Consider the following 224,471-nt stretch of genomic DNA (forward strand, 5'->3'; position numbering starts at 1 on the left):
ACCTCACCCACAGATAATACAAACTTTCTGCGTTCTGTGCAGGGCGGCCACCAACACTCATTTTCATTATTGATTCATCTGCAGATTATTTCCACAATTAATCGATTAGTCCATAAGATGTCAAGACGTTTCCCAAAGCCCCAAGTGACGTCTTCAAACTGCTTCTTCTGTCCAACCGGCAGCACAAACCCCCAAGAAAAGCTGCAAATCCTGACATTTAAGAAGCTGAAACCAGAAAATGTTTGACATTTTTGTTATTTAAAAACCATCAAAGTATCACTGGCTGGCAGCTGATTTTCTTCAGTTGTGATCATTTGGACACATACAGCGAATGTGATATCACTCAGTGATTGGTGGAGATGATCGTTTTGTTTTGATCATCTTTGACAAAAAATTGCACTTATTTAGCTAATATTTCCGTTAACTGTTTCTATTGGTTTGAATTGATTTTTAAATCTGCACTGGACAGAAATCTTTTGCTTAAACATTCAGACTGTTTAAATAACGTGGGCCCCCTGACGTCGTTCGCCCTCGTCTCTGGAAGGAAGGCGGCGGTGGAGTTTAGCTCGGCCAGCCATCTGTTAGGTTGGATGGATTCATGCAGAGTAAACTAAACGCACCTTGTATGGACATGTTCGAGCACGACTGTCATGGCATCAGAGTTCACCGTGAAACGAACAAAAACATTTGTAATGGAAAAAGCATGCGAGGAGAGAACGAATCACCGGCTTTCAGTCCTTTAAATATTCATGGTTCCGACTGTGGAATCGGTCAGGCTTTTCACTTAGCCAGCCGAGATATTCGCCCTGTGATCGTACGCTGAAGCTGTTGACAGATCAAACCAGGGCACAGTGTTGGGGACTTCCTTCCTGGGCAGCTGAGGAGCACAAAGAGCAAAAGGGAATCACGGACGCCGAGGCAGAACAGATCCGTTCCACATCACGATACACGAGTTACGATTCAGTGGATCGCGATGTGAAGGATCTGAGAAAATAACCGTGGCAGACGGAGTACTCGGATCTTGAGTACTTGAGTGAAAGCAGCAACGGCACAGTGTACAAATACTCTGTCACAAGTGAGAGCATTTCAACGTCAAAATATGCTTAAAGTGCAAAAAGCAAAAGTACGTATTTGCTATTGCAAATTACTTGTATATAAATGTAATTTCTTGCATCTTTAAACTGCATGTAAATTACCAAGTAAAAATCAATGCAGAGTTTTTGAGAATTGAGAGTGTGACAAACACAATATGAGGATACTGTGCTGTGCTGATATTTTCTGACACCACGGCCAGTAATGGACTCCATCTCTGACAGAAGACTTGGACAGACGAGTTAGTCCTTTCCAGGGAGGACACATCAGGAATTCCCGTCTCTTCCCTTAAGGACAAAGACGGTCTTGGCTGTGATTTTCTTGTGGCTGAGCCATAAGCCAGAGGCGCATCGCTGCTGCTCAGCCAACTCAAATACGGCACTGCAGGAAGCGCTGGGCTGGATGGACCAGCACTGCTGCGTCTAAAGTTAAAAGCCCAGCCGGTGCTGAGTCTTTGGCCACTTCAGAGCACCACGGCATCCACCCAACCCTTTGTCCGTCGCAGGGCTGTCGGCTCACAGGCCGCTCACACGTTCACTTCCACATAAAGCAGACTTAGGCAGAGAATAGTTCCCGGGAAGATATGTGTGTGGGAGGGAGAATGTTTTCCAGGAAAAAAGGAGGAAAGAAGGTAAATGTGGGTTGCCATGGTACTATATTAGGCAGGAAGAAGAAGAAGAATGGCGGCATTTTCACTGGGAGGATGGAAAGGGGAGGGGTTCAGAAGAGTGCAAAACCCCCATAAATAAAGCTAATGAAATGGCAGTTGAGTCTGGAGAGAGGTGGAATGGCTGGTTGGGTCTTACCCACCGTCTGATTTATCCTCAGTGTCCCTGTGAGCACAGCGGGGAGATCCATTACCTCACCTCATCAATAACATCCCATGGACAGGGGAAAAGGCCTGCTTTCCACACCAACACCCACCCCAGGGACCAGCTCAGAAGGCTCTCTCAGTGGGGGAGAGGAAGCTGGCGTAATGTAGTCACACATAGACAGCGAAAATTGTCTGAGGTGGGGGATGGGCGGCTTTAGGGGAGCTGTGCGGGGGGTAGCTCAAAGCACAGCACAGAACATCGTCAGCACATTGCAGCGAGCCCCGATCGCATGCATATGCGTCTTACGGGCTGTGGAAATGGATGCACTTCGTGGAAAGATAAGCCCACTTCATCAGCCGCCAGCGAAGAGAACGCTCACATTGGGCCGGTGAGGCTCCCCTGACTCGTACGCGAGGCTGTTGACAAACCGGTGTACGCACGGCTAAGATTGTGACTTTCTCTAAGCAGAGTTAAGTAATCCCAGAGGGCAGACTGAAAATATGCAGGTGCGGGAAATAGTTCTTCACTGGAACAGACAGCAGTGCAACTGAAACAAGGCTTTTGATAGAGATAATAAGGCCTCAGAAGCCTTTCACACCAGAAATGAGGTGAAATGTCAGCAGAGCTTAAGGTCCCGAGGGACTCGATAACAGCACAGAGATAAGAACAGGGCGCAATAGATACTGTGAGTGAAGTTACGCACCTTGTGTGTGTGTGTGTGTGTGTTTGAGAGTGATCTTTCATGTGCTTTTTGCTGTGAGATCACAGGGTAGTGGCAGTGTGTGTGTGTGTGTGTGTGTGTGTGAGTAAGACGCCCTGAGGGAAGGGCTTTTCAGCAGCACAGCTGAAAGGAGGAAGCTGCACACAGACAGACGCTGAATGAAATGCTTGTCAATCACTTCCCATCTCTGAGCCTCCATCCCTCCCGACCCCCGCCGCCCCCCCCCCCTCTGCTCCAGGGTCAGCCAAGCCGAGCTGTGTCACCTTTACCCCGGGAGAAATGCTGGTGGAATCGCAGCAGTTTTAGCTTTGTGAGATGAATAATGCTAAGCTAAGCCTCTCCACTGCGCTACGTCACAGTGAGGGCATTCAGAGTTTAGTTCCCTGCCTTTCAACAACATCTCACCGGCAAGAAGGCAGAAGGAATCTCCAGGCATGCAGCTGGAGCTCTCCTGTGGGCTGCCGCAGTCCAAGACTCAGGCCCCAACAGGACGATGGAGGCTATTTTTAAGCTGCTCCGCTGCTACGCTCACTTGGTACTTAGACTCCCAGCTGTAGGTGCTTCTACAGTTTGCAATGTTTTTTTTATTGGTCCCATACCACACAAGAGACAAAGAACACAAAATACGATGCGTTCGCTTCCATCGGCTCCAGCGACATTCAGATGTTACATGGAGAACGAAGACAAAATATCTTCTGTTGTTTTCAAAGTGATCCAAAAGCACTCGAGGCATCAAAATTTCTCTGAGGCGGTGAAACAGAATCGCATTCATGGAAATCAAGGCCATAACCAAAGAGTCAACACTGAGGGGCACCAAAGCTGATCTGCCAGGAGGCCAGAAAAATATAACAACAAAAACTGACATTTTTCTCCAGCTTTCCACTGTTTAATATGTTTAAAAGTAACACGTGAGCCTAAGTATACAAATGAAACACTTTATAAGGCATAAAAACTCAGCATCCCTTTCCAAAAAGCACAAAGGAGCGTGCTGCCGTACACGTCCTTGAGGAAGTGGGGGAGAAATCCTATTCAGCAGCTTCTGTCTGGCTCTGCTGACACCAAGGTCAAAACGTACACAACCCTGCTCGCCGAGGAGGGAAAACAGTCCATCAAACGAGCAGCGAACCGAGCGCCTGCATCCAGGAAAGCGTTGATGCAGGAATACGGGGTCCTCTGAGAATAGCGGCCGCTCTGTAAGCAAGTACTGAGCGTTCACGCTGCGTGTTGTTCCCTTTTCCACCTGAGCTGGCCTTCTGTCCTCCAGCGCCGAGGCGGCAACACTCGAGGTGTGTTTGCACAAACGTCTTTTGTCACGCTCGTGTGAACGCTCGGAAAAATTCCTATTAATAGCCGATATGATGCACTACGGTTGTGAAAGAAGCCAAGTCTCTGATGGCGTTCATCTGAGTTTAATCAAAACCTCGTTTCGACAGTAAATTCATGTAAAACATGATGACACCAATCAGAGCGTCTGCGAGAGAAAAAAAACACAAAGGCAGCGGAAAGAGCTGAGTGGTCATCCTAAGAGAGTAACAGAAGAAGAATTTAGCCTTCGACTGCCAAAGCTGGTGAGTCACATCCGATCTGAGGGATTCTTGTCAGATGTGGGAGAGTGGGAGGCGTGTGTGGGCCGCAGAAATATGATATAGAAGTGCTGATCCAGCCTGCAAGCTTTTTCTCTTGAACAGCCAGAAATGAATCCGTCCACCTTGGAAAGTCCTCAAGGCTTTTCACACTGAGAATGCGATGTGTTTGTAACAGACTTGTATGAGGCCTTTGTGTGTTTATACCCGTAAGAGACAGAGAGGAGACTGTGAGGGGGCCAACAGGACGCTTGTGCAAGATGCACATTCGCTGTATTCTGTTTGAAATACCTCAGTGATCATGATATCCGCTGCTTACACTCCTGCCTGAGAGCAGCTCGACAAGAGCAGCTTTACACTCACTGACCTCTGCAATCATTCAAACAAGTATTAAAGGAGCAGCTCACCCCAAAATCAAAACTACACACACTATATGGACAAAAGTATCCAGACACCCCTCTTCATGGGCCTGTTCCTCAGGGTTTGGGCTCGGCCCCTGACTTCCAGTGAAGGGAAATCTTAATGCTTCAGCATACCAAGACATTTTGGACAATGCTATGCTTCCAACTTTGTGGCAACAGTTTGTTGAAGGCCCTTTTCTATTCCAGCATGACTGTGCCCCAGTGCACAAAGCAAAGCTCCATAAAGACATGGTTGGATGAGTTTGGTGTGGAAGAACTTGACTGGATCATATTTCTTATCATCTCTACGTCCCTCTTACAGTCTCACGTCTTTCCTGACGTTATTTTGCTAAAACCTTACATCCTCTCTGTCCTGTCCTCTCACTGTCATCGCTTCTATGCTGGTGGTGATTGGTGCCCAGCCAGGTGGCAGTAATGTGTCCATTCGACTGTGTTTCCTTCCAGGGGTCAGGGGTTCTGGGTGATTAACACACAGGATGTGACCTTTAATCCACTAGCAGCTCCTCGCAGCATTAATCTCCCCGAGCCAGCATTCAGCTCTGATAATGACATGTTAATTAATGACGCTCTTTTGAGGTGGCGTCAGCCGCCACTGGAAGCTCCAAGAGCTGGTTAACACTTTGCACATGTTCTCAACCTCTGGAGTATCAAACACAGACACGCACATACTCCAAACGCACAGTCAGATACACTTCAGATTTCTTCCCAGGACCCGTTTGACTTCCACTGTTAAATCAGAAGACCCGCCTCATCAGCTGTGAACATACTCTTTGTGTCGGTGCTGAGGAGCTGAGGGATTCATGCGTGATCCTTCACATACCAGCAGAGCCACGAATGCGTGTTATAGCAGGCAAAATGTCAGCCCGTCCTCCCCCCTTCCTGTCTCCTCGTATCTCCCTGATAAAGTCAAACACATTTGCAAACACACAAATGCATGAACCACACATTTTTAACCAAATATTTACATTCGCTTGTTCACGATTCCCTGTTGATGTTGGAAGAGGAGGCAAGCGGCGAGGTGCAGGCTTAGCTGAAGTTTTGTGTACACTGGAGGAGTCTGGGTGATATGAAAGAGACGCAAAGGGCAGGCTTGTCACTGTCTGGGAGCTGCGGCAGGATTTATGGATCTGTGTGTGTGTGTGTGTGTGTGTGTTGGACAGACTAGACGCTGCCCATCCTCCACCCTGCTGCTTCTTTATTCTTCAGTGACTGTACTGTAACAGTAGAGTTTTACATGAAACTGAAATTAATTCACAGAAAATCACCTGAAGTTTCCCAGGCTCAGTTTACACGTTCAAACCAAACTGCGCTGAGTGATGTTTTTCTTTTAAAACGTGTCCTACATGATGCTACATAATAAATATCATCCACCTGGTCTGCATGTTAACATGTCAAAGAGTTCACCCTGAAAGCAAAGCCACGTGTTCCTCGTCTTACCTGCAGTGCTGCCTGTCCATCTGGATGGCTTTATTCATGGACAAAAGTGTGGCCAACCAGGCTAACTGAGCTAACTGAGCTAACTGAGCTAACTGAGCTACCTGAGCTAACTGAGCTAACTGAGCTAACTGAGCTAACTAAGCTAACTGAGCTAACTGAGCTAACTAAACTAACTAAGATAACTGAGCTAACTAAGCTAACTAAGCTAACTGAGCTAACTGAGCGAGTTAATGTCACAGCCATTAAAGCTTACATCCTGTCTTGACACCAACTTGAGCAGATGTGTGTTTGCTTCTGCGCAATGATACAGAAAGAAAATAGTTCCTACATACAAGCTCTGTGGATTATCCTGTGTGGAGTCAGTAAGACGTTAAACCGACTAAACAACAAATCAACACCTGACGTGAAAAACTTCAGACCAAATGAGACCATTTTGAAATGAACTTCAGTCAGCGTAAACATTTCAGAGTTTGTAGGTTGTGGATGAACTCTTCACTGCACAGGGTTTGGACCGTGTGAGGTTGACCACTGCAGCTGAGGCATAACATGATTTCCTCCCTCAGAGCCTCCTCACGTCACCTCCTCCCACAGAGCCTCCACTCCTCCCTCCACCCAGCGGGTTTGGGAGGAGCCGGTCTGCTTTGATTTTTTTTAAATGTATTTTTCAGATTATCCGGTGAGGTTGAAGATATTTTCTCTTCCATCCAGACACCATCAGACCATCAACAGGCCTCTGAAGCAGGATGAGGGAAATAACCTGAAATGTGGTCAGGTGTGTGTTTCCTCAGAAATCACACACGTTTGCACTACAAATACAAACTGAGGAACCAAAAGAACATTCCTGGTTTTTGATAGAACATCCATCATTAAATTGACTTCATTTTCAGCAGTGATTCAAACTGCAGCCCTTGTCTGTGTGTTACAGCAGTGATTCTCAACCACTGGCCTGCGGCCCAGGACCAGGACCAGGACCAGGACCAGGACCAGTCCGCAAACTGTAGTTAGCAGAGGAAAAGTGGAATATCTGGCAGCCAAAGCTTTTTAGCTAAAAGGACTGAATGTGAATGATCCGCTTGATAACATGGGGGTCAAAGATCTATTAATAATCCATGATGATAATAACCTTCCAGCACAGACGTTAGAGGTCCACTTACACGTGAGTATTTATATACAAGTACTGACGTGTTTTAGGGCTGTAATCTCTTTTTTTTTCTGAATGAAATTATGACAAGTGTCCCACAGAATTTTCCAGAAGCCCTCAAGTCTTCAAGTAGCAGCAAGTCCAGAAAGAAGAAGTAAACCGGAGAAAAGCATCTAATCCTCGACATTTGAAGAGATTATTTGGAATATTTGCTTTGTGAAGGTATTTTTGTTGGCGATTCACCAACAGCTTAGATCAACAAGTCATCAGGGCACTAACACGCCTACAGGTGTAATGATAGAAGTATAGAATAAGAGTTTAAGAGTAATAATAAGTCACCCTTCCTCCTCCCTCCTCTTCCTCCCCCTTCTTCTGTCTCCCCACCCCCTCCTCCTTCACTTTCAGCCCCCTCCAACATTTAAGGCGAGAGAGAAGAGGCCCCTGGCCAGATACTGAACCCCGTCGCCTCATGACATAGCAGGACATGTGTGTGTGTGTGTGTGTGTGTGTGTGTGTGATTTATGTGTGTTGTCCAGACCCAGTGGGAGCAGGCAGTGCAGACCCCCACCCCTCCCTCACTCTCCAACAAAGCTCTCTAAAAATGTGTGTGAGAGGTTTGGGGGGAGGTTCCCCTGAGAGGCAAATAGAATTAAGGAGCCAAGTCGAGTCAGAGAAACTATGCTGGAGCTGCTCAGCTGACAGCAGGAGCACACACACACACCCAAGCCGGAGAGTATTCCCTCCCTCTGAAACCGGCGTGTTTTCCTCCCTCATACCTGCACCTTTCAACACGGCACCGCGAGCTGCAGCATCACTTTCACCTCCGCTCCAAAATAAAACTCCAGAGATGTAGTGCAGTGTGTATAATTTGTAGTAAAACACACTTGCTGAGTATTTTGCCTCCAATCACGCATGCTGATACAAGCAGTGAGGCAAACACACACAGAAACAGCATCAATACTTCCTCTGGCATCAATCCCACACTTTTATTCTGGTGAGTCTACTCGCAGGCAGGAATCCACGAGGACATCTCATGTTGCATATCAACGCTTCCATTTGTGCAGCGTGAGGCTTAAGTAGGTTAGAGGCAGGCATGCACACTCCACTTTCGTCTCCATGCCCTCCAGGCAGTAAACGATTCTGTCAGCGAGGCTGCTGCTCGTTATCGACATGCTCGCAGGCTGGAAGTTGTGGGCAGCACAGCAGCTCCCTCACATAGCAGTGCAGCCTCGGCCTGCGCCACGCAGCAGCCATGGCTGATCGAGTACATTATGGATCAGCTATAATACCAGGCACAGAAACACAGTTAGCCCCCAAAGGGCCTCTGCGGTGAAGCGAATGGCTATTGATTCGAATATGCAGTAAAGCACACAGTAATTTACAGCCTTCTGGTCCCGTTTACACCTGGCATCAACGTGCATCTTGGGTGATCTGATCACAAGAGGACGGCTCGAAGTGCAGGTGCGAACGCACTCAGGCCTCAAGTCGTCTGAGCCGCCCTCCGTTTGTGCTCCATTTCAGCTCAGCACACAGGATTTGATAATTAACACTAAAAGTTAAATTCGTTTGGGGGTTTATGAGAACGTAAGCCACTTAACAGTTAGATGAAAAGCTGAATGAATCAGCCGAGTTACTTCAGTTCATCCTAACGGGAGCAGGAATGTGTGTGTTTCATGGTAATCCATTTCAATTCTTTACAAGACAGTTAGAAAAAAATCCTGATGGTAGCACCGGCGGTAAAGTCAGGGGGCGTGTCTAAACAAAAAGCAAAAGTGTGCTGGGACTGAAGGCGAACGTTCTGACCGCACGTGCTTCCAGGTGCTTTGAAACAGGGATGTTAGTCGATAGTTTGTCTGTGCGAGTGCATCCTCAGGGTGGGAGCTGCTGAGGTAAGGAAGCGGTTAGACCAGAATAACAACACTCGGATTAATGACCCCTGTTCCTCTGCATCGCTCAGGCTCAGTGTCGTATTTCACGTTTATTTGAGGCTCAGATGTGTGTGTGTGTACCTGCAGCATGTGTGTACTATATACCGGAGTAGGTGTACTGCATACGTGAGGCCCCCCTCACAAACGCGGTGGCATTTACACTGAGGAGAGCGCTTTGCGACGGCGGTTCGGCTGCTTTATGAGGCAAAGGCAGCTGACTCGTATGACGCACGTGTTGATGAGACCGAGACGTCCGAGTGGGGCCTCCCGGGTGCACATACGACAGCGAATCCTGTTAACCCCCAACAACCGACTTCTGCATCTCACACACAGATTTCCTATGGTGGCCAGGACGGTCCAGGACGGTCCAGGACGGTCCAGGATGGTCCAGGATGGTCCAGGATGGTCCAGGACGGTCCAGGACGCTCCAGGATGGTCCAGGCTTTGCACAGCATTCAATAAAAAACATCAGATTTCTCTGCGTGTGCAGGACATACCAGCAGTTCGGTCATTTTAATGACACTAAGTGCCATGGGAGCCATTTTCATCCGACAGTAGAAACAGTAATACTGATCACCACTTAAATGGCTCATTAACTTCAATTACCATGAAATGTTGTGCTAAGATCGACTGTCCCCAAAGGATGAATCCTGCTGACTTTGGTGATCCTGCACTCTTTGGCAACTGTTAGCATGCTAACGTGCTAATGTAAGTCAGCGACCACGCTAATTATCACACTCGCTAAACACCGGTATGTTAGCATCGTCGCCATGAGCAGATTTAGTTTGAAGTTAGACTGACAGCACTTCTTGTTACCACGTTTGTGTCAACAGCGTTCAGAAGCTAACGTTACATCACGCTAACGTCACGTCAAGCTAACACGTCAGTGGTGGAGGAGGTTGTTACTGCAGTTGTTTTCTCCTGTTGCCTCCAAGATTACACAAACAAACACGAAAGCTTTAGGTTTCACAGTGTTTGTGAAGCGCTGACATATCCAGGATCAGCTCAGCTGTTACACAACGTCACCACAAAGGGGACAGTTGCTAAACCTCAACACCTGTAAAACAGGCCTCGTGCTCAGATTTAGTTTAACAAAAGTTTCATCACGGTTACATCATTTGCAGTTTTTTAATTTATAGTGGTGGCTCACAGGTCGGAGAAACCCGCATGTGACTTGAAGGGTACGTTTCGGTGGGGAAAGCAGCAACTGGCCCTCCTTGAGCGACGCCTTAAAGCGCCCGCTGAGCCCATATTTCCACGTATTTTTGTCACGATGTTGACACGGCATTGAGGACTTCTGAACCTACAGACGCACTTTATTGAACATGTGCACGACCGTGCACGTAGCTGCAGCTGATCCCGTGACAAAGCTGGAGGCCGTGCATGGTGCATGGTAAACAGAGACTCACCTTTAATAACCCTAAACATACACAGCACACAGCCTGCAGTCAAGGCAGCTACTGTGACACCGAAGCACTCTCTGACTTCCCTCTGGACATCTTGCAAGGAGCAGAAGGCTTTTTACACAACGTACATCATGAGATGAAGGGAGGAGGGGGAGGAGGAGGAGGAGGAGGAGGGGAGTCTGCAGAGCCATCCGTGGGGGCGGATCAGGACAAGATCAATGGGAGTGACGGGGAGTGCAGGAGGCAGCAGGAGATTCAAAGTGGGCCAATAAATAACATCCTAGTGAGACAGCAACTGCCCCCTCCTCAGCCCCCACCACCCACACCCCCGTCCCCGCCGACAGGGCCCCCTTGATTACTGGCCTCCGAGGGGGGTGGGGTGGGGTGGAGGCCCCGACTGCACAATACACCTCTCATACAGGGCCCTCACTCACCTCCTGCCTCCATTTGTTGGACATTCATCTTTCAGCATGTGTGTGAGTTTGTTTTGGGGGTGGGGGCTTAGTGGAAGGACGGAAGGGTGTGTGTGTGTGTGTGTGGTGTAGCGGGGCTCCTCCATGTTTTTTACATCTTCTCCCCTACATTCGCCCATCCCCCCCCCCGAATGCCTCTCTATAATCTGTCCTGCCCCCCACCCTCGAGCACGAGGCTCCGCGCTGTGGTTTCACTGGGTTGGCTGGTTTGAACATCAGCCACTCAGGTTTTCTGCTCGATGGAGCTCGTCTTCTCTGCAGCCTGGCTGCCTGACACCTTGAAGTCAGCTTCCTTTTGTGCCACACAGCCTGTACAAAAAGCCCTTTAATGTCTTCTTCTTCTTTATCTCTGCATACATAAATAAATAATCTGAATGATATCGCTGGGGTTATTCCAGGTGTGGGCTCAGATCTTACATTAGCAGTCACACTGGCTTTTGGACTAAAATGAAAGGATGGTTATGTTGAATTGTTGGGTGAGGGTCCACCACTAAAGTCTAGACCAGGGCTGCCCAAAGTGGGGCCGCAGACCAGAGTTGGCCCCCGTAAGATTAAATTTGGAGTAAAAATGCTCTTTAAATATGTAGGACTCACAATTATTGATTATTTTTGCCCATCTGAGAATGACAAACAGAAAGACGGTTTGCACAGGAAGTCAGCAAATGACTCGATGATCTCAACAATTCAACACAGCGGAAGTTTACTTTTGGTCCAGCACTAAGTTTCAGTTTTGACCCTTGAAGAGAAAAAAGTCTGGGCAGGTCTGATCAAGACTGAAACATCTCTAAACTTTGTGGAGACACTGATGATCCCACTGACTCCAGGTGACCCCCTTCCTGTAGGACCAGGTTAAATATGTCATTCTCAAGGTCCTTAAGCACCATCATCAGGTCAAAACTTGGGACAACTAATTTGTCTTATCAGAGTCGTGTCACCCTTAGGAGCTGTGCTTGATCTTGCTAATTAGTGGGTGTTAGCATGCTAATGTGGTAAACATCAGCTTGTTAGCAATTAGCTCAGAGCACCTCTGCGCAGCCTCACAGAGCTGCTAGCACTGAGCGGCAAAATGAGACACAAGCCTCTAAAGAAAGGTTGAATGACATATGCATTATGGGAAATGTAGTAACCAGAAGTTGTGACACCTGATCCATGACAGGGACTGAAATTCAGGCCACATCCGCCTGTGTTCCTGCTTTGTCTTCCATCGTCCTTGTTTTAACAGACAGATTTCACAAGTCCCCCGACGTTGTGGAAGTGAATACTAAACATCACAACACGCACCACATCATGAGTGCTTAACAGGATATTATGATCCAAGCTGCAACTCAGGAGGGAAGACTTAATTACAGTGGATGACAGAATTTGGCAGGTGGAGAGGAAAGACCATAACGGAGGAGTGCGGTGCAGGTTGGGAGACTTGGCAGAGACTTGGCAGGCGGTTCGGGACCACACCTCAGCGAGAAGTCAGAGATCCCCTCTGTGGTTCACAGCCACTCGCTCACACGACTGTCACGCCACAAGACGATGGCGTGGAGGATGTGAGCAGCCGAGCGCAGTGAGCTGACAGGGAGGGAAGGGAGGGAGATTCAGAGGAAATGGGTGGAGGTGGGAGCGGCGAGTGTCAGAGTTCTACTGTGGGAGATGTCGCTTTTCCAAATGACACTTCCTGTCACTACGTCGAGGGAAGTGGAGCGTGTCAGCTCCTGGGCTCATCTCGCATGCGGAGCAATTACCACGAGCACCCGCCCTCCCCCTCCGCCTCCCCCTCCACCACCTCCGTCCCCCTCCTCCTGCAGTTCAGTGACTCATCGTGCAGAGTAACAGGCCTGTCCTGTATTCGCCTCAGGAGCCTCACCGCTCACAGGAGGCGTGAGGAGGAGCACAGCGAGATGCCTGAACAGCAGGGAGGACATCAGAGGAAAGGCAGCATCTCCAGTAGCCATTTCCCACCCACTTTGCCCAAAGGCACACCGGCAGCCTTCAGACAGCTCGGCAGCTCGGTGTCAGGCAAAGAGAGGCTGGACTGAATGAAAAGCTGTATGGCAGCGTGTGCTACATAAACCATTGTTCCACCAGCCTTGTGATTTGCGCTGTAGGGGTCGCAGCGGGTTGCCATGGCAACCTTTCAGTATAGATGGCCTGTTTCTCCTCCGGCAGCGGTGATCATCAGCATCACCGGGGGAGCATCATTAGCAGGGAGCCCCCGGGCGGTGTGATCGGTGCCTGGCCGGGACAGAATCATCTTCATCTTCATCAGCAGCAGCAGCAGCCCTGACAAACACACCTAAACGCCAGCCCTCCGTACCTGGACACCCCCACCCCCGCCGCGTGCCGCCTCAGCTGCCTCCAGCGCTGCTCGTCTCTTAGGCAACAACAAAGCCCTCGCGGTGATGATCTCCTCACAACACACGTAATGACTGAATCATCCCTGTTTCCAAAGGCTGTCGTTCACATGTCTGCTCTGCTTTCACACACGCTCAGGGGTGGAGGGCGGCGGGTGGGGGCGGGGGTTTTATTCACAGCTCTGTGCAAATGGAGGAGAACAGCACCTCACACCGGGCGAGCTTTAAAGACCCTGTTGAGGTAAACACTGACATGGTGGAAGATGAAACCGACTCTGACAGCCTCCTAATGTTTCAATGGAAATAAAGACTTCAGAACGCGAGGCTGCACTCCGGCGTGCTGTCATCGGGGTCTCTACCAGGTGCAAACGTTCCCGGATCACGCAGCTCGTGCTGTTCCTCGGGTTTAAACACCGTGCGCTGGCATGCTTACGCCCGTGTGTGAAAGGTGCACCAACCCCCCACATCGCCCTGCTCCGCCTGCTGCACACTGACATGTGAATAAAAAGGTGGAGAGAAGGAGTTAGTCTTTCCTCTTCTTCCTGCCGCTCCCTCCATCAGAGAGGAGGCGTGAAGCGAGCGATTTGATTCTCCCACTCTCCTTAAACGCACCACGGCAGCTCCTGGGCTATGAACTCCCCCAGCTGTCCCCCCCCCCTCCCCCCTTCCCCCTCCTGCCCCCCCCCTCCCCCCTCCTGCTTTAATAAATGTAATGACCTCCATCCATGGCTCGTGTTTACAGCAGATAGTTTGTCTGACTGTAAGTGAGTGCGGCTGAGCACAGGCATGGAGTGATGTACAGGCCAAAGGAACCAGCTTGGCCCATCTGCTCGTCTCTCAGTCCCGCTCTTCCACCTCACCTCCCTTGTCTCTCTCGTTTAATGTGGCCCGGCCACGGACTGCCAGGGGAGGGGAGGGGAGGGAGGGGAGGGAGGGGACACAGGCGATGCACTGAGGAGCAGATGGGAAAGTTTTACGAGCTGGAAAGCCCTTCTTCAAAGTGATACTGGGGCAACAGCGCCCTTCTGTGGACAAATAAAAATCAGCACCTCCTTCTCTTAAATTCGCTAAATTGAGTGCATTTTCAGAGATGTTCACGTTTCCCTGATTTAGAGTTTGCAAAGTTCAAGAGCTAAAAGACCCAAAGCTGATGATGGCGTTGTGGTGACTGATCCTCGGCTCCCCAGCTCTTGTGCCGGACTCGCTGACAGACTGCGTTTGCTGGAGTCGGCAGCCAGCCAGGACGCACCGAGCAGAACCACACGTTCCTGCCCAGCTGAAATCTACCGGCCCACAGCCCGCCTGCCTCCAGGACTTTATTGAATGAACATCTCTGTTTCTCAGAGTGTGGAGGCTGCTGTGACGAAGCAGAGAACGTGTCAGAAGAATCGACAAGATTTCAAAGTACTTACAATGAATTTAATGAAAGAAAAGAAAGGAAAAAAAGATGAATTTGTGTATAAAAACAAAACACTTTATTACAATTAGGCTGAAAAAACCCAATGAAAACACAACTACTTTACAAGTACAAATGTTTTTCATTGATATTTACATTTTTTTTTCCTTGACATCAATAAAAAAAGACAATTTATGAGAAAACACAAAATACTAAAGTACATGTTTACAGTGTGTTTGCTGCAATAAAAAACAAATGACTAAAGGAACGTGCATTATTCTCCATTCAGTTTTTATAGACAAGGGAATCAGACATAAAAGGGACTATTTATGAATACACTTATTCTACCGGACAGCACATTTACCCACGAGCCTCAGCCGTCTCCAATCATCACTCTGAAGGCGAGTCTGTCGTTTGATGCGCCGGGCAGTCTTTTTTTCTTTTTTTTAAGTCGTGGTAATTTTAAGAAACATTCAAAACAACAAAGAACTGAAGAAGTGTTGACCACCACAGCAGCCGTGCTGAGATCGATGAAACGGTTTCCGTGTTGAGCCCAGTCAGCATCAGGTGAGGGTTTGGTGTCGTGTTGGTGGGAACCATGAGAGCCTCAGTGCTGCATTCAGCTGCTGCCCGCCCCGCTGGGCTTGGCAGGAGTTTTAGCCCTGATGCCGCCCTGGCGAGCTTGGCCCTTGGTGGGCTGCTGGGGCTGCTGCACAGGGGACTCGGCGGCAGAAGAAGCCGCCTGCTGCTGGGCGGGGCTGTGGGGAGGAGGCGTCTGGATCTGAGGCGACGTGGCTGCGGTCACCACCTGCTGCTGGATGATCTTCTGCTGGACTACCTGGGCTGTCGCCGTCCCAGCGGGAATCATCTGCACCTGAGCAGGAGCGGACGTGGCTGCCTGGGTCACGGTCTGAGCCTGGATCTGAAGGGGAGAGATTCATCGGTCCTGTTTCCACTGCACTTAAATGCTTCATGGTGCTTTCACGAAGAAATAAAAACTAAGTTTCTGTCACAACTTTAGCCTTCTGTAAGACTTTAGGACAAACTATGAAGGGATACACTTTAAGGCTGTATGGAGTTAAAAGGATGAAGTACAATTATTCAAAGCTCACTTTCCTCAGCCCACAGTGACCGCAGCAGGAGGGTCCAGCCTGAGGCTGTGAGGTGTCAGCACAGCAGTGTGTTACAGTCTTTAGGTTAAATATAAATAAATAATGAGATTCTAAGTTTTTTTTTCTTGGAGTATCACCTCTCTCTTCAGCTCGTTTTTTTCTATTTTTTTGATTTATCTGTTTTTGTGGCGCTCAGAATACGAGTGCAGGGAGGTTTGGAGAGAGTCTGTAAGCATAATGAGGAGCCAGAAGACAACCAGATGAACCGATTGCGTGTCACAGCCGCGCCGGATCACATGTGCACTGCTAACACGAGATCAGGTCCTACCTGCTGAGGAGACGACACGATGTGTTGGATGTTGGCCTGCTGCTGCACCATCTGTGGGAGCTTCGCCACCTGATAAGACAAGCAAACAAGAGAATCTGACATCAACACACAACTCGCAGTGTTCATCTGCAAACCCACTTCTGCTGCCGCGGTCAGGCTGTACCTGCATTTGCTGGGCTCCAGCGGGTTTCTGAGCGTGGGTGATGGGTGTGGGAAAGAACTGGGTCTTGATTCCCGGTTGGAGTTGGGTGGTGGCAGCGTAGGTCACCTTCTGCTGCTGTTGCTGCTGTTGCTGTTGCTGCTGGGTGGGCTGGGCTGCCTGCACCGTCACCTGCTGGGTGCCGATCTGAGGGAAAAATCACAAGTGCAGTTAACACAGCAGCCCCAACAGATTCACATCCCTACTGAACGACAGGAAGAAAAAGTCTAAAAATCTGAAGTCTAAAATGTCGCTCCTGCTGTGGATGGAGATGATTGGCTGTTCACCTTCTGCTGGACGGTGGCCTGTCCCTGCTGCGGCTGCCCGGCCTTCTGCTGGGCTGCGGCAGCCGCCTGTACAGCCGCCGCCTGCTGCTGCTTCTTCATCTGAAGCAGTTGCTGGACCTGCATCTGGGGGAAGGACGGCGTCAGCACAGGCCCACCTGGCAGACACGAGGACGGGGAATGAGACAGAAGTGACACAGCAGCATCACATCGGCTGGCGGTAACAGCATGTCGTAAATGTGACGTCAAACATCAGTGATGCAATGCTAACACACACCGGTTTTCTGGGCCTGACCAATAGCCACACTGATGCCTGCTACAGTGACTGGCAGTGTGGTGACGCCGGCTGAGGAGACCACAGCTGGCACGGAGACCACCGGAGGCTTGGTGAGGGTCACCTGAGCCGTCTGTCCTGCCTGAGCCTGAATCTGACCCTGAGTGGGCACTCGAGTCTGAGAAAGGAAACAAAACCAGCGTTAGTGCTGTCACAACACAAACAGGGAGGAACACACGGCGGCTGCCATCAGCACGCCACTCGCTCACTTCCTGGATGTTGTCACACAACAACTTAAGATTTGCTTCTGGAGGCTGTTCATTCGTAACAGAGTCTGTTTTGTCTTTTGTCTCATTTGGTGAGGATTTCTCAGTTTCCTCCCAAACTTCCTCTAATGCAGAAACCGAGGCAAACTTTTGCTTTGCTTCATTTCTGATGTGAACACAACTTAAGAATTGTGAATTCTGTATTTGTACAATAAAAGGATCCTTTTCACAGTCTTACCAGTCTGGCCACCTGCAGGTTGGTCACGGTGGGGCCGGTGAGCACGGCTCCAGGTCTGGGTGCTGCCACCGCTGCTACCTGCTGGGTGGCCTGGGCAGCCTGCGTGGGCTGCACCTGGATGGCCTGCTGGGCCCCGGCGGCCTGCTGGCCCTGAGCTGCTGCTGCTGCCACGGCCGCAGCTACCTGCTGCTGCTGCTGTTGCTGCTGCAGCTGCAGCTTATGTTTGTGCATCTTTAACAACTCCTAAAAACACACAAATGACCAGTTAAAGACAAGTGAACTGAAAAACTGCCATCACTTCAGTCAAACTAACAAAGAATGCGAGTCACGGCTGCTAACGCGTTTCTCTGCGTGTTGTGTGGAGATGCTGGTGGTGTACCTGCGGTTTGCCTTTGATCTGGGGGGAAGCAGCCTGCTGTTGTTGCTGCTGTTGCTGCTGCTGCTGCTGCAGCTGCTGCTGTCGGAGCATCTGCAGGTGAGCTGGGGTGAGAGTCTTTGTCTGAGGCAACTGCATACCTGGGGCTGGATGGAGGACAGCAGGTTAGTCACACGTGAACCACAGCGACTGGAGGACGAGATCACTCTATGAGATCAGCTCAGTACCTGGGGTCACCTGAGTGACCAGGGGGCGGGTCTGTGACTGCACCGGGCTCAGGGTGGTGGAAACGACTGCAGACGCAGTCACCGGGGTAACGGCTCGAACGCCCTGACCCGTAGCTATGGCGACCACTTCGGCAGAGGCAGCAGTGACGGCCCTCTGTTGTGCGTGGACCACCTGGGCTCCGGCTGCATTAGCAGGCTGGATGAGAAAACAACAACACGTGAGCGAAGGCTCCGACACTCCACACAGTGAAGTGGCCGTCTGCTTCGTGCCAATCGACTACATTTGCATCATGAGTTCCTGTTAGTCAGCGAGGGGCTCGGATGAGCCACAGCAGCAGTGATAAATGACTCACAGACAGGGTGCCTGGTATGACTGGAGATGCCAGGCGCTTGTTGGCCTGGAAGGGACTTGGAGCAACTCCAGCTACTGTGTTCACAATCACATTCCCCCCTACGGTGGCTGGAAGACACAGAGAGAAATGAATTATTTACCGGAACACCAACAGCTCTGTAATGTGAGCCGTGTGTGTGTGTGTGTGTCAACGCACCAGCCTGGATGGTCGTCCCCACGGTGGCGTTTTTTATGGCTCCGGCCTGAAAAACATGACAAGTGTTTCTGTTTGAGTCTTCACTGCAGTGAGTGCAGGAACACGATGGAAGGGGATGTTTGATTTCTCACCAGCACAGCTGCATTGGGCACAGCAGCAGCTCCGGCCACTGTGGCAGCCTGGGGGACCTGAGCCTGAGCCTGGCCTGCAGCGGGAGGCTGAGCCTGGCCGGCCGCAGCCTGGACCTGCGGAGCTCCGGTCTGCTGCTGCTGGGCCAACTGCTGAGCCTTCTGCTGCTCTGCAAGGGCCTGCAAACACACACATACAAACGTCAGTACAGATGAAAAACAACAACTACTTGGATCAGATTCATACGAAGACCAGAGTCACGTCCATATGTGTTAGCCTGATGTGTAACGTTTCTACTTAAAAAGTTTGTATGGCGTGTATTTTGTTTAGGAAAGATCCATTCCTGTTCTAGTCTCATGTCAGAAGACATATTGGGACATTAAGTGCACTATGTCTGAAGTCTACACCAGCAGGTTTCTCTGTCACCAGGCAAACCAAACGCTTTTCTTGCTAAAGTAAGATTCCTTGATGGTTTTTTTCTCCTGTGCTCTCCCAACTTGCCACGGCACATGTGAAATGCACAGCTTGCAGACAATCACCTTTTTCTCCTTGGCAATCCTTTCAGCGCGCTGGGACGCCACCTGAATGGGAGGGAGCGGCTTGTCGTAGCTGATCCCGCTGAAGACATAAAAACACAACAGGAAGATGCGGTTTATTCCTGGATGTTAGGGTTCATGTCAGCAGTACGACAAGGTCAACACTGAACACACCTTTCTGCCAAGACCGAAGCATGTTTAGGATTCTTCTGGAACGGATTCATGCCAAGTCTGTAAGCAGTAGAGATTAAAACAGTTAAAAGGACGTATACGGCTTCTTAATTTCCAGCACGCAGGCTTGGGCTCATGTTAGTGCCAAGTTACACGTCACGAAAACTTATTTCAGCTGTTAGCTCCCAGACATTCACTGTTAACAGACAACCATCGGCACTCACAGTGGTTTGATTGGTGGACTCCTCTTGCTGGCGATGATCTTCATGAGTTCGAAGCGGCTGTTGTAGAGCTGAATGTGTGTGGCGTTGTCGTCCTGCGTGTAGATCTGACAGGTCCTCAGAGGACGGCTGTTCTTAGACTGAGCGTGGACACAAACACAGAAGGAAAGTGAGGCCAGGAACTCAGGAGCAGAGGAACATTTGTCAGAAGACCAGGGTAGGATACCTTGTAGATGCTCTTGGTTTTCTTCTTGGGGTTTGCCTCGTACACCAACTGAAAAGAGCCAGAGACACGTTTTAGACAAACAAAGCGAGCGAGCCAGTTCCTCGGCCGAGCACAGAGACCCTGCGTCCGTTACCTTGCCCTCTTCCCTGGGGATGATGACGTTTTCGTAGCGGTTGCGACACTGTTTGGGCGAGCGGTAGATGCGGCTGCAGGAGTTCACCACATCGCTCACCAGATCCCAGTTAGGGGTGTGTGCAGGAGACACGATTGTCAGGTTCAGAGGCAACTCCAGCAGCTGCTTCACAGCCTGTCAGACACACAGTGATCATATCTGGACGTTAAACGCATCATCAGTGAAGTGCGACTCCAGATTCATTTGCTTCAGTCGCATGCACCCTGAAAAAGAAAAGCTCATCATAGAGGCGGTCAGTACCTGAAGCAGAGCCCAGTCCTCACTGATGAGCCACTCTGGGTTGTCCTGTCCCGCCTCCATGGCAGGTTTGACCAGCGAGGGCAGGGGCTTGGCAAAGGGCGCCTGTTGCTTGAGGGAGAAGTTCTTTTTCTGGTCTTTGCCCTCGCGGCGAACTTTCAGCATGCTGGCCTTTTCAAAAAGGGAGCGTGGAGGAATGACAGTCTCTCCATGGCCCTTCTTCTTCTTTCTGGCTGCTGCTGGACAAACGCACTCAGGTAAGGACAGAGAAACCAAACAAAGACACTTTGGCACGTATCTTATTTTCAAAAATCCTTAAAAACTCTTAAGCTTTTCATTTACACAAGGACTTAAAACTTAAAAGTAAATATACAAAAGGACTGGTGTAAAGGAGGAGAATGAAGACCATTAGTGACAAACTCCTCACCTGACGGGTCCATCTTGAGTCTCTTGTGCTCCTTGCGGATGTAGACTGGAGGCAGCTTGGACTCTGGCATGGGGGTGGTGTCGTACATCAGCATCATCACGGAGTCGATGTAAATGTCGTTGTCATCCTGTGGTGGTGTGGGTGGAGTCCAAAGCTGCGTTGGATAATCACAAGAGAGGCCAGAAGACTTCACGATGTGCCGCAATACAAATAAATGCAATTAGGACACTGAAAAGTTTTATTTGGCGTCTCACCGGCATGATTTCTGTGTGGCCGTCCTCTGCATCGAACACATACTCCTGTTGAAACGCAGAGAAAAGTTTAAGGTCGCAGTAAGCGTGCAGCACAGTCCACACAGCACCATCTGTCTGATCAGCAGAGAGGCCACCCACCATGTTGTAGGCATCCTCTCTGGTGTAGGTGAAGAGATCTTCATCTCCTTCTGCGATCTGCCGCTCCTCCTCCTCCACCTTCAGCCTCTGCAGCTGCTGCAGCTCCCAGCCTCGCTTGGAGGACTCCAGTTGCTCCTGACAAACAAACACACAGATGATTACTTGTGTTGACTCTCACATCTGAATTGAAATCTGAACTGAATCTGGAAATCTGAAACTCAAGTCGATAACAAGAGCAAAAATCCTTATAAAATCCTTTGGTTATTTTCCAGTTGAAGTTACCTTGAGAGCAGTTTCATCATCACTGATGTGGAGGTACTCCAGGTAATGCAGGGCATACCTTTCAATCGGTGTGAGCTGTAAAGGCAGATGTTCAGTCAGCGAGGAAACATGTAATCTTATCTTTTCATTCTTTTTTCATTTCTTGTATTTGTCTCCTCAGCTTCCACTACTCTCCAAACGGTATATTAACAAAGTAAAGCTACCTGTTCCATGACTGCATTCAGCTCCTCTTTATGTGGAGGTTCTTCTCTAGCTTGGTTCTCTGACTCCTCCTCATCCTTTGTTGACTCCTTTCCTGCTAACTCCTCCTCCTCCTCCTGCTGCTGCTGCTCTTTCTGTGGGGCATCCAGGTTTATGCTGTGGAGAGCCTGGATGTAAGGTCTAGCCACTCTGGGGGAGATGGCTTCAGAGGCTGAAGGCTCCTGATGAAGAACCACAAACTCCTCCACCTTCTCCCCTGAGCCTGCCTCCACCTCAAACAGATCCTGGATTGTCCGCTACAAACACACAAAATCAGGCCTGTTAGTTTGCATGGTGATGAGCTCCACAGACAGAGACTGAGTGGGCTTTAGTGATTAATGCAGTTAAGATTTTCATAGTTTGAACAGTTGTAGCTTTAAGTGATTACAAACAATGAAGACCATGGTGAGGTCCTCTTACTTGCGTGAGGAAGGCCAAGGTGTAGTCAGTGCCCTGAGCTGCCACCTCTCTGATCAGGTCCTTGGTGCCGTTCTTCAGCAGTTTCTCTTCAATCGAGTTCCCGCTCTCCAACCTGGTCAACAAAACATAAAATAACCCAAACCTAGCGCCACCAAAGTACTTGATAATTTACAAGGTAAAAGTTGCTTCTAGTTTTAGATGTGATGCGTTAACACAAACAGATTTTACCTGTATATGTGTATGTCTTTGGAACGTCCTATTTTGTCGCACCACTCCTGCGTGCGGGCGTCCATGCTGGGATTGAGGTCCGTGTCGTAGAAGATGATGGTGTCTGCATCAAACACAGTCCCGACTGCAGAGCAGCAGCGGTTGGTCAGGATGCTGCAGAACACCTTCCTGTTCCTGTTAAAGTTCTTCATACTCTCCTGCAGGGACACAACACACAGCGCATGAACAAACTAGGACACTCTGAACACTCGGCTTATCTCAGGATCATTACAGTTTTATCTTATCTTTATTATGCGTTTTATTGTGACTGCTGTGGCCAAGTATTGCCTGCGTCATTTTTTTCCTGTCAGCAGATCTATTCAACTGACCCAGAAACGAGAGGGATTACATAAGAGACTAGAGGTTAGGCACAACCAGGACAGGAGCGTTAAGATTTCAGTTCAGACAAACTAGGAACATTTTACACTCGGCAAATAAAAAAGACCTCATGTCACGAGCCCTGACTGTGACCTCCACTTTGTAGGCTCTGGAAGGAGCAGAATCCACCTCTCAGGTCTGACAGAGACCAGAGCTCCTGGGTCAGACAGGGCAGAACACAAACGTATGGACATCTGTCAAACTACAATGTAAAGGCAGGACATACGCCTAATGTACGCTATAATTGGAATTCGGCGGTTTAAAGACTTCAACAGAATTTTTCTCTCCTGCCGAGGAGCACTGAGGCCCAGACAGAACAATGCAGCTTTGATGGCTAATCCAGCGTCAGCCGTGTATGTGAAACACAACAGCTGTGGACGAGAGGGGAGCTGGTCATGGGAAGTCAAAGACATCTTATTTAAGTTTATGTTCTGCTTGTTCAACAGTTTGATACATTTCTGTTATCTGTTCAGAGAGGATTTGGATGGCTGTCCTTATTCTCACTTCATTTCAGCTGTGGTGATTTTCCTTTGGCCAAAAATTCTCTATGCAGTAAAAAATGCTGTAAACACTTGATCTGCATAAGCAAGATGAAAAATGAACAGCAAGATGAAAAACGAACAGGATTACGAAGGTTCTGGCTTGAGAGCAGCAAAGAGAAAACCTCCTGCTCTTCCTGGTGCCTGCTCGCCCCCTACTGGTCAACAAGGACAATAGTCATCCCTCTAGTTAAACTTTTAATTTCCAGTGTCATAACACTGACTTCAGTTTGTCAGAAAGGTGGAGACCTTACCTGTCGTTCATCGGGAGTGAAGCTCTCATCAACCCGCACATACGTGAGCTGCCTGTGATCCAGGAAGGCCTCCAGGATGTCCAGCATCTTAGCCATCTGAGTGAAGATGAGGACACGACGGCCGTCAGACCGAAGCTTCTGCAGCAGAATGGCGAGAGCTTCCAGTTTACCTTTGGAAAAGAAAAAAAGGATCCAAAGTTATAATGGTGATATGGTCCAGTTTGTGGTGTTTCAGGAAGGGTTAACTCGCAGCAGAGAGGATTTATTTTGGTTGTATATAACAGCAATTGTTTCCCAGACAAAACAAGATGAAATGATGAAAATGATCGTGTGTAAATTAACAGGAGTATTTTCCTCTGCGAGCGATTGAGGATACTATAGCTTTTGCCATTTTTCCATTATATATTCTATCCTTTAAACTGTCTAGAAGTGCAGATACATGATTATTGCACTGATTATTCTAAATTATATTTAACTATGGTGTACACAGGTCAAGCTACAGGGGAATCCACTCTTCAGTCTGCACAAAGGTAGACTGTGTAGGCATGTAATACATGTCAGTTAAGTTGGAGTCAGTCACACACGTTTATAATTTGTTGGTTTTGCTGTCCCTGCATGCAGCATGTAAAAAATTATCAACAAAGTTGCTCAGCTAACCAGAGTCCATCTGCATTAGCTGCAGGTCAGGAAAACAGAAGAGTCCCCTGGATGCCAAGTGGTGGATGTCTGGACTGTAGGGAGCAGCGGCTTCCTGTAGCCGACGGCGAAAGGCCTTCTGCTCAAGGCTGTAGGGGACCGGGGGATTGGCTGCGTACAGGTGAGGAGGTGGAGCCACAGCTGGAGGCAGCACACATACCAGCCTGAAAGATGGCAACACAAAGCGGTAAAAATATGTACATCAGATCAGGAAAAAGTGCTTGTTTTACCCAACTGCTTCAGCCACAGTGAATTTATTTAGTTATTTCTAATGTGTTTCCTGATGGTTTCAAACAACAAGAGCCACACAGAATAAAGAAGGCCGTCACACTGAGCTGAAGTACCTGTTGATGAGGCTGTTGGCAGCCTGCAGGCGGTCCTCCACAGAGAGCAGAGTGGACTGCAGTGTAGAGGTGGTAGCCACGCAGGTCCTCTGGGCCCTGAGGCAGCTCTCCCTGCCCACCCACCTCCAGCCTCCAGCTGTGAGCGCAGAGTGAGCAGGCTCCGAGCTCAAAGTGCACACCTGCAGCAGGTCGGACCCGTACAACACTCTGCGGCTACAGCGTCGCTCATTCGCTTCAAACAGGCGGCTCAAACGCTCCTTCAGCTGCTGAGTCTTTTCTTCTGAAGACTCCTGAACATCACAGTGACACACGGTGCAACAATCATTCATTTTGCCTGCATGCTGTAAAATACTTAATAAAAAAAATACTTTATTAATACTTCAGATTAATAAAAAAAAAAAGTGAATGCCCAAACATTTTTCAGCCTGGATGTAATGCACTGACCTGAGAACCAGCCGGAGCTGCAGTGGTGAGCTTTGAGGGGGCTGATGTGGCATTTGTGGTCACTCCCAAGGCTTCAAAAGAAATTCAAAAAGTCAACAGCAGAATCGATTCAATCATCTCACTGTTCAGGCAAAGATTTAACTTCAGTGTGATCTTCAGTGTGGACGAGTCACCTTGCTGGGCTGTTGACAGGGCAGGATGAGCTGTGCCAGGTGTAGCTGAGGCGCCGGAGGCAGGAACAGCTTGTGGCATTGCCATGGATCCCTGGGGCCTGATGATCGGCTGTGCGGGAGCCGACACAATCTGCAGGATGTTACCTAAATCCATGACGCATATTAACAGACATAAGAGGAGCCTTCCAGAACTGTAAGGCACACATTAAATTAAATGTGAAGACTTCAGCAGAAAAGTTTGTGTCTCTTGTGTTGTGCAGCAGCATGCAATCTGACTCAGTGTGACTGTCTGCAATCCTGCTCTAAGCAAGATGTGAGAACAGAAAGGCTGGAATGGTGAGGAGAGAGGATGGTCACATGCAAAAAAGTCTCCCTCCAGAATCAAACCACAAAAGTTGCCATTATTTGTTTCACATCTCAAGTGTTAGGCCACCTGGACATCTCTGATGCCTTGCAGACAAGCAGAATAATGTGATATGAAGGTCTAATCATCGATCACACCTGTGTGATAACTGATGATCAAAAAGCAGATGTACAACATGGAAGGAAAGGAAAGGGCACACAAAGGAGGTAATGAAGAGAGTCATGTTCAGAGAAGGTATGGCAAACGGGTGTACATGACCGAGTGTACCTTGGAGCTGCAATGGCTGTCCCGTGGTGAGCTGGCGGAGCTGGCTGGGGGACAACGTGAACTTGTTACCCTGAAACTGCAGAGTGACGGGAGTCTCTGGCTGGGAGATACGATTCTGACTGCCTGCTATGTTGGCCAGCTGGGCGATCTTCACCACATCTCCACCTTCATCGGAAAGGAAGAACAGACACTTCATCAAAGACAGAGTTAAAAAGTCAGCTGAAATGTCTCACTTACAAAACATCACACTCTGCGTCTGTTAGTTAAAGGGTGAAAAAGAGAAAAACACATGCAGAACCAGGGTGGATTAATCAGAGGAACGAGCACAGCCGCCCTCCACAACAGAACCATAGCAGCTCCTACTTCTACAAACCCTGAAGGGGAAAGAAAACGGCTACAAGGGTAATCCTCAGGTGAGACAGAGAGCCTGAGACATACACAAAGCATAAAGCACTGCCTTTTCAAGGCAACACACTGGTCACCAGGAAGTATACTTAATGCTGGTGTCAAACTCAAAGTGCTTCTCATGTACTTTGGATTTTTGTTGTTGGACCGCAGTTATCTTTGACATCCCTTTATAGAAAATTTCTGTTAATTCCTTTACATGTTATTAACTGAATTAAGGATGTACGAGGCACTAATGAGTAGGCACAAGATACTCATGTGCACGAATGATTAAATCGAGTTTAAATACCACTGATACACATGAACAAGTGATCAGAAATTTCACCCGATACCCGCTGGGCTAAAATCATATTTAAAATGTGTTTACTCCAGTGTTAGTTCCAACATACATTTTTGGAATTTTTAAGACAAACCTCAGTAAGATCATATTCAAAAAACTTCCACCTTTTTATAAATTCAAACAGTGTGTGTTGTTACTGAAAAGGTTTCTCTGTTCACTTCAGAGGGAGAAAGGATTGGCAATGTGTGGGACCACTTCCACATGCTGTGCAGTGACGCTCAACATCAGAGTGAAATCAAAACACTGGCAAAGAAAAAAAAATTAAACAACCAAAGCTTTGGGATTTCTTCTGCAGCTGGGCTGATGCAAGAGACAAAAGAAGATTAGTAAACTGGGAGAAAAAAAATGATTAAATAGAAGGGGAAGGACATAATAATTAAGTTTAACAGTGTAGTGATGTGTGGTGTAACATAAGGGGGTCGTTCATAGTGTACATGCAGGTTTGGAGAAAGAAACTGGAGAAGTCTGAGGCTGTGGAGATGCTGCTGATATGGCTACAGATATAATTTGTGATACGTGGCAGCTCTTCCATTACCAAAACTGCTGCACCACCATTGCATGTATGCACTAAGCCATTTCTCTGGAAGAGTAAACACTGAACACATATCAGCAGTGCCCCAAGTGAAGGCCTCAGTACAGAGCAGTCCATTCTGTTGTGCCACAGGTGGAGGGGAAATGCTCAGAGGGAGGGGAAGGGAGGGGAGGGGAGGGGAAGGGAGGGGAGGCCACTTACTAGGCAACCGTGCCTGGGCCTGGGATGTAAGAACCAGCCTCTGGGACAGCAGGCTGGGCTGGACAGCATGGCTGGGGGCTAGAGCTGGCCTCGGGACCTGTGCTAATCCAGGCTGACCAATGGGAGCTATAGATCCCATAACTGTGCCTAAGGCCACAGAGGCAGCCCCCAGCACATGCTGTCCAATGCCACTGTTCCCAGAGGAGGCGACAGTGGAGGCGGCAGTGTTGCTGCTGTTGTTGACAGGAAGGGTAGTCTGGGCTCTCTGAGTAGCTGTTCCAACCGCTGTGAAGTACAAGGCAATGGGGGTATGGGACTACATGTTAGGGGTATCCTAGTATTTAGTCAAATCATCAGTACTTTCAAACACTTTCCTCCATGTATTCACTCAGCAGTGGTGGGCCAACAAAGCAGGCAGGATAAGGTCTGTTGGTGATTTTACTAATTAACAGTTCATTGTATGAAATGTGAAAAATTCTCGTTACGGTTTCCCAAAGCCGAAAGTGACAACTTGGCAAGTGGTTCAAACCAGCAAAAGTTTGACCGAGTGTTTGAAACAATTCACCGATAATAGCTGGCAGATAATTTTATTTAGACCGACTAATCAATTAATTGACTAATTCTCACAGCGCTACTGTAACAACAAGTGCCAGATTGTCAGCTTCTTCTTCTGTTATATCCTCTGTTACCATTTTCACAACTGTCCCATCATCATGTTAGTCAATGAGCAGCTAGAAGAGACAGAAGTCACTAAAGGGCATGGCAAGCAATGAAAGCCTTAAATTAAGCCTTACACCAATGGCTGTGCTGCATTTAAGAGAAAACAAGCTGGCCAGCCCACCACTGCTGCATCAAATGCAAACGTAACCAAACGAATCCTATGTGACCAGTGAAAGTGAAGGTGTCCCGAACCTTCCATTAACTCTGTAAAAACAGGACCAGAACTTTAAAATCTGCTCTGCTTTTGAAGTGTGCTGCAAACACTAGTGACAACTATTGACACTCTGTGCACAGCATGAATCAATCATTTTAAGTATGACACACTAAATCATTTAAATTCAAGCAGCATCACACTGCATAATGTACACATTACACGGATAAAACTAGCACGGGCACATTAGGCAAAGGCACTACTCAAACAGCTGTGGGTGATGAGGTTTGTCTTTTAAGATGACACCGTCTGGAGTTCTGTAGCCACTCTAACACTCTAACTGTGCTTTACTCAGCTGCAGGTCTTACCGTGAGACGTGGCTGTAGTGGTGGCAGTGGTGACAGGGGACTTGCCCCTGGTCTGGGCTGACTGGGTGGTGGTGGAAGCAGGGCTGATGGTAGCCGGAGAGCTCGTTGGAGGACGCTGGCCTGCTGCACTTGTGACGGCAGCCAGCCGACCTTCTGGCTTTGTCCCATACTGCACTGGCTGGAACAATCTAAAGAGGAAAAAAACAAATCAAATGATTGACTCTGTTTCAACGTCAGAATATGTCAGAGGATGTCCAAGGATCTCCACAACAGTCATGTTGGATATTTGGAGATTTCTTTAACTGACCTCATGGGTTTAATGGGGCACGGCTTTGGTCGTGGCGGTGGATCTGGTCCAGAGTAGATCTCCTCTATGAGCTGCTGGGTGAGCTTCAGTTTGGGTACTGCCTCTTCAGTCTGATATCGAGTCAGTCTGTTCTCATTATTGATCAGATCAAATATGGACATGCTTGTAATCTAGGAGGATAATGAGATAAAACACAACAGGGGGAGCAGATCAGTACAGATTGATTCAACATAAACAGGGCTGAACATCAAGACAATGAATTATATTAAAAACACTGCAAACAAGAAGCAGAGAAGCAGACAAAGAAGAAGAGATGACAGTGTATTGAACGAGAGAGAACTGTAATTACAAAATTATGTCTGTACAGTGATACCAATAAGGAACAAGAAGCATCAGTCACATTACAGACATACCTTGCTCGTGTCATCCTGCAGAGCTCCCAGCACCAGTGATGGAGCGCCGTACTGAAGGGCGGAGCAGAAGTACGAGGTGCTGTTCTCTCTGGGTGCCACCAGCTCAGGGTGGTTACACACCCGCTGTAACTGCATCAACACCTGAAGTACGCTGACAAAGTGACCCGTCTTCAGCGCCTCCTGGGCTCTGGGGGAGCACACAGATGACATGATTCTGACAGACAGTCGTAAAACATGTATACTTTGACACAAGAGAAAAGATAATAAAGGTCAGACCCATGAAAACTAATTTGTAAAAGCTAATCTTGAATAATTTTTTTGGTAATAATGGAAAGACCTGCACCATTCAAAGCTTTCGAAGAAAAAAATGATTAAAGAATAACACCTTAACGACATTTGATAGAAACACATGTGGTGACATTATGAGGATATATAAAACTTAAACTGCTGATTATTTTGTAATTTAATTTCCTAAGATTCACTGATGTTCAGGAGAATGTGTCAGCATTTCTTCACCTGTACTGAATAACCTTACTCTGATATCACAATCAAACATCTCACCCCGGTCGGGTCAGGATGTCCTCGTAAAGGCTCTTCTGCCTGCTGGAGAGACGGCACTTCAGGATGTGCTCGTACTTCTTGGGCAGCTGTTTCTCCACCTCTCTTTTGGAGCGCCTCAGGATGAACGGCTGGATCACCTACAGTTAAAGAGCAAGAGCATTTCACAGGTGATGTGCATTTAAGAAATGTTAATATGGCCCAGCACTGTGGGCAGAGGAATCCGCAGGCACGATACTAACCCTGTGCAGGCGGATGACCAGTTTGTGGCAGTAGTCCTGGTTCTGGTCTGTGCCTGCCTTAACAGGGAAGTCAGAGTAGGCTCTGGTGATTCCTGGCAAAAGAAAGTGGATCATGGTCCACAGCTCCTTCAGAGTGTTCTGTAGAGGAGTGCTGATGAGGAGCAGCCTCTGCTCACTGGAAGACAGGAACAGAGATATCTCACTTACTCTGTCAACTGAGCCATCAGGCAGAATGTTAAAAGTGATTTCATGGAGAAACACAAAAAGCCTGACATGGAAAGGAGCTCATCAGTGAAATCATTTGCCCTAAACTACTCACGCTTATGAACATGCATATGTATCACTCCGTCAAAGCTCTTAGTTCACGATCCACATTAAAGATCACAAACGAATTAACAAGCCTGAACAATAAAGATTCAGTTTCTTGAGAAAGTGGACTTGAATAATTATCACCCAGCTCACCTTTTGAGAGCAAAGATTGTCTCCCAGTGTTTCTCAGTCATGTTTTTGATGAGCTGCACCTCGTCCAGGACCAAGTGCCTCCACCTTCTCTTCAGGAAATGGCTCTGGTCTTTCATCAGCAACTTGTAGGATGTCACACATACGTGGAAGCTGTTGGCTTCCCCCCACCACTGTGGACCAGTGATCAGATAACTTGTCATCACATTCACAGCGATTTGACTAAAAAAACAAAAAACAGAGTAACGTGATCAACATTGCGATGTTTCAACAAATCAAAAACTACCATTCTCATCGATCTGCGCTGCCTTCTGTTGCCAAGGTACAGGAGGATCTTCAGGCCAGGACACCAGCGCTTGAACTCCACCTCCCAGTTCAGCAGTTTGCATGTCCTGACTACAACGAGGTGGGGTCCCCAGACACCTGTGGACAAAAACAGGCGATGTGTTCATGACACCAAATTTAAAAAAATGAAAAAACAAATATATTCACTGTTAAAAAGTTATGTATATCAGAAGAACAGAAGAATACCCTCTTGTCCAGCTAAGTGGGCCATGTAAGCCACCATCTGGACAGTCTTGCCGAGGCCAGTCTCATCTGCTAGGATGCCATTGAGGTGTTTCTTGTAAAGGTTTATCAGCCAGTCCACACCAATTTGCTGATATTCTCGCAGAGACCCGTGCAGTAGAAAAGGAGCCGGGCTGCGGGTCTGTTTAACAAAAAAAAAAAGAAAATCAGTTAATAAATGACAAAAGTCATGTTTTCCGTTTGTCTGAGTGTGTGTTGTGTGTCTGTCTTACTGAGGAAGTGGTCCTGAAGCTGCCCTTGGGCAGGATGAGCTCTGTGGCAGCAGCCACTTCAGCGATGTCCCTAGCAGGCTTCCCATCAGACTCAGAGGACGTGGCTTTGTCAGCACCGCGGTACTGGTCCACATTGAGCAGGGAGTCAATCATCACTGCCTCAGGGGGACTGCCTACAGGACCCCCCATCTCTGAAAAGTAAGAACATCAACAATTTTATGGTCAGCTCATTCACAGTCGCATACAACTGCCGTGAAGGTGAACATGACAGTTTAATTCTTCAACCACAAAGGCACCTTCAGTTTCATCCATGTCATCCTCATCACTATGAGGACTAGGCTGAGGCCACTCAAAGCCGTCAACGTAGGCGCCAGCATACTGCTTCATCAAAGCATCCAGAGGCATCTCAGCTGAAAAACAAATACAAAAGCATTTGAATAAAAAAAATACAGACACGAAGACAAGCAGAATGAACAGCGAGAGCAGTTTTCTGTTCCGATATGGATCCTCGAGGGAAAGCTCGTTTTGCTGTTCACAATAAGTCAATTATATGGTGTGTACCCCACTACAATGTCAGGTTAGTACCAGTACTGGTTACAGATGACATCACTTCTCCACAGAAAGAAAGTAAATAAGTACCATCTTTGGCAAGGTCAACCAACTCTGCTTTGTGGTCTGCCTCCCGCTCCATGACCTCCTGTTCCTCGATGGTGCTCTCTTCATCTGCAACTACAAGAAAACATGAACAGTTTCAAGTAATAGAAGCAAATGTAAAACAGCGACTGTACAGACTCTTCAAAAGAAACACAAGGCACAAACCATCTTCATCAACCAAGGACAAACTCGATTTTCTCTTTCTTGCTGAAGTTGCCACCTCCTATAAAAAGAAAAAACATTTAACAAAAATATAAAGAAGATGCATTCAGTGCCTTGTATTATTCATTAGGGTGTTGGTGCTTGTACCTCTTTCTCAGCTTTCACTCCTACTGACTGTCCGGGTACTGCAACACAAGCAATTTAAGTTCAGTACCAAAAACCTGGTTATTACAGAAGTAGTGAGAGGTGAGGCACATCGGCAGAGTTTAGCTTTGAACTGGAAACAATGGATGGGGAAGTCAAGGCTCATGAAAGAGCACAAATACACTGCGATTTAATTCTGGTAGTTGCTCAGAGGGACGTACCTTTGCCTGACGCCTTTTGTAAGCGAAGTGCTTTGAGCCTCTTCTCATAAATTTCAAACTGGAGTTTAATTTCCACAACCTGACAGAAAAATAACCCCACCTCGTTCAGACTGGTAAAAACACCTGCTGCTATTCATAAATAGTGACCTGATTAAGAAAATATAATTAGAGAAATAAATGAGCACACCTGCTCAAGGTTTGACCAGAAGAATTCCACCTCTCGGGCAATTGTGCTGGCAATGTGGCGAAGATGAATTTCCTTCTCTTTCTTTGACCTCTCTTCACTTTTCTTCTGCTCTTGGTGGTAACGGGCACACGTGCGGACGAGCTGCAGACACACATGAGACGGTGTGGCTTTCAGTGAGTTTCTGCAGTGACTCCTCCTTTTCATGTTTCTCTCTGTGAACTATTCCATCTCTGCCATACCTTCTTAGCAGCAGCCTCTTTCCATCTCCTTTCCTGGGCAAAGTCAGCTGCCATCCACTGCATCTCCTCCAGGAGGTAGTCCCAGTGGGACTTTGGACGTGAGGCTTCCACCAGCTTGGGGAGCCGACTGGCTGACCACTGGCCCTCCTTCCTCAGCTCAGAGATGCGTTGATGGACTTGACTCTCCTGGGAAATAGAAACAGCATGAGAGTTCAGAACAGAAATCAAGAATACTGTAGCGTCTTGGCAGCCAAGTGCATACAGCATATTTATCAAATCTCATTATGAGTGATTATGAGGAAGTCAAGATCATGCATCTTTGCTTTCTGAATCTCTTCAGTCCAAGATCATTTGCACACATCTAAACGTGCTTTGGCAACTCACCAGTTTGGCCTGCTCAACTTGTTTATCTTGAGATCCCTCCTGTGAGGACTGCAAAGTTGCACTTTGACCAAAGCCACCAGCTTTGACAGTGGATATGCCATTAGTTCCAGTCAGTTTGGACTGAGTGCTTGGGTTGATGTTGGAGCCCAGAGGGCGCAGAGGACTTGCAGTATGGTGGGTTGAAACAGAATTAGGAGCAGAGAGGGGAGCAGGCGACATGGATGTCATGGATATCGAGTTAGTCATGACTCTCTGAACTGGCGGGTTTGACTCTGTACCAGGCCGAGCAAGTGCCACTGTCTGTGAAGAAGCAAGAAAAAATATTCTCAACAGGACAGTCTCACTATTTAGCCTCAAACGTACATGAAAACTGTATTTATATGGTTTAAGGTAGACTGACCGCTTGTCCTGACTGTAATAGGGCCTGGGACTGCTGGGGCTGCAACTGGAGATGAAGACCCGGCTGCATCTGCTGCTGCAACTGAGCTTGGAGCTGAGTGTGGGGGTTCACTGTGGCCAGGACAGGTCCGCCCGCCTGCACCTTCACCTGGGCCTGGAGCTGACCACCAGGCTGAGCCGTGTTCTCCACTAACTGGGCTTGCTGAGAGAGTGCCATGGGAAGGCCTGCCATGGGTAGGGAACCTTGGGGTAACCTGCCTGGCAGCTGAGGAGGAGGGGTGTGCAGGCTGGCCGCATTCTGCACTGGAGGCCCTTTGGATGGGTCGTATTGTTGCTGGTTCTGCTTCTGTCCTGCAATCTGGACCGCTTGAGGAGTAGGCGGCATCCCGCCTGTACACATAGTAATCAAATTATAGGACAAACAAAAGGGTGGTGCAGAGAGCAACACAAAGAAAGACGGTCAAAACCAAGTTGTCAATCCTTCCAACTGTTTTATAAATGACTTTCTGTGCTCTTGTTAATAAAATGCCATTAAGTGTTTGGTAGCTTCCTCTTAATATATATTTGAGAGACCCCTTTCAACAGGTTACATCTTTTGAAGCTATTCAATAGATAATGAAAATAGTACCTTTAAATTTTAAATGACTGTTTGAGCTTCAGCTATTAGAGCTCCTCAGAACCTTGCCTTAATGAACTAGATGTACTGAATTTATCAACAGTAGTGTACTACTTCCTGATGATCAGAGCGGAAACTAATGAAAGTCATACAGCAAAATGGTTACAGAAGAAAAGAAATCAATGTGAGAATCTACATGTCTCTCAAATAAAATACTACTTTGATTAATGCAAAACCAAAACATTGCATTTCAAATGTTGAGAGAATGTGGTTAAAAACAGCAAAAATCATACGTGCAATAAGAGAGGTTTTTTTTAGAGGAAGAATAGAAATGTTACAAAGGAAAATGAAATAAAAAAGAACTTCTGAAAATAAAGAGACAGGGAGAGGAAAGGGGAAAGAAAAATACGGAGCAGACATCCACAAAAACACCATATGTTTGGCATGCATGAAGCGATGTCATTCTAGCGGTAACCAAGGCATCTGGATGCCTCACACAGCGACAAAGCACAGAGGTGAGCAAAAGGACACACATGGGGTCTTGCAGACAGCAGGCCTCAGCGGAGCTGTGCACACTAAAGCAGCGCCTGCCTTACCTCCCTGCACGGCACACCACCTTGCCTAGACGCCATCAACACCTGGCCCTGACACACCCACACCACCACAATCGCAAAAACCTGTGTCGTGAACGCAACTCCTCCACATGATTCCTCTCCTACTTAGACTGAGGGAAAGAAGCCAAGTCAGAACAAAATGCCATGAAAAAACATGGAAGGAACAAAATGTGAACATGAGGTAAATAAAGACACTCTTGAAGATGTAACGAATGAATTTAAGACTGGTGATTTTGAATCCCTTTCGATGATGCAAGGACGAACAACCGACGAAGGAACGTTTTGAGAAGAAATGACGATGGCAAACCAAAAGGAGGCGTGACACATGGATTCACAAAATGGGAAAACAAGCCAAACCCGTTGGAAAGTCAATTTATTCCCACAGGGTTCCCACTTTCCGTGATCCACCTCCAAATCAGATGAAAATCCATCATGACGGGAAGGTCTGTCCAAATAAAGATGACTAACAGGAACAAACGTCAGAAAAGAAGAGATGGATAACGACGGGTGATCAACAGTTAAAACAAAAAAGGAAAATCATAAGACATGGCATCTTCCCATTGAGTGGCTACTCTTCTTCAGACTTGGATTGTCTTCTTGCCCATTTATCCTGACAGAGAGAGCTGGTGCTGGTACAGCTAAGCCTGAACTTCCTGTGGACTGCTGAGAAATCCAGCAGATGGATGAAGATCTGTTTGTTGATGCTGCTTGAAGTTTGTTTGTAGAAGATGAATGTTGTGATTCACTTGTTTTTAAAAAATCTCCTTAGTTTGAGGAAGGGGATACGTCCAGCAGCATCGAACAGAACACAGAACGGCCTGGTAGTAGCACTCCTACCTTGCGCAGTTGGCATAAGCTGCTGGAGTGGAACGCCAGGTGATCCTAAAGGAGCTACACCAGGATGCTGGAAAATCAGCCCATGGCGACCAACGTCAATCCGGGGCCTCTTAGCCTGATCTGGGATTTAAAACACACAATACCCTCATAACGCAAAACAAAAGGACTCGGCACAGAGCAATGACCTTCTGAAGACCTTACAGCAGGTCACCTCTCCTTCCTCGGGTTAAGACTTCAACACAGAGCGCTAGTAGAGGATGCCAAATATCTAAAAGCAGAAGCAATTAGAGGGAGAAAAGAAAACAAACAGAAACCAAAGCAAACGGGGAGGAAACAAAGCAACATAAGAGAGACAGGAGTCTACGATCCTTGCCCTACCTGCTTGCACCATAGCCTGTTGCCTCTTAAAGGCATCCATGTCTCCAGGGTTTGCAATTGTGCCAGCAGCAGCCCCTTGGTGTCCCTGAAAAAAAACAAACAAACAAACAAAAAAAAACATCTCAAGGAATTAGTGAGGGATTTCCTCTTACCAACAATTCTCAACTGAATTAAAGAAACTGCAGAGATAATTGCATTGTAATAAGTGCTCAAAACAAGTGTTGCGTCTATCACCTGAAACTGTTGCTGGACAGAGAAAGCTGCAGAAACATTGGCAGGAAGCTGTGTTGCTATGGCAACTGGTGTCACTGCTTGGCCATCCTTTCCAGTAACAACCTTTACCTGAAAACAGCACAGAATTGGAAGAGGGATAATATTCATGTGATGAAATCAATGTTCAAATTTTCCAACTGTTCAAGTCCTACTTGATCAGTCCTACTAAGAGCCAGCCTTAGTGTAGTACCTCATCATTAATGACCTCAGACTGTTCTTCTTCTTCCTCTTCCTCTTCCAGATCCAAGTCATTCTGTCTCAAGTAAGTATACAAGGGGACACAGGGCTTTTTCTTAAAAGCCAAGTAGTCCATCATGTTCCCTTGGAGGTGCTGCAGAAAGAAAAGCTCAATCAGGTATTCTTTGAACACTTCTTTCAGGCTCTCCATCTTCTTGGTGTGGTGCTCCAAGCACTGTTTTCTCAGCTGAGCAATCTCTGGTGTAGAAGGGGCAATTTCCTCTAACTTCTTGGGAGCCTGCTTCTTCACAGTGCCTACAGCCACACTAGTGGGTGCAAGTGGATTGCTGGGGATCCCCTGGGTTGGACTGGTGAGGGATGGGCTTGAGGGTGGAATGGAGGAGGGTATACTGAAAGACGCTGTGGCTGTAGTTCCTACGCCAGCCACCACACCCTGTGACGTCTTCTCAAATATCATAGGGCGTGCCAGTTGTCCTTGAATGATACTGCTGATCTGTGGAGGTAGGTTGGAGGTGGTGATGTGACCAGGGCTACTCAGTGTGGGGAGAGCAGTACCAGTGGCCACAGGACTTTGGGGTCCAAGGTGGTGGATGGTACCTCCAGTCTGTGAGTGAGGCTGAGAGAGTCTACGTTCCCTCACAGAGCCTGGTGCTCCTGGAGAGGCCAGCTGCACCTGGCCAGGTGTGGCTGGGGCAATCTGGGCCAATCCTGTCCCCTCCTGATAAACAAAGTGGCCGCTTCCCGATGGACTGCCTAAACTGATTTGCCGCACTAACATACCAGCTTCAACAAATCGTGTTGGGCTCTGTCCACACACACTCAATGCTGTTGCAGGTGCTCCTGGCCTTGTCACACCCTGCAGAGGGACTGGGCTATGCTGGGTGGGACTTTGTGGTTGTATGGGCTGGGGCACAGGTGAAGTGACCTGGATGTAGGAGGATGGAGCATGATCGAACCTCCACTGAGGGGCTGTATGCTGAAAGCCAGGGGAAGCAGGGTTCTGGATAGGAAGTGTGGTCAGGGTGATCGGCTGGTTACCAGTCACCATCTGCCCCATATTTTGTAATGTGATGTTCATGTTCTGGGCAGCAACTGGGCTTCGACTCATGATTATCTGGTAATTGGGCGACTGGGGGGCTGAAGGGCTGGCAGCAGAGGAAAATGTGGTCACAGGAGATTGAGGGTGGTTAACTGTAGCTTGCTGCTGTGTGACTGCCATGGTGGGCTGCTGCTGCTGCTGCTCCTCTGCCTCAGACCCACTGACAGACTTGGATCTCTGAAGCTGTCGTTGCATATTCTGTGATCCACTTCCATGGTGCATTGCGTGTCACTGTAACTATGTCTAAACACAATAATCTGTAGAAAGAGCACAGGAAAGCACAACAATGAGTGATTTTTTTTTTTACTACTCAATGGGGCCCCAAAATACTCCAGGGCCTTTTTCTGGTCAGTATCAAACAATATTCCACTATTCTGGACAACATGTTGTGTCTGTCTGGGAATCTCTGACACACATAATGCTTCATTTACAATGGTACACTGTTGTACATTTATCACAAAAAATGCTCCTCCTGCAATTTGGACATTGCACATGGCAATAACAATTGTGATTTTGTAATTGTTTAATAAAAGTACACCCAATCTAATCACATATTTCCAACATTTCATGAATTACAGTTCCTCAATACAACTGTATAAACAGACAATATAAATCTGGCTGCTGTAAAATATTTACACCTTTATATATCGATACCTTGACATTAACTGACATGCACTGTGACAGGATTTTCTCCATATCGCCAACTTCTTGTACTAAACTCATATAAATAACATTTAAAAAAGCATACTGACTCACATATGTCCAAACTCATTTACACTAATTAATATAAAAATATTTATGAGCAGCTGCTGGATAGTACATTTTACAGCTGGCAGACGTTGCAGTGATTATTTGACAGAGATGGTGTATTAATTGTAATAATAACAATAATAATAATGATAATGAGGTAACATGCACGGGTTGCTGTCTTTAAGGCCAAAACATAACGCTAGCTATTTTAACATTGTGCATTTTTAACATCTTCACGGTAACAACCCATCATTACATCTGATCGCACCTTTAAACAAACGCCATGAAAAATGTCTGCATAGTCTCATGGAATATAGACTGTCCTGTATGGAAATGATGGCTTTGATCTACTCTACCCTGCCACTGTGGATCAGCCCAAGCCAATCTGCTGTTTAAACAAAGGCGATGTAACGTAACTGATACTGCTGGTGATCTGAACTGTTATCATCGGCCTATTACAATAAATTAAAGCGTTGAAATATTAACGAGCTCCTGGTATTGTACACGATTTCTCTCCGCAAAAACGATATTATATTTACAGCAAAATTGACCTATATGTAAGCTTTTTCCATGGACACTGGCTTATATTTTCATTGTTTAGACGTTAACGTTAGCGCCCACTTCCAGTTTCGCGTAACGTTAGCTAACCCTAGCGAGTTAGTTGCAATTGTCAGAAAAATAAAAAGGTATGGGTACAGTGTTTGATAATATATACACTTGTAGTAGATTAAAATATTTAACTGTACCGTCCGCAATTAAGATGTCTATGCCATTTCGTTAATTATAAGGATTCTCGTTACGGGACGCGTGCTAACCCATGCAAATTATGTTAGCTTGTTATTGCTAGCAGGCCAGCTGCCAATGAATAAATACATTTTGCCACCTCAACAGTGTTACTTACAGGGAATGGGGCTTCTGTAGTAGTTTCATAAATCCTAAGTCATGTTTACAATAAGTCAACTACTGTAACAAATGCGATTCCGCGAAAAAATAAAATACAGATATTGCTAGCGGCTACTCAATGTTTTGGAGCTAATTTCATTCAGCAACATGGCGTCCGCGGAAACCTTTTGTGTAACCCGGATGTCGTTCAGTGTCCAGGAAGCGTAATACACCAAACGATGACGCGACCTACTGTACACAACATTAATTTCTTCCTAAGCTGTTTCATTGTAGACTTTTCTTTATGTTTTAAAGAGAAAGAAAATATTTTAGAATGGAAAATGAATGTAAATATTTTATTTTACTTGCAAAATACCGTATCTCAAAATTCAAACCATTCTTTGTCCTTAAGAGTGAACTAAACTTACATGTGGATGACATCTACATTCAGAGGGTTCTAAAACCATGAGGACTGTGCTGTTATATTCAGCCTTTGTGACCTCGCAGGACTGAAGCTGAAGCAACTCTGACCTTCTATTATGCTCCCTCTTTGTAATAATTTGTATATAATCTTTGTATATGCATTTATGCATTTTTGTGTGTCCTATATGTAACGTATATGCTACCGTCTTTAATAAAATGTACGAAAAAGAAATGAGTTTCAGTCAAAACGTCAGATTTTTTGTATTTAGTTTTAAGAAACTTATTGCACAAATTACATAAATTATTTGGAGCTTGGACTATAAGAAAAGGTATAATTGTAGAGAAAAATGTATGAATTGTATTTTAAGTCAGATGCAAGCACACTCACCAAAAAAAAGAATGAAGTAAATTCAAACTTTTAATAATTAATTTATTTCATCACACAGTGTTCAGCGACTTATTTTGGCAAATTTGTCTGGCAGTCATAAAAGTAGAAAAGGCAATTTGAAATACTCTAACAAACATCTTTTTTAACACTAAAATGTATCAAACTTGTGTGCTATCGGGCAACAATCATGTACAAATTCATTCACAAATTAGCACAATCGTTTTACATTAATCCAACCATCAGAAAAATAAAAAAAGCCTAACGTGCTCACAATCAGCAGACAAACATGAGCAAAGCGACATGCCGTTCCTGTCTACACCAACACCTGACGGAGGCGAGTGTTGGATCACCATGAAACTCTAATTCAAATTGAGTCTACACTGAAAGTCTGTACGCCTGTAAGACAACTACTCAGTATGAGGTGAAAACATACTTACATTCACTTTACTCTGCTGTGATGAAGAATGTACAGGACCGCAGGCACAGTTTTACTATTACTGCTACACATTTGCAGTATTTGGTCATCTCATCCAAAACATTCTGACTGTACGGACAACACAAACGCTTCAAATACGGAAAACCAATAAATAATCTTTGCTTCAAGTTCAACACATTTAAAATCAGTTACTACTAATCCCCATTACAACACACTGACATACTGTCTGTAACAAAACACATCAAATGCTGAGAATAATTTACCTGATCAAACAATCTTATCACAACCTGTGCTCAACAGCTCGTCCAGAACAGGACTTCCACTCTTTTTTGTGCTTGCACTTCTGTAGAGATTACGGACTGGTGGTCGGGATGCGAGCAGATGCTCCAGTGGTCGTTTCCCTTAAGACAGATCGGGGTCTGAGATGGTGCGGACGCAGTCGAGTTCCTACACATTTTCAAATGTCCAGACTTCTCTGTAGATCTTCCAGACCTTATTTGACACGTGAGATGTTCCATGCTGTGTTGAAGCCCTGCATCAAGCCTGCAGGGCAGAAAGGCGTCGCTCAATACACTGCTTACCTGTGAACAACAGAAAGATGGAAAAGGTCTGGTTGGAGTAAAATGAAGCATGTGTGTGTGTGTGTGTGTGTGTGTGTGTGTGTGTGTGTGTGTGTGTGTCATTTACGTCCCACTCACATTTATCTATGCTGTCGATGTCCTTTTGCTCCGTGATGATTCGGGACAGGCCCTCCATCAGCAAAAGGGCTTTGCGGTACCGCTGGACTGAAGCTGTGCCATAGTGAAACATCTCATCTAAAGCAGCAGATTGCACCTGAAAGCATCCACATCACGCACATGTTAAGGCTTGTTTGAGATGCGCGCTGCCTCGCGCCCGATTTGCCCTGCTGTGATGTGAGCTCACCATGTGCACGGTGTGGCTGTACAGGAGCTTCTCCGCCGTCAGTCCATTGAAGCGGTCCATGAGCTTCTGTTTGTCGAGCAGGAAGGTCTGCAGCCGATGGTTGAGGGAGCGACAGTACGTCACACAGTTCTTGTATAATTCATTCAGCTTCCTGATCACTGCGCACAGGAAATACGCCTAACTGTTAGAGGAAATACAAGCTGACGCCTGTCATCACGCTGCTGCTCTCATCCTCTCCCAAACCAAACCTGCTGGGCTCACCTTGTTTGACTGTAGCAGAGGGAAGGAGCTGGCCCTGTTTGATGTCCTCTTTAGCAGTGTGCAGTGCTGAAGACAGAAACTCCTCAGCCTTCATGTACAGAACTAACTGCTCTGCATAGCTGCAACGTGCACATGAAGTAACAGAAATCACTCCTGAGAAGATCTGTGAAGGAAGGTGGCTGCTGTACATGTTGAGGAAAACGTAAGAAGCTTCTCACCTCCACTCTTTACTCAGAAGGCTGATCTGATCTGTCACCAGGCTCTGCTCGAGGAAGGAAATGTCAGGACTGCTGACGGCACCCCAGCAGCCCGGGTCCTTAGAAGAAGCCAGCTCCACGACACAGTGGACGAAAGCCAGGGTGAAACGCAGTTCACTCAGAGCGTCTGTATGAGCCTGCTGCAAGAAGATAAGAGAAGATGTCTTCATGTTCAAGTCTTCTTATGTCTTCCAAATGACCTGCAGGATTCACCTCACAGTATGATCACAGCGTCTGTCCGTACCTCCATCAGGGTATCTTCGGGAAGTTCTGGAGGGTGAAACAGCACACTGCTGTGTGGTGTAGCGTCCATGGCTTCAGTCTCGCTGTTTCTCCGGCTTCCTCCTTGGGGGAGGCGGCTGTTCAGTAGCCAGGCTGAGTTAATGTAGCCAGGGGAGCCTGCATGTAAGACAAATACAGCTTAACTCTGAAGAGTGGCCGCTATTATTTCATTATTAGTTTGATTAAAAAACATAATCAGAGTCAAAAGTCAAAATTCCTTTATTTATGCCCGAGGGGAAATTCTTTAAAACAAAGGCACCATGTGATGTGCCAAGCAAACGCCAGACTGGAACTTCAACGTCAAGAAGCAGTTGACCCAGTGTGTGTTGCAATGATGTTTTCGGGACTCGCTGTGTGTCTACCTGCGAGGGCTCTGTGGACGGTGGTAAGGATATTTTTAAGTCCCAGTGTGGACAGGTGTGCCCGTATCTAATTTGCATGAGTGGTCTGAATGAACTGGAGATTGTAATAAAAGCGCAGCCTCTCAGATGTTCTTAATTCTCAACACAAGCTAAGAGGATAATTAGAACACCTACCTGAGAACACCTGAGGAGTGTCTCCTTTGGATGGAGAACCCAACATGAAGACTACAGGAGGTGGGCTGTCCGAGAACTGAAAGCCTCTATGACAGCCAGTAGGGGGAGCTGTAGGAGCAAATAAGAGCTAAAGTCAACTGCAGCCCAGGTAAGTGCTGTGGTCACACCTCGAAACAGGCGTTCGTACTGCTTCGCGCCGGTACCTGTTGTGTCCATGCTCTTCTCACAGCTGAGGCTCTCGTCACCTCCCTCGTCAAAGAGATGAGCTCCCACGGCGGCCTTCAGCAGCGGGTCGGACAGCCTGCCTGCGCTCAGCGATCTGGACGTTCAGTGCACACACAGACACCACGGAGAGCATTTAATTACTGATCCCATCTCTGATGCTGTGACAGGTTTTCATGAACGCCACACCCTCAGTTACATGGGGACGACCGGCACAAACAGGCTCACATTTCAGTCCTCTGCCCTGTGATTTTTGCGTCATGTTGTACAGGCCTGACCTTTTAAAAGGGCCTTTTTTATTGGCTGATGTCCTGCTCAGGTTGGTCTGGGAGGCAGGGGGTGTCTCGAGGGACTGCAGGTCCAGAACTGTCCTGGCTCGGCTTGGCATTCTTGATTGAACCTGTTATTGAAATGAAAGATCAGAAACTTAACCACTAACTTGTTAACGGTACAGCGAGATAATGTTTGATTCTACTGTGTGAGCTCTGCTGCAGGTGGGAGGAAATGTGCCGTGTGCATTGAAAAATGGCATCGGTGGTGTGTGAAGAGCAAAACATTTATGTTTAGATGTCGTGTTTCTGCCGACCTTGGGGCTGGAGGCGTCCCGCAGTCCAGTTCTCGTACTGAACGGGAGAGTCGGCTCTGAGGTCTTTGGGGTCATCCCCACTAGAGAACAGAGGTTTAGAAGCATTAAACTGTGAGCAGAAAACAGTTAAGGCCTGTTTTGCAGAGCTGCTATCATGAGACAGACATAAAATGAAATTAGTTTATTCATTTTTCAAGCAACAATGTCGAACATTTGCTGCTTCCAGCTTCTGAAATGTCAGGATTTGCTGCTTTTCTCTGTCGCTTACGACCGTAAATGAAGGTCTTTGGGTTTTGGACTGCTGGCTGGAAAAAAGGAAGCAACTTGAAGATGTCACTTTCGGAGAAACTGAGAATTTTTCATAATTTTCCGATATTTTATAGAATAAAAGATCAATTCTTGTTCAGTGAATCATCAGGGCTCACTGAAAATCTTTTGCTCTTTATCACTAAGACTGACTGAAACAAGCTCAGGCTTGTTCCCTGGGTGTCGCCAATCAGCCCAAATAAAAGCAGACAAGTCAGGCAGAGCAAAAGTGAGAACAGAGGAAATCAAAAGCAACACTTCACCACAAAACAACTCTGAACATGACACATTTCACGCAGTGGAGTGTGTGTTAACGCCCAGACGGCCCTGGTGGCCAACAACAAGCGAGCACTGGCAAAGTTAAGCTGAGTGGCTGTGAAAGAGCTCTGCTTAACCATCAGTCCTGAGACAGACGAGCCCATCGAGATGCCCACCCAGCGGAGGGGACTCCTGCGGTCGGGCTCCTCCGCTCGCCAGCCTTGGGGATTTGAGGGGAAATCCTGGAGCTCCACAGCCTCGACATCGTGGGGAGCTTTTGCTGCTGCTGCCAGCACAGCAGAGCGTGACCCTGCATGACGTGAGAGAGCGGTTAACAAGAAGACATCGCAGAGTGTGTGTGTGTGTGTGTGTGTGTGTGTGCACAGAGCCGAGCTGCTGGACCTGCCTGGTGGAGCCATGTAAGCCGGCAGGCTGCAGGTTCTGTTCCATACGTTGGTAGTTGTGGATCTGAGTGGGGACGGGAATGGGCACCGTTTGGCTGCAGTCACGGCCAACAAATTCAACAGGCTTACTGCGTCGACACAGAAGTGAGACACACAGGAAGGCACAGTCAGGAGTGATTTGGATGATTTTCTAATAGAAAAAAAAATACAATTGGCTCACCAGAATCTAAACCTGCTGACTTTCTCTTACCTCACAGGCTGGGACGGAGGGTGTAGCAGCGGAGAGGGCGGAGGCGTCTTCCTCTCAGCCAGCAGCGAACACCTAAAGACAGACATCTGTCAGCTCAGGCTGCATACATTAATAAGGTTTAGTGACATGAAAACGATGTAAACACATCTGTTCTGGCCTCAGAAGCTTCCCCGTCTGAAAACGTGTGTAACTAAAGAGCGTAAACTGCTGTGATCATTGGGCTGCAGACACATGGATCGATCAGTCAAAGTGATGTTTCCAGCTTTGGATAAACATGAATCATCCACATAGTAAGTCAGAGTGACACATCAGGCAGAAGGTCAAACGTGCATACTGAAATCCTTTTCTGGACCGCCACTGACTGAATAACTGACAGGACGCTGTGCACCCTGGGTGTGACTACTCACCCACTGTATATGAGGCAGCTCTCAATGGGCGACCCGACTTCCACCTCACAGGTGCACTCACCTACAGAGCAGTGAGACAGAAGCAGTCAGACCTCGTGCTGACCTGCAGAGTAAAGAAACCCAGAAATCCACAGAGTGATGCTTGGATGTCTTACTGGGAAACTGGGCAGGCAGCATGACGTACTCCTCCGTGGAGACCGACGTGCTCTGACTGTCTTTCAGCAGGAAGACGGGAGCGTCCCGCGTGGGGGAATAATGCGCTTTGGCCTGAAGTCGATGCACGTCTCCGTCGGAATGCTAAGAGAGTGTAAAATGATCAAAACAGGGAAGCGACCACAGTCCTTTAAAGGGACAATTCACTGCTTTGTAAATACACAGAAGAAATGTGTACACACTTGAGGGGAGGCCAGATGGGAGGTGGAGGAGCCGCTGGACGAGCTGGCCGAGCCTGAGCTGGGGTAGGAGAGCACCGGAGCAGGAGAGCCTGTTAAACAAAACATTAATGTGTTTGTGTTAGGACGTCCAGCCACAGCACCCGTACTGACCGTCAGCTGCGCCGAGATAAGAGTCCTCACATTTCTTTGTGGATGAGCTCGTCTCCAGGAAAGGATGGTGGAAAAACTCATCTGTGGACATAAAGGTTCAGAGGTGAGCGACTGGACTGAACGTAATCGTGCACTGTGAAGGCCGGCAGGCGGAGGCTCACCGAAGCTGATCCGCTGTTTGTGGTTCCTCTGAAGCAGACCCATCAGCAGGTGTCTCAGGTTGCTTGAGGTCTCCTTTGGGATGCTGGGAAACCACACAAGTTTCTGATTTAAATCAGCCAAAACCAGAGCTGGACGTTAAAGATGACACGTTTAAACACAAAATGCAGAATCCAGAATCCAGCACGGGAGGAGAACCACCGGGTGGGTTCCTCTCTGCATGCAGCTTTATGCAGCGTGTGTGTTGACACGACATGCTGACATTTTGAACACGCGTGTTTGCATTTCGTTGCTGATGTATGTGGTGTTAAAAGAAATAATACACAGGCCACTTGTGTTTCATCAGCCCAGAGAGAGCTGTTAAAGAAATTTATCTGTCATGTAATTTATGGCTTCAGTGGAAACTTCAGGGCATCGTGACACCCAATCAGTGCAGACTGTGTGTGTGTGTGTGTGTGTCTGTAAGGAGCTACTTGGGCCATGTGGAAAATGATAGCGTGCAGGCAACTAGATGGCAGTTCAGAGAAGGTTATATATAGAAGGACAAGAAAACAACAAACCCTGACTCCTTTAACACACACACACACACACACACACACACACACACACACACACACACTGCTTGTCATCTTATCACTCGACTTTATCACTGTGAAAGATAAGCATGGCCACGAGCCAAACGCAGGCTGACAAAGTACAGCATGAAAACAGAAGAAAACAGTCGGCAAAACCCTTTGAACGCTTTCCAAGTTCTGAACGTAGCCAACATAACATAAAGACGAAAGATGATGACAAATCATATGTCATGATGGAGAGATTGGACACCAGATCGAGCATCGCACACCCGCCTGATTTTGACAGATTTTTCCACCTGCGAGCGAGCGGCCGATGAAGAAACTTCCAGCTCCATCAGGCGTCTCTCGTTTCCTCCACATTAAGACTATTTTTAGAGGCGCTTTGGGGCTTGTGGCTTTATTGACTGGTAATCTTATATCTGTGTGTGTGTGTGTGTGTGTGTGCTGTGGCATGTGTTCTGCATTGTGTGTGAACATCACTCGAGTGTGAGCAGTCATTCATCAGCAGACTGAGTGCACAGAGGACAGATGTGTGTGCGTGTACAGTACACACAGTGTGTGTGTCGCCCAGCGGTGCACTAACCTGGGTAAGAGGCTCCGGTTGCTTTCATAAAACAGACGGAGCTCCTGCGGTGTGCTGGCCTACACACACACACACACACACACACACACACACACACACAGGAGTTACACAAACAAACAAGCATCTGAAGGTATGACAGTAGAAAGTTTCACTATCTGCCTTCAGCATCATCAAACATTAGATGTGATGGTGCGTATAATCCAAACACAAATAAGGTGTGTGTGTTTGCTGATCCACTGCGGGCTACGTGGAACGCTTGGAGACGGCAGCTAAGTAAACATCATCATCATTAGCACCAGCAGCTGCTAACCTCACACTAACCGTTGGACTTAAACTCCCTGACCTGCCTGGCAGAAAACAGAACTTGATCTTCCCGCTCTTTCTCGGGGAAAACACTTTCAAGGAAACCTCGAAACACAGCAGCATAAATAACCTCAGCGGCAGGTCCGAAAGGTCCAACCGGATGTTTGTTCTTCTTCAACCGTTAACACACAGGATAAAAAGGGAATCCAGACCTGAGGCAATCCGCAAAACAGTTCACTTATCATCTGTGCTGCCACGTGAACAGCAGAAAGTAATACTCAGGGATGTGAAGCAATATTTGCTATGCGTTCAGAGAAATGGCTGGCAGCCATTTCCGCACGCCGCCATCCATAAACAAGACCCTTTCCTAAGCAGCAGTTAGTTCGCTCCTGTTCCAGCATTTGCCAAGCAGTAACTCTGGATATCAGGGAGCCTCAGCCAGCAGGCAGGTGGCTCTGAAAGGCTGCGTTCAGTTCGGTGTTGACAACAACGAGCCTGTCCTTTCCGTGAACTAAAACCATTTCGCCATCATTTGTTGTTAAGCAAGCTGAGCACTGTTTGGAGAACTGCTAAATCAGTTTACCTAAACGCCTACTAAGAGTGACCTCACCGTTCAGAGCTTTATTTACTCGAGACGGGCCGCAGCCGACCTGCCCAGGCTTGCTGACCCCTGGCAACGGGTCAAAAACTCTGCAGTTCATAGCTCAGCTCCAGCTCCATCCTCTCCACTCTTGGGAGCCACCACGAAACCACCCGGACCCCCGTCTGACCGGTCCCCGAGCTGACAGCAGCTCAGCGGTCGGCGGAGAATCACTCAGAGTGTCTGTTAGAGGCGCTTGACTCTAAAACTCACTCGTCACACCCTGACTGACGTTTCTGAAAACTGTGACTTTTGTCTGAGCACGCGTGTGCGAGTCAAAGTGTCGCTCACGTGAAATGGCGCCTTTCCGGTCAGACACTGGTACACGATGGTGCCGATGCTCCACAGGTCAGCCTTGGCATCGTAGTGCTGGGACATGATGACCTCAGGAGCCTGCGGGCACACAAACACAGCTCACAGCTTAGGGACACGCCGGGACAGGAAACCAGAGCAGGACACGCCAACACTCACCATGTACATGGGAGAGCCGCACAGCGTGGCTGCCATCGTGTTGGTCTGGAGATGACGTGCGAACCCGAAGTCAGCTGGACGGGGAGACAAGCAGGTGAGGTGAAAAGTCTTTTAACCAACACACACACACCCACACACACACACTCGACAGTCGCTCCTTCTGCTGCTCTGCTGAGCGAAGTCGTTACCTATCTTGACGCAGGTGTTGACAGGACTGGACCGGCGGCCCTCGGGGTGGCAGAGCAGGATGTTCTGGGGTTTCAGGTCTCTGTGGAGGATGCCTTTGCTCTGCAGGACCCTCATGGCCTGAGCGATCTGCTGCAGGAACAAGCGGATGGTGTCCTCACTCAAAGTGCCTTTAGCTGAGGGTCAGAGGAGCAGTTATCGTTAACGAAGAGTCTCCGGGTTTTCTGAAACGAGAACATCTACAGCTTTTTCTCATCTTTTATGATATTAAAATCTTTATTTTTGGACTGTTGGTCAGGCAAAACTCTTTGTGTGCAACTTTTGGGAGACTGTAACAGGAAATCAACCTGGGAGAATCATCAACAAATTCATGAATACGACTCACCAGAAACGCTAATATGATATGAGTTTGGTTACATCAGGATGTGTCATGGCTGTCATGCTTTGTGGGAAAGAATTTTGTTTACAAATCACGTGGAAATTAAAGTCACCCCCACCCCCCACCTCACACTACATGCAGTATTTATAGCTGCAGTGTTTTTCCACCGGAGGACAGGGGATAAGTGAGTGACAGATGGGTGAGGTCATGTGGGAGCTCCGCCAACGCTGCCAAATGTGACCGAGTGTCGTGCTGCGAGAGGCTGGATGTGCCTCCTTGGCAGGAACGCAGAACGAGCGGGACTACAAAACAAGAGACGCCTGCACGGTGGCCGAATTAAGACCGACGCTCCACATCAGCATTTAGACGCTTGGACCCGGCAGCTGCAGGACCTTCAGCGGGGGTTTGAAGACAAGTGAGAAATTAAATGTGGTGACGTCACAAGGAAAGCGGAAAACGTAGAAAATAAAAACCGGGAGTTAATGTTTCCCCCCCCTTGAATTCTGTGGGAAACCTCACAAGCCAATTCTAGAGGTTTAGTTTTATCTGGGTTAAGTACTTGGGAGTATTAGTGATAATTTACCCTCTGACCTGCTGGAACTTGAATTCTATGTTTGTTCTGCAGTCTCCTCAAAATCCTATTATTCCTCCAAAACACTGAAAAAGCCTGGCCAAGCCGTTCAAAAGCCAACCAGGTCAGCCAGTGCAACAGTAAGCTGCTGCAAACGTATTGGAACACACAGCAGTGAGGAGCCACGTGGATGTTTTTGGTCCGAGCACAGCCCAAACGTTACTGAGACGTGGACTATTTACAGCAGACTTACAGTGAAGGTACTCAGCCAGGTCGCCTCCATTGCAGTACTGAAAGGAGAAGAACGACTGGTCTTAATGGCAGCTTTGATCATCTCGACCAGTTCATTAGCATTTCTGACACAACTCACCTCCATGACGAGGTACACACATCCCCCCACTTCCTGTGGATGAAAGCAGATGAAATGCAAATTATCATTAGCTGACGATCCACCTTCAAAGTGATGTGATGGATGGTTATAAATACATCACATTTATTTTAATGGGCGGGGCTTATGCCTGTGGTTACACTGACCCCAGCTCGCTTCTCACACTGACTTGATCCCTTGTTTTTAGCTCGTCATCGGCAGCACCTCTAGAGACTCTCCAGACATCAGCTAACTGGTGGCCCCCGTCCAGCTCTGCGTCGCCACCCCCCCCCCACCTCTCTCCCCACCCTCCCCCACCCCCCACGGCCCCAGTTTGTCACCCTGCGTCCTTGCCAATGAAACTGAGCACCGAGGTGACACAAGGTGGAGCAAAAGGGTGAGAAATTTAGGGTGTCAGTCCCATCTGACTTGTATGGGTGTTAAAGTTAAAGCTAGCAGGGTCTGCATATTGGGGTGAAACTTAACAAGTGTTTACCACTTGCACGTACAAACACCTGGTGGTTGCTGTGTCAGGTAAGATGACACATTCCTCTCCACTCAAGGCCTGAGGCGTATCACCTAAAGTCATTATCCTCGCACGCTCCCAGACTCCCAGACGCTGATCAGACTGTGTTTTATAAGCCATTGTTGAACCGGCTGCACCCTGCCATCTGTCCAAACCAGTGAGGGATCAGCTCACACCTGTCTGGCAGGTGTCGGTAAGGTGAGCAGAGGTAAGCACACGCATCCAAGCACACACACGCCTTTCACTTCTTCGAAGCACGTCCAAAGTAAACTCCTGTTGGTTTAAGATGAACTACAGCTCGACTTCATGAAAAACTACAACATCTGCAGCACATGAGCAATGACACGTGACGTCCGACTCTGCAGCACGTGTCAGAGAAGTGTGAAGAGCTGCATGTGAGAGGAGAGAGGACCAAAAAGCAAAACAAGCTCACCTGATAGTCCAGCAGTCTGACAATGTTGTCATGTTTGAGCTCCTGGAGGAGGTGGGAAAAAATGAACGTGTTTAAACGGCACACAGGCAGAGACAGACAGAATACAACAGCAATAAAAGACAGCTGATTACCTTCAGTATTTTAATCTCTTTGCCAAGCAGAGACTGTGATTTGGCCAAGTTTTTCTTGTTGATACACTTCACAGCAACCTCCCAGTCGCGCCTCTTTAAAAGTTCAGAAAGGCAGGATAAACACACCACGAGCAACGACAAGACAGGCTGATGTTAGATAGATGTAGAAGTTACCTCTTTGTGCCTGCCTTTGAACACAACCGCGAAGGCACCGTGACCAATCAGGTCCTTCCTGCTGAACTCAAACTTCCCGACGGACTCCATGGACAACAAGAGAAATAAACGCGTTAAAGTATCCGAGCGGGCTCAAGAGGACGAGTTTCCAACTGAAACACGCGTACAGTCGCGCCGGGACATCCCATTTCACCGCTGAAAAACACGCTCTTCACACGTGACAAGCTTTAAACCCGACCAAAACATCGATGACAACATCAGGACAAAGTTAAAACGGACAATGTGTGTAAACAACTTATCAGCGGGCTGCCGTGCTTGTTTATTTAACGGTCCGAAGCGGTCCCGTTACTTCTCCAGAACCGGCTGAAGTTAAAAGCTCACGGTGTAAACAGACGCGCAGTTCGCGTATTGTTGTCCTCTTCACCCATACGCTGGAGATATTCATATCTCACGACGAGCATGCGCACAAAGACTGGCATATGTTTCGTGATGGCGCCTTCAGTGACACCTCGTAATTCAGCCACTTAATTTGGCCCTGACTTATTTTTATTTATTCTTATGTTACAGTATTAGTACTGCGACCGTTAAGGCAAGAAATGGTTCACGTTTCATTAAAGAGTAAAATGCTCAGTTGAAGTTCCTTTTGAAAAGCTACAGAAATATCTCACACGTTTGAAGTAAATAATTCAGAAACACAACACTTGGTTCATGCATCCTGCCCACCGGTCTGAACCGTTAAACCTTTTATTCATCCTGATATCTTTGATTGCAGTTAGCCCACGTTGATTAGATTTTTAATATGATAAAGTCAACCTATCAACGGAGTAAAAGTTGTGTTTTGTTTGTTTGTTTGTTTTAAAAAACGTAAGCAGACTCTGTCGGTCTGTTCAAATGAACTTATTCCCAGGAAGAGCCGTATTTTGAGGCACCTGAATGGCTAGTTAGCCAGCTAGCTTAGCTCAACTGAACTTCATTTATGTAGCACCTCTCGTTCAAAACACGAAGCCCAAAGCGAATAGCTAATACACATGGTGATATTATTAATGCGCCCCGCAGTCATACTTTAATGCAATGCAGTTCACAGGCACACACGTCCGAGTGTCCACGACTTGTACTGGCCCACAAGCAACATACATGTGAGCATAATGGTGACAATTATGTGATAAAGATGACACTGGTTTCTTGTCATAAACCTTTTATAATAAAGATAATTGGAAGCACAAACTGTAGTACCATAAGACAACAATCATTTAAGGCCATACATGCATGGAAATAATGAAATATTCAACTTTAAATTGGACATGGAAAATGAGCGCAGAGTGACTTACAGTAAATCCTGCTTTCTAATCTTCACTTAATGTTGGTACAGTGTAGGATCAATGACATCAATATCTCTCTCCATTCTCACAGTATTTTAAGTAAAAAAAGCAACAAACCTATCAAGTCCCTCTGTTGTACAACATATTTCATATTTTAGTGTACAAAAAAACAAACATATGAAAATGCAAAGGAAATTAGAAACAGAAATAGCTAAAGACACCATAAAACTTCACAGAGTCGTGTCCAAAACAGGACCAGTATTCACTGTTCTCAGAAAAGCATAACATGGTGCAGCTTACTCAGACGGGAGGTACAGCAGATACACCAGTCAGTTTATTTCAAGAGAGGAAACACCCAGACAGACACAGAATTTAACGCCAGGACGTACTGATGGCTGAGCTGTGACGCTCTGCAGAAGACACGAATCACAAAATAAATAAATACATTAGGTCAGAATCACTTAGGGTCTAATTCACTGCTACGCTGCTGGTTGTTGTGTTGTGCCATCCGTCACACTGGATTAAAGCCGTACGAATCGGGTGAAGTTCATTCAGCTAAAATATGCATTTCATTTTTCGCGAAGCTGATGTTAACAGCTGGCGAATCCATCGTTGAATCCATTGTGGATCCTTCCAAACATTGCTTTACTTTTCCTTTTTGTGTCCAGGTTTTTGTGTTTGTACCCAACCACAACCTGAAAAACGTATTGCCTTAATTTTAAAGGTACTTTTTCTGCCAGTCAAGCCGATGTAAATGTGCTTTACATTTTATTGTGTGAGACTAAATACATGTCAGAACACACCTCTGTGATTTAAAGGCATATTCTGGCATTTTGGGAAATACGCTTATTGACTTCACCAGAGAGGACTTAGGACTTTATTTTGGAAAAAAAAAACACGCAACAGACAAAGTGCAAGACCCTGAACTACACGCATGGATCCGTCACTTCACTGACCGCCTCAGAAATCCCTGCTCTCGTCTTTGGGAACACAATATGATTTTAAAGAGACAATAAGAAGGCACAGTCCTCAGAGTCTGTTTGTCTTTAACAGTGAAGCCATTACATGTCACCTCCTTTGGTATCACTTTCACTTGAGCGGATGAGTGTCCAATTCATTACGTAACAAAGTGGGATAATACTCTGGCCAGTGTTTGTCATACTACGCTCGTGAGCTTCAGATTGCTCTCCGGCCACCGTCAGAAGTGACCCGGCGTGGTTCTACACGGCGGAGAGGTCGATGCGATTGGCTGAGTTGGTGCTTTTGTCCCACGTGTTCATCTTGGTGGGAGTCACGCCCTCCTTGTTTCCATTCATCTAGAGGACGGGAAGGAGAAGGTTAGAACGACTCGGCATGCTCGTTTTGCTTTTCACAAATCCTCAGCAGCAGCACTCACGATGTCAGAGTTGAACGGCTTCACGTTGATGTTTCGGATGGAGCTGCTGGTGAGAGACCACACTTTGGTTTTGTGTTTGAAAGCAGCTCTGACCTGCAGAAAGACGTGAGAAGAGACAACGGTGACAAATCAAGGAAATCCCTTCTGTTTGTTTTGTGTGTGGCAACAACGTGGCAAATCAAACATTAAAACACACTGTTTATCTCCGCACCTCAGAGTTGAGAAGACAGTGAAACAGGAAGACAAAGAACCCCTGACGAAAAGGAAGAACACGTAAACTTTAGCAGATTTTTCACAAATAGCTGAAAACATTTTGCAAAGGAAAAGGGAGGAACTTACTTGTAACGAGTTGAATACAGCGAAGATATACAGGAAGGGCAAAGAGTGTGTGTTGACAGCAAGAACGCCAAAGATCCAGGAGATGCCGAGTATGGGCAGCAGCACAGCCACTGCCTTTGCAGTCAGCCTGGAAACAAAGCAAGAGACAATCACGCTCATATGAGCAGCCTTTAATAAGAGAGCAAGATTCAACAATTAAAAGGGCAAAAAACAAATAATCTCACTTGACTGCATTGGCATCTCCATGAACCTTGTAACTCTCTCCGCCGATGCGCGATATGATCCTGGTCACGGATATCAGAATGCCAATGTTCACCTGGAAAGCAGTGACGCAGAGCAGAAAACAAGTTTACAGTGAAGACAAATTAAATTGTAGCTCAAATTATGTGACAAACTGTTTAAAAAACAAAGAAAAGACAAATGTTAATTGTGGCAAACTCCTCACCACAATGACAAAGAGAGCTGGTGCCACAAACGCCCAGATGGCTCCGTTCTTCAGAGACAGCCAACAGCTGAGAAAACAAGGACAGAAAGTCTCAGTGTGCTCCCTTCCAGCTGCCATAAAGCTGTGGTGCCAATGTGGAGTTAAGCCAAAAGCTTCTGAATAACATTAACGGTTCCAGTTTCTTCCACAGGTGATGTGACGCTTATGCAAAGCCACCAAGCTTTAATATAGCGCAGGTTGTACTTACTTGTCAACTTCGCCATAACTGTCCAGAGCTGACGTCATGGTCACCACACAGATCACCAGAGGAGAGCCTGATAGTAAACAAAGAAGTTAAATGCTAAATGTTACACATGGGGCAGAAATGTCAGCCTGCTACAGGACCAACCAGGAATTACCAATGAAGTATCATGCCTACATACTCTATATAGACAAAAGTATTGGGACACAGCTCTTTGTTATTGGGTCCAGGTGTGGTTTGGGCCTGTTCCTCAGGGTTTGGGTTCGGCCCCTGACTTCCAGTGAAGGGAAATCTTAAAGCTTCAGCATACCAAGACATTTTGGACAATGCTATGCTTCCAACTTTGTGGCAACAGTTTGTTGACGGCCCTTTTCTATTCCAGTGTTTATGAGCTGTACTGCAGACAGCCACCAGGGGGCGATCAAGATGGTTTGGCTTCATTTTAAAGAATGTGCTCCACGTTTATATACGTCAAACATCAAAACCGGCGAGTGCTGTCTTTTTCTCATTGCACAAGTGGCCAACTGAAGCTCCACTGCTGTCGCCTGCTCGCTTGTATGTGCGTCATAGCGTGCGTGTCACAAACAAGACTGGCACCCGCTCTTAAAAACATTGCTCCGTAGCGCCACCTGTGGTCACAAACTAAACGGGACACCTTTAATGCTGGACCCGAGACTCGGATTAGATCAGCACAAATGGAATCGGCAGCGAATCATTTCATAACAACCCAGTGAACCTAAAGGCCACAGACATGCAGGCTAAGACAGGCCAAACCGTGACTAAAACAGAATTCATGTGCTATTTTAACCTCCACAGCCTGGTCCGAGCAGCCGCGTGCCCGTTAAGTGCTGTGACACCGTCCAACAGAGTAAACTCCACCCACGGCTGCACCTGTCTTTGGAAACACTTTTAAACCCAGTCGTGGTTTCATTCGTCTGCCCTTCTGCTAATTGCTCATTTCCCTGAAAATAACTGAAAACAACCCTGTAGTACAGGACCTCCTTAAAAGGAGGAAATGAAAGCTAAAGTAGTCAACAGCTTTTATCACAGGTAATAGCCGCAGCAGTTAATTACAAAATGAGCATTTATGTTTTATGCATAGCAGCTATACATGTAACTGTCAGAGTCTCCAGCACAAAAATTTCAAGTTGGCCTCACGAGATGAAAAATTACTCTGGCCAGAAGAAAGGAAGTAATAAAAAAGGGAACGTTTTTCCACTAATGGGTTCAGCATGTGAAGGAGAGACTGTGCATTCCTCAGCAGCCAAAGACGGCATACGTATGTCCCAGATTCTTTTCATCTGTCCGTCAAACGCCGGTTCACCGACATCAGGAGAGGCGACTGTTACACTGGAATGTGACTCAGAGCAGATTTATTCAGCAGGGTCAGAGCAATTTACCACATTCGGCTGCTAGAAAGTCCAAAATATCAGTCATAGTCACAGCACTGGGGTGGCGCTAGGTGGACGCAGGACGCTGGCTGAAATAAGAACGACGTAACGACATGGAAACAAACGGGTTAACCGCGGATCCTGACCCACCCCAGCCGATGCCGTAGTAGTAGAAGTGTTTGCTGCCCTCTGAGCCGAACACCTTCACCACCATGCTGTACAGGTGGAGGCCCTCCACCAGCATCCAGGCGAAGGCGCTCAGGAAGAAGAAGTGAAGCAGGACGGCCATCACCTTACAAGGCAGCTGGGGGACAAAATCAGACGTTTACCATCAAATCGTTCTCGTATTTTCGTATTATTTATGTCTGCGTTGATGTTATGTTGCTATGTTATTCACTAAATCATACTCATCACCATCACAGTTTTTCTTTATAGTCTTCATTACTGCAATCATTGTTCCAAGCCTTAAATCATCATCAGCAACATACTGTGTACTCATTATACCAGAATTTCAAACTCTGATATTAAAAAAAACTATCCGTGATGATATTTATTCCAACACCTGCACACGGTGCTCATGCAGAGAAAGTCACTGAACACAACACATCTGTAATAATTTTAAAATCTACGCTGGTTCGGATTGTAAATCTGACTGTAGATCTGTTTTTCTGAACTACTTTTGACTTCCGCTGAATGAGGACCTTGCTGTGGACCCACCGTGCCCGGGTCGAAGCGAGCGCTGATGAGCAGTAAGATCTCAGCCACCAGGATGGCGAAGGACAGGTTGGCGTGGATGTGGTAGCGCTGGTTCCGGATGGTGCTCACTGATCTGCAGAGCAGCAGGAGGACCACAGCGTGTATCATCAGTGGGATAACAAGGACATGGAGCGTGCACACGATAGGATTTATGAAACCAAACATACAGTATACAGATAATAAAGAGAGCATAAAGAGTTGGTGTTGAGTGATTAAGACTGTGGTGTGTTCCATTAAAACTTGTAAGCTGACTAAACTGGTCATACTCACGACAGAACAGCGAAAGTGACCAGAGTGATGGCAAGACAGAAGATGGATATTGAACAGCCAACATAACCGATGGTTGATAGTGCCACCTTGTGGCCAGTCGTGAGCTGTGCAGAGAGACACATCATCATGAGTGAACCACAAGACTACATTAATATTTTACCTGCATGTTGTTTTCATTCCAACTCAAAGGGGTTTACGATGTAGAGTTTATGATGGTGAACTGAACCCAATACTGACTCTTATTTGTGTTTTTACTCTGCAAGACTCCCATAAAGTGAACATGTCCAGCTATTCACATATGTGTGCATTTTGCTTTAAGTGTTTTTGAGGTTTTTCTCGTGTTTGGAGCCACCAAAAATACAGTCAAACATGTGTTTTTATACGATTTAGGGATAAACAAATTTGTACATTGTCCAAAGACTGACATAGATGACTGTGTTTTTGCATATGCACGTGTCTTATGGCTTACGACCCGGTGCATTGATGTTGTTTTGGAGCTTGGGCTATTTTTGATCCTCCATTAACAGTCTTCACATGCACCTTGTCATTATGAGCACAGAGGAGTCTCAGCCTTCCAGAAAAGGAATACGTGGGATGTTCCCTCGCAGCTGAGGGATGAGGCAGCCCACTAATTAGAGACTGGCTGAGGGAAAGTATAGCATCAAATAGACTTCTGCTCCTTAAATACAGCGCCGGTCCTCTTAGCTCCATTTTTCTATTAAAAGAAGCCATGGTGGATGCTGACCATACTCCAGTGGCACATATTCTTGGATAACAAAGAGTGTGGTGACAACGCGCACAGGTTTGGACAGTGTTCAGGGGGAATTCAATGGTCCCAGATGTTTTAAAGGGACGGTTTTTGGTCTCTTGAAAGACTGTGGACCACTGACCTGTGCAGAAACCCCAAAAGAACCATACTTAATCATGGTTGTCCAAAGTACTTCTGTACAAAAACCACCAGTGAAACCGGCATTGTGAGTGTGTAGGTCTGCTTACAACTGCCTGAGACGGTGGAACGATAAGCTGCCCAGAGGCTGAAGTGGGGGCTTCTGGTTGGTGGGTTACTGTGTGGTAAACCTCTGTTTCCTGTCCAATTATGTTCCTACAAGTCTACTTCTTTTGTGACAAAGACACTGAGGGAGGGGCACACTTTAAAGTACGACTGGCTCCAATGTCCCTACCAGAGAATAAATGGAAAGTTCTGAGGTCAAAATCATCACCAGGCAGCGTTTCACAGCAGACATGTTGACATGTCAGAGCAGGAAAAGTGCAGGTGCAAAACATCGCCACCCTGGAAGTTTTACAAGAACTCAAGACTCAAAGATGGCACCCATTCAGATGAGTAAAAATTAGCCAAAGCTTTCCATGTTTGTCCATGCTCTGTCCATACATTGGACTGACAACACACATGCTTTTCAAAGCTCTGCAGAAGTTCAAGAAGTATAAAAATATCTTAAATCAAAATTCCATAAGCGATATTATACAAGATGGCTGAATTTCATGCTTATGAAATTCAGCCATCTTGTATAAAATACTTTACTTTTCCTACTGTGACACGCCAAACTGTCTTCTGTGAGAAAGACTGATGTCAAACCTTTCAGATTTCACCTCCTGGTGTGAGGACTGCCGTTCTGAAGCCTCGAGTTTGGCTGCAGGCTAACGTGCTGGACAACAGGCGCAGATATGAAGTGCGATACTCATTTTGGAGCACATGTTTCCGGTGAATTTAAAATTTACTGTCCTTGTAACTCTTTTTTAGGCTCCACCAACCCCTGAGGAAATATCTGTGGCTTTAGCCAACAAATACTCAAATGACAAATATGCTACGTTTGCTGTGTGGTCCTGGGCAGGGAGCATACAGTCCATTTATCAGGGCTAGGATCCATCGCTAATAGAGCAACAACGAAGAAGAGACTTTTTAAAGCACAGCTAAAATGTCATACCTTTAAAGGCACCACTTGCATAAGGATGGCAAAGTTGGTGAGGTGGTTGCACAAACACACAGAGTACGTCATGTTTCCATCCGAGCGCACACATCCTTCGTTGGACCAGATTCCCTCATTTGAACTGAAAAGGATGACAGTTTGGTATTATTTACACCGAACTTATGCTCAAGAGATATATTAATATAAAGGCCCTAGCATGAAAAACAAGTATACAAGTAAAATAATTGACATGGGTTTTATAGGAGCTGGCACGAATCACTCAACATGATCCACTTGTGGGAGGCTTTGTTGAATGTACCAGGGCAATCTGACAGGACGAGCCAATAATTTCTCTTGAGCTTCAGGGCAAAGGGGAGTAAGGAGAGGAAACCTCTGAATCCAACTAAAACACACTCCCTTTTCAAATGATTCATGCAATCTAAAGAGTGTTTTGGCCCCATTTATCAGATCACCATATTTTGTTTTACTGTTGCTCACACTGGATGGTTTTGATCTGAAAGAGAAAAGGGAAATAAGCCTTTCCCAAATCATTTCTCACGATCTGAAACCTTAAAGACGCGAGGAAAGAATATCCAAAAAGAACACACACCCACCTGTAGTCCAAGAAGGCGCAGTAGAGGAAGACTTTATTGCTCTGATTTAGTACTTGCTCTTGCTGTTCTTTAGTCTGAAAAAGAAAAGCAAAATAAAACTGAGCTCTTTAACAGCGGAAGAAAAATATGTGATATAGGAAAACATTTGGTCTCGGATTGTACTGGCTCACTGAGCTTTGTTTTGTTGTCTCAAAACTCAGAGAAATGGGAAATGGTTTGGAAAATGTCCTTTGATCAAGAAGAGGTGGAAAATTTTAGACACAAATTAGCAGAATTCTTTCCTTAACGCTGTTTCCTTCCATCCATATGCTCAGCAGAAGCATCTCGGCGATATTATGGAGGACCATGAGTGTCACAGAAGTTATGACAAAACTTTTCGTTTTAATAACTAATCTAAGAAAAAATAAAACAGGCATTAACAAATTTGTCGATCTATAAATAAACAGACACGTAATTCATTATTCATTATTTTTATGGGAGAAAAAAAAAGACAACTACGAGAAGAATTTACAAATAAAGTATTTATCCATCAATGAGTAGTTCAGACTGTGGCTACAAATGATGTTACCGGAAACAAGATGGCTGTGCTCGCATCCGGGATAGTCTTCTCGGTGCCTAAACATTATTGAAAAAGATAGCTGGTGTATGAAGTAGGTGTGGCTCTCTAACCAATCAGAGAGCTTGTTGCATTGTTTTGCGAAATGAAAAACTAAATGGGAAAGGAAAATTGTCCTTTTAAATGCCTGATTAATCTGTTTTCTTTATTCAATTTGTTGTTGTTTTTGTATTTATCTTTTTCATCATTCAGCAAACAAATATGTTGATTCCAGTTATTAATTAATGAAAAGCTTTACTTTTGTTTCTCTGACACTTTTGTTACTCCGTATGATGTATTAGAAGTGTTAAGGCTAAAAAGTAGTTTTCTTTTGTATCTTGAGAGGAGTGAACCACTTTTTAAATTCTGCTTCAGATACAAAATAGAAACGCTTTACTGGTTTTTGTACATCAGAGGACTTTAAAGAGGCGTGAGATCAGGCTGAAGGACACACAAGACACAGATCGTCGCTAAGCAAAGGCGGTTATTACACTGAGCGAAAATCCCGACTGTCTTCAAGAATCTTATTGGATTATAGCTCACTTTTTCCGTGTCATTCCTTACTGTGAGATTTGGAGTCTGCAGAGACAGTGAGCTAATGGCTACAGTGCAAGAATGCAATAATTGGGTCTTGGCCCTGGTTTCAGGTCAAACCACTACCCTCCTCAGTCTGTCATCGGAAGAAAACAACACTTTCACCGGCTGGTTGGGTGTACACCGCGAGCCTGCACACCTCTCCTCATTCCCGAGTCTCCACTCTCAGACCGAGCGAGTGTATGATTAGATGGACTGCGTCTGCACTGTTTCCTCCTGGAAAAAGTGAGAGCGAGAGTGAAGCTGACAGTCAGGCTGTCTCTTTCCTGGCCCATAGGCTCAGCGAATCATATTACAAAGCACAGCACAATACGTTGACTTCATTGTGTAGCCAAATCGCTGCTCTCATTCTGTCTGTTTCGCACATGCAGCTCTTTAGTCATCATGTATCGTGACCCTGGAGGTGGATGCCATTGATAGACATGCGTGCGGCCCATTAGGAGCAGAGAGCACAACGGGTCCAAGAGCCATGAGAGCGCCGTGAACGCACCCCGTCACCACAAACCGGCCGCCAGATTCGAGGAGCTCCAAGCAAGTCCGTGGGTGAATTTACTGCTCCCCTGTGGGCTCTAAAAACTCACATCTCTTGTTGGGTGTAAATGAAAGCAGATGGAAGAGAAACAAACTGTAATTTGCACACTGTAAGCCTTGCTTTACAGTGCCATATTTGCTCTCTACGATCACTGAACCCTTCATGTGTCTGTGCAATGAAGGAAAACTAATTACCCCCATTAAGTATAAAATGCAAACCCTGCCTCATGGGGATCAGACCAGGCGAAGGCTAACTCACACACACTGACTAACTCACGTACGAGGAGCGCTGCTTGGCTATGCTTCCTCTCTAGCAACTGTCTGTTTGTGGTAAATCCGGCGCGTGTTTTCCAGTTGATATCTGAGGAGAGGTGCAGCAACCTGAAAGTCACTGGTGAGTGTTAAAACGCATTTGGAGATCTGGCCGAGCTTTGTGCGCAAGCCGTTGTTCCCTCGGTGCCCCGAGGCCTCAGCCACCAGCCAAGACTGGAGCTGGTGCTCCAAATCTTTATTAACAACAGAAGGACAGCAAACGGGCCAGCCTTGGAAATCACTTGGAGCCCCTTCAGGAGAACAGACGCAAAGAGGAGGAGAGGAAGAAGAGAGTGAAACATGACAGGAGAGTGATGCAGAGTGACAGGCTGATAAAGGAGAAGATAAATTAAGGTGTTTCTGGTGCTTCGGCTCCACCTCCACGGCACAGAAACTGTCAGAAAATCCTTAATCTCCACATTCAGCAGCAGCTGTCGGTGGTGGAAGAAGCATTTAGATCCCTAACATGCACTGAAGTATGAGTGCAAAAGTGTAAAAATACCTCATTACAAGAAAAGCTCCTGCGTTCATATCACAAAAGTGCACTTAGAGCATCAAAGTGTTCACTCTGTACAAAGATTTTACACACAAGACTTCCTGCAGAGACAAACGTGAGGGGCTGATGATTAGAAGAAAACAGAAACTTCTGTTCTGCTCTAATAAAAGATTATCTTATTTTAAATTCAAATTCATTTCTTCTCTAAGCTTTGCTTTTATTCATGAAATACTGCAACAGTTATTTCAAAGAGTGTCCGTCAGTCTTTGGTGGGACTCACAGACACGTGAATCAAGAGCCACGCAAACTAAACGCTGTCTTCTTTAAGAATACTCAAGTAAAGTACAAGTATTTTCAAACTACAAACTACAGTAAATTCCACCACAGGCAGCTGTGGAAGATTTCTGGGTTGTGCCGACTCGACTTTTAGTTGAAACAGCTGCAGAGGGATAAAAGCACTGTAAATCATGAGGCAACTCTTCTGGAGGGAACAAACTTCTTCGCTGCCATGTCATCATCATAACATACCTGCAACACGATCGACGTGATGATGTATTATGATGACAACACACCCCCTACCAGCCACAATCACAGCCATCTTTGAACAAAAGGCCTCCAACTCCAGCAACCACCCAAACCCAAACCAAACTCGTCTTTCTGATGTTTCAGGACCGCGTCTGTTGGGAAAAACGGCGAGGGATGAAAATAAACACCCTCATGCATCACGGCAGCACATAAGTCGGAGACGACACACAGAACCCGGCAATTTGTATAAATACAAGCTCGTCTCTCAGACCTCCCCAGGCTGGCAGGGTTGGCCTGGCCTGTGGTCGAGCTCGCTGACAGCACACGTCTCTGCAGGACGTCGGGCAACTCGACGCCAATTTAAATCTTAGCTTTTGACAGCAAGGCGCTAATAAAGAAAAGATGGAGAAAGCTCCTCGATTCAACAGTCAGTTCCAACCAGACGACAGAGCCAGCAGTGAAACAACACAAAGACTTTGAGTTATGTGAGTAAAGCAGCATGAAGCCTCTGATTTATCATTTACTCATTTTGTATTTCACACTACGTAAACTGTTGCTGATATCTGGAAGTTTCCCTATGATATGCTATAGCATGCTGTAAACAAATGTTAACAAAAAAAAATCATGTTTCAGTGGACAATAAAACTAATCAAAGAAGTTTTGATTGTGAAAATATGAAACGTTCGTGGAGGTTCGTTCCTTTAACAAAGAGAAGCTTTTGGTTCATTTACTTTTTTCTCTCCAGAGTTTGATATGAGTTTGACACGCTGCAGAAAGAGCCTGTGAGCGGACTTGAATAAACACACACACACACACACACACACACACATTCCACCATGCACTGGCACAACAATATGCAGCCACAGGAGCACAGCAGTCTAAATACAGGCTTTGCTTGTGCTAAATTTAAAAAGCAGCAAAAAATAAAAAGACACAACAATGTGAGTGAATAAGTAAGCGATCTTCTCCCTCAAACTTTCCAAATATTTGAGAGCACACAGGGCCAGGGTGTAATTTGGACTACACTTTATGCATTTGGTATAGATATCAGCTTTTACTGTGCAGCTGCCAGCGAAGCCCACAACAGCACAGAAACTCATCAGTCACAGTTTACACGAAGGCGAAACGTCATTTAAAAGGTTCTCCTGTTTCTGTGGAGGTGCACAGTACGTGAACGTGTTCAGGCACGAGTGAACGGAAAGGCTGGCTGACATGTTGCCAGCTTTGACAATGGCTAAATTGTTCTGCATAACAACAGAGGGGCCATACATGCATTTCTCAAGAGCTGCATTGACTGTTAAATTTAGGCAGGAAAGGAAACGCTTTATTACAGTATGTCTGGGAAAAGCGCACCAAGGTGTGGTGTAACTCAAAACCAACCACGGCTGGGAAAAAAAGGCCAAAAACCTGCCCTCTGAAGCACCTTAAGGTCGACCCATTAAAGCATCACGCCGACGCGCCCTGCGGCTCTGACGGAGCGCAGATCTCGGCGTCGTTGTGACGGCTCAAGCTTTACAAGCTGATCCACATTCAGCAAGCGAGCGCAGCAACAATCGGAATCCATGCAGCAAAACACAACTGGCCCTGAGTGAGATCATGCTGTCGGGGGAAATGTAATAAGACGTGCAGCTGTGGCCTCAACAGCCAGGCGTGCTGATAGGTATGCAGGGTGTGAGGAAAACTGGGGACAATTAAACAAGCCGGCAAGACAGAGTTGTTTTTGATAACGTTGACGGAGACACCGTACTGTACAGAATCAACAAACACCACACGTGTCCGTTTGGAGCTAAGCTCACGTGACAACGGGAGAGGTTCTCCACGCATGAATTCACGAGTTCAGCTCCCACAGGCCTTCATACGCAACGCTGCTCGGGCCTCACACTGCAGGAACAACATGTTAGTATGCATGAGGCGCTCAGAAGTTCCAATGTGAGAAACACATGGGATGAAACGCCGCGATTAGCCGATGCTGTGAGAGTAGGATGGAGAACCTGTGTGAATGATACGGCCTGTAATGAGCGGCCATCATTAGGGCTGAAAATAGCCGTGCCTTTCCTCTCTGGCCTTGTGTCTGTGGAGCAGAAAGCAGCCTGTTTTTGACCTTTTGCCTGCTTGTTGGATTTTGGATTCGATCCTGCTCCCTTTGGACCGGTTTGCTGCTGCTGGACTTCTGCCTTCTGGTTTTGACTCTCGCTATCCCGGAAGCTTTCTGCGTCTTGATTTTAGAATCAAATTATTGAACATGACCAGCTGCCTCAAAAGTTTGCATTTGGGTCCTTCCTTCCTTACTCTGCTCGCACCAGTCGTGGCATCCTTTTCTGTTGATTGACTAATCATTTCAGCACACTCGTTCTGTTCTGTGTTTCCCAGCAGCAGAACACACAACAATAACTCCTAATGATGTAATTAATTAAAGCAGTGCAACCTTAACCTGAATAATCAGCAGAAACTGCAGGGAAAATCCAGCCCCAGTTGTTTTTAAAAGCTTCTCACGCCAAAGAAACCAGACTTTTTGAGGTTTTGAAATTCTTTCTGAAAATTATTTCACAAACTCTAAATCCTTTTGTTTCTCCCTTGTGCTGCCATGGAGACACTCGTGTGGACTGAATCAGCAGCAGGACCTGAGGCCCCACTCTGATCGCTGAGAGGTGGTGGTCACGGCGAGGGAGGGGTGCGAAATGGGAGGAGCCCCGAGGAGAGAGAGAGAGACTCTAAATCTTTTGGCAAGAGAGGACCAGCAATAGCCAGACCTCCATCTGTGATTGATCAGTATGTTGGCTCACACAGCTTGTGTTTGTGTGTGTTGGTGTAAGGATGGGTGTGGGCGTTTGAGTCGGAGGAGAGATTTTGCCCACAAGGTTTAAGCTGGGCGTGTACTGGGAGTTATAAAAAGACTGGCAATAAAGAGTGATTATTATTGTGGCAGAAAGGGCCGATAGCAGCATACACAACTAAACAGTTAAGAGTGTGAGTGTCACACAGTGTTTGCCTGTCGAAGCTGCTGGACGACTAATCCCTCATTTTCCACACGTAAGGGAAGCTCCAACAAGCCTACAAGTCTGTGGGAACACAAAGCGCCCATCCCCTGTGACCCGACTTCTTCACTCTGAACCCGCAAAACCCCCTTTCAAGTTCTGTAATATTTTGGGTGGGAACTGACGGATGCAGCTCAATGGAAACCTTAGTCACTAACAGGTTTTTTTTTGTTTTTTTTTTTGGAGAATATTTGAACTTTGTTGATATCAGTCGATGATCCTGTTGCCTTCAGTCTTTCGCCAAATAAGTCGTGCTTTTATTCAGTGTGTGCAGGAAAGAAAATGTTTCATGGAACAGATCGCCAAAAGCTGAACACTGACGCAAAATCAGGTGAACTTTCTTTCTCTACAGAACATTTCCAGAGCTTCGCAGCAAAACAGTGTTTCTGTGGTCTTGTTTTAGAATGTGAAAATAAACAACCAACAAATAAATAAATGGATAAATCCAATAAAATAAACATAAAGCGTCTCCATGCGGCTCATCTGGCATGAACCTCATCAAGCCCTGAGATCCCAAAATGTTTTGAAGAGACATTACAGACGTTTAAGCAGGGCAGGTATAAGGTGAAACTCAAAAAGGTAAATAAATATGTACGTGTACATACAGCACAAATGGACGACCAGTCATCTTCATCCACGCACATATCAGAGGCCTTAACTTCTGTACAAAGTGAAGCACCACCTCTGAGCTCCACTCTTCTCCAGCTGATGGATCACATAAGGTGTCACCTGTGTTAGACCATCTCTTTGCCTCTGCCAGTCTGGAACAGCCCTGAAGTCACATGACCACATGCACAACCCCCCGCCCCCATCCTTTTAGTTCAGTGCGAGTCGTGGGACGTTGACGATTTGTGCTTCTCCGTGAACTGAGGGACAGACGGAGACCATCAGCACTCCTCCGGCGCCGCCGCCCGGTTTCATCCTGCGCCTTGGCTCTTATTAAGGAGCCGCCAAACTAACACGCTGCTTTATAAGCCAGTAAAGTCAGGCCCTCTTGTCAAAATCTGTTTTTTAAATCCTCTCAGTTTTGACCCCACAAACCGACTTTGCTCATGAAATCAATCTTTCCATTCTTCACTTCATGCCATCAGTGCGATGCTTTGGCAGAAGAAGAGGACGAGAAGGGGGCGTCGGCCGTTTTATGTACGTACTAATGTTTAACTGCAGACCCCAGTTCCTCCCGGCCTCCCTTCCCCTCCCTTCTTCTCCCCTCTCAAACCGAAGCCGAGTCAGACAGCTGTAATAAATCACCGATGGAGCCAGGGTCCAATCAACACTGCGGCCAAATGGTGTGAGAAAGCATGTGGGCCTCCAGCAGCCTTGATAACACCTTGTCTGGGTATCAAACCCGCTCCGCTGCGCCACATGACGTACGATGGCGGCTCCTCAGCTCTGACTGAGTCAGCTGGGAATGGCATGACCTCACCGGGCCGTTTCACAGGGCATCAGTCACGACCGCAAGGTCGCTGAGACGCCAAGCACATTTGACCTCCAGTGAGCGGTAGCTGCCTTTGCACAAGGTTATTTACGAGTCCATCAATCCACAGTGCATGACGTTTTATCGTGGCAGGTGTCCGATAGTGAAAATGGATGAGATTTGGGTCTGAGCCACGACAACAGGTGGAAGTTTGTGGCGTAGCAGAGATGGTGAACAGGCCTCATAGTAACCACGACAGCATGAAGAGACAGATGAGGGGAGCTGACACAATCAATCGCCCCGCTAGCTTTTAATGAAGTCACTGGGTGCTTGTCCACTCTCCGAGAGGCCAGCTGCAAATCTCGCCCACTGAACCGGTGCCATGAAAGGACATCTTTGAGGTCTAACTTGTGCAGACAGTAAAGAGCAACATAAACAACGACGGGAAAGGTCTGCCACATACTGCGAGAGGCGCCCGCCCTGCCTCCAAGCTGGGGACGTGATAAGTATCCAGCAGCTGCCAAACACATTAAAACTCCAAAAATAGTCACTTTTTGAGTAAATCCAACTGCAGTTATAGCAAAACAACCCTTTCTCTGCACACGACCTCAGCCAAAAGTGCCGAGCGCCAAATTACGATTCAGCTCCTAAATATAAATCATCGACCGAGCTATGAGGCATAAGTGAAGCTGTAAAGTGTTGGCATGGCGCGTTCCAATCAGTATGCATTAGTAATAAGTATAACAGCTTACTTGTAATGGGGTCAAGGGGAAGGAATGCAACAAACCTGATTTATTCTTACATCAGAGGTAAAGGCAATCAAACCTAAAATAGAAACACCTTGACTCAACAGACAGCAGAGCTGCTGAGCATCTCCAGCACTCCCATAACAAAGGAGATCATAAGCCCTCTCCCATGGTGTCCGCTAAAACAAACACAGTAATCACCGTCACAGGAACCAGGCCAGATAATTGCAGCATAAACATTTATTTCACCAGGGAAAATGAAGGCAAACAAAGCAATATTGCCATGGTTTCATCAATTGCACGGGTTTCACATGTGCTCTTCAAAAGAGGGAAGAGAAAAAAAGGTACTGGTGAATCAGTTCAGTACAAAGTCAAAGTCAGTTCCTGTAGGATTAAACAGAAATACATTGTTGGAGGCTTAGACAAACCGCTTTTGTCAACTGTCTTGTTAATGCTATTGTATGATGATGATGAGCCTAATATTCCACTTCATTTATTATTTTATCCAAAGATGCCACACGTGTTCAGGCATACAAAACAGTTTCTAATGGCTGACATGATTGATGCAGAAAAAAAAGCTCTAATTACCACATTAAAATCCACCTCCTCCTTCCTTCTCCTGAACACATGAATTTACAAATATTTTTCATTTCATTTAACTGCTGCACATCTGCAACATGTCTCTTGTCTCACTGTGAAGTCCATTCTCAGTGTCGGTGCACCCGATTGGCTGACAGACTATTTGTGATGTCACAGGTCATGCTCATAGGCCTCTTAAAATCAGATTTTCAACATAAAGAGAATTTATACTTTGAGAAATGCGTGTGAAAAGAGTCTCATAGTGAAAGACATCATCCTGCAGGGTGAAGCTCACATTCAACGGGAAGGAAAACACCTTTCAGACTGGAGGAGGACTTGAAAACAGCGACTGTGTACAGTTGCACCCGATAATTTCCACCTGTAGTCCCTGGGCATGTGTACACTTCATTGACATAATATGTTTAGATGAAAATATTAGCTTCAAATTGTGTCAATGTGCAAAACATTAAAAACTACCTGCGGTTGTGAAGGGCACCGTCACATCTCTGCCTTTACAGGCAAACAAACTAATGCAATACACATTTTTGAGTTAATTTTCATGATGAGTTTCAACTGCATTTCCCATGGAAAGCTGGCACAGCCCCTGCCATAAAGCAGCAAAGAAATGTTCTTCATAAAAGAAAGTTATTGTTCCTCTCAAAGCGCCCTGAGCCTGCAGTTCAAAAAAGTCCATAATCAGTTCGCTTTCTGGAAGCCACATGCTCCACGAGGAAAAATTTAGGCAGCCTAATGAAAACCAAAATAGGCTTTGCTCTCTGCACTGCACCGGCCTCAGTCAGTGATAGACACTCATCTTCTTACATAAGAGAATGCCAGAAATAGAGCTGATAGATTTCATATGGGGCGGGGGGTCTGTCTACCGAGCCACAGGCAAACCGTGGCCCCTACTTCCTCTGATAAGGTGGGTGTCCCACACCCAACAACTGTGCCTGCCAACGGGAAAAACACTCCAATTTCCCAGCCTGACTCACACAGCAAGGAACAGACTGACAAAAACATGAGTCAAATGAGAAGAAAGTGGGACATTGTAAGGTCGACTCCTACCAAGACGTGGGTCAGGACAATCTTGATGAGTGGAGCTCCAGAGAGGTTGACCGCCAGGGCCGGTAGAGGCTCCACCTTCAGAGAGATGAGACAGCTCGCTACCTGGATCTTGTGATCCTTGAAATCAGAAGCTTCATTAATCCTGAGGGACAGAAAAGACAGAGACGCAGAACATGTAAGAAAAGCAGCGTGACAAGAAGACGCAGACGCAGAATTAAGAGATACAGATTAAAGTACAAAATAATGAGACAGAAAAAACAGACAGACCAGACAAAAACACTCACATCAACACACGAGTGCTACACAAGGGCCTCAGAGCGACGGCGTTTCAGTGGGGCTTTAATCATCCCTCTTTACAATCAATCACACTGACAACCAGCAGGACTGCATCAACAGATTTTAAAGGCGACTCGACATGTGACATCGTCTCTCCTAATACAGAGGGGACACTCTGACCCACAGAGAAGTCAGGCGGCGGGTGGGACATATCGGAAACAATCACCAAATGTACCGTTGCCTCTTTTACATTGTGTACTTCAACTTCTGTGAAGTACAAAGACGGAAAAACAAGTTGCTCAATCACTATTATGTCAGGTTTGGTAAACATTTCAGCATGAGTGGAACAAGCTGGTCCAGAGATGAGACATTTACTGGTGGTGGTAGTGGGGGGGTGGGGGTGGATGTAGCGCTAATAGCAGGGTGTATCAGTCAGTGGAGGTTGAGTGGTGAGATAAGAGATAGGCAGGAGGACAGATAAGGCTCTGGCCCCAGGCATCAGCCGTTCTGTGGCTCAGGAAGCAGGGGCGCCTCAGCTCGAGTCGACCTGATTCCCCACACAGGGAGTACAAAGAGACAAGTCTGATTCTTGCTGTTGTCGAACTCATATTTGATTAAAGCTTGAGCTGATAACATGAAAATGACAGAAAATAGTGAGATTTTGAAAGCATGCGAATTAAAAAAAAAAAGAAAAATTCATCCCCTCTCTTCAGCCGTCCCTCCAAAGTCACCATGTGGGACGTTTGGGACACTCCACCAGCTCCTTTAGCTTTTCTTTAGTTTATAAAATATATAAATAAACAAGTCTGTTACATGAAACAATCGGGTAGAACATCTCAGTCACTGAAAAGGCCACCCAGCAGTCACTGCTCAGTGGTATGAGTGTTAGCTAACCTTATCCAAAGACCTCATGTCTCATTCACATGTAAGAAAACACTAGCAAACGTAGCATGCCAAGCTACGTAGGCAGGTGTGAATGCAGGCATGCAGGTAGGCCATTCAATCACTTCATTGGGCCGAATAAAACGAAATGAAACAAGATTTTCGACAAGTACAACAGAAAAAAACAAACATCATCAGCTTTAATTAACAATTTTACAATATATTTTACTGGATATGCCAAAAGCTAATCGGTATGTTTAGACTGGCCTGGATTTCAAAGGCGTGATCAGTTTGTCTGACTTTTCACACTGGTCGTTATCGCCCCATCTTACCTGGTCTTGACAGGGCTGATCTCTTTGTAGTAGCTGTGCATGTTGTGGTAGAAGAGGCCAACGATGGTGGTTTGAGCTGAGGACGGAAAAGAAAACATACAGTAGCTGATCAGTGGGCTGGGAATGTAAAGCAGTGCTGCTAAAATGCTCACAACGAAGGGAAGTTAATTAACGCTGCCTTGCTGCCGCTCGCTGGCACAGGCAGGCTAATAGGACAGCTGTATACTCGCACAAGTGTGAAAGGGAGAGGGCCATGTGTATGCTGGGAAATCTTATGAAACCTCTACATGACTTCACCGGGAGAGCGGGAGGTCTGGTCCCCCTCCCCTAATCTGACCTATCATGCAGTTCGGTCCCACCTCAATACTGTAAGATAAACAATGAAATAGGAGGAAGCCCATAATGGTGCTGTTCCTCCTTTCAAAGGCCCTCGACCTGGGCCCCGCTGACTGCGACACAAACAAAAGCCTGCTGATGTCAAACAAATGTGCAGAGTACAGTATATGTTACAGGAGGGTTTTTAACTTTCCAAGAAGTAATGACGACATAATACCCCCCCAGCAAGTCCCACAGGAGAAGTCAGGGTGGCCAGTTTGCTTGTACAACTACAGAAGAGAGCGAGTAAGGAAAAATAAAATAAAGCATCCAAACACAGCAATGTGTAGCGTGCTCTGTACTTAATTAGGATATAAAACCTCCCCCCGTCGGGGCGGCCAGGTATTCAGAGTTATGAGTTCATTTGGTTGCGGCTCTAATGTGTCGAGCGATATTCTGTTTCTGATAACAGTCCTTTAACGAATTATTAAAACACTGATTTTATGGCAACACAGAGCACATAGCGGCCAGGTGGAGCCAAGGGAATCTGACCTGAACACAAAGTCAAACAAACAAGAGTTTTAATGCCCACCGTAATTACTGCCCTCCCTCACTCCGCTATGTGAGTCCATTAGTTTTAATGACACAGCAAAGTGGAGAAAAAGTGCTCTTTCTCACTCCTTCTCTCTCTCTCATTCTTTCTGCTTCGAATAAAAGGGTAACTGCCAACATTAAAGTCATAGCTGGATTTCTACGGTGCACCATAAAGTCACACAAAAGCTCTCATGGCACTCCTGTCCCACACTGTATGTTAGTTAGAGGTCTTAAATCTCAGCATAATAAATTACGGGCCAATAACAAGAACCTCCCAGCTGGACAATTTTCTCTTGGCAGAACTGGAGCAGGACTAATGTGCAGTGTTCACACTGGGCTTAGCTACTATAGTTTCCATACGCAGAATCACTTACACTGCATGGCGAAAGCTTCGCCCGGCACCGAGATGTAGTTCTTGCCTTGTGTGGGGAAGCGGTAATGCGGCAGGTTGTAGTTCTGAGGGAATTTCATCAGAGAGTAATCTGTGGAGGGGGTCAGAGGTCAGAAGAAGCGAGAAGCATTCATAAAAACAGAAAATGAGGTTCGAGCGACAGGGTCTGTTTTATCAGGGGCGGATGAAAGAAAGACACAAGTCAGCAGCAAAATATAAGGAAGACCCCAAGAGACGGGGTTGACCTCAGCTTATCTGACCCGGTTTGTCCTCTGAATCAGAGAGCTGATGATGTCAGCGTGACGCTTGGTGTCCGTCTGCCCCAACACACAAACTACAAACAGTGAGTCACCTTATGGAGAGCTGACAGCGGACTGACCTGCAACAAAAGATGTTCCACCCAGGGAGATGAGGGAGTTCGGGCTGGGCTCCAGGTTAGTCACCATATGTTCCATCACTCTGTCCACGGTCTCGATCAGACCGCTGACCACAGGCGTGGACTGCTGTTCAACGATGACGACAGAAAAAACGTTTGCAGTCAGCTCACAGTCGTCGCTTTCAACGTCCACCATCGCGCCATGCTAACTTAAAACGGTGTAATGCATCTTTTTAAATTAGACGTGTCTTCCCAGGTTCATCTTATGAATATAAAATAAGTTAAAGGGGCGCACCACGGAGGTGTATAAGACATATGGACATTAAAGGATGCTGTTGCTACGATTTTGACTGTCCTTCTAAAACTCTCTTGTGAACTTTATTGGGGTGCATATGATGCTGGAGTATCCCTTTACTCCAAAACAATGAGCCAACAAGAAGAAGCTTCAATAAATCACATACACAGCATGTAGGCTGAGCACAGTAAAGAGAGACACGTGACTTTTGCAAAGCAGCAGCTACGCCATGTAACAATAGCATGTGGTGAAAAGTCATGAAGTTCACCCAATGTTCCTTATACAGAAATATTTAATATTCAGCTAATTTTCATTGTTGATTAATCTGCCAATTTTCACAACTAATTGGTAAAAAAAGCCAAAAATACGAAAAAATCCTCACAACAGTTTCTCAGAGCCTAAAGTAACGTCTTCAGACTGCTTTGTTTGTCCAGCCAACAGGCCAAACCCCAAAGACTCTTCATTTACTGTCTTAATTAACAAAGGAAAGCAGCAAATCCTGACATTTAAGACGCTGAAACCAACAAATGTTTAACATTTTCATTTGAACAATAGTTGCCAACTAACCAACTAAACTGTATAAGCTGCTGTTCATACCAGACCAAGTGAGGCTGCAGCAGAACGTTTTGTTCGTTCTCTCCGTCTTTACATATTCTCACTTTAATGCTACTTTCAAACGTGCAGCTCATGTTATATTACACAGCAAATTTGCACCCACATGTTGTAATACAATGGTAATAACCACAATCACACAAACAGAACAAAACTGATTCAGATCAAAAGATGCACACGTGAAAACGACAAACTAGCAGGACGAAAATCGCCGAATCACAACAAGAGTTAACTTTTCTGATCGGAGGAGGGGCTTTACCAAACACTGTATGAACTGTCCAAGTTCTCATACGTGAACATCTGTTTCAGCTCGACCCTACAACAACAAGCGTGCTCGCTCTGAGCGCTCAGAGTACTGAAACCACACACTCGTTCAGAATGTCTTTCTTCTGGCACCAACGTGTTTGTATACGAGAGCCTGGAGATTTGGCTGGACAAGAAGCTGCACATTTACATTCACAGCACTGTGGAGTGGAGCACCTCACATCAGCAACGCTCTCTGATACCGTCTGAACCGCTCGATTTGAACGCACATTGTGACCCTGTGCGGGTACACGGCGAGGTGCCTGGCGGTGTTAAAATCTCATACTTATGATTCGTTAAGTGTCTTGAATTGTCGTATTCACCAAATTGCATACGTTACGCGATGTCATGTGTGAGCGTTGCACAACAACAGCGTGAACTCATTTACCTCTTTCAGGCCTGGAGAGGACAGCACTTCTTCCACACTTTTGAGAAAAGCCTGTGTGGAAGAAAACGGACATCACGGAGCTGTTGCATCATGTGCACATGGGTGGGCATCGTGTCTGTGTGTGAACTGCTTTTGCAAGTGTAACGTGTGTTTGTGTGTGTGCGTCTGTTGGACTGTGCTCCAAGACCTGTGTGAGGTTGTTGGCAGTGTTGTGAGGAATGGTCCTATTGGGCAGCGCCTTCAGGAAGCTCAACACCGGCATGGACTGTGGGTTCTGGGAGCTCAGGACCTTCTCCGGCTGACTGATGACGACAGGAGGACTCTCTTCGATGGCTCTCTGGGGAGACACCACATCAGGCATCAAATAAAGTCGGCTATCGGGAGGCAGCGAGGTCCAACAGACACAGGATGTTTACTGACTGATAGCTGGAGTTCGGGAAATACGCTTTTTCAGCCTAGTGCTCTAAAGGGAGCCATTTTGCGCTCAGTCTTGAGCAGCTGTCTTCTATTTCTTCATCCTTTTTCTACCTCCAAAGCCCTTTAATAAACAGTCTATTCACATGTGCTCTCAATATCCGTTTTTCAGCTCCTCCAAAAGGAAATGATAGCTCAATAAGAACTCTTTGTATTTCTGTTTATTCCAGCAAATTGCCCCCATCTCTTTGATGTTTCTGCCATTTCTGTGTGAATGCTGCATTCATAAAGAAACTGTAGAAGAGCCACACATGTAGTTATGTTCAGGTATCACATGTGTTTTTGTTGACTCACGGCTGTCGGTAAAGTTGAAGTGACTTCTTTGGAGACTCTGGGCGTTGTGGCCGGAACAATGGCCTGACCTTGAGAAGAAAACACAAAGGGCTCTTTTACAAGTCTCTTTTACAAAATTGTGTTAATCTTTCCATTCCTTGCTTGCCCTTTGAAAAGCATATTCTTAATTTTATTATTAGGCCTTTTGTTGGACCCGACCAGGCTACGCTGCTGTAATGTAGCTGGATTTTATCACCGTACACCTTACACTTTATGAGGCTGCATCATGCCAAGTCATGACAGGAGATCATCTACAACCTCCACAGAACTGAGATAATCAACCTCATAATACTCTGCCACTAGCTTCTGTACAAGGCTAAGATACATTTTTATGTCTTTGTTGTCATTTAATAAAAGCAGCACTAACTAGCTACCTTCAAATGGCCATAAATGGATGTACATTAGGGGTATCAGTCTTAACCATTCCTGCTCTTCTTTGGTTCAATGCAACATTTTATGTGTGTGCTCTGGAGAAGTAAAAATATTTTTCTGTAACCATAACAGTCAGGCTCTTTGCGTCTGGTAATGGTCTGTGGAATATATTGCTTTTTGTGCCGGCTGTAGAGATGAAGTCAAGGCAGTGTGCACTTTCTGCCTTTGTGGCCAGCTGAAGCAGTACACAGTATTAGTTTTCAGGTACTATTAGTATACACACTATGGAAGACACAGCAGCCACCCTCGCCAACAAAATTCAACCTTCTGTCGAAAAAGGCAGATTTCACAAGGATCAAACTACCTTTAAGTACGACACTATGGATCTCATCACACAACAGAATTATTATTCATTATTTCATAAATGTCAACACATTTCTGTCTATTTATGGCACTCTAATGACCAAACAAGCTCGAGCATTAAAACAGTCAAGAGTCAAGAGTGGGGATTTTGTCCTAGCGTGTTACAATCTGTCATATTAAATCAGAATGATCTGCCCCCTGCAACCCAACATGCCTCTGCACTCTTATAAATACTTATAAGGCAGAACTATGCAAGCCATGACACTCATATGGTGGTGAAGGTCGTGAAAATGTTTTGTGCAAGAAAAGCAGAGAGCTGGAATATATTTGTATAGTTTTGGTGTTGTTCATGAGTGCTGTGGATGGAATGCAGTGAGCACGTAATTGCTTTTTAACCCCTGCTTAATCTCAGAGCCGAGTCAAGAGGGAGAAACCATTACAACAGACGTGCCGTGTTCGAAAGTGACAGGAAACACTTTCCAGTAGAGTGTGATGTTCCTACCTGTGGCTGCACCGTAGTAAAGCAAGATCTCGTTAGGTGAAAGAGCCCTTTCCCAGATGACAAACTCATCGAAGGCACCCGTTACATAGTGACCGTACGCCCTGTCGTTGCCCGTTCCAATGACAAGGTCAGGGTAGGGGTCACCATAGTACTCTGAGACACTGCCCCCAGCAGCATCACCAACCACGAAGGTAGCATTGATGTAGACATTCAGACCATCCTTTTTTGTCCACGTGAAGAGAATGTGGGTCCAGTAAGGCCCTGAAAGAGCAACCATATTATATATACATGATTTACAGTCCCATTTACACCGCAGCCCAACATGACCTGACTCGACATGACTCGACACGACTCGCTTTTTCTGTTTTCTCAATTACTGGTTGTACCTGGTACCACCTAAGGCTAACGTACAAACCAGGCTGGGCAGGTGCTAAGAAAGCTATGAAAGTAAACCGAAAAAGAGAAGTAAAATGAGTCAAGCCAAGTCAAGTCGAGTCGAGTCAAGCCAAGTCCTGTCGAGTCGAGCTGCACTGATTCAAGCTGAGTCGAGTTCGTGTGTTGTTACAAACAGCAGCTTCACGAAATGAGCACAGCAAAACGTTCAGGCAGTGAAAGAGCAGGTGATTTGAGCAAAGGCTTGAGAATTGGGAGATAATTAAAAACTTAACAGGATACACAACTTTTTGTTTTAAGTCTTAAACTCACGTACATTCAGTTTGCTGTCACATATGACAAAGGAAACAAATATTTTACAACACGGAAATGATTGAATTTTGGTGGAACAGGACTGTCTGTCTTTGAGGCTCGACATTTCAACATGCTAACGTGCTACAATCACACTGCTAGCATGTAGCAGGGATAATGGTAACCATGTTCACCACCTTAGTTCAGCGTGCTAGCTACTATTGGCTAATTAGCATTAAATATTAAATATGACCGAACTCAAAGGAATGTAATCAGCTTTCATTACTATTATACTATATTACAAGGTACTGACCAGTTAAAAGGAATGGGTTCATTCTATTTCAGGCCTACATTTCCTTTTTCTTCGTTATGTTGTGATGTAGCCTACATAAATCCTGTGGCCCACAAGAGCTCGTCCTGTAAGCTCTTTGCAGTCATTTTGCTTCAACTTGTTTCTCTTAAGAAATCCGACAATAAAATAAGGGGAAATCCCCAAAGACAAAACAACAGCTGTCCGAAACGCATCTCATTTATGGTTAGAGCAGCTATAAACCGAAACATTTCAGCTCTAATATTCTGAGCCTTCACTGACGATTTCATTTCTCACAGGTCACCTGCAGGTTTAGCCGTAGTGAAACGCCAGAGAAAGACCTGAAACATGTCACACTGTATGGGAACCAGATGATGTTTGGTCGTCCGTAACACCCGAATCAGACTGAGTTACGGCGGCCCCTGAACACAACCTTCCGTAGCTGCAGCGAAAACACGGATGACACAAGTCATTTGAGAACAAAACCCTGAACTGTAAAAATTTCACGTCTACGTAATGTTTTTCCTCCAATTTTGTCAAAACAGATCACATTTAAATGCTCTTTATTATTTTCAGAACTGAAAATATTGGTCACACTCCGACCTTTTGTTATTTTTCAAATTTCATCTGACTGAGCCTTCACTAATTCACTAAACATTATCGTATTTAGGAGGGAAATGACCGCATCCCATTACACATCCGGGATAATTGTATGTTTACTGTGAAACATTTATTAAATTTATCCTCGACTGGTCAAATCAACTCCCCGCACCTGGCTTCAGTTAAACACGAATGCAATTACATAACTAACAATTGATGGCTGAAAACAAATACATTTCTATATATGTTTCCAAGACAAAATAAATTCCTCAGCTAAAGGAACGAGGTGCGACGCAGATCCGGGGACGGTACCTGGAAGTTTGATGTTGGCCTTCCACCTGTGGTTGTTGCCTCGGGTGTAAAACTCCACGTATCCTCCGAAGTTATTGATGTAGACGGAGAAGCCGTTGGAGATGACTTTCCCTCCGGAGGCGACAGCAAAACGGGACTCTGATTCGTGGTTTTTCCAAAAGAAGGAGAAGGTTATCCCTGGGAAATGAGAGGAGAGGGGGGGTCACTTACAGCCGGACCGAAATGCAGTAAAAATGCTAATTGTTCGACCAGATTACTGACCCTCGGGGCCGCACAGCGTCGGGTCGCTGATGCAGGAGTTCTGGTAGTTTCCAAAGTGGAGAAACGTGCCGCCGTGGTCTCCGTTCAGGAAGATGCCCTTGTTGACCATCCCTTCCACAATATCTGCAGAGAAGCGCCAGCCGAGGGCATCATTTCGTCTGCTTAAGAGTCATTTCTCAGTTCAAAATGTTCAAAATGTTCCATCAAATCAAATTATCCCCCAGTAATCAACAAATCACGAACTGCTCTCGCAGCTGATCGGAGTCTGGTTTCATGAGGTCTCATAAAAGAATTTTTACGTTGTGACATGTTGTGATTGTGGTTTGACTAAAGCCAAGGCGGGACAGGAGTCCTCGTCCCGTGAAATGCTCGGCTGTGTGGACAAGAGGACAGAAGAGTGCACAGACGGGTTGGTCCTCACCTACTGTCGCAGAAATGTTAGTGTAGGCAGAGTCATTGGTATACACATAGGAAGAGTTATGGGAGGAGGGGAGCACAGTGTGGTTGTGGATTCTGAGAGCTGGACAAAGACAGCGGAGAAAAACAGTGACTCACACCTACAGGACAGGAGACACAAGAGAACAGTGAAAGGGAGACAACAGGAGGGACGTGGTGCGCAGGTATGAGACAGAGTGATGCTGAGCCGAGCGCGCAGGATGGAGGACTTTCCTTAACCCAGAGAGACTCCACACATGGCACTCACGTCTATACCTGATCCCTCTTCAACTTCATCATTTGGCATTTTTGTAAACTCGCACTGGAGTGACAACATGGCTGCCTCTCAGTCCTTTTCAGAGCAGGACGCAGAACCTGTTCGCAGTTACAGTTTCTGGCAGGCTTTTACCACCGTATTACTATAGCAGATATTTTGTTCCATCATTTCAGAAATACATTTGAAAATCAAAGCTCTGAACACAGCAGCACATTTCAAAATAAAAGCACGATGACTGGATGGTGGGAAACAGCTTAAGACCATGCAGAGAGCGATCGGACAGAGACATTCAGGAGGTGTGTGTGTGTGTGTGTGCGTGTGTGTGCATGCACATACTTATGTTGCTGCCGTTAACATAACCTGGTCTGTTTCCAATCTGGTCCCACAGCTCGTGGATTCCGTCCACAGCGTCCAGGGGCCAGTAATGTGAGGCCGTGGCCAACACCTGCAGGCCTGCACGGAGAAGTTCACGGGTAAACAAGCATCCCAGTCCAGCTCTGTCCCACCACTCAAAATGTGCTCTGCTCCCACTCCATTTTGGATTTTTAAGGAGAGCCAGAAGCCTGATAATAACGAACCCAACACTGAGATAAATCTGAACACTTCGCTGTATTTCTGATCCAGTGGCATAGCTGTGTGATGGCGTTATATTCAAGTGTGACATGTTAAAATCATCACTACCTGGATGCTTCGCGGGTTGCACCACTTGAGTGTAAACCTGTGAAGAAATCAAACGTATTGGTGAGGGCAGCTGATGGGCAGACTGTGATGTGACAGGATGGCGAGACATCACAGTGCGTCTTCATGAGCTTACCTTAATGCACGAGACAAAAGCTGTGAAAAGGTGAATTCGCAAAGAAAATCCCATCGCTTCTGGAAGACAAACCGCGTGAAGACTTTTCTCAAACTGTTAAATGCCCAAACAAATCCAGGAGGAGTCACTCATTCTTCCAAGATGTGAAAACTGCTCATCAGTCCATGTGTCCACAATTAGAAATACAAATGAAGTACTTACAGTACTGGAGTGTTAAAAAAGGGAAATTAATTTAGTGTTCTGGCATGAGACAGAAAAACTTCCCAAGCTGCCCTTTCATTCTTTGTTCTGACTGCTGACCTTGTTTCTTTGAGTTTCTGCGCCTGCATCTGGAAAACTGCGGAGACGACAGAGGAGCTCCGTGGAGGCGGACTGGCTTGTTTGGGCTGAACGTGGGAATTGCAAAACGTGATGTCATTTTTGGATGTCCCGAGGAGGGGCGTTCGAGCCGTGCGTAAACGGCATCAGCTGTGCGTAACCCGAGCGCGCGCGGATGAATGAGCCCAGGACACGCACCGAAATGCTGCTTAGATGGAAGGTAACGTGTTAAACATGTGGACCGGTTTGGGTTAAAGGAGAGGAGAAGAGGCCCGGGTCTGCTGCTGAGGGCGGGTGGCGACAGGCAGCTGCAGAGTCTGGATCATCCATTAGAACTTTCCAGTGACCCGATGGCGGACTCGGGCTGTCTGAGGGGCAGGGGCGACGGGGTCAGGCTGCATTCATGGTGAAACAGCTCCAGCTCTAGTTAAGACTGTCACTCAGATTTAAAACTACACCTCTGTAATAAAAACACAAATGTAACCATTTCGAGGCACACGCGGGTCAGCTCGTGTTGTGGCATTTTTTTATTGGACTCACTTCCTAATGTTTTCGTCACTGGAGGGGTCCGTCACGTGTTCTCTGACAGACATGCATCCAAACGGGACGTTTTGCTGCCCTGAGTCCACCTGTGAGTCAGAAATGTACAAAATAAAATCACCGCCTGCCCTCACAGTGGAACAAACATCACCTTGTACGTGTCAGGTGAGTCGCGGGTCGCAGGTGGGCGAGTCACCAGAAGCCAGTGGTGGAAAGTAACTAATTTATTCAGGTACTGCACTCAAGTACATTAATGAGGCACTCCTACTTAAGTATTTCCATTTTTCCCTACTTTATACTTCCACTCCGCTGCAGCTTCAAGGCAAATTTTGCTCTGTTTACTCCTCTAAATTCAGGTCTGTTGGACAGCTTTAGTTACTTCGCAGGTTTAGTTTATTGATACAACGTAAAGTCAAATAAATACATAAATAAATAATGATGCAGTATCACACATTATTGATCCCTGAGGGGTAGTTCACAAGTTAAAGTCGTTAAACCACTTTTGCAGCAGCTACACGTGAATACATCAATCATCATAATCCAATAATGTAATATCCAAGAACATCATTCAGAAATATGCCATTCTGTATAATGAGTCCTCATGTTTTAATCTTACCATATGTGTTTCTACATCTGAAATGCCGTTTTACCGTATGTTTTAATCTTATTTGATTTGTCACGTATGGTCTTTGCTACTATGATACTTTTCATGCTTTTATTTTGAAGCACACTGAGTTACAAAAAAGCATGAATTTTACTTTGGATACTTTGAGAACGTTTTGGTGCTAATTCTTTTCCAGTTTTACGTTTGTTAAACATTTCAGCGTAAGACCTTTCGTTCTAACAGAGTATTTCTACACTGTGGTATTGTTACGTTTACAGTACACATCTGAGTACTTTTCCCAACCACGTCAGAGGCTCATCACAGGCTGTTCAGGTCAGCTTGAACGCATCCCCGGTCAAACAGCGCCACCGTGTGGCCAGGTGCTGTAGTGGCAGCCTCACGAGTTAATGTATCATTTATTAAACCTTCTCATATAACTGCATGGTGGTGCGTTTACTGTTCCATCTGATACAAAAACTCATGATTTCCTGTCATCCTGGTACTTAGTGGTTTTCAACGTTGGTAATGTACTACTTATAATACCTACTCCTTTTCTCCTTCCAAAACACAGTGGAATTACATTAGTTTGTTTGTTGTGAAATGTAACTGAGGGTGGACTAGTTTCTCCCCCCCCCCGAGGCGGAGGGAGAGAGGGTGAGGGAGGTGGGAGAAAAGGCGTGTCCCAGGGAACCAGATACTCCTGAAGAGCTCTTACGGATCCTTTACGCTCGTGCGGTGGGAAATATCGACCAGGCATTTTGTAGTTCTTTTACGATTTAACTGGTCAATTTTAGCCCAAGTTCGGATAGAAGTCAGACTTGTAGACTCCCTGTCCGTTGATGTAGACCGGCCTCAGCCCACATTGAGTTCCTCTGCACATGGAGACTTTCAGGATGACCCAGCGGACGTCTTACTAGAATTATCTGTGCCGGGAGACGCAGCCCGTTCGGTGTGATGAAGGATCGACTGGCTGAACTGGCCGCTGTAAGTGTCTTTACCGGCTTTGACTCGCCACAGGTGAATACAAATAAAGTACTGGCTGCACAAAAAGTCACTTGAACGCCTTTTGTCATGCCGTGCAGAGTAGGACGCAAGCAGAGGAGGATGTTGCAGTCGCAGTGGACAGAGATGGCTTCATGGAGAGCTTCTTCAGGAGGGTGGGTTTACAGTCAGCAGGCTCCCAGGCTGTGTGCACAGGTTCGACACCACTGATGTGTTGCTGCTCGCTTTAGGTGGAGGAAGTCCGAGGGCTCATTGACAAGATCTCCCACCAGGTGGAGGAGGTGAGGAAGATGCACAGCATGATCCTGTCTGCGCCCAACCCAGATGACAGTAAGTGTGTGTGTGTGAATGAAATCAGGATGGAGACTGAGAGCACGTTAACTGCTTGGCTTGAGTTTGACTTTGCAGGCACTCACTTCCTTTCTGACCTTTTCCTCCTCATTGTAAATGAATGGCTGCCCGGCCGGAAACCTGCGAAGGAAACAGTCCTGTTTTCCCCCAGAACCCACCAGTCGTTTGTGATTTGGGATTCAAACATGCTGTCAGTTTCAAAGCATTTCTAATGATTTAAAACCATCCTCAGTTCCGAGCTTTGTTCAGCGTGTCAGCTGAGGACCCGGCCGGCCCACCATGCCATCAGCGGTGGTTGTGTTTCATGTAAAGCGGTGTTTTAAGATCCATGACGTGGACACGCTCGCCCGGGAAGGAAACAAAGGGCTTTGTGTCGTGTGACCTCTGAAGTATTGCCTCATGGCTGTTGCCAGGTTACAAGATGAAATCAGAGTAAATCTAATATTGACAGGAGAGAGAGAGCCACAGTGATTAGCAGGGCGACATTATTGTTCCTCATCAGCAAACTGAGACTGACGTGTTTCCTGTCGGTGTGAAGGAACAAAGGATCAACTGGGCGCGCTGACCAATGACATCAAGGGGAACGCCAACGTGGTGCGGACCAAGCTGAAATGTGAGTTGGCTATTTATTGACGACACCATGCAAAAAAAAGCTGATGTCGGCTGCTGTGGTGTAACGTTGCGGCGTGACTCTGTCCCTCTGAAGCCATGGAGCAGAGCATGCCCAAAGATGACGTGGTGAGCAGATCCTCTGTCGACTTCAGGATCCAGAAAACACAGGTCAGGACGCACACACCCCTCAATACCACCATCAGCCGTCTGTCAGCTGGACCCAGCACCGGCAGGGGAACAGGGGTCGTGTTTGTTAATGGATTTTATATACGGGTTATAAAGAAATACAAATTAACTGTCAAAACCCCCACTTGTGTCTGAACCTCATAAAGAAACAACCATTAAAATTTACTGCTAATCTGAAGTTCTGTCCTTGTGCTCCCACTTGTCCTCAGCACACGGTGTTGTCCAGGAAGTTTGTGGAGGTCATGACCCACTACAACGAGACTCAAGTGTCCTTTCGGGAAAGAAGCAAAGGAAGGATCCAGAGACAGCTGGAGATAAGTAAGTGACAAACAGTGACCCCTCCTGAGATACATTTATTGTCTGTTTGTGAGCTTAGGTTGCTACCAGAAACACAGAGTACGTCTTGGATTTGCATGCCGTTTCAAGGTTTGTGAGTGAGGAATAAAAGCCTGATTCTGTGTTAGGACAGGATCCAGGAAACAGGCTGCACCCGTTTCCTCTCTGCCTGTACGGACACTAGCACGACCGCGGATTGACTCCACCACAAGCAGGATAGCACTTTTTCAGGATGTCAGGGTTTTGCACACACCAAAGCCTTGGCTGATCGCGTCCGAAGAGCAGACATTGTGAGCTTTGATGGAACTTAAATGAGCAGTAGTTGTGATCAAACAACAAGATGTTCAGTAGAGAACCAACCAGCAGCATCAACATATGTGTGAGATTTGGCTTTCAAACAAGCGTCTTAGCTGAGTTGAATGTGTTTGGACCATGTCTGGGATCTCTGTTCCCAAGTGCCGTGACAAACAACCGGAGAGACGGTGTGTTTCAGGTGCACTGCATTATGCACATAGGAGTAACACGAGACTGTAGCGAAAGGCAGAAAATAGGACTGTCTCCCACAGTCCCTGCGGCCAGCATTAATGAGAGGCGGAAGAGCCTGATACTGGAGACGGCTCGCTGTGTTTGTGTCGCCCAGGCGACGGGCAGAGGGCTGGGCCGCCTGTGAAACGGCACTTCGCCTGTCTGTGACATGAGCGTCGGCTCGCTCCATCAGTTTACATCATTCAGAAGTGAAACCGCTCGGTGTGTGCTGATGAGTTGTAACAGGGGTGTGTGTGTGTTGCTGTGTTTGGCTCTCCGAGGAGTCAGAGAAGGGGTGTGGCTTACAGTAAGCACCTGCACAGAGCTCCGCCTCCCCGGGGAACGTGCTGTGCGACGGCTTCAGGAAAGGAAAGCTTTGTGTTCATGGAGTTTCGGCAGCTCTTTCTTTCCACCAGGGCTGCCGGGTTCCTTTGTTCCTCCAGTCTCGGTCATGAGTGCAAACTGGAAAGCACAGCAGGAACTGACTGCAAATAAACATAAAATTATCTAAATAAACAGTCCACTCATAAATGCTTTGTTAACAACTGTTGCACTGAGATTTGAAGGTTAATAGCAACGTGTTTTTCTAGCAGTGTTCAGCCCCAGGAATCCCTCGGTATTACAAAACAACAAATTCATGTGGTTCTTAAAAACATGTTAACACAAGTCTTGTGGCGAGTCCTGACTTCTGTAGTAATCCTCAGTTCCTGAGTATCTGGAGAAGGTCTCTCCTGATAAAGACTTCATAAGGGCCTGATTGTATTCTCCTCACCACCAGCTCTGCGCTTCCATAGTTTTTGTTGTTGTACTAAACAATACGTCTCTGAGTTCTTGGGGAAAAGTCAGCATTGTGTTTGTAGCAGCATTATTTTTCTGTCAATCGACAGAACAAACAATGAGGCTTCTTCTCGCACACACAGCAGGCTTTATACACAGCAGACTCACAACACCGCCAGACGACTGTATTATCCCGGGATTAAAACACACAACAGGATATACAGTAGCGGGGATAAGCACGGATATTTGTTGTCTTCATTCTTGACATCTTCAACAAGAATAAAGAAGGCAAGTAGCTAATTACAGCAGGGTGCGTTAGATGATCTCGACAGCTGTTTAAACCATAATCAAACTGTGCATGTGCTCACTCAACATGACTTAGTTTGCCCCATTAACATTATATTTATGTAAAATGTAATACTTTCAGTGGCGGGAGCTGACTGAGAGTGTACACGAAGTCAGTTTGCTGTCTGGATAACCACTGCATGCTGTTTATTATTTTAGCTGGAAGAGTGACCACCAGTGAAGAGCTGGAAGACATGTTGGAAAGTGGAAATCCATCCATCTTCACGTCTGACGTAAGTTTTCTCACGCCTTACTGTGCAGTGTGTTGTTACTGCAGGATTAAAGGCTGCTACTGCCATCTAGTGGTAGAGGATGAGTACATCACATGGAGTGAAATATGACAACATTTGTTTGGTGTTTTTGGATTTCTTGATTTACCTTGTCTCTGTGTCCTTGTCCCTCAGATCATTTCAGACTCCCAGATCACACGTCAGGCCCTAAATGAAATAGAGTCTCGACACCAGGACATCATGCGTCTGGAGTCGAGCATCAGAGAGCTCCATGCGATGTTCATGGACATGGCAATGCTGGTAGAAACTCAGGTAATCCAGTCTAATCTGAACCTAACTGGAAAGTTTCAGGAATCAATTAGAAACCTTTTTAGAAGCCTTTTTAGTAAATACCTATGGGATCCTTAACCCTATTTCCACTGGATTTCTTTGCCAAGACAAACATGACTATTAGATGCAATAAATGAAAGCAGCCTGATGCTCTCATTTACAGGGAGATATGGTTAACAACATTGAGAAGAACGTCTCCAACGCAGCTGAATACATTTTTAGTGCAAAGGAAGAGACCAAAAAAGCAGTGAGATACCAGAAAAAATCCCGGAGGGTATGTGTTCCTTTCTTAACATTCGCAAATGTCAATTATGAGAGATATCACAGTTCAGTCGAATGTGACCACTTTAAAACTGTCATAACAACGTCTCCTTTACTTGGCAGAAATACATTATCCTTGCCTTTGCACTGTTGATCCTGCTTGCTGTCATTGCACTAATTGTGGGCCTGTCTGTTGGACTAACCAAACGGCCTGTATGAGAACTGCTGAGTTTGCTGCGTGAGGTAACGCTTCACCCAACTCCAACTCCCATTCCTGAAACACAACAATCCTCCATCCAGTCATCTACATATCCATGAATTAATTGGTTCGTTCATTCATTCATTCAACTCGGTTTCATCATGCATTTTGACTGACCTCACATACTGTAAATGTGAGACGATATACATTCAGGGTTGGGCTATAAATTCTCAAACCGGTTTGGTAACAAGTGAAACACCAGCCTGCTGTACCAAACTTTACCACAAGGTTTACCACTCGACTCAGCTGCTTTTAAATGGGAGTGTAGCTGCACCAAAATCCAGCAGGACAGCTGTGACACATCCTGCTTTTATTTCTGACAACAAGCACTCAACTGAACTTTTCTTGCTCCAAACATCAGAACGGCAAATGAAATCAGACGTCAGCCTGGTGTGACCTGAGAAAAGATGGCAGCAGCTACATTTCAAGTGCGTATGTTCTCTAACGTAATGTTAGACGGCATAACCCGCACCAACTCGTTACCGGTGACCGTTCGGTCAGAGTTGGACAGCAGCACTGTATGCAAAACTCTCAATTCTACTACATAAGAGCAAAAGGGAAGTCTGCTGTCTATCCCAGGGCCCCTGCTAACTAGTCGCACGCTGCAAACCGGTTTAAGCTTGTACCCAGCCCTAATCTGCTTGTTATCATAGTACATAATTGCCTCTGCATTCTAATAGTTAGATGTCTTCAGCGTGCAGATAACAAAATCAGGATACATTCTGGGACATGTAGTTTAAAGACAATGTACTTCTGTAACACAGCATAGCATTGCATATTCTATATTCTGTATAGAATATAGGAGAATAAAGAATATATTCTTTGCAACCCATCACAGGCCATATGAAATGAGGCACTGGGTCAGATCTGGCTCACGGGCCTTGACTTTGACACTTGTGAGCTAAAGGATTTGTAAAGCAGTTCTTCACTAGTTAACAGTCTGACTCCTCTGTTTTTTCTCTTTGTGACAGAAACTTCTCTGCCTTGCGATGTGTGGAGTCGCGGGTTTCCTCCTTCTACTCATCATATTAGTTGGACTGTTTGGGTGACGGGTGTCGCGGTTCACAGCCTCACAGCATTCAGCTTCTTAATAAGTCATTCACTCTCCTGAACAGCATTACAGAGAGGATCTCTTGGACACAGTAAATCAACGTGGGGGATCCACTTTGCACCGCTAACACCAGACCTCATGACACACTGTCCTGGAGCAACTACACATAAACATAATGAACACTGACAGCACATCACATTCATTTAGAGGTGCACCGATGGCAGTTTTCTTTGCCGGTTCTGATTTCCGATTTTTTTTTTTTTGTAAGCGTGACCTGCCAATACTGATTATAAGAGCTAAGAAACATGTCAGTTACTTATATCATTTTACAGTATGCTAATAACTTCACCAGAGCTGCGGCAATTTATCAGATTTCTGAAGCCTCTGTTCTCAACTATGGACAACAGCTGATCATCCAGGGTCATGGATTCCATAATTTTCCTTCTAATTGCTTTGGTCTTTTCACTGCTCACACCAGGGAGGGATTGGAGAGGCCATCTGGCTTTTGTCTGGCACTTAGCTCAGGCTGCTTTTAGCTTTAGCCGCTTTTTCATTTGCTAGCTTCTTCAAACTGAGCATGCTCAGCTGGGTGAAGGTGTTTCAAGTGTCTGATTGGGCTTGTTGTTCCGAATGTTTTCGTGGCTGTCCCCCACGGTTTATTTTGGCCTTATGCGTATTATGAATTGTGAGCTTTGTGTTTCTTCTTCACTCACGGTGAAAAACTTCCATGCTAAAGACATGTTGAACATACACAAAATGGACCAGCTTGGAGTCAGAGATGTGGGAGACTGGCTGGTCTCCGGTCCGAGCCGAACATGCTGGAAACCGGCACACTAGAGTACCTGACCAGTCGATCGGTGCATCTCTTCATTTATATGCGGGTGTATGTTCTGGACTGTCGCTGTTTTTTTTGTTTTTTTTTTTTCATTTTGGGTTTCACTTTGTTGGTCTAATGCCTTTAAAGGGACAGTCTGACATTTTGAGATAAACTAATGAGCCTTTCTCTTGAGGGTTAGAAGAGAAGACTCACTCTGACTCTCAAGTGTGTGTGGTAAATATGAAAGTATCATCAGCGGCCAGGCAGCTTAGCTTAGCATGAAGACTGAAAACAGGAAAATATCCAAAATGACCTTAAGAATTAACGGTGGGTCATGTGACTATTTCTTGGCCAGGCGCACAGGCGAGAGGTGAGAAAGTCCACACTCTTGTCATTGTGAGGTCTCCAGGTAGCTAGTGGAGGATCCATGAAGTCTAGTTTGTCATTTATACACTCCAGGTTGTGTACAGATTAAACAAAGAAGATGTAATGTGGAAGGCCGACTTTGTAAGCCTTGGGCAGAACCAGGCTAGCTCCTTCTCCCTGTTTCCCGTCTTTACGCTAAGCTAGGCTAACCATCTGCTATTCGTAGCTTCCTTTTAGCTTCCAGATGTGAGAGTGGTATCAGTCCTCTCGTCTGACTGTTGTTCAAATAGGTGTTTTTTTGCCCAAAATGTCAAACCGTTGATTTAATATTCAAAATATGTTGTGATGATTGTAATTCTCTTCATAAACTGATTGTATAATTTGTGTTTACAAGTTCAAGTGCCCTCATGTCCTTTTCACTGTAAGAACCGAATGTAAAACTGCTACAGCTCAGGAGTATCTAAATATAAAAATTATATTCACTGTAAAAACTCCATTTGTGTCTCAGTCAGAAGAAATATTTTTAGATCACTTACAAAAGTGCCTTCTTGACAACACCGAATATAAAACTGTAACTTATTGAACTGTGTTTGTCGCGATGATGGTGTGTGATGATATATTGAAATATTAGTTGTGAAAAAAGTCGTGCTGCAACGTAGGACTCTTGGATGATGTTATTTCAAGAGCACACTTTTTCATTTTGATACATTTGACTCTTTCATTTTGTAATCTATATATCATATTTTATATTGAACCATAATAACTAAGTAATGTAATTAAAAAATAAAACACAAAAGGTCTTTGCAGAATGCGTTGTTTGTTTCCCTTTGCATAGAAGGTGATGAAGTTATAAGTCACAAGTCCAGAATCCTCTGAATATGCCGCGCTGAACTGAGGATATTTTCTTCTTTCTTGTAACACTCCAAACATTTGGAGGTTCGGTTTGTTTACAGGAAAACGGAAAGAATCTGAGGGTGCTGTTTACTTCAGGACTAATGAGCACTTTGCACAAAGCGCTTGGCTTCCGTGTAATCAACCAAAACAAGATTAGTGAAGAAAGTGGAAGTATGTCCCCCGAGGGCGAGTTCTTTTCTCCCTTTGAATTAGATCAAACGAAACTTCAGAGGTGCACTTGGAGTGGAAAGCCAGTGAATGTCCTTAAAATCTGTACATGGAGGAGGTTCTTTCAGGTCACTGAGCAAGACGTCCTGCATGTCAAGTCGACTGATATTATGGACTGTGATTAAACTTGGACACGGCGGTTTGTTTGGATGAGTAATTTCTGATGTTGGAGCTTTGCTGAATGAATGTGTACCAAGAGAGCTCGGGAGGGTTGATTATTCTAATTAGTGTATTTCTGTTTTGAATAATACTTTTATTATATCTTTCACTGGACCCCATGTTCCATTCTGCAGTCTGTCAGAGAGTGATGCTAACTGTCATAGCCAGTGGTCTTCTTCAATTGATCTGAACTGAATTTTTTAAATCCTGGATTTATTTGGCTCCTGTCAAGAAAGACAAACCCTTAGGCATTTCGTTTATCTTTAAAGATTAAAGATTAAATTAAAGTGACATATTTTGTCATTGGAGGGAACTCACTCCAACAAAATTTGTTCTCTGCATTTAACCCACCCAAGTGACGTGCACACACACACAGCAAACGGTGGGCGACCGCGTGCAGCGCCCGGGGAGCAGTGGGGGTTAGGTACCTTGCTCAAGGGTACCTCAGCCATGGACACCGGGACGGGGAATCGAACCAGCGATCCAGTTGTGGATCCAACTGCCCCTTTCTTGACACGAGCCAAATAAACAAGTGAAATGTGAATAATTTGTCCTTGGTTTGGAAATTTGATACATGCCTTTTCCAATTCAGTGTAATATTGTTCTGGCGCTGAAGCCAAAAGGTGAGCGTTCTCCACAATTCAGTCCTATTACTGTCCTATTACAGTCCTGATGTCCTCCAATCAAAAGTCAAAGTTATTTGATCGGTTAACTAACCACAAGTCACAACCTGCTGCAGCAACATACAACAATTTGAACCTTCCAAAAGATGACAACTTTCACCTTTTGGGCTTTTGTTATCCTCTGGCTGCATGTTTTGCTGCCTTTTTGAGACCTCATTTGGCGCATTACCTCCACTTGTGGATCAGTAGAATAATGTGAAGGCATTGGCTGGACTGTACATGACGTCACCCTGTGTGGACACGTGCAGGAGATAAACAAAACAGGCACTGATGAACATTCAACTGTTCCATACCGCCACAGAGGTGAGAAAAATCCACAGGATGTCTTTAAGCAACCGCTCAACTCCAGAAGTGACAGGATGGAGGGCCGTTTCTGCGCTGTGGTATGGCTGGCTTTTCTCTTCCGCTCACACATTTTCAGGGCTAGCTAGCTTATTTGCTAAGACCAACTTAGCTTCGTATTAGCGTGTCAGTAAGGGTCTGAGGTGGGTGGTTATATTTATTTCATTACATATACTTAGTTATACGTACTTAGTTTTTTTTTTATTAAAAGAAAAACTTTCAGCGAAAAATCATTACTTTGACTGTTACACTACAGCTTTGTTAATTGGATTCGGGGGCGGTTTTGCCCATTAAGCGCTAGCATTCTGCTAAAGTACGCTGATTGGTCGGTTAAAGATTTACGACTAGCAACTCTGTATTACGTAGGCCAACTTCAATTATCATTGCGTGAACGTAACGACATTAATACGGTTTCAGTTTTGTGTCTTGTAGTCCTGATGTATTTTCCTAACGACAGCTACAGCAGACGTGAGCAGCGAAGTTAAAACAAAACACAAACTTAGTGCTTGGTTGGTGTGTGAAACTAAAATGGCGGGTACTTCATAACAAAAAGCTGCGAGAATCTAATCAAATGGAGTTATGTTGTCTCTACCATTTATATGGAAAATACAAGGACAGTTGGCAGAAATTTACACCATAAAAAAGTTACATTTTGGACCTAAACATCCTTTGCCTAATTATTTTGCTTGTCCACTATCGGTGTCTTGCTTTTAGTAGGATACAAGATTATTTGGTTTATTTGTCACACACCAATCATACACGGTACAATGTGCAGTGAAAATCCTTTTGTTCCTGCTACCAAAAAACAGGTAAGTAAAATAGAAAGAGTAAAATTACATATTATGAAATAGAAACCTTATAATAACAATAATAAGAGCTACGAGTTAACATTAACGGAGCTCCGAGTGCTGCGAGCCTCTGATGTGAACGCTGGTCTGAGCTCAGGTTATCGGGGTCCGTTTTGACCCCTAAACTGACAGAGAAGTAAGTGAGTCTTTTGTGCTAATGTTAACGAGTTTCATACTACACACGCAGTTTACAAAATTTGAGATGTTATGTAATGCTGTGTGTCTGTGGGACTGTATTGTCTATTTAAATAGTCACGTAAATGTGACAAAGGGTTTTAGAGATGCATCTGATCTGTGGGTGTCTCTGATGGGAACTGGGACATCTTTACTGGAATCATCAAAGCTTAACCCACGTCCACAATGGAATTTCACAGTTTCCCTCACAGTATTTGAAGTAGTAGCTCAGCCAAGCACAAAATCCAGTGACACTGTTTCCTAACTATAAAGTGTCCCTTATTTTTTTCAAAACAGCTTTCTCTACCAACTGGCTTGATAAATGTATGAAATTAAAAATTGCCACATGTCTTCCACAGTAGCCTTGTTTTCATCTCTATCAGAATACTAAATATATCTGGTAAGCGGGATCTGTTACTGGATCCCAAATTAGAGCCTGTGTGTAGAGTTGCAGATGAAACCTTCTAGGCCCTCACACACTAAAAACTGCCCGAGACTCTTGTATAACAAAACACAGAGGACTGTTCCGAATGACGAAACAGGCACCGAACATTTACCCGACCAATGAGAAGAAAACCTCATATCAACAGTCCCCCAAACTGATGCAGGAGGCGTCACATGACTCGGCCCGTGTAGAAGAAGCGGCTCATCGCAGTAGAAGATATTTTCTGTTACCGTGTGCACTTAGAATGATCTGAGTGAATCGCATACTACGATGGAGTGCTTTGTCTAACAGGAACTGGAGTTGACTGGGAAGGAAAATCTAACAGCTAAGAGTCTCTTCTGCAGCACGCCGGCCTGCATGACCCCGTGGAAACTGAACTGGAACTGATGACTGGACCTCTGGGTGTTTTAATTGCGCCCTCGTTTCTGCTGGAGTCTCGCTCACCCTGCATCAGAGGTGGGTGGGTGGTGGTGAAATATCCAACAAACGTGGTGTATTTTGCAGAGTGTTATTTAGTCTGTAGCCACAATATATGAATTGTGAAAATGAGCTCTGGTCTTATTATGTAGACAATCTAAACATCTTATCTTTTAAATGCTATGGTTTTCAACTAGCCACGTATTTGAAACAACATGCAAATTTAACATGTAAAATTAAGCCTACATTTTTCACAATTTCCACAGTAAAAACTGTTCAGAATTGTACGTTTTTTCACCTTTATGTGTAACAATAATTTCATTTCATGATTTAATTTACTTGTAGCTCTTGCTAGTCCTTTTAAAATCACCAAAATGTATTTTTTTACATAGTTGCATATGTGTTTCCTGTGGCAGCTGGCTGTCTCTCTGTACTGACAATAATCCAACATCCATTATTATGTAACTCTGCTGAATACAGATATTTATAATCTGAACATGCTGGAGTTATGACATCACCCGGCACTGCTGAGCATGACAAGCATTTGGGGAAGCATGCAAACCGTTCTGTCATGGTAGGTTACTGCTTGTAACAAACAGGAAATGTACCACTTAGATGTGATGTGACTGATGCGTGGCTTAACTTGATGTCTGTTTTTACTGTACGTACGTGCCAGGGCACGATGGGTTGTCGCAAGACTTGCAAGGTGGAGAAACTCCTGAAACAGTGTCAGAGGGAGGTGGTGTGGAGCCAGAGACAAAGGTCAGCCACGGCGAAGAAGAGCAGCCGGATGAGAGGCGCCGATAAGGTGAGCGTGGTGCGTTCGTGAAGCTTTCGGTGAATTTCCTTTGCTTCAGCCGTGTGTGGACCCTCACAGGATCAGCACTTGTTGATGCCTGCAGTCGTGGTGTGACCTCGCCCTGCACTCTTTGCTGTCACCGAGGCTCATCATTAACAGATGCAACCAGATGTGGCACTCGCTGATTGTATTGTCATCTCTCGTGCAGATGATTCAGCTGCCAAACAAACAATATATCATAGTATTTGTTTATAAAGAGATAAGCCACAGTGCCATTATGTAAATATGCATTTAATTAAATGAAGTATAATATACAGAGTCAACAAAACAACTGAATTTGGGAAATTTTGCTGGATGTTTGTGTTTGTCTGTTGTAGTACATACCAGAGGTGTAGACTTGAGTTACTTAACTTGGACTCCGATTACAAATTTGACATGAGACTCAAACTCGAACTTTAACTCCAGTGATTCGTGACTTCACTTGGACTTGAGTGTTTTGGCTTGGAAGTACTCAATCAAAAAAGCCACGAATCACTTAATTTCCTGAGTTGTTTCCATGAGACAAGAAGAAGAAGTTGCTTTTTCTGTCGGTGTCTGCCTGGATACTGCCATGAGATGTGAAAACATGGCTGGCAGTAACAGCAGGTACACATGGACCAATGAGGAGGCCAAATTATTCCTCTCTCTCGTCCATAAAAACATCACAGCCGTTTTGGATGGAAAACAGCAGCAGAGCGGGTTTCGTTTCTGCTTTGCGACCTCTGCTTCTTCCGCTTTATTACAGCCATGTGTGTCGTAGCCTGTACCGCCATTTTTTGATGAAACCACACTTTGTGTAGCCTCGTTTGTTTGCTCCAAACAAGTTGATGGAAGCGCCTGATTCACGTTTTGTCGCCACATTTCAAAAGTTTCGCTTGACAAAATGGCTTGGTTAATGGCTGTGCATGTTAAGCTCATAATTAAGAGGCAGATTAAGAGATTAGAACTGATTTGAAATTACTGTTCAAGCATCACTAGTACAGAAATCAGATGATACAAAATGAAATGCAGTTATTTTTCAGATGTTCAAAGTGCAGCTGGTTTTGGTAAATAATCTGAGTAGCTTCTGTCAGTGTATGTGGGCGCAGAGTGGTGTGTGTGTGTGTGTGTGTGTGTGTGTGTGTGTGTGAGTGAGAGAGAGAGAACCTGCTTGGGATTTTGCATTGTAAATCATATTAAGCTGGTTCAGCTTGAAAAGTCCCCCGGCTGCATTAAAAATGTGAGTTAACTGCACTTGATAATCAGTTCAAAGTCGTCTTGTGAAAATATAAAACTAAAGTAAAGTTCACAGACTTTGAGAAAACAGTTTGAACAAACTTCATGCGACACGAAGCGCTCGCAGCGGCTCCCGTTGTTGTACAGGAATTAATACAAAGGCTGCGTTTTAGAGTTTTTTTGTGGAAAATATACATAATGGAAACCTACTGTGTGCCTTCATTACATCTTAAGATATGTCATAGCTGTTTGTTTTCACAATAGTGAAAATACTCAAAACATGATGAAAATTAGTATTGAATTCAGTCTCTACGACCTCCTTGCACTTAAAATTTAAAAAGATTCCCTTGAAGCCGTTTCATTCAATGTCTTTGCAGCAAAGCTGAAACAAATTAACTCCAACAGGAGAAGCTGCAGTTGCTGTTTGTGTGAAATGAAGAACAAACTGTGAAAATGTTGAAAATGTAAAAGAAAATCAAATTCGGCTGGTTTTTAGAGTGACTGAAGAGTTTTTGATTCAACTTAATGCTTCAGGGTTAGTGAACATGCTTTCTCAGGATCAGTTGACTTAGCAATCAGCTGCACAAAAAGAGGCAGCTGCATATTTAAGGCAGAGGTTTAACTTACTTTTTAAAATCTAAACAGCCCAAAATGACTTGCGTTTCTCTGGCTGTACTCTGGATGTCCCCTCAGCTCGAGGATGCAGGGCGGATTCTCACATGTAGCTGACACAAGAAGAGCGTCTTCTGCTTGGTGTTGATTAAATCCCACGAAGTTTCTCGTCGTCACGTGTGAAAGTCAGTACTTTCTCTACAGTCTGGAAAGATAAAGATTATCATCATCACACCATCCTGTCACAGCACTGAACAGCTTGATTAGATGGACACACGTGCACTCATTTACTTCTGCTGACGATTTCAGGTACCTGCAGGCGTTTGTTCTCTCATACATCCTCATTGATAAATCCTTTTGCTCTGCTCATGACGCTTGTTTAGACAGGACGTCTCAGTGGAAGTTTTTCAGAGTGGTTCACTCCGCGGGCAAACAGCAGGAGGCAGGACAGGAGCTGCGTTATGACCGCAGTGTGGCCCCGAGATGGATGTGATGAACTGTGTATTATACTGATATAAAATCATTTTATCACTGAGAATGGATTTGATGTGTGATATGAATTTACAGATTTTATTCCCAGTATCTTGTGTGAGTGACTGCATCTGCATTTCCGTTTAAAACACCTGTGTTGCTTTTGTTCAGTCATTTTTATTTGCTGCCTCTCGATATTAAATCTTAGCCTCAGCTCTGCAGCTCACGCAGTTTTTTGTTAATCTGCTGAAGCCCTCACAAAAGGGGATGTCAAAACAGTTGTTCACACCTCCAGACGTGTCTCTGCCAGCCGAGCTGAGGCAGGGCCCCGAGCTCCCGGTCTGCCTTCTGACATCCTTTGACAGCTGTCTGAACAGGTTTGGCTCCCTTTAACATTCTCAGGTGGGCAGGCGTCCTCTGAATCATTATTTAAAAAAATAAAAAAATAAATAAAAGTAATGTAAACCAACAGTCCAGCAGCAGCACCAGCTCTGTCCTGTCCTGCCTGGTGAGGAGTCAGAAAGTGCCTCCATTCCACTCGGCTCAGATATAATTTGCAGCTTGACGTTAGCAGTGAATGTTTTTTTTTTTTACATTAAAAGCTTTTAAAGCACATAGAGGCAGCACTTGACCTGTGAATCTTTGATGTGTGGAATGGAAATAAAGGAAATGAAGGACTGCATTATCCTCCTTTAGATCAGACATTTGTGATTCATTCATCACAAAGGTATAAATAAAATCCAGATTTCTGGACCCAGTTTCCTTTTCAGAATGATCACAGGAGTGTGATAGTTGGAGTTCTTCTTTTAATCCTGCTGCGTTGAGGTTTTCATTCACTAATTGCCTCAGAGGAGGTCTACACTACGGTACATAGCAGCTGATGTTCTGGTGAAAACATCAGGTGTGCTTCCTGCTCTTTGTCGGAGCTCATCACCCTCCTCTTCGGTGTTTACGCACCAGGCAGAGGACACGAGCGGCAGCATTTGGCATCAGTCGTGTGTGAGGTTGTGGTGCTTTGAGGGCTAAACAGCCGCTGAGCGATATAAGCTCTCAATTGGGATTGCAGTGAGGGTCCCTCTGGAGGGGGGAGGGAGGACCAAACAGAGGTAAGGAGCTGCTGTGGTTGCTAGGCATCCACGCTGAGAAAAGCATGTCTGTTTTGGACCCTCCTTTCCTCCCACAGCAGAGTGCAGCGCCGCAGTCCGCCACAGAGGGCAGCCATGCTGCATACACAATGCTGCTCCCTCCACTTCTCCCCACGGTCAGAGAAAAAAACCCCAGGATGGCCCAAATAATCCCCTTTAATACCCTTCTGCGCTCGATTTTTCTGATCTGTGATTGGATGGTAATGGCGTTTCTGCTGTTTGTGGTAGCTGATTGGTCTGGCCCACCGTTCACTGAGTGAGGGTTTGTGAGGCTGAGCCTCTGGGGAGCCTGTGTGGAATAATGACCCGTGACGAGGCGAGGCAGAGCTGATACAGTGCAGAGAAGCACTGCAACAAAAAAAAAACACTGGGAGCAAAGGCCGAGAACCTCACATGACCTTGCCAGCTTCAATCATGGCTGCTCATCAACGGTGGTTAGGTGGGCAGGCGGTGCGATGGAGCACGTGGCCGGGAGGCTTTATTGACAGGATTGTCTGTGACTGCTGAGAATAAGACAGAGAATGACCAATTCTGATTAAGGGAGACGAAAGACATCCTGGAGAGGGAGTGCTGCTGAGAGCTGCTGCACACTGCACTGCCTCTGCGCTCCTGCGTGTGTGTGTGTGTGTGTGTGTGTGTGTGTGAGAGAGAGAGAGAGAGAGAGAGAGAGAGGGGAAGGGGGCGTGTTGATGTGTGTGCTCTGCTGCACAGCCACAGTAGTGTGAGCTGAGTGATGCTCGCTGCCTCTCTCTCTCTCTCTCTCTCTCTCTCTCTCTGCCTCTCTCTCTCTCTCTCTCTCTCTCTCTCTCTCTCTCCCTCTCTCTCTCCCTGCGCTGCCTGGCTGTGCCTCTTTCTGCCGAGCATCGATGAACCATTTTATGCTACAGAGCTGCCGTAGCCATCGTACCGGTCCTGCTGCCGCCTGCTTTTCTGTCCTTCGGAGACACAGGAGGAAACACCTGCCACTGCATTGCTCCTTTATCCGCTGCTGCTGAGGTACTTTAGCGTCTGCTGTCTGCTGTCAAGCCGTGTGTTTTTCTGAGCCGAGGATTGTTGTGCTGCCTCTGCTGCAGGATCACTGTGGTGCTGCTGCTGCTGCTGCTGCTGCTGCTGCTGGAGGGATGATCACAACATGTCTTACTCAGTGTCTTAGACTCTGTGATCCTCTGCTTATATAGCCGACCCTCCACCACCCTTATATGCATTTCAGGCTGTTTGGATCAGCCTGTTTTGAGCTGTCCCTGCACAGGAGTGGAGAATATGTCCAGGTTACTGAGAAGAGCCAGAGGACATTGCACATCATTTGCATGCAGTGAGGATTCACTGTCATATTGTTTGAGTTTTCGTCCTGACTGAAAACATGCTGCAGTGTGTTTAGGAGAATGCTTGTGTGTTTACCGTCTTTCCAGGTTGGTTCCATGCCTGTCAGCTCTCTGCAGAGTCTGAGTCTCATGCAGCTGAGACAAATCATTATGAAGTTGTGTTAATGAATTGGAGACATGAATGCTAATTGGTTGCCAGCAGTCATCTGATGTTGATCAAATTGCTTCCATGGATTTTGTCAAGCATTTGTGCAGATTATCCATCAGTGGTGTGCTGGCTGCCATCAATGCACGGCTGTTAGGACAACAGCTGATATTGCACAGATCCTTGTTTTTTCTCTCCCACATACTAAAAAGGGTGTCCTTGACTGTGCGTGTACATTATAAACTGATGCTGTGGCTGGTGGAGGGCGTTAGTGGATGTGTGAAGGATTTAAGTGTTTCTGTTTGTTGTGTGTCATCAGCTACAGAGCTCAGTTTGCAGCCAGACATGATCCTATAGGTGGCAGTCGTGAGGGTCCACAGGGGAACAAACAGTGAAGGCTGATCTGTGAAGTGAAAATATGTTGTCCGTGTGTGCGCGAGAGAGCAGGTATGGATGCTTCTGCTGCCTCCCAAGGTCACTCATTTTGAAGAGCTGCCATGATTAGGGCTGTCAGTCTCGACCCACACCTCGGATATGAGAGAGTACTCTGACGACAAACTCCCATTCATGCTGTAGCTCCTCCTGCCCACCTTGACAAGCAGGCACGGCCATTCATCATTTCACTGGTTATCCCTGAGCTGCCAGCAAGGGACTTTTATCTTCACTATGCACAGGAGACGAGTATTCATATTTCTAACCTACATTTGTTTGCTCTGCGAAAGAGGAGGTGGGAGGGAGAGTTCAAGGAGGCAGGAGGAGGAGGAGGAGGAGGATGGAGAGGGAGGCTGTTGAGCATTGTTTAAAATCCAGCCCTGGGTCAAATAATATTTGCATAAAATTCTTAGTGTTTATTCCTACCTTCTGGTGGCACCAAACGGAAAGGGTTTACCGCATTGGGAGTTCAGACATTTTGTTTTCAGTCACAGAAAGCTATAGTGAATTTAAATGAAAGAGCGTCTGCTCACTTATTTTATACCATAATGACCATCTGGTATTTGGCCATATGTTAAATGAAGAAAGCTCAAACACTCTCGATTTTTGAAGTGTGATGTTTGAGTTTTAAAAAGTGTAAATGGATATATTGGCTGGAACAGTTTGCACTTGTTTGCAGACGGTTTCTTCTCTACACGCCTACCAAACGCGGAGTAACATTAACATTCATTTGTCTTACTTTGCATATGTAAATCAGATTTTCAGTCTGCTATTTCAGCTCTGTCTCCAGTAACTCCTGAGGTGGAATTACCCTTGACCTGAGTCAGATTTACTGCAGTACATGTGAGAGTTGTGCAGCAAAATTATTACTGCAGGACCTGCTTTAGAAAAGTACATTTTGTTTTAACTGTCGACACATTGTTGTATTGTCACTACACACAGAACCTCAGGACTCTGAAACAGCTGACTGAATGCTCTGAACTTGATAAAAAGTTTTTAGAACATCCTACTATAAACCTATAGAAATACAACACATAACAGACATCAGTCAGTATAATAATACATACCGTTATATACTGCCCCCATCAGGTCTGGAGGAATTACTTCCTTGGCACCCTCTGTTCTGTATGGGAGGAGTGAGTCTATAGTGATTAGTCCAGAAATAATGGTATGTTGATTGATTGGACCTATGAACCAATGCAGCACCATGAACCCGTGCAAATCGATTGGTTTGTCAACAGCAGTTCGTAATGGCATCCTTAAAAAGTGGACAGAAGCTGTTGTTGTTGTCGTGGATTGCTTGGTAGATGAGCTGAGTGTTGGTTGTCTCCAGTGGTGGTGTTGACGAGAGCAAAGTGAAAGCAGGAGGCGTGTGGAGGTGCTGAACGTGGCTGCTCGGCGGAGGACGTAGCAGTGCAAGGGGAGCATGGCTCAGCGTGGTCCTGAGTGGCTGAAGCTCAGCCGTAGTAACAGCTGGAACACTGCTGCTGCTGGCGCCTGGATGTGGCCTGGATAAAGCACGTGACCCCGCCCCCCCCCTCGCCACAGTGTGAGGCATTAGTGATATGAACAGCAGGGTCCACGGCCACTCTTACATAACACCATCTTCACTGGGAAATCTCTGTAAAGATGGCTCCGGGAGACTCAGTGACAGCAGAGTGAAAGTGCATTATCATTGTCCGCATGACTCGCTCCGATTGTTTGACTGTCCTGAGCATGACAAAGCAGGCGTGTGTCTCTGGTGCGTCCTGAGGGTGTTTCCATGTGATGGCAGATTTATGTAGATGTTTTGTGCTGTATAAGCCTCTGGACTTGATCCGCTCCACTTGCATGTGTCTTTGCAGCACTGTGTGCGTGTTGCAGTGTGTACACGAGCATGTTTACATACAGCGCAGGTTTATGTAACGTCGCATCTCCCGCAGCTCACATGTAGCGTGAGTAGATGTGTTGTTCCAGCCGTTTGACTGACTCCTGTGCGCAGGAGTGGCTGCTGACTCCAGTGGAGGTCAGAAGAGAGTAGCCAGTAATCACCTCGGGGATCTGACTGCATTCATAATTGATCGTTCCTGGAGTTGATCAGGGCTGTCCACTCAGTCCGATGGAAATCACTGATGTGGTGTAAAGAGCAGGAGATTAGATGAGCACCCAGAAGTTAGTTGTTAGCTATTTTCTTTAGTCCAGCTTGCAGACTGCTCGGTTGTCGCAGTGAAATTCTCACAGCATTGAATGCTTGCACTGAAAGCTGCTCTTGTCAGACAACACTTTAGCTTTATCAGTGTCACCTTGTAATGAACAGGTCTCTGATTGACTTTATAGGAGTTCAGTGCAGGAGAAGCAGTAGCGCTCATCTGGACATCAGTGGGGTTTTAGTTTGCAGTTGCCAGGCTGGACTTAAAATCCCACACACTACATATACATGAACTCTGTCTGAGTGAGGTGGACTGCCGTGTGGATCCGTTCTGAAAGGTGGACCTTCGCGTCTGAGGGCGGGGGATGAGGATGATTATGTGGATCTTCCCAAAATCCACAGTGATGATTATTTGTCAGGATTTGCTCTGTAATAAAAAAGCTTATCTCCGCAGGTTCAATCTCGGCCTCTGTCTTTGTGCTTACAGGTCTTGGTTACTGTGTCTGCGGTGTCCACACTGAACTCGTGTTTTCTGCAGAAAGCAAGTCACACGGTGCTCCAGTGAATTTAACCCAAACTTGCAGATTTTTCTCCAGAAGGTGATGTAGAGTGACGCGAGGCCTGGTTGATTGAGCCTGATCCTCTGATGTCTGAACACCCACGTTCATGTCCCCTTACTGTGTGCGTCGTCCACCATGTTGGAGGTTAATTGCGCCATCTTTGGTAACATATAATTGGCAGGCAGTGCTGTAGACACACTGGCAGTCAGTTCAAGGCACCCTTGCTGTTTCTCCTGCACGTTTAATGTTGAAGATGATAAATGGAATGCTAATGTGCTCCAGCGTTAATGCTTTGTGTTTATGTGGGGATGTAATTGATTCTAATGTCCCGATCAAGTGGAACTTCACAGCAGATTATGGGGGGGTCTTGGCTGTGTAGTGGGTGCTGCAGCAGAGTGTTTCCTGTTTTTTTTTTTTGCAGTGATTCGTCTTGTTAGATGTGCACACTACATTGTTCTGTGTTAAAGGTCTCTGTGGGGTTTAGCAAGCCTGCTGTCCAGCCTCCATGTTGTCCCTTGGAAGAACAGGGGCACAGGCTAATTGCATGAAGTAGTTGTAATAAGGTGGACTGAATTAGCTTTGCCCTGACTAAAATGAATTAAAGAGGCCGTCGAGACATAAAGAGTTCCGAACTGGCTCATTATACCCGCTTAGCCAAATATATCGTAACACAGTGTTATCTTTGAGATGCTGACAGTGTGAGACTACAGCACAACATGAGTTCGTTCAAATGCGCGTATGGTGGAAGAACAAACAGCATCTAATCCTGCTTAATTAGTCGTGCCTGCGTGGAGCACTGGTCCCAATACAGATGAAAACAGAAAGCTCACCGTCGACCCCGACAGTTATCACAAATAATGAGCTCAAACTGTTCTCAAATGTCGTTCAGTCTCCTCCAATGTGATGAAGTGTTCGTCAGTGTTTCTTCTTTGACACTCTAGTCATAAAGAACAACGACTGGTCAGATAATTGATTACACTATTTTGAAAATCAAATAAATGTGATTTTGCGAGACAAAATACTGAGCATTACCTCATGCTGCTTTATGTAAATGTCATTATATATTATATTTGGATTTTGGGCAGACAGAATCAATTTACGGACCTCAGGTTTGGGATGAGTGTTTCTCACAAATTAATGACCCTTTACAGAGCAAAGGATTAATTGTTTAATCAATTATTTTGGGAAATAATGAGCAGATTAACTCGTGATGAAAGCGATCGCTCCTTGTAGGATTCTGTAACGTTAACACTGTTAAGCCCCTGACAAACAAGCGGCTCTTTGGACTTATCAACGAGTCACTTTTGCTCGTACCTGAACACTAGCTCAGGACGAAATCGCTTTGAATTAAGGCATTTCCAGCGTGCATGGCAGCAGATGTGAGGGAGAGGAGCTGCTCAGCACCTGCGAAGGTTGTCGTGGGTGGAAGGAGTGGAAGGCTGCGGGAGTCGAGGGCAGGACGGAGACGGCCTTTGTCCAGATGTCTGTTTGTGTTAGGGAGGTTACGACGCTGCCTCCTGCCATTAGAAACAAACACTAATTGTCCATTGGCCCCGGGTTGGGCATGTGCAGCTGGGGACATGTGGCTAAAAATAACTTGTTCCCATGAGTGGCGGGCACACAGGACCATTAGTATTCAGCACTAAAGCATGGCATGGACAGAAAAAAGGTCATCTTCTAGCCATGGCTACAAATGTCAGGGTGGGGTACAAAGCGACACCAGCACTGGGTGGGTGAACTGCGAGCAGCACCCGAGGCTTCGCCCACATTTGGACCAACCTACTGAACCGTTGTCCTCTGTCTGAACACTAGCAGGAAAATGTCACACGGAAAGAGCCGAGCGCGTGTCACGACATCCCGCGTGGTGTTTGTAGCCCAGCAGCGTGTGCGTCCGACCCACCGAGTCTCTACCTCGGTGCGGCGATGGCCTTCCACGGCCGAGTCGAGTTACAGCTCTCCCTCTATGACACAAAAGCAGCATCTGGTTCCACCTGACTGGAGCCATGAATAATTTAATAGGGGGCATTATTATTTCCATCCAGCTCCACTAGCTTGGCAATAACAAGCAGTTTAGGTGGTGCTATCAGCGTAGCTGGCTAAGTGCTGGAACATGGAGAGAGGATGTTATTTTACCTCCCTGGCATCTTATACTTGTGTGGGTTTGTAAGTATCTGGTTGAACGAGTGCTTAAGTGTTATTTTTCATTGATGCACTTGGTCAACATGTTGCTTGGCTGTTTGCAGATTTTGGAACGTGAGTAAACAGATGTGTGAAGCATCTGGGCGACAGGGTTAATACAGAGAAGTCGCCATCGTACCAGTCAGTTGTCTTGTGAGCAGCGCTGGAAGAAGTACTCATGTCTTATACTCAAGTAAAAGTAGAAATACCACCAGGTAAAAGTCCTGAATTCAAAATGTTTCTGAAGTGAACGTACAAAAGTGTTACCACCAAGATGTCCGTGAAGTATCAGAGCCGAAGTAAAGCACGAGTCTGACAGACGAATTCAGTTCAGTTCAATTCAGTTGATTTATATAGCGCCAATTCACAACAAAAGTCACCTCATGACACTCCAATTAGAGCAGGTCTAGACCAAACTCTTTAATTAAATTAAATTGTAATATAGAGAATTTTCTCCGCTGGCTTCCTGTTTGGTTTGGAATTGATTTTAAGATTTTATTGATCACTTTTAAAGGTTGTCTGGGTTTGCCCCTAAGCCGCATCACAGGAATGCTGACCACGTAATGAGCCAGTGTGCAGAATCAGTGATTTCTTTAAAATCACCTGTGAAAACCGGTTTGTATAGACCTGCTTTTATGTGATGTCTTTTTACTGTTTTTATTTGTTTTATCTGCTGTCTCTTATGTAGTGTTTTTATTTCTCTTTTTCTTTACTATTGTATTTAGTGGCTTGTAAGTGATGTGGTAGTTTATTTTACTCTTTGTATTCATTATGTTGATATTTTGTGTTTTGCATTCTGCCAGTTTTGTCCTCTCGTTTCGATCGTGTCTTCACGGTTCGTTAATCTGCTCTTGTTTCTGTTTGGTCTCACTGTTAATGTTGAGCCAGTTTTAGACGCTGTGTTGTTGTTGTTTGTACGGGGTAGAATAGCACTATAGTACTGCACTGCTTATTGCATGTAAGTATATGATATGAAGTATTTTTTATTAATATTAAGTATTTTTTTTTACTTGTATCTGTAGGTGTAAAATAAATGCAATTGAGTAAAAAATACAACATTTGCCTCTGAAATGTAGTTGAGCAGAAGTGTGAAGTCTCATAAAATCGAAATACTCAAGTAAACCACAAGTACGCCAAAATTGTACTCGAGTAAATGTGCTTAGTTACTTTCCACCACTGGATTCACAAGCGCAGTGCATCAGGAACTTTTATTTAATCTCAGGGCTTCATGTTTTACGGTTTCAGCACTGACGTCCTAATGTGTTTATATACGCGTGACGTAACAAAAGGCAAATGAACTCATGTTCATTTCACTCACTGACATGTTGTGCTTTTTGTCACTTGCTACAAAAGAAAAATTTTTCATGACTAATCTGTGAGAGAAAACTCTGATACAAAAATGCTGTAGGCCAGAGGCGTTCAGGCGTCTCTTTTTTCGTTATCAGCAGCACTTCAATCTGCTGCTTGTTAGAAGTTAATAAGTTTGTGTGTGAAAAAACACTTAACATGCACAACACGGACACAAAACTGTCAGTGTCCACATCTGTCTGTGCTTATATCTGGCTGATAAACAGCTCTTGATGTATATGAATCTTTTTGTTGTTTGAGTATGCGCGTGAAATTTCCTGCAACAAAGGCATCACAGCGTCAGCTTTGCCCAGTGTCATGCGGCCCGATTTTACAGCTGATCCTTTATACAAACGTTTTGTTTTGTATCATGTGAGAGTTTTGGCACGGCAGCGACTTTATTTTCCGTGTAATCAAAGGTTTAGCGGAACGCTGTTCTTACTCGGAGCAGCAGGTAGTCCAGTGAATGCTTTATTCCCTCTGTCGTCAAACAGATCCTGTGAAGGCGACTGAAGGGAAGAACACACCGTCTGCACCGCGTGAGTGCAGTCGTGGCTGTGTTCTCACTCAGACCACCTGCTGGCTTTGACCCACACTTAGCACAACGAGTGGTGGAGGGTTGTTTGGAATAAGTTAATAAGCCAAATGATAAGTGACCACTGTGGGGAACTTTTTGCTCTTCAGAACACACACAGTATTGTTAATACTGTATTAGTGCTTGAAATGACTGCAGCTTTTGTCTTCTTCTCCCCACAGTTGAGAAATGACGTTTTGCCCGTCCAGCTCCCAGGGGTGCAGCATTTGGACAGCTTTTATCTTCTAGAGGACAACAGCCGAGCTCTGAGACTCGGCCCGGAGACCCTGAGTCACCAAAGGCTAAAGCAGAAGTTACTGGTGAGTTCTCAGAGTGAGGGTGAGGGTGCCGGACCGGGTGTGGACCAGTTGGGGTGGAACTCAAAACCGCTGTGGAGGCATTTGCTCTCAGCAGCTGTCTGGCTTTCAGTGCTGGATTGTGAACTTTGTGAACCATGATTCATTTCTCCTCCAGTTGTTGGTTTAAATTCGAAACGAGGGGTTTAGACTCGTCTTTGGGTTTAAGAAAAGTCAAAGTGGCAGCCGTGTTTCCTACAGGATTCTGTGAGACTGCAGTGCAGACTTGGGGGGGTTGTTTCAGCCAGGTCCAGACCAGGTCTTCAGGGAGATATTGGCACACTGGCTAAATTAGCATACAGGTGTACACACGTTGCATCATCCACGTCATCCAGAGGCCAGTTTAGTTTAATTCGTTTATTTTCAAGGTTGGCATTCTTAATAATACTGCTGAGATGCGTAATACTCAACACCATGTGTGTTGGTGCTGCCGCAGAGCACTGCTTAATTTTCTCACGGTTAAAGGACAATTCTGGAATGATAATGTTTGTATATCTGAACAGCGCAGCATGATTTGTTGAACAGCCTGGTTGAAGTGCGGTTGCACCTGTTCAGTGTGGTTCCCTTTGGACTGAAGGGACCCCGGCAACCATGTTCTTTAAAACTCCATGGACGGTAAACAGCAGGTTTCTGGAGCGAAGCTGGGTTTCTCTTCCTCAGGCTTCCTCAGGCTTCCTCCAGGCTGTGATCTCACAGCGGAGGCTGCTTGTAATTCCCCCGGCTTCCCCCTGACGTCTGTGGTTCAATATGAATGAGCTGCATCGATTAGGCCTCAGTGTGAAGCTTGTGCAAAGGGGATGAGTCGTGTGTGTGTGTGGAGGGAGGGGGGTCTCTTCAGCACTCACCAGACTGTTGTTTTCACAGAGGGCGACGTTATGGGTGACATCTTTGGGCTGAAGCTTTGTTATTAGCAGTTTCTTCTTGCGTGTTAATGTGCAGTTAGTGGAAGTGAGGAGTCTGAAGAGGGCTACATCCTATTGACAGTAATGGTAACATAAGAAACTGGAAAAGGTGTCGTCTGTATCATCTTCCTCCGTTTACGTTCCCGGGTTTTGGTACACGATATTCTCCCACACTGAGGGCTCGGCCCCTCGAGTTAAAGTCCACCAGCTGCAGTCTATAGGGGTGTGAGGTTAGCACTGCTAACAGCGATTGTTTGCATAATGAGGGTGGTGTGAACTTTATTTTTAAACTCTCCGCCTGCTTGTCACAGGGCTGCTTGATAATTAGCCTGTCAACATTTCTTAAGGGGTCGCCTGCCATTTCAATCAAGTGCAGCAGAATTCTCAAAGCAAATGTGACTAATACCAGATTTTTACAAAAGTGGAATGCAAATAAATTTGGCAAAATCGAGATCAAAGGAGGTTTGATTGCCTGCACTTAACACACAAGAGGTTTAAAGGAACAGTTTGTCCTTGCTGATGCAGTTGATGAAGTTTTTTAGTACACACAACATTTCTGGAGCTTCACAGCAAAACAATAATGCAGCGTTTTGCTAAACAACCCAAAGAAGCTGAAGATTTGTTTTAGACAGCCAAAAACCTAAAATGTCTCTTTATGGCTCATCCAGCATAATCCAAGTTTCCAGAAGCCCCGAGAGCCCGAATTGATTTGAAAAGATGTCGCTTACACTGCATGTGAGTGCGTTTGAGCTCGTGCACCCGCTTCATTCCACTAACTCTTTTAGCTCGAGATTTTGTCCGAAAAAAAGGCGTCTTTTTAAATCATTATGGGGTCTCAAGGCTTCTGGAGGCTTGGCTTAGGTTGGGCGAGCTGTATGGAGCCATTTTATGTTTTACTTTAGTTGTTTCTTTATGTTTTAAAACAAGTCCACAGCTGCTTCAGTTCCGCTTCAGTTGTTGCTTCAGTTGTTGCTTCAGTTGTTGCTTCAGTTGTTTTGTGGTTTAAGTAACTTCACCTGACTTTCCATCGACGAGTAGATGATGACTGAGTTCGTGAGAGTTTGTGTTCTGACTTTGTTGCCGTCATTCAGTCCTAATTCACTAATTCATCTTTCGGTAATTAGAAGATCCTTGAAAAGAGGTCGAGTCACACAAAGCTCTTCCCTCGTACCTGCGGTGGTTGCTGGGAAACGAGCGCTTTTAAAGTCAACGTGTGTGCCGTCGCGTCATTAAGCTGGTGTTTTGTGGTGCTCAGTCGACAGAGAAATGAACTGGGAGGAATGGGGGTATTGGTGGTGGGAAAACAGATGATTTTGGATCCTGAAATATTGGCGTTGGCATCAGTAATTACCAATACGGAATAGTCTGACATAACACTGAGCGAAGTGGTAATGACAAGCTGATAGGGCATGAGACTCTCCTCCAGCAGGCTCCATTAGCCTGCAGCTCTGTTATCTTATGATGGAGATGCAATCAACAAACGGCAGACGCACCCTGGTGAAGGTATCTTTCTCGTGTACACAGCTGTCTGCAGCCGTCACATCTTTTTCATCTCCTGCAGCCCGTGTGTTTCCCCTCTGGGAAATCTTGATAAAAGTGACGTTTTTTAACTTTGCCCCTAGAGGCTTTCTACTCTTTTCTTTTTTACCTTTTGTTGCTTGTCCTCTTTTAGGCGTTCAGATTTGTGCTGAAGAGGGAATCTCACAGGTACTCAGTTATAGTTGTTATTCTGCAAAGCTGACGTTTACATAACGTTTTCCTCTCCTGGCGTACGACTGCAGGAGTTTTCGAGATCAAGGAAAGCTGCAGAAGAAAGAAGCAGTTTTCTGTCTTGAGTAACTTTCCTGAATGAATTATGAATTATGCATCTGCAGTTGGAAAATGCAACCACTGGAATATAATTAGTCTAGTATTATTTTTTTGAACACATTTAGATGCGACATACAGTGGTCCATATTTCTTATGCTGTGCTGATATGGTGGCCTCTGTGGCCATCATTACCCAGTATTTAGACATTTTGTGAGAGTCTGTGAATACAGCAATATCTGGGTAAAGTTTGCCTGTAAAAGCCAGCATTAGCCACTATTCTGTGAATCACTTGTCAAAACAAACCAAACAAGGTTGCATCAGCAACACTTAAACAGCTGAGCAGAGGTTTGTTTTACTGATCATGGATTTTCATTTGCAAAAGGATCACACGTGCATAAGGTGTTTTGGACTAACTAAATACCTTCAAGGGCTTTTTTTCTGTTTGCGCTCTCACTGCCAATAGGAACGCTGAAGTACCGTAAGCCGGCGGGTGGTTGGTATGGCAACATCACTTCTGTGCAACATCAACAAGTTGACGGATGTTCGTCTGTGTTTTATGTCTGTTGGTTGTCTGTCCATACGTGCGTCCTATTGTCATGAACGTGATGTCTCAGGGACGCCTTGACAGGCGTTCACCTTTAAACTGTGCTGATTATAAAGATGTCTAAAGACATCTTGTTGTCGTGCACCAGGTGATAAAGCTCCCTGTCAGCCACTACCTGTAGTGGCTGACAGGGAACTGCAACCTGACTGGTGCACGAAGGCGTTCGACCACGAGGAGGTGATTGTAGTTCTTTTCGTTAAGGCTGCCGTTACCAGCTGTTGTTTACACGACAGATTTTTGCTTCATCGACTTGTGTTCGACTTTACTCGAGGTTTCTCTTGTCCTGGGAGAGTACCTGCTCTCACGTAGGAGTTAAAAAAGTCCTGAAAACGGTGTTGCGATGGTTCCCGGTTCTTGCAGCGTGGATGCAGTAAACGGAGAGCTTCTCAGAATGATGAAAAGGTCTAAAAAGGCCTGTTGTGTTGCCTTAAATGGTCCTGAGAAATGAACAGGAATCGCTGTAGAGCCGGGATGTTTTCTCTGCCGCAAAAGTCTGTCATCCATGTTTTCCTCCTGGTTTGCCGCAGGGGTGAACTTGAGAGGTAAATTGTCAGGCTTTCTGGGGTGTCAAGGAATAAAGCAGGCACATCTGTCAAAGAGTGGTTGAGGCGAGGTTTGAGCATTTCTCAGCATTTGGGGGATGTGAGTTGCATGAACAGATGCACGCCGTCGAAAGTGAGGATTCACTGATGTACTGCAGTAATGTGACTTGTGATGTCTGGGCAGAGAGGGACCTGGAGCAACTCTGTACTCCTGTCTCCACATCCATCTGCCTTCCTCCTATACTGAAAAGCTGAGGGTGCAACCCGTTACCCATCTGTCTCCGAGAGAGTCTCGTCGTCGCAGCTGAGACTGCAAAGTGCAAGACATATTAGGGGTGTGAGCAGTTTCTCCTTGGTTAACTCCTGCCCTCATAACTATTCATCAGTGGGAGCAGGCCTACAGTCGATCCTACGGGTTCACTCGGGGCTTCGCTCAGTCGGACGGTCGAGTGAATCATCAGGCCGAGGCACGTTGGGACGCAGATCTTAAATATGCATCATGCAGATTGGAAAAATCACACTCACTTCGCAGTATAAGATTGTGGGCACCCATCATGTTCTTCTAAACAACAGGACTAAAAATATTCCCCCGGTGTCGACTTAATGTCTCATGTGCTGTCTCCCACAGCGTCATCAATGCCAGATTTATGACTTACTCATGTTTATTCATATACAGAAAACATAAACACGACACAGAAAAGGCGAATTGATCTCTGATCTGTAATGACATTTGAATGCTTCACCAAACGCTGTTTTCCTGTTTGCTTTCCTTGTGTCACATGATGCAGAGCACAAGGCGCAGACAGACAGGCTTACATTCCTACTTTGGCAGTTTTTTTCTCTGAGTAAGGATCGTATTTGTTCTTGTGAGGGTGTGTTTGTGCATGTATTGATGTGGGAGGCCCCCGCGCTGAGGGCCAACCACATGTTTACATCACTTGTAATGAAATTAGAGCCGCGTGGCACCCACACTACAGGCCTCCACTGATCCTCTAATTCAATTACCCCCCTTATTAACGCTCAGATGCTGCTGGCTGACCCTGGACCGCACTCTGCTTCTGCTACACACCAATCGCTCTGCAGCCCTTTCTTCTTCTCCCATGTACTGGCTAGTTATCAGTCATCGCCTTACCGATGCACACAGGTCTCTCCTAAGTGTTTGTCTCGACCACAACGATGGCAGATCCAGGAGTTTGCATGCCTAATGTTGTGCAGCGTGTGTGAGAATGGACATGACATTTGAGCATATTTGTGTGTTTTTCTGCCACATCTATTCTTGCTAGATTTGCAGTGTTTTTTTATACTAACTATCATTTAGTGATTCATGGCAAAAGCAAAGGACTACCAAATGCTGACTCAAAACACTATTAATTTTTTTACTTTAATATTCAGGCATTCGGTCAAGTTTGTCCTCGGTAACGTTTTGCCAGTCACTGGATTTGTGCAGGATAAGTGATGTCGTAAAAATATCATCCTGCTTTTGGGCAGGAAATTGTCTCGATGTCATGTTAAACATGTCCAATTTTGTTGCCACAAACACAGCTGAAAATTGCCTTTTGACTGTCTTTTTGAAAATGTTTTACCTGTAGGTTGTCCTGATGTCCTGTTGAAAAGATCTGGTTCTGTGGCCCTAAACGTGGCTGGAATTGATCCCGACATCTCAATAAAAGCACCTAATGTGAAGTGGTCTCCAACAGCCGTCTGTTGTGGAAACGTGCTACGCCAACATTTTGTTCTGCCGACTGGGCTTAAGACTGCCCGAGGTAGTCGGAGATGTTGGGTTTATTTTCTTTTACTTACTCGGGACACATTTGAAAAACTGAACTTTGTAACAAACTGAATTTCTGGTGTTTGTCCCAGTGGGCCTGTGCTTTTATTGAACTCTAAATTCTTTATTTTTTTGCTGAATTTGAACTTGGCTGCAAAAAGCCTCCAGGAGAAAGTCACGCTGTCGTGAAATGTGTCAGTGCTGGAAAAAAAACGTGACCTTAAAATCGAAACTCAAATCGTGTGTTTTGAGAATCGTGACACCACTCCTGAATACACATCTGAATAAATGCATTTTCCTTTCCACCCCTGCATGAAGCGCCCAGTTTGCTTCGAATAACGCTGATGAGAGCACGCAGGAAATCATTCAGGAAGAGCCCTGAACATGTTTCTGTCTTATTTCCTGACTGAATGTAAACTGTAAGACTGTGTTGCTGTTGGAAGGAGGCCCACTGCCTCTCTGCTGTGGCAGGTCTGCAAGGAGCTGGCGGGATGTATGGCATGATTTAACAACACGGGGTGTCTGGTGCCAGCACACACACACACACACACACACACACACACACACACACACAGCACTGTATGCAGTCAATGGCTGGGCCTTTACCTTGCCAGATAGCGGCACACTCAGGATGCTGAGATCTGGTTTATCACAGCCTTATCTGCGATCGCAGAGAGAGTCCTTTCCAGTCTCCTCCAGGGTCGGGTGTGTCCGAGCCTGCTGACACCGGCCGCCTTCATCTCCAGTCTGGCCTGTCGGTCGTTATGGCCACGGGCTTCAGCATCACTCGCGGTGTCTCGCCATGTGGGAGGAAAAAAAAGTCCCTGCAGCTGTGAGATAACAACATGCAGTGGAACAGCAGCGTTAAATACATGTAAAAATATACCTGATGGTATCTTATTATGTTGGACTAAAAGGGACTACATTAAAAGCAGCAGTGGAAACATTGCTTCATGTGACAGCTTTTAAAAGTTAAGCCGGTTAATGGGTTTATCACAGGTTTGCAGAATCCCCTGTCTTTTGACCTGCTCGGGTGCATGATACAATGAGGCTAAATTGTCTCGTGCCCATATTCAGGATTTCAAAGCTAAATCTCTGCCAAGTTTCTCAATCTCTCGCCACCGCGTTGAGCTTATTAAAGTTTCAATCTGCCACAGGCTCTCTCTCTTGCCTCGCAGGATGAATGCGCCCTTTTAATAATGTAACCGGTTTTAACAAGATCGTAAAATGCTCATCTAACTTTCATAAGTCCTGTTACTAAAGTGACAAATTCACAGCAGGAACCACTTTGGTGGTCCCTTGGTTTTGGCTGCAGCTCCGCGGAGGTTGTGCCTGACTTTACAGCTTGTTGTTTTGTCGCCCGTGTGCCTCTGAAGTAGGTTGGTCATGATGGAGGAGATTTAGACGGGCCTTCTGGTAACTGATAGTGCTTCTCCTCCGCCTCATCTATAATGTACGTGAGGTGCACAGGGGCTAAAAACACAGACGAGCTTCTGCCACATGATGGCTCTTTATCCATTTAACGCTGATGAGCTCTCGCTGTTTCTACACTCCTCGATGCAGGAGTTCAGCGATGTTAGAGCCGTGTGGCATGAACGCAGAAGCTGCTGGCTGGTTTTGTTTTGTGTGTGTGTGTGTGTGTGTGTGTGTGTGTGTGTGTGTGCCCTCTCAGGCTCTGTTGCAGTAATGTGACCTTCATAGAGAGATTAAAATATGTAGCAGGCGTGCATTGATTTTTGGACTGGCCACTGGTATTTATGGACTCAGTCAGTGTATAAATATTGATAGTCACTCTCCTAAAGAAAGACTTTGTGTATCTGTGTGTGTGTGAGATAGCACCTGATAGAAAAAGAATAATTGGTAGCTCATGCGTTTTGCTAACCTAAATCTGTTTGTGAGCCAGCAGCTGCTTAATAAGGTCATTCCCATTATGTGTTGGTTAATTACAATGGCTGTCACTGAAGTCCCAGAGCTGTCAAATAATAAAGCAGTTTAAAGGGACAGTGCACAACTAAATATAAGGGCGAGGGCCACCAAATCAGACACTTTGTTTTGTGACTAAAACGACTCAGCCTCAGCTGTACTTCTTATATTCCAGGCTAACTGAGCGCAGTTGAAATCGCAGCTTCCCAGTTTGAATCGAGCACACAATAATTACAGCCTCACCTGTGATCAACACCGTTATTTAAATCCAGTATATAGACCGATCCCAGTGCTCTCTTCTTCACTGTACAAACTTGTTTCTGTCCATTCAACAGGAATCCTGAGCCCAAATCAAACTGTGGTCATTTGGCTTGTGCGTCCATTTAGCTTTAGATGGCTGTAGCTACAGAGTGCTCCTTGGTGTTGGTTCTGTGTGTTTTTTTCTCATGACTTACATGTCTTTTATTTCACAAAAATGTGCATTTCTAGAACACATCATCGGCTTTGCTTTGTGTAATTGTTCTCAGTCCAGTGGCCCTTAATTAGATTGGTGCCTTGGTGGAATTAAAGGCCAACAATGGCTGCCAGCGTTTCTCATGCAGACAGAGGAGCTGACTGATAAGCCGGCCACTCGCAGTGTCAGAAGAGTTGCGATGAGCTGCGTCTGGGGTGTTGTTATTGTGTCCTGCTATAACCCTGTCTCGCTTCCTCGAATTGCTCCTCCGTCTCAGTCGGGAATGCTTGTTCATCAGAGCGTTTTGTTCACCGGACTCCGAACTCGTTGCTGACTGTTAAGCTCAGACTCCTGCCTCTTGCGCCGTCCTCTGTGAGGTTTTGTTCGTAGTGAGGTACCCTTGGATGAGTGCGAGGGGCGAGTGGTCCTGACAGACCGACTTGGGATGACTCACACTGCTGATGTGGCTTTTTGTCCAACGACTTTCCCAGAAAAACGTTGTTTTCCGGGCCATTTGCTTAGATTGCATCTCTCTTTGTCTCCTTCTCTGTTTTTGTGTGTTTTTTTCTTCAGTCTCAGGTATCACACAGGTTTCCAGCTCAGAAAAGTCCTGTCAGTATGCCGACTACAGCGAAATGGTCCACCACATTCTGTATATTTTATCAGTATCCACAGACGATGGCGAGGAGCGAATCTCCCACTCTCGGTGCTGCTTCGAAATGTGCTCAGCAAAGTTAAAGTCTTGAAGAGGTGAAAATATGACACGTTCAGCTTCCCCCTGACAGTAAGAACGTTTTAAAAAATGCCAGTTTACATTGTCAAAATGTATTTTCATATTCCCACATGTTATACTGGCATTGAGTTCATTAATTTACTGTGTCACACTCAGGGCTTATCTGGTAGAGTCTCTGATGTTGTGTTTCTGGCAGCACGCAGTAACTTAATCAGCAGGCTTGGATAGCAGCACGGACTTAAGCTGAACTTCAGGATCAGGTTGCTGCGGTTTTCTGTGAACAGAGGTCGGCCTATCTCGCCATCTCCGCCACAGTCCTGAGCGGAGACGGAAACCTGCTGCTTCACCAGTTTGCCTGCTGCTCGTGTGGACATGAGGGAACTAGTCTTTAAGGCCTGCACCATCTCTGTGTGGGAGAAGGTAAGGCCAAGCTTCAGTGGAAAGTTCAGGCGAGTGGTTTGAATTGTGCCTTTGTTGTTTTTGATGTTTGTCACGATAGGACAAGTAGCCAGTCTCTGTCAGTGTCAGACAGTCTCCTGACCTGCTTTTTGAGCAGCTGCTCTGCCATTATTGTCGCACAAAAGCTGTAATCCTGCTGCTGCGTGGCTAAAGGAATCCAGTTTGTCTTAAAATAGTCGGAATTTACTATTTCATTGGTAACGATTGGCTTATTTGTCCAATTTCTAATTTCAAATTGTTTGGGTAATCAGGTCGTATTATGCAAATCATTTCTTATGAAAAATGTTGACTTAAACAAGTCATTTCGTCTCATTTTAAGTTTGCACATGAAGCCTTCGAGGCTGACGAAGCTCCACCTTCTCTGTCTCTGACTTTGTTAGAAAACGAGGCACAAAGCAGTGGATTCCTGCAGGAGACGCAGGATTTAGTTTGAACTTAACTCTGATGGAGGAAGAAGGTGTCAGTTTGCTCTGATGATATCTGCGAGATGTGCTTCTGTGTGCATATGAGCTGCCCTGCAACTAATGATTTTGTCACAACTGATTGATTTAATTAATCATTTTATATTTTACCAACACTGGTGAAAATATCAGTTACAAGCTTCAAGCAAGTCATCATGCTTGAGATGCTTGAACCAGAGAATATTTAGTTTCCTGTAAGCAACAACATTAAATATCAAAGTCACTGCTAATTTTAGTTGATCAGCTTATCACTTCAGCTCTAAGACTGACCTTTCAAGTTGTGACTTACTGAATCAGAATCAGAATCATGTTGCGTATTTACCCTTCAAACGATTATTTTCAGTACTGGTTAATCTGACAGTTATTTCTGTGATTTCAATTGTGAAAAACACAGTTAGCCTAAAGTGACGTCTTCAAATCGCTTCCACAGCTCAAACCCCACGGACTTTTCATTAAATGTCATAAATGTCAGAGCAAAGCAGGTCATCCTGGACATTTAAGAAACTAGAACCGGACAATGTTTGACTGAAACAATCGATTATCAAAATAATTGGCGAGTGATTTTCTTTCCATTGACTAAGCGATCACTCGACCAGCGGTTGCAGCTCTGCCCTTCGCTCTGTACCTTTTCAAACCTGGTGATCCAGTAACATTAAGCTTCGACAGCGTCTGATACTCTGATCACCCAATACGCCACACTGGAGCTGCTGTGCTGACCTGCAGTTGCGTAACACAGACAAAGCATATGCGTCCAGCAGCTGGGCATCATTTGGCTGCTGTTGTTTGATACCTGTGGTGGATCTGAAGCCTGTTAAAGAGGCAGAGCGTTTGGTGTTTCCTGGCTGCATCGCTGCCGTGAGCACTGGCTCCGACTTAAAGAATGCCTCTCCCCTCTTTCGCTCTCTGCACTGATGATGACTCACACTCCAACACACCCTGCAGAAATCTCCTCTCATGCACCCGAGAGAGGGAGAAGAGAGCCTCTAACGCACACACACAGTACCTGTTCATGTGTCCTGATCCACCTGCTCTGTTTACAGGAATACCTGGACTCATCAGTATTCCCTATGGGTCCCCACAGGGTGGAAATGCAGCTGGTGTTTTTGCACCGCTAGACCCTTGAGTGTATTATGCATTTATTCAGGCAACCAATTCTCTTATCTGCAACCGAGGGGCTTCAAGAGTGCATTTAAATTCATCAGATGCATTTAATACCTCTGAAAAAGAGAAAGAGGTCACTGTTTGTGAAGCGGGAGTTGAGTGTCAGATCAAAGCATTAACAAACATCACATCCGTAAAGAGTTGTGTGCAAAGGTGCCATTTATAGATTGTTCTCATGATCCTCTCACCGTAGGCTGCCCTGCAGTGAGCGTGCTAACACTGTGTGACATTTGCAGCGATGCTGAAGTCCAGCCTGCACGTGCTGCAGTGCCGTAGGTCCGCCGCCCTCGGGCCGCCGCTTCGCTGGAAATAGAAAAAGAGCAAAGAGACCGAGCGTGATTAATGGCCATATATGTGCTGCAGAAAACACAACAGGCCTGTCTGCCGCCATCTTCCTAACACACAGCCCCACAGGCTGGAGAATTACATAACAGAGCTGTGAAGTTGCTCATGCTGATTCTTAATTGCTTTAGTTTGTTAATCGTACACGGCTGCATGGCCTTGCATGACACACGCGTGTCAGGTGGGATCACGGTCTCCGTGAGATGCGAGCGGTTTCACATTCTGAGTGGTTTGCCCTGCAACCGATCGCTCTGCTCTTATTTACCATGCCCCCCCAGTTCAGTTCTCAGGACTGTCTTTGGAAGAAATGCTCCTCCCCGCCCGTGCCAGTCTGGATTTGACTGGCACTCTGTTTTGTTTTGGGGTTTTTTTTCTATTAAGAACGTGCTATTTTTAGCGCGCTGTGTCAAAACATGGCTGTCTCATCCTGTGTATGTATGTGCTCACTGAAATAACTTCCCTTCCCCACAAGGCCTGAGTGGTCTCTTCAGCTACATGTGCTGAAGCCCGGTTTGCTGCGCTTCACACTGCATGCAGACCCATTACGCAACCCTGTGCATCAGCCGGGGGGGGGCAGCGGGCCAGAATGACGGCCAGCAGCCAATCACTCTCCCTTCTCTCCCGTTTTCATTTCTGTCTCCCACTCTTAGCTCTCATTTCTCCAGGTAAAGCAGAATGCATGGTGCGCTGTACCGTATCCTAGCAGTGCACGTTGTGTAGGGGGGTAAAGCTGTGGGCTGCCGCTGGCATGCAGCCTGGTTCTCTTGGTGTGCTGGAGTGTGAAGGCAGGTCAGCGGAAGAAGAGAGGATGATCCGTCCTTTGTTGTCAGTGGGCTTCCTGTGTGCTCGGCCTCATCTCAATGCAAAGTAGAGGGTTGTGTTTTCAGAAGTATCTGACCTCTGAACAGCCAGTACTGCACTGACGGTTTGATCTGCCGTATTCAGCAGCACCTCTGGAATGTTAAATTCCTAATATGCCATCTGTGGTCGCAGATTATTTTCCTTAACCAATGGTTAACAATCAGTTATCAATTAATGATTTATAAGCTACAAAGAGCATGTGTCTTTCTCTCAGTTTAAGTTTCATTTTAACAAGTCTAGCAGCGATTAGTTACGTGATAACGAAATCCCTCACATTGATGTCGAGCTGCAGCATTTATTCTGAGCTTTGTCCTCTTGTACAGTTTAATGCTCCTCTCCTACACACACACACACACACTCAAACAGTCATATATTTTATTGCTGCTCTGTTGATAAAACAACCCACCACACTCACACTGCAGTCACAGTCATTCTACATTATATTCTGTGTGGACACAATCTCAGCCAAGCTTATCTGCTCGTATGTGGATGGAAAACCTTTTGACAAACAGCATCCCCTCACTTTCAAATACAAACCTTTGCTTTTGCCAGTTCCAATGTCATGGTAACCACTGAGGGCAGCGTGGACCTGTGGTACACAAAGCACCACAAAGAGTCAAAGGCTCATTCAGCAGAGTGTATTCACTTTAGGAGCTGCACATTGTGTTTTTTTGTTACTGTATGCTGCTCTGCACTGTCTGTGACAAGTTGGGCCTGCTGGATGTGTTGAGACTGTAGACAGTAGCTACAGTAGCTTCTGGGTCTGAGATGTGAAGGTTTGAACCTGCATTACATCTCATGTCCAGCAGGGAACGACTCCTCTGGTTTCAAAGAGAGGTCTGATTGCATGTGTGCTTATGAGAAGACAAGTCTACTTCTCAATTCACTTATGACCTCAATGAACAGTTTCCTGATGTGTTTACGGTCTCGGTCGGTAGTTTCAAGGCTTCTTCACTACAGTATGATGCTCATCTTGTAAATGATGCTCCCATTTAGAGTCAAACAGACCATAAAGCAGGGGACGCTTTAGGGTGGGGTTACCTTGTGACCGACAAGTCACAGGCCTCAGGTTCTCAGTCGTCCAAACGTGGTCATCTCTGGCTCCAAGATGGCGACAGCCATAATGCCAAACTCAAGACTTCAGAGCGCTAGTCACAACCCAGTGGGTGACATCACAGTGGCTCCGCCCCTAGCGTCTGTGGTTCAGACATCCTCCCAGTGTTGGTGTTTGAGGAGCTATTAGTAGTGATTCCAGTGAGCCTACGCTGCTGGGATCAGTACTAATGCAGGCACTGTTCCCTCCAAACCAGCATCATCCAGCCCCTGCTGAGTGGAGGCAGCAGAAATCGATAGAGCTCCAGCAGTGTCCTTTCTGAGAACCACTACACTGCTCTCAATCAGGAGACACCAAGTCAATTTTATTTATATAGCCCAGTCAGTGCTCCAAGTGACACCCTCCGTCCTTGTTTTCTGTAAAACGATAAACAATAAAGCCTCCCAAAAAAACCCTTTAGAGGAGCAGATGAAGCGATCCGTCTCCCAGGATGGACATATATGCAATGGACAGAGGACAGAAGACACACGTCCATCCTGTCTGTGTAGTTTCCGTGTGTATGTTGTTGCAGGAAACCTGAAATTATTTTGGCCTTTCGTCATAATGACTAACGCTGTCTCCCACACACTTAAATTTGTCCAAAGCAAACAACAAAAATGGACTTGCTTTTTGTCCTGAATGCTCGAATTAGAGTTCATAGGGATAGAAATGGAGAGTCCAGTGACTGACAGGTTGGAGTGCTGTTTTTCTGCTGTTTATCCTCTCCCCTGTGTGCAGGAATCAAAGTCCTGACAGCCCCTCTCTGATTTCTGGATGAGGACCAGCGAGCATATTGACAATCGAGCCTGTGCAGCAGCATCCATCCACTCCAGGCTGTTGTTTATATGCTAATGTTGGACTCCGTCCCGCGCTACCGACTTGCTTTCTGTCATGCCGTTGGCCGTGCACAGCAGCCTTCATATTAATCTTGACTGCTATTCATTTTGACAAAAATGTCACCTGTGATGGTCTTTTATCGAGAGCGCCTATGAGATCACGACACCTGCTAAATTTAGTTGAGCGGCAAAGGCCCGTTGATTGCGAGATTTACTTCACTTGGGCTTGTGTGGAGCCACAGGCCTGACACAGAATAAGTTTCAGATTTGCAGTCCTGGATGGCAGAATGACATAACTTCATGCACAAATGGAGCTCTCTCTCTCTGACACTGTTCCTTTGTGTGTCGGTTCTATTTGTTGTCTCTCGTTGTTTTATTTACCGTTTTGTCTGTTGTGTTTGTCTGTGCCTTCCCTACAGATTGTATAGCAAACACTGTGATAATAATAGAGCGGAATGGAGTTTGTCTGCATCCATTGCCACCATTATTTATCTTCTCCATCTGACCGCTTGTGTGATCTGGCACTCGGACGCTGCAGGCAGCGAGTGCTCGCTCAGGTAATGACCAGTAATTGAGTGTCGTGTAAATTGGCAGCGATGGTAAGCGAGTGTCCCCCAGATGGGAGGCAAAGGCGTCTGTTTTGGCTGCGATTGCGCCAGACTCCTGTGGGGTGAGAGCCTCACTCTTTATCTCCTCCTGGGCACCACCTGTCCTCCCATTACTGGACACAGAAGCTCTTCACCCACTCGTTACATCAGAGGCCGTCTGGTTTTGCTGAGGCCAAAAGCCAAGTGTGACACCTCATAATAATCAATTCACAGACAGACAGGCTTTTAGATTCGCAGGTGATCCTCGACACCGCAGGCCTGAACTGTGAAGGGTCTTGGCTAAATTGGTGTTAAATGGGAGGTTTTGGTTGACTGATGAGTTAATGCACGCTTGCATGAAATGGACGTGTTTGGCAACACACTCGGGGAAACTGAATTTCCGAGACTGAAGTGGTAAACTTACAAGAAAAGAATCACAAATATTACATGACCAGAACGAAGGAACCACATCTCTTTCCTTGGCCAGGCTGCGTCAGCCTCATCACACCACACACATCACTGTTTGCTGTGTGTTGTGCCTGCCATCAATGAACTAATCAAATTATCCTCCCAAATCAGATTCAGCTATAAGGAAATACCTCCATGACCATATTATCATAAGCACTCATACTTCAAGGTGACATTCCTGTGAATTGGATAATTTGGATTTTATTTTCTCATAAATTTGTGACATAAATCTCTAAATTCTTCTGATTTATTACCCCCCTCACCTGACTTTTCCTTTTATTTTATTTGATTTTTCCTAGCCTACCTACAGCAGCCCTAGTGGCTACGGATGTGCAAAACAGTTTAAATACATTAAAACAATGAGAATAATTTAATTATACCCAGAGGCTACATCTCAGAACCTGCCCCGCTGATTAAGAGCCCCCCCCCCTCAAAACTGAGTTAACCATGAAGGTAACCTTCTCGCCGCAGGTTAGAGCCATGACAGCAGTGCCGGTCAAAACTTTCCGCTGAAGTTACCTTACTTTGGGATACAGCCCTCAGACTTTCCTCTCCTTTGTCTTCTCTCTGTGGAAGGGTGTTGAAACCTGGTCTTCAGATGAGGAAAAACTTCAAACAATCCAGCGTCCAAACATGCACGTCGGCTCTTCACTCTTCACAGCATCATTTACAAACTAGATTTTGCCGACGTTAAGTTTGTTCCCCTTTAACAAATGATATAAAAGTTAAGGTGCACTCGTTATACTCTTTTTTTATTCTGGAAAGCAAACTAATTGGTCACCAGCTGTTGAAACGTAGTTAATGAATGGAAATGCAGCGATCCCTGCATCCAGTACAGCTCCTCCCTCCAGGATGGAGCGGCATATGTCTGTGGATCTGGCTCCGGATCAAAGTGGGAGACGAGCCACCGCAGCTGGTTGCCGGCCCCTTCGCCCTCACCGGCCTGTGTGAGGCAGGAAGGTGGCCAGTGTACAGTTACATTCAGTCGAATGGAGCCGAGGCAAAGACGGGGAGGCGCCAGCAGAGCTTGTGCTGGTCGGTGCAGGCGGTATGTCGAAGTCTGCTGAACTGAATCACAGCAGCGTCAACACGGAGGTGTGATGGCTGTCTGATACAGGAAAGCAGAGGTGGTAATCCAGTGGGTGGAAGAGGGAGTGTGTGTGCTCCCAGCAGCTCCTCAATCGTCTCATGAATTACAGACGCAGTTGAAGTTATTGGACAGACCTGTGTGTGTCAGATGCTGCTCCAGTTTGCCTCTGAAGGATCGCTGCGTGTACCTCGTAATTATCCATCTTAGTCTACCTTGACATTTCATAGGTCAGTGATTTTGCATTATCAGGGACATCGGGATAACACTGGATCAGAACAAATAGGACAGCATGTAATATTTTGTGTTATAATCAGCTTATCTGGTCGCGGCCCAAGTGTGCAGACAAACAGGCAGCCTGCTTCGATGTGAATTAATTTGATCATGGCAGGTTTGTGAGATTCTCTTTCTCTGTTGGCTTCTGACTGAGACGCAGATGTGAGAGCACAACTCGCTGTAGAGTCCACGAGCCAGCCATCCTGGCAGAGTCATGACAGCATGATGAGAAAGATGGCTGCTCCTTTTACTGTTGTTTTTATGCCTTCTCACTGCAGGTTTCAGTTTGTCTGTCTCATGATATCTCAGGAAGACTTGAGGGAATTTCTTCAAATTCGGCACAAACATTTACTTGAACCCAAAAATGAAGAGATTAGAACTTACCTTGATTTCCTGTGTGTTCAGTTGGATCTTATCAGTGGGGTCTCGACTCAGGGTTCATTTGTCCTCCTGATGGCTCCCATGCTCAGAGTCTGGTGTTGAAACTGCCTCCCGAGCGTTCTGTCCGCGCTGCTCAGAGAACAGTCTGAGGGATCTACCTGAGCTCGCCTACCTCAGGCTCAGGCAGACGAACTCACGTGCCTGAGCTCTGAGCTCGTCTACCTGAGCTCATCTACCTGAGCTCATCCACCTGAGCTCGTCTACCTGAGCTCACCTGCTGGCTGCTCTAACCACACTGAGCTAGCACTTAAACCCTCAAGCCAATTTTAAATGTCATATATACTACTGAGTAGATTAATACTGTACTGTAGTACTACTTATGATACTACCTATCATGTAAGCAAGTAATTGTTTTTTTTAATGTAAAAGTTAACTAGTATCTAAGTGTAAAATAAATGTAATAGAGTAAAAAGCACAGCACTTACCTCTGACTTGTAGTGAAGTAGATATTCCTTTGTACCACTGCCAACTGTACCATCTTTTTGTGGAAATCATTTTGGCCACCACATCATCCATTTCTACAAAGTGCTGGCTGGGAGTCCCGACGCGACCTCGCACAGCTTTTTGTGAATCTGGCCAAAAGTTTCGCAGGCGCTGCTCAGAAAAATGCTTTTTTTGAATAAAGGAAAAAAACGATGCATTTTAGTTTGGGGTTGACATCCAGCCTGGGAGTGAGCTCTCTCAAAGACCTGAAAGTTGATTTCATGTGACTCAGAGTAGAGGGCAGTTAAATATTTTAACGCACCTGCAATATCAACCTTGTCTTTGTGATTCAGGGAGTCAATCCCCAAAATTCACGGTCATCTATTAACAAAATAACAGTGAGTTTGTCCCCAGACAGCAGCCATAATAAAAGCTGCAGAGACGATCCGTGTTTACGAGAAGCGTCTTCTGTTACACTGTGTTGACTGAGCTGCCACGAGAGATGAAGGTTACCATGTGAACTGAATGACAGTCTGCAGAAGCTCGGCCAGCAAAACCCATCCAGCTGGAGATGAGTAAGCCTCCGTGTCTGAGTGGGCAGTGGGCTTCCAGCGTTTGCTCGGCTGCAGCAGTAATCATCAGATGTTCTCTGTGGACCTTTAGTCAGTGAAATGGTTTCGTGCTGCCAAACCTCCAAAATAAGACCGAGTTTCTGTATAGAACGAAGCAGTGTTGAATCCATCTGTGGGAAATGGATAGACGTCAGAACGTGGCACAGCGGCCTCTTTTATCTCTGGAGGAGTGTGTTGTGCCTGCGTGAGTCATTGTTTGGTTTCCATTAAGGTAAAAGTCTCATCTGACATCTTTGTGTTCGTGCAGTGGGATTATCAGATTTACAGTCCTGTCTCTGGAGCCCGCTCTCTCAAATTAGCCTCATATCCCAACACCCTTATTATGGTATCCTTTTCACCCTGCTCCTGTCTGCTCTTCTTTCATCACTCCTTTCATCACAGAGGCCTGCCATGTAGCACAACAGTTCCTCCATGTTTTTCCTCCCTTTGATTCATTCATCCTCTTCTCTCCTGCCTTGCAGCACTCCGTCCTCGCCTGCTCCCTGTGTGCTCCTCAGTTGTAGTGTGTTGGACTCATAAGCAGGCAGGTCGTGTTGCGCTGGGTGGCTCGAGTGAGGTCAGACCCCGGTGATAGTGGCAGCTTCATTTCTTATTCTGCAGCAGCTTGTGAGCGGGAGAGAAAGGGAGGAAGAAGGAGAGGAAGTGGAATCCAGACGAGGCTACACTGCTGCATGGTGTTTAATATGCCTGATAGAGGACGCTCGCTGAGGTCCCACACCCGGGACAAAATGCTGCAGAGCCGAGGAGCTTAGACGGTAAATCCTGCTTCTGTTCCGTTTTCGATTTTGCCCATCCTGCCTCCTTTTTCATTTGCATTCATGCCCGGGCCTCGCTGCCTTTACGCTCACGCACCACCACTCGTTTTTTTTCTCTCTCTCTCTCTCTCTCTCCCTTTACCCTCTGCTGTGCTGCTTATGTCGTTTCTTTTGGTCCGTGCATACGTGTTGACCTCCGGGAGTTCCGCTTGTTTTTTCTGTAAATCTGTGATTCAGCGGTCGGTCTGCATGTTGCTGTGCATCCACACGCGTGCACGCAGACACACGCTTGCACACACACGAGTACAGTATTAGTGGAGCGCGAGCGTCTGTGCCTGCGCGACTTTAACTGTGGCGGTTATGTAACTTACTCTGCCATTTCAGATGATTTGAAATCACAAGTGCTCGCCATGCCGGACTTGGTTGCTGTGCATCTGTGCTGGCAGTATGTGCAGTATATTTGTGCGCTGTATGATGCTAAGTGGAGCTGTTGGTTGGCTAAGAGGAGGGAATCCTCTCCCCTGACAACAGCCAACAGCAGCAGTCGTCTTTGCTCCAGCTTCCTTAATGGCCTCGCCGTCAGCCGCAGCTTGGCTGGAGAAAAGAAACAAACACATTCTAACAAGCAAAAAAGCATCTCAGGTCATTGTCTCTGTGTGTTTGTATATGAAAATATATATATAATATCTGGGGAAGCACCGCTGACATTTTGAGAGGCAACAAATTGGCTGTGAAGCTGCAGTGTGTGCCACAGTTAGAGGTGATGTACTGTTTGTTTCTGAGCCTAAGTACTCCCAGTAAAAAGTCAAGTGCTTTTTCTTTAGGCTGGCCATCACTTTCAGAGTGTGTCTGAATATTTACTCCCGGTGTCATAATCACATTTGAAGTTAGCTTGAAAGACGAACAGAAGCTGGTTTAAGACTCATCCTGGAGCAAGTCTTACTCCTGCGTATCCATCTGAGATCTCCATCAGATATCTGCTGTTTGCACAGAATCTCCTCCCAGTAGGAAGCGGGTTTTTTTGGTTTTTGTTTTTTTTTTCCCTCGCTCAGCCATAGGCAGGATTATTACCCATCATTACGCATCATGCATATTCAACACAACAAGGGATGAAAGACAGATGAGAGAGAGAGAGAGTAATGAGGTTACCTCTGCTCGCCAGAGATTATGCACAGAGCTTTCCCAACTACAAAAGATCAGAAGAGCTGAGAATAGGACGGGGAAAGCCTTCTGTGTTAATTAGTCATTGCTGAAGTTAATGCTGTAGTATTTGAACCTGATTTCATCATGATGTTGCTGCACATCGAACTCGCAGAGGAGAGTCAGCTGAATGAAACGGTGTGTGTACTGTACCACATGTTACTGTCGCATTGTCCCCGGGGAGGCTCTCCATGGTGCTGAACACCAAGACGGCCGCTGCGTTCAGGACTCGCAGCTGAGGTTCAGCTTCCTGCTTTCTTTTGGAAAACATTTGCTGTCCCCCATCGCTTGGTTTAGTGTCAGTAGATTACATGAGGACGAGGGGAGTCAGGCAGGTTTTTAGGTGTGTGAGTGTGGAAAGGCAACAAATAGCCGTTTGTGCTTTGTTTGTTTGTGTGTTAGTTTGTTGTTTAGCTTAAAAATGTTATTGTAGATTTTCTTTGTAAAGTTGGTATGTAAGCTGCACATATGAAAATGGCCTCAAAGAGCAAAGTGTGAAAGAGTATACAGCTTTTTAAAAAGGCAATAAATCCTCATATTTGAGAGTAAAAGATCAAATTTGTGGCCGATTAGCTTTCAGTCTGTTGGCTCATTGATTAATTGCTAAATCTTTTCAGATAAAACTTTAAATTTAATCAGTGCAGTGTTCACAGAACCAAACCAGAACCTTCTAGAGACACTGTCCTGCACACCAGCCCGAAAGACGTTTTCTACATATTGGGTTTCAGAGATGTTGTGCCATGAAACAGAAGGTGAAATATAAGAGACGTGCAGGTAGGGCTGTGGGTCGCCGTGGATGCGCCGCTGTTGTGCATTTGCATTAGTGCCACTGAGGCACGAACGTTAGCTCCAGCCCGAGGGGACGGTCTTCCTCATCTGTCTTCATCTGCTGTGCAGTAAACGCCTCTTCACTTATACAGGAGCTCATTACTCACAACGGCAGCCATTTGAATCTTTTATCGGAGGGAGTTTTAATTGAACATTGGCAAATGTGCTCCAAACAAATGGGCCTCAGCAGTCCTGAGAGCTGTGTGTTGGTGTGTGTGAGGGGATTGTTCATGGTGTGTGTTGTTGCCGTCTGGTTGTGATCACTGTACACATTAGATACCAGCCCACATGGGAGATGGCAAGCCGTCTGCGGAGGCTTTGTGTGATTCACTCGAAGGGAATCATTTCCAGTCAACATGTTAGACTTTCTGAGCATGTGCAGTAGGGGTGTCAGAAAATATCGATGCAGTATCGCCACGTTGAATCGATTCTCAAAAACACTTATCGACGTTTAATAGATAGTTTACATCATTGACTGCAAAATAAAGATGGACGACATGAAAGCTCCCTGAAACGGAAGCCCAAACATCTGCATGCCCCCCGGTGGCTGGCTGCAGTACAGTTCATAAGCCCCTCCCCCCTCCATGTTAGCAGATGGGACATGAGCCAAACTGAAAACTGGGCAGAGTGGTGACCACAGAGAGGCGGCTGCATCAGAGCCAAACAAACACATTTTTAAAGTATTTTATCAGCAATCAGACAAAACACCAATGCCAACAGTCAGATAAATACTGAGTATCTGTTCTGATAATATTTGGTCAAAAATATTGTGATATTTGATATTTAATCCACATCACCCGGTCCTTCCTGACTCTCAGCCTACAACATTAAAAGAATCATTTCAATTATAAAGCCTCACCACAAACCTTCATTTTAGTGGGCCTTTAGTCATGAAATCCGCACATCAGAGGACATTTTCTGTCCGTGTCACTCGTTAGTGCACATGCTAACACATGCTAACAGTCGAGCAGGATCAGTGCTCTAGGGCTCAAAGATTTAATCAAACCAACTGCTGCTTGCCTGGACAGAAAAGCCACAAGGTTACTGACCTCGAAAGGGTCAAAGCTTGTTCGTCCTCTTTCCTGTTCTCTGTCCTCGCTGTCTTATTAATGTTGTCCGCGCTCGCAGGTCAACAGGGGTAACCAGCTGAATGTAGCAAAGCCAAAATGTCTTCCACTGCAATGGATTCTGCTAGAAATTCAAAGTGAGACCGAACTGCGATGAAGTGCACATTCATACACTCTCACATGCTGCATGTATTGTGTGCTGTGGGCTTCTGTTTGCTCCGCTGGTGCTTATTTTAGTCTTGCTCAGGGACACGTGGTGTCATGCTACCAGAGTGTGTGTGTGTGTGTGTGCGCGCACACAGTGTGGCAGCACACACTGACACAGATACAACCCTGCTTAATTCTATATGCTAATCTTGGAACATCCAGCTGCACTTTCACTTCCATCCATAGCAAGGATGTTCCTCAGACGCTGATGGAGAACTCAGGCTGGTGATGAACAGACGATCTGTACTGTGATGTAACACTTTCATGTGTTTCATACTGTAAACGCGGTGCAAAAAGAAGGCGTTAACTTCTAAAATAAGAGTCATTCAAACAGGGTGAGCAGCAGGGCAGCGCCGAACAAGTCTGGCTCTAATCAAACAATGTGAAGAAAGCTGAACTTGTTGTCGTGGCTAACATTCAGAACGTTCTGCTGAGTTAAACGACTGACGATGGAGACACAACAAGTGTTCAAAATCAGCAGATTGGGTGCGGTCAGAGCTGCACTTAAAGCTGTCCACTTGCGTTGGGATCACTCAGGATGGACGTTAATGCCACGTCTGAGCAGAACCGCTGAGGCTTTAGACTTCCAGCCATGACTGAACCAACTGAGTTCAGGCTTTTTAACAGGTTTTCACTTTCACCTCATTCCTGCAGGACCACAGCCTACGTCCTCAACATTTGAGCCTCCTGTCTGTTTCCTGACAACGACAACATTTTGTCGTATCTGTCAGATAATCTCTGGTAGCCTGCTGCACACACACACACACACACACACACACACTCACACACGTAGATACTGCTGAATAATGAAATGCTTCGGCTCCCTCTCTCCCCGCCGAGCCTCACTGAGTTCTCTGAGGACGCTTGTGTTCCTGACAAACCATAGCAGCTGTCCTCTTCTCTCTCTCTCTCTCTCTGTCTGTCTCTCTCCCCAGGAGACAGAGATCAGCACCAGAAGGAAGGAGTGTGAAGCACTTGAGGCAGAGGTGAAGAAGAAGAATCAAACATGTCAGACTTTGGTAAGTGCTCCAAAAATACACCCTGGCCTCTGAGCGAAAGGACGGAGGCTAAAATTGATTTGTACCTGAGAGCCTCGCCTGCTATCATCACACACTAGCATCCCCTGAGAAAATGAATGGCGGCCTGCTGTAATGATAGCTGGCTTTTCAGGCGGCAGTGACTGAAACCGCAAAATGGAAGCAGCGAACTCCAGAGTCGCAGCGTGAGCAGGTTGGGTTTTGTTTATGAACGAGAGATGCAGTTTGTAGCAGTAAACACTCAGTGCGCAGCTGTCATGTATGTAAAGCATGTGAACGCTGTGGCACAGAGCAGTCACCACTGTGAAAGGTCAGGTGCATGTTACACGAGTCGTGTATTTTCACGCGGTGTTTGGACTTGTTCTCTCAATGCCCCAGAAATGTCACTCTGCCTGTCAGAGTGGCCTTGACTCAGGACAGAAAGCAAAGAAAGAGAGGAAGAAAACATGCCGGGAGGTGGAGGTTTTAACGCCACAGCACTGAATTAACTTTTGACCAGCAGAGGTGATCACTGCCCCGTTATGCTGTATTTATTATATCAGGGAAACGCACTGTATCTTAAATAAGAGGAGTCGTCTGCTTCTGTCAGCCGCTCACAGCAGGAAGACATCAGAGTTGTAAATCACAGCACAAATGAAGCTGAAGTGAAGGTTTCTGGTCTGAGGAGATTTGTTTTCCATCACAGGAGCCCCACTAAGCAGAATCACTTCATATTATGTTGTACTGATTGGAGAGCTCTGCTCAGCATCTGCTGAAGTTTACTCTGAAGCGGAGTGACGTCTTACTGCTGTGATGTTCTGGTAGTCGTTTTAAAAGCGGATTCCCTGTGGACCGTGCTGCAAAACGTTCACTAAATTCACTGGAAGTTCAGACATTTGTAGGCCTGCGTTCTGCGGTTTGGGAGTTGGAAGAAAACAGCGCGAGGTGTTGTATGACTGACGTAAAAGCCGCTTCATGAAAGTTTATCACTGCTTAAAAATTATACATGTTTGTAACCCGAGCAGAAGCTGGTGCAGAGTCATGCACATGGCCTGGAGTGAGATTTTTTTCCTGTGAAAGGCAGGAGCAGGAGAGATTCAGCAGTAATTTAAATGGCACTATTTGAATTCATTCCCTCGTGCCCCCAAGCCCTCTTCTTTAGATGAGCTGTCTTTGTGTGTGGCTCTGTGCCCCAAATAAACACTCCATTAGCACTGTTTTCTTTGCTGCCCTCCTCTCACGTTCCCTGCCCACAGCAGCACTTTCCTTCCTCGCCCATTGTCAGCCTGCTGACTCCTGGGGAAGCTACCCAAAGGACAAAGTGTCCCCAAACGGTATTCAGAAATGGCAGGCTGGTCTCCACAGACTGCAGCACAGCTCTTATCTCCTCCCGCGCCGAGCTCCGAGAACACAGACACAAACACAGACAGGACCAGTGGACGCCTTTGTGAGGGGATGGCGAGTTGACAGTCGTGTCACTCCCTGTTTGGTCTGAACTGGCTGAACCTCCTCCTCAGGTTAAAGTAAGGAGTGCACATGCAGGATTCGGTGCAGCTGTTAGCGACTCATTGCAGCTGCTCTGTTTTCACTGGCTGCATACACAGGAATAGATTTTTCCTACTGCGCCTCTGATATGCCTCCTCATAGTTGGTTCATCTGTGTATAAACACAGAGTTTGTGAGCGACAGTAAACACCATCTGGCACCTTCACCTTCCTGGGTATCGGGTGTATAACTACAGTCCGTCAGAGGAGCATGCTTCCGCTAGCATTTAAGGTCTGTTACCATGGCGACAAGCTTCTGCTGTGCCTGCGTCATACGAATACGTATCGGTGTTGATGAGCAACAAGTCCGAGGACTGGACTGTGGAGCTCGGTATCCAGTGTGAAATGTCTGCCCATGTGGTTAGCTTAGCTCTCATTATGAGCTGTGTGGAAGCCCAAACGTCTGTCAAAGGTTTGGATCGGACGCATGGCAGACACAGAAAGAGAAACTCTTCGTGATTTGTGGGCGGGAGCTCGATACTGCTGCTCCACCGCCCGATCGCTACTGCACAGACTCTGGCTCCAAATGACATCACCAGAACAAGGTTTTAAACCAAATACAAAAAATGTGAAATCACCAATTACCTTAATGGCATTGGCTGAACCAAACGCGTATTGTGGACCCTTACTGAAAGCAGTCTTCAGTGCGGTTTGGGTAAAGAAAAAGGTTTATCCGCTCATTAGTACAGCAGTGACGGTGGCTGTCCTCATGCAGTGTGTGACTGGAGGAAATATTTGCTTTGCTCGTTCATCCATCAGGCTTGTGAAAATTAAACACACAGGCTGAGTTGGACCGCACGACTGCCTCTGCATTTATTCCAAACACGGGTACTGCAGTCCAGAACCAGTACTGTTATTCCATAGTCGCCAAACTGTCCTGGCTTGTCAGGAGCAAACATCTCTGCTGGGCTTCCCTGTTTATCGCTTTTCCTGTTTGCCTTTTTGTTCACGAGATGCTCTTTTATTTTTTTGACATTAGTTACACTTTAATTGGTTATTGTTTTTCTACTATCCAGTCTCTAAAGCGTTACAGATCACCATTCAAACTGGATTCATGCTGTGTGTTTCATGTGGTGTTTGCATTCAAAGCACATCACACCTCAGCAGATAATCTCGGGTTTTCAGCTGAATAATGCTGGAAGCAGCTCAGTGTAGGCCACAGTGTATTGTGCACGGGATTCTCTCCATTGCTGGGCTCACAGGCGTCACAAAAATGTGTCTTGCCAAGGGATTATGACGTACGCTGATCTGTTTAAAGCGTTAACACGTCGACAATGCAGGACAAAGAAACAGCTGATTCTCTGCGTTCGAGACAATTTGGTTTGCATCGTCTTACGCTCAAATTCCAAAAAGGATCCTAAATGAACGGATGGCAGTCATGTTGAAATGCTTAAGTCGACAACCAGCTTGAATTTCAAAAGTGTCTTAGCCCATTGTTCTCCTCAGTGAAGCGAAGAGTGAGCTTTTCTCTGGAGCTGTTTGTCCTTCAGAATGAACACCTGGAGGCTCAGCCAGCCCACATTAGCACTGAATTGGAGGATCAATGGATATGAATAGGAATGCCAATGCAATCTGCTGCTTGTACGGGAAGCATTAAAATTGACTGGACATGATTGATGCAGGTTGAAATACCTTTTTTTTTCCATTTTGGATGTAACAGAAATTAAATTAATGGAAAGGCAGCAGAGCTCAGATGTGTGACTTTGGTGACTGTCTTCAGGCTCTTGTTAACTCATTGCTTGTCCTTGACAGATTTTCTCTTCTGTGTCCATATGAGAATGTACACCATCATTATTATAATTCTAATTATTATTGGTATTGGTATTGTTAGTGCTATTAGAGGTGGTAGTTGGAATAGAAAGCGTGTGGCCTCGTGTTCCTGAGCCCATGCAGTCACATCCTTTATCCCTGCTTGTGGATGACTTGATCCTCAAGCCTTTCGGATGCCTCTTTCACACCGAGTCGTGATATCACCACCTGTTAACAATGGCCCAGTTTACCTGTGGAATCTTCCAGACTGATGTTTTTTGAGCAGGGCAAACTGGCCTGATGTGCGGAGGCGTGATGAGGCGGTGATTCTAATGTTATTTTGTTATGTTGTGTTACGTGATGTTCCTAAATGTCAAAATGTCTTCTGTGAAAAAGCCCGATTGCGTCTGATTATTTTTCCTGTTTATTTAACTGAGAACTGCGGCAAAAGAAACATGTTTAACATTTTCCAACCTGTTAACATGTGTACCCTTTAATGCTTACTCCTGTCTGCGTTGGTTGTCTGAAACATCCTTCATAACTAAAACATAAGGGTGCAGGAGCAGGCGCTGCCTCTCTAGCCATTAGGAAGCCCTGTATTTACTGTACATGTATGATGCATGAGGCAGAAGGTTTCACAACACTTGGCCTACATGCTGCTGTAGCTGCAGTGGATTGCACATCTCGCAGACCTCGCCGGTTGACACTGCAAATTGCATCCGCAGCACGCCTCACGACTGTTGAGTGAATGTAATTAAGTTTTTTTTCCCTCAGCTCAACACACTTGGTTGGAAGGAGTGGGGAAAGGAGGCTGTCAGTGTGTGTGGGTGTGTGTGTGTGTGGTTAGGAGGGTATCAATGCGTGCTTGTGTAAAATCCATTCACAGAGAGCGCTGAAGAAGAAAATGTTCATGGCTTCTCATTACATCTCTTCCATATTGACATAAAAGCTAATTTTCTGACTTTATTATTGTTCCGCTGTAGTGGCCATAATGAGTGGCTGCTTCTTTTAGTCATGCTTTCTAGAACATGCTAGAGCACCGCCTCAGCATGTTAATAATGAATAATGCATGCGATATCGCTAACAGCACACTGAGTTTGGGTGGTCTGGTCCAATCGTGGTGACTTACAGCGTTTTTCTTCTGCCTGTTTCATCTAGGAGAATGAGCTTCAAGATTTCCTTCAGGAGAACAAGCACTTGAACCTCCAGCTGTTCAACAATAGCCACAAGAATTCCGAGTATGAGAAGGTAAGAAGTGAAAGAGCCTCGGTTCATGTCCTGTTCACATCTTGGTGCTGCTCCATTCCCACTTGGATGTGTTTTGAGTGCATGCAGAGCTCTGTAGGTGAAGCACAGAGTGGATTCAGAACTTGACGGGGAGCCAGAACCAAAATCAGTGTCACATGAGGGCTTTTGGAGCACCTGGTCAGAAGTTTAGTAGCAGCATTTTGGATCACTTGTACACGATGCAGGGAAGATCTGCTGAGGCGGGCGAAACGGCAGTTACAGTGATGAAAACGGGATGATATAAAAGTATGAATTAGTATTTCCAGCTCCGCTCGGCACACAACACGCCTCTGCAGTGTTTCTTAGCTGGAAAAGTACAAATACGAATCAACAGCATGAAACAGCCGCAGGAAGCTGGACAGATGGAGCTGTTCGTCCAGTCTCCAGCATATAAAAGAAAACAACTGGCCTCCAAATCCATTAGAACACCCTCACCTTCCTTTTAGCCTGAAGACCTCAGAGGCCTTCGGAGCTAATAACACAAAGTCAAAGCGGATCAATAAACAAAGAGCAGCAGGCCTCTCTGTGTGCACAGGAAGGCAATATTCTGAAGCAGCTGATTGGCAGCTTGTTGCTGTTGGGGTGAAGAAGGGGTGGGATGCTGCTTATTGATGTCTTATCAGGATGGGGGTGGCTCTTGGAGCAGCTATCCTGAGCTGTTATCACACTGACGGATATGAGAGCGGCACTCAGGGCAGGGCAGGGCGGATATTAGCCCTCGCTCACGCGCCCGTGTTCTGATCCCCATCGTCTGTGAATGAACCAGGAGGGGCTACCAACCACACCTCTCTCTGCTCATAATAGACTATCGACCTGGTTCTGCAGGATCCAGTGTAGTCTTGTCGGATCTGTCTGCATTAGGTGTGACAGCCGCTCTTGTCCATGCAGATAGTGTGTGTGTGTGTTTTTTATTTATTTTTTTTTTCAGTGTGGAGGCGGTGCCGTTCAGAGGCAGACTCGCTGCTTTCTGTTTGTGTTCTGCTTTGCTGATGTTTGTTGAAAACGCCCTCCTTGAGGAGTCATTAGTCATTCATGGCTGCTCTGAGGAAGAGGCTTTGCCACGTTGCGGCTGCAGGAACCAGTCGTTTCACTGCTGGTTAGAGGCCTTTAAAGAGCTGATTGAAAAACATTGCCTCTCAAGTAACTACACAACTGCTCTGTGACAGTCGGATAATGAAGAATACGCAGGAATAGAAGCCGTCATTCATAAAGTCACTATTAGCGTAATTGGTGCTGCATGGGTGTACAGTGTTAATATAATGTTATTCACTCAGTTGAATGCTTAGTGCGTGGTTAACAATGAAGTATGAATAATTGATTAGTGTTTTAGTCCACATCTATGTGAGTCTGTGAATTATGTTACTGTTTCTTTATTATGACTTTAATGACTTTTATCACCAAAACCTGCCAGCTCCCACATCTGGCCTGTCAGTTTCTGCCACTTTTGAAAGCTTGGAATAAAAACAGGAACAGCCGTACAATCGAATTCAATTCAAAGCACTGGCTCGACTTTTATGAAATATATTGAGTTCAGTTTTGGTTGAAGTGGTATTAAAAGGCGCTGATTAAACTCTATTGTCGGTTGAGAAGCCTTGTGGTCTTATTTCATTGGATCATAGTAAATGGTGGAATGGGGTTGTATGACAATATACACTGTGCAACAAAACACATGAAAAAATAGAAGAAAAAGAAACCAGTAAATGTACACAATATCCATCTATTTATCCATTTGCTGTGTCTACATTTCTGAGCTGCACCATGGTCGCCCAAGCTACAGGAAATAACGGGTTTCCGAGTGCAGCAGTGCCGTTGTCTCATGTCTGAAAAGCCCTTTAAACTTTAGTGTGGGGGAAAAAATGGCCACACCAGGAGACGAATCTGTCAGTATTCCTAAAAAGGCCTGTGTGAAAAGCATATGTAAAGGTGCGACTTACCGAACCAGGCTCAGTCTGTTTGGTCTTTGCTTGTTCTGTCTGCCCAGGTGAAGTCTGAGTATGCCAAGCTCAAAGAGACCCTTGGTGCTGTGACGCAGGAGAGAGATTTAGCCCTGTGGGAGAGGAACCAGCTCCAAGACAAACTGGAGAACCTAGAGCAGGTGCTCAAGGTGAGGAAGCCAACCCCGCTTTGACCCCGCTATCCGTCGATACTGTGTGTGCATTTGTAGTTCTTATAAGTCCTTCTTATCCTGGGATCCTAAGTTAGGAGTTTTTATGGAGCCTATCCCTTTGGCAATACCCTCTTCTCCTACCTGTGCTACACTGCCTCCATCTGGTTATCTTCAGTTCTGCTGTCTAACGTCCCTGACATGTCTGTTGCCTTCCAGTGTCGTGTTGGGAGGTCTGACCAGGAGCTGTGAAAGAGTAGAAGCTTGGAGCAGTCTGTCCCCCTTTCCTTTCCTATTCCAGCCTTTCATGTTGTCCAGGCCTGTCCCTTCCCACCTTCCCTGTCCCCTGTCCCCCTGCTAGATTTATAAGGTATCACTGCTATGTCCATCTGTTAGGGAGCAGTCCTGTTCAGCCCCATTCTGAATGCTTTCTGTCCACCTCAGTGGCTGTGCATATCTCTCCCTTTACCCGTGGGCTGCTTACCAGACATACGAATGGTCACCTGGCTACATGACCACAGCACTGTGGAATGTGATTGGTTTTGCATGAGGCAGGGCAAACAGTTTGGCTTCATGATGACGGGATGGGGAGGAAGCAGGAGACGGAGATGATGATGATGATGATTATGATGATAATGTCACCTACAAGTTTGATGACATTACCTATCTTAGACTTTTACTGGCATGAAAATGTCATTTGCTTCTTTCACCTGACAAGTATTCACATGTAGTGGTGGGAGCAGTGATGTGACTGGATGACACGGGCATATTGTGCTATGAAGAGCCCAGCATTCAGTCTGTTGGTATTGTATGGCTTCTTTTGTCGTCATGGATGACCACAGACAAGTGAGCACGCTGCCAAGTTTGCTCACCCTTTTCATGTAACGTGAAGCCCTGTATTGATCACACAGCATGTCTGAGGACAGCTTTTCAAACAGTCCCAGTAACCAGACTTCTAACAGGTATTGTGTTACCTAAAGGGGGCAGCAAACCTGATTGCAGATTGATTGATGTTTTTGGTTTTTTTTTGCGTTTTTTAATTCGCACAGCAAAGCATCTCGAGTCCTCATCCATAAGCACCTTTGTGCAAAATTTGATCTGATTTCTCCCGCAGATCATTTGACATAAACTGTTCTCATGTTTGCTGGGGCACTGTTTATGTCTTTCTTGTTCTTAAGGGTTTTGAAGGTCAGTACACTGTTAACCAGCCTTTGTGTGATGTGATGTGCACATGTAACACCTGTGTTGTCTCTGAGTGTGGGGTGGAAGACTGGAGATGCCTTTTGGGTACCACCTTACAATAAGACAACCCTTATAAAGGATTTATAAATGCTTTGTAATAAGTTCATTAATTAGGTTGTTATAACACTTTATAAATCTTTAAGATTTATAACATGATACAACAAAAGTGACCTGTTACTAATAAGCCTAAATTTGTCTAATCTTTGCCTTGCGTTACTCGTGCAAGGTTAATCATGGGATCCTTTTATTTTTATTTGTGTTATTCTTGTGAGTATTTATTGGCCCCAAACAGCCACAGTACTTTACTGTACATTAGCTGCAAGCTAATGACTAAGAGCAGGAACTATGGGCGTGTATGTGTGTGTGTGAGTGAAGTCAGTTCAGCCTCTGACTAAACTCACTCACCAGAGACTCTGGTTGAATCTCTTCGTTTGCCCCGTCCTCTCTGTCCAGTGATAAAGCATTTTTCCTCTTCAGTCAGAAGACAATAGTACATAAACATTGCAGCATTCTGCTAAAGAACTGAGGAAACTTGCTTTAAAATCTTAAAAAAAAACAAACAAACAAACATAAGTTGGCGTAGTCCAACTGTCCAGAAGCATCAAGATCCCTAACTGATTTTGAAAAGATGATATCTATACCCTTTTTAAGCCTAAATAAGTAAAAGTGTTCACTCCATCTGAAGTGGGTGCACAAGCTGGAACATGCATACACACTTTTAGCTTAGCGGCTACTGTTCCTTTAATGAATTATAAAGTGTTTGCAGCTCAGTTAATAACTTAATCATCAACCATTTATAAATCCGTTATGAAGGCAGTCTTGTTGTAAAGTGGCGCCACATTTTGTATTGGCTCACTGCCATTGGATTCTAGTTCCACTAACAGCAGCCCTCTCTATGCCCCCCCTCCCCTCCCCACAATCCTCCTCCCCCCCGGTTCTCCACCCCTGCGCCCCCTGCGGACAGCATATGCGCGAGGCTGCGGAGCGGAGGCAGCAGCTAGAGTTGGAGCATGAGCAGGCCTTGGCTGTACTCAATGCAAAGCAGCAGGAGATTGACCTTCTTCAGAAGGTAAGGGAACATAACACTCACAGCACCAGAAGGTTCGGGCTTTCTTGTTTGCTCGAGTCACGGGGTCAAAGAGTGTCTTGTTGACACCGGTGGGATATGTTCAGTCCGACAGTGTGTCAAAAAGAGCAGGGGAAAGAAAAGCACTCACCTCTCTCTAAATTTTCCACTGGAGCTCTTCTTGTGCATCCCGTTGATCCCGTCCTTCAGCAAATCGTCAAACCTCGGCACAGAAACGACACTTTTGAGAGTCTGAACTGAAACAAAACAAAAAACAATGTTGGACCAGGCCATCCAATGATTGGGCTCCCTCCTCTGTGCACTGGAGCTGACGGTAATATCAAAGCAAGCCCAGCAAAGGCTGAGATTGCTGATCGCGAGATAGGAATTGTCACCAGTTCCTTCTGTTGAAACAGTGTGTGTAGCCCAGTGTAGCTCTGCCTTCACAGTCAGCCTTTCACAGGCGGCGTTCTCAGCTTTTCTCTCTCATTAACAGAAGCTCATTACTGCCTTATCTTCCGTCAGACGCTGGCTGCTCTCTGCATTCTCCTAAATTAATGGCCCGCAAAGTAGATTTATGAAATTGTAAAAGTCCACAGATGCTCTCATATTCATGTGGAACACTTGTTTTTCTCAACAGATGTTTCTAGTTCCCCGAAGAAGAGTGGTGTGTATTGTGCTACGTTTCCATGCAGTTCAGTGCTTCTGTAATACCCGAACCTTATTCCTCATGAATACACTGGCCTCTTTAATTTATGATGGATGGAACATAATTTTAGATTAATTCAAACAATGCTGGTTTGCATCTTAGGTATCGCTTAGAACCATTCAAACATGCACCCTGGCAACACTGAACCACAGTAAATGAACATCATGTAAAGTGAAATTAGAGACTAGAGACACGTTCAGACCTGCAGTGCAAAATGAATATCTGTATCTGTAAAATGTTCTTGCAACAAATAAATCTGGTTTCAGTGGGAGGATGACATACCTGGAATTGTAACTCAGGACAGGACAATTACCAGCAGGTGACCAGTGGCCAGGTGCTTCTCTCCTAGCAGCTTTGTGGTTGTACATGATCCATGAAGCAGATGCATTAAACTCCATGATAAAGAAGAGTCCACTTTTCTGGAAACCACCTCTGCTGCCGGACAGCCTTTTAACTGAAGTTCAGAAAGAGCTGCATCAGCGTCAGGTGTACTGCTGGTAATCGCAAACATGTTAAATGTGAAATATTAAATCGAAACGTTAAAGTCCAGACGCCTTGCTTTAACTCTTTTGAGTTAAATGTGAAAATAAGATGAGAAGATCGATGCCATCCGAAACGTCTGTCCTTTTAGATGTACATACAAGTGTACAAATGCCACATTTAACCGACGGGCTTGAGTTTGGGTCAATCCTCTCATCTCGCTGGCCAGTTTCAGCCAGTTTCAGCTGTAAGAAATTCAGTGGTTCTGTAATTTCTGCATTGGGGATGTAAATTCTTGTGTGGTTGTGTCTCGGTGCTCTCAGGTAACAGTTAACTACCTCAGGAATGCTTCCATGAATCCAAAAAACCCCTAAAATATAAAAGGTGAAAATGGTGCACAAAAAGCCACAACATCTCGCGTGTGGATCAACCGATTTCAGATCCGACGTTCAGTCTGTGTTTTTTGTTTGACTGTTGAGTTAAAAAGATCAATTGAAAACGTGCTGCTGTGACTGTGATGCAGCTGTAGTCACCAGAGATGGGCCATCCGAACAAATACGTTTGACCAAATACCTCAATATGGATAATCAATCATCCCTAACACTGAAGGATGACTGTTGGTGCTCTTAGAAAACATTAATGCCATGTGATTTTTGATAAATAATGTGGACAGACTGACGAAGCAGCTAAAGACAAATATTAGTGCAGCTCAAACAGTCGTAAGTTCAGAAAAATGCATGACTTAATGGTAATGCAGCCTTTAAAACCAGGAAAAGAAAACAGGATAAAATGAGATTAAAAAATAGTACCTCAGAATTGTACGATCCTTGAGTAAAGATTAACTGCAATGTATATCAGCTCCAAATATCAGTTACTGGTCTTCATGCTCACTAACAATCATCATCATTCGGTTCCCAGTCTTGAGCTTGTTGTGCTGCCCTCTGTTGGTGGATGTGAGAAAAAGAAATAAGCTGCGGATCAGTGTGGTTCTTCGTAGAGATGGTGGCTTTCTTTACAACCATTTATCACTCTGAGCTGCAGTGAATGAATAAATGAATGATTGAAAACTTGTGAAGGTGTTTTGAAGTGACAGTGAACTGAAACACTGCACCCTGTGTTTCCCAGGCTCAGGTTGAGGCTAAAAAGGAACATGAAGGCGCTGTCCATCTGTTAGAGGTGAGCGTCTGGACTCTTGTGGGGGGTGGGGGGTTCACTGTGGAGGGGGTGGTGGCGGTGGCTGGGGTGTAGTCAGCCCTGGGGCAGTCTTGTGTTTTCCTCGAGCCACTTCCTGAGCACTAAGCTGAACCTTTGTGCTCTTTTGTTTTTAGCTGTCATGTTTCAGGATGTGAATCCCGGGCTGTGTTTGTAGATGTCCTCTCAGCATGTTGCTAAACTGACTTCTGAAGTGCCCGTTTAACATGATGATAAATTATAAACAACAAAATGTCTCAACGTGTCAAAGGAGAGCATAATATCACGTGTTGTGCTTTCAACGTGTGTGATCACATGAGTAATTTGTGCTTTATTTCTTCCCTACATCTCTTTTTATTGAATGGGTGTGCGTTTATGCTTATACAGAACCACTTGGACAGCATGCAGGTATTTCACAATTGTTTTTATTTACCTGATTTTTTACACTTTCCCTCTATAGTCAGTAGACCATAAAGTAGCTGCATCTTTACGTTGGCCCAGGAGGTGTAACATCACATCACAAACCTAATTATTCAACTAACAACTAATTTATAACAGCAAATACTTTTATAAGGGAAGTCGGACCGCGTTCAGACAGGGTTTCTATCAAGGCCGTGACCATGGAGCCCATGGAGGCAAACCTGCCAATGTGGTGTGCAGGTGCTATAAAATAAGCTGCCATTACATAATACTTAAAGTTTCACTAACACGTGGGATGAACTTTTTATTCATTCATTTTAAATTTAAAAAGTTAACGAATCCAAACTTCATGCAAAGGCAGCGGTTGAAATGAGCTCATAATGTTCCCGCTAGCTAACGTTCCCACTTTGGTTAACGTCTGGCAATCATTTATCTTTTTATTTTTGATATTAAATAAGTTGTCAGTCAGTATTTTACTGATATTTGACATTTGTGCAACCTTGCATGTACGTTAATTAACCACCTTTTCCTCATTATGTTGTAAGTGCACTGCATTACGTTTCCCTTATAAATGCATTTGCCATTTTAAGTTAGTTGTGTATGATCGTGGTTTTCAGGGGACGGGCTGATTGTTCTTCGCAGCCTAAGCTTTGTTTCGATGGTAAATAACACGAGTGGTACTCAGAAGGTAAAAGGTAACGTGCTGCAGGATTAATCCGATGACTGATCTTTGCTTCTTGGTTTTCAGAAATATTCAGGGCTCTTCCACCCACTCAGCTCAGTTTCACGTTCCCCATCAAAGCAAACTCACAAGTGGAGGCCTTTTTGAAAGTCTGGGACATGACTGACAGCATAAGCTGTAGGTCTTTCTAACCTGATCATAAAGAAATATTCAGCTGCACTCGCTAAACAATTGATGAAAAGATGCATCCCATGAAGTCAGGTTTCAGAATATGGATGGACTTCAGATGAACACGATGTCTGGGGCCTCGCTGACTGACCTCAATTCCATGTAATCAAAGCTCATCAACACATTAAAAGTGTGTTTAGATGTGAGCAAAAAAGAAAAACATCAGACTGCAATGAGTGAATGCAGAAAATCCATTAAATTATACAATAAAAGTCTTTATGTATTGTAAATATTTTAGAGCTAAATGCTCAGTTTTTCTTAGATTTGTTATATCTATATATTGATGCATATAGCAGATACTAGTTTCTGTATTGTTATCAAAGGATCACATTGCCAAACACTGGTGAATGTGATCCTTTTCCTTCGCAGAATTGCATGTATGTTATCAAGCATGTGTTTCAAAAGCTGCCTACTTGTCATACAGCTGCAGAACTGTATGGTGCCAGTGCCTCTTAATTACTGATTCTGTTTCACAAATGCAGGCCTTCCTTCGCCGTCAGTCTGCTAACAGCATGTTATATCCAGCGACAACCTGTCTGCATGACACGGACTCGTGACAGGACGGACTGTGCTGTAGCAGCAGCGGCGTCGCTGTGCGTTGGGCAGTGCTAATACAATTCCATGGCAGCTGCAGTGACCTCCAGAGCGTCTCTGGTTCACACTTTTGACAGTTTGAAACTAGTGATTAGTGATTATTGATGATCTGCCATTCAAATTTAAGAAAATCATGCTTCAGCACCTGGAATTTCCATTACACCTGCCCAACAGTTACGTGCAGTTTATCAGTGGTAGTTTGTGCAATGAAGTTTCCGCTCTTAAAGTATCTGATTGGTGTTTATTCTTATAGTTTTGTTATTGTCATCAATGCCATGAAAAGACCACTACCAACAATAGTTACTTACTTGCATGTATGTGGCTCCATTCAGTCCTGATGAGGGTGTAAATCTTTAATGGTGCAACCTGTAAGATGTATGAAATAACTTTAATTAAAAACATTCCAAAAATGAACTAATTTGAAGTGCTGATGGTCTGTCAGAGACATTTGTGTATTGTGTAACAGAGGCCGTTCATGAAGTTAGCATGCTAACAAGCTAGCCCTGGCCCATCATGTCTGTTATAGCACTGTACCTTCAAAGGTGACTGTCTGACGCCTACTCGTAGTTTCAGCTTGCAGATGTTAACCAGCTGTGAGTTTTTTTTAAAAAAAAGCCTACATAACTACTGAACTGTACTGCAGCCAGCCACCAGGGGGCAGTCCAGATGTTTTGGCTTCAGTTTTGGGGAGCTGGCAGAGAGCTAACAGTGACTAGTAGCTCCATCCAAAGTTAGCTACAGCAAGAAGTATAGTGAGCAGCAGTTAGCAGTTACTCAGGTGATGTGCTGCCTCATGTTTGTTTTGAGCTTGGACAGGTGGGCAGTCTTTGGATATCGTACCTTCAAGACATTTTGTATGGTCACAAGTACATATTTTCAATTGTAAAAAAAAAGAAACAAAAAACAAAGGCAAACTAGTTTCCAAAAACAGCTGGGCCCTCTGATTCTCACATAGGAAGCAATACGCAGACTGGGGACTGTTTAGAGTTTTAGTGGGTATTTACAGCAGCAGGGTAGTCTGCAGTGTGTGGGCCTGACTTAACTACAACATGGTGCAACACTGTGGCTTGTTGATGTGTTGTTTTGGAGTACACTTTGGCTGCACAGATGATACTTGTTAGTACAATTAAATGACTGTTGGTTTTGGTCTTTTCAAAGGTTTACATGACAATATAAAGAAATCTGGGTGTGCATAATGTCTCGAAGCGAGAGGCTTCCTTGTTTTCAGTTGTATAACTGTAGTTGTGCATGTGATTCGTACCCTGCACTGGTAGTTAAGAAGTCATTTCAAGAAGTTTTTCTTTGTAATGACTGATCCACATGTCTGCTGTAAATCTCATTCCATGTTTTATTTGTGTGACAGTAGACGTATATCATCGTATACGTAGCTACTCTACACACAGTCTGTGTGTACTTTCTGTGTGCAAAGCGTTTGGTGCTGCATCCTGTGGTATCCTTATTTTTTTTTTTGTTTGTTTGTTTTCCTTTGTTTTCCACCCTGTCCCTGCCTGTCTGTCTCTCTGGCTGTCTCTCTCTCTCTCTCTCTCTCTTTCCCTCGGTCTGTCGGTCTCTCGATGACTCTCCTTCCTCACCATCATCAGGCCAAAGTTCGCGAGCTGGAGGAAAAATGTCGGACTCAGAGTGAGCAGTTCAACCTCCTGTCAAAAGAGCTGGAGAAGTTCCGGCTCCAGGCTGGGAAGTTTGATATCCTCAGCACTGAACCCTTGACTTTATGTGAATCTCCTGGCTCACCCAACAAATCCCTGTCGCAGCTCCTTAATGGACTGGCTGCCCCCATAGGAAAAGGTAGGATCTTAGTGGTGCTAAGTGTTTTGGTTTTTTCCTCATGGTTCTTATATGAGTATCGAAGCAAAGAAAACTATTTACTTATTGTCATATTTTCAAGTGACTGAAGTCTCACTTATGACGATAGTCGATAAATAAGAGGTCACCAAATGAATTTTGCTTGATGTAGGCCACTCTTACTAAAGTGCTGTGCAATTGAATTAACGTGTCATGTCTGCCATGTGAGAGCTGCTGGCAGTAATTCCACAGTGTACATATTAGAAGAGGAGTCAGCTCCCTCACAGCGAGGCGAAACAGTCGCAGTTGAAATTAGAAGTCTGAGAGGCTTCAGACTTAAGCTGCAGTAAACACAAACTGTTGATGAAATAATCAATCATAGTGAGCAATAGGCTCCAGCTGGCTAAACTGGTTCCCTGTTGGATTTTGACTTGTTTTTGCAAACACACAAACGCTTCACTGATTACTGTCGTATGTAACATTCAGTTCACTTCCAGTAGCTTCATAGTTTTTTTAAGAAATTATTGGAAACAGAATAATACGAGTACTGTGAGGCACCTGCTCAGCAAAAATGTATTAATGGCATTTACTTAAAGGGACACTTCACCCCAGAATAAACAATCCTCTCACCTGTAGTGCTGTTTATCCATCGAGACTGCTTTGGTGTGAGATAATGTTACAGCTCAGCCAAGGAGGACACCATTAACGCTTACATCCCGCCCCGTCACCAGCATCAGCCCCTCGTGCACTTGTCGATGCACATGTCCTTCTGTGCAGTGATACAGAAAGAAAATAGTTCCCACATAAACCTGCTCATAACAAGGGTTATCTTTAGTGAACAGGTCACAGTTTCTGGAAGGAGACATTAATGTTGAATTCTTCTTTTTTTTTTTTTCCTTTGAACACCAGAGCTGAAGTGCCGTTTAGTTCCATCATATTCTAGAGAAGGCAGACATCTCTGCAGCTGATATCTCTAAACCTCTGCAGGTCACACTAAAACAATCCACATGGCTAAACAGCAAAATTATGTGTTTTTGATTTGGGGGGATTTAAGAGGAGACTGAGCAAATCACGTCATAGTGCAGGTTAATGTCTTCAATCAGCTGTACCTGCAGTTATAGCCAGTACCATTGTAGAATGTTAAAATGCTAAGTTACTGATTTCTCTTTTCTGTCTCTGAAATGGACGTTTAAGTCAATGAACTCGTTTGGCACAGGCTTGACTTACCAGTCCTGTTGTGGTGTGAGGATCTGATGCGAGAAGGTCTGTTTGTTCCACAGGCGATGAGGCTCCAACCAGCAGATCTTTGATATCCGAGTTCATTCGACCGCTGCAGATCAGTGGAGACAAGCCGGAGCTCCTCTCCGTCAAGCCAACATTCCTCAGTCGCAGTCGAGCCCGCAGCCCAGCTCGGGCTTTCCTGTCTGAGGTATCTGATGCTGTCTCTTTGTATCCCGAATGGCTTTTTGATTTAGTGCACATTCCTCATTTCCACCTTGCATAATATCTTTAGACAAAATGAGCTTCAAGGTGCAGATGGCAACACAATCTAAAGCACCGTAAATGTCAGCGTGTTGCTTCCTGTTTAGGCAAATGAGATCCTGTTGTTAGGTAAACGTTTCCTCGACAACATGAGGCAGGTTCACCAGTTTTAGATGTGTAACCTCTCGCTCATGCTTTTGTCATCCTCCAGTACAGACAGCACACTTTAATCTAAGTAATGTGTTTGGGCTGAAGAGAAAATCCACACAGCTGGTTTTACTTCTGCATGCTGAACATTTCTGAACATCTAAATATTTGGAAACACTTTCAAACAATAACATTAGTTTTTTGCTTCTTCTTCTTTGCTGTCTCTAGATGGACAAAGAGCTCAGCACAACTACCAGGTCCAAACCGAGGTTCACAGGGAAGGTCCGTCTGTGCGTTGCTCGTTACAGGTACATATACACGATTACGTACCCACATACTGTTGTCTTGTTTAGTTAGAGACACTGAACACAGACAGAAATCACGACCTCCTGCTGGAATTAAACAGTTCCTGTTTCCATCAAGGAAACAGCTGAACAATTAACGAGAGGTGGCCAGAAACCCTTTAACATACCTCTTTACAGTAGACTGAATTGGCTGCTCAGTGGAGACAAGTCATGGACAAACCTTGCTGAGATTATTTGTTTTCTCTCATTCAGCTTCATGCTGTGGTCTTAAAGATGATTCAGTGTTTCCATCTCTGAAGAAAATTACCTGTCAGCACAAAAAATAATTGGAATCCTCAGAGCACAAATACATGAAACCGAGCCAAAGCTTTCAGCCCACACTGTCCTCGGCTCCCTCATGTTTGTAAGAAACAAATAAATCAAAAATGGAAACAAATTTCATATTTTCAAAGCAGCAGAAATCTTTTTCTCTTTCACATACAGAATTGGAGTGTTTGACATTAAGGAAACACTGGTGGAGAGTAACTGTTGATAGTTGAATTGTTCATTTCTGTTTCTTGATGTAGTTACAATCCTTATGACGGGCCTAATGAGCATCCTGAGGCAGAGCTCCCCCTGGTGGCAGGGAAGTACCTCTATGTGTACGGGACGATGGACGAGGACGGCTTTTACGAAGGTTTAACCTGCTTTGGTGCTGCTTAATATTAACACTGCTTAACATAACCACAATATAAAACATCTCCTTTTTGTTCCTCAGGAGAGCTGCTGGATGGACAGCGGGGACTCGTCCCATCTAATTTTGTGGATTTTGTGCAAGATGAGGGGACACCCTCTGTCCAACACAGGGACACAGTAGCTAAAGAACCTGGCTACCTCAACCACAGTAGCCTGGGGCCTCAGAGACTGGGGGTCGGCACAGGAACAGGCATAAGCAGCCTGCTGTCTGACAGTAAGCTAGACTGTCTAAGCACCAGCAGCTTGGGCATGGACCTCCTGGGCTCCTCCAGCAACGGGACGGGAACCTTGGATGTCAGCATTGACGAAGTCGGTGAAGACATTGTGCCTTATCCCCGCCGCATCAACCTGATTAAACAACTTGCCAAGAGTGTGATTATTGGCTGGGATCCTCCCGTGGTCCCACCTGGCTGGGGCTCCATCAGCGGATACAATGTCTTGGTGGATAAGGAGTTACGCATGAGTGTCCCCTACGGGGGCAGGACAAAGTCTCTTATTGAAAAGCTCAATCTGGCCACCAACACCTACCGCATTTCTGTGCAGAGCATCACTGAGCGCGGCCCGTCAGACGAGCTGCGATGCACTATGCTGGTGGGGAAGGACGTGGTGGTAGCACCTTACTACCTGCGGGTGGACAGCATCACGCAGGGCTCCGCTGAGCTCTCGTGGATGCCCAGCAACAGCAACTACAGTCACACCATCTTCCTCAATGGCGCAGAGTACGACATGGTCAAGGCAGGGGGCTACAAGTACAAATTCTTCAACTTGAAGCCCATGACGGTTTACAAGGTGAAGGTTGTGGCGCAGCCGCATCAGGTGCCTTGGCAGCTTCCCATGGATCAAAGGGAGAAGAGGGAAATCTCTGTGGAGTTCTGCACTCAGCCAGCAGGTCAGCCTCCATCCATTTCTTCTTTACTGCTAATTAGCAAATGCTAAGCCATCACACTGGATGGTGAACATGGTTAACATCACTTTAACATCTGCATGTTAGCATTATCATAGTTCACGTGTTGTCCTGTCTGGCCTTAGTCTTACTCCGATCTCTTGGATACCACTGGCATTATTGAACAATGTTACCAAAAAGTCCAACTTTCAGTCTCTTTTTAGCTCCTTTAAGCTTTCTGTTAAACCTGAGGAAAATATCTGACTCTTTAGCTCCTCGACAACCAGCTTCGTCAACTGTGGCTGGAAATAAGGTTGATAAGGGCGCTCAGACTGAACCAAAGTCTTAGCTTTGTTGGTGTAAGTTTTGTGTAAAAGATGTATTTATGGTAAAAGGCGCAGTGTTTCATTCACGTTACAAGATGACAGGCATTAAAAAGTAACTTGTTGTGTTATAAAGTTGCCTACTGAGAAAAGTAACTCAGAGTACTTCTGCATTAGCAAAAATGAAAATGCCTGTGATGTAGTTTCAGCTGGAGGATGTGTTTGAGCGGCAGCCTAATAAATGAACCAACCTCGAGAAAGGAAATGTTTTTACACAGTACACTGGGCACTGCATTCGTCTCTGTGAAAACAACAAACCCTGTGTGGCCTACGGTCCATCATGTTTCAACAAATTAATTCAATTAAGGATAACAGAAGAAAGAAAATACAGTAATATGCTAAAAGTGACAGATTGCTTACATGAAAACACAACTAAGTAAGGAATTTATTGAACTCATTACAACAAGAATGTAATCTGACTACACTCATTCTGATTGCTGGTCTTGTAGCCTCATATTCTGATAATTTATATCCAACACAGCAATCTTATTTATTTACTCAGCCACATGCTTTTATAAACCTGACAAACATCTCAGCCACTTTCATTTTCCCCAGCCACTTTTAGCTCGCCCTCAAGGATTTGTGTGTGTGTGTGTGTGCTACTGTGATAAGAAACATGAACGAACCTTCATAGCAGTGCAAACTAGAGTATCTTGGAGCCAAATTAGTGTAAATAGTGAGTGTAGATCTGTGGGATTTTTTTTTTCCCATGAGGCTCGGGGATGCTTCGCCGCTGCCAGCACTAACTCAGGTCTCATAGCTCGACTGTCTCAATTCGTGAAAGTGAGACTGTAATAAGAGTGATCCTCTCCAAAGCCAGCTACACTGCACTGCAACGTAGTCAGTCAGTTGTGGGTGCACACGCGTCGTGTTGTCGGTTTTTATATCATGTGGAAAGGAGAACAAAACTTCCATTGTTAAGATACCAGGATAAGACAGAAGCATAAAATTAAAAGCAAACCAGAGAGAGAGAGAGAGAGAGAGATTATGATGCTCAGAAAGGAAAAGAAAAAAGGATGGGAATAAAGGAGGACACAGAGAGAAAGAGAGGCTGAAACTCAAATTGACATTTTCTGCTGGCAGCTGACGAGCCAACATGCTGTGAGTTCATTAAATGATCTATCTATTGAACATGTTAATTAGAGGCGTCTGAAACAGTCTCAGTGTCGGTGGTGGACGACTGTTGTCGATAAAGAAGACAGAAGCATCTGGAGGCTTTCACACTCACCACGTGGTCTTCAAGACGAGCAACTTCATTAGTTCTGAGTCATACATTTTCACTTTGTGTCCTCGCTGGCGAGAGCCGGAGGCGTTTTTTCAGTTTGTCCGTCCATCCGTCCTGTTGTCGTGGACGTGATATCTCAGGAAGTCTTCTTTTCTTCTTTCTGCAAATTTGACACAAACGACTTCATGCACTAAAACTGATCAAATCTCACACTAACATTTAACAGATTAAAATGATGAAGTGATTTTCTTTCCGCAAATCAAAGGCCACCTGATGTTTTCTGTCCATCATCCAGCAGCAGAACTGAGGAACTGGACGGCACACTGGGACCAGGTTTCACATGTGCTCACAGACTGAACTGGTGACTCTGATCTCAGGTGTCCACCTTCAAACTGTGCTGACTGTAGAGATCAGGAGCCTCCATGTTTCAGAGTCTGTAGCTTCTCTGCAGTAACGTCCAGATGTGAAGCTTTGTAGTCCACCACAAGTTCACAGGTTTGGTGGTGCTGAGGTTCAGGTGGTTGTTGTTGTGCACCAGGCGATGAAGGTTTCTGTCAGTCCTGTGTAAAAACAGTCTCTGAAGACATCATGTTTCTCACAGACAATTATTCACTGGAATCATACATGTCAGTATAGTGAACTATAATTTTACCAAAATGCACCTTTTATTAAATTCCTGCAGACTCTTCACTGTATAGATTTCATGAGTCTGGACAGACATGGATGTAAACTTCAGTACCCTGCCAGGAAATCTGCTGTTTGTGTCCAGTCTTAATGAAAGTGGCTCTGCTGAAATATTGATTTAAGCACCCACTTGACTCCTCAGAGGAGCTTGTTTATGACAGCCACAGTTTAAGGAAATGAAACCTACAAACGGCCGCCGCCGCCATTCCACACTGCGTGTGTCGTCTGCTGACAGTCGGCGTAGAAATGTGATTGAGACTACGCTGATGTAGATTCTCGGACACACCAACAGCTGCACATTGCAGCTCGGAGACACTGCTGACTGCATCTGCTCGCTGTGTGACTGCAGGGGAACAGCGGCCCTGCACAGATGGGTGTGTTGTTTAGCATGCAGGCAGCACTCAGACGTAGTGGAAATAGCAAACTGTGTTTATTTCATGCTCCATAGAATATTGTCAGCAGGATATAGCCGTACACTCCCTGATGGCTGAATGCTGGCAGTCTAAGTTAAAAATTCTTTTACAATAATTCAGAATTTAAACATTATGTTTTTGTGCCAGTTTGTGGCACAACCTCGAGGTTTGGCTACTTACACTAGCTTTAGATTGAGACATATAATAGAGTTCCCCTAGAGTGAAAATATCTACACTGTGAAATGGTTGCTGGCTGAGAGAAGTCCAGTGTACCGGGGTCAGCACCTTCTTTTTATCCATCAGCGAGGCAGAATTGGTGCACCCACTGTTGAGGAGTCTGTTTTGTGCGTGTTGTGCTCCCCAGGGCCCCCTCTCCCTCCCCAGGAGGTGCAGGTCCAGTGCGGTCAGACGCCCGGGGTCCTGCAGGTCAGATGGAAGCCGCCGCCGCTGACATCTTCAGGAACCTCCAACGGGGCCAGCGTGATTGGCTATGCCGTGTGCACAAAGGGACAGAAGGTACCAGATGTCGAAACAGCGCTTCTTTTTATGTCTTACAATACAGTCCTTCAGAAAGGCAGCCTCTGTCTTCCTCTGTGGTGACTTCTGAGAGTGGTGCTCTGTTGCCACCTGCTGGAGGAATGATATAATGCTTTAAAGATTTAAAAGGAGGGCTGTAACAGGCTCTTTGTTGCTGCGTCACTATGACGGTCCCTCCACAGTTGATGATGTTTCAGTATATAAATCTGCATGCTGTGCGGACATTAAAAATGTAGTGATCATTTTCCAACAGGTCTGAAGTGAGTTATTAGTGATATTTAAACATACTTCAACATGTGCAAATGTTATGATGTGTGTTTTGTTTTTTAGGAATTTTATGTTTTAGTTAAAAATGCGCATAGAAATGTTAGGATTACAGGACTCCCTAAAAACTTCACCTGGATGGGTGTGGCTTTGCAGCAGCTTTGGCACGTTTCACACATATCTACGTGAAAGTGAGAGTTTGTGTTTTAACACCATTTGGGTGGTCGTGGAAGAAGTGCATAAAGGTGGGAAAAATCCAAAATAAAGCAGCAAATTGTGCTGGATGAACTGATCAAACACAGGATTAGGAGCCACAAGATCTGGGTTCATGTCCCGTGTGAGGCTTTGCTTACTTTTCATTTAACTTTGAAAAGATCATGTCAGTGTAGACTTTTGGTTTCACACAGAACACAATAGCACCGATCACAACAAATCATCTCTGTTTCCTGTTACAGTTAGTCGCAAGGTCTCCTGCGGCTTGAATCAGTGCGATCCAAAGAGAACGCACATCAGGTGCACAACACCCGGGTTTTTAGGGAGTCCTGTAGGGTCACAGAGGAAGTACTTTTGTATTGTGACATTCCAAATCGCCCTTTGGTAAGGACTCTCTGGTTCCTTTGTGAATGCAGATAGCAGAGGTCTTATACCCCACAGCAGACTATGTGACCGTGGACTTGAACAGGATTCAGTGTCTGGAGGCCAGGGAAGTCATTGTAAGGACGTTATCAACACAAGGAGAGTCCCAGGACTCGCCCGTGGCCGTCATCCCGCACACTCTCTTGGGCTCTCCACGCCTCTCGCACCGAACCACTGCGCCTCCCCACCCTGTCCCCCACCCGCAGTCCCATCCAGTACACTCACAAACCCATCCTCCTTACCCGTCCACGTACCCCCCAAATCACCCTCAGCCCCAGGTGCAACCTCTGCCTCGACCCCAGCCCCACACGTTGCCCCACGCACAGCCGCATTCGCAGCCTGCCCACCATCAACCTCCCCATCCCTCATCCCAGCCTCACTTCCAGCGCCACCCCATGCCCAAGTCCAAACCCTTAGTAAGTGCCAGAGAGCCAGAAACCAAAGAGCATGAGGTGGGCCTGCGATCAGCCCAGCCCTGGGAGCGATCCCCCTCTCCACTGCCTCCCATGCGTGGACCCAACCTGGAGCCTCCGCACTTCCAGCCACGGCGATCGCCCTCCCCTCAGAGGATCCTGCCGCAGCCTCAGGGAGTCCCTATCCCCAACACCATCGCCAAGGCCATGGCCAGGGAAGCTGCCCAGAGAGTGTTTGCCGAGGGCAACCGGGTGAGCAGATGTTGAATCACAAGACAGTGTCATAGTTTAGTAATGATAATTTAGCAATTTTCAATATTTGTTGAAAATTTGTGCTATTGGAAACTTCTGACAGGATGACAAAATACTTTCACTTGTTTCTGGAAATCTGCTTGCTCTGTTGACTGGTTTCAAGTTAATATGAAACTATATTGGTAAAAGGTGAGAACTGTACAGTAAATATCTCACCCAGTTTGTTTCATTCGGTCCAAGAAAAAATCGGAACATTACACCGCATTATTTGGCTCCTTTTTTCAGTCTAAATGTCTAACATTTCTCTCATCAGGTTGAGAAAAGGAACATCTTTAGTGAGCGAGGCAACGCCTTGCAGCCGCTCAACTCTGACGAGGAGGAGGATGGCTACGACTCTCCTCATGCGAGGAGGAGAGGAGCCTCGGTGGACGAATTCCTCAGAGGCTCAGAGTTGGGCAGACAGGTACTTGACAGAAAAAAAGAAGAAGCTGTGCTCAGCCAATCAGTGAGTGTGCATCACCTGTTCCTAGGAAGAGAATGGACTCATTTATTTACATAGAGGCGAATGCAAACAAAAGCCAATCAAATCACCTCCCCTCAGATGTCTTCTCGATGCGTATTTGTATTTGTACCCAGAGATATGAATGTGACTTTTGGACACTTTTTGGACACAGCTTCTTTCCAGCTTTCTCCCCGTCTGGTTTTCCCTTAGCACCATCATCACCACTACAGCCACAGTGAGGAGTACCACACAGAGAGCAGCCGGGGTTCTGACCTGTCCGACATCATGGAGGAGGACGAGGAAGATCTTTACTCTGAGATGCAACTGGAGGAGGGCCGCAGGCGCAGTATCAACTCTCACAACACTCTAAAGGTACATGCTGCACACCTTCAGGTGGTAGTAGCCGGGGGGAGGGGGTGTACAGAGGTTTAGGGAGGGTCTGCAGAGGTACCTGCTCTCTCTCACAGGCTCTACGACCAGGCCCGTCGTGGCTTTGCCTGGCTGAGCTCCCCTGCCTTGCCGAATCAGCCTTGCTCCTCTTCCACCCGCCCCCTCCAGCACCGCTTTATTCATTCAAGGCTGAGCTCATGGGAATGGCTGCGTATACATAACTGTACAGCATGCAAGAGAGGAAGGCCGTAAACTCAAAATGTTTTTTTTTTATTATTATTGTTATGATTATGGCTTGCATTGCATTTTGATGCTCTTATAATACTGCAGTGAAGGAGTGCAAAAAAGGTTAGAAGGTGATGTTTAAGTGCAGATTGTAATATACCACACTGTATTAAAGGGTCATGGCATATGAAGTGCATAAGGGAATCTCATTTAAGTGAGTACTTAAATGGAAATATTCACTTTTGTTTATGTCTGTCATGTCCTAATGTTTGATTTTTTTATGGTCGAAGTACACGATCTTGTCTTCATTTCAGTGGGGATGAAGGCCAGTCTGCCATCATGATAAAAAGGCATCATGTAATGAGAGTGAGAGGCACTGCAGTGGCTGATTGGTCCTCTTTATCCAAGTGAAGTCACTGCAGGTTATCCCTGTTTTTGTCCAGTTCCCTGTTCAGTATGTGGTGTTAATGAGGGGTAATTCATTGGTGTATTTACTCTTTAAATAGACCAATGCCGCATCTCCTTTTTGTCATCGCCATCTATTTGTAAATCACTGTTGCACATTATCCACCGCCCTTATATCTCTGTAAGAATTATTATAAAATATGTAATGTTGTAAAACAATTAAATTAGATGTTGTTAAGGGAACAGTTAAGGTCCAACTGCTGTTGTCTTGTGTGAGCACATAGGCTAAAGTTGTGTATGTTTGACTACATTTGAAATTGTTTCTAAAGAAGCGTCCCCATGCAGTATGTCATCAGCTGCTGACTCTTCTACTCACTCAGCTTCACGTTGTTCATTTTTGGCTTTTTCTTTTAGATTTATTAATTCCATCCACATCAGTGTTTTCATTTATCCCTCACCCGTGGCACTAACCGAGCCTCTCACCTCCTTTTCTGTTTGGATATTTCTAATTTCTCACAAGCGAAATTCCCTTTTCCACATGTAACCTCCGCGCCCACGCTCGGTTTTCTCAGTTGTTGCTCCATATTTGAGCCATCACAGATTCCTGTTCAGAGCATGCCATTTTCTTCTCACGGAATGAGACTGCATGTCTTACTACATTGCCACAAATAACTAATTCTGTCTTTATTTTGTCTTCCCTCCCCATTTGTTCTATTCACACACTGTGTTGTTTCCTGCCTGTTCTAAAACCATCGAAAAACTTTCCGACCCCCCCCCACACACACACACACACACAAAAATCTAAACTGAACCTTTTGAATTCAACTGACTAACCGAACTGTGACATTGTGGGACTTTGCCGCCCGCTCACAACCGAAGGCGTATTACAAACGTCAGGACTTAGCTGAGGAAAGAGACTGCTGGGACCTCCAGAGGGAGGTGGTGAAGCAGAAGTCGCTCCGCAGCAAGCGTCTCCACAGCATCCCCGAGGTAGCAGAGGAAGAGTTGGACGGCGTGGACGGCATGGGCCAGCGTTTGTGCTTCGAAGACGGCGGACGACCGGGAACGCCGCACACTCAGCGGAGGATGTACCCCCAGGACACCCACATGCACAACCATCGTACCCCCAGCAAAAACTCCCGCCTGCAGCGTCAGCGCTCCTCCCCTCGCTTCACAGACAGCCGCTACTGCTACAACCCAGACGACCGCAGCCTGGGACGACCCAACCGCCAGAACACCAAGAGTCCCGACAGTGGGTTGGACTGTGGCAGTGAGGAAGAAGGATCTCTAGGCCGAAGTCATCGAGGGTTCTACACTCATGGGAGCCCCATGAGGGGCCCCGTGCACATCATCCACTGTGAAGGCCCGGTAGAAAGGCGTGCACTGGCCATGGGCCGTAAAAGAACTCTGACTCGCCAGTGCAGCGTGGAGGAGGACTTTTCTGATACCCCAGTGACTGTAGCCAAGTCGGTACACACGGGTGACTTTAGGAACAGGGACCACTTTGGGCCTGGTCGGGAGGCCGGGCCTCGAAACTACTCCAGGGACGGGGCCCTGAGCGAAGGCAGGCTGAACGAGCTGGACAGGGTCTATTACAGCCCCCACAGGGAGGCTAGGGCCCAGTCTTTGTCCAGGCTGAACCGGGACCAGCCGCTGGTGTGTGATTCAGACTTTCTGCTGTACTTTCCATCAGCAAGCCGCAACCATTCTGTTTTCTTGATGTTGTCTTTTTTTCTTTGTGATTACCCCCTCCCCCCTCTTTATTTGCCATTTTATTTTTTTCATTTTGTGACACATGTTCATGGTTGGTCTGGTTTGATGTTTTATTTTTGTGTGAATTACTTTGCTTGTACTCAGAATGTCAGGTGGATTTTCAAGTAACGCTTTCAATTACCTAAAGGCCATTTAACGAAGTTTTGACTTCTCATGTCTTTGAGGGGAAAGGTTCCACTTAAAGGACAGTCTCTGTGCAGTGCATGGGGACGTGCTGCTCCCGTCTTCCCCCGCCTTTTCTCTGCCAGCTGCCGGCTTCTTTTGTTGCTCTCCATGCAGGGCTGCAGCTCCACCATGTGCTCTGAGCTTTATTTCGGCATCTCCTGGCTCTCATTGCTTCATGTGCTAAATAAGGCCAGAATCGAAACGTTTGCAGCCTGCAGTGTTTCATTTCGCCTTCAACCCAAACACGACACCTCCTGCTCGTTTCTTTCTCTTGTTCCAGCAAAATAAAAAAAAAAAACCCTCTTGCTCATCATAAATTTTCTCATTACTTGTTTTGATTGTTGTAATACAAAGCCCGAGGCTGAAGCCGTAATGGCTTTGTTCATCTGACCACATCTTTATCACACTCCACCCTCCACTTTTACTCTTTTTCTTCTCATCCACTCTTTCTCTCTATTCTCAACTCATCATTTCTGTCGTTTGTGCTGCCATCTGCTTTCTTTTCTCATCAAGGAGCTGACATGCACAGAACAAAACAAACCAAACAAATGGTCTTTAACGAAACATCTGACCCTTCCTGAACCCCCCAGTCCATGTTGTTGTGTTGGGGTTGATTTGATTTACTTGTTTTGATGGTTTGTTGGGTTTCTTTATTGTTTTATGGATTTTTCTGTTACTATTATTTTGCCTCCCTAAGGACAAATGGAAGCCACATCATTTGCTCTTATGTTTTGTTTTTGTTTTTTTAGTTGTCTTAACAGGATTGTGGGATTCTTTTTAAATGATTTTTAAGTGCATCTTCCAACTGCGGGCTGTTTGTATTTCTGACCTCTCACTTGTTGTCTCTTTTACTCTAAAGATCATTGGGAACTCACCGTCGCACGGAAGCGCTGATCGTCTCGACCACTCAGGGAGGAGGCTGGTTCACATCGGCACCCCCCCTCAGCAGCGGCCCATCCCGTCCATTGGTTAGTGAGGTCACCACATGAGGAGACGCCTCATCCCCACCTGCAGGGCCACTGATGTTTGTGCTGTTTATACCATGTGTTTCCTTTACCCAGTGTGAGCCGAGCTGTACATCTCTCCCATAGAGCTGAACAAAAAACACGTAGAAGTTTATTTTGTGTAGCTGCCCATCCTCACAAGCTGGAATTGCCAAATGTTCACACGCAGTTTTGCAGGAAAGTTGTCCCAGATACACCTCTGATGTTTACTGTGGGTTGAAATGTTTCCATGACCTCCCAATTTGACCTTCCCGCAACAGTGCAAGCATTGCTGTTTTACACCCAGTGACTCCAGAGTGAAACCTGTTGCCTTGTACACCCCCTCCTCCCCCACCCACCTCAGGGCAACCTCATCATCCTACTGTCTCAGCATGAGTGAATGGGCCATGGGGTAGGACAGAGTGTGTGTGCGGGGGATCTCTGACCGTAACGCTGTGATTGGTGTCTTCTGTAGAGATCACCATGGACAGTAACAGTGAGGGGAGTGAGGGGAACCTCTCACCCGTCAAGGAGGATGTTTACTATGGCAGTGTAGCTCGGCGCAGGATATGGCGATCTATGTCCTCAGAGGATCAATATGGTATGTGGCGCAGCTTCTCTCCAAGATGACAATTCACCTTGACAAGGTCAGAAAAGGCAAAGGATCGTTCTTGAACACATGATATCATAGTGGTCTGTGCTGGACAGTCAGCTGCTTTTAGATTAGCTTAGCTGAATAAAGCTGACGGGGGAAGACAAGACTGGCCACTTTTTCCCGTTGCTGGAGAATGAAAATCCCTTCCCCTGTTTGTACTCCTAACTCCTACGCCTTCAATCCCAAGAAACCCCCAACTCACCCACTCTTCCCATTCACCCTCCATATCTAGGCTCCCACCCCACCGCAACTGAGCCCTCCTCCTCCTCCTCAGCTCCTCCGCCACCTCCCCTTTGCCTTCTCCTCCCGCATTCATGAGCCAGTAGCTCGGATCTTTTAATTTTGCATGACCCAACACAGTGAGAAGATACTGTACTGGATGAGTTGGTGCTGGTTGTTGGTATCGCTCAGTTGCATTCATTAACTCGGCTGCCATCAGAGTCAAACACGTTTTACACATTTTCAGCATCTTCCAAAATTTCAGTTGCTTAGTTGGTATTGGTTGCAGTGACTCCGAGCCATTCTTCAGCCTTACAATCTGATCTGCCATTGAAACATTTAACATGGTGATCCATGAGAAGCATGGGGAGCCGATATCAGGTTCATCCCTTCCCCCCTCACTGTCCCTGATATCTGCGTTGCCAGGAACTGCTGGGGCATTTGATGTGTTATCTCCCTTGGGAACGTGCGTGTTTTGCCCCTCTTTCGCTGCACATTGTCTCTGGCCTAAATGCATGACCGTACACACGTGCATTTGATGTGGGAATGCTGCCCTCATCACGTCCAATCCCGGGAAAGCATGCATGTCAATCAGCCTCTGTGAGATAAGGCAGTGAAACAGCAATGAACAATAGTGCAGTGTTAACTTGTGTCCTCCTGGTGTGCACAGCCATTCAGTTTCCCTTGCACCGCCAACAACTGCCTGACGTGTTTCCTGTCTGTGCTGTGTTGTACTGTGTTGTTTAGTGACTGTCACGCCAGCGAGCAGAGATGTGTGAACGAAGAACCCTGCTGCGCTACGAGCCTTTATTGTAAAAGCATCCTTTGCTTTTAAGGAGTATCGTTTGGAAAGTGGAAGAGATTTAAAGCAAAACTATCTGATTGGATCTCTGGCTCTTTTTTCACACATGCATCTCATCGCCCTCTCCCCTGTCAGCTCTAACAGAGAGACATCTTCTGCTCTCATTGCCTCTACAGCCAGCGTGGCTGTATAAGGCTGGTAGTAGCAGCAGAGGCCTCCTCTATGTTTCAGACGGCTATGGCGGGCGCAGGCACGGGCGGGGACGGCGCTCCCTGGATTACTATGACGAATCAGAGCCGGAGGAGCTGACCCGCGTGTTTGTGGCTCTGTTTGACTACGACCCCATGTCCATGTCGCCCAACCCTGATGCTGCTGACGAGGAGCTGCCGTTCAAGGAGGGCCAGATCATCAAGGTTTCGCATTTAACTTAAAAACAAGCGACAAAACTTGAGCAAGATTTGTGCCTGTAGACTTAAAAATAGTTCTTGCTAATCACAGGGGCAGGTTTTCTGGTGTCCGTCCAGTTCGCTTTCCCCTCACGCTTTGTCGTTCCTTTTAGGTGTTTGGGAATAAGGACACGGATGGCTTCTACAGGGCAGAGATCCGAGACCGAGTGGGTCTGATCCCCTGCAACATGGTCTCTGAGATCCAAACGGAGGACGACGATATGATGGACCAGCTCCTCAAACAGGGTTTCCTGCCTCTCAACACTCCTGTGGAGAAGTTAGGTGAGACATCCCCCTCAGCTTCGGTCTTCACCCTCTGTGCATCAGGACAACTGAAAGCTCTGCTGAACTGTCTTCCACTGACACGTTTCTCCTTCCCACCACTCTCCCCCACTTAATTATGTTTCTCTGCTTTCCCGTAAAGTGAACTGTGATCGTTTCAAAGATGGCCGCTCAATAAATCGCAGGTCCAGAAAGTCCAAGAGAGGTCTGTGTCCAGTGAGATGCTCTTCTCCACTCTGCTCCATCTGTTTTTCACTTCTCATCATCCTTGTTCATCTGTGAAGTGCTTTTTAGCTAACCTCCACTAGATTTGCTGTCACTAAGCTTTTCCCAACTGAAACACAGGAGTAGTTTGCCTTGCATGCCAGATGATCAGATTGCAAAGATTGTTTGGCTTGCAAAGCTGTTCTGTATCGTCACTGGTCATCACATCCTTTGGTGAAGTTCTTACATTATTCCCACTGATTGGTGTTTTATCTTCCTCTCCACAGAGAGGAACAGGCGGAGCGGCCGTCAACATCCGATGTCAACACGGAGAATGGTGGCTCTGTACGACTACGACCCCCGAGAGAGCTCCCCTAACGTTGATGTAGAGGTACTGTCTTCACATGGCTCCAGCTCTTCACTGTGTCTTTATCGTTCTGTCACCTCCATCATGTTTGACAAAAGCATAGCAGTCAAAGCACAACATATGAGATGAAGATAATTCACGTGGAGCGAATTCAGAATGTGAACAGTTTTGACATTTTGGGAATTAATGCTGTTACGCTCTGTTGCTGAGTTAAATGAGAAGACTGGTACCACTTTTGCATCTGTCTGTTGAAAATGAAGCTGCAGACAGTTAGCTTAGCACAAAGTCTTCAGGCATGGAGAAACCGAGCCCAGTGGCCAAATCATGTAATTACAACCTCATCTGATGCCCAAAAACACTTTTCCACTGATGGATGGAATTCCAAATTGTACCATTTTATCCACATTTAACTTAGTGGAGGGGTAAACTGGAAGTTAGCCGTTTGGCCAGCGGCATCTCGGCACAGCGTGGAAGCCATTCAGAACATCCACGTGATTTTATACCCGGGAAGCTCCTCTAAAGGCCACGAGTGAACATGTTACTCTTCATTTGTTTAATCTGTATAAAAATGTTTCCGTCACTTCCAGTCTTGATGCTAAGCGTAGCTAACTAACTTTATACCAAATGGACAGATATGACGGTGGTAACCTTAACGAAGCCATGGCAACGCAGCATAGCTCACTATTTAAGCTGATACACTCAGTTTCTTCTGTTAAATCTGTAAAGCGCCCAGTGAGTGGATTGGGAATCAATGTTCAGTTTTTGTTGGAGATTCAGCTTTGAGTAGTGAGCTTTAGAGGTGCTGGTAGGCAGATCTGGTCGCCTTCAGACGCAGCCAGGCGAGCTGTAGCTTCACATTGGACACACAGATGTACGAGTGGCGTCCACCTTCTCGACGATGATCAGCTCTTCCTTTAAGTGCAGTTCAGAGCAGTATGTGCTCACGTTTGAGGTTAAATGAAGCTAGAAGCTAGAAGACTGAATTACTTTCCCGTGCTGTTTATTTTTAATTATCATTATTATTACATTATTATTTCGCCCCCTCCCCCCGTTCACTTACTCTCACCTTTCTATTGGCACTGCCACCGACACAGTATGAGGGCAGCAGACTGAATGAGGAGGTGAGTGAGGGTGAGGAGGGTACGCTACTGTCTGCTCTGTGTGTGTTTCCTCCCCCCCTGCCCCCCCGCCCCTCTCCCCCGTTTGTTGGCGTTCAAACGAGGAGGCGGGCTTCAGATGACGGGCCACGGCCCCTCTGTCCTCGGTGGGTCGTGAACACAGCCCCTCATGCACTGCCTGAGCCAGCATCTGCCCTCCTCGGTTTGGTCTGTGTGTCGACCCGTACGTGCACTTGGTTTGGTTTGTGAGTCCCGTAGGACAGATGTGCTCGGTGTGTTGCAATCCTGTCTTCAAAGTTCCAACATGTGATGCATTTCCAGTCGCAACAGTCCGTCTGCCGAGACTGAATTGACACTCGTGTTTAAGATGCATCACGTTGATTTGGAGAAGGAAGCACAGCATTTCAAACTCATCACACCTCAGTAGATTTGATGTATTGGACAGTTTTCAGCCCTCTGAACTGCTGTGAACAACGTGAGAAACGAATGTGTTTGTTCCCCCCGACAGGCCGAACTGACTTTCTGTGCCGGTGACGTCATCACAGTTTTTGGCGAAATAGATGAAGACGGCTTTTACTACGTAAGTCAACGCTTCATCACTTCCTTCTTTTCCTGGTTCCAAATGTTTCCAAATGTGCCGCTAAGTTTTGTTCTCAACGTAACGGTGAATTGGCTGCCGCTCTGAGTTACGCCTTCAGCGCCGCGGAGCTTCGTGACTGTTGTGTAGCATTAAGAACCGTCTGCCAGGTGAAAATGACACAAACAAAGTAACCAAAGTAAGCTTGAAAACCAAACTGAAGTGAGAATGTGGCCGTAAGTACGGCAGAGTCTCACTGCAGTCGTGTCCTCCGCAGGGCGAGCTCAACGGACACAAGGGACTCGTTCCCTCCAACTTTCTAGAAGAAGTGCCTGATGATGTCGAGGTTTTTCTCACCGACTCACCATCTCGTTACGCCCAGGACACTCCAGCACGGATAAAGACCAAAAGGGTACATGCTCCTTCGCAGTACTAGCCCTGTGTCATCCATTTACTCTTTTCAGTTCCCTCTATTATCCCCTTTAGTTTCGCGTCTGTGCGTGTGTGTGTGTGTGTGCGTGTGTGTGCGCCTCATTGAAGTACAATGGGATTTCTGACTTTGGAGCAATTACACTGTAAATAAATAGATGTCTAAGACCTTTATGAAAAAATAAAACTTTAAGACTAATACTTGACAGAGGTACTTTTATTTTTCATGTTTACTGCTGTGAAGGGGGGAGGGTTCTGCGTTGTACAATACATGAATATACTGTATTCATAAAGCATTCTCATTGGCCAAAACGGAGGGGTGGTGGGACGCGTGGGGACTTTTTACTCGTTCGGTCATGTCTGGAAAAACATTAACACTTTTTTGCACATGCATACTTAGCGTTCTAACAAAGATGCTTTATGAATATATTCTGTGGTTGATCTCCAATAATTTCTAATAGAGTAAATAGTTTTGTTGTACTGAAAGATGAACTATGTAGTCTGTAGCTCAGCATGTCCTATAGTCCAGATGCATGAATACCTGAACATTTTATATCAAGATTAAGTCTAGTGTAGTACGACTTTTGTATCTGCTCCTGAACGCCTTGTTTTGTACATTGCTTTCTTGTAAAGTAGCACGCAGAGGTCACTTAGCCTATGTTGCCATCAGAGGATAATTTCAGAAGTAATTATTTACTAAATGTAAATATGTGATGTTATTTTTGTGTTTAACAAATAATGCAATTGTTGAAATATTAATAGTTGTCATCAGATGTTTCTTTGCCTGTGTTCTAATTTGCCATTGTCATAGTACAAACTATTGAAATGCCATCACCATATTTTTTTTTTTTATTTCTTTTCCTCACCCGCTTGGCAAAACAGAAGAAGAGTGTTCATTTCACACCTTAAAGGCTCTGTTTCCGTCACGTAAGTGAGCAACTGAGGATACCAAGATTACGCTCCCCTCGTCTAATGCAGATGACATGGGTACCCTTAGTTTCTGGTATGCAACTCGTGTACTTTATGACATTCCTTTAGGTAGTTTTTGTGTCACCAAAACACTCAGTACTGTCTGTTGGTAGGAGGTTGTAACCCTCGCCAATGCATTAGACAAGAAAGTATGGTATCTTCAGTTGTTTCTCTGAGTGTTGTACATGATAATGTCCGTCTCCTGCAATAAGTCTCCTGCTGTAACTCATGGGAAGCTAAAAGGCCGTCAATTCTCACTAAATTCAGCTCAAATTAATGGTACCAACATTTAGTCGACTGTCAGCGCAGCCTTCGAACAAAACACAAAATCCTATGCAAAAACCCAAAGAAAAGCATAAGCTTTTTTTTCCTTTTGTTAAAATGTACGTTGGATTTTTGCTTGAGCCAAATTTGGAACCATTTTCCTTATATGCAAGTAACAAACATATTCACAAAATATAAAAACACTCCATTTTGGTTTTCAAATCAGGGCTAATGCTGTGAACCAAGATAAACTCGGCTGCCAGCTGATATTTAAAGTGAGACTGTGTTAAGATTATACAGCACAGAAACTGTACATCATATCAGCTAAAATGTGTCAATACTTGAACTTGTGATGGAGGAAAATCCTTACTGTGAACTTTATTCATTGGGACAACTGATCTGATGCTGTTTTGTAGATGATTCTCTAATAAATAATACGGCAGTTTCGGTTCATCTCAGGCTTTGATTAACTTTGGTTCGTTACAGACAAAAGAGCACTCGGCAATAGTCCAACCTTTGCTGAGCAGACGTTAGATCGCTAACCGCTGCTAGCTGTATTTAGCAAAAATGCTAAGGGGAATTTGAACAGTAGTTAAAGTGCTGAGTCAGAAAACCGATTCACTTTCAGATTAGAGGAACGTCTGTGGCACAAGGTGGCACCATGACGACCACCCTGAAAGGCCGTGACGTTGGCTCGTCTTCTGTTTGTCTGCACTCAGAGTGGGCGGGGCTTAAACAGGAAGTGGGTGTGGCTGAGTGTAAGCTGTTAACCAACTGGCCTGAAATTAAGCGTTGATCAGAAGTTGCCATATTTATTATTTATTAGATGGCTTTTTTTGGTCAGCTACACGAGGAGGATTTTTCTTCACCACTACGGACATTTTTTGGGCGGATACCTTCGACCGCCGTCATTTGCAAACCGTCATCTAACGAGATAGTGTCAGCCAGAGGTAAGAGCGCCACCTGCTGGCTGTTCACTGTAGGTAAACACTACACACAGAATAAGAACATTAAAATGTCACAGTATACAGACACAACTGTGGACTATTCAGTTTCATTTTGTTAGCTACATGGAGACCAACAGGGTTAGCTGACATTTTGTTAGCATTCAGTTAGCGTCCATCATTAACTGCCTGTGGAGAGCTTCTCTTCTCTCTACGTCACACATTTCTGATGAACAGCTGACAGGGCCAGCGAGCGGCGGCAGATGAAGCGGCTCGTACGCCATCCTGCGACCCACAATGCTCAGCGATTCCTGTTCGCTGTTGACACATTTTCCTTGGATTTACTTGGAAGTGGAACAATGTTTTGTTCCCTCAAAAGTTACACAGTCTGACTTTAAACTCAGTTAAATAAAAGGCAGCAGAATGATTTTGATATTGTAAATTCACACTTGCTGTATATAAAGTCAAACCATCCGTCTTCCCAAAGTGCAATTCAAAGGAGCCTTTTAGCTCATGATTACAGAAAAGGAATAGTGACTAGTAGTTTCTCTGTAACCCAGTTGTATCAGTAAATATCTATATCTATATATATATATATATATATATATTTAAGAGGAAGGAAAGTGAATGTGATATAAATATGTCCCACTTGTCCCAAAATGCAAATGTATCTGTTTATGTGAGAGAAACTGCCCTACCTGTGAAATTCACTGTTGGGAAATGTTGTCACTTTACGTTGATGTGGAAGTTAGTCGATGCTTAAATGCTGTGCTGTTGTAGCTTATTCATAGAAGAAGGAAAAAGAAACTGTTTGTACCTGACAGAGGGGGAGGGGGTGGAGGGACAGGACAACATCCAGGGAGGTAGACTTCAGAGCTATGGTGGCCCTGCTGAGACAGAAAGGACTTAAAAAGAGAAGGAGGGGAGTAGTGACTGAGGTGTGACAGACGGCTGGCTTTTTAACACCCTCAACTGTCCCTTACGGGTCTCCCATTAGGTTCCATTGGAAAAATCGGCTCCGCCCAGAAGAGCTGCCTCCCCCACAGTGCGTCCACACATCCCCGGCTCCGGCCCTGCCACCGTGGGGCCCGGCAGTCCCATCAGGGCCCCACTGGACATGTACTCCTCCAAAAAGAAAAAGGGACTGCTCTCCAAAGGGAAGAAACTATTGCAAAGACTCGGCGCTGTAAAATAATTTCTCGGAGTGTCGTCCACTTTCTTGTAGTGTTTAACGAAAGAGAACATATAACGCAGTGGACAGGTGGCTTTGTGAGCTCAGCAAATGCGTTATTCTTGTACATCTGATGTATAATAGAATATTTGTATTTTGTTAACGGTATCTACTACATATTTTCAAGAACACATTTCATATGACGGCCGGTGTAGTATTTTACCTCCGAGTCTCTGACTGGCCGATGAAGTCTCGCCGACCCACGAGACGGGGCCCGGGTCCTTGTCCTCCAGGGTCCAGTCTGATGGTCCCACTGGGGTCTCTGCGAACAGAAATCAGAATGTCACCCAAACAGCGAGGGCTCAGTCAAACCGCGGAGGAGAAAGACGGGACTCGGGAGGGCCTCGACTCGAGCTCGTCCACAGTCGCGTGAGAGGTTTGCATGCTTTACTTCGGCACATTCCCTCCTGATCCGACGCGTTGGGCTCACAATGTGGCTGGCTTGCTGGGACAAATCAGCAGCATTAACCCCATTAGCCGTCTTCTGCCCTGTCGACACCTGAGAGAGCGCCGAGTACCTCCCCCTCCCCCACACACGTCGAGACACCTACAAAACAAGCACACACGGTTCCTCCTACAGGGTCTCTGCAGTAAAATCAGCCTGAATGGAAACCCCTGGTAGATCCAACCTCCATGTACTTGCCTTACAATCGCACAACGGTTAGTATCTTGTCCGGCCTACTGTCCGTTTTATGTTGTTCCGTCATCAGACAAAATGTTTGCAGGTGTTAATCCTGACTTGTGACGTGCAGGGTATCGTGTGACTGTCGTGACTCCCGCAGGACCAGAGCTTACGTAGAACCGCCCAAGACTCCTGTGTTAACTGTGTCCATAATCCATTCATTCACCCATCCATTAGTGAAGTAACAGCAACAAAAAAAGGTCAAAGATGCTCCTCCTCCCAAACGTTTTGGGCCTCTGAGTAAATGAAGGCACTTTACTCTTCAGTTCACTGTTTTTGCTGCCACACTGGTGCACATCTGCTTTAAAGTAACGACTACGTGAACAGATTTAAATAAAATAAGTAGAAGTAGTTAAACTGTGTGATCCAGCATCAGCAAATGAAGTCCTGTCATTGTACTGCAATGATTCCTGCGATGCAAGACTTTTGGCCTTCACGACAAGACTAAAAGTTTGACTGTTTCCACAGTAGTTGACGATGAGACACAAGGCTACCTCTACGCTGCCCCTCGACCCTCCTCGCCCCAAATCTGTTAGATCTGAAATCTGTCCAATCGAGCCAATCTGTCATTGATGCCTGTTCAGTGTCCCAAGTTATGTTGGTGCAGGATACAAGTACTGTATATCAATACATATATAATATATATATATATATATACACACAAACACATATATGTGTGTATATATATATATCTACACCTTAATGTAGAGTAGTGAATGTATGATGAATCGAAAGCCAATGTATTTTCAAAGCTGCCCTAATGGACTGTGCGGACGTCCGTCTTTGTGCGTGAAATGAAACGGTCCACCTTTATTTCCTCACGCCGTTCTGTTTTCCATTTCATCCTCATGTATTTTAAAATCTAGCCTATTTTTTCTACACACACGCGAGTTGAACTGAAACTGCCAAAATAAAAAAAGAGAGAATGTATGCAAAACATTCTGTACGACTTTCTCGGCCAACAGCCATGTGAACCTGCGGTAAACTGACATTTCCAGACCATCTCCAGATGTTTGCTTCTGTTCATTTCGAGTGACTGTTGCTCTTTTTGTACTTTTGTCCATTTGTAAAATTGTTTTTAAATGTTTATACTTGATTTTCAAACTGCCTTTTTTGTACATTTAACTTTATAATCAAACAACAGTGCAAGCCCCCCACCCCTCCCCCCGTCCACCCCCCCACCCCATGGTGTCTTGGAGACCATTTTGTTTAAAAGTCTGCAGTTGTGTGCTAGCTTTATGATAAGAATTATCAGCCTATATTGATGGTTACAAAATATTGTGTGGGTGTGCATGTGCAATCTTTTCTATAAAAAAAAAATCTAAATAAATTTGATATTTTGTAATGTTTGATGTGTGAGTTAACTAAAAAAACCCAAACACCAGAAGTGACCTACACCACACAAATGTTTATTTGAACTGTTTGCTTTGACAAAGGTAAACATGAACTTACACTTTAGTGAACACAAAGAAGACGTCATCTTTGAAATCATTTTTCATTCTTCACGTGTGGCTTGCACTGAACATCATCCGCGTCAGACCGCAGACAGGTGCGTCCTCACCATTTTAACCTGCAGTTTGTGAGCTTCCTGTTGACCTCTGAACTGGAACTTGGACTTAAGACTTCAATGTGAACCTCTTGAAGTGCGTAACCCCACACACCCGTGGGGCTCAGTGTAGCTCAGAGTGACCACAGAAACGCAAACTAACTCTTGGCATCGGCAGAACTCAACTGAGGAGAACAAAGGAAACTTAGGAGTCAGAGCCGAACAAACTGCTCATCTTGTCGTCCTTATAGGTAGAAGAGGAGGTTGTCCAGTTGCGAGTTGTGCTCACTGTGGATGTTCTGACCCACCAGGAAAGCCAACTTGTGGGCGTACTGGCAGGGTGCGGGCACTTGGATGATCCCCTAAAGCACAAGGAGAGAACGTCAATCAACTCTCCTGGACTTTCAGGGCTACTTCGCTGTGCTAAATGACGTTTTTTAGTGCCGCTGCGGTTATAAAGTGAGCACAGCCTGCAGCAGCTTGCTGGTGTCAGAGCCCACCTGCCAGTTGTAGTACATGTGGCACAGCTTGTAGGTGAGCCGCTGCATGTGGTCGGGCTTCAGTCCACTGGTGTCGTACACGACATTGTAGTGGGTCGGCGAGACGCTTCCCATGCGGACCGCCTGGCTCACGATGTAGAAGTCATACCTGGCGGATGACAGCTACAGTCGGTAACTACCACCACACGCTGTGACATCAACGTGGGGAGCATCAGAGCGGACCAACAGATCTAATGGCTGTGAACCTCGTGCTCTTTGGGCGTCGTTTGATTTATTATCTGCTCCAGCTTTTCTGACTTTCTCTGCACGTGTACGCTAATAAACTATTGGACAAACCAGGGGAAACACTGACTACTGCTAAATAAAAGGAAAGATGCAGGAACAGATGAAGAGACATAAAAACCCACCACTCTGGACGGGTGACCTCTGAGTCGACGACGGTCCCTGGGGGCGGGTTGGACACCTTGCCATTGATGTGGGCGAAGAACCTGCAGTTGATGCGCTTCTTCACCACCACAACACTCAGCCTGGGCCTACGATGAGCACAAGAAAAATGTAAACTTCTCAATTTCTATTCATTCATTTATTTATTTACATAGCACTTTATACAATCAAAATTGTCTCTAGATGCTTTAAGGAGACCCAGAGCCTGAACCCCCGAGGAGTAGGAGGAGGAGACCCGGACCTGGCGAGCAAAGTACTTTCAGACGAGCTGATCAGCCGCAGCAGGTGTTTCAGCACCTGCTTCTCTCCGTGCCGGTACACAAATCAGAGGACACAGGGACTTAATGCACGGCACAAAGCTTTAAAACATACTAAACTCACATGTAGTCCTGCCCAATGGACCTGATGGAGTCCATGATCTGTGCGACCTCGTAGTTGACCACGCTGTGCAGCTGGCCGTCGCCCACTCCGTCTCGGTACACGATGATCCGTGAAGGCAGGCAGCTGTTGAACTTCAGGTAGGCTTTCAGTGCAGCTGGAGACCAAGTTGGAGCAACTTTTTACTTAGCTGTGCTGAGATTAAGAGGCTTGAAAATAAATAAGAGATTTGTAAACTGAAAGAAAGATACTTGCCACTTAAGGCCACCTTCAGTCTGTCCATGATTTCCTGACCTTTGTGCTGCAGGATGCAGTTTGAGAACCACCTTGACAAAGAAATCAGAAACATCACACAACTTATCGCTAAATCAACGGCCGACAGGTCAGCGAAACAACTACAGCGAAGCAGGGACGAGTGCGATGACTCGAGCGACTGTCTGAACGTTGCTCTGCAGCAGAAACACAAGTCACTTAGTAAACTAACTTAGTCTTCTATTAACGTCCACGTTAGAGCCGTCTGCAGAGCTCAGTGTGTGTAGGACCAGCAGGTGTCCTCTTTGTGCTCACTTACAGCACAGGTAGGAACTTTCACTCAGGTGACACATGCTGCTTTCTGATGCTACGCTAGGCTAAGGCTGCTTTGTTGTACTGGTGAAATGCTTGGCTGTATGGAGGTTTATGGACGACGGTTACGGATTCCGCTGTTATTTCACCAGCCGTGGACACGTCAGTCGTCAGCCCGTCTGTGCAGCCCCTCAGCGGCTTCGACTGCACACACGGTTTGAACACGCAGCTGCTCGTCTCTCTTGTAGAAACCAACCTGCTCATGCTCTGGTTGAGGCTGGCCACCAGGGCTCCCACAGACCTTTTCCCAGCAGTGATGTCATGGTAGCAGTCGATGCCCACAATCATCAGATGTTTGAGCTGCACAAGCAGGAGGAACAAGTTAGCAGGACCGTGCTGAGCGCAAGTTCTGTCACAAACAGCATTCATCAGTCTTCCCCTTTGTAAACATGTGTTTTCACCCCAAACTGCATCTGACACAAACGTCTGCCTCTCCAGAAGATGCAGAACAAATCCAGCCAAACCTGAGCAGAAGCCTTTAGAGGAACATGTGGGTACAGCAGTCCAGGTTCAGGAACTGGAGATGATGAGGCACGACATAACCACACACAAAGCCCCCCGAAACAAGTGAAGACGAGCAGAAAAGAACTCCTCACTGCAGCTTTGGATGTCTGTTAGCCTCAACCTCACATTTAGCAACACCCAAACCAGATTCAGACCCCTGATCCACTTGTGACACGTCTTACGATCGTTAAATCAGTCAAACGTTTTTCATTCTCTATGTGCTCCTAAACCTCGTCTGTTTCCCACCACACACCTTGGCTTTGAATTTCCTCAGTGAGCACGTGCACTGGTGTGTGTGTGTGTGTGTGTGTGTGTGTGTGTGTGTGTGTGTGACCTACTGGGATTTCCACGCTCCACAGTTCTCCTCCCATCTTGCAAGCCATCTGCAGTGCGATCTTGGTGGCCACGGTCATGAGGGCCTGGGGGCGGCTCAGCGTGCGGGCCAACACACACTGGCTGGGGGTGGGGCACTCCAAACACAGGTACTTCTTGATGCTGTCGTACTTGTCCTTCCTGTTGCTGGGGAGGACGACCACCACCTGACAGACAAACGAGTGGACGGCGTCTCACATACGCCACACCAGAACACGGCTACGACGCAAACATTAATGTTTGCAGTCAACGTGGGACAGGTGTTGAATTTAATGCTACAGTTACAGATCATCTCTTGAATATTTTAACAGAAAAGAAACAACCTGTCCAGAACTAACATTACTTTATAACCCCACAGGTGCTGCATATAAAGGAAATCCCACCATCTGCCAGTGTGGAGGCATTCTGGGTTTATCTTTGGAATTTTGGTTTCTGATTTTACTCAGAATACAACAAATAAAATATGACACATTATTATTCACTAAAAAATCCAGCACTATAAAAGAATTACAAGCTGATAAACCTCTCATCACTCTTTTTCACTGTGTGGCAGTTTTGTGTTTCACATGTTCTGACACTAACCATCTGTGTATGGGGTCCAACATTGTGCTGCAGGGCTCTGAGGAGAGACTCCTGATGATCCTCATACTGGATCCTGAACACAACAAAACAGAAGGCAGGACAACATCGTGACAGTAAAGCTCTCTCACTGATCTCTGGACAGTGAACTGAACGGCTGATCTGCCACTGAACTCAGATCAGCGATTACTTGATTATTCGCCCAGTAGAAAGAAGGAACACACAGCTAAAACCAAAGTACTAAAACAGTCCCTGCAATGACCACGTCAGGGCTCAGTTCCAACTATTGTGAAGTTGAACAAATATCTCTTAACTCAACAGTCTAACCTTCATGTGTTTGTCTGCTAACAGAGTGCATTTAAATGTATTCTACACTTTAATATGCAGGTCACATAACTCTCACTCACATTGGGTTTGATGCTTCAAAAACAAATAAAGGAAAAATTGAATCACAATCCAAGGCAGCATCACATGTAATTTCACTGTTCAGGACTGCATCACCTCCTCCTGCCACAGGGTGGTGCAGAAACCCCATTTTTCATCATTCTTAGACCAGAACTCACATGATGGCTCTGTTCAGGCGGATACCGAGCGGGCCCGAGACTTTGCTCAGGGTCTGCAGGAGGGACTGGGCTTCGTTCCCGCTACGGCGGGTGTAAAAGAGGAGCCAGGATTCCAGGGGAGGAGCGCTGATCACAGGCACCCCACGCATCTCTCTGGTCCAGTCAGCTGCCATGGGGCTGTACACATACTAGGTGACACAAGTGATTATTTTAATCCCTCACTTAAGATCATATGAATAAATCCATTTAATTAATTCAAAAGAGCAAATTTCTGCAACCACAAGCCCAATCGTACCGATCTTGATCCCTGGAAAATCGTCTCCCCCGGGAGGACTCTGCCAGTCAGCTTTAGGAGCGTCTTGTCAAAGATGAGTCCCCACTTATCCAACTCCGCCTGAGCATCAGCATTCCTGCAAAATAATTTTAGGATTTAAATCAAAGCCTGGGATTCCGCTGCCTGGAGATGTTGACAGGAAAAGCTGCTATTTTAACATCCTTGCATATGAGCAGACTAAATACACAAGCTGCAAAGACGGGGGAACAAGGGGAAAAGCAGAGGAGTCAGGGTCAATGTTAACATCTCCCCCATCTGACGTGTCGATCATCAAACAGGAACCACTAAGGAGTAATTAGGATTTTTAAGGCCTTGAAGTCACATCTACTGCGCCGTGTTTGGCCATACTTTGTATTTGTCCACGACACAGTTTCCCGATCAAGTTGGCAGCACACTGACGGTCACGTACTTGTGGATATTTGTGACGAATCTGTTGAGGCGCTGATTCCTCTGCTCCGGGCTCAGTCTGGTGTACTCGGTCAAGTCCTTCATGATTCGGTAGTCTTCTCGCATCTTGTCAGTCAGGCCTGTTGAACACAGTGGTTTTCATTTAAAAAGGAGACAAAATTAACTGAGCGGGTTAAGTTTCCCACAGCGGACATCCGAACAGACCAACAGAGGAAACTAACCCTGAAAACAAGAACCACGTGAGGATCTCAGAGTCCATCTAAACTGTTACGCTCTCGACTGGAGAGTCATGTCAGCAAATTGTACCCATCAAAACACTCAGGTGAACAACCAATAGTAAAAACTAGGACTGTTGTGATTTTGATTTCCTAATGAAAAAGATCAATTGACTGGCACTTGAGTTAAATGACAGCACCAAAGACATGGGGGTTTGGGGATTAGGGGGTTTGATTTAATTTGTCAGAAATCCCTGACTGATTAGTTCAGGAGGACGGTTTTCTCTGGACAGATCTGACAAACCAAACTTGTGGTTTATTGTTGAATCCCAGAGTGTTTTTGTGTGCTGAACCCTGGATTGCCTTTGGTAAATATAATGTGAATTTTCCTCTCCCTCACCTGCAGAAAAGCCACCAGGATAAAGCCAAGCTTTCACCGTAAAATATGATCTTTTAGAAGAATTTCAAAGAAGAAAGAAGAATTTCAAAATTTAAATAAAAGTTTTCAGGGGAAGAGCTGTCAGCGCTGAAAATAAAAATAACTGAAAATCGGATCACATTTCATACAGATGTTATAAATGAAACAACTAACCTGGATATCGAGTCTCTCTCTCTCACACACACACACACACACACACACTGGACAATGAGACTGTAACCTGTCAGGTAGCACAGCTCGGGGACCAGCATGGCGGGCCCAGGAGGAGGAGCTCCAGCAGGACCCATCCTCTTCACGTGACTGATCAGCAGCACTTGGTTCCCATCACTGATGTCCAGGCCATATTGCTTTGAACATAAAGTCCACGAATGAAGTTACCATTAAGCTTCCTCAATTTCTGTCCCACTTAAGCCAGTACGTGTGTTGAGTGCATGACACTTACAGTCTTGTAATAGTTCTTGAAAGAAATGTCCGTGTCTCCTCTCTTGAATGTGTTGCTGGGAGTGTGATCCCACGCAATATCGTCAATTCTGTAGGTTTTGTTGTTGTATCTAAGAAAAAGTGAGGAGGCAAAAGAAAATCCAGCGCAGGGTTTGAATTAGGTGAAGGCTGAAGTGCTTTGAACACCACCTGATACAAACATCTCTACCAAGCGGGGATGTTTGATTAGTTGACTGGTTGTTTAAATGCTGCTCCCCTCACTGGTGTGCAGCAGAAACACTAATCAGTTATTAAACTAACTGCACGACACACAATATTTTATTTGGACAACATTTAACCTTATATATTCAACTGCACTCATCATTTTCTGAGACGTATGTCTGTCAGGGTTATTACATTTTTGACTTATCAACTCAATGAAATATGGACACGACCCAACAAAATGTGGCACAAACTGGATTGGCACCCAAGCGCCAAATGTTTAACATTTCAGTGCAATTTTTTGTCAACAGAGCTGAAAATGCATTTCTTTTGGGTTGTGTGGTTTTTATTTGTTCTATTTAGGACATTTGGGTATTTCCACATTACAATTCTGAGGTCTGAATATCATTTAGAATTAAAAATTCACTGATTTTTCACAGAGCGTAGAATAATTATGATGCTATTACAGTATCAGTGGTCACAGTAACAGTTTTGTTTGTGTACTGAAGTGTGGGTCTTACTTGGTGAGGACTATGAGTCCTATGAGCTCCTTGGCGCAGACCTCAGGGAAGCGCTGACTTCCACACTGCTGCCTCAGGTTGCCCATAAAGTCCAGGACCGTCTCGCTGCGCAGCACCCTGTGGCTCACGTCAGTACACATCATGATGGACAACTCGTACTGCAAGATGGTGGTGGCGTATCCCGGCCAGATGGTCAGCCTGGGATCGACAGGACACGCTCAGTTATTCACCTCAAATCAAACAAAGTGTTGTTTCCCATCAGAGGAAAGAATGCAGAAAACCGAACTCTGTGACAGCACCTCACTGGGTTTAAACCCATCTGTTAGGATAATTATTTTATCTTACAAACCTTCTTAAAAAAAACAGAACCTTTAGTCAGAGACTTTCCTTCACATATTATGTTCTACTACTGAGAAAGCAGCAACAGCATCAGGTTTAAGTGAATTCATATCTGCTGCAGTATACAAAAACAGGAGTTCAGTGTGTGAAATCCTCCATTTTCATTTTCTTTTTGTTTTAAATCTATTTCTTTGAGTTTTTATTATGACACTACTACAAATGATACTAAAATCTGATCTGTCCTAAAAAGTCCTGACTGGAGCACCTTTAAAAAGCTTATTTTTAACTCCCAGAGCATCACATTTTCAGAACACACTTTATTAATCTTACTTAACACATCTTACTCTGTGTGACACACAGCTGTATTAAGAATAATGAGTCAAATGAATATGCCTGTGCTGTGGGATGTTGAGCGGGTCTTTGGGGTCGTAGTAGTTGCGTCCAATCTGCTGCATGTTGAGAATTCTCAGGATCCTGAAACGGGGAATAAACAAAAAAACACCAACACCATCAGTGAAAAGTCTGGGAGTTTCCAAAGATAGTGAACTGCAGATTCTCCAAGGTTTTTCAGCAGATGTAACCACAAGCACAACCACAGGCACGCTCATCACAAGCAAATGCAAACATCATTTAACTCAAACAGCTGCACGTTAAACTTTTAAAAAGATCTGGAAAAAGTACCTTCTGAATATAATGTTGTAAAACTGAATGCACACCGGAGATGAGGGCGGCAGCTCATTTGTCAGCGTGACGGTGATTTGAACCTTCTCTCCGTTCCGGGTCTCGCTGTACAGCACCGTCTCCTGGACAAATAAACTTTTATCAACCAACAAAGTCAACAACATTCAAATTAAAACTAAATAGTTCAGCAATCAGTTAAACTAGTTTTGCAACAAGCAGTTTGTCCACTCGTGTTCCAATCTGATGTGATAAACGGTGATCTGATTCACAGGATCTCAGGACTGCAATGATTTCAGCTTTGCAAATGACCACATGGGGGCTCAAATGACAGCATTCTGAGCGCAAGAAGCTGGGGCAGGGCTGCACGATACTGGGAAAAACCTGGCACTGTGACCTCCATCTCCACTGGGATACATAAACACACGTGAAAAAATACAGGAGATTTCAGCAGATTCAGGCAGTGTCTTAGTCACTTACACCAATCACACCAAGTTTGAGATCACTTGTGACTACTGCACATGGGTACACTGCAGTACTGCAATCACATGCAGTGCAGCCCTACTCTGGTGACTGGTGGACAAACGGGAACCATCCAACAGCGCGACGAGTTGCGCTTCTCTTTGTTGTTCTTAAGAACTGTGCATATTCGTTTTGTTAGTTCCTCTAAACGTCTGAATTGACAGATTACCTTGCTGTGCAGTTTGTGGGGCAGAAACAGCAAAGCACCATCAAAGCTGCGAGCTACACCAAGTACTTCCTCGTGCTGGAAGAGGAGGGCAGACCTCAGGCGACGGGACTCCATCGGTGGACTGTAGCCCACATGGTACTGATACAGTAACCACTGAGGGCGGGACAGGATGCGGAAGAAGTTCGCTGTCAACTGGATGGCAGTACCGCTTGTTCCTGAGGATGTACACACACCTTTTTAGGTAGTATTTTATGATCCTCTCACTGAAGTAGAGTTGTTTGATGTATTAGTGCACATTAGTTTCAAAGGGTGACTGCAGACCGCTCTTTGATTCCTTAACGTGCTCCATAGCCTGCCTGGTGTTAATCCCCACATCATGAAAATCCCGGCGGCGTCCGCCTCTTTCTCCCAGCTTCACCTGCTGAAATCCAGCTGATATCTGTGAAACAGCTAACAAAACAAAGTTTAGCTTTCAGGACCAGTTTGCATACATCACAATGCAAATGTGTCACAAGTATGGATGTAACGGATCAGAATAACAAAAAGAAACTTTCAATTTATTTTTGGAACACTTCAAAAATACATAAACATAACACTATAAAACATTTGCCCATTGAGTATTTAGAAAAACAAAACACTAATGTTCTTTGACCATATTTTGAAATCCTTTGTCCTCAACGACGGCGTATGGCCTCATGTCTGCTGCTATAAACAATCCGATGGATCTTTTTATTACCGCTCTGATGTTGTAAGTAAAGGCTGGTGAAATGCACTGGTGATGAGTTGCTGTGCCGACTTTTCGTCACTTCATATGGGTCATCATGCTAGATGTATTGCCATGCTCATAAGACTTTCTCGTGCCACAGTGCTGACACACCGTAACCGTTTTGTCCACTAACCTTCTCCCATCGCCACTGTAATGAACAGGAAAGGCAAAGTGCTCCCATACAGCAGATTTAAAAGACGCCGTTAGCCTCTCTAGATCCTGACCTCCTGGTCCTCCGCTTGCCATACTAACACACTGCGCTTGTAACAGACACGTGGCAACTGGCCTGCTCACGTCAACGTTAAAAATAATGAACCAATCATCGCCTTCCAGAATAAAACACAGCCAATACGCAGCACACATGCGTTCCGAACCGTGGCAAGTGATCCGTAGCAGCCCGAGTCACAAGTATAGATTTAAAAACATGAAATACTGAACAAGCACAGGAGTTGGTTAGACACTTTAGTCCCAAGAACGTCCAACAATCATATGAAAATCTGTATGCGTACATGAAGTGAAAAATTATGCATTCATTACACGGGACATTTCAAACCACATTTCCCAAAACAAAAACATATTTTGTGTTGTGAGTGTACCTTCTGCAGAGAAGGGTCCGGGAACGCCTTTCTGCCTCCCTCTACCGAGCAGCTCTGCCTCGCCCTCTCCCCGCTGCGGGGCTGCAGGAGCTGGTGGTGCGGACTCTCGAGCCTTGCTCTTCGACACAGGAAAAGTGGGGAGTGTGGGGAACGTAGTGTTAAGCAAACAGACCACTCTCGTCAAGGTAATAAAGTTTGAACAAGCAATTTTCAGCTTTTTGCAGCTTGCTTTTATGGTCTCAAGTAACGCTGTTCACATTTTAATCTTGCACAACCGATTTACAGCATACAACACCAAGGCTGAGCCCAATTCATCCCAATAAAGGTTCCTTAACCATCAAACAGAAAGTAAAAAGTGGGTTTTTATTCCCCTTCTTGGTTTGTTTCTGCATTTTATGGTCCACTACACATGTGCATCAGTGTCTCTGCTCAAAGATTTTTTACACTGGGTCACAAAATATGCACACTGTCTGTCAACTGAATGGTTTTAAAGGGAACCATTTCTTCCAGAACAGCAGGGTCTGAGGATTATCCTCAGAAACAGTGACGATAATTCAGATGTCATGTTTCATTGCTGAGCGCCACAACGAAACTAACACTCAGCTCCAGTTAATGTGACTGATAACTGGGATGCATGAGCTAATATCTTTATTAAGACGAATCGAATCAATGCGACTGTAAATTCAAGTAAAAACCTTTTCTTATCTTCAATGTTAAAAATGTGAAAGTGTAAACACACCTGAATCAATCAGCTCCATCGTCACCAACATCCCACCCAGCTATCCGGGTCAATAACTGTTACACATCAGCGTCTTGATGGCAACGGAAATGTCATAAACCTCCCAAAACCTGCGCAAAACCACCACACAGCTGGAACAGTAATGTCGGTAGTTACAGACGGCTCTTACCGCTCCAGGTGCAGAGGTCTCCTGACCACGAGCTCTGCCTCGTGCTCGTGCCCGGCCGCTCATTTTCAGACAAGTTCAGGTTGTTCAGCTGTTTCAAAAAACCAACACAATACACGACCTTTAACGCAACGCAAAGAGCAACAAACCGAAGAAATACATTCAGGACAAGCAGCCGAGACTCGAAAGCTGAAGAAAAGTACTAGTTGCTGTGACTAATTATTATACAAACAAAGACGTACGCCATCAAATTAATTTCACAAATATTATTAAACAGTGCAAATATCCTGAAGTAGCACAGACAGACTTCAGCGGCCGGTGTCTGCCTCTCGCAGATAAAATGGCGCCTGCTAATTAGCAATACGTGGCCCACACCCAGCTAGGCTAACAAACCGCCAAGTAAAAGCGTTTTTTCTTTCTTTCTTTCTTTCACAGGGTCAGGACGCTGACATACTAAATATAAAATTTAAGCCATTCTGTTGAACTCATTAACATAACGCAGCGCTATGTTACAGCACTCCTGTACTGGACTAATCCGTTAAGTCAGCTTATTAACATAAGTTTAGTTGGTTAATTAACATGAGCAGATGCCCTGGCTATGACCTTACCGCCTGGCTAGAAGAGGTAAAATTTAAATAAACTTCGTAAAGAAATCAAATAAAAGTCAGTATTATCATATGTTATGTCGATTTTAAGAGGCATACTCACGTTTGAGCAAAAATTGTGGTATTCCATGAACCAATTTCCTCGACCACAGGTGCGTCCAAATAGGCCTTTTCACCAACAAAATGAATACGCTTCCAATTTTATTACTTTATTCAAGCACTTCTTCAGTTTATATACGGTATTATTATCTATCCCTAGTGCAGTTGTTCATAATGAATGTAATAATACGTCATTTGGGGGGGTTTCTAAAGTAATTTCTCAGAAAAGCCTAAGAACTACTTTTTTGAGCGCAGTGATCCGTTTAACCTAGTGCTGTTGTGACACTTTGTTTTAAACTGTGCGATATCCATTGCGACCACTAGATGGCAGCACATCCCCTACACTTAATATACACACTGAGGCTGTTTGCCATAGCGACACTTAGCGACTCTGATGAAACTCAGGGCTCTGATAGACATCGTTATCGTTTTATAAACCAGCACCAAACTTGTAAGTGCACATTTGAGCTTTAAAAAGTTTAAACAATGAGTTTAAATGTATTAAATAACGCATAAATAAGCCTGAGCTGGCTCTAAGACCTTCTAAGGCCTTGTGTAGGGAGTTGATTATTCTCTGAGTTTGGCTTAAGAGAATGATAAACGAAAAACTACTGATGTGTTTACAAAGTCAAAAATCCCTGTTATCCCCTCCTTTTAAGAGGTATCTGACACGAGCTATTATTTCTTCCCAAACTTTTCCCCTCTTCTGCACATCCTACCATTTGAAACAGAACTTGGCACCTCAGAGGGCAGTTTTAGGAAGATGTACGCAAGTCTTTCATGTCTGAGATCTAAGAGTGATTACAGATTCAGACCTGAGGGACCAGTCTGAGAGGACCTGCTTCAGTCTCTGTTTACCTGCTGGAAGAAGACTGAGGGGAAGATGAAGAAAAAGGAGGGGACATCAGTGTCATCAAGCCAGATTGTGGCGTGAAAAGGGAAAGAAACCCACGAAACCCACTGTGTGTGTGTGTGTGTGTGTGTGTGTGTGTGTGTGAGTGAGAGAGAGAGAGAGAGAGAGAGCATATGAACAGTTACTGATGGAATACACAACACACACACATGGTAATATCATACTGTCAAAATGCACAGATACAAACAGTCCAGTACTGTAAAAGCTTTGATTTAAAAAATAAAAAAAGAAAAGTTTTCTTCAATAAAAACACGCTATCTCTCAAAAAACAACAAAGGCCATTGAAAAAGTAAAGTAAAGTAAAAATGAAAGCAAAAGACGAAAACGTGGGCAGGCAGAGGGCTGCCAGCTGGGCGGCGTGAGCCTCAGAAAGGTGCACCCTGCCAGGGACGCTGATGAATGCGCTTCAGGCTTCAAGCTTGCCCTGCAGCCCCCAGCGGTGTGGATTCCACGCTTACGCTAATCATGCTCTGCGAGATACTGCGGCCCAAAGCTGATGAAAGGAAACATGCAACACAGTTAGTATATCAAACTGCCTGCATTTTCTCAAAACACACACACACACACACACACACACGTGCCCTTCATTCATTATTATCAACACAACCAAGGATGTCTTCTTCATCAGCGTCGTCGTCACCATCACTGTCATTTGTATGATGTTCACAGCATTCAACCTCGCGTTTCCTGTTCGACAAACACAACCCGATGAAAGCTTTCGTTCCCATTACACATAAGTCATGATTGCAGAACTAGAACGAGAGAGGATTCGGAATAATAAGGCTGTACCGTGCAATGATATCAGTGAGCCGGTTAGGAAAATTAGATTATTCTCTTGCCTGCCACGGAACATAATCTGCTCTGCATCAGTGTGCATCCCCTTAAAAGGATGCAGGCGCTGCATCTCACACAATACACACACACACACACACACACACACACACACACACACACACAGCAAACTGGTGTTCTGTTTACAATACAAATGGAAAACATTGCAAATGTTTCCGGCTTCACTAGCGACAGCATACGGTTGTCAGCTGAAGCTAAAGTCAGAGTCCTTGAACAGCAGCCCCCTACAGGAAACGAATGACTAAAGAGACAGATTCTGTGTGGACTGTTAATTCCACTTTGATCTCATCACCTGAGTGGAACAACGCTGATGCTGCTGACAGCGCTGGACTCCCGGGTCGGGATGACCCTGAACAGGAGCTGAACCAGGACTGGAGAACAGCATGAACCTGTGATGGGTCTCAATCAGGAATCGTTGTCACATATGATCCCGACTTTCCCTTCTAAGTCTTTCAGAGACACTTTCTTGCAAACCAGATGGCTAAAAATATTTACACCCACACACACACACACACACATTATGGCAGAATATACAAAAGCAAAACTTTAACTGGGTTCGCACAACATTGTGATTCAACATCTTATCTACACTTCCTGCAAGCCTGAGCACCAAGGACATGTCCCATTCAGGTTCCATTTATTTGCCAAAAGTCATTTCCTGTTGATAAGAAAAACTTCTGGCTGCTGGCCTTGACATGCTGAAGATTATTTGTGTATACAGACGCAGGAAATCTGGCTAGAGAAAGATTTGATTCAGTAGTCATGCATTTGTCCAGGGAATAAAGTGAATGTCGAAAGTTCAAAAAGAAAAAACTGTCTCAGTTATGAGTTTGCTCAGAAGAATCAACGGCGAATCGAATCAACGGCAACATTCGACTGCTGGAAAAAAAAAAAAGAGTTAAAATCACATCTTTGAGAATATGCTTGATGTGTTGCTTTTTTTGGAGGGGGGAGGGGGTAGAGGAAGCTGGAGTAGGAGGAGGCCTGTGCTGACCACAGCAGAGTCCTGCAGAGGCAGAGCCCCCTCGGAGGCAGCCACAGTGAGGATGCCATGTGATCTCTGAAAAGTCAACAAGGGCTGGTCCACAGCTGGGCTGCAGGAGAACAGAGAGCCGACACGTAGCAACACCACCCTGCTGGGAGCAGCCAAGGAGATGGAGGACTCGCAGCCTGCTCGTGAATCTACTGTCGATTTCTCCCCCTGAAACGTGGGAGACAACGGGGGGTGGGGTGGGGGGGATACAGTTTTCGTCATTTCAAAAGCCATTCCTATTTTTAGTGCTCATTTCAGTTTACGTACGTGATCGAACACGTGGACTCCCGCATTCGGATTCTTCAACAGCAAACCCACAATCCATCTCCTCTGTGCCAGAGAGCCACCGCACAATGGGAGCGCTGCAGATTTAATTTCCACAAAAGATTAAGTTGCCTTCTGCATCACTGCAACTTTCTGAGGGCTTGAAGTTGAAGTCTCAGCGGTTATGCCTCTCTTTATCCAAAGCGTTGGTTTGAACAAAGGTGCACTGAAGCATCAGCAGCAAAGAATCTAATAAGCACAATGTGGGAATAAAGCAGAGGGGAGTGAGCATCAAAGGCAGCCAGGCACAGCATGACTGGCATCGGTCTGAACTCCCAGCCTAGGACACTCAGCATGCTCTTCAGCAATCACCCCCTTTAGACCAGTCCTGGGCAGTAATTAAAACCATCATTCCCACTGCCTCGGTATCTCATTAGCCACAGGACCCCAGGCTTTCATCCTTGCTTGTCCAAAAATATCACAACTCCACGCCGCCAAAAGATGAGCCCAGCTCAACCAAAAACACACACATCTGTGACATCTCTGAGATGAACAGGGCATTATCTAACAAACTCCAATGAACAGTGGGAGATCACAAAAGCCTGTCTCTTCATGTCTGGTGTAATTATTATTGCACCTAACAGGCGTGATTTGGAGCGAAACTGTCACCCTGCTGTTGGTTGATTAAACATACCTGCACAGGAAGAGAAAGACCAGCTTCACGTATGAAAGAGTAACCAAAAAGTAGCGACGACACACTCGCTCTGCAGGGAACAAGGCAGAAAAGAGCGCTTTGAATAATTTTGTTTTCAGCTGCAAACATCAACCAGTGTTTGCGGCTGAAACCCATTAAAAAAACGAGGACAAACTGATACATTTGAAGCTCCTACGCTTTCACTATCAAAGGGAGGATTTGAAGTGGGCGAGTATCAGTTGCAGTGGTCAGATTTAGTACTTTGGCTGTAGATAAAAAGAAAGTCTTCTTCCCATGTTTAATTCAGTATGAGCCATGACTAACTCGTGTAATATATTGGGCCTCTGAAGTCAACTGAAGGCACCTTTGCTCGCTTCCTGCACTGTGGACAGAAACAAACATGTCGCTGTATTTTCTCGTCGATGTACCTCAACACCAAGTTGCCGGTCAGGAAAATACGTTGGGATAGGCTTATTTTATTCCCCGCAAAATCGGTTCTTTGGTATAGCAGCAGCACAGAGCTAAACTGAAACCTTAATCCACTGCATGTTATTAACCTACTTGGCTGTTTTTGTGCTTCCAAATGACGACAAGGGAGCTAATGGAAAAGACAGGATGTCAGCAAGAGCATCATTGTGTTCCTCTCAGGTGAACACTGTGTCTTCCAGCTCTAACGTACATATATGTTGAACGTGCAGACGGCCATGTCTGCCAACGTGGAAAAAGTCCTGGAAGTGATGATAATGAAAAACTTCAAAATAATGACTTATTGTCTCAAAATAATCGTGTTTTACTTCAATATAAAGGCTTAGTGCCTGAAACCGAGATGACATTCTTCACTTTGAGAAAGTTTGTCCCTATTTTGAGACACTAGTTATTTTTCAGATACTGAGTTGTTATTTCGATAAAGTTTCTCGTTATAATCACTTCCAGGATCTCTTTATTTTCGTCACACTGGCGGAAATCGACTTGAACGTGTCATGAACGGCAACAGCTCTGCAGAAACACTGAGACAAACGGAAAATGGAAATTCCGACATGTTGCGTAGGAATTTTAAAAATTATTTTATGATCCCCCACTGAAGAGCGACAGAGTAGTCGTGGCGCCAGCGTGCCCCACCCAAACATACAAAGCGGGAGAAGTCGGTTCCACAAACATGCCAAACACTCCTCCTCCTGCTGCACAAATGTGTGTGCACGCTGTGTGTGTGTGTGCACGCTGTGTGTGTGTGTGCACGCTGTGTGTGTGTGTGTGTGTGTGTGTGTGTGTGTATGTGTGTGTGTGTGTGTGTGCATTATATGTATTTGAAATGGAGTCTCTCGATTCTTTGGCCATGAGGCGCCTCTGATCTTTCAATGACACAAAGACTTATGCAAGATGGGGATGAGCTCTCAACCTTTGTCGACTTCCAGGCTGAATCCGCAGCCCTTTTCATATCGGCGGCGCATTGTTTATGTGAGTGTTTGCTCAAAAAGGCCTTGATGCCACAGAAACCATTACAGACCGGGTCCCCTGTTTCCTCCTCGGTGCCATTATGAGTCAGGCGAAATTAAAACCCAACCACAAGCTGGTTCTCAGCCAAATTCAGCTAACTGACTCTCTCCCGCTCTGTTTCTTTGAGAAGCCTTTGATGTTAGCAGGGGGCTTTTGCACTCGCAGTGATGGTAACGAATGATACTTTAAGCGATTCTTTTTTATCCGGCGAGCTTAATGAAAGATTAATGGGTTTGATATTTTCCCTTGTTTATATTTTATTCAAAAAGTAAGCCGTGGTCCTTGGAACCTGTTAAAAGCTCCTTGGTAATGATTTTACGCATCAGTAGTAGTCACATTACACTCTTTGGCTCTAAACGCTATTAGAAGTGTTGATTGTGTTCTTAGCAACATCATCTTTAACATGAAAAGTGCTGACCTTGGATGCTGTGCCTACAACTGGGTCTGATATGGATGGAGTGCAGAGTATGTTCATTTGTCCTCATTCAGCTGGCTGCAGACTCCCATTTCACAGCTCGGAGGATGAAATGATTCAGACTCAGTGGATTTTGTCGTGACAGTCTATAGATTTTCCCTCCAGCGCAGGATTGTTGCTCGTTGAACAGAAGGGTAATGTATAATCTGATAACAGGAGGAGATGTATGGCTTACTGCCAATCAGAAAACATTGGTTATCCTGCTCCAGGCGTCTCGGTGGAGCCGATATCTGGTCCGACTGTATGTGGTTTATTCTTGACTGTCAAAGACAAATTCGAATATCACAATGACTGATTAAGCTGCATTCAAACACAACACGTCATGCTGTGTATTCGGGTTTGATTGTGATCTACAGTGTGAGTCTGCAACACTATCACATTTAGAGCTTGTGCAGGGGTTTCTTTTCTTCTTCCTTAGTTTTTTTTATCTTTAAATATCTTGAAAAGTCTTTTCCCCTATGGAGAGCATGAAGAGATCGAGATCAAAGACTTCCCTAAACATTATTTTTAATGCACCGCATTTGACTGATCAAGCATTTTTACTGCCTTTATGGGATGTATTCAGAAGAGGTCTTTTCCATTGTGAATACATCGAGGATCGCTCTACACATACTTTAATGAAAGTGATCCTTCTTCTCGGTGATAAGATCCATTGTACAGATTTCACGCCGGCGACAGCCGTGACCGGAGGTGTGACGTTTTCAGGTTGTCTTTCTGTCACGTTGTGAGCACAAAATCTCAGGAGAGGCTTGAGGTAATATCTTCAAAATGAGCGCAAATAGACTCAAGGATGAACTGACTAGATTTTGGTTTTCAAAGTCGTGGCAGTGCCTCTTGTTGTTTCATGTAGAGCTGAGCACTGTGCCACGGCTTTATGAGGTGAATGGCCAAATGGCTAAAACCAGCGCACACTTATTTTTCACACTGTAAGTGCATTTTGCTCATAACACTTGCATTACAAGGTTTTGAGAGCCGGACTTGTAGTTACTTGTAGGGGAGTATTTTAACAGTGTGATGTTAGTACTTCTACTTGAAGAGAGGATAGGAATACTTCTTCCAGCCTCGCTATGACGCTGGTCGTGACACATTTCGTAAAATCTCCCTTCAGAGGGACGTGAAAACAAGAAGAGTGGCGTTTGTCCACATCAGCAGTCACAACCGTTATTTCCTGTGGCCTGGTGTGTACTGCTTTAACGTGTACAGGATGAAGGACTGTGGTGAAATCAGGAACCCACAGGACCAATAAAGGACCCATAGTCCGACTGCCACAGCCACAGGAAGGATGTGAACCCTGAGAGACAGACTGCAAGTGTGTTTGACTGTGTGGGAGAAAGAAAAAAAGGAAGAAAGAAAGAAAATAAGTAAAAGAAAGGATTGTGGGGGAGAGCATTTAGGAGGGAACAGTATGTTTCTGAATGTCAGGGCCTCCTCTGGCCCTGAGGCTAAACTAGTCTAGCTCTCTCTCTCTCTTTACTTTCCCTCCCCATCTCTCCCCTCTCTCCCTCTCCCTCTCGCTCTGTGATTTATGTCTCACCTCTGTAATTACAGCGCCAACCGCGGCAGCCGTCAGGTTCAGATAGGGTGAAGCACAGACATGCCCCATCACCTGAGAGCGGCGACTCGCCAGCTCTACTGCTAAATACAGCTGCAATTTTCCCTTCAGCCTAATCTCCTTGACATTGGCTCTAGGAACATATTTGTGTGACAACAAGACGCTGCAGCGCCAGACATCAGTCAATTGTTTTCCATTAGAAGACACAGTGAGGTTATGAGGAACGTACGCTGCGTAAAATGTGAGGGAAATTAACTTCTGTTGATTGATTTTGCTCTTATCAGTGAGCTTTACTTTTACTCCATTACTGTTAAACTGTTGATATGGACTTGGTGACCTGCAGTGCAGAATCACCGCCTGACCTGGTGTGTCTTTGGATACAAACCCCCACTCAGACCCCACAGCAGAGAGGAAATATGCCTGTTGCCATGCGTTTTGGGAAGGGAAGCCTTTGGATTTTCGGAGTCTGCTCTTCTTTGCACTGTATATGTATGGGGATGTCCATGACACACCAGGCATTGTCAGTGGACAGAAAGCTCTCTTTGGCAGCCCCCTCGGTGAAGCAGCATGATAGAAAGCCAAAGAAAGGAAAGAAAGAGAGGAAGAAAGAAAGAATGTGCCCACATGAGTGTGACATAGTGCTGCCGGACTGATTTGCTCACCATGACAACTGCGCAGAGGGGGGCGGAGGGCCGAGAGACCCCCTGGCTTTTCGGCCCGGCACAATGCGGAGAGGCACGGCTGTCTTAACCTTGGTGACATCCCTGTTGTCAACGGGTCAAATCCCTGAATATCAATGAACTGACTCAGTGCCCCTTGCAGTGGTCTTAGAAAGTGCCCGACTGACATAAGAAGCTCTTGCTGTCCTCTCTGACCTCTCCTGACCTGCTTCCAACCCCTTGCAGCATTCAGATCAGAAAGACTGTTTCCACAGGGTTAAACAACACTTAATCAGCGAACACGCATTCCTGCTTCCAGTTTAAAGTGGGCTCAGTTACTTTGTTGTCTGAAAGATCAATAACTCCCAACCTGAGACACTTATACCCTCTGGGTTACCTCTGCAGCTGCCAAGAGGAAAGGTTCTCAGTTATTTTGAATGCTACATACGTGTGATCTGATGAGCGTGTTTGTTTTCAGGTGGAAAATATACATCCACATAAGATTATGAATTGGCATGACGCTCATCTTCAGTACATTGATTGTCACTATGTTAACAAATAAGCTTCTTTAAAATTCTTTGAATTTTGTTTGCATGAAAACTAGCAAGCAAGTGAGAATAAATGTCAAAATAGTTAGCTTAAAGGTAAGGGTTTGACAGCAATTAAGTTATAAGATAAACATTTGAGAGTGTTAGCTAAAACTATTGGATAGTTAGCTAAAAATAAACATTTGAAATAATTAGCCCACAAAACTAACAAACATTTGAGATGATTACCTACGATGAATGAATAAAAGCGTGAAATAGTTAGCTGAAAGTACTGGATAAAAGGTTTACAGAGTTAAGATAGGAAAATCATTTGAAAAAGTAATTTAAAAAGTTATTACTGAAATTCAATGCATTAGTAGTTGAAATATTTAAAGTTGGCTAATGGTTAAAAGGTTTGAATTAGTTAAGAGAGGAGAACCATTTGAATGAATTGGTTAAAAGTAATGGCTAGTTAGCTAAAAATAAACAATTCCTAATCAGCCAAGAATATTGACAGTTAAACTGATTATCTAAAATGAATGAAGAAGTAGCTGAAATTGTTAGCTAAAAAGTAATGGACAAAGGTCTGAAGTGTTTAACTACTAAGTGATAAAATGATAACAGAGACAGAAGTTCCTGTAAAATGCAACTTGACCAAACAAACCTAAGAATTAACAATTCCATTGTATGAAAGAGGAAAAAACTGTAAGAATATCCACTTTTAAGCAGTTTTACTTAACATCCACTGTGAAAACAACTGAAATGAACATATTTGGAGCCTAACAGGTGTGCTCAGTAAACAGGTACTCGACAGGGACCTGACTGAGATGAGAGGACATCAGATCAAAGTGGTTGGTTACCACGGTGACAAAATTCCTCTTAACAGCAGACACAATGAACGATTTATTTTAAACAAAGAAAACACGTTTGCTAAACATGTGAGAAACTCCTGGTCCATCCAGAACAGCATTCCTTCAGCAGCGCCATCTATCAGTTCAATCCCCATCTACACCAAGTCATGTGTTTCCTGCTTAATAGAACATTTTGTTGTCTGCAGCGCTGCTCCGCTCCCTCCTTTGAAGAGTAGCAACAGAGGCTTGTCTTTATGTTGTTTTGTGAATCTGGCCATGTTGGTTCAAAGTGTTGTCCGTGACCCAAGGCAATAATCAAATGGGGAGCTAAACTTAGATCTTCATTTCCATGTCAGCCTTTCTGTCTTATGATACACAATAATATGAACGTTCATAAGCAAAGCGTGCAGGTGTTGTGCAGTAAATATGTGGCCACATATTTTACGTGCTTTTGTGGAACACCCATTACCACAAAGTGCAATGGCATGCCTTTGGCTCAGGCCTGTCTTGTTCTTATGACAGCTGTTTTATGGACTACAATCGGTTTTTGTTTGGCCATGTAAATCCGAGCTATGCACACATCTGTTCTTGAAGACCTTGACAAGCAGAATGAAATAAATCTTTTGGAAACTTTCCTAACCCATCGTAACTAAAAATAAAAGTGTATTTTATTCAAGTGTTGACAAGTCTACAAACATAAACAAACCTCGCAAAGCCTCAAGTCTCACATCAAAAGCTCAGAAAATAAATTTCAACGTGAAAAAAATGTCTCAAATCCAGAAAGTCACTATGTAAACACAGAGAGTAGAGGGGCAACAGTCGTTAGCTGGTTTGTCATACTGCAATCACAGATTGGCCCTTTAAGAGGGCCGTTATTTTCCACTCAGGCCAGATAAGTGGGTCCTGACCCTTTCTATGTGTAGATTAGCTGCTCTTATTATCAGAACCAGACAATCTGGCCCGCCACCAGCGTCCGGGAAACCGGGATTCTTTTGCCATGCTTTAGCTTGATTACTCAAAGCAGCACATGCACTGGTATCAGATACAGTCACAAAACCCAACAATAAAGGCCGTTTATCATCTTCTCAAGAGCTCCTTGATACTTATCCCAAATTGCTTCCAGTCCTGTCACTGCATAAAGCAAGCTGGGAGCAAAATGGGACATTGTTTTGGACTGCTAAAGAGCCACACATGTTATGTGTTGTGTGTGCCCATTCATATTAACTTGATCCCTGAAGAAGGAGAAGAAATGCTTTGCAAGGATTCTTGCAATACTGAGGAGAATGAGGCCAAAACCTGAGCACTAAAACATTGTGGTTTGGGTTAAAGCAAGTCAGCACTGTCTGTATGTTTCACATGGGACATGAACAACTGTCTCCTGAGTGAAAGTCTGGGGGGGTGTGATCCATCCATCCATATGTCATCTTAGCTTCCTCCTTTGCTCCGGTCATAATTACAAATGGATTGTATTGAACTGCTTGCGGGACTTAAACTTGTAATAGAGTGTTTACATGAGGACCCATGGACCATTTCCTGATCTAAGTCTTGGTCAAGGGCCCAACTGGAGAGTTAACTCCAATGCACATGTTTTGATGGCGGGGAAACTGTTGAACCAACCCACCCGCAAACTCCACAAAGAAAGGGGGGGATCAAACCCGAAGCCTTCGCCAAGCCGAGAGGCTGAATTAAATCGGTGTGTCTCTTTAATATCTGTGTTATGTTGTTGTGTTGTTTTTGGGAATTATATGCAGTAGTATCTGAAGTTATCTTCGTAAGTCTTTATTAAATGAGCAGTAGTAGTACTGCTGTTGTTGTCTTGCTGTCATGAGTTTATGTAAAAATAGTCAAATGTCTGCTTACAGTATATTGAGCCAACAGGGTGGCTGTTTTCTCCAAGTTTATGTGAGAGATGATTGTGTAGTTTCCTTTCATGTTCTCCCCCTCTGTGCTATCTTTCTTTGTTAAGTTTTGCCGAGAGTGTCTTTGAACCACAAGCATTTTCTCCCAGCGGTGTTCATGAGCCCTGCCAGATCCATCATCATCCCTCTCCCTCCGTCTATCCCTCTATAGCTGCTATACTGCCTGTAAAGTCACGCACACTCACACAACACACATGTCGACAGTCTTCTGTCGTGTCTCTGGCTCTCTCCACTCCACCATCAAGCCTGTCACTGCCTTCATAACATCTCTGAGAAACACCACTTACACGTGACAAACAGGAGCACGCTTTGCACACTCACACACACATGTGGTTCAATATGTGCTTTATGTGGTGTAACTTATGACTGGCATAAATTTTCTGAGGCAAATTGTGAGCGACTGTTTGTTTGTTTGTGTGTTTGTGGGGGTGTCTGTATGAGAATGTCCACTGATAAAAGAAGGCCGCCCCTGTAATTCAGATGTGTTTTAAAGTGATCAGAGCTCTTTGCAGTGTGGATTAGGAAGGTGGCAGGTTAGAGTCTGCTGTTAAATCGGCGTGTTGAAACCCCTGCTTCCGGCTGACGGCACACCGTTCACATGGCTATAACCACACAGTCTCATACGTTGCAGCGCGACCATCACATTCTAAATGCTGCTAGTAATAAATGCACAAAAAAAGTTAGACTTTTTGAGAAATCCGCTCATTTGGTTTAATGCAGAGAGTTAGATGAGAAGACTGACTAACTTCACTAAATTTGAGGCTACCATCAACAGCCTGTAAACGTAGCTTAGCAATATTCAATAATATAACAGCTGGCCTGGCTCAGCCTGGCAGGAACTAAACTGTAGAAGTGCTGCACTGTCATAATAATCACCTATGAAGCCTGCAGTGTTATAGATCCATCGACATGTGATTCACTTTACTGAACACATGCAGTGATGACTGGCGATACTGCATGGACTGTTACAGCACATTATGAGTCCTCACCACAGCTGATTGTTGAGGCGTGTACAGGTGTGCATAGGCAGCCATAACCTCAAGTTTATAACTAGTCAAGAGCCTCCATAATAATTTGTAATTTACTGTGCATCACAACTGTGTTTTATGACTGCTGAAAACAGACAACATTATGTGTGTCGTTATAAAGCATTATGAGTGCATTATAATACGCTATGAATGCCTACACAACACACTCCTGATGTGGTCTTTGTAGAGAGTGTTTCTGAATTTTCAAAATGAATTCTTGAATTACCAAATATTCAAAATATCTATGATGGGTACCTGCCAGGTTTCTGGTGCTCTCATGCCTCACGTGGGTCCCCAGCTCTCGGTGCACATGCTCTCACATGCACCAAACAAGCCAAAACTTCTGAATTAAAAAAAGGAAGGAGGCTGGCATATAAAGAACAATGACAGAGATGGTCTGGTGTGCCTGATGCTGCATTCAGCCTAACTCGTCCTCCAAGGAAGTGCGCCGCTGCCCTGCTCGTATGCGGGGGGAGTGTCTGTTTGCACAGGTCTCTGTCAGTTAACACTAATCTGTCTGATCTACACCTCAAAGTCACTCACTTCTCCACATGCAAATAAACATATTCAGCCCTCTTTCAAACCAAAGCCACTATCAAACACTTGTTTGATCAGCAGAGGGCCTGCGAGGCGCTTCATTATGCATTTGAAAAAGTGCCCTGCCTCCGCCTCGCAGGCAGAGAACTCATTGTTGCCAGGTTTTTATGTAATTACTCTCACCTTCAGCAGCGGCTGGGAACGACTGCCTCCACAGCGGACTGAAGTCTCAGCGCCTCTGTGAGCTGTTATTGTCGCTTGTTACTGCAGATTGGGCAAGCACACTCAGATTCTTTGCTGTATAGATCGATTCAGAACATGAAGCACACCCACACCTCCTTCAAACATAAGCCTCAGAACAGATTTATGTACCAGGCGGAACTTGAAGGATGAAAAGCACGCTTTTCATTGCACGCTCTGATAACACTTTGGTCTACAAACCTCGCAGCTCTCTCTGTAAAGTTTTCTCTTACGCCATGTTGCTTCAGCAGGAAAACAAAGCTGTTTCAGCTGTCATGATGCACCAGCAGTTTTTCTTCTCTGCTGCAGACAAAAGGAGGCAGAACTCTCTGACAGGCGACAGATTTACATGTAGAGCAGCTGTCTAATAAGAGAAATATGTGCCAGGAATCAGTGTGACATTAGGAGCATACATGTCGGGAGAAACCCGCCCACCCCCGAGCTCAGGCCAAATTCTTTTGTGTGTATGTTGTGCGAGTGCATCATGTATGAGACACTGAGAGGCTAAGCACCACTTTCCAAACAGACAGGCCTGAACTAGTAAACAGGTGCTGTCGGAGCAGCTGAGGATGAGGACATGGGGCGTCTCCACAAAGCCTGATCAAAGAGAAGCTGCCTCAGCCGCCAGTCATCCCTGCAGCCTGATTTATGTCACCGTGTCACAGAACTTTATGACAAAGTAAAGGCACACCGGTTCCTCCACGGCCTGGCACACAACAGCATGGCACAGAGAGGAGGGTGGAGCCGTTTGTTGATGAAGAGGCATAGTTTAAAGGGTTTGACTGGTGAGGATGTTTCCTTGTTCTGCCGTTTCAACTTCATGTTCGTAATGCTGCTCGGTTCCACAAGGACACTCAACATCAGCTCAAATGCAGAGTGTGAAAATCCTGGCCGGCTGGCAAACCAGTCAGATTACATTAGGTCAACGGTTTGACGTTGATTCAACAACACTGATCACAATCAGAGACCTCTTTTATGACCAAAAAGCAGACACTGCACTCTCCTGCATGGCACGGCTGAACGAACGAGAAGCAGGAAGTGGATGAGTGTGGGCTGACGCCATTGGCGGAGTTTATATACACATGAGGGTCTGAGATTCATCAGCCTCAGTCACGTGGCTGCGGCGGGTTTCCCCGCTTAGCCTCGTCAGACGTGTCATCAACATTTAATGATCAGCATCACCAGACGGAAGATGTTTCACTCTGCTGAGAGACTCGTCTGGATCGAGAACCTGTGATCTGATGAAATAAGATCTACGCTTTTAAAAGCCCAAATCCAGCGTTACATACAGTTGAGTGTGATTTCCAAAGAGAGAGAGGGAGAAGGAGAAACTTTCTTGGTAGAAATACTTTGCCCTTGCTCTGAGCAGGATTTTTCTCTTTGAAGAGGGGAGAAGAGGAGAAGTGAAGCCTGCTTGGCTGAAGAAGCCCTGGAGGGGGGTGCTAACTGTCATTTATATTTACAGCCTTCCCAGACACCTCAGGGGCTGTTATCCAGGTGGCCTCTGTTGAAGCTCTCAGAAGCACTCGCACCTTTTTCGCAACTCAGAGTATCAATAGACACTGGCTGACTTTGATTCAGCCACATAAAGGTTGTGAGTCATGTGCTTTTGACTGTTAAAACGGGTTGGGTTGACGCTGGAACTTGAATGCCCCGCGGGATAAAGCATTATTACACTTCTGAAACTTTGTTAGACCAGAGAGGACTCTCTCCCATAGGTTTAACTCTCAAAAGAGATTTCAAAGTGTGGCACATAGAGGTAGAAAACTTCAGCTTTTTTTCAAATATTAAAAAGATAGCTTCACGCTTACTAATCTATGAATATTCCTGCATGTGTTTGTCCTAAACTGCAGCCACACTGGCACACGCAGTCAGTGACTTTTAAACATCAATTCATTTTCCTGAACTGTCAACACAAAAGTCAATAGCTGTTGCTTGGATTCAAGACTGGACTTGTGGCTCTCAGGCCTTAAAAGTGTTGACAGCGTGAGGAGCGCTTAACAGCAAATGTCTCAGGATACCACACAATGTACTCAGTTAGCTCGCCGCCTCAGTCAATATGTAACTACTTCAAATCCAGGCCAGATGTGTCTTTAGAAATGTCACTATGCCCCGCTGATAAGACGAGAGGAGATGACAGATATTCTGTATTTCTGGTTTGCAGCGATCCTCTTTTCAAAGTCGAAGCCTTCAAACGGTCTAATCCTGTCCTGAATGAGAGCTGGATTATTGTATAACCCCCTTCATTGATACGCACCGACACATGCAACACTGCGAGGGAGAGCGAGGGAGGAGACCGGGCTCAAATAAAGTTGTATATCCACTTCAGCTGAGGTGAAAATCTGCACAAAGGCTTATATAAACACTCAGCACAAAGGCAGCGAGGAATATTTAAAAAAAACCCAAAAACATCAGACTGTGGCGGGAACTGCAGCTGTAACAGCGGATGTTTTGGTCAGCCGCCCTGATGACATCAGCACCGTCACTTTTCACGTTTAGAAATACTGACTAACAGGAGGAAGTACGCACACTGCTTCAGGGTGAGTATTTTATGCTGTCCAAAAATTTATCAAACCTGAGATTAACGCTTTGATGAAAGACTGCACATGTGATTCACGTATGGGATCTAAACTCCATGCAGAAGTGAGTCTCTGCAGCACATGGAAGAGCAGGGATGCACTAATGCCTCATCATTACCTTATGAACATTAGAAAAACAAGAATGTCCATGTTTACGCCTCGTGTCTGTTGCTCCAACATGTCAAACATCTCGTTTTAACATGTAAAACAGGAGCACAGTGTGTGTGTGTGTGTGTGTGTGTGTGTGTGTGTGTGTGTGTACAACATTTATAAGCTGATAAGAACTGGTCACACGACAACTCAGTTAATACTAAAAAAAAAATGTCTCCGTCAGTTATTATTTTTCAAGCTTTTCCCAAGGCCAAACATTTGCTTAAAACCCAGCTGCCATCATATTGAAAAATGAATGATTTAGGCTTTGATGACGTGTGAAAATGCAGACAAACAGCGCGGAGGAGAGGCTGCGGTCACAGAAGAAACCAGCTTCATGCGGCGTGTGAGAATGGAGACTCGGGGAAGAACAACACAGTTGCGGTACACAATTGCGGCTTCACGAACATTTAAAACTAGAACGTTTTATTAATTTTTTTCTATAAAATCTGAAGGTTGTTTTTTTTTTTTTAGAAATATATACAAACGTTCCCTTGTGCTATAAAACAACAAAAACAAAAATCTCAGTTGCTTGTACAAATAACTTTTTCAGTTACGAGTGCTTGATTAATTTATGGCATGGATTTGCCTCACAATGGGCAGTTCGTAAGGTCTGGAGCGCTTTTCAACAGCTGCTCTCGCTCCAGTTCAAACATATATGCCACTGCCTCGATTTCCATTAAAAAGCCCCCAAACACGACACTCATCTCTCTGACCATTTGCCTCCATTGTCTGTGGGGTCCTTTCATTGTCTGTAATCTGTCACCAACAGTACAAGTGTCTTTTTTTTTTTGCCTGTAAGAAAAACATCTATTGCACATTATTCAAGTAGTCCCGTGGCACATCCAAACGGTTTATTCCACTCTTTTAATCTCGGGAACAATTAGAGTTTCTTTTCTCAGTCAAGTTCCTCAAAAGGATAAGAGAATCCAGGAGGAGCAGATATTTTTTTGTCTCAAACAAAGGCAGCGCTTGTTGCAAAAAACAAAAACAAAAACACGTTGCATGATCTCCAATAGAAAAAGAAAAACATGTAATTTTGATGGCACTCTGATTACAAAGTCTCATTTCGGTAAGGGCTTTAAACGTATTTTCGGGTTCGTGCAAAGGGAGCCAGCTCACACACATGTCGGAGGAGGCCGTGTGGGCTCATACTTGGAGCTGTGCCCTTTGAGAGACGGGTGAGGTTTGATGTAAGGCCTGCTGCTGGTGAACACACTGGCAGCCTTCCTCCTCGTCCTCTTCTTCAGCTTCCTGCTGAACACGTTCTGCCACGACTGCAGCGTCTTCGACGTCCAGATCCACATGCCGCTGGTGATGCCCACCACCAGCAGCATGAAGATCTTCACCATGAAGATCTCCACGGCGGGGATGGAGCTCTTCATGAGGCACTCGTCTGACTCTGGCCCGCTGCTGTCCACGCACTTCTGCTCCTTTGCCAGGATGCGCCAGTAGTCCATGTTGAGCCTCTCGTAGAAGTAGCAGGCGATGACGCAGGTGGCCGGGACGGTGTAGAGCACAGAGAAGACCCCGATGCGAACCATCAGCTTCTCGAGCTTGTCGGTGTTCTCTCCCTCCGTTTTCATTATCTTGCGGATGTGGAAGAGGGCCACGAAGCCAGACAGCAGGAACGAAGTGCCAATAATAAGGTAGCAGGAGAGGGGGATGAGCACAAACCCCGTGAGAGCCTTGACGTCCATGCTGCCCACGTAGCAGATGCCCGTCAGCTCGTCCCCCGCCACCTTCCTCATCACCAGGATCATGATGGTCTTTACGGCCGGAATGGCCCACGCTGCCAGATGGAAGTAGCTGCTGTTGGCTTCGATGGCCTCGTGACCCCACTTCTTCCCTGCAGCCAGGAACCATGTGAGGGTCAGGATAACCCACCAGAGGGAGCTTGCCATGCCAAAATAATACAGGATGAGAAACACAATAGTGCAGCCGGTGCTCTCCAGACCCTCCTGAATAATATACTGAACCCCATTGTCTCTGTCACAGGCTATTCTGTCAGCTCCCACAAAAAGTCGGATGAGGTAGCCCACAGAGTAAACACAGTAGGACATAGAGAGGAAGATGATCGGCCTCTCCGGGTATTTGAATCTCTGCGGGTCTATGAGGAAAGTGAGCACAGTGAAGGCACTGGAGACAAAGCAGAGGATGGACCAGATGGCCATCCACACCAGAGAGAACTGCTTGTCTCCCTGGCTCCAGTATACATCCACTTTGGGGTAGCATTTAGGGGCACAGGACTCGCTTTTCTCGACAAAGTGGAACTTGCCAGGATTGCTGCACGCCTGCTTGCTGCCGCTGTCCTTCAGGTGCAGGTCCTGCCCGCTCAGGGGCCGCTGGGGCCTGAAATCCGGGGACTGGGTGTGGGAGACTTTGGGAGGCTCGTCGGAGCCGTTGTTGGGTGCCTCCATGCAGAGGTTGTTTGGGTCGTTTTTGGTGGGCAGCCGTGAGCAGTCCAAGGAGTCGGGCCAGGGGAAGTTAAACTGCTCCAAGATGGGTGAGCACTTCAGCTTGACCTGCTCACACATGACTCTACACGCCGGGATCGGGTTGGACACCTGCTCCGTGCACATGGGAGCGTAGAGTGAACACAGGAAAAATTTGAGATGACTGTGGCATCCAAACTGTATCAGCGTGGCAAACTCCTGCAGCTTTATTGCCGCCTCTTTCTGGTCATCATGGCCCATGAGGTTTGGCATGCGAGTCATGTTGTAGCCAATGTCTTTACACTGCGGGATGTTGATCTGTTGACATCTCCCCTCTCCTGACCAGTCCGGGTCTATTGAGCTAATGGCTGAGCCCCCACCGCCCCACAGGACCAGCAGCACACAGATGAAGCTCAGCTGAACACTTGAACGCATTCTCTCCTCTTGAATTACAGGAAAAAAATAAAAATCAGGCCAAATGTCCACCAACACACACAACTTTCATCAAGCAAAGCCAGGGATGAAGCCGGTTGGCTGGTCTTCACATAAACGTGGGAGAACTTACAGAACTATCTCTTGCGTGACCACCGTTTCCTCATTGTAGGTTTGGAGGGTTTAATAAAAGCACAAACCCCTCAACGGTGCGAAAATGTTGTCTCGCAGGACGCGGCGCGCGCTCAGGTCCATGCTTTGAGGCGCTCAGCTCGTCTCTGGAGTGTCGGAGCTGCTTGTTCCGTCTGCAGTCTGCAGTGAGGAAGTCCGAATGCCCGTGCGTTCCGGTTTGTTCCCTGCTCGTCCCTCTGCGTCCCCGCGTTTCATGTCACTTTTCCGGTGTGCAGCCCTGCGGTCTCAGTCCCTGCGCGGCGACAAGTTGGAGAAACAACAGAAATAAACGTCCTCACGCGGCGGCGATGGCTGCGCACGAGGCTCAGACGCAATCAGTCAGTCAGCAAAATGAGCGAAATAAATACACTCGCTGGTGATAACAAAACGTGTCCCAGAAACGCAGCGTTATGCTCCTCCCGCAGCCAGCAGGCAGCTGATGCGTTCTGGTGGCAGCGCTCGTCTGAGCTGGTCGGAGCCTCCGTCCCGGTCTAACCTGCCAAGAGATCCGCCTTCAAAGACAGCTGCTTTGCATAAGAAAGATGACACTGACACGCGGATTATTTTCAAATCGTGCGGAACAGCTCGTTCATTACAGCACTTTGAAAGGCTCACAGCGAACTTCCTTCTCTCTGTTTGTTTGTGCTCAGCCACAAACTTCGACCACAACAGGACACTGAAGCGGTTTCACTTCCAGACGCCCCAAAATGTTGCGTAACGTGGCTCACAGGCGCACCGAAACCGGAGCTTTGACGGCACACTTGAGTCTAATATTCTGCCTGCTTTTCAGACTCGAGCAGTTAAATGATTACAAACACGACACGTTTACGTTAAATCACTTCAGTGCAGTTTTTTTAGGGGTTTTGGAGGAGTGAAACTTTTGATTTGTACTCCAAACTAAGGATGTATCTTAAATAACGAGTTAACCCACAGGAAAACTAGTTTCATATCGTCTCTGCTGCTCAGAAAGACATGACAGAACATGATGATGATGATGATGATGATGTTCTCCAGAGGTAAAATTACTACTTTAATCTTTTACCCAGTAAAAGTGTTGACCTTAGATGTTCTGTGTTAGTGGAAGTGCAGTCATGTTAATGGCAGGATGTACTTTAAGCTGAAGTACTCACAGTGCATACTGACTCCTGTCAGTAGTATCTTATTGTATATTGTATTACTGGAATCCTCTTAAAATGCAAGCAGCACTTTAATCTCGCAGCTGGTCAAACTGGAGCTGATTTTAACGACATCATACTCTGTTTACTCAATAAAAACACATTTCATTTGTTGATCTTTATGTATGAACCTGCAGAGCCTGTACAACATATAGCACAGAAATGAAATACTCACGTAAAGTACACATACCTCAGATTTGTACACGAGTGAAAGTACTTCTAGTTACTCTCCATCACTGTCGTGGACAACTTCTTGTAGACTGACTGGAAATGAAAACATGACGATCAGAAGGCCTGCGGTGTCAGAACAGAAACGATGATCAGTTTGAAGTGGGAATTATTACATGCTAAGTAATAATGTGTGATTTGAGTTTTTTAATGATATGTTTACACACACACACACACCTAAAGGAGGCAGGTAGACAAACTGATGGTGAGTAAACGATGCACATTCATCACATCTTAGAGCTCACCTCAGTTCAGCTGAATGTGCCTTAACAGCAGGAATTCTGTATTCTGATGACAAAGAGTGTTTGTCGGTCTGTTTGCTGTATGAGTCTGCAGGCTGTTGACAAAAGCATATATAATTTAGTTTTGCAGGGACTGTTGTGTTCAGCAGAGAGAGAAAAAAAATCAACAACAATCATTTCCTGGTTTCTTCAGTGAAGGAAGGAATCCAGTAAACAAGCAAGAAGCTTGAAGAAGTGGTGACATTGTGTTAGTGTTGAGCTCAGAGGAGCCTGCAGCAGCCATTCTGAGGAAAGTCTGGAGTCCCCTTGGCTGGATAGTTAACACACACACACACACACACACACACACACACACACGCGTCACATGGCTGCATGTCATACTTTTCTGTTTCCTGTTGGATATCAGTGAAAAAGTACGTTTGATGAACATTTTGAATCCCGGACAGCCCTTCACGTGCCCTCTGTGAACTGTTCACCATGGTCACTGATTGTAACAGGAGTTTGTGAACACACTGAATGACCCCCAGCCAGACCACCTCGCTGTGACGCCCTGTAAATGTAGAGCTTCATGCAGTCACAGTGACGAGACGAGCTGAGAGTCACGGAGAGAAAAGCGCCGTGATGCCACGCCGGTTGTGATAAACTGTCCGGTGTAGATCCTGTCCCCCGCGGGCTCCGGTCCCCCGAGACCCCGGACAGGATCACCGCTTTAGAAAACGAATGGACGGATGGGCTTTTATTAGCCCGTCAAAGCGAGACGATTCCTGTAGAGATCTGGCCTACACGACACACAGCAGTACTTCAGTCACAGCGCGTCGTAAAATAAACCGAACACAACACATCGACACACAGACGGCTGTAATAAACATCATCAGTAAACCCCGATGATGCATTGTTGCTACAGTAGGGACTCCATCTTGGTGGTATATTGTGTCAGTCTGCTCATGGACGAGCTGGAGGGCTTTTTTTATGTGCGAGCTCCTCTAGACGCCCCTCATGTTACCTTGTAAAAGGCCTGTGGCTGTAAGAGTTGTACTTCATCGAGGTAGAAATACTGATCGCAAGTAAACAGGAGTGCCTTTAGCGTGCTTTTACAAGAGTCACTAAAGTGCTTTTTCAAGTATTTCAGAAATGTGTCCGGGCAAGATGAGAAACCTGGCACCAGCGTGCCTAAATGGTTTAGGCGCAGCATATCTGAGTGGTGGCATTTCAGCTGTTAGCGCTCAGCGTGTGGAGCAGCAGCAGAAACACGGGGTGTGAATACACTTATGAACACAATACCCTCCTCCCATAGGCAGCACATGTGCTCCTAAACATTTATCCAGCTGTCAACGTTTGGTCCGCACTCGAGGAGAAAATGATCCCTTCACCATTTTGATTCCGCAAATCGTGTTCACCTCAGTTCACCCCCCCTAAAAAATGAAAATTCAGTCATTATCTACTCACCTCCTCAAGTTGGGTGAAGTTTCTCAGTCCACAAAACATTTCTGGAGCTTCATATCTAAACTAAAATGGACTGTTGCAGCACGCTGTCAGCCCTGTGGTGTGTGCAGGTTGTCATAATGCATGATAAGCTCCATCAGTCAGCCTCTAGTTTTATATTTCAAGACTGTTGGTATGGTTCATCAGAGGGCTTTATGTGTGTTTATGAGTGAGGTCATAAAGAAGTATGGATGCATTATAATACACTATGAATGCTCTCCCATAATGCACCACAGATGTGGTCTTCATAGAAAGTTTTAGCGAAATGTTTTGCGGACTAAGAAACGTCGCCCGACTTTCCTCCAGCACTGAATTTTGATTTTTGGGTGCACTGCTCCTTTAAATGTTCAGCTGCTCTTGTATTCCAGTTTGTAACCCTCTGAACCGGCATCATTTTGCGTTGAGCTGAGATCATTTTGGTGGGAAAGTCATAACGATATGCAGACCAGATGCATTTTCTGCACGCTGAGCCGTCACAAAGACGAGGACGACAGCTGACATGCCTGCCCCGTCCCTCCCTCTCCACTACACTTTCATTATGAAGGCGATGTGTGGGAGTAAAACAAAAAGAGATGACAGCTTTAATGTGAAGAAGAACAATGTCACATCAGTGCAGTCCCAGAGCTGCGGTCACTTCTGCTCTCCATTCGCTGATCATTCAGAAAATCCCGTCTGTCATATTTAAAGCAAAAGATCAGCCCTTATTATCGCCGCCTTTGGTGTAATGAGGCTGACAAGATAACGCTGTCACGCAGTTAATAAGAAGACACAGTCTACTGGTTTGTTGTAATTGGTCGCCTTTGTTCTGCCCTCGCTCCTGTCTTTCCTCCTGCCTCCCTCTCTTTCATGATTGTTTTGCTGGTCATGATGATATCTCTTTGAAAATGAGAAGAAAAAGGGGGAGGAATCAGGCCTGTTCAGGCTTTAGCATCTGTAGCCTCTGCAGCTACTACTGTCTCTTTTAAGATTTATTTTCCCCCTCTCGCCTTCCACCCCCGTTTGGCACGCCCTCGTATAGCTCATTTCTACTCACACATGTGCATAACACACACACACACACACACACACACACACACACAGAAACTTTATCTCATCTGTGCAACCATAACAGTGCGATGAAGCAAAGCAGCGCAGCTCCATCTCTGAGAAATCAGCGACTGTGAGATAATTCTGTAACTAATAAAGTGAAAGGGGAGGCCTTTGATGGCTGAAGCTGAAAAGATATTTTATTTTTTTGTGTGTGGGATTTGCGATGTGTGATTCTATGGAGCTCGCTCGCTCCCCTGCTGCTAGGCTCTGGCTGGAAGCTGGCCCCCCTCTGGCTAATGTTATGGAGAATCGGAGGAATTTTATGGCTGTCTTTTCCCTCAGCCCCCTTTTTTCTTTTGTTCCCCTTTGAAGAATGACTTTAGACATTTTATTTACATATTTAACCATGGATGAAAGAAATGAAGGGCGAGGAAGCAAAGCTCCTCGGGTTCTTAAGGGAATTTTGATCAGTAAAAATGAATTGAAGCTAATGCATTTTTTTGTTTGCGTGGCCCGAAATTAGTATCGAACACGTCGCCGCGATGGTGACATGTCTGACAATGATGCCATCAGCTCTCTGACGGGGAAGGCGATACACCCACTCTGAATCAGGAAGAGTAATCACAGTATTTCTCCTAATTGCCGTGGTTAGATGAGTGGCATGCTGTTCCAACATGTGAGGTATGCTATGGGAGAAATGGGGGACGTTTTAGACATGTTTGGCATTGTTGCCGGCGTTGAAAGGGCATGTTGATTAAACGTACGGGTGGGGTAGGACTATAATCTTCTTAACCAAGGCCCTCCTCTTCTCTTTCACAGGGCACAATGAGAAGAAACAACACACTCAGCTGGAGGTGAGACTATTTGTCCACATGCCCTGCACATTGTCCGAGGATCCTGTTCTCCCTCCTGATCGCACGCATTCGCCGTTTAGCTCAGGATGATCCTATTTATCAACTTAATCTGTTATTTTCTCTCTTATCGCCACTCCACGATTTGTGAAGAGGTTCGTGCCAAGAAGAAAAAATAAAATAAAAGATTGGAAAGCATCTGAATAAGGACTTTGTGTCTGAAAACGAAAGCACAAGTTTAAAAGATTGTTTTGCAGCTGCCGGCAGAGATAATTCTGTTTAATATGATGCGTGGGATTTTTCTGTCCTGTTTGAGCTTTAACAAGAGCGCCGGTTTAGTAAAGGGTCAGACGTTTTGAGGAAATGCATATGAACCGAGCACTTAATTATTGAAGAGCCGTGTCAACATCAAAGCCTGCAGTATTCTTTGCTCGCATGGCTTAAATAGTTCAATAAAGTAACTTATTAATGAGGACTAATTTGTTTCACTCTTCTTTTCACTTTGCTGCTTTGTTTCACTGCTGCCGTTCCAGTCCCATCAGCTGAAGGTTAACCCTCTGACCTCACTCATTGTGTATTGTGGTTGATAAGAGGAAGTCACCGCGTTATTGTAACCTTTCAAGTGTTTATAGAGTAGATTAGTATAAGTGGGCCTTTATATGAGCGGAGAAGCTGTCAGCCGATGTGCAATAAACAGTTCTGTAATGAATTTTGTTTGCTGTGAAGCCCAGTAACATCTGGGTTGAGGCTGCTTTGAAAATGCAGTATTAGTTTAGTGTTCTTACATCATACTCTTTCATGTGGTGGTCGTTTAACGGCAAAGAGAAAGAGGAAGGGAGGAAGAAGTGGTGGAGGAGGAGGAGGAGGAGGAGGAGGGCGGGGATTGGAGTGTTGGAGTTCAGCAGCTTGAGACGAAGCAATGAACCAAAACAGTCAACTGCTTGCATTTTTGTTTTAGAAAGTCACATCAGACCCAGCAGAGACGAAAGCCGGTCGTGCAAACTTCTCAAAAACCCGAGAGTGATTTAGTGGACGTCGTAGACGAAGGAGGACTGGAGAGAAGCGAGAAAAAAGGGGGTAAACATTTTATTGCCTGTGTCGGTGAAGGACACTGATGGCGATATTATTACCCGAGGTCCTCGTGGGGGCACTTGAGTGTGAATTGTTAATCAGGAAGGCCTTCTCTGGTCTAATCCCTCTTTGAGTGGCCGGCCTGGAATCAGCGCGTCTGGGGAGACTCCCCACTGCTTCTGGCTCTGGAGGCTCCATTCAGTAGGGCAGCCCTCCTGTCCCATTCCCACAGTCCCCTCACACTGTGCACTGCAGCCGTGCATGCATGCACGCTGCACGCACACACACACACACACACACACACATATTCTCCTCTAACCAAATTAGATTAGACCCTTCCCTTTCTCCCCAGCAAGGCGCTGGTCTTTTCTCTGCCCGGTCATTTATCCTACGCTTTTGTCTCTGCTTTATAAAAGAGAAACAAATTCCCAAACAACTCCCCTCCTAAGGACGCACTGGTTTGGAAAAGGATGAGGCAGACATCTTTAGCAGACCTGAGGTGATGCTATAATATCGCCCTCCCTTTGGTGTGTCAGCTCTAATGATGTGCGGGGGAGAGGAGTGCCGTGGCGTTGTGAGCAGTGAGAACAACGCCAGCTGTGCATCTCGTCAACCTGTTACCCCACAACAACGGCGAGCCGTTCCTGACAGCAGCACTGAGGATCTCTTTATTGAGGCCCCTCGCTAACATTGTCCGCCGTTTGGCCGTAAATCCGCCCCGACTAGAATAGATAAAGTGCGGTTGGCGAAGTGTCCGCCTGAGATGTGCACCCGTGTGTCAGAGTCCTGTAGCATTTAGTTGTTTTGATTCCTTGTATCTTTATTCCTTGTGAGGCAGTAATGGACACTGACGCAAAATAAAGGCCTCAGTTGAAAGGGTCTTTTGTAAGAAAGCCCCGGTGGAAGCTTATTCCTCCTGCTTGAATGTGCAGCCAAGCCATCCCAAAAGCAGCAAATTGAGATCAAAGCAAAATTAAAGCTGACTCGTTCAAAGCAAGATAAAAATGTGTGAGCCTGCAGCAATATTTTCTCCATTGATTTCCTCCTTTGCTTGCCCTCCGTGGGACTGAGCTGTGCTCAGCGCCAGCATCGGAGACTCTAAGGCTGCTGCAGGGAGAAAGGAAATGACTATCGATACAGACAGAAAAACACTGTCATAATGATCAGGGATAAATGGATTTCACACAGCGCCAGAGATCTAAGTGATTGGGTAACTTCTCACTGTCGTCCCAATCTGTTTTCACTTTGCATCAAGACACGGGGAAGAAAAATGAGAACATCTAATGGTAAGCATGAGAGTGGCACAGACCGTGGGCATGGGAACGCTATTGTCTTGTGCTGTTGTTAGCTGTGATTCTCTGGATACGAGCAGGCCTGTAGGGCCAAGTTTTGTCATTGTCTTCTCATCCGGTGCGTGATCTCTCTCTCTCGCCACATGTGGACTTTGTCTCTCTGAAGTTTATTTAGATTTGCCAGAACACCAGAGGATGTCTTTCACAGACATTTTGTCTGGCCGTTCTTATTTATGTTCAGCACAAGCCCAAAAATCAGGCGCACGTGAAATTTTCTGCACAGCAGATGACTGCGTGTTGGAAAGCTGACAGCTTTAATTAGAGAGCGCTAGCTTAAGTGTGATGTTCCAGTAATGACACAACAGCCGACAAAACGTCTTTGTTATGTCGAGCTCAAATCTCAGCAATTATGTGTAATTTACCATCGCAGTGCTCGCGCTGCAGGTTGTCGGCAAGGTGTGAAGGGATGAGTGAAGGTGCAGGTGAAGGATTCAGCGCTGCGTTTGAAGTCCGCGGAGGGACTGACAAGCCTCGCAGTGAAACCTGAGCAGGTATGAAGACAAGCTGGAACAATCAGATGCCACAGACCAAGACTGTTTGTCTCTTTCTGATGTAATTCCTCTCATGTTGGATCTTTACACAGTCTCGCACATCAGTCTTTATCTACAGTAGAACCATGTGGCAAAGATGTCAGAAAAAGCTGATAAAAAATCTAAAATGTCTGTCAGTTGACGCTGGAGTTTTCAGCAACTGACAAAAAAAAAAAAAAAAAAAAAAAAGACTCTTTGTTTTCCGCCTCTCCGAAACACATGCAAGAGTGCATTTGCACATCTTTTATGCTCTCCTCAACTTGCTGTTGTGAGGTGTAACACCTGGGCGAGCTGAAAGGAACATGAATCAAGCTGAGGAAAATGTCTTTTAATCTGTTTCAGATATTGTTTCATAGCTGTAAGCAGTCTTACCTCATCTGTGAAGCTTCCTCCTCACACAGAGGGATCACTGTATCTGCAGGCATTCCTCGGGCTCAGATATCAAAACAGCACTAAATAACCCGTCACTCTCCCTCCGCAGAACACAGTCGTCGCTGCGTGATCAAGCTCGTGGTCCATTTTGGAGGGAAAAATCACCCGACAATCGTTTAACCTCTCGTCAAAAGGTTATTCAATTGCATGATAATTTACAGCCCGGAGCTGAGTCGTAACCTGGAAATAAAAGAGAGTCGGTGAGACCTCATAGGCTCTGTACAGTCTGGAATGCAGTAAAATGGCTCAGAAATGAAATGAATGATAGCAGCATGAAAATATCTTGTTTTCACAAATTTCAGGTGGTGTCAAAGAGACAGCTGTTGGTAACCCAGTTATGGAACGTGCCTCCTGGGCTTTTTGCCTCCGCTTACACTCTGAGCAAGTGCAGTGGCTGTTTGACTTCGGCTGGTGTCCCAGACTTACTACCAAGTGATTTCACGTCGGCGCCTCCTGAGCGACCGAACGGGGAAGCCGTGAGATATCGAATGCTGTCAGAAGACGGTGCCGCAACGACAGTCAGTCAAAAGTCATCCTGTTTGACATGCAACTTTCATACTTCCTGTTTGACACGCTTCAGTTTTATCTCCAAAGTCTGCAGGATGGTGTCTTTGGGGAAGAGCTGTTTTTCCTCCGATTAAACAACACATGAAACAACATGCATTCATCTCCACGTATCGCACATGCATTCAGACTCACACTCCTCTGTGTGCCTCCTGCAGACAGGACTGCTGCTGCCTTTTGTCACAGCAGAGGATGTTGACGTGGAGGCTTATTTTAAAGCAGTTTTATTGATGGTGGCTCTGATAAGAAGCCGCCGAGCGCAGACTGAAGGCCCAAAGACGGCTGCTGTTACGACGTACGAGAGGCCAGTGCAGACTGGGTGTGACGGGCTCAGGCCAGGAGCTGCTAAGCTCGTTAATGAAAGCATCCATGGACTAAAGCTTCAAGCAGTCCTTTGTCTGCCTTTGTAAAGTCGATATTATTTCTTTTAAAACAAGGTTTGTCATTACAAACAGTCCCGGTAACTCAGTCGAGAAGAAGACCGTTTAAGATACAGTCCAGATGTAGCAGGCAAAGTTTAAAATTTGGGGAAAATCTGTTTCCACCTTCTCAAAGAGACTTGAAGGTCCAGTGTGTAGCAATTAGCAGGAACAAACTGTACCGCAGTTGTGACCGCACAGTGCATCATCATCTGTCCAAACACCATCATTCTCGTGTGATTAGCTCACCAACTGCTTCAGCACTTTATCCTGCCAGCCTCGAGGAAGACCCTGGTCAGGTGCTGTGAAGGTATGGGCAGGTACGCAGGTGTACTGAGTTATTACAGGCCTGTGGCAGCCACAGACACTGGATTTCCTGTTCGATTTTCCTGTTGCCTCCGATTTTCTGCTGTTATAACAAAAATGCTTCAACAACCAAAACTTGTAATGAGTTCAGACCACAGGATCGCCAACAGCAGCCCCGATCACATCGCTCGATCGCCACGTGTGAACTGCTCAGAAACACCTGGAGGATATCGAGCACCACTGCCACTTCAAGATTCAGAACAGGAAGAAGAGCGAACAGTAAAGTCAGGCCTTTGTGGTCTACTCAGACTGAACGTTAAGCAAATGTTTGCTTCATTAATCCAACATATTTGACTGCTGGGTTTTATGAGCAGGTGAAAACTCCCACTGATGTCAGAACTCACCAGTGATTGATGAGCTCGCTTCCTGTTATTCGCTGCTCAGAGTCATTTGATGTGCATTCAGGCAGAACACTTGATGATGTTGATGTGTTAATGTCCATGTTGTTGCACAGTGGACAACATTTCACAGCTGAGGTGTGTTTGTTTGTGCTTGTTGTTGCAGACACCTGATCGTCCACCAGGTGTTACTACAGTCAGAATGAGGTCTGAGTGTCAGCGTCACAGCCTCTCCATCCAATTACTCTTCTGTTTCATCTTCGCTGCATTTGTCGAGAAGCCTTCATTTGCCCGAGAGGAAGACCAAAGGGAGGGTAAACAAAACTTCTGAGTCTCAAGTGGGATCTTGAGCGTCAAGTGCTGTTGACAGTGTGGGCTGAGACTGTTAGCTGTCTGAAAAGGGTGACGGCGGACGGCCCAGCGCAGTTCAAACAGGTCAGAAGGAGAGAAAGACGACACCAGCTCAGCTTTGCCGCCATCCTCTAAGAGCCGACACAGCTTGCGTTGATGCCCCCAACCCCTCTCCCCTGTGACGACTGACACCCTTGTCCCCTGTCCCGTGGCTATCAGTGTAAAGAGTAGGACATGCTGTCACCACCGTGACCCTCTCTGTCTGGACAAACAACTGCAGCCTCTCCTTCTGTGGTTTTGACTGAGAGGCTGGGGTTTCAGGTTCAGGACGTTCCCATTAGCACCTTTTGGTGAAGCCCTTTCATCCAACCGTCACAGCCCTCGTGATGTGAACACAGCCGGGCTGTTAACCTGCCGCCGCGGTGAGGACGTCCGAGCAGACAGAGCCGACAACGCTGGGAGGAAGTCCTCAGTTCAGCAAAGAGGCCTGTTTGCTCCCTCTCTAATAACTGTTTGCTCTGCTGTCTGGAGGTGTTTGTTTACGTCTGTTGACATATGGCTCAGTGCTGACATGTGATATGTGTTAGCGATATCTGTCACGCATGAATGTCATTCCTGAGTGCTGAACAGCCCTTTGTGATATGTTGTGTTTGACACTGTTGTTTTAGTACTGAAACATGAAGCTAATGTTTCTTGTTGGCACCGTCACATACATTTTCATCGTATCATTTTACTTTGCAGGCATGTTCACACACACACACACACACACACACACACACACACACACACACTATGCTCCAAGTGCAGTAACATCAGCTTGATGTGTTAGCTTGCAGTGCATATTTCGCTGTAGCCTGTATGTTTGTTGAATTACACTGTATAGAAAAGTATTGGGACATCTGCCCATCACACCAACAGGGACTTTAATGACGTCTCATTGTAAACACACAGACAGCTTTGCAGCTCTAACAGCTTCCACTCTTCTGTGAAGGCTTTCCACAACATGTTGGAGTGTTTCTGTGGGAATTTGTGCCCATTCATGCAGTAGAGCATTTGTGAGGTCACACACTGATGTTGGACCAAAAGGCCTGGCTCACAATCTCCGTTCCAGTTCATGCTGAAGCATTAAGATTTCCCTTCACTGGGAGTCAGGGGCCGAGCCCAAACCCTGAGGAGCAGGCCCATAAAGATGGGTGTCTGGATACTTTTGTCTGTACCCATAGCTTATAGTCATATGTTTCCTGTGTATAGCCATAGATCACTGCATAACAGTGTCCTAACTACATGCAACAGACTTCAGATCTGTACAGGGAGATGAGGAGATTGAAACCAACACAAACGTCCAGGTTCAGCGCCAGCAGTTCGTACTGATGGACCAACTTATCAGACAGAAACAGACACTTTTGTGTTTTCTTTTGTCGTGTTATGCGTCTGATCCACAACTGGGAGATTCTCAAAGCGACTAGCAGCAGTTAGCAGCTAACTAAAAGAAGAAGAAAAGCAAAACGCCTGCAAAGTGGGGAGAAAAGGAGGTCCAGGAGGTCAGAGCGGGCGATCAGGTCAACCACCACACAACAGGGATGGTCAATAATTGTTACTGCCATGTTTTCCATTGTCTGATGAGTGTGTAAAAGGTCACACCAGCACACTATCTAAAATCACACAGTGGGGTGCTTGTTGTTTTCTTTAGTGCAAAGGCACAAATGCAAAAGAGCCTTCGCTGTGGCAGTAAAGGCTTTATGAGTGAACCACATGACTTTCTGTTGGGTATTTTCACGTTCCCACGCTGGATTTTTAGTTATTATAAATGTAGATATGATTAGGGAAGTTTTCTTGGACAAAACCCAGAAGTTCTGGTTTCACTGTGGCTCTCTGTGGTCACACGGTGGGTTCTGGTAGCACCGCAGTGTAAATGCAGCTCTGCTATCACCACAGCGATTCATTCTGTGCCAGACAATTCATCTCATCCCTCCTCACTGGCATCCAGTAAGTCAGAGCATTAAAACGATTAATCAAGTTCTCATTGAATACCAAGGGACGCACTTCAATTGACGGGGCAAACAATTAATGGCATCCTGTTTATTTGAAGTGATTACAGCGGGTTTGTTCCCATCTGCCTCGTGGGAGGAAGTGGCGTCCCTGGTGCAGATGCTGTTTGTCAGAAGTCAGAACGGTGAAGCGGCGAGCCAGCATGCAACAGACGAGATTCGAGCAAACTGAAATAGAACAATGGCTCCTCCAAGCCTGTATCCTATTTCATAGGGAACAATGCTTAGTTTGTGGCACCTTTCCATGCACATGAAAGACAAGCCGTGCGTCTATAGCTATACACTGTACGCATTTTTGTGATATTTTGGTTCCGTTTGCTTTGAAGTGTGTCAGAGGAAAGACAAGCCTCTGCATAGCATCACATGCTTTGCTCACTTTAAAGGATTTGCGGTGCGGATATAATCATTTAGTTCCAGTTTTAATGGTTATGCAGTGTGTTTGCGATTGGCTGCTGCATCTCAGGCTTCTGTCCCGTAGGCCCGGGACAGTTCGAGCAGCAGCTGCAGCGAGAATCGCACTGTGTGACTTCAGATCATCCCAGCAATGTTTTAGAGTTTGCACCGGACGTTTTTGTCATATTACAAATGAGTCAAATTCAAGGCAGACAAAAGAGCCAGCAGCTGGATTGTTTAGTGACTGGTCTCTGCTTTGTGACAACCTCCCCTGGCCAAAGTGTGGTTTTAGGGTGACTCCTCCTCCTCCTCCTCCTCCTCCTCCTCCTCTTATTGTCAGATGCCATGATTGTTTGTTGTCATTGTGGCATTGTTTTCACTGTGGCTTTTTGATCTCAGTTTATGGTCCCAGATGTTAGCAGAGGGGTGCAATCCCAGGAGAGACATTTTAGGGCTGCGTCTGATGTCCTCTGTGGCGTAGCTGTCCTAAAACAACAAACATGGACTCTTCCTTCCAAAAAAAATCCCACTACAGGGAAGAAATGTGGCCTGAGCAACCTGCTTGGTTGACCGAGTTCGGTCTGCTTGCTTTGCCGTTGCAATTATCCACTGAGATTGTGGCATTCAGTGAATTTATATCCAAGAAAACAACAGTGTGGTTAGACTGCAGCTGCTGCACTACTTTTCTGCAGGGCCTCCTCATGCTGGGAATCCTGCTGCCATCTCCTCTCTGTAGGTGACTCCCACCTCGCTGCCCGGGCGGCGTGAGGAGGCCACCCTGTCACTGTCTACTTGTGTAAAGGTTAGAAGATGTGAATGAATCAGTCCTGTGTGTGCCCAGGGAACAGGCGGCACAAAAGCCTTTTTTTGGGAGGGGTGAGATGGCCCCAGTATAGCTTCTTACCACCAATCAGCAGTGATAGAAAAAAAAAAAAAAAAAAGAGGGGAGAGGGGAGCCAGAGGCGGCAAGGGGAGTAGAGCTCCTCTGTAATTACAACATGGTCTTAAAAAGCAAATACCAAGCCCTAGCAACCTCAGCCGGGAGACAGAAAGAGAGAAAAAAAGAGGGAGGGGGGGACAGCACAGAGGAGGGGTACGAAAAAATAGGCAAGGGGAGTTAAGAAGCGCCACAGAGAGCGACCCCGCAATGACCTCGGCTCTCCAACAATCGTCCCCTGCCAGCTGGAGCCAGGGTTAGGGGCGAGAGCGAGGGGCCGGGCAGGATCCCCTCCGATTTATGACTGACTATAAGGCCCCTGAAAGAAACCCAATCACCCAGGATTCCTGCGCAGCATGACTCTGGCTGGAGAGAATAGATAGCCCAGGAGAGTGTGGGACCGGGGCTTCGGCGGCAGAGCCAACGGCTCATACACAGGCACTGACACAGAGGGCCACTTAACCGAGGGGAGGGCCGGTGGGCACAGGCTCTATTATCTGCAGCTCTCGGCACTGAGCGTGATATCATTACACCGAGCCGACTCTAACCTCATCTGGGCTCGACGACTGCCCAAACTCATCCTCTGAACTCTCTTTGTCTGACACATTTCACAACCTGGATTTACATGCGCCCGGCTAATTGCTCTATCTGTCTAATTAGTAGAAATTTAATGGTTATTAAATTAAAACCTGCTATCAATGTAGAGTGGGAAAGAGAGAGGCAGGCTGAGAGTAGGGCATGAAAAGAAAGGGAGAAGGCAGCTGTCTTTTAAAGCGGGGTAAGCCGTGCTTGGAGCTACCCCGCTGATCCATTAGCATATCTGAATGATCCTGTTCCTGCACAGCCACCGCCACGCTGCAAGGTGGCACATCTGAAGAACGCGCCCTTTGAATGCGCTCGCAAGCTGGGGAAACTCTTATTTTTCAACCCGTTTGAAAATCCGGAGACAACTTGATGTTTGAGAAGCCAACAAAAATAAAAGAGGGAGAGAAAAGGGAAGAGGGGAAGAAAAAAGTTTGGGATTTTGAGGAGGACAGAGTTTTACAAGCTTTTTGAAGCCGCATACTCAATAATTCACTTGATGCTACGAGCAGCAGTGAGGCGGCGCGGAAACGTGCGTGACAACAGCTTTCGTTGCCCATGCGTTGTCAAAAGAAAGTGTGTCACAACCCCGGGTTCAAGCAACACAAACGCCGTTTAAAAAAGTCGGACTTCTGGAATCCCACGTCAGAAAACGAGCTTCATTAACTGTGCTTTCAAGTCGAGCGTAAATCTGTGATAACATTTCGAGCGGCTACCTCCACTCTTTCCCCTCGCACACTTTCACAAACAACCAAAATGAGTGTGCAGCTTCATGTTCAAAGCACAAGCACAGCACCGACACCAACGAACCGCCCGCCTCGCGCTGCTGAAGAATTCACAACATGTAAATAATTATTAACAACAAAGTGCTCAAAAACTGGTTTGGCTGGATGCATCCCGTCGCAGAGACACACCCAAGATCTGTTGCTCGAGTAACACAAGCCATTCTGAATTTCTGCATATATCTCCATGCTCTGATCCTGATCTTATTTGGTAAATGTGTCAGAGCTTTTTTTTTTTTTTTTTTTTTTTTTTTTTGATTAGCCTTGAAGTTGGTCTCCCCTCGCCACAAAGCGGGCTTCTATTGACTGGTTCCAGGGAGCGTATTGATGGTTCCATAATTTGGGCACAGGAACACAAAAAGGCTGACCCCCGCTGGGCTCAGCACGACAGCCCAGTCAGCAGGGAGGCTTGCATTTATTAGCCTGGGAGAGGAGCTCCTGCAGAATTAAAGCACATTCACCCACCCATTGATCTCTGTCATGAAAACAATACTCGCCTCCCTCTCTGGCAGCGAGCGAGGCGCTGCATGCTCTGAGGTAATTCGGCGGCCATAGAAAACAGGATGGCTCGCACCCTCGGGCTCCAAGTAAACTATTTGAAAAGTGAGAGGAACTGGATAAAAAACTAAGCCATATTAGATTATCAATCCACCTGTCCGACTGTATTATGCCACGAATCGGAGTGAATGGGGAGTGGATATGAATGCAGCTGTTGTGTGTGTGCTTCCAGGGAGCCGCCTCTGCTGTTTTTGGCTGTGCTGTGACATGTTGAACGTGCCTCCGGAGGATTCAGAGCTCCGCCGTCGCTTTGTTTCAGAGGAGAGCCGTCTGTGGATTGGTGGCCTTTTACTCTCGGCTGGTCATATGAGACGTGGCCGCGTAGCTTCCGTCTCTCCAACAGATCTCATGTGCCGGGCTGGTGGACACGGCTAACACATGGGAGTCAGGCGGGGGGAGATTCAGAGCAGTATGCTCCGACAGTGTGAGCCCCCGCCGTCTTAGTTTCCGTTAATCCTCTGATAATGGCCTTCGTCACCTCCAAAAATACCAGAGGGTCAGTCATAAGGCAGGAGCATGCCTCCCACTATCTGCTGTCTGATGCGCATGTGCACGAGACCTACAACTGGTCTACAGCTAACCAGCACAGCCTGCCATAAAGGAATCAAGAAAATTGAGTCATCAGCTGATGTTTCGGCCCGCAGGCCTTCTTCTGGACACACCAGAAACAGTCCTGAGGAGGCTGCGAGGGGGGAGAGGGGGAGAGGGGGGAGACTCCTCTCTGTGAGTCACTTGTGTGTGTACGCAGCCCTGACTGTTGACCTCAGGAACTTGCAGGGCTTTGATGCCGCCCTCAGCGGCCAGTGTTGGAGGAGGAGGGGGTCGGTCTGGACGGGCCGGTCAGCTCCTCACACACAGTGTCAACACAGGACACAAGAAGACAGAGAATGTCACACTTCACACATAGTTGAAAGGCACGGTGCGTCTCATTATGCCACCTAGAGCTGCTTTTGTCAGCCGGGGTTTGATGTGTGGAGGGGAAGGGCTCAGAGAGACGCCGCGGCCTGGTATGGGGCCTGCCGCTGCCACGTTTGAAGTCACTGTCGGGACAAGGTCTTTCATATTTACAGAAAAGAAAGGGGAAAACTCAAGGGATGGCCGTGATTGGCACGCTGTTTTGTTAGTGCAATAAATGGCTCGAGCTAATCACCATTTGCACCCGCCCTGTTCATCAACCCTCTCGCATCCCCAGGAGTTTTAAAAACAGTGCTTTGCAGGCACTTTTTTGACTCCTCAAGCATGAAACTTCCTTTAATCTATTCTTACTCAAAAAGCCATTCAAACATCTTACATAAATTATGCTCTTAGCATTAGAATCAAAGGCGAGCATCTCTCCTCGTGCTGTCAGTGAGCCTTTTGATGGACAGATAAACCGAGGCTTGCGTTATGGGTAGCATATGCCTATTGTAATTCCAAAAGCGACTTTGAAACGCGACTGCATCCCTCGGTTACAGCGAGAGCCATCACAGCTTCCCTTCGTTCATTTCATGTAAGAAGAATAGTGTAAAAAAATACATAACGGGACAAAAATTAGGACAGTCTGTGCCGCTCGGCGTATCAAACCAGACGTTCACTTCGCTACGAGACCGTGGAACGCGATGCATCAACGTTTCCCCTCTAGATTTGCTGGACAAAACCTCTCTAATATACGCACGCACTCACACAGACACACATACTACATAAGCACACACTAAAGCAAAACGTAACCGTGGGCTGCTGCACCATTCTTTCCTAATCACCTTACAGCCTTCAGTTCAGGTCGGGTTCGGAAGTCATTTCTGAGGATTCCTACGACAGTAACACGGCCTGTTAAAGGTCCACTGTGTGGGAGCAGCCCTGTTTCATTCCCAGGGCGCCAAATACCGCCATTTTGTCACATCTCACTCAGATGTGAAGCACCAGTCTTAAAGGAACAGTTCACCTGAAAATCAAAAAGACATATTTCTCCCTCTTACCTGCTGTTAGCTTGGTTTGTCCATTCTGGGTGACTGTAGACAGGCAGCGCTGCAACACGGTGGATCCGCTCCCTCTGCAGACATAAAAGGCTCATTCAAAGGTCACTAAAACACAAAGATTCTGTTGTCTGCTGTGATAATCATTTATCAGAATTAGTTCATCAGTGAGGTCATCTGGTTAGCTAACATGTTGTTTGTCTAATCTGTTTAAAAATCATAGTGTGTGATTTCACAGGGGCTTACGATGTGCAGCGCGAGTTCTTAGCTTCACAGCTTTCATGTTTACTGGTGTGACGTTTATCTGCCCCTTTAATGGAAGCATTGAACATATTACTTCCAGTGACACCTGTGAATATCCACCTGGCTATCATCCCATCCTATTCTTATCACCCTCAGGCCTGCACAGTTCTCCTCAAATGTCTTTATCTGGGCTTTATGCTGCCCATAATTGGTGAGATTAATGGCCAAAGTGTTCCTCCTCTTCCTGCCTTTCTTTATAGCCCACATTGGTTTCATTTGTCTGTGGTGTGTTTTTGATGTCTAACAGGAAGAGCAACCATATACAACATTAAGCAGGCTTTGTACTCCGCATCACAAAGTCTGATCCTGTGTCCTTCCTCCGTATGACAAATGAGAGAAAGTAGACTCGCTGGTGTTGACTAACACACCTCAAACCGCCACGGAAGGTCACAGTCAGGGCCTCACTTTCTAATAAACACAAGGCTTCTTTCAAAAACAGAAGAGAGAAAGATAGAAGAGAGGGGTGTGTGTGTGTGTGTGTGTGTGTGTGATGGGAAGGGGGGTGTAAATAGACTCTGCTTTATCTTTGTTCAAACAGTGCGGAAAGGGAAAGTCAGGAAACACACAAAAGGGAGAAAGGAGAGTGGAAACAAAGGCAGGTACAAGATAATGACAAGGTCAAGTGTGCGCTCAATGGCTCAGTTCAGTCACAGGGAGATAAGGCCCAACGTGCTGACAAGGTGTGTGCAGCAGAGGGGAACGGGAGGTCAGGTAAAGCTCCGGGGATGGGTCCACCTCCTGCAATGTCTCCCGCTTTGTCCCAGCGTCTGTCTGTGGGAACATCAGCTCTCCAGCACCACCTGCTGGACAAATCTGCACACACAGCTGCTGACTTAGACGCTCACATGAAGCACAGCCTGATATTTAGCTAAGGATTATCAGCCAGATTGATCCATGGAGTGCTTCTGATGGATACCATAGACATCAATACAGGAGAAACTTACATTTCTATCTACCACGGCCTCGCATGTATCAGACTCTGGTGTGTGGAGTCCAGTGGGAAATCTTTCAAAACCAAAACCAAACCTAAAACAATGCCAACTTGAAAGGCACATGAACATTCATCAACTATTTCCTGGAGCAACTCCAACAATAACCAACAGCCTGACTGGAAGAATTCTTGTCTCGCTTTGATGCTTAAGTTTCTTCTGTTTCTCAGAGGCACATCACTGACTGAGTGAAATTTAAAAAGGCAGCGAGCTCCCATCTGAGGTTGAGCATGACATTAAGTATGATTTCAAACGACAGCAAATAAAGTGCGAAAGGGCTACAGGCTCGCAACTTACTTTCACAGAGCATAAAGGATAGGATTAGTTGAAGGCTATCTCTGATGTGTCACTCATCTCCAGGAGAGAGGAGAAGGAGAACACAAGATGAAACGTCTTCTGGAGGAGAAAGCGAGATGGAGAGATATGCTTCAATAGATATGTGATACAACTGGTCCAGACACTGACCCTAATCCTGATCTGGAATTCTGATCTGACGCCTGGATAAATGGATAAAAAGCCTTCGGGGAGGGGGTTTCAAACCAAACGGGGGCCCTGGACTGATACTCAGAGCTGGGTTGGGTCAGTGGGACATCAGGCAGCACTTTGACCACAGCGAGCCTTGAAGATGTGAGGGGGGCCGAGGGTCTGTTAAGTCTCATCGAACACAGCCGGGCTCAGGGTGAGCACTGACAGAAAGCACCAGGAGAGGCAGATTGAAGTGAACCGCAGGGAGCAGGCCGGCTGCGCAGCAGGCCGTCTGCGCAGCAGGTCGGCTGCGCAGCTGTGACTGATAAGGCAGCAAGTCGGCAGCTCTTTGTGAGCCTGTGCAGCCAGGACGAACGTGATGCTGTCCTGTTGACTGAAGAGACAAAACATTCACCAAAGCCGACCAAGTAGGGTCGTTTGTCAGGATTTACACAATTAATGTCATAAAATAAAAATTAAAAGTTAAGAAAATTACAAAAAAAAGGAAACATGTCCACATTGTCAGTAGTCACAGTTCTTGCTTATTAGGGTTGGGTTGGTTTCTGGTCTTGGCGGTCTGGTCGACCTAAGCTTAACCTGGTTTAATTTCACTCAACCTGATGGAACAAGCATTCGGATATTTCCTGTTTCCATTTCAAATTAAAAGCCCTGTAGTGTTCCACTGGACAGAAACCCTTCATTTCTTAGCAAGGCTTTTGCTGTGAAACATTCGCAGGAACGTGTTGTGGAAAGCTCAAGCTGCGCCAGGCTGAAGCCTTCTTTTATTTATTATTTTGATGTTAACCTTTAGAGGAGGAAAACTTCAGCTGATTGTTGGGAGAAATGAAAACACGATGTGTCACAGCTGTTACACCAGTCTGGTGTTTCGCTTCATGACAAGCTGTACATCCAATCAAAATTAAGAGCCTGCAAAAACAAAAACAAAAACAGAATCCAATTCTGACCTCTCATTAGGACACATCCATCACAAATCTGTAATAAAGCAGTCAGAGAAATGTTCCCCTTAGAGCGCTCTTGAAGTACATTTTCCTGATTATACTCACATGCTTGAGGAACATTTTCAATGCAGTAACACAGTACAGTGTGGTGTCAGACCTGAAGAACATGACAGGTGGAGTCAGCGGAGTGTGGAGCTCATCTGACAGCACTGGGCGGAGACTGAAGTCAGGGGAAGGAAAAATGGTTCAAAACAAACGTGTGTGTAACTCGTGGAGTCGACAGAAACTGAAGCTGAGGGTTCATTTTAATGTTGCTACGGTTTTTAAAAGAGGAGGACGCAGCACGGTCAAACTGCTCTGCTCTACTGCGGCTGATACCGCCATCTAGTGGTGACAACAGTGCATTTGATTAAGTCTCATTTCTGCAGGTCCAAGTGACGGAGGTCTCCAGCTAATTTTCTGGTTTTTTTTAATAAAATAATTAAAAATGTCCAAAAGATGCACCCACGCCAAAACGAAGCCGACGACAGCTTGCTTCCAGGAGGCGGCAGTCTTAGGTTGAAGATGGCGGCTTACCCAAAGCACACAAACACAATCCCTGCCAGAGCCTGTGCTGTGCGGGCGGGGGACGATTAATTGGGCATAGCAGGAGCCCTGATGGAGGAGGGGGAGCCCGGCGTAGAGAACATGGCCGGCCCCCACTCTATCAATCAGACAACTCTTCTTCTACCCAAACCAAATTGACCTGCCGATGCACTGGCCACGTCCAAACCCTGGAAATAAATCACAGTGGATGAGAGGTGGGTACCTGTCAGCTCCACTGAATGTTCCAGCCCGCCCTGTGCGCTCCCGCGTGGAAATACGCGCGTGCCTGCGTGGCTCGCTCTCACGCGCAGCAGATTCAACATTGATTGTACAGCACGTGCAGACAATCATGGAAAGAGCTTGTTTGGGTTTTTTTGAATGTATGATCAATGAGTCACTTTGACCGCCCAGAGGTTCGTCCACCGGCGGTGCAGCAGGACAGCAGAGGTCACACAGAGGTAACCTCCTTCCCCTCACTGATGGTTTGTCTGGCGCTGGTGGAGCTGTCAACAAGTCCTCACACTTATTATTCCCAATGAATCCAGTCATTTGGAGTCTTATTCTCATTAGCAATACAAACACAAGCTACAGCCCCCCACCATCCCTCAGCCGCCCCTTTATTCCCCGGGAAGACTCGCAGCATGAGCTATGGCGTGAGGGGAGATAATGTGAGGGAGGGCCGGCTGTAAATCTCTGCCCTGCTCATCTCCTCTCATCCCCCGGTTCACCTACGGCCGGCCGGCTGACGGATGACACAGTGTGCGGCCCAGGCTGGATCTCCGTTCCCGGGTCATCCATTGCTCCCGCGGTGATGAGTGGCTCCGTCCGGGTGCGGCTCCTCCAGCTGCACACACAGTCAATCACAGGGCGGCGCGACAGCAGCCTGTGGAGGACAGCGGAGCGACAACAAAACTCCAGGTGACATCTGTGTCACCTGGAGTGACTGAAGAATCTCCCGCTGCAGGAACACTAAAGGCACATTTCTGCTGTTAATGACCCACACAGCCTGAGGAGACTGGATAGCACTTTCTTTGACCACAATTTTCATGTTTGGGTGAACTGTACCTTTAAGAATACACACTGACGAATTATAGAAACTGGATAGTATTCTTATTAATGTTGGAGCTTTTGATTCCAACCTTTCAGACAATGGCTGTAGGCTAACACGAAATGACAGGAACTGATTGTTTGGTGGCCAAAACACTAATGAGTGCATTTCTAGTTTACATTCCTATTTTAAATTTCCATTTGTTTCCACTTACCTCTACAGCCACAGATCTTTCTTTTCTCGGTTTTCAGAGATTTCTTGCAGTACCAAATACAGAGGAGGTGAAGCAGATTTAATCTATGGGAATCAAAGCATGAAAAAAATGTGACACAAATATCAGAGACTAATATCTCAAAATGTTACATTTAAAAAAAGCTGTCGCCAATTAACTGGTCTTGAGTCTGAAATGTGTCCCTGAAAGTAGTCTCACACACACACACACACACACACACACACACTTCACAGGAGATAAATGGAAAGAAAATGAATGCAGTCCAGAGCTGAACTCATTTCACATCGCACTGCACGCCCGACCAGCAGCGAGCTGCAGCCTCTGCGGCGCCACTAGATGGCAGCACAGCAGCACCGCTGCTCTCCTTGCTGGTTGCACATACAGACATTTACACATTTCAGTCGAACATTTGTTTGACATAACATGATTACATACAATGTCATATCTGTCCATTCACCTGCTGCTAGACTGGCACGTTGCCCGGCCTAAAACTGCTCATGTGCTTGCCATCCTCCCCAGTACAGGAAAAAAAATCTAATAACATGGCTGACTGACTGCTCAGCCTGCATGTCATGCTGTTGTGAGCTTGCACGAAAAAGAAATATACATAAATTAAAGTTGAGCTCTGACATCAACTCATTGGCCTTTTTTTAAAAACACCCTGTGGATGTGCAAAAAAAAGGTCTGACTTTTGGATGAGAATATTCCTGTTAATCCTCTGGACCAGGTAATTCCTGGAACTTGGCACTCTATCAGTGAAAGGGAAATTGGGCTTAAGATGTGTAGCCCTTCTGGTCTCGCAGAGAGACTTTAAGGATGCTGAAGGGGAAGACTTGGAAGTGTTGATATCTACAGTCTGTGCTGCTTTGCTAAATACACTGCAGTTTGTGTTCACGTGCTCACGTTCAGTGGAAACGGAAACACGGGACTCTGAGAGTGTCCGAACAGAGGCCACATTGTGCGGCGTTGGTGCACAGACTTATCAGAGCCGAAGACTCCTGCACCGTCATGATTCATTCCATCATGGCTGACTGTGTTCCCCGGAGCGTGAGGGAGAAGCTTATCATCTGTCTCCTCATTTCATGCCCTGTAGCAGGCCGGTCTTCGGCGATGGAACAGAGTCAGGATGTGGCCATCACTGGCACACCTTCACTGCTGCACAGGAGACGTGGAAGGGGGGGCACTAATCATCATATTCAGAAGCACTTTCGGGTGTGATATTCTCACAGAAATGTAACCTTTCCGCTGCAGCGTTTTCAGGATAAGGCTAGCAGACTCCAACCCCCCCCCCCAACCCGAAAATGTGCTGTAAGCTGAGATAACCTATCCAATATCAGCAACTAATGAGGCAGAAAGAGGAGCTGGAGCCGACAGACGCTATCATTTCAGCTCCATACGTTTTCTTGTGCAAGATAAGCTTTGTCAGAGGTCAGATGCTGTGTGATAGTTTGACCAATTTCCAGCACTATTTCGGGCGACGGCTGTCGATTTGATGGCAGCTCGGATTGCCAGCCGTGGTGAATGAGCTGCCGCCGTGCTTTTGGCTCACAGGGGAAATCTGTTTGGACTGCCTGGAGTTGAACTGCAGAGCACTTTTACTCCTGGTGAGAAGATTGCTCTTATGTTTTATTGAACGTTGCCCCTGGCACCTCTCATCCTTGACAATCTGATTCTACCAAGGTCTACCTCATGACCTTAATGCTCAACCAATGGGGTGTTGCAATTCACTCACACTGACCCCTCCATCAACCTCATCAGCCTCAGAGGTCCTTTGGGTAGCATTTATGGGCCACTCGGAAACTGGATTAATATCTTTGCTGCCTGCCTGCATTGTACTTAACTGTCCTTGCACTTAAATAACCTGCCATCTTTGCCCTTTGGTTCACTTGTCTGATTACAGACAAGGCTAGACATCACATTATCATCTATTCTTGGTCCTGTACAGGTGCGCAGCCAACAGCCTCCTCATACTGAGTGTGTAACATGTCCCTTTTGGCTAACATATTAGATTTGGGTCAAGGCCTCTCAGCTTGCCAGCAACTGAAATAAGAGTCTGTCTGCTCTCCTTGTCTGACCTCTGGAGCTGTCACCCAAACTGTATTGTAGTAGAGATTTAATCCACTGTAGCTGTCATGGAGCCCGAGATGCTGCCGTAAAAACAAAACCCAGACTTCCGTTATCCAGTTTACCACTTAACCTCCAAACAGTTTCACCGAAGAGGGGAAAGCAGGAGGTTATTTTTAGAGATTTGACAACCCCAAAGCGGGACGCTTGTTTTCAGGCGTTTCTCTGATGTGACGACTCCGCCTCTTCTGGCTGCTTGTCTTTGACTCTGTGCTTTGTGCTGCAGATGCCAGTAGATGTGCTCGAGTCGTCACTTACTGGGCGTACCTGGGCGCCGTGTTCCCGACGCTGTCCGAGCGCACCCCATTTGTTCCCTGATGGACAGAGAGGGACGGGGAAGCTGTCCTCCCTACGCTTGATGTTCGTTTCAAATAAGTGATCGCTTTCCTTGCTTTCTCTCATGTTACTCGTCATGGTTCTGAGCTGGTCGTGACAAACCGGGGTGTCTTCCAGGAAAACGGCTCACAGTAAACAGTGAAGCTGACAGCTTGTCAAAGTGCACTTTGAGGACAGCAGAGCTCAGTTCCAGTCAGACCTGAAGTGAGATGGAAAGTCAGTGGATCACCGTGGATCACAGTCGGTTTCCCACGAACACACAGCATTGTGGTGGCGCTCGAGAAGAAGTCAGAACAGGCCCAAAGTTGTTATGATCAATCAATATGTGATGAATATCTGCTCAAAGTCTCATCGTAACCCACATTTCAGCGTGGCCACGTTGCTCGCCCCCTCAAAAATGAAGAAGACAAATGTTAATAAATGTTGGAGATCAAAACGAGGTTCCCACAAGATGTCTCCGCTTTATTATGGCCTTAATGCTGCATCACTGATCCTCTCAAACCTGCGCAGGATAACCAAACTGGAAATTAACGAGACGATTATTAAAACACGGGGATTCAGTGAGTAACAAATGGTGTTGGTAGGAGGCGAGCCAACTGTTTGCTAATTGCCTGGGATGCGTTCTTTTCTTCTTGCTTTAAAAGGAAACAAATCTTTGGATGTGGAGACCTTATTATTGTTTTATGTCACCATTGTTAACACATTTCTTGGATAATTGTCAAGACGGCAGCCTCCAGGAAGAATTATTTGTGTCTCAGAGACATCAAAGCTTCCTCATTAGGCAAAAAAAGAAGAGAGAGAATATGAGACGTGAGGAACGTCTGCAGAGCGAGAGGCAGCTTTTAAGCAGCAGCCTAACATCTGGTTTGCACCCAGTCAGCTTCCATCTGCTTTGTGATTTTCCAGACAGCAGCGAGACTAAACACAGAGGTGACACCACTTTTTCTTTGTCTTTAAAAATTTTGCATCAGCTCAGTGAGTCTCAAGATCCTCAAGATCCCGAAGGGACAAAAGAAAATTAAATCTTATTTAGAAACCTTTCCGACTTCTCGGGCAAAAACGTTTCACCTTTTTCTTTGAACTGAACGCATCACTTATGAATTAGATGAATAGCATTTATGTGAGATTTCCCCCCGGATTGCTTTAGAAGTCATGCAAAACATGACAGCACGAGCATCTGCCACGAAATCTCAACCACACTCATCCCACGTTGGACGCTTGTGTCTTTTCCCCCTCGTGAGGCGACTCGAATTCTCTGTGGACGCAAACAATCCACAGCTGCTTCATGCACTTTTGCTGTTTGTCGAGACATGTAAACATCAATTCAGCCTT

The 224,471-nt window shown here is 45.7% G+C and overlaps 7 protein-coding genes and 3 long non-coding RNA genes across 33 annotated transcripts; 2 read left to right on the top strand and 8 right to left on the bottom strand.

Moving 5' to 3' along the window:
- Positions 1 to 15,206: 15,206 nt before the first annotated feature.
- Positions 15,207 to 39,546, bottom strand: ep400 (E1A binding protein p400). 3 transcript variants are annotated; one of them, XM_046386722.1, is made up of 54 exons: positions 39,361 to 39,546; positions 36,603 to 37,966; positions 36,374 to 36,481; positions 36,140 to 36,224; positions 35,762 to 35,881; positions 33,696 to 34,084; positions 33,296 to 33,595; positions 32,912 to 33,097; positions 32,673 to 32,813; positions 32,486 to 32,564; positions 32,268 to 32,305; positions 32,124 to 32,181; positions 31,944 to 32,033; positions 31,601 to 31,714; positions 31,305 to 31,495; positions 31,036 to 31,213; positions 30,791 to 30,927; positions 30,508 to 30,677; positions 30,046 to 30,220; positions 29,807 to 29,943; positions 29,246 to 29,432; positions 28,833 to 29,002; positions 28,526 to 28,713; positions 27,287 to 27,571; positions 25,809 to 25,973; positions 25,178 to 25,321; positions 25,005 to 25,075; positions 24,561 to 24,850; positions 24,178 to 24,380; positions 23,521 to 23,690; positions 22,311 to 22,507; positions 22,083 to 22,194; positions 21,626 to 21,919; positions 21,423 to 21,497; positions 21,141 to 21,275; positions 21,003 to 21,047; positions 20,749 to 20,902; positions 20,325 to 20,557; positions 20,025 to 20,198; positions 19,892 to 19,939; positions 19,669 to 19,805; positions 19,448 to 19,504; positions 19,277 to 19,355; positions 18,740 to 18,916; positions 18,609 to 18,654; positions 18,414 to 18,520; positions 18,061 to 18,256; positions 17,837 to 17,979; positions 17,458 to 17,700; positions 16,957 to 17,131; positions 16,683 to 16,837; positions 16,360 to 16,542; positions 16,197 to 16,265; positions 15,207 to 15,678 (listed from the first exon to the last, which is right to left on the bottom strand). In XM_046386722.1, the coding sequence occupies exons 2-54, from the start codon at positions 37,929 to 37,931 to the stop codon at positions 15,376 to 15,378; spliced, it is 9,435 nt and encodes a 3,144-aa protein (XP_046242678.1). In that variant the 5' UTR covers positions 37,932 to 37,966; positions 39,361 to 39,546; the 3' UTR covers positions 15,207 to 15,375. The 3 variants fall into 3 exon arrangements, with proteins under 3 accessions (XP_046242678.1, XP_046242679.1, XP_046242681.1); XM_046386723.1 differs by lacking the exon at positions 35,762 to 35,881; XM_046386725.1 differs by lacking the exon at positions 27,287 to 27,571.
- Positions 39,547 to 40,169: 623 nt separating this feature from the next.
- Positions 40,170 to 51,797, bottom strand: ulk1a (unc-51 like autophagy activating kinase 1a). Of its 2 annotated transcripts, XM_046386726.1 has the most exons (27): positions 51,325 to 51,797; positions 51,151 to 51,243; positions 51,020 to 51,061; positions 50,064 to 50,096; positions 49,947 to 49,983; positions 48,746 to 48,919; positions 48,558 to 48,631; positions 48,378 to 48,479; positions 47,144 to 47,202; positions 45,988 to 46,070; positions 45,857 to 45,907; positions 45,677 to 45,765; positions 45,437 to 45,578; positions 45,282 to 45,342; positions 44,875 to 44,946; positions 44,627 to 44,752; positions 44,397 to 44,530; positions 43,657 to 43,736; positions 43,349 to 43,470; positions 43,052 to 43,167; positions 42,849 to 42,956; positions 42,275 to 42,429; positions 41,992 to 42,170; positions 41,774 to 41,892; positions 41,513 to 41,670; positions 41,287 to 41,422; positions 40,170 to 41,169 (listed from the first exon to the last, which is right to left on the bottom strand). In XM_046386726.1, the coding sequence occupies exons 1-27, from the start codon at positions 51,412 to 51,414 to the stop codon at positions 41,126 to 41,128; spliced, it is 2,679 nt and encodes an 892-aa protein (XP_046242682.1). In that variant the 5' UTR covers positions 51,415 to 51,797; the 3' UTR covers positions 40,170 to 41,125. The 2 variants fall into 2 exon arrangements, with proteins under 2 accessions (XP_046242682.1, XP_046242683.1); XM_046386727.1 differs by lacking the exons at positions 51,151 to 51,243; positions 51,325 to 51,797 and having other exon boundaries at positions 48,746 to 48,967.
- Positions 51,798 to 52,502: 705 nt separating this feature from the next.
- On the bottom strand, positions 52,503 to 80,919 carry adgrd1 (adhesion G protein-coupled receptor D1). 4 transcript variants are annotated; one of them, XM_046386728.1, is made up of 27 exons: positions 80,717 to 80,919; positions 80,417 to 80,475; positions 80,284 to 80,320; positions 79,939 to 80,055; positions 79,312 to 79,410; positions 78,891 to 79,013; positions 78,630 to 78,806; positions 76,724 to 76,984; positions 75,448 to 75,515; positions 74,867 to 75,016; positions 74,680 to 74,730; positions 73,085 to 73,208; positions 72,689 to 72,796; positions 71,406 to 71,481; positions 69,916 to 70,057; positions 60,021 to 60,094; positions 59,425 to 59,548; positions 57,482 to 57,585; positions 57,173 to 57,284; positions 56,606 to 56,759; positions 55,071 to 55,137; positions 54,824 to 54,890; positions 54,603 to 54,694; positions 54,379 to 54,505; positions 54,251 to 54,292; positions 54,040 to 54,132; positions 52,503 to 53,959 (listed from the first exon to the last, which is right to left on the bottom strand). In XM_046386728.1, exons 1-27 carry the CDS (start codon positions 80,832 to 80,834, stop codon positions 53,864 to 53,866), a joined length of 2,862 nt encoding a protein of 953 aa, XP_046242684.1. In that variant the 5' UTR covers positions 80,835 to 80,919; the 3' UTR covers positions 52,503 to 53,863. The 4 variants fall into 4 exon arrangements, with proteins under 4 accessions (XP_046242684.1, XP_046242686.1, XP_046242685.1 ...); XM_046386730.1 differs by having other exon boundaries at positions 80,417 to 80,509; positions 80,618 to 80,819; XM_046386729.1 differs by lacking the exon at positions 79,312 to 79,410 and having other exon boundaries at positions 80,717 to 80,915.
- Positions 80,920 to 81,761: 842 nt separating this feature from the next.
- Positions 81,762 to 90,135, top strand: stx2b (syntaxin 2b). 4 transcript variants are annotated; one of them, XR_006843185.1, is made up of 11 exons: positions 81,762 to 82,862; positions 82,961 to 83,035; positions 83,111 to 83,210; positions 83,770 to 83,844; positions 83,938 to 84,011; positions 84,239 to 84,347; positions 86,172 to 86,245; positions 86,417 to 86,554; positions 86,736 to 86,846; positions 86,957 to 87,159; positions 88,064 to 90,135. XR_006843185.1 is itself a non-coding variant. In XM_046386732.1 (11 exons), the coding sequence occupies exons 1-10, from the start codon at positions 82,833 to 82,835 to the stop codon at positions 87,050 to 87,052; spliced, it is 882 nt and encodes a 293-aa protein (XP_046242688.1). In that variant the 5' UTR covers positions 81,765 to 82,832; the 3' UTR covers positions 87,053 to 87,076; positions 88,064 to 90,135. The 4 variants fall into 4 exon arrangements, 3 of the variants coding, with proteins under 3 accessions (XP_046242691.1, XP_046242688.1, XP_046242690.1); XM_046386732.1 differs by having other exon boundaries at positions 81,765 to 82,862; positions 86,957 to 87,076; XM_046386734.1 differs by lacking the exon at positions 86,957 to 87,159 and having other exon boundaries at positions 81,776 to 82,862.
- A 1,316-nt stretch (positions 90,136 to 91,451) lies between these two features.
- rimbp2b (RIMS binding protein 2b) lies at positions 91,452 to 164,946 on the top strand. Of its 12 annotated transcripts, XM_046386736.1 has the most exons (28): positions 91,452 to 91,673; positions 93,391 to 93,555; positions 93,997 to 94,090; positions 94,193 to 94,324; positions 106,666 to 106,803; positions 129,694 to 129,777; positions 134,225 to 134,314; positions 136,335 to 136,457; positions 138,664 to 138,768; positions 141,080 to 141,130; positions 141,533 to 141,553; positions 144,671 to 144,875; positions 146,153 to 146,301; positions 146,730 to 146,809; positions 147,373 to 147,482; positions 147,564 to 148,430; positions 151,494 to 151,645; positions 152,560 to 153,231; positions 153,545 to 153,694; positions 153,944 to 154,105; positions 157,551 to 157,659; positions 158,150 to 158,275; positions 159,582 to 159,763; positions 159,910 to 160,078; positions 160,221 to 160,283; positions 160,570 to 160,673; positions 162,276 to 162,347; positions 162,622 to 164,946. In XM_046386736.1, the coding sequence occupies exons 3-28, from the start codon at positions 94,025 to 94,027 to the stop codon at positions 162,778 to 162,780; spliced, it is 4,341 nt and encodes a 1,446-aa protein (XP_046242692.1). In that variant the 5' UTR covers positions 91,452 to 91,673; positions 93,391 to 93,555; positions 93,997 to 94,024; the 3' UTR covers positions 162,781 to 164,946. The 12 variants fall into 12 exon arrangements, with proteins under 12 accessions (XP_046242692.1, XP_046242695.1, XP_046242698.1 ...); XM_046386739.1 differs by lacking the exon at positions 160,221 to 160,283; XM_046386742.1 differs by lacking the exon at positions 158,150 to 158,275.
- Positions 96,137 to 118,419, bottom strand: LOC124057981. Its single transcript, XR_006843187.1, has 3 exons — positions 117,844 to 118,419; positions 113,071 to 113,294; positions 96,137 to 96,386 (listed from the first exon to the last, which is right to left on the bottom strand). It is a non-coding gene; the product is annotated as an uncharacterized LOC124057981 (long non-coding RNA).
- LOC124057980 lies at positions 142,924 to 165,949 on the bottom strand. The gene is made up of 8 exons (XR_006843186.1): positions 165,768 to 165,949; positions 151,403 to 151,617; positions 150,695 to 151,078; positions 150,303 to 150,592; positions 150,036 to 150,192; positions 146,974 to 147,113; positions 145,503 to 146,603; positions 142,924 to 143,435 (listed from the first exon to the last, which is right to left on the bottom strand). It is a non-coding gene; the product is annotated as an uncharacterized LOC124057980 (long non-coding RNA).
- Positions 165,950 to 168,251: 2,302 nt separating this feature from the next.
- On the bottom strand, positions 168,252 to 179,745 carry piwil1 (piwi-like RNA-mediated gene silencing 1). 3 transcript variants are annotated; one of them, XM_046386749.1, is made up of 21 exons: positions 179,616 to 179,745; positions 178,911 to 178,998; positions 178,003 to 178,120; positions 176,962 to 177,090; positions 176,641 to 176,855; positions 175,953 to 176,074; positions 175,665 to 175,745; positions 174,933 to 175,130; positions 174,212 to 174,320; positions 173,990 to 174,116; positions 173,117 to 173,234; positions 172,669 to 172,783; positions 172,374 to 172,561; positions 171,814 to 171,886; positions 171,198 to 171,398; positions 170,552 to 170,655; positions 169,987 to 170,057; positions 169,735 to 169,888; positions 169,317 to 169,442; positions 168,910 to 169,057; positions 168,252 to 168,771 (listed from the first exon to the last, which is right to left on the bottom strand). In XM_046386749.1, the coding sequence occupies exons 2-21, from the start codon at positions 178,971 to 178,973 to the stop codon at positions 168,655 to 168,657; spliced, it is 2,577 nt and encodes an 858-aa protein (XP_046242705.1). In that variant the 5' UTR covers positions 178,974 to 178,998; positions 179,616 to 179,745; the 3' UTR covers positions 168,252 to 168,654. The 3 variants fall into 3 exon arrangements, with proteins under 3 accessions (XP_046242705.1, XP_046242707.1, XP_046242706.1); XM_046386751.1 differs by lacking the exon at positions 179,616 to 179,745 and adding an exon at positions 179,516 to 179,534; XM_046386750.1 differs by lacking the exon at positions 179,616 to 179,745 and adding an exon at positions 179,215 to 179,261.
- Positions 179,746 to 195,787: 16,042 nt separating this feature from the next.
- Positions 195,788 to 199,029, bottom strand: fzd10 (frizzled class receptor 10). The gene is made up of 2 exons (XM_046386752.1): positions 198,379 to 199,029; positions 195,788 to 198,256 (listed from the first exon to the last, which is right to left on the bottom strand). Exon 2 carries the CDS (start codon positions 198,246 to 198,248, stop codon positions 196,497 to 196,499), a length of 1,752 nt encoding a protein of 583 aa, XP_046242708.1. The 5' UTR covers positions 198,249 to 198,256; positions 198,379 to 199,029; the 3' UTR covers positions 195,788 to 196,496.
- Positions 199,030 to 199,643: 614 nt separating this feature from the next.
- On the bottom strand, positions 199,644 to 216,222 carry LOC124057985. Of its 2 annotated transcripts, XR_006843189.1 has the most exons (4): positions 216,102 to 216,222; positions 206,749 to 206,988; positions 200,065 to 200,156; positions 199,644 to 199,885 (listed from the first exon to the last, which is right to left on the bottom strand). It is a non-coding gene; the product is annotated as an uncharacterized LOC124057985 (long non-coding RNA). The 2 variants fall into 2 exon arrangements; XR_006843188.1 differs by lacking the exons at positions 199,644 to 199,885; positions 200,065 to 200,156 and adding an exon at positions 204,809 to 206,667.
- Positions 216,223 to 224,471: the final 8,249 nt, after the last annotated feature.

The sequence above is a fragment of the Scatophagus argus genome, chromosome 4, assembly GCF_020382885.2.
Source record: "Scatophagus argus isolate fScaArg1 chromosome 4, fScaArg1.pri, whole genome shotgun sequence".
Classification (NCBI taxonomy): domain Eukaryota; kingdom Metazoa; phylum Chordata; class Actinopteri; family Scatophagidae; genus Scatophagus; species Scatophagus argus.

Excerpts from the sequence above, each read along its gene's own strand:
- ep400 (XM_046386722.1), bottom strand. The coding sequence starts at position 37,931 with ATGCACCATGGAAGTGGATCACAGAATATGCAACGACAGCTTCAGAGA. Across the intron at positions 31,214-31,304 it reads GCTTCAGGACCACTTCCTCA|ACCCGCAGCCCGGCTCCTTT; the intron begins GTAAGACAGACA and ends TTTGTTAAACAG. Across the intron at positions 28,714-28,832 it reads TGCCCCATTAAACCCATGAG|ATTGTTCCAGCCAGTGCAGT; the intron begins GTCAGTTAAAGA and ends TTTCCTCTTTAG.
- ulk1a (XM_046386726.1), bottom strand. The coding sequence starts at position 51,414 with ATGGAGTCCGTCGGGAAGTTTGAGTTCAGCAGGAAGGACCTGATTGGT. Across the intron at positions 45,908-45,987 it reads CAAACAGCGGATCAGCTTCG|ATGAGTTTTTCCACCATCCT; the intron begins GTGAGCCTCCGC and ends TTATGTCCACAG. Across the intron at positions 42,957-43,051 it reads GAAGAGCATGGACACAACAG|CTCCCCCTACTGGCTGTCAT; the intron begins GTACCGGCGCGA and ends TTGCTCCTACAG.
- adgrd1 (XM_046386728.1), bottom strand. The coding sequence starts at position 80,834 with ATGACATCACGTTTTGCAATTCCCACGTTCAGCCCAAACAAGCCAGTC. Across the intron at positions 70,058-71,405 it reads ATCAGCCCTGTCAAGACCAG|GATTAATGAAGCTTCTGATT; the intron begins GTAAGATGGGGC and ends TCTGTCCCTCAG. Across the intron at positions 57,285-57,481 it reads GTCACTTTCGCTGTTCTGTC|ATCAGTGAGCACCATCCGGA; the intron begins GTGAGTATGACC and ends GCTGCTCTGCAG.
- stx2b (XM_046386732.1), top strand. The coding sequence starts at position 82,833 with ATGAAGGATCGACTGGCTGAACTGGCCGCT. Across the intron at positions 82,863-82,960 it reads GACTGGCTGAACTGGCCGCT|AGTAGGACGCAAGCAGAGGA; the intron begins GTAAGTGTCTTT and ends CATGCCGTGCAG. Across the intron at positions 86,555-86,735 it reads CAATGCTGGTAGAAACTCAG|GGAGATATGGTTAACAACAT; the intron begins GTAATCCAGTCT and ends TCTCATTTACAG.
- rimbp2b (XM_046386736.1), top strand. The coding sequence starts at position 94,025 with ATGACATCACCCGGCACTGCTGAGCATGACAAGCATTTGGGGAAGCAT. Across the intron at positions 129,778-134,224 it reads ATCAAACATGTCAGACTTTG|GAGAATGAGCTTCAAGATTT; the intron begins GTAAGTGCTCCA and ends TGTTTCATCTAG. Across the intron at positions 144,876-146,152 it reads GGCTGCCCCCATAGGAAAAG|GCGATGAGGCTCCAACCAGC; the intron begins GTAGGATCTTAG and ends TTTGTTCCACAG.
- piwil1 (XM_046386749.1), bottom strand. The coding sequence starts at position 178,973 with ATGAGCGGCCGGGCACGAGCACGAGGCAGAGCTCGTGGTCAGGAGACC. Across the intron at positions 174,117-174,211 it reads TCAAGAACTATTACAAGACT|CAATATGGCCTGGACATCAG; the intron begins GTAAGTGTCATG and ends TTATGTTCAAAG. Across the intron at positions 170,058-170,551 it reads CTCAACCAGAGCATGAGCAG|GTGGTTCTCAAACTGCATCC; the intron begins GTTGGTTTCTAC and ends TTCTTTGTCAAG.
- fzd10 (XM_046386752.1), bottom strand. The coding sequence starts at position 198,248 with ATGCGTTCAAGTGTTCAGCTGAGCTTCATCTGTGTGCTGCTGGTCCTG.